The 279,217-nt window shown below is 41.0% G+C and overlaps 1 protein-coding gene across 2 annotated transcripts; it reads right to left on the reverse strand.

The window, feature by feature from the left end:
- Positions 1–78,722: 78,722 nt before the first annotated feature.
- Positions 78,723–222,616, reverse strand: LOC138204486 (cadherin-18). Of its 2 annotated transcripts, none has more exons than XM_069159793.1 (12): positions 222,543–222,616; positions 139,009–139,587; positions 125,736–126,030; positions 120,693–120,812; positions 109,148–109,315; positions 107,618–107,805; positions 106,992–107,245; positions 101,142–101,278; positions 97,247–97,368; positions 94,555–94,672; positions 85,314–85,565; positions 78,723–79,555 (listed from the first exon to the last, which is right to left on the reverse strand). In XM_069159793.1, exons 2-12 carry the CDS (start codon positions 139,237–139,239, stop codon positions 79,050–79,052), a joined length of 2,391 nt encoding a protein of 796 aa, XP_069015894.1. In that variant the 5' UTR covers positions 139,240–139,587; positions 222,543–222,616; the 3' UTR covers positions 78,723–79,049. The 2 variants fall into 2 exon arrangements, with proteins under 2 accessions (XP_069015894.1, XP_069015893.1); XM_069159792.1 differs by lacking the exon at positions 222,543–222,616 and adding an exon at positions 158,784–159,059.
- Between the last annotated feature and the right edge of the window lie 56,601 nt (positions 222,617–279,217).

The following is a 279,217-nucleotide window of genomic DNA, read 5'->3' on the forward strand; positions in this document are numbered from 1 at the left end:
ATTGTAAAACTCTGGGCTGACTTATCGAGACAATAACCGCCTTCATATGACCACTGGGCACGATTACGTTCGTGAGGCTCGGTTAAACCGGATAACAGAAAGATATCCTGGATCTGTTAAACCAACTTTGAAGCACAGGCGTCAGATTTACTGCTTTTGGGGAACCTCAAGCGGGTCAACCACATTAAATCAAAACCCGCCACGATAACAAAACTCAAGTAACAGATGCAAGATTCATTCATACGTCCCTTACAGCCCAAAACTAATCAAATCTATGCTCGATACACGAGTTTCTTCCTGTAAATCCATGTGTTTTGTTTACAAGCGGTTGGACAGTGTTGAGCCAAATCAAATCAAACACAAGACGGCATAAAAGTTAACTTTTCCACTGTGGTTCAGATCAGAGAGAACAGAGGATGTTATTGCTCTTTGAAAAGCTTGTATGGATTGGAAATAACTTCTGCAAATAAAAAATGTTCGCACACCGCCGAACACTCGGAGGAGTCTTGAACTGCATTAATAAATCGTGGTCTGTGGTCTCACGCGACGAGCGGCAATCCCATTAAACTAATTAATCAAGGGAATATTTTTTTAGCGTAATTGCCCGTCCCTGTATGTAGAGTAGGTATGAAAAATCATTACATTTATGAAATTACGCCTTGATAATTTCATTGAGAGGGCTGGGATTTTATTTATTTATTTTTTAACGCACAAATGTGCTTAGCTCAGCAGATTGACAGGAGGCAGATTACAGATGCTGAGAAAAACAAGAAAGAAAAAAAAGAGCATCAATGATTTATCGCTGTGGTCTGAACAAGGCCAGGCACGAGGTAAAGTTGTTTACTACGCTCCATCCTCTCCAGATCTAATTCTCCGTCACTCATTCAGGGGTTCGCTCCGGTTGGGGATGCACTGCGGAAAATTTGCATTTTAACCAGTAATTTAATCTCGCATTGAGTCCTAAAAAAAAAAAATCAGTGCAAGGTGTGTGTGTGTGTGCGTGTGCGTGTGTGTGTGTGTGCGTGTATGTGTGTATGTGCGTGTGTGTGTGTGTGTGTGTGTGTGTGTAGGGGGTGAGTGGGGGTGTCTTTGATAAAGTGGAAGTGGTCTCTCGCACTCAGCAGCATCCCGCACACCGAGGTACGTTCTCATGACAGGCTCCATTTTTCATAATTCTGCTGTTTGATTACAGCCGCCTGATGATTGATGAAGCCGACTGGTTGACTTTAACGCATCCTGCTGGGTCTTCTGGTGGTGTGGCAGGTTGACACGAGGAAGTCGGGGGGTGGGTGGGCGGGGGGAGGGATACGACTTACTCACTGTAGTACTGCAGTGAATAACAATTATTTAACCCTATTTATAAATGTTTTTAATTGTTATATTTCCAAAAGTTGCTGCGAAGTCTTGATAAAAGTCTTTTTTTAAAATTTTTTATTATTATTTTGAAAACTCTCATTCAGCTAAGCGAGACCCAGTGTCAAGAACATTTCAGCCCTTTTCATATGCTTTTCCTTTGCAGATGACTGAAACTTCACCATGCGATGTAAATGTAACTCATTATTTGTGGCTGAAGTGTTAATGACATTTCTTTACAAGAGTCTCACATTGTTATCTAAAGCTTTTCTTCCCCGTGATGCTTTGAGAGTGGAAACTCTGTGGCGAGAACATCCGCTCTGCCCATGTGGTGCACGTCTTGATGAAAAAGTGCGCCTGAAAGGATGCTGGGTTTTCAATAATCTTTCTTTTGTTCCCCCAGTGCAGAAAGTGTTTGACAGGCACAGAGGGGGAACAAAAAGGAGAGGCAGGAATAAATTACCTCATATCTGCAGAGACAAAAGGTGAATTATCATTTATTCAAAATATGTGTAGTCACAACATTAGACTTCTATCAATTTGATGGGTGCACAGCGTTGTAGCTGCTTGTAGCAGCTGTGAAAAATAAAGCGGGTCTTCCTGTCAGTGTTGGGCTTGTATTCGTCACAGATTTTGGAAATTGCCATTGTTTACTTGAAGTTTTTAGTGAGCGGTAATGTCTGTGATGGGGAAAGAAATCAGATTTTTGATTGTTAATCGGTAAAACGTGGCTTGAAAAAGTGGCTTCAGTGGCATCTGAGGATGTAATCATGAGTCAGAGGTTTTAGTTTTGGAACAAACACAAATCAGACATACTTAAAGTTCTGACAGTTTCCCTTTTTATTAGCTGCCTTGCCAAGAATTCGATGACTACTGCACATTCGTTTCACTTTTAAGCCTTGTGTGTCAAGTATGGAGCTACAGTCAGGAAGTGATGGACTGAAAACATGGTGAGACGTGGCTGAGCTGGTTCCTGTTAAACTTATTGCAGTAATTTGCATATTTACGCTCTGAGCAGGTTGAGGCTAAAACCTTCATGAGTAAGTATTCAAAGTTACGTCACTTGATCTAAATCAGCACCTGAGTTACATCTGTTTTTTTGGACCACTGGTCAATATGCGTCCTGTGCAGAGAGTGCTCATCGACTTCACGTTTGAAATGCTTCAGGAAGTCGGGCGAGGTGCTTTTGAGTTGCAATTCAAGAGCAGCTTTGAATACTTACTCACGCAGGTTATAGCTTCCTCCTTCGTTGTGCTGCGTTGTGTTCACGTGCAACAGGAACGTTTTGATCGCCCCGCCCCCCCCGTCAACCAAAGTGATCAACTTTTTCTTCAAACATGGAATGAACTCGAAATATTTGCCGCTCTCATTGTCTTTTGCCTTTATGCTCAACTCGCTCTGTTTCTATCAGCTCTTCTCTTTTCTTTTTTTTTTTTTTTAACACTCTCGCCGTCAGTATCGGCTCGGCTAAATGGCCACTCATGAAACATTCACGGGAACACGACAGATTTATTTTTTTCCTCTTTCAAATGATGCAAGATTACAGATACAGGCTGTGAATCTGCTGCATACGTATGCTGCTGGTTATAAAGAGCCGTTTCCCCCGCAGCAGCTCGACCTTTCTTCCACAGGAAGGCAGGAAAAGTCTTTGGTCATGCAGGAGAATATCAGTGTCAACAGTGTTCAGTCACCCTGCCTGCGCTTATCAACTTACCCTTTTCCCATTTCCACCTTATCGGAAATAATTATCTGAATTCTCAGGGCCTCTTGCGCTCTGTTTTCCCCCTCCCCTCGCCGTATAAAAATCCCCCGCTATAACCCGTTATCGCATGTCGACTGGCACGCAAGATTTATGTCATTTATCGCCCTTCTAACATGCAGACCAATATGGTTTATTTCTCGATCTCTCCACACCCTCGTGATCCCTGTTCCCCCCCCCCACCACCACCACCACGGCCGCTCTGAAGATACCGCAGGGGGCGGAAGAAGAGGGCCGAGGGTGTCTTCTCTTGAGCTCCTCTCGACCCTGCTCCCCCCCCCACCCGGATGAAAGGGCGTCGGCTGGCCTTTTTTTTTTTTTTTTTAATTCAATGAAGCAGGCAAATAGTGAAAATGATGGTTTTCACTGTCACAACTATGTGCCACTTATTTTTCCAGCTTGCTCAGACCTTTGACATATGCAGGGATACTTGTCCCACTAATGGCTATAATAAGAGCTCAGATGGAATATATACCGACCGGAGACACATTTGCTATTCGCACTATTCCTCCCCAAAAATCACTTGAACTTCACTTGAGATGTCCTACACATATTTTGCATATTAGCACATTCAAAATTGCAATACCTCGAGGATATTACTGCTTTCTTCATGCAAAAGCAGCATTCACTGTGTAAATCGTAGCCCTGTGTCCTGTCCTCAGGCCGAATGTTAATAAGTTTTAGAGGGAAATGTTACTGACTTGTGCATTTCTTTTGTGCTGCACAGAAGCGGAGGACTACGATATCATGAACTGGAGCTCATCATCGTGCATGTTTACATTAAGGTCATGCCTCGGTTGTTTTTGTCCATTTTTAGCGAAGCAGATCATCTTTGCTGAACTTAAAATAGATGTTTTGAGTTGCAGAAACAACCATAAAATCATTAATTATGCTTTTGTTGTCGTATTACAGGAAAAGAAAAAAAAAATAATCAAAAGTTAATTCTTAATTTTTCACAACTTTGCAGAACATTTATGTTAATTGAAAATGTAATAAAAGCATTTTGTTGCTCTCCAAAAATATTAGCAGTGCATGCAAAAATATATCTGATCAAACAGCTCAAAGCAAACTCAATCTTTGAATGGAATCGGTTTAATTCACAGCATTTTCATTAGTTATCAAACGTGTGAAACAATGTGCATTTCTTTCAAGTATTACTCTCAATCCTCATTTAACCATCCCGTTGAAATCATTTACAAAATGATTCGTTTTCAGGTTTTGTTTTCACATGAATGGAGATTTTATTACGGAGTTAACATAATATCAGATCAGGTGCGAATTGTTATCGGCATGTGATCTTTACAATGATTGATTATTTACCTTTTTTTTTCCACCTGAGAATAAAACGTCACTCTCCTGAATGATGAATATAAAGACTATGTCCCCCCCCTCCCACCCCTACCTTTAGCACATCCTGTAGATATAGTACAGTTTGACGTATAGCTTCCTTTCACGGCTGACAAAAATCTGTCCAGGAAGCACAACATTACTATTGTCAAACTGGGACCCGCAGTTTATAGCTCAATAATGCAGTCATCAGTCATACCGTCACTGACCATCACATGTTTCACATTAGCTCCGAGTTTGACACTGATTTATTCCATCGCCGTCTCAGCTGCAGAGGGGCGAAAAAAAATAAACAGCCAGTCAGCATCTGCTGTGCCAAACTGTCTTTAGCCTTTATCGTATTTTAAACTTAAGATCACACAAACATAAACAGCTTTTCTGTACCGCTTCTTCCTCATACATTTTTCCACTTACAGTTGCGGTCTAGTGGACTCGCTCCCGTTTTTTTTTTTGGACCCGTCCCCAAATGCCATTTGGCAGAGAGGGAACAGCCTTGTATCCTGATAGCAACCGTATAGCCCAGGCCTTTTTTTTTTTTTTGCTGTACCCATCCGTTGTGGAATACCCATAAATAATGTGTGACAAAAGGCTGCGCGGGACAATCCTAGGCCTGCTCATTTGACCTTTCAACAAAGAGAAACTCGACAAAAACAAACAACTCCCCTTGACACAAGGACGCAATCTAATTTGGTGCAGGGAGGCTGAAACAAGGCTTTCCATTTCAGAGTCTTTCGGGGAGGGAAACTGATTCCAGCTCAGCACACCCACATCACGACCGGCACACGGAGCCCTGAAAAGAAATCAATGGCAAAGGATTTAACAGGCTAACCATAATTGGGCTCATAGTTTAGACCCACTGTGGTCTTTGGAAGTTTTGTAAATACCAGCAGAGAATAACAATCTGTGTGAAAATAGCTCATGTCTGTCTAGATGTGGCTCATTGATTTTTCTTCCCCCCCCCCCCCCCTCCCGCACCCCCCCTCTTCTTTCTTTTTTTATTTATCCTCTGTTTTCTTGAGAGAGCCCTGCAAGAGGGAAGCAGCAGAGAGAGAGAAGCTTTGTCAGATGAACACATCATCCACGTGCACAGAACAGGATCAGATTAGCAGCCAGGCCATTATCTCTCTCACACTTAAACACATTGAGCGTTTACGCTTATTCACGGGGAAACTAATGATCGGCGCGACAGCCGAACGAGCACATACCTGGATGTGGCTATACTGTTTAACAAGTGCTGCAGTGACCCTGTGATCATTATATGACATGTCGCCGGAGTAGTTGTTAGGCTGAGAATTAAAAGGCCCGGATTAAAAGAGCCTATTTGTCCCGACGTGCTTCAGTGCTCAGGTTTTTAAAGGCCTGCCAGGACACAGAAGCAGAAGCAGAACAGAGGAGATATTAAATATTCGGATTGTGCAAACACGTCCGAACGAGCAGCGAGAGGAGGTCGGCCAGTTCAGCAGGTCGTTCGAATTGAGTGATTTTTTTTTTTTTTGGGGGGGACAATCAAGTGATACCGTTACCTCACACACATTTGTAGTCTTATTCCATGTTTTAAACAGGATCTGATTAAATGACCGCTGGCTTAAAGAGTAGTCGATTCAGAGGGAGTGTGCTGACGGAAAATCAGGCGCAGTGTTGTTTCCTGTTATTTTATAACCCGTTATGTGTCTGGTTGTTTTACTTCCTGTGTTTTTGTGCTGGTTTTTGTATTTATACATATATATTTGTCTTTTTTTTCTTTTTTCTTTCTTCCAGTTGCCAGATTGTCTTTGTTCTCCCTCGTGTCTTCACGTTGTCTAGCATGTTCTTCGTGTTATTCCTAGTGTTGTTTCTGACTTTGATTTTGTTTCCTGGTTTTTGGATATTTTTGCCTGCTCCTTGTGTTTTTGCTCCTCTTTCTGCAAACCGGGACTTTTTTTTTCCTTCTACCTCCGTAGGTTTGGCTTCTCCTTCCTGTAAAATGTTTTTTCCCAATTTCCATCAACAACACACCTGAAAACAGACGTTGGATGTGATTGTGACCTTCCAAGTTGACCAAAAACACAAGAGTTTTTAAAAATGTAGCTGAATGCGAGACAACGGAAAATGTACAGAAAAGCACGACCTCATTCTTTTGTGTCTCTTTTGGTCTGGGGCTGTTTTTCATGGTTAAATTGTTGCTTTTAGTGTCTACAAAACAGAAATCTTAAAGCTACAACATACAATGACTTCTCTTTAGTATGCTTTTATCTTTGTGGCAGTGTTTTGGATGAAGTGCTTTGCTGCGTTATTATGACTGTCTCTTCCCCCCCCCCCCCCCCCCCCCCCCCCCCCCAACGTGATCTTTACCGTCCCGGACAGAACAGTGATTTTAAATCCAGCCCTGGGAGTCGGGTCCTCTCGACCAATATCAGTGACCGACTTCACTAATGTACCTGCTGCTGAATGGGAGCAGATTTCTGCAACTGCGCTTCAAAATCTTCTGAAAATCATTGCCAGAGATTTAAAACCCACAGGTATTAGAGGGGAATGTTATTTTCACGCATCCACATAATTTTGGCCATATGGCGTATGAGTGTTTGCATGATTCACTGTACACTTTAGTCCAACAGCAGCTTTCATGCAGGCAAAACAAAATAAAAATTCATGTGGAACCGACACTGTACTCTATTTTTAGACATCAATCTTGATGCGTCCAGAGGAGAAAGAGAAGAGGCGCTAAACGCACAACACCGGAGTCAGGAGCTCAGAGCAAACAAATACTTTGCACACAAAATCAGGAGTATGCTTCTGTTAGGCGAACAAAAGATATCAGGGAGAGTCTGGGGATGAATTTAAGATACACAAAACACACAATGCAGCAAAAACTCAGGCATAAACTGTAACGTCAAACTGCAATACCACCGAGTGCCACCAGAGGTCGGCTCCAAAAAAGCCTTCAGCTGCATAGACTCCCATTCAACTCGTCTCATGAAATAATAGCCAATAAAAACAATTTCCATGGGCCATTTTGGTTTGAATTAAAGTCCCGCCTTCTTATACATTTTCTGGAGGTCCATCTGAAAATAATACCGTCATTGATTAGAAAATAAACCTCATAAATCAGTGTGTTTGGGAGGGACGGGGGGGGGGGGGGGGGGGGGGGGGGTTAAGTTAAACGGGCAAAACACCAAAATTCAACAAAAGAGGAGAAGCAGAAGACCCAAACCGCAATAAATCTGTGTGATTGTAATTGTCTTTACATTTCCTAAATAAAGTTGTGTGTGTGCAGAGCCTCTGAGCGTAACTGTTACCACCTGGAGTAATAATGACATATTATTTTATTGCATGATTTAGTCCTCCATATGAGCCAAAAATCACTCCAGACTGTGTACCAGTCAGCAGCACATTCTGTCTTTCTTTCAAACACATGTGGCAGGCGGGCATTTTTTGCCTGTCTGAATTTAAAGGAATCTTAATAATGTGACAAACAGGTGAAAACAGCGTATCCAATTTCACATAATCCAGTTTGTAGCAGGGGGAGGGGGGGGCACTCTTAACATATTCACATCCAGACCGCATACAGTAAGCTGCATTTTTCGGTTTGTGCTCACGGCACAAAATGCTACGAGGCTGTGTTATATATCTAATTCAGCATATTTAAGATGAACCATATGGAGCAGTCCCCTATTGTGTCACTCGGATCTGCCAGGCGGGATTGTGTGTGGCTTTCGAACACTGCTGTAAATTTTTTTTTTTTTTTTTAATGATGTTTTTACTTTGCAGTGTCAGCTTCAGTTCAACGTGTTTGGAAGGTTTCTGAGTCTGAAGGACGACAGGGCACTTTGCTGAGGGTGTCTGGAGGATGATGTTTGTAACCTGTGGTCCACTAGAGGCAACAAACTATTAGCAGCTGAACAGTTTTGTAAAGCTTTATATATATATAGAAAGATATATATATATATATATAGATATATATATATAAAACAAGGGGTGGATTTTCTTCTATGCCGGTTAATAGGGGCAGATTCTTGTTGTTGTGCTATCTTTTTTTTTTTTTTGGCTACAGCTCCTGGCGTTTCTTGTGTTCCAGGAGGTCCAACATCATCATGATCAGAATATAAGATAAGAGTGTATATGTGCACAAAGCACAGGATTTCGACAACTGGAGATCTGGGCCGTGTTTCATATACTTGTTAAAGAGGAACCCCACTGATTTCACACATCAAAGTCTGTTTATGGTTCCTGGGGAGTGCCATGTGATTGTACATCGTGAGTGCAGTGTTACATGAGTGCAATGCTAAATCAGGTGGAGTACTCTTTTGGGGGGGGGGGTTAAGGTCAGAAAAAAATCTCAGATGTTTTTCTCGTCCTTTTGAATGTTCATCTTTCCCTTAACGTTGAGCCAAAAAGTGGATTTTGTTTCGGAAAAACAACCTCCATCTTTATGCGACAGTAATCATTTTCAATCTAAAGTTGCCTTTGTGTTGGCGAAAAAAATCAGGGTTGCATTATGTCTGGCAGCAAAACTTATTAGCCAATTTAAATTAATTGCATGTTTTTAGGAGATGAAACACAACAGCAACATAAAATCTTTATTTCATAGAGCAGTTTATTTCTTTCCCTACTTTCCCATTTGTTCTCCTGTTGAATCACATGAATATTTAATTTGATTCTGTTTTATTTGATCATATTGTGCTTATTTGGCTCTCTCTGTATTGCTGTTATAATAAGAAACAGTTGGTCCACTTCATATCTCATGTTGCAGATTATTTTTGCCAAAGAAAATGACATTAAAAAGTAACATTAAAAACAAAGTTTGTATTCATTACTAAAATGTAATTCTCTTTTTCTCCATATTATCCATTTTGTTATGTATTATGTTTTATCCTCTCTCAAAGTCTCTGTGTAAAACCCCTTAAATCAAACAGAAAACGGTCAAATTCAATTTTAGTTTTTATATTGCAATTCCCATAACACCCTGTTGCATAAAACATAGTGGCATTTTTTTGGGTGAATATTTTGGTCGTGATAGTTTTAAAGGACTCTGAGATAACTGGAAACAATCTGAACATTGTTAAAAATAGGACATTAATTGAAACTAACTGTCTACTATGCAGGTTGGATTTAAAAAAAAAAAAAAAATGTTATCGTCAAGAGAGGACAACCGTGGAGACACAAGGACGGACACAGCTGCTGCATCTGGATCAGAGGAGCCGCTTCGTGGATTTGGACGCTGGATTTTCCATTTTGGATTACAGGTAGGAGCAAACTTCATTATTTGGGGCCCCAAACTGAACTAAAACTACAGTTTAATGGCAGCTGACCAGAGAATTAGTGTCACATACTGCTCGTCTTGATGAACCAACTGTGAATGTTGTCATCATTGTTGTGATGGAAACACGCTTCAGCATTTAATGTGCTGATTTTCTGTTTATTTGAGTACCTTTTGATGTTAATGCAACTAGTGTTGGACATGTTCTTTACAATTACACCATTGCCAGAAATTTTACAATTAGAAACTATCTTTGGAAGTTCCTTCAACTAATCATGTCAGAAAAAAAATACCAAAATCTTATCCCTTTCCCACCCCTCTCTTTTTTTCCCAGTATTGTTAACACCTGTTGGCACTTGGAAAAAATGTTGTCTAAATAAACTCCATCCTATTTGAATTTTTGTAAAATAGGTTATCAAAGAAATTCAACTCAGGTTTATTTTCCTTTTATGATTTATGGCATTTTAACTGTTACACTGCACAAAACCTACTTTTGAGTTCTCCTTACTTCGAGCTGTGATTGTGCCGTTTCCATAGAGGTGCAGTGAACAATGAACCCACTGTGAGTACAAATGTGACAGGAGAAGAAACTTCATGGGGTTCAGAGGGTTAATTGAATTTTAACCCATTTAAATTAGCAAGTAGTTACATCTTCTTACCAGGCATTGTACAAAGACTGTTTTAGTTGGTTCATATACACAGATTCAGTGCTTCGCTGTCCATCAACAATAATTGTCCCCACAAGTTCTTGCTTCCTTAATTAAATATTAATGAAAACACTCTTCCTATTTTTGTCTGGAACCACTATAACAAACATGAATTTATAATTAATTGCCGCACAGCGGCTCAGAAGACGGCTCGAGTGATCACACAATAATTTGCTGTTGCAATTACAAACCTTTGTTCACTTAATAGGAAGATGAGAAAAAAAAAAATGTAGCGGATGAACTGATGAGTAAGTGGAGACCGCCACATTCGATATATACCAAATATATCGAATGTGGCGGTCCTACACTAAGTAGGACACACGTGCTCTCACAGACAGGCCAGCTGACCAGCAGGTCATCGATAGATGTACATCACATCTCTGTATTTAAACACACTCTCATCTTGCGAACGACAAACCTGATGAATCATCAATAATCACTTTTGTGCAGTAATTACTCGGCTATTTTCAGTTCTCAGTGGCTTTAACGGCATTAACGGTGAGATAGATCTGGGGGAGTGGGGAGGGGGAGATCTTGCTTGCATTTGATGCTCACAGACAAATTTCTTCAAAGTGAGAGCTTTATTTTAATCGCGGGACATCCCATGTGCTCTCAGCAGCTGCAGCGTATTTGTCTGTTAATCAGTGTTAGCCTCAAATGTGCATTGTTGCCACAAAGGAGACATGAAACGATGACACGAAGAAAGATCAAGGATCAAGGATGTCTTTATTATCCCCGTAGGGGGCAATTTGTTGTACAGTCAGCAGTAGCGGCACAACCATTAGGCAAAACAACGATACAAAGGGACAATAAATACAATAGAAAATAATTGAACAAAAGGCCCATAGACAATACGAGGCCAAATAAAACACGAGATTACATTACATTTCATTTATCTGACTCTTTTATCCAAAGCGACTTACAACAAGTGCATTTCAACCATGAGGGTACAAAACCCAGAACAACAAGAATCAAGAAAATACAATTTCTTCCAGAAAGCCAAACTACAAAGTGCTATCAGTAAGTGCCATTTTAAGCTACTAAAGTTCTACTGTTCAAGGCAAAGAACAGATGAGACCTTTCACCGAGGATGTCTGCGTGACGTGAGGTTTATTTTGGCATCAAGGCTTTGCAACTCATTACTCCTTGTAAAGCGTACTGGGCAGCAAATGAGAGCGCAGGGAGTGATCAATGCAAATTACCCAAGAGGCCCTGGGAAAACGGAGTCCAGAGGTGTGTGTGTGTGTGTGTGTGTGTGGGAGGGGGGGGTGGTGAAGGTGGAGGTGGTGGTGCAGGTGGAGGTGGTAGTAGAGAAAAATGCACACAGGGCAACAATTCAGTGGCAATAAAACAGCTGCAGCAGACATGAACAGGTAATCGTAAGCTGTTGGAAAAGAGACCTGGGCGGATGTCTTTAGACGATGATGTACCACAAACGGATCCGGTGGAATCCAGCCTGTAAGAGGTTTTGTTATATTTAAAAAAATAAATTATCAGCACTTCACTGTGTAGACATCCAAAACGTGTTTGGTCCAAAACCAGGGAAGGGTAGTCTGGAGCAATTGGAGGGGTGTAATCAATCAAACCTACAATTAGTTGACAATAACATGGGAAAATGTTGCATTTTATCATTTTAATAACCGGCCTTGCGTAGCCGAAAGACAAAAAAACCCCATTTGTCAGTACATTGTAGTGCCCCGTGAGTGTTTTAAATCCCCTGGCATCACCCCCCCAACAGATGGACCAAAACGCACCAGTCAGCATAATTTAAGTTTGCAAAGAAATTAGCTGAACTTAATTTACAAGATGGTCACCTTATTTAAAAGGAACCAGCGTTGGCAAGCTTCGACATCCTGTTAGATCATCCAGTCGACGACCTCCTTGAGATACTTTCATGATGTTAAAACTCATTATGTTTTACAACCGATTGTGAAAATAAGTCATTTTAAGCAGTGAGATGCTGTTTTAGGTGATAGGGGAGTTAAAGCACAAAGTTTAAACAACATCTTTATTCAGGTGAAGGGTTAAGGATGCACCAAACATTATTATTGTCACATTATTTGTCACACTGCTGAATTTGATTTAACCCCCTGGAATATTTAAAGTCTTCATATACTTTCATGTTATTTTCTCTTTTATCCATAGACATCAAATGTGCTCTTTGTGTGCTTGTTTTTAAATGGGCAAACCCAAACAGGTAAATGTGGGGTTGTATTTACTGCCTGCACGAGAAGAGTCCATTTGAACAGCGCCCCCTTGTGGTATTCACGACGTCGGAACTCAAAATTCTCTGTAAGACTCGAATTAAGAGTTTTGCCGTGTTTGCTGACGTTTACGTAAATGTCAGACATCATGGAAGTTCATTTTTTGCTGGATGCTAAGATAATATATTGTCATTGTAGTCATGTCGAGTCTGTCTTCACTTAGATAACAGCCAACTTTTTCAACTTTGACAAACTTCTTTGGGAAAATCGTTGAATCTTGACTGAAATCGATTTTTGCACTTTTTTGCCACCGATTTCGTGACGACTCGCTGGCAACTCCCGCGTTGTCAGTCACGCCAGCGTTTGTGCACAAGCGACACGCTTCACTGCTGTACATGTTCGTTCTCGCTGACCTTTGAGCGCCAAAATCAAAACAGAAAAAAAATTGACCGGAAATTAGACTCGAGGGTGCGTGAGTCACAATAATTTGAGGAGGGAAAAAAATATTGGGTTCATAAAGTTTTGGCCTTTACTTAAGCTATTTAAAGACATTTTTAATATTAGTGTAGTATGCTTGTACATGACTCTTAAAAAGACTGGACAATTTATTTGACTGGATTTTCATAAAAGTAAGTCATACCCAGCACTCTGCCCACAAACCCTTTCATTTCGTCAACCCGTTACATCTGACAGATCCCAGCAGCTGTGATTATTTTCCACCAGCACTTTATAAATTCCACCTGTAGGGCTTCCTGCTGTGGACACATAACTTTATTGAGCACAATGAGCCTGTCTGCTGCAATATGTTAAATCATGCAGCTACTTAACCAGGCATAAAAATGACCTTTTCTTTTGTTTTTTTTTTCTTTGGCAAATTCCTCACAGATCACCGTTTAGCTTGGCACGACACTTCACTACCGGCCATGTAGGAATACAGTGAATGCTGAACCATGTGGAGCGGAGAGATTTTTTTTTTTTTATAGCAGCTGTAAGCCACTGGAGAAGTAAAGAAATAAAACATAAGCTCCTCGCGGTGAACGACTTGTTCTGATCGCTCAAGATTATCACCTCTCTGTCTCGACTTGAAACGCAATTTGTTTTTCTGTCTGAAAAAGTTTGAAAACGGGGACAAAAAAAAAGAAAAGAAAAAGAAAACGAGCAGAATCGAGAACAGGAAGTCGGTCTCTTATTAGAATGCAAATGTGCTCCGGGTGCTGAGATTTTGCACGGCGTTATCGGTAGCCATCACGGGCAAGAAAGTCAACGCTGTGACTCATTCAGAGAAACATGACATTTAGCAGATAATCGGTCTGTCTTTTTTTTTTTTTTAGCAATTGTTCTTTAACTTTTTCAGTGGTGCGAAACCCTCTCGCGTTCATTCGGAGGATATCTGAGCTGCCGAGCGGGCCGCGTCCTGTCCTCTGGCGAGGCTTCGGTGATAGGAGGGAGAAAAAAAACAAAAAAACAGTGGAATATGAGCATGTGATTGAAATCCATATCAAAGTGGTTTAAATTTCAAATGTAGAGAGTCAGGATCCTCTGCTGGTTTCCATCTGTGTCGCTATTTTTGAAATGAGGAAGTATATTGTATCACGTTGGCTCATAATGATCAGCTAATCTGAAAAAAAAAACACGCAGCTAACCCCTCATCTCCGCTCGTGGGAGGTGTTTTTAACTTTACTGTCGATGGTGTGGTAAATTTTAGTTTATCACTGTGTCAAATACATTTCCAAGATGATTTTTTTTTTTTAGCCCAGCTGCAAAGTGTGAATTGCTCTCCCATCACAGAACGAAAGGGAGACAGTGAGCGAATGAGAGCTCGATATACACTCCCCCTCACTCTGTGAACATTATATGCAGACAGTTTGTGCTGCATAATTTAACTCCATCTGTGAAGAACTGTGGAGTTTGAGAAGAAGAGAGGCGTGAGGAATCTGGTCTCCAGTGTTCTCTGTGCTACTTTTTCATCCTAAAGCTGGGTGGTATAATACATTTTTCTGTCGATGACAGACAGGCATTTAAGGTAAAGAGAGGTTTGGGAGGCTGTAAAAAAAACAACAAAAAAAAACATGACAAACTTATAAAAAACCTTTGTTATTGTTCAAAAACTTGGCTGTAGGTATTTCCCTGGGAACCGTTAACTGTTCAGAAAGTGACGTCTTTCACACTTTGTACAACAGTAACTTGGATATTTTATATATTGGATATAATGCAAAGTCAACTTGGATGTACAGAAGACTGATAGTTTTTTACCCCTTTTTGGTTTTTAACTTGAGCTTTTCAGTTTATGTTAAGGTCTTCGCAGTATGACCAAAAAACTTGTAGCACCTTGTTCTTTAAGATCCTGGCTGGTTTCACAGTATGTAACTTTGTTTTTTTCTTATTGCATAACAAATACTTTTATGTAGCTTCATACCGGCTTCTTCTGAAGTACATCGAATATAATATCATTTTAATCTATGCATAGACACTTTTAAATTCCCAAAAACCTTCCAAGCAGCAGACTCGGCACCTCTTCTGGTCACATGTTCCTCCGGTACATCTCCGATCTGTGTTTCTTCATCCTCTGTGTCTCTTTGTTGTCGTTGAATGTACTGCAGAGACTCTTCCAGTTGTTAACAGACTGTTATGCGACCCGTCCAGCTAGCGAGCTGCATCCAGCAATGCTGTTTGCCGGTGGGATTTTTGGAAATGTCCAATTCTTTCTGTCACAAATGACGTGATGTAGTGTTTTTCCCTGTTGAAGAAAATTACTTGTAAAATTATAGCTTTAGTAAGATGGTTATGTATGTTTTATGAGTACCCTCTAATAAATTGGGTTCAACACAGCGAAACGATCGTTCGCTGAATGGAATTTCAGTTCCATTCGTGTGTATATTTTGCTGCCTCATGTCATTTAACAACAATCGTTTCACTGAAGCACCGACATGGCGGCATTTCAAGAATTAACAGTTTTGGCAACTTGAAAACAAGTCTATGCTGAGGGAGGAGTAGTTTATGTAAAAGCAGCAGGAAAACTGAAATGTGCTGTGAAAAAAGAAAGCAGTGGACACAAATCAAAAGCCTTTTGAGACCTAAGAAGAAAAACACATATCAAAGATTCAAGCCATTCAGAAGCTGGTCAACATCCTTTCAGGATTTGTCTGAAGTGCTGCGACAATTTTTCATACGTTTCATTTTATTCAAACGGATAATAATCCACAGTTGTGGTCGGGACCCCTGAAAGGAGTCAGATATAGGAGGCGGTTAGCAATGTCCAATGAGAGCGTGTAGTGGTGCCAACTGTTTTATTCATTTTAAAACTTCCAAACATATGTGAATAAATTTGCAGAGCTCTAATGTAGTTTTACGAGGAATGGCTGGCTCCACTTTGCACCTAGAAGTTCCTCAGCACTGGCATCGTGTGATTTGTTGGCTACTGAGCTCCACTGGAACATCTGGGAATGAAGTGGTTTGCTTGAGGGTGCCCCACAGTGGACGGCAGAGACATTTCCTGAGAGAAAACTTCCTCGAGGCAGTGCCTGAGTTTATTTTCTTAATACTAAGAAAATAGGGTTGTATTAACCTCTATACTCCATGTTATTTCTGGAGATAATCTCTTTGATCGTCATGATCTCTCCCAGCTTTATTCTATCCTTCACAAAACTCAGGGACAAAGGAAATTAAAGAAAAGTAGTATACCCGGAAAAATACAAGCGAAATGCAGCAGCTTGTGGAGGAATGTGATGGTTAAGCCAAAGATCCTTTTATATGTCAGCATTAAATGACAGAAGCAGGTGGAGCTCAGTGCAGGAGGCTACTAATAGCTGCACTAATTAAAGTGGGCTCAGTCCTCACCTTCAGGTAGGTGTGTGTGTGTGTGTAAAGGCCGAGGCGGTAGTTGGGGTCGATGCCCAGTTAATGAGGTTGGCTGGGGAGTGGCGATGCTGCAGCCCGATGTTGTTTCTCCTGTTTGTTTCACCCGTCGCCTCCACTCCGCTGACCTCGGCTCATTACCGTGGATGAGAATTGGTGTTGGTGGTGCTGTGACCCCTCGCGGTCCGATTCATTACCCTGCATCCCGCTCCCTGCCTCCCCAGGAGCCCACCGCGTCCACGGATTCAAGGTGACGGCGAGAGGAAGAGTGATCAAATGAGAGGGGAAAGAGAAAATGGGGAAACGCATCGCCCACAGGGAGGAGTCTCGCTTTGGCGAAGGGTCTGATTAACAAATGCTCCTTAATTTGTGATTCGTTCATGAAATATCGCCACGGTCCGGGAGTCCGCGGAGGAGGACGTCGGCGGGAGAAAAGAAACTTGGGAGGACGAAACACTTTCTCATCTGAACATCAACGGTGGGTGCCAATTATCCACGACGCGCTCTGACTACTGTATAATCAAATGTAAAATTCAGCGTTGACAGGTCTGTGTTTAAAAACCTTTCAACACAAAAGGATTATATGAATGCAAAAACAAAAAAGAAAAAAAAAGAAGCCCCGCTGCAGGCTTCGAGCTGTCCTGTATGGAAGTGTAATTACATCAGTGTCTCCATACGACGCAGCACAGTGAGGTGCACCGAACCTGACACATCATCTCTCAGCGGCGCTAAATTAGCTTTTGGAAGTGTCATGTCAGAGTTGTTGGACTCATCCTCAGCAGGAATCCAGCCCTCTTTTTTTTTTTTCTTTTTTTTTTTTTGCCTTCATCCCCCTCTACCCTCCCCCCCACCCTCCCCCCCTCGACCTGTCAGCTCCCATATCTGCTGCTCCAGTGTCAGACGAGGCCTCTCACCCCGCAGAGCATCGGTGAAACCCCTGTTCTTTTCTCCCCGTGGCAGCTTGTCACCTGCATACACCCTGTCCCATCACTTCTCCCCCTCCGCTGTCTCTTTATTTCCCATTTCCCTCTCATTTTCCTCTGTATGTTTTTTTTTAAAGCAGGCGAAAAGAGCAAGCAGATGACCTACACGCGCTGGCCTACGACTCGCTCGCACAGCTCTTGATTCCTTGTCTCTGTTCCTGCTCTTTACTCCTTCTTCTCTTTTTTTTTTTTTTTCTTTTCCCCTCTGTACTCGTTCTCTCCTCTTGTCTGTTTCATTTGATCCTGCAGTCTGCCTTCCCCTTGTCCACGTCGTAGGATCGCCCTCAGTTTGAGGTCACAGAGCGAGACGACACCGATCCTGGTAGAAAAGCTCTGCCTTATCATGCTTGTCATGCCTCTGCCTAACCCCGTGTGACAGGTAAAGGTGCACTTCTGATAAACACAAGCAGTCACCTGGTCAGAAACGCTGTAAACAAATGGCTGAAATATTTCTGAGCAGCTGCATCCAGATCTGTGAATTTTTTTTCTATTCATTCTTTTTATACGGAAGACACCTATTGACTTCTTGCTGTGACTCGGATGAGAAAATCGAAAATCATTCTCATGTCTATTGTTAGCTTAGATTAGCATAAACGTCTGAATTGAAGAGGGAATTACCACCGTTGCTCGATCCGACAGCGTCAAATAATGAGCGTCTGAAGTTTACTTATCACCAAGTGTATCACGCTTGTTTATTCTACATAAAAATGAATGTGTAAAAACAACAAGTTGTAGTTTTATGAGCATTATGCGCTGCAGTATTTCTAGATTGGACGAGCAGATCAAAGCGTCACATCTGCCAGGAACGCTGAAGGCATCATACGTGTCTTCAATTCATCTAATCGAAGATCTTGAAACCGCAACTGTGACATGTGACCAGATTACACCCGAGTCTCTTTGCTAGGAATGTCTCGAGCTGACAATGATCGGTATTTGGATCGATCAAGGTATTTTTTTTGAAAGGATTGATATCGACTATAAAGAACTATTTTCTCGAGTCATGAACAGAAGGGCGTAAGTTGTGCAGACGTGTTCTCTGACACGTGGCAGACATGCAGCTGAAACACATGCAGCTGAAACGTCTGCAGCGTGGAAATATGTCAAAATCGAAAGTGAAAGCATCACAACAGCCTGTGAAGCATTTCGTGAGGCTGCATTCAGTACAACTAATTTGATACGGCACTCGACAAAACACAGTGACTTTTTCTCTGGCAATTATAACAAGGTGTAATTGTGATTTTTATTTGTTGTGATTGTGAACGTGAAGCCCGGTTCAGACCAAAGACCCTCGACGGGACGAAACGCGGTTTCGAACGTCGGAGTGACGAGTTTCGGCAGCGTGATCTGTGCCGTCTCGGCTCGTCTCGAGCCGGGAAGGGGAAGGTCACGGGAAGTAACACTCACGCCGTCGAGTCACGAGTGGGCAGTTTTACAATGTAAAGCACGATAGTTAGTGTTTCTTTTCTGCTTATTAGAGGAGACACAGATCTCCTGTCTCAAGTTCACGGCACAAATGTGCATGAAAGCCCGTCCTGTGTATTCTGTTGAAGCACCCATGGGTGGCTCCAAATTCTCCACCCTCAGTATCAGTGTCCTCATTCATGTTTTAAGATGCTACATATTATATTCAGCAATTAAAAAAAGGCCTGAAAAGTCTGCAGTTAAAATGGAAAGTGTTGTGATTGAAAGTAGTTGCGGTTGAGATGTCGAAACTTGGTTATTTTGTACCAAAAAATAAATAATCAGCGTTGCACTAAAAATGGATTTGTCATAAATATATATATATTTTGCATGTTTACTTTGTTAACAAAAAGTATTAATAAACAGCTTGGATGCAGGCAATAGTTTCTTATTGCATTACAGATCTATTCATTTTGTCATATACATTGAATTGATTTTAATACTCAGGATCAGGACTCTGCATTTGGAGATACTCAATTTTAAATGATGCAAAAAACCTTGTGGGACGTCCCCACTCCACACTGTAGTTATCTTGATGCTGAACTGTTATTGCCATATGAGCCTCCATTTTTAAAGCCCTCACACTCTGCCACAGTCTGCCTGTGAAGATCTTTTAAAATTAGTCTTTAACTATGAAACTTTTTTAGTTTCATAGATGTTAGTTCATCTTGAATTGTTTGAAGTGTTGCTTTATACAGGACTTTTTTTTTTTTTTTCTGTTTTACTGCAGTAAAGCCCTTTTTGCCTTTTGCTTGGAAAGGTGCACTATAAATGTCATGTCAAATGCCACACTGTCAGACCACAATAATTACGTTGAGAAGTACAATATCATAGCCGGGAGAGGTCATAGGATGAAACTGGAGAACAGACACTAAAGTTGTAACCCGCATTATGCTTTAAAAAAAAAAAAAAAGTGCTTGTGGGAGAGCAGTCCACAGCTAAAGTTCTCACTTTGATGGTGAGATATACCTGGTGCTTTCTGAGGACATGTCACGCTTCTCAAAAGTTGGGCATTTTGCAAAGTGACTTCTTTACTTCAAATTTGCACTCTGTTTGAACTGTGGCGTCTGCTGTGCAGCCAGTAGAAAATTGTTTGACTTCTCTTTCTCTGAGCAGCATCCTGGTTTCCCTTCTGTTTGTTCCTCACTGTTTCTCCCTTGTTTGTCTCTCCTGTAAACACCTCTTGATCACTACCGACCGAGAAGGCGGCCCCCTGTGCAAAAAGTAAAGGCAGCGGGAGGGCTAAGGAAGAATTCTTTGGCTGCTCGCACTCTAATGGGGAGGCAGTATGCTCAGAAAAGACCAGAAAGAGAAGTCATGAAAGATAGAAGCTCACTTTCTCTTTCTGTAATGGGTTGGTGGATGCCAGCAAATGAGGCTGCCCCGACTGGCTGAGGTCCAGTTCCTCCCCGGCTACTGGAATGATCACGCTCATTATCCTATTTAGCTCCCTGGTCAATGCAAATAGCACGGTTCATGCTTCTTTTTTTTTTTGCGGCACATCTCCCTCCTTTTTATTTTTCTCTGGGGACTCTGCTGTCTGGTATTGTCTGCAGCAGTGAAATGTTTTTTTTTTTTTTTTTTGGGGGGGGGGGCGGTATCAAAGGGGCCTGTCCTCCAGTTGATCAAGGGAGAAATCCTACAGGTGGCTGGTTGCTTGTCTCAGGAGTAGCATGACCAAAGGCAAAGGATTCCCACAAGAAGGGTGAGACAATCATCCTTTCTGGGTGAAGTCTTGTACAATATGTTTTTCTTTTTTTTCATCTGTATGAATAATGTTACTAAAGTATTAAGAGAAGTCGAAAGAGAGAAAGAGTTTTGTACATTTCCCCTGTGCAGATATATCCACAACCTGAAGTGACTGGCACTCAGTGGCACAAATGGAGATCTCAGTTGCTCTTTATCATAACTCTGACATTCAATATCAAAAATACATTGAAGAACGATTGAATGTTTGATAGTGTTATTCTGTGACTGTACCTGGCAGCTGCATATCATTTTGTAGCTTCAGTTTTCTTTGCTGTGAATACAGTCTGGGAACTCGGCTGGCATTAGCATTTGCACGGCCTCCGTGAAGGTTGAACCAATCAGCAACAAGTGTTGCTGGCAGAGACTGTTTATAAAAGTGGACGTAGCTTCCGGCTCTGAAAAATGAGGCCAATGCGGAAGTGCCTGAAGCTGTAATACCACCGAATGCCACTAGAGGTCGGCTCCAAAAATCCTCCAGTCATCATTCGCTAAATTCACTCTTCCAGATTAGTGTTCTGACCTTCCATCTGAAAATAATCTCGTCGTTAATTATACAATAAGCTTAAAAAAGCTGTGTTTTTTGGGGAGGAGCGTGTCTGTTTGATTGACAGGCCTGTGGTGCAGTCGGTGGGCGGGACGTAGTATCGCCGGGTTTCCAATCAGATCGAGTCAGATCGTTCGCTTATTCCACTTGAACAGTAATGTCAGGGTCTTTTTGCCCACGTCTTCCCAACCTTGTGCTCTCTGCTCCCTGCGTGGCTTAAGCACTGACACCTGTCTAAGTGGTGAGGCATTCTGGGAGATCTTGTGTGCAATGGCAGCCGTCTTGGCAGCCGACTGCGGGTGGGAATGCAGCACCTGTCCTTTGAAAAACGAGGCAATTTGACTTGTGTGTTATATTATTGTTGGCAAAGAAAATGTGAGACATGAAGTCTGAGTGTGGTGCGAATCTTAGACTTCTTGTCCAACAAACTCACATTAGTGTCATTTGCTCCCTTCCATTATCTCCACATCTCGCCCTCTAATCACAGACTCCAGGGACGAAACGGCATCCCTCCACATCAAACAAGATAAGTGCATATTTGAGAGTCCGAAAAAATGAAGTGTTGACGGCCGCTGACAAAGAACTTAATAGGGGGCCTCACTCATCCAGCACTTAAGTATGAATTAACCATGCTGCAAAATGGCTTCAGCCTTTGAGAAATGTCCACCACCGGCGAGTCGGAGTCTTCTGAGAGGACAGGCAGCAATCTCTCTGGGAATTTAGCTCCTTTCCAAGTGTCCAGATAAAATGAAAAATGAATCATTCTGGAGAGGAAAGAATATGGCGCATGACTAAAGGGGATGAGGAAAGCTGGTGGTGGGGATTTAGAGAAGGACCGGGGGGGAGGTACAGTAATATAAACTGTAACTGTTGGAGAATGGTGTTGGACCAACAAGGACTGAATAGAAATGGAAACTTAGCATAGACGAGGGAAGAGAATGTGCTCTGCCCGAACTGTAAGACCATTTCAGGTAACGATCTCAGGGTGCATCGAATAGCGTTGATAATTTTGAACCATGGCACGGTTCTATGACTGTTGTGTGCTTTCTTCTACACGAAATGGTGGACAGTGGGACCGTGCTGAGGGTGAACACATGACGTGAGTTTGTGACATCACAAACTTGTGGTCGTCCAAACTGCTTGTCAAACAGCACAGTTGCTGAGCACCGGCTGTGAGCTTTTCTGCGTGTTTTTGACACTTTCACAGTATTTATAAAGCCCCTACACCTGCTTTAAAATCAAATAAGAAATAGAGAGAATAATTATGGGACCTTTAAGTTTGTGACCACCTTCAGGAAAGACTTCAAATCCTGTAAGTGGTTATCTATAAATGACAATACATACTTCATATAATGATAAATATAAATGACTGTGATACTTCGTTTCCAAGGTCAAGAATGACTTATATTTAATATTCATCCTCAATGGTGTTTCGGCTGCTCGAGTTAGTCCTAAAAATTGGCAAGTTTTTATTTTTATTTTCATTTACATTGATTCCATTTTCTGTTCCATCCTGTAATTTGGAAAGGTTGAAAATTTCGCCTGACTTGGTTCAAAGAAAGGAATGAAAAACAAAGGAAAATAGTTCTCAAAGATATTTCGATTTAACCTATATTAGCTTACCCACAGCATTTAATTCCCATTATGTCATAATTTATATTTAATGCAGAGCACCGGATATGCATTTCCTCGATAAACGATGTATTTTTCATACCGTTTACTGTACTAGAAGCCATAACTGTGTAGTTACTGTATTTGATATTTTAATATGACGTCAATACTTAAAACAGAATGATTTAATGGAATTCAGCTGATTAGCTGATCAAGTTCCTGAATCATACACTTTTATTCCTGGGCTTTTTTATCACAAAGGCATTTTGATGTTGTGAGTCTATCTTTTAACTTCATTCAGTCACAGCTTCAATCTGCAGCCAGTGTGTGATTTCGCTGTTAAAATTAGAAGTAAGGTTTTGGGTTATGAGATGGCTTAAGATAACATTTCAGAGGAGGAAATGAAACGTTTGACTTATAGCTTGACTCCTTGTAAGCCCTGAGATACATTTTGGAGTATAACCCTGAAGCCCATTACAATCTGCAGTACAAAAGTTCAAAAAAATAAATAATATAAGCTACGTAAATAACAACTTTTTAAAATTTCTCTTGACCCTCTGAATTATTAATAGAAACACAAAAGCATAGCATAACATTTTTGTTTAAATATTTTAGCCATGCGTGAGTGCTACAATTAATGACTACAGAGTGGCCGTCTTACTGACGGGGTCCGGAGACATTTTTCGCCTGTACGATTCCAGGTATGGTGCCATTATAATGACCGCACTCAAACGCAGGCTGATGTTTTTGCCTCTTCCTCCGACAGCCGCCGGAATAATGAGCCACTGATGAGTCACTCCATGACAGCAGTGCAACTCAATTACCCAGCAACAACAAACACAGATGCAAAGAAGTGCAGTCTGATGTTTCCGAGGAGAAACAAAGCGACTTCTTCAGCTGTCTAGTAGCTTTGAGATTTGTTTGAACACCCTTCCTCATCAACTCCCCCAACGGTAGACGGGCAGAGCTGGCTTGCTCTGTTCATTTTATATTAATGCAAATTCATAGGGTTAAAATGACTCGTGTTCAGACGCAGGCACCTCCCGGTCTGAACATGAGTGAAGAACAAAGAGGAAGCATTTAGAAGGTACCTTTTATATACACAAGATGTCAACAGCACCACAGGAATCTGACAACAAAAACTGACTGTAAACACCACAAACACAGAATGCAACAAGATGGTTCGCACACGAATATCTTTTCCACCCATGTTATGTAAAATGGTATGAATTTTTTTCAAAGATTAACGAACAAAAGAAACTTACCATCCTATTAATTAGCTAAAAAGGTCCACTTCTCTTAAACGTGTCAAGTCTTCATTAGCTTTCTAAAAAGAGAGAGAAAAAAAAAAAACACAACCTCGTGGGCTACATGGAGCTAATTGTTTATGGATCTAATCTCGTTAGATATTTACCACATGGTAGTTATTCAGCCTTAACCCGAAATTGAAGTCTTTAATTCAAAATCAGTTGGGACTAGACTGACTTCACTTTGCAATATTATTCTCAGCCTCAAAGTCTAAATCACTGGCTTGCACAACGAGTCCTCATGCGAGCCCACGTTCCCGTTATTTACCATTGAAGAGGGTGCGGGTGGCTCTCGTGCGCAACAGAAAGCACGGTGGGTGTTGATTAATACAGGGCATCAAATTCAAGTTGGCAGCCCCGGAAAAATAAACAGTCCACACTTTAATTAACTCTGCAGAAGAAAGAGTATGACTAAGTCAATATTTATCACGTCTGGCGATGGACGCCCACGCTGGCTTCCCCCACTAGGCCCGGCGCTAATTACCTGGAGGCCAACAGGAGCGCTGCTCAAAAGTGATGAGATGTACGATGGATTGTTTCTTAAATTTCCCCCCAAATGCCTGGGGTAACACAAAGCAATCACGTCAAGGAAAAAAAAACACACACGCGCACCTTTTCCGTAATTGGCTCTTCGATGTGGACAGATGAAGAGATGCGTGATTAAAGATGAAAAAAATAGTTTGTTCCAACAAACGGAGGCGGCGTGGGTTGGATCGGAAAGCTTTCCTGCCAGTGTTGTTGTTGTTTTTTTGGTTTTTTTACCTGATTAGAGAGGCTTCGCTGGCTTGACTGTGAGCTACACCTCTAATTGTTTGTCAAATAAAACGCAAACACAAGTTTAGAGGAAATCCTGCAGGTTTCTCCTCGTTCTATATGTCAGCTCGCAACCGTGCATGCACACGTTAAACATCGCGGTTGGGTTGTGTGGCGCACTTTATATTAAAACAAAGGCTGTAAAATCCTGCAGGTGGATAAAAGAAGAAAATACCTTTTTAAGGAAGCATTCATCAGTGAGCCTGCTGTGAGGCCAATGAACCAAAAAGATATCATATTTCTATTGCGCAGCATGAGGATTTTCCTTGCCCACTACCGGGAAAAAAAAAAATTCTTTGAGGGAGCAATTTTAATTAACTCCTCATTTAGCCATTTCGTCTTCGGTATCTTTTGCTTCCCTTAACCATCCAGAAAGCTCTCTCTTTCTGGCTTTCTTTTTCCAGCTGATATGAAATGGTTTCAGGCACAACTTGCCTGGTGTAATTGTCTCCAAAATGGCGCTATGAAGGTCGAAGTCGAGTAAGGGTCATTTGAATAATTTGATTATGGCACGTTTTTTAACCTGCAAAGCTCTTAATCCTACGGCGGCCAGGGAATGTTAATGAGTCACCTGCCTTGTTGTGTTCCCCGATAAGAGAGGGCGAGAGAGACAGGGAAAGAGAGAGAGAGAGAGAGAGGGCGGAAACATTTAGATTTTCATTTTTATTTGTGGGGTAAAACTACACAACATGGATATACACACATCTCTTAATTCTGCGCTGAGCTCTTTAGGGTATTATTTCCAACCAAATTGTAATGGCCCCCAGCTGTTTCACATATGTACAGCGATAACTCATAAGCAATTAATGAGACAATGTGACCCCAGCAGATAGAGTGCGGCTTCACTCTCATCAGTTATCTGCTTTGCTAGCACTGCTCAAAGAGCGGAAGTGGAGTTTATATCACACGCTGGGGTATACAATTTATACGTTTTAACATATCAGGGCCTCAAGAGCAGGAACTACCTGCAAAAAGAGGGGGGGGTGCTTTTCACCAGGAAATTGGGATTTTGATGAAGGCATTAAGTGCTCTGCTTCCAGATGTAGAATTGGGGCAATGAAGGAGAAGGTAGGCCTGTTGAATATCACTCTGGAAGTGTGGTGGTCAATCTGAGACGGCGGGCACTGCAGCGAGACTGTTTTTTTCATCTTTTTTCAGCCTCCAATTCTCCTGTATTAGAGCTCACTCATTTCAGATCACCGTCTTATCGCTAAAGTAAATGTTGTTGTTTTTTTTTTTTTTTTCCTGAAAAAGACTTTCCTCTGTCTCGTAAACTGACGGCAGACTTTTTGTCAAAATGCCAGAGCAGCGATCAGGAAACCGAGGGCAACGCTGGGCCTACACAACAGATGGACAGCGCACCATCCTTTGAAAGCCTTAATTTCATAAGTTAAGTCGGCAGCAGGATTTCACACTTTGTTAATTTGCATTCATTGTGAAGCTGAGAGACAGACCAGCACAGGAATTTCTTACTAAAATATTCATCAGAATCCCGCAGGGCTATTTCCACTAAGACACTGGCATAACGGAGAGAGCAAATAACATCCAAAATAAATTCATTCAGGGTAAACATTTGGCCGTTCCAAACAAGTCGCAATTACAGCAACTTAAGAGCTACTTTCTCCTCGTGTCAATTTCCCAGAGAGAGCGAAAGAGAGGAGGAAATTCTGTCTTTAAAACAAATTTGAAATCAGTTTTTATGACAGTCTGGCGTGATGAAATGCATGCTAATGCTCTCTGCTAATGCAAACGCATACTAATAGTCTAGTCCCATTTAAACAAAATTCAACATCGAGCACTTTTCATAATGGTAAACATGCAAGCAGCATACAGTGAGTTCAAGATAAAAAGACAACTCCTCTAGTAATAGCCAACGCTACACAAACTGGAAGAAAGAGCCAAATGTAAGTTTTAATTTTGAACTTTTCTTGGAGTACTAAACGTAGACATGCTCAGGCAGAACTTTGTAGCTCTCACTAATCCCATGGCAACAGTTAAAGTCAAGACAGGCACAGCGGGGGCAGTTTGTGCTTATCATTAGCTTCATGCAAGCCCAGAGTTCAATAGGGTGTATCCTTAGTCTCAAGTGTTATCCCAAACACAAGCGTTTGGGCTGTCGTTACTTTTCTTTCTTTCCATAAGTAAGTCTCCATAAGTACGCTGACAGAGCTTGTGTGAGCTGAGCAGCCGGGACTGTTTATCACTGTTTTTTTTGTTTTTTTGGAGTTGTGCCGCCTCTGGGTGTTCTGGTCCAAATGGAGCTGGGACCTTCCATTGCCGGAGGACAGGCAGGATCCAAGTGGCCTCACTGGTTGCTGCTTCCACCACAATGGATGAATACTGAATGCATTTATGAATATAGATGTGTTTATTTTTGTTTGTCTCTCTGCTGACAGTGACGTTATGAACTAATGTAGCTGCGGCTACACATTCATGCTGCAATCGAAAGAGTCCCAATTCTGATGTGTAACGTCGCCTGCGGCACAGATCTGATGAACAAAAGCAGGATAAAGACGCATGGAAAGACGTTTGTTTTCTATTCTGATCTGCACGTGTGGTGCAAAATTGGATCCTGAAGCATGCAAATCTGCCACTGTCTCCATGACAGTACATACATCTTACATAATTAACCTGAGAAAAATGGCGTGATTTTTGCACCCTTGTCAGCTCGGTTGTAAGAGTGTCAGCGTGGACGCCCAGAAGACAAACAGTGGTAGGAAACCAAAAAAAGCTGAAATAATTGGCATTTGGGGAGATGCCTCAGTTTAGTGAGAACTTAAAAGCACAGACACCAAACACGAAATAACAAATGTGTTCAAAACAAACGAGCCAAACATGTCTCCCTAGAAATGATGCTGCTGTGCAACTAAACTGTTTTCTCAGTCGAGAATTAGATGCCATATGATAACTGGATTATGTAATGTATTTTTTTTTAACAAATCAAGCACCGCATTTACAATGCGTGCATATAAGCAGTGGTGATATGGGACATATAGTGAGACTTGTGTCTGTTAGTTTTACGCAACAAAAGCTGGTTTAGGTTCCAGAAGAGGTTCATTTTAATATGCAATAGAGACAAAACCCTTCTAAAATGTAATAAGAAGTCAGTGAATAAAAGCACAGTATCACAGAATACAATAAAATGATTGAAAACATGCATCAGAAAATCCAAATAGGCTAAACCAATTGTAAACCAGCCGCAATAACACATCTTTGTTTCGGTAGAATCCTTCGATTTAGCAACAAATACAGGACGCGGTGACATAAAGAGTGATAAACATCTGGCTATGGGGATTCTCATGCAAGCATAATGACGTGCTTATAACGAATGCCTGGCTGTAATCAATGACCACCCCCAATGTGTGGGTGGCAAGAAGCCCCGAAGGCCCCACGGTGTTGAAAAATGATCCCAGACATGACAGTACATCTCCATATGGAATCTCATTTGTTTACTGTTTCAATAATGGGGGAACCTGTGTTGTGGTCGTGTTGAGATAAGCCCTCTCTACACTAATGCATAATTTGTGGAGGTGAATCTTGCTCAGTATTCAGCTCAGTAGATCGCTCAGCGGGTTGCTGGCACTGTGTGGAGACGTGTGAAACAGCGCTGCATGCCTAACATTAGCTCTGGCTGGCAAGCTCTCCCACACTCATGCTGTTAAACCTCGTCTGTACTTCCTGGCCAGCTGAACTCAAAACGACGGCATCTTGCCTTTTTTTTTTTGCAAATATGCAAAAATAAAGTAGCAAATTGTTGTTCTTTTTCTTTTAAAATCTACACATTTTTCCATGATATTACATAGTCTTGTCATAGCATTTGTTTAAGTGTTGCATAGTGTCTATCTGAGCAGAGAGACTGTAAGTGATAGATCCTGTAGATGACGTGACAAAGCAGCCATATGAAAGATTATTGAAGTGGTGAGTTATTGATCTAATATGAAAAATCCTCTTCCTGGCTTTTTCATTTTGACAACATTAAAAGGACCTACAGAGAAGCCTGGAGGTACTTTATTATTTTTGCAAATAGAGACCTCACAAGAAAAACGACGGCCTTTTTCACCTGATCAAACCTTTCCCCATCGACTGCCTTTTGTTTCTCTGCAATTAAATCCTGTCTCTCTGAAATAACCAAACCCACTACAGTGTTTTGCAGTTTCAATGGACCCATTTGGTTATTTGAGACTAACCTTTGGCTCGTCTGTTTGTTGTCACCCAGTTATGAGCCACCTACTTCCCATCGTCCCTCACAGACGCTTCTTTAGAGGAGCTGTCTCTTTGAACTGACTTTTTTGTTTTTTTGTTTTTTGTTTTTTAATCACTACGACATCACAACCCGAAACATACAGATGCAAAACAACACAACATCATAAAATGTGAAGTGTAAAAGGTAATTATATACACACCGTTTTAAACAAAACTGGAGCTGTGAATGATGAGTTTGAATGAAAAAGAAATGGCATGCTTTTCATCTTCTTGCCCAGCATTCTTGTTATACTTCTGATTTATCTCCAGAAATTGTATTTTTGGACATAATGTCACCCACTAAAGTATTATAATCCAAGGAAATACAACCTTAAAGGAAATTGCATAATTAAATCATGACTTTGTGGTTGAACTTGGAAATCATTACAGATGGCTGGTCTCGTGGTGTCCGCAGACACTCAGTCAGTCAACCCAAACGGAGATGAGGGGAGGCTTGTTGTTTGGGCCAAACGGATGCTTTTCAGACAGTAAATTGAATCTACAATAACATTTTTATCAGGGCTGAGAAGACGCTGGATTTGTGTGGTTGTTATAGACTAGGATCAGCTGATAAACTGGAGTGGACTCTCTGTTCCTGAATCTAGACTTCAATCCCCTTTTAATTAGCCTGACAGATGGTGTGATGTTTTTAAGGTGTTTTTTTTACAATTTGTATTCTTGATGCTCTTCGGGGAGGGGAGGGGAGGGGAGGGGCGGGAGCCAGCTTTTTGAACAAGTCTTCAGCAACATTTCGGGTTCTCATTCATTTTTATTACCATAGAGCTGGTCAGGAATACCCCAGGCTAATGTTGGCATCTGAAATGCTCCACTGGGGGCACATTTAAGTGTCATACTAAATTTATTTCCAGGAGCCACCAAAATTTCACTCAAGTCACATTTGCATTTTTTCGAGCTTCTGAGCTGCAGTACCTACGAGTCAGCATATCAGACTCAGCACCTGGGGATGAGAAACTCCTTCTTAAAGGGGAGACTGGAGTACATTTTTCTTACTCCGAGTGCACTAAAGATTTTTGGCTGTGTTGTCACCTCTGCCTACTTTTCGTTGAACGCTTGCATCTTTTGTCCTTACCTTGAGGAAATCAGGCAGGCAACGTCACCTTTTTATGCCTTTTTTTTTTTTTTTTTTTGCTGAGGCATAATGTTATGTACCTTTAGTTCACTCTTGCGTTGGCCTGTTCTTGCTTGTACCTGCCAGCGCCTGACATTCGCCCTATTAGCGCCGGACGGGTATTATGTAGGGATCTCATTTGATTAATGAATTACTCCCCAACCTCTTTGTTGTGAAACATTGGCGATACGTGCAATCTGGTGCAATTCCTCAAGTGCCTGCATCTATAAAAGACGATGGAAAGGTATAAACTAAGGGTGTGTGAAAGTGAGACTGTCAACCTAATCAAGAGTTCAGTTATTCTTAGGAGACACATCTTCACAAAAATACGGTCGGTTAATCGGGCTGGATTTGCAGACACAGGTGATTTTTTTAGTGGATTAAAACCTCCAACAGTCTCAGCGTTTTTTAGAAATGGCAACACGTTCCCAGGTAGTTCATAATTGGTCCTGTGCGATTAGAGCTTATGTCAAATAAGCCTACAGTAGCTGAAGTCTCCAAATATTCCCGCTGCCAACTCCTGGATTCAGTTGCTCTCTCCCTTGGTGTGGCCAAATATCTGCTGAGCTGCAGCATTGGCCCTGGCTTGCAATGTCAACAAGTCCTTTACCAGGATAAGCAAGAGCATTATCCACAGCAGGCGGCTAAAGGGACTGGGACCAAAGTAGAAATTTCTTCACCGCAGTATAATTTTGGACTCGTCTTTGCAGCCAGAAATGCACATCTCAAAAACTAACATAGCAGTTTTCAGCTTTAGTTTATTTTCTGCTTATTTCATTTTTTTATACACAGATTCTCCCTGGAAAAACAACAATATTAAAGGACAATGCAATAAAATCTGATAATATCAGGGCAAATCCTCTGGCAATTACATGGAGAAATGAGATCCAATGCACTCCAACAATCCAATAAAAAACCTCAAAGGTAATTCCACTCCCTGATTTTTTAACTTGTAATTATGGCATACAGAATGCAATAAAGGTCTAACTGAATAAACGTAACTGATTCCTCGAGAGCCATGACTCATTCTTTTATCCACAGAAATCTCAGTGACTTGTTAAGAAGAACATTTCTCTCTGCATAGAAGCGAACTTATCCGGTCTTCCATTTGAAGATCTCTGTAAGTTCAATGAAGTCAAGAGAGGAGGTCTGCTCGTGTAAAGCAGATTTTTAACTTGAACATAGGCTTTAGTGAACACGTCACAGAGCCTAACCTCAGCAATGTCCGAACTAAAGCTAATAAGGATGGCCAACTTGTCCTGCTTGTTAGCTTCAGCCTCGGATGTTGTAGGATCATACAGAGAGACAGCAGTAGTAAAGGCCGGGATAACGATAGACAGGAAAGCTTTGCTGCCTGTGCTGTCAGCATCTCATGTATCCAGGTCTCCAGTAGAGAAATCAGAAAAGGAAATTCTATCTTGGTCAGTTTTCAAACAAAATTATCGAGGATTTAGATCTGGAACATTTCTACTATACAGTTGTTTCATTAAGAAATTGCTGTCTGGTGTCAAATTGTTTCTCTACTCTGGCAGGCCTTTGATTTATAAATAAATAAGGCCCACCGATAGAAACCAAAACCCTATCAACAAAAGCCAGAAACATTCTATTATAAATATTTTTAAGTGATGGAAGCCAATTACTACGTGTATATGAAGTCTTTCTCATAGTGCAAAAAAACATAAATATTTAATACCTTATTCTGAAGTTACCCATTAATCTGTGGAGCATTTTAATGGCTTCTAGCTCGTTGTTTTGGTTTTGTGGATCCACAACTTTATACTGTTTTGGTTCGACTCTAATGTTGGAGCAGGTTGCAAATTCCTGGGAAAAATCTCTAAAATCACACCGCACCCTACGTATTCAGCACCAAATGGCAAACCCGACACTAGTAGTGAGGTGTGGCTAGCCTGCGGACTACTGGAGCATTTAGCAGCTAGAAAAAAAGCCATATATTTCCCTCAGTAGCCAGTGAAGACCAAACCAGAGCGAAAGGGAGCGTGAACATTGGAATTACATTTATCAGGTGCTCCAGACTCTAAATGAATGCTAATGTCGTGCTGCGTCTGCTGAATGAGGGAATAAGCACACACAAAAAAAAACACAACATAAAATGTAATATAGCTTTAAAGAGAGTCTAACAGGCTTCACCCTTTTCATTTCAACCAATCAGATTTTAGCAAGACTATCTTCTTTTGCTGCTGTCAGCAAACAAACATCCACTTAGATAACGTCCAGGTTTCTTCAGAACCAGGCCGGCCCAGTAGGTCCATTCAGTTAACTCATCGAGGATCCTTTTTCCAATAGACATCCATCCAGATCTTTGGCTCGGCCACTCCTTCATCCATTGATGCCGTATTTCTTTTTGACTCCAATACACGCTTACCCCCACCAAGAAATTGCAAACGACTCGTATCTCTTGAGCTTTTTGAATTATTCAGATCATATGGAATTTTTAATTGTTTAGAACATCTCAAGGCCTTCTTCCTGCTAATATGTCTTGATAAAAATGTGTATTTTCTGAAGTAGATGTCCAAACAAGAAAATCTGAAAATATTGACAGATGCCTGGTTCGGCAAAGTCCTGACTCTTTATTTTCCTCGTTCATATTTTCATCTCCCGAGTCTGTAGTCAGCACATTCAGCTCGGAGGGGGCATAAAAAAACAACGCGAGCAGACAGAGCAGCATGTTGCCACAGCGGGGCTCCATCTCGGAAAGGAACTGTTGAAAGCACTGTTGCCCTCATTCTGTTATAAGCAGTGAGGGATACATGCTGTTGGCATTTGAATGTGAATTCAAATCCAGTGAGCATGGATCTCTTGCTCTCTCTCTCTCTCTCATGTCAGCTCCCAACCAGCCTTTGATGGTAATCATTTGCATCTTTTTTGATTTTTTTTTTTTTTTTTGTCGTCGTCGTCGTCGGCTCCGATTGCTTGCGCTGCGAAACATCTGCGCGGTAGCTGAACCCGAGATGCAGATTGCACAATGACTTGTAAAATGTCACCGTTTGACTCGCTGATGGCGGCAACCACACCAGAGCCGGGGCACCGTGCTGTAGCTGTCATACATGGCACGTTGGACAAATGATGCCATTTATGAAATGACAGTGGAGATAGAAGGACTCAGAGGCATTTAAAGGGTACTCTATCAGCGAGTTACCGATCTGGGGCGATCGTAATGTTCTTCTCTTTTTTCCCCCTTCTTTCTCGCGTTGGGATGATAATAAGATCATATTAATGAATTCCTTCTATGTGCTGCTATAATGTGGTGTCATCTGTTCAGTGATATTGCCTCTCTGACAACGGCGCTATCAGGCCATGAACAAATCTCTCTGACGTACCACACGAAACTAATGATGTTCCTTTTTCTAATCAGCTGTCATATTCCATTGTCTGCCTCAACACATGGCTGATTTTATCCTTTTTTTTTGTAGGTTCAATTGAGTATTTAAAGGTCGAATTGTATTTTTTGAAGAATAGAAATACCAGAAATCCTTGTTAAATGTCAAAGTCAAGCTATCAGATTTTCTAATCAGCCAGTATGGATCTTGATAGTGCAACCTGTTTTTCAGGCCTAATGAAATATTTTTGGGTTGAAACCCGGCTGTCTTCACCCTTCCCCGCCTATCGATTCAGCTGACCTGTAAATGTTATATCAAATCCTTATCCATTATAGATATCAGCTCCATTTATATTTCATTAATAGTGACAAAATGAAAACAGTGTAATACTTTGTTAAGTCATCAAAGCGCACTCATTCACTTGTACCAGGTAAGGGCTGAGGCTGCTGGTTTCTCACTGGAGAAACTTGCATTATTCATAATATAAGCATCTGTTCTTAAGGGTTATATTCTGCGCTCTTATAACAGGCCGTAGCTTTGTTTGGAGACGAATACGCCTAAAGATGAAACTGAGAGTTAGTTTTGCTGGTAGAATCGGTGGATAAAGGAAAGCCTCGCCATCTCCAATACACTTTCTTGGCTTTAATGTCACTAATAAACCATATCAGCGTGGTCCATAACCGTAGGAGAGCAATACCTTTTTCATTTTTTGACTCCATGCTTCAGCACACTGGGCTTTAAATTCAGCACTTTAACTTGATAATCATTTATTCAGTTTACAGTACTTGTATGGTGGAGCACTGAGCCAAAACAACACAAAATATGTTTCTGTCAAAATACCCGTGGACTGCACTACTTGATGCGATTACGGCAGTACATTAGGCTGCTCAAGGTCTGCTAAGTTTTGCATATGTGCTTATTTTGCATATTTATAACAAGATAACTTGGCAAACACTCTCATTACACATTACTTCCAGCACAAGGAACATCTAATTTCAACCATAAAACTTTCTTTTTAGTATTCCAGCAAAGCCCATCGAATGTTAAATCTCAAATAACAAATTCAAATGCCACACATGGTACCGACTCTTCAAGTTGGACGCGTCTGCTGGATGCTGCATATTTTCGTTTCATTTAACGCAGTAATATATATAAAAAAATAAAAATAAAAATGTGGGCGAGAAAAAGAAAAAGAGAGCTGTGGTTTCATAAATGCAGATGGCAGCGAGACGGTAGAAAAAAAAAAAAAAGCGTTTGCTGTTAGCCTGTGGAAAACCCTGAGAACAAAAGCATGAGCATCCATCAGGCTGCCGTTGAACGGAGCTGCCTCTGGGGAGTCGGGGCAAACAGGCCTCTCTTCTCTGTCTCCGCTGCAGCACTTGCTACATAATAAGGATCAGCCCTCCCAGCTATCCGACTGTGCACGCAGAGTAAACAATTACATCTCTTTTTCATGCAGGGGGGGGAAGAGCTCCGGTTGGTATTCGGCTCCCACCTGGCCTCTCTGTGTTCAGAGAGAGCGAGGTGTCACCGTGACCTTGCTGGCAGAGATCTCGGGAGCTCTTTCATGTTTTCGCGACAGGGGAAGTAACTGTATCCACCGCACAAAGTCAGAGGCTAATTGTAGATTTAAATCTTGTGCCTGACCGAATGTCACTTGGAGCCAAGGAATACCAATTAAGCGAGCGGTGAGGACTACAAAGGGAGCCGGAGCAGGAAGTGTTTGAGGAGCGTTTGCTCGGCAGGTGTTTTGGAATTTTGTTTGTTTTATGTGATGAAAAAGTCGTGAATGTTGAATTTTCCGGTCGGTGGCTGTGCAAAAACACAATGTGTGTGTGTGTGTGTGTGTGTGTGTGTGTGTGTGTTGTTGGACGAGGGAGAAGTAGATTCCTCTGCTCAACGCAATCATAAATGAGCGAGTGGCCGCTTAACGAAGCGAAAATACAAGTTTGATGTGCTGAGGAGCCTCGACCGGGTCACACGAGTGAAGGATGGGAATGAAATGAAAGGCTGAATTAAGTGGTTTAGCCGTAAGCCCTTCCGCTTTACTCGTCACTCTGCAGGGTGCTTTTCGGTGTTCAGAGAGACCGTCTCATGAGCAAAAAGGTCACAGGTTTGAAAATATAGGAGCTGAGGAGGGCCTACCGCCGGTCGGGCATCGCGGGGAGAGCATGAGCGAGGCGTTGAACCCGTCCCTGCTCTCACTAATTGAAATTCGCGCCGGATAACAACACCGTCTAAGTGCTTAAAAAGGAAAATCCACCCTGGATATCTTTACACTGTTAGAGTGCGGCTTAGTGAGAGTTCAAACAGGAAGATGACTTCATTGACAAATTATCCCTCTGCTGCTTTAAGTCGGAACAAGACAGAGCTCCTTTAGCTTGCATCATACAAGCAGCTAAAGCTGAAGCATTATCCACTGTGGAATTAATCACAAATCATTATTACTTTAAACAGATCTGGCCAATACGTTGCTTTCATTCCGCGTGTCGTGTGATCTTAAATACATCAACGACAGCGGGGCTGCGACTTGTCAAATTAAAAGCATAAAAAAAAATTAAAAAAACACACACAATAGTGTGTGTTGAGTAAAAAGAAGCTTATTCAGCTGGTTAGGGTGGAGCTCAGCTATGTGAATAAATGTTACTAAACGCGACGAGCTCTCGGACACTTTCATTCTGTCAAAGTAGCTCTCGGAGGAAAAAAAAAAAGGTTGGAGATGTCTGGTTTAGACGGATGAAATTGTAAAAAATTACTTTTTTTTTTTTACAATTTGACTTGAATTTGGACCTACTACCAGAGGAAATCACAGAACTAAAATACCTCATCAAACATCATCTGTTTCTTTAGTTGCTCGGGGTGAATCTTAAATAAAAATATTCGCTGATGCCTGTATCATCTTGAAATGCTCATCAGATAAAACACTCGTACCGTCTGTACAGTTGCCCCCAAGATGTCCCTGCACGTGAAAGTGGCAGGTTGTTGTGGATTGTCTCATTTCTGTTCCTTCTGTTCGATGACCTTGGAGCTGAGCTGAAGAGATGAAAGTCTGCATTTCTCACTAAATGTGGACCTGTGAAGTGCAGACTGCATTGTGTCCCATCTTCTTCGACAGGACTCCCTTGGGTTTCCCATTATCTTCCCGGAGATGACGATATCAAACTCGACCAGTCGTCCGTTTTATTTGGTATCGAACACGTTGCTTTCTTTGACCTTGTCTGAGACAAATTATTAAAAATATTCTTTCCATGAGTCTTGAGTGCAGGAATTTTACGTTCCATAAAAACATTTTTTTTTTTTGAGATGAGACGCTGAAATAGAGAATTATGTGCTTCTCTTGCTCTCCATGCTCAGGGAAAGAAAATGACTGATGTTTGGCTTCGAAAGTCATCGTGCACACTCACATCAGCAAGGCTGCTTTAGCAGTGTCAAAAAAAACAAAACAAGGCGTCAGGCCCCAGGCTGCATGTTTCCCTGTTAACGAAGAAAGAAGTGGAGTCCGTGTTAGGGTTGCTTTTTCTCTGACCCCGACATCAGAGTGCTGTTAATGCGCACAGACGCTGCTGAAAGACAAGCGGATATTTCTTTGTTGGCACCTACAGTAACCAGGCAACCAGCAAAATGATCTTACAGCCATTAGCTGAGATCAAGTCAAATATCTGGGGTTCATCCCAGTGGAATAAAAAACCTGGACAACATGGCGCCGTGCGGGTCGGGCCCTTTTTGTCTTTTTTTTTTATTCAGGTGTGCGCTGCCATAAATCTAAACAAGTAGTCAAGTTGATACAGTGTCTCACCGGGCGGTATTAAGTCAGCTGAATTAATCTGGATAATTAGTGAATAATTAAACCCGAGGAAGGTGAAGCGACCTTTGCTGTTGAGATGATTTATTTTCTGGGACAGTGTGACTGCACCTTCTGACCAACCAACAGAATGAGACTTTGAACAGGGAGATTTATTTTTCACCATCCTAATGTCACCCGTTTACATCACAGTCATTACTGTGAGTCTCATCTTCCTCTAATAATGTTAAGAGTGACTTTTTTTTCCTTTTACATTTCTCTTCTTTGCTCGGGTGGCCTCGGTTTACGACAGAGCATCTGAGACCGCTCTTTGCATTCTGTCTCCTACCGAGTTATCGTGAATTTCTTTTCACTGTGGTCACAACCTTTTCCTTAACAATAGCCCCACAATTTTAGTGTTTAAAACATGAACAAGCCTGAACTATAAAAGTGGACGATTGAGGAAATTCAAGATAAGCATATACAAGTTTGTATTCTGTAATGAGAATAATTCATTTGGTCCGTTATTCATAATTATGGTGTCGGGGGGGTGTTTGTTTGCTTGCTTATCAACACAATCCTCTCTCATTTTCTCCTCCATGCAAGAGGCACTGATAAATATTACGATTCCCAAGCACACCAGTGGACTTTTAATAGACCAAAATCAGAGACTGCGGGGTCTGGCAAATAACATTTTATCTTCAAATCACTTTTTTTACGACAGTATTTACGACCGTGAATGCACCGCCAGGTTCTTGATTCGGTACCCACGTCCTGCACCTCAGTAAGTCAAAGTAACACTGAAGACTATTACTGCACAGGTGCAGGTTGGGATCCAAAGGGATGAAATTAGTTTGCGTGACATGCTGTAGAAACGCTGCACAACATCATGAATCCATTAACACCACGAGGAAGTCACAGGTAGTAGAAAGCTCTGACGTGTGTTCGTGTGTCTGCCTTCAGGTCAGAGGGTGATCAACATTTTATTGTCGTCGAAGCCGAGTTCCACAGCAGGCGTTTCCGAGGGGCCCTGTTTACATAATTGGTTTACATAATTTAGTTTACATTATTATAATAAAGGAATTAGAGAGAGGGGGGAGCGACAGAGATGTGGCTGTTCCGCTAGGATAGGAAAACAAATGAGTTAGATTAAAATGAATACAGTTATTTTTAAAAATAGAAATACGTGCAGAAGCAATGAGGTGCCTTTCAGCAAATACCTGAAGGCAAATACTGAAGGATGTTAAACCCCCACGTGAGATTTGATGCATCTGCAATAGGGCCAATAGAGAAAGGAGAGTAGAGGCGGCAGCTGGAAGATTGGACTTTTCAGTTGAAACGGCAGGATGGTCCTGCAGGATTGGAGGCTGGGGAGTCCGGTGGGTGTCGAGCTGAAAGGCGGAACGACAGTAATATTTAAAGAGCAGAGGCTGATTGGTTCGAGGGTCGCTGGCAGAACAATCATAACAGTGATGTCGGAGCTGAACGGGACGACGACAGTGTGGGAAAGAGGAAGTGACGGATCAGATGGAAGTGTTACCATGACGACAATAGCAGAAATTCTCGACAGTAGGAAAAGTTACGGATTTTGTGATTTTTAAAAAAATTATTATTATTTGTTTTAATCCGTGCAATAATTGTTGACATGTTTTAGTGAGGAATGAATTGAATAACAGAACCAGTGCAGGATTTCACCCGTATGGGCCCTTATTGTGTAATTTGCTCATATAGTTTGTATATTTTTTTAGATTTTCATATGTTGGATGAACGATGATCGGGTCGCAATCACCTAATTGTAATGCAATGATGGCAACCGCTGGTGGTATTTGTAACTAATAGTTTTATAAAAATTACTTTGGGAAAGTATTTGATTGCTTTGACCATGTTAGACTGCTTGTCAGAGATGATTGCTGTGGGTAAAAAACAAATAATAATGTGATCCCAATATAACCTCCTTCTCAAAACAAAACAGAAACAGGTGGCCTCTTTAAAATGAGTTGCTGTGTGTGTTTGTGCACCCAAAGCTGGAGAAGAGTATACATATTATCTGCTCTCGCAGCAATGATTGCAAATACGAAGTTAACCTTAAAATGAAAAACAACAAAAGGGGGAAACAAAAGTCAACAGACATCCAATGCTTGTTTTTTTTTCTCATTTCAGTATGACACTATTTCGTTTCAAATCAGAGGTGCTATTTTTCAGTTTCGAGGAGAAAGTCTCACCTCACCTCCGCCTTTGACGGCGGACAAGTCCAACGCTCGTGCACTGAGCCGGTGGGAAATGCACCTGCAAAAACAAAGCAATCTCCGTGAGATCACACATCTGCAGCCACCTCCCCTCTCGCTAAATCTATTCAAGAAGAATAGTTTGTGTTTGTCCAATTGGAAAAACCTTGTTTCTCTAAAAGCACAAAACAATGAATTTCTGTGGTTCACTTCTCCACACAAATGCATGTCCGAGCCTTTCATTGATTGCCCGTGCTCCATCAATCCAGTTCAGGTGTTTTCCTTTTGAATTCGGCCGCTCCGCTAAGTTGTTTTTACCGGTATTTCAGCCGGTCTTGTGTCTTTGTTATATTCTGTTTTACTCGAGATGACACAAACACGATAGCAGGGTTTTCACTCGCCCGTGCGGAGGCTTGTTTCAGTGTATCATTGCTTATATTAATGCACTGCCATCTTTGCTGTATTAAAATGCTGCCCTGTTCTCATCATCATAATTACTCTTCCACGGATAATATATGTGTCCTTTGCCCTTTTACTTTAGAGGGAGATAATATCATGCTTGATGCTCTGACTTTATTGGATCATGAATTTTGAGCTCTAATTGTGCATGCCATTTTTTAATTAGCAAGTTATTATAGGGGGTTGCATTGCAGATGTGTGTGGCACTCCTAGCCCAGCCACCGAGTTAATGTGTTTGGCAGGGAGCATGACACCTCATACCCTTGGTTAGAATACCTATTTTAGTGGGCTGGCAATATGACACACCTTGTGCACAAACCACTCCGGCAGGTCTGCTTATGCGCTGGCTGTTAGCGATAGAGCTTTTGTTGAGCTGATGAGAGACCGTTGGACTGCTGTGGCTCACTAACCCGAGAACTCACGTAAGCAAGCTGAAGGATCAGTCGGTGAACTCTACTATGATCTCTCTCCAGTCAGCTCTAACTTTCACTTTTTTTTTTTTTTTTTTTTTTTTTGTCAGTAAAAAAAATAGTCTGGACAGGAATTTTTCTTACCACTTCGCTTTCATTACTGTTTATCCCTGAAACTTAATTTCACAAACAGCTCATGCTCAAAAACATTTAATAAAAAGAGCATAAACTCAGAAACAGATTACGTGCGGGCGCAATTTGAATATGATGAGCCTCTACCAGGGTAGGATTTTGTAAGAATTGCAAGAATTACAGACAAGCTTAAATTTAGGCAATACAAAAAAAAGGGTTTTGATAAATAAACGTACTGCTACTAATTACAGTTTTAGGCAGGAGCAGCTTGTGCTGGTATTATTTTACATCCCTTAAAACCACCACCAATAAAAGCCATTCAATGTGACAGATATCTTCAGTCTCCCCATTAACAATCATCTGACAATTGAAACATGCTCAGTCTCAATACACTCAATTTATTTTCTTTTATTTATGTGACTGAGACATTTTAATGACTTATTTAGCATTTAAGAAGGAGATTTAACTCCATTATAGCAGTCACAGTTATGAGAAAAGTTTCAACAGGAGTAAAACAGTGTCTCTTCACTGACATAAAAAAAAAAAAAAAATACTCTAAGTGAAATGGAGGCAAAAAGACACTTTACGTCGTCCCGTTTTTTTACTTTTTGATGCATCATGTTAGTGTTGCAACCATAAACTGTACATACAAGTGGACGTAGCGAGCATAGTATCGTCGCGTTTCCAATCAGATCGCTTCAGATCCACCGCTCGCTTCCTCCCCAGCTCGTCCAAATTTGGTCACTTCTGGCTCCAAAACGCTCCGAACCAGCAAGATGGCCAATATCCGAACTCGAGGCTTCATAACGGCCGTTCACAAGCCGATTGGTGACGTCAAGGAGACAACGTTGACGTTCTGTTAATTCCTTGATTACGTCCAATATCACACGATTTTTGTATTTCTTGTTTAAGACGAGGGAAAGAATAGTGTTGGAACAAATAAACTTTACAGTATGATTAAATCGAGGGCACTATACTCTCGTCCCCCGCATGAAAGTCAACTTCAAACTCAACACTCTCCGCTGCATGTCAGGCTCACGCCCGTCTTCATTGGCACCGAACATATATTGCGGGGTGCAGAATCATCGAATATGGATGTAATTCTTGGGGATCGTGTTCTGCAGCGCTGACATGTGCACTGATGCTGCCAGATGATATCTACGTCTTCCTCGTGCTCAGTTGCTCGCAGGGCATATCGCTTGTAAGAATACGTATCACTCTACAGACCTTTTCCTACAGTACACACGTGTAAAAAAAAAAAAGAAGTATTTTCCAGCTTCCAGTAAACGTGTCCAGCTTAGAAAAAAAAGTTCACGTCTTGCTGTTAATATTCTCCTCATCTTCATATATGTTGCCGTGTTTCTACTTGTTATCCCTTAGCTGGCTCTGCACAGATCCAGCGTGAGGTTATTGAAACACCGTGTTGGCCTCGTCCTTGAATTCATCATTTTCACTTTGGTTCGAAACATTTCCAGCCCCCTTTTTTTCTTCGCACGAACGGTGCATCCCCTCTATCTGCAAGAAAATTCAGCCAAAACAGTCCTGACCGTTTAGCAACACGAGTACAAATACTTGACTCTCAGCAGTTCAGTATTCATGACCCGGCTGGTCGTGCTGCTGCTGATCGGTTACTGTCGAATCCTTTCTGTGCCATTTTGTGCCAATTGCACATAAAGAAGTAGAAAAATAGAAATAAAGGTCAGACATTTTGTACTTGCAGTTTGAAGTTAAGACGTGCTGCATGTTGAAAGTCACTTTGTTTTCCTGTTTAAAGCAGAGATGCTTGTACAGCAGCAGTGTTAACAGCCATGGGTGATGTTAAGCAGACAGAGCCACCCCAGAATCAACTCGTGACACCGAGCTAACGGCGGTGTCAATGCTGCTGTGGCGTTTGTCAGATGAAAAACCTATCGAGATGAGGCCCTGTCACGCTGGCATTCTTGGAGACTTGCTGTCACAAAACTCAAGGGACAGACTGTCATGTTTGAGGAATGGCAAAAAAAGTGATATTGCATTTTCCATCCTGACAGAAATACAAAAAAAAAAAACAGGTAAGTTTTAGATGTCCTTTCATGGAAGTGAGAAGATTTGGGTGAGACAGAAAGAGGAAAAATACAATATGTTTTGCTTCCTTTTAGCCTGAACCGGTGTATCCTTGTAAACACTGATAAGCAGGATTAAATATTCTTATAACATTTTAATTCTCAGTGAAATTGTGCCTCACACACCTGCAAACAGCATTCTGAGAGAAGTAGCGTGAAGAAAAGGTAAAAAACCCCAAAAAAACAAAAGGACAGTTTAATAGATTTGATATGGTATTGTGTGTGTGGTGCAGCATTAAGCTTTGTCACAACAAGGTGACACCTTTGCTTTGGGTTGTCTTCTCCCAATTATCACATTCATAAGTGCTGAAAATTGGACTGTGGCAACCTTTCAGACACAGAATTACACCCGGGAGACTTTATGGTTTGTAAAGGATAGAGGCAAACGTTTTTTTTGTTAAAATAATATGCGTGTTTCTTCGCACTTGAAATTAATTACATTTATATACAAAAGTCAATTGATTTATTTAACTTTTATTCAAATGATTAACTTTTGAGTATTTTTTTTCCTGTGGGTTGCGAGTTTTTACGCGGGGAAACACTTTTTTCTCAGTCGACCTGATCGATCTCTTACCTGATGATCCAAATCCATCACAGCAACTGTTTTATTGTTCTGAACTACAATATTTCTTCAGTTTATTGAACCTTGTTGCTGCCTTTGTTAAAGCCTGTCAAATGTGCAGTGAGGAGAGCGATCTCTCTCATGGATAAATTAATCTTGACAACTTCCATATCAAAATCGTCTCAATTTAACCAGCTGGTGGGCTCTCTGAAAGAGAAAGCACATGGCTTATATGGAAGCCTATCGCTTGGTAATTCATGTGAGGGAACTGTCCAAAGCTCGGAAAACACAGGGCATTCATTATTTAGACATGCTTAATTAGTTGATTATGATGGTAGACACCCGCATTTGCTTTAATAACCTTTTAGCGCTCAAGTGTGTGATGCTAAAATAATATGCAACAAAACAGTTGGTCATACAGTTTTTCCTCATTGGCTACAACACATTCAGAAATTACATTTATAAAAGCAAGATTTTATTTGCAAAATGCTCTAAAACTCATTAAAAACATGCAAACATTTCCATCAAACAGCACAACTTGTGTTTAAAATCATATTTCCTTTCAATCAATTATAACACATTGAACTAAATACGTCTATCAATATTAATTGGTTCAAGCTTAATTTGTGCCATATGTCAGTGCCAATTGTTGATACGTTACATCGTTGTTGTATGTTTCCAAAAAAAAAGGCACCCAAGTATGTCACAGCATGAATGGTGTTATTTTCTCCAAAGATGATTTGACTAACAAATCCTGCTGCACTCTGAAGCGGTTCAGACTTTTTTTTTGACACCTTTTCTGAGAAAGTCTCCTTTTATTTGTTTTACTCTTGTATTGAGGTGTTTGGATGCATGTGAAATGTAACACCTACAATAAGCACATATAGACTGGAGGGGAGGGAGGGAGATGAGGGGGGGGGGGGGGGGTAGAAAAGGTTCCTGTGAAAAGTGTGGGGTGTCGTGACAACTGTAACACGCATGGTTTCAACGACCATGGCAACCAGCATTCAATGCCTCCAGGAGGTGCCATCTGGTCACACGGCCCACGATGGTATACCTTCCATCTCTAAGCAAGGAAGAATTCCCCAATTGGGTTCAAATAAGGAGAATATGCAGGGAGGCATTGCATCATCACACCGGGCTCGGCTGCAAACCATCCGTTCACGAAGCAAAAGTGTCAGAAGGCGACATTGTTCCAAATGACGACATACGGAGTCAGGCCCAGGACTCAGCGGCCGTCTTCCCTTTGAGAGGAAGCGGTCTTTCATTCGGTGCATCAAGAAATGGGGTGAGGCGTCGTGCATTGTGTGGGTCCACAGTTGGTATGTGGCAAAAGGACACCGTCACTGGTGACGACGGCACACGTGACGACACTGGTTCCCCTCTCGCCCGGCACTGTAACACCGGCCCTTTTACCCATATAAATGAATACGATTCGCCCCTTCTGCTTTAAGGCACATTATTCCAGTTGCATATGGTTCGACGAGGCATTGCAATAACAAATCCTCACTTGCACTTGCTGGAGTCTTTCCTCCTTTACAATATCACACATTCTTTGGACTCGAAGTCTGTACAGCTTTTTCTTTCTTACATGGTTTCGTATAAAGACTCAATCAGTAGTAACCACTCGCACTGTTGATATTTCTAAATGTTCCTGCTGCCTGAATTTTATGCGTTCTGATCAAACAACGCTTTCTACAATAGCAGCTTCCTGTAAAGAGCTTTCCTCCACCAATGTCTGGTAGTTTGTGGATTCTTTAAAGTAAAATGCAAAAAGACGTTATGCTAGTCTTAAATAGGATTGATGAAGCAACTGCGTTACTATAGACCGTGTGTTCTGCCAGCGGGGCAATACAATATAGCTGACAGTGGTATACAGTTGTTATTTACCTATTCTCATTCGGAAGAAGTCTGGCAAGAGATGCCACAGTCCTCCGACCCTTCGTCCAGCCTCTCTAACCGACAGGCCGTGATTGACGACATGGTCAATAATGGTTGCCTGGATTTAATTTGAAGCTTGAGCTCTACTTTAGCCTCTTGCTGCAGCTCTTCCGCCACACACGTACACTCGTCTTCCTTCTGTGCTTTTGGCCTCTTGAATCCCTGCTTGCAAATAACAACACAGAGCTGCCATCTTTTTGCTCAAAGGAGTTTCACACGGGTGTACAATAGATTCGTATTCATGCAAGTTATTTCTGTCCGCTTGAAATCGACGTTTTCCTTTTGTGAAACACCGTTAATCATATAAAATTTCTGAGTCATTCTATGAGATCTGGGTGTGAAAGATGTTTCGGATGTGTTGACAGGCTAAGCGAGAGAAGACTTCTGCTGTGCTAACAAGGTGATGATGAAAATCAAGTGCATCCCAGTGAGTCTCGGCAATCGAGAAAAGCTGTAAATCAACCTCACCACTTTTCTCATTCCAGCCCTGATTGTGAAATATTCCAATCAACTTGACTTCCCCGTTAAAATTGTTTGAATTGAACACCTGTTTCTCCTTGAATGAGCTTCTGTGCATCTGTTTGCGGGTTCATCATTTGGGCAGCACTTTCAACACTGCGGGGATGGACGCATCCAAATTGTATATTATAAGCCAGCCGGGGCTTCAACCAGGCGGCACTCGAAGTCAATGAGCGGTCTGAAATTAACATGATGAACGTCAGAGCATTTTCTCTCATTTACCCAACATCTAATTCAGCCATCCCATGTATTATTAAACTGGTTATGTGCTTGTGCTGGGCAATATTCCAAGCCATTACATTATATGCAACTGTGCTGTCCAAATTAATGATAAAGCCAGTTCTTGTTATAATCTCTTATGTTGTTTTCACAACAAAACTGTTTGGCGTGGAAATCTGTGAAAGCAAAGAGTGGAGCAGAGATTATGGAAGTAGGATTTTATGAGCTATACTTTGACTATAAACACATTTCGTTGTTCTTGTTGCTTCGCTTGCAGAATGAGGTGCAGAGTTTAACACAAGAAGGACTTTTTTCCCCACTTACTTTCATCTGCCAGACATTTCTCTGTTCCTCCCTGAAATCTAAGTTTATTAAAATATGTAACTAGTTTGAGTTATCAGAATATTGAAAAGGCAACAATCTGCCCAAATACATGAGCCGGGAGAGGCCTACCAAACCCAATGGCACTGTGTGTTCAGGAGGCATTTATCAAAGACGTGCATAACTGTGAGATGGATATTACGTATTTTAACCAGCGTGAAGTAAACATGTTATGTGGTGGGGTGTTTTTCCAGGACCCAAATGCAAGCTCACAGACTCGAGGTTTCAAGTTCCAAAAATACAGTCTTTATTGTCCAAAAAACAAACAAAAAACTACAAACCACAAGGTGGCACCGAGCGTGTCCACTTACGTCCAGTTGGGAGGGCAACTTGACCGACAGCTCCAGGGGGACACGGGTAACAGGGCAGCCGGCAGACCAGCGGAAGGGACGGCGTCAACAATCTTCCGAGCCGGGAGGGCAACTCCACCGACTGGTGATTTTGACCGGGAATATCCGCAGGAGACACAGAAGCCGGAGGAACGGGAACAGGAACAGGACTGACGGAGAGCTGACGGAGAGCTGACGGAAGACGGACGGAGAGCCGACAGAGGACGGACGGGTGGCTAACAAAAATGCACCGACAACCAGAGTTGTGCAGGGGCAGGGTACATATAGTCCGGGGAGGTGATCAGGGAGATGCAGCACACCTGCAGGTGGTGATCAGGGGTGAGTGGCTGCATCTGCTGGGACTGGTGAGGGGCGTGGCCACGGGAGGTGAGTGGCGTGGCCACAGACAAAGACACGGGACACAGGAGGAGAGGTGATCGGGGGCAAAACGGAGGAAAAAACTGAACTCCTGACAAACATTGACTTAGGTTTTCACACAGGACACGAACAGCAGTCTCCTGGGTGAAGGTCCCGTGTTTGATCCATCCAATTAACCACAAACTCCTCCTTAGGATTTTTATGTCACCTGACTTCCTCCTGATTTGCGCTGACTGTGTGATGATAACCACCTAATCAATACTTTTATAACAGTCAGATTGGTTGATCAATCAGGATCCAATATGCAACATACGGAAGGGATGTCTGCTTTCTCATATTCTGGAACAGCTGTAATTTCAAGATTTCATTAGATATGTTATTATTTTCTATGCAGAAAAAATATATCACAAACACCAATTACAATTAAAATGAGTTGTTTTTTTCATTTCATTCAACCCGCCTTTAAATTCACAGTCTGCTAATCATGCAAAATGCCAAGGAAGACACTCCCCTGTATAATTATTCAGCATGATTTTGATCAGTACGAACATATTTCGTTGTACATGAAGTGAAAAAGCATAAAAATAGGAGTGTTTTAGCACATCCACATTAAAAATAAATTGTAGCATCTCCAGGCTATTTGACAGCAAACTCAGCACTGTAATACCACAGAAACAAATGCCTCTCTGTCGCTATTTATGACATTTGCGGCTTAATTGCAGTCTTGTCTAATAATGCTCTTTAACACCTACTTCTTCCTGAGCAATGATTGACCACCAGAGATGATAACTAAAGTCATACAGTGATGAGCTGTAAACTAAGCTGCAGACTTTAAAGTAACCTCCGAATAAGTTATAAAAAAATGTGGAAGGGCTTAAAATTGATTGCGGTATGATAATCTTCTGTTTAACTAACCTACTTCATATCACTGTTGCTCGCATTTTGGGAACATCATTAGATCGCTCCAGCGCTGTATAAATGCATTCATGAATCAATAGGGAGATAAGTTATGATTATGATGGTATTGATCTTGTCCGCAACACCTGACATGTCAAGGGAGTCTTTTTTTTTTTTATCTCAAACGTTTTACCCAAATAAAATGGTCGGCTGTAAATTCAGGCTCCTATTTCCACTCCGCATACCCTGCAGCTCCTCCAATCAGAAGGAAGACCGAGTTCAACGGGCCACTGATTTTCTGGACTCTTGAGACATTCAGTTAGCCTCTCTGCCTTCTGACTAGATCTCTGCCATAGCCTCATTACCCATTGACATCCAAAGGATTTCTTCTCTCTGGTGACTCACATAGTATGATCACCAAGCCCCAAGTAGTCGGTCCGTGTGTGTGTGTGTGTGTCACGGCTTTATTGTCCTCATCGCTCATTAAAGCCGTCCTCTGAGGGATACAATGGCAATAAACACAACAGCAGTAGAACGGAAAACATTGCCTTTCCCTCGTCTCGACCGCCGCGACGGCAGGATCGATGGTCTCCGTGGCGAGGGTGACAACCACAGGGTCACTCATCACGTCAAGCGAGCTGATAACGCGGGAGAGGATGCAATTGTGGCTGGCGGAATGGCTTTTTAATTCAAGCATTTATTGGAAAGGAGCACCGTGGTATTGCCCTCCAGAAAGAACCGCTCATTCTGTTTTAGGCTGACCTTGGTGCATGGGGGGGGGGGGGGGGGGGTTGAAGTTTCTTCATCAAATCTTTTCCAGTTCCCACAGAGAAGCTCAGGATGTACAGTAATTGTTTGCCTCAAGTGCCGTGAATCACATTCACTGAATTTCAATTCTGGCAGCCGGATCCACGGGGACGGTGAGACGGTGTGAGCGAACTGACGGAAAAATGAAAGTGGAGTTTGTCCATTCTGTTGTAAATTCACTGTAAACTATCCATTTTAGAATTAAGATGAAAACGGCGCTGACTGTGTTGTAGGTCTGATAATAAATGATATTCCCCTTCAAGCTGTAATTTTTCATGGCACAAAACCAAGCCATTGGCATTTTCTTTTACGTGTCCTTTTTAATACTTTCCTCCCAAAGCAGAAATGTGCATGGTTTTTCCTATAGCGGTTTAAACATTGTACAGTACAGAGATGCCTGAGAAGCAGGACCACACTTCTAACTAGTTTTGTTCCAACTAACTTTGTTAACATGTTAATGCTAAGCAGTGTTTACCATACTCACTTTCTTAGTTAAGCATTGCTAAATGGCAACAATAATAATAAAAAAAAAACATAATCCGTGCATGTTTGTACCAAACATCTGACAGTTGGTAAGAGATTTCCTTCAAACCCTGAATTAGAAACCTCATGGTGGCGTGAAAGGAAATAAAAGTGGCTACAAAAGTCAATCGGTTTGAAACTGTGGAGACCATGAATGTCAGAATTTCAATCCATTTTATTGGTCCACACTAAAATATCTCAAAAGGACAGATGGAGATCGTCATCCCTATAGAGCCAACGCCGCTATCATCGCTAAGTCGTTGATGATTTCAGTCCCAGCGTAAGACTCCGGGATAAGATTATCTAAGCCTTTAAGTGCTTTTGGGAAACAGAGCCCGGATCTTCTTTTTTTTTTCGGCACAATGTCCCGCCGTTTGGAGTTTGTTGATTCCACCAGCAAGCACAAAATGAAATGCACAATGTAAGCGCTTCACAATGTGAAGAAAGACTTTGATTGTACATCCGCCAACTAGTAGTCTTTAAAAATAGCAAAGGCAGTCGGATAGACAGGTGCCCTTCCCTCTGCAGCCTTTAATTTAAAATGAATAGCAAAAAGCACATTGTCGTTCTTCATTGTTGTTCCTTTCTTTTATTTTTGGATCCAACACCAAACATGCTGCAACGCACAAACTAACATCAGAACTCATCTGTTCCCACACTGTCGAAACAGCTAACTTTAGAAACAGTCAGCTGTTCATCGTCACGGCCGCCTACGAGCTCAGGACGTCCTGTGGCTCAACGAGGACATTTTGAACTTCAGGGCATTCGTGTTGTCACCTACGAAAACCAGCTTAACCCTCGTGTTGTCCTCGGGTCAAAATGACCCGCAACTGTGTTCAACCAAGTTCTATTTTATTTCTATATTTTTGTATTTTTTGGGATCATTGGTGATCATTCTTTAAAGAAATCCTCACAGCCTCCTTGTCACCAATGATCCCAAAAAATATGAAAATAAAAGAGAACTTGGTTGAACACAGCTGCGGGTCATTTTGATCCAAGGACAACACGAGGGTTAAGATGATTATGCACATTTTTTTTTTTTTTTTTTTTTTAAATGGCAGGCTAATAATTTCTTTAGTAAGTATGAATTTATTTGATGCAGACTGGCACCCTTAAGAGCTGAGCCAGGGACAAAATAATTAGCATTTCATGTTTTCCATCTACCAGCAGGAAAAAAAACCACCCACTTATTTTTAAACTCCCCCCATTGTTTAGAAAGTTTTATGGAGGAGTCTTAAACTTCTCTCCAGTTTCTGTTGACGGCGTGACATTTTAGCAGAACTGTAGATTGAGTGTGAAGACATAACTTGCAATAATGTCTAATTCATCAGGAAACATGACAGGAGATGTAAAGCGAGCTGCTCCATCACTGACAAGTCAGAATTTATGCACATGGTAAATGCCAAATGGAAATTGCAGAATAATAGTCGGTAATTATCCTCTGATATGTCCCTGGCGTACATATAGCATGCAATACATGTGCTGTAACAACATTATATGGCAGATAATAGCTCCTGTGCTTAAAAAGCCCATGTGCATAACTTTTAATGGAGAAAAAAAACCACATTATAATCTAATGATTTGTAATATATATATATACACAAATCCAAAAGAGGAAGAATATTTTTAATGAGCAATTTCAATTCATTAGGAAAGCTTCTGCAGGTAAAGCAACAAAGTCCCATTTCCCCAAAAGTTGTTAATTGTAAAGTGTCTGGTGTTACCAGAGAAATGTCGGTCTGTACATTTAAAGAATGTAGTCTTAATTATCCGAGGTGATTAAGCACTGTGAAAGGCTTTTCAAACGCAGTCATTATGGCACATTCAAATTCAATCTACCAGCAGGCAAAGGCTATTACAGCCAGCATAGATTTTGATTGCTGATTATATGCTTGGATGACTTCAAAACCTCTCGCTCACATCACTTCACACAACTGGAAGGAAGAAAGAGCCACCTTTCATTGCCATGCATTTATTGTTGCATCTCCCTTTTCACTTTTGCTGGTGCAAACAATCTCCTGTTGGCTTTGTGATAATGGACTACAAAGAGGGTTGGGTGTTTTTCTTTCTTTTGGTTTATGGATGAAAGGAGTGTGTCATCTGTTGCCTGCACCCTTATTATTGCACCTGTGCAGCCCAGAGAAATAAACAGAGAAACCCACATGAGACCGGACATTATCTGCCCGCCCAAGAGCCTGACAATTCAACGGCGTGACGGGAAACACAGGAGGAAGGGGACGCGGTATCATGCGAGACTCATCAGAACTGACCGTTGCTAATCACAAATAATGAAGACTGACCTTCTTACTGTAGATGTTGGTGCGAACACCGGCAGGGCACCGAAAGTCATGGTCAGCCGCAGTGAGACCATGCGCGGCGATAATCAAAGGATAAGTGGTTTTCATGGTCCGGCGGTGAGCGATTTAGATAACTCCCCAGAAGTAATTTTATCAAAATGCCTCATCTGCAGGCGAGGCTCATATTCACCTCTCCATTTTTTTTTTTTCCATGCATTTGATTAACCCAGTATGTAGTACATTATTCCAACATTAAAAGATCAGTCTTTTACGATGGGAAACGGTATCAGTGACTTTCTGATCTAATCAGGAAATAAATTAGAGACTACCTTTCATTCGAGTTGATAACCTTCTTGGAAGGCTACACAAAGACAGAGCTCTTATCGGCCCCATCTACTACACACTCTCTCCTGTAACTCAGACGCTCTGCCTGCCTTTGATGTGCTGCGAGAAACAGGTTGAGAATAAAGGAATTTCATGCTAATTTAAAATTACTCTTGTCCTCATCTTACAATATGTGAAGGTTATTTAGGGATGATTGCGATAGAGGGAAGAAAGAAGGACATTGTCGCTGTGGTGACAGCTCCAGCTGTGATAGCGCAGCCTTAGCATAAAAGTGACCGACTATTATTGCAATCTTCTCTTGTCAGGACACACAGTTAATGAATAGCACTTCTGAGAGATACATTAAAGTACAGTGACAAAAAGCTTGAAGATTCTATTGAAAAAAACAAAAAAAGAGTGGGCGGTAATTATTTGCAAAAATATGTGTGTCCAAATCTTATGTAATCTACGCTGCAGTGCTGCACAGCAGTTCTCTGTATCCCTGGCTTTAGCGGGCCCGTATCGTGTTGTCGGAATCACATGGAAACAGGGAATGAGTGCACTGCGCTAATCCCATTTTTGCATTTAATTACCCGCCACTTCAGAATGCTCAGTGCACCCTGGCTGCAGAAATGTTTGCAAAAAAAAAAAAACCCGAGGAAGTCGAACACCACTCGGCAGCACACTCTCCCCAAGGGGGAAGGGCTTGGCTGAGCAATTGTTCATACTCCTCACATACACGTCACATTAGCATATCTGCCTGCCTGCACAGACATTAAATGCAGGTGAAGCACAACCAGGGTATTATCACTTTGTTTATAACACAAAAGGCAGTGTGTGTGTGTGTGTGTGTGTGTGTGTGTGTGTGTGTGTGTGTGTGTGTGCGCGCGCTCTCCTCCTCACTTCATTTCCCACAGACAACATCAGGCGGCATGCTTTGCATACACATGTTTTTAATTGCCTGCTCGGATTCTGAATTCTGACCCATAATCTCTGTTTTCAGCTGCTTGTAAGCCATTTTTCTTTTGTGCCGTCCTTTTTCTATAGACCTGTTGTTTTACGGCGGCTCGTCAAAGCATTCACAGAACACCGTCTGGACAATGAGCGCAGATGTTGATGCGACGGAGTATCGTGTTAATTTCACTGCTGAGTCAATGAAAATTGAATGAACGACAAATGAATAGTCCTAATGCTCTAGTCTGTTTATTATAAAGACTCTATTTAGCACAGCCTTTCATCACGAGTATAAAACCATCAATAGTCACAACAGTATTCCAGAGCAGCTTTTTATCCCCCCAGGGAGAATAAGTAATACACCGCCATGAGAAGTCACTGTGAAAAATTTCCATGACTGTGCTGAAATCGCAAAAGCTGTGAAATTATGCCTGAAAAGGGGGTAAAGATACAAAAATACTCAGCAAACTGACTCAAAAAGGTAAATACCTAATTTTATAGTTTGGAAATGACCTTTTAATAGGATTAGAAAAGTGATACTTGCATTACGGATAACGATTTAACATCATGCGACCATCCAATTACAGTGCCGGGAAAGTCGGGGACAGCACACAACTTCAGGCAATTATTAATTCAGGACAACATTTTGAGGGGGGGGGGGGGGGGCTCCCTTTATGCACTTGCATGTGTAAACAGCAACTAATCATAATCATACCAACAAAATAAATAAATTCAAGAAATAAAGAGAGGGAAAAATCCCTCTTCTGCCGACATGAAAACCAACAGACGACGTTAGCGGTGTGATTAGACTATTTACGAGTCACCGCGGTGGCAGTAGGAATATACCAACAACTGAAGCTGGGAACATCTAATTAGTGGTGACACCTCTAAACACACAGGCTGTGATAGCATGCTGATTACCACACCATCAACACAGCAGTCGGGCTCCTCTGCGCCTGCTGCGCTCCCTCGCATTGACAGCTACCTGATAATACGATGAGTCATTCATTCAGTCATGGTGCCCACGAACACATGTAAACACCACACCATTGCTTTGCTCCTTCTTCCTCACTTAGTCGGGTTTCACTCAGGTTAATCCACCGAGGGTGTTGTTTTTTTGTTGTTGTCGTGAAGCTACAGGCTTTTAGTAGCAATCCGGGAAACGCGTGTGGATGTGCAGTAACACCGTGAGCTCTTAAACTTGAATGAAACAGGGCGTTCCTCAGCAAATCGTCTTGATGGATGAAGCTGGATGAAGACAGGGATAACGTTCTCTTGTAATGCATTTACCCAAAAGTGCAAGAATATTTAAATTGGATGAGTTGCCGTGTTTGATACGATGTCAGGAGAAAAAAACAAAAATCCTCCCCTGGTTTTTAGTTGAAACAGTGAAATCCAAAAGTGACAAGTGGTACAAGGTGTTTTCTTGTATTCTAGGCATGAAAGAGGGTTAAAGAAAACAAAACCCAAAGAAAGCTAAATATTTTGTGCTGTTCCCGGTTGACTTAAATTTTAAACATTGAATAGGGTATTGAATTTTAAAACAAGACCGATGAAAAGATTCAAGCAGTGGCTCCATTGCGTTCTGGACTTCTGAGCTTGTTATCTTTTTTGGGCATGCCTGTCTATTCTTTTTCGTTTCCTCTTCCTACTCCCGTCTACTCCATCAACATCCCACTACTTCAGGGGGACGGAGTGCACAGAATAAGAGAAAATGAACATACAGTGTGCTTTTATGCAGCAGTCCAAAAGAACGGTTTTGTCCTGCGGTTGAGGCTCAGTCCTGAATATTCAAAGAAAGATCGAATAGTTCAGAGCGAATTTCGAACAGTAGTTTTGTTTGAAATTCCTTAATTCCGTTCCTTTTCTTTCCGCTTCCCGGGATTTCAGGGTCGCGGCGGTAGCACCAAGTTTGCCCAGACTTCCCTCTACCCGGCAGCATTTTCCAGTTTGTCCTGGGGGATCCCACGCCCGAGCAGATATGTAATCTCTCCGTGTGTTCTGCGATGACCCCCGGCCTGCCCGGATATCCTCCAGAGGGAGGCGCCCGCGGGGCATCCCGATCAGATGCCCGAGCCCCCCTTAGCTAAAGCCTTTCGACGCGAAGTAGTAGCAGTTCCACGTGGAGCTCCCTCGGGACGTCGGAGCTTCTTACCCTACCTCTAAGGCTGAGCCCCTACGGAGGAAACTCATTTCAGCTGCTTGTAACAGTGATTTCATTCTTTCGGTCACTAACCAAAGCTCCCGACCACAGGTGAAGGTCGGGAGTGGAGACTGACTGATAAATAGAAAGCTTCGACTCGGCTCCCTCGTCACCAAAACGCTCCGGTGCAGCGCCTGCCTCCATCTAGTAAATTGAACGCAAGATCACGTGTCACCTCGAGTCAGTCTGAACACGAGCGAAGCCGTTTCGCCTCTTTGCCAGATTCTTTTTTTGTTGTTGAAATATTTGATTTTGATTTTTCCAAATATGCCTCTTTGCCTGATTAAAAGAAAAAGAAACCTTGTTGTTTAGGAAGCGGTCCCACTTCACTTGTCTCCATGTCCTCTCCGCCTGCGTGTTCTCAGGAGGCTGAGGTGATGTTGCTAAGGACTGTTGCACGGTTACATGTGATGGCCTTCGCAGTAAACATTGCAACACGCGTCGCAGGATGACTTATTTCCAACACTGCACACGCAGGCAAACGGTATTCGTGGCGACCCACACAGACAGTGAAGTTACAAAGGAGTATTGACCCAGTTTATGAATGCAGACAAACGTTGTTCCTATCCAACACCTGCTGTTCCAAGGTTTCTGTAGAAGAGTTTGTTATGTGTTCGCCCTCAGTAATGACTGGAGTTCAAATTCAATATATCGAATATTATCAAATAATATAAAATATTTGACAATAGCAGCAAATAAACGGATATGCACCAACACAGAAGCAACAAACTAGAAGAGGATGTGTTGGTCATTTTGATGCCACTTAAAGCAGCCGTTATATTTGGTCAACTCGAGGCCAACGTCTGAACGTTAGTTAGGTATTAAATTGTTTAGTCTATAGTGCAAACTAATGTTTATTCGTATTAAACAAATCATCACGAATGAAAACTTAATGACACTTTTACATGTTTTTTGCTAGAATAAATTAAAAAAAAGTATCCACCATTAACATCCATAATAATAATACAATTTAGTTCTTTTAATTTGGAAATTAGCATTGCTGTGAGACACGTCCATAAAAAAAACTAGCCATGACCCCTCCACACACACACACACACACACACACACACACACACACACACACACACACACACACACACACAAACCCGTGCCCATCCTTGAATATCAAGGAGTAGATGACTCATCAAGCTTTCAGCAAAGCCAACCCCTCCATCCACCGGCATGTGTACATTCAAAGGTATGCTAAGTTTATCAATTAGACTCAGGTACATGTCCAGACGGGGGCCGGCGAGGACCTGCAACATACTGACATTAACGATGTAATTATGCCTTGGATGGATAATGGCTTATTTACAAAACCCAGTCGTTGGTGAGGTCACATTCATTGCAGATAAAGCAATTTGCTTTGATAGACCCTCAGAAGCTGCTTGTGCATGCAAATGGCAGCATTCATTAATATGTGGCTGCTCTCCGCCTGGCATAGAGAGGCTATTACCAGCAGACACTCGGTGCCATTATCAGACAGAAGAAAGTGAGATGGATAGACCTTTCTCTTCACACTATCCGTGGTTGATGTTGTTAATTTGGGCTCTTGCCAGTGGGAGTGGTGCGTTTTTCTAACGACCCCTTTCCAAGTTGGTAATTGGCTGGTTGCATCTGCTGCGGACGAGTTTCTTCCAGTCCACTGTGTGGACTGTGCAGCCGGGGGTAACCGCGAGCGATGTGTGATGGAGAGCACACACACTCGGTGTCGTTGACACGGGCTGAGATCCCCCCCCCCTGTCCCCCGTCCCCCGTCCCCCCCCAGACTCAATGAGTCATTAATCATGGAGTGTGCTGAAAGCGGGATGACAGGCAGCTAAGAGTGTACACATTCAGAATCAACAGTATAATGACACGGAGGCTACAGGAAAGCCTTGCCACGATGTGCTCTGCTTGATGATGTAGCAGCAAATATGTAAGTAGGTGCAAATAAGCTCACGTCCACTTGACAGCATTGGTGTGAGTTTGGAGTTTGACATCAGCATCAGGAGGAACTCCGGCTAATTATGCGGTCGTTTTTTTCACGCTGCCTAACGCTTTCCTGTGCGTAATCGTGTTACAGCTTTTTCTATTTTTCCACGCACTATCAAAAAAAAAAGTCTTTTTTTGCACCCTGCTGGGAGGTTTCTACATATCTACCGGCACCAGAAGGGCTCTTGACGCCTTATTACATACCGTATAGTACATTTGCACACAGTAATGAGCAGGGTAAATGTTTGTCGAGCTAACATATGAATTGTCTCGAGATTCAGGAAATATAAAACTTTTAATTGAACATGATGAATGTATAATCTTTGCAACAACTACTGACATTTACTGAACAAAAACTAAGCTATATATCAACAAAGTATGGTTCAGTACACTAAAGTGTAAAATTCACAAGCAATTAGATTTTTCGCATTTCTTCATTCTTAACTGTCCTTTCTTTTTCCAGAAATGATTTGCCTATCTTCACTCCTCAATGGCTTCCTATTCGTTTCATCACGGGGAAAAAAAATTATGCAAAAGGGTATTTTTCCAAACTTTTGAGGTGTTTTTATTGGGGAAAAATATTCAGTAACTTCACACTTTCGCACTGTAGTGTCGCCAAAATCACACATCAACGGTCTGCTGTTGGTTTGACTACAACTCTGTGTAAAAAAAAAGAAAAAAGTGTTGTTTTGTAATTTAGATTCATTTACTATTTTATTTGTTCTGCACGAGGACGCTTCGTTTTGATGAAAACTTGGTTGTTTACCTTCTTGTGGTAGAAATTAAATGCCGTTTGTGTTTTAACAAACTTTTAGTTCATGATTTAGTGATTCCGGAAGTTTGAATCTGCTAATATCTTTCCAACTCTGACCTTACCGTTCCTTGTGTTTGCTATCTTGTGCAAAACTCACGCGGTCGCAGGGCTGTTTGGTGAATTGATAATCCTGAAAACGTCCTCACCTTTGCTTGTTTTATCTTTGACATCTACGTGGTGCTTGTTGTTACAATCGTGCTGTCATTATCAAGTAGGCGGAAAGTTTCTTGTTTATATTCTTTACTCGCACAATAGCTGCTGAAGAGAGAAGATGGAGCCCTCTCCTCTCATAGAAAATCAAAATCCACCGCCTCCTGGTAGTCTTGCATGTTGGACAAAACCCGAAACGTCTAAAACTGCGTCTTTGGCTGTACAAATAGTACAGGAGTGAGCATCTCATGGACAGGTACGTTGCCACTGACAGCTGCTGGATCAGGACCCCGGTTAGCGCCACACTGTGTGTTCCCGACAGATACACTCGCAGACAAAACCGGATATAAATAAATCCTATTTTTTACTGCATATTATAACTGCTCTGCCCTCTGGCACTTTATCCTCTCGCCAGTTTATGACTCTTGTATATTGAAATGATTCAGACTATATGCAGTTCGTCACACTTCATCTCAGTTGTTTCTTTTTATAAACCCGTGTTCTGATTGACATGTATCTAAAAATACAGCATCTACACTCGTTTCAGGGGAGCAGCTCTCATACGAGAGGTCCATTTGAAGACGCCCGAGGCGAGAAAAAAAAAAAGCAGGACTGTTTGGCAAAAACATTGACGCAATGCAATAAACCTCATTGCAACTTAAATTCATGGTCCTATAAAAAAAAAGTCTAACCGCATATTGTGAGTGGATTCCTTTGATAAAGTCTGACTGCTTCCGCTTTTACCTTTACAGCCACTCACTGTCTATTAGACACCACCCACTCTGCGCTGTCTGCACCCACTAATTCTGCTGACACGTGATGATTCACGGACTGCGTACAGAATTTATTGTTTTCATGTCTGAGGTGTCTTCTACTTCACCTGCATCCTTGTTATTTCTGACATTATCTTGAGGCTTTCAAAAACGACACGGAATTTCCTGAAATCACAACACGTGTTATCCGTGCCGCAGCAAACGCGTGTAGTTTATTACCACGCCTCACACAAAGCAACACTGACACGCACTGCAACAAACAAACACCCCGGGATTCCCAAATTGCTCATTGTTTGTTTATTTTGGAGTCTGGATAATCTGTCATCCTGCCGTCGGTCCGGTCGGCAGGGGTGTGTCACAACAGATCTGAATTTCGGCTAAACGTGATGGAGTGTCGGAGCTCTTTGCTGTAAATTACCTTCTCTGGTGTTCGCGCCAATTAAAAAGACATTAATCAAAACTTTGTTTGACCTTGGTGGGTTTTCTTTTTTTTTTTTTTTTATAATGTGGTTTTGAGCAGGTGTTCAATATCCGAACATCTGTTTTATAACTACACAATTCGTACAAAATTGCACTCAAAAAGGAGGACGGAAGGAGGTCTGGTGGTTTTATTTTTCCGCTTATTACCTGGATTTTAATGACACATCTACTAAAAACATACAAGACTTTATGGGCAGATGACACCAACATACACAGCCCATACATGGCCTACAACCCCCCGTAGTCATTTCATCACCTTAGGTTCACACATGGAGTAAGTGTAATCCTGCCGCTGCCCTTTCCCACTCTCGTATCAACGTATCTCTTCATGCTGCATCCCGTGTCACAATATACCGTGGTGTAAGTCAGCGTTCCCCGAGGGCCGTCCAGGTGGGGTGCCAGACAGCTTTAGCTTTGCAGGCAGGGTGATAGATGAAATAGAGGTGTGTGTGTGTGTGTGTGTGTGTATGTGTGTGTGTGTGTGTGTGTGTGTGTGTGTGTGTGAGAGAGAGATGGTTACACCTGGACAGGAAGACCAAGAATGGCTTGCAGTAGAATATCAGCGAGGAAAAAGATAAAAGCCTGCAGAATCAGAGGGAACATATTAAAGTGGTCGAGGGGAAACATGATAATAAGGAGAAATGTTGAGTAATTTCAGGTGGGATTGGTGAAGCAGTGGTTATATATAGCCCCGGAGAGGAGGAGGAAGAAAAAAAAAGAAAAAGGACAGACATGGGAGCAGTGCGGCGAGGAGGAGGGAGGGGGGGGGGGGGGGTGAGGCAGAAAGACAAATAAACCCGTTTTGGGGGAGATCTCGACGCCAGACCTTGTCACAGGCCGCCAGTGTGCAGATGTTACAATGTACAAAAGGTCCCCATCGCCCATGATCTCGAACAGCTTGACTGCGGCTGCCAGGGCTCTCCACGGAGTGGTCAGGTGGGCGAGAGGCAGATATAATAAGATGGGCCATTGTGTTTGGATGGGACTGCGGCGAGCCGGGGCACTAAAGGTCTAATGAGGCGTCGTGTTCCTACAATCACACATAAATACGATACAATGCGGCCACCTGATCGCCGCGCTCGCACTTCCCGCAGAAATTGAACAGCCTGTCGGAAATAATGGAGTGTGAAAAACCTTTGCCCCTCGGATATAAATAACGATGGCAAAAAAAATGTGTGTCGTAATTTTAAGAACACTGACAGATGTAAATGCTGCTGCTTTGTGTTTGCCTCAGTTGGTGTGTAACGAGTACAAACAGTAGAGATTCAGATCCTCAAACTCTGGGCTGTTTGCAAGCCATTTTCATTTATATCACTGAGGTTCGTATTCAGTTTGTAGCATGTCTGATTTTTAGAGGGCAACACGGGGCTTTTGTGTGGGCCACGACAATATAATTTGTTTTGTGTTACACTCAAAGAGCAGCAGGTGACGTGTTCCTTATGACCGGTGAGAGGTTACCTAGTCAAAATGAATTACTTGGCTGAATTTGGTCAACATCTTCTGGAGGTTTAATGAGACCTTAACTCAGCTTCATTTCAATGTTTAATGTATTCGGGACATTATTTAATAATGCCACCTCGGATCTAAACACTGTTAATCAGTCTTAGACAGTTTTATATTTCTAGACTCAAATCAAAGGTTACCCTGGGAATAAGCGCTCGTCGTGGCCTCCTGCTCCTTGTATAAAGAGCGTTACTTCGGATAAACAGAAATAAACAATAATTTGCTTGTTTTTCTCAGTGTTCTGGGATTGTGAGTAGAGTGAATGTAAGATTGTGAAAAAAGAAGCGGGGCCTTTCAAAAGATAGGTGTGAAATTCATTATTTACTATCTCCATCACCGAGTCTGATAAGAAAAAAATGTGTTTACTCGGGTGCCCTGTGAAATTTCTACCGCTGGTGGTGCAAAAAAACAAAAACAAGCAATGTTTCAATGAGTGGGTCCCACTTCTATTTGCATTGGTATTAGTTTTGTTTCAAATCTCCAGTTTTTTGTATTTTTTTGGTAAGACGCTATTACGTCATGCTGCCACTGCGCAGGTCGTGGCTGCAGGTGATCCGTCACGCGCCTCGAATGGTACGCGCTCCCGTCGTACCTCTCATCACGACGGCGTCGTTAAGATGCTGCGTGTCGCAAAGTGTGACCATCAGCCTCTTTGTTTTTTTTGTTTTTTTTCCCCCTCCTGTTTAAGTGCCTTGCGCAGAGTTACTGCTGGTATTTTCAATCTTGCTGCAATGAGGGGGCCCGTGGGTATTTCTGGCACATTAGTGCTTCAGAGGGTAGCTCCGAGCCGTTACGATGCCACTGTGTTTGAACTCTGCGGGAGAAAGGTATTCCCTTTTCTTGGTCTTTATTGGATCCATTTTCTCTGTAGATATACGCTCGTATTTCTGAACCCTGTACTGAGCTGTGATGACTAAATAAATAGATACGATAGACCGGAAGGGTCAGGTATAATACACGGGTTAATGTCAGAGCTATCTCTCCAAGGGTTTATAAAACACTATTTTACATGGATGTCTGTGAGAAACCTGCATTGGCGTAGCGTAGGTTTGATCTGAAAGCCAGAGATTTACTTACTTATGTGACGTTCTCATCTTCAGTGACATATTGTCAGTGACTAATTAGTCTAGTGTCTATTCTGAGATGAAAAGTAAGAGCTTCTGCCCACATGGAGCCTCAAGTATAAGCACAAATGTCCCCAACATATTTGTTCTTTTTGATGTGCACTGAAATATGACTTTAAATGGGAGAAGCATAAGAAATGAATACAAAGAACAGACGAGCAGCAGAGGCAAAGCTGCCCCGCTGAGGGTGATAGTTAAGTTTTGTGTGATCAGACAAAAAGCTCATGTTTTGTTCTTGTTATTAATAACATTATACATTAGCTAAGTATCATTTGTGTCATCAAGATCACCGCGCGTGCAGCTAACGTGATTTCTGGGACCACGGTGTGAGCCTCCTCTTCGCGACACCGTATCATTTCACCTCTACCCCCCCCCCCCCCGCCCCCCCTCCATGATGTGATCGGGGGTTTCCGCTCCCACCCTGAGCCGCCTCTCCTCTCCGGTCACCCGTTTCCTCTCGGCCCTTCAACCTCGCAGTATTTATAACTCCAGTTCACCGCTGCTCACCTCTTTAGGTCGCCGTGTTTGTTTGTTAGTGTGTCTTGTTCCCCGGCGCTCCGTGACCAGGTCGTTTCTCGCCTGCTTCCTGACCTCCCCGTGTTCCTCGGACTCTGACTCACCCTGCACTGTGTTCGGTTCACCTGTCTCGTTTGTTTCACACGGAGCCTTTTTTCTTATCATTAGAACGGCTTTCAGCTTTCATAACCTGCCTTTGTGTGTCGTGGACTCGGATCCATCTTTTCCATGAAGCGAAACACTCTGATTTTTTTTGTACTTCGATATTTCTTTTCCAGACAAGATTTCTGGTTTGTTGAGAATCAAAATTTTAAAAGTGCCAAAGTCTTAACTTAAAGATAATTAGATCATTTGAATCCAGTCTGATAATCTGAAATGTAGCCCATATAATTTATTATGTTTTTATGTACCATACAGACATCTGTTGTTTTTGCCAACCCTCCTGGTTTCCCTAAAAAGTTTATGTGCATCTTAATTTTCTCTGCCCTTCGCTGTCGTCTTAGGGAAGAAATTCTCCAGATTTTTTACTCAGTTTGAAGCATAATTATTTATACTGTTTATACATGTCTCCCTTGTTATTACAAAGCTATGATGAAAACAAAGTCATACTATTTTTTCCCTCTCAAACAGATGGCGACACAGATAAACTGAGTGTACCTGACAGCATTAAAGCATTTAAATTTAAATCTGATATTATGCCAACTAATCGCGTCTCGGTTCAACAAACAGAAGGGAGGGGGTGCTGGGGGGAAATCAAAAGCCATAACACCAGGTATCCCTATACTACATTAAAGATGCTGTAAACATGTCTTCAATTAATGGCACCACCATAACACACGCATCACTGATTTATTTTAAGAACATAAAAATACAACCAGACATTTTAAAACAATAAAATCCATTTTCAGACAGGTGACTTACCCTACTACTACTCAATATAGTTTATAAACTGAACATATAAACACATTTAAATGTCAGATTAGATGTCAGAGCTGTGGTTTCTTAGTGAAGTCAGGTTGCCTGCTGTTGGTCCAACTTTTCCAGTCAGAGCTCCAACTTCAAGAACTGTTTCATAAAAACTTTCGAGTCGAAGGTCAGAAATTGTTTTGACTTCCAAGTCCTCTGGAAGACAGCATGAGTGGACATGTGGTTCTGGTCCCTTTATAGGGAGATTGTTTCTCAGGTGAAGAGAAACTAGGGCAGAGAGGGACAGGGGCAGGGCTCAGTGCCGGGAAATGGCAGGGCTCTACCGACTATTAAACAGCTATACAGCCATATATATATATAGAGAGATATTTATATATTTATACACAGCACCTCTGAAGTATTATTCCACTATTTGATTGTTTTCTTCTGATGGGTTCACCCAACCATACGTACAGTATATCTGTCAGCACTGAACACCGGCTGTGAAATGTGGATGTTATTCACATAGCACAGATGGCGAGGCAGAGGATGCTACCAGTCTCATTTAATGAATGTTGGCATTAATAGACGAGTCAATTTCTTTATATTCTCCACCAAATGGAAGTGTGTCAGTATCACCCCCACCCCCCCCACCCCCACAAAAAAAACAAAAAAACAAAACAATAACGTGATCAACATCATGAGGACAAAATAGTCAGTAAACAGAAATATGTTTTATTGTTGTGTGTCTCGGTATTGTGCGATTAGTCGTGATCAGTCAGATAATGGCCTAGATGGTGGTTGATCAAATAAAATAGCAAAGCATTGATTCAGAGGGTTTTCAAAAGCACCTTAGAGCTGCTCCAGCATCGTTTCCTGTAACCACTGTGGCCATTTTTTTTTTTTTATTTTAGGGGAAAAATATCATCTTTCTTTTGGATGTGAAATATGACACAGCAACAGCGCTATTTTGATTTTCCTGGGTGTCATAACGTCTCGTAGCATCGTGTGGTTAAAGTATCACGTCCTTGGTGATAAACTGGGATGTGCCAGGATGCAAATCACTACTGCTAGTGCATAAAACGGCCACTGCGAGCACACGAAGACCGGAGCTCAGTTTACTGTTTGGTTAGACGGGACGTTTTATTTGGCCTTTGTGAGTTGGCTGCCAGTGTGTTGACTCTCCAGCAGATTGTAATAGAACTTTAAAGTGTTTTAACGAGCATTAAAATCATTTTAACGACGTTTAAACAGATTTTAAGAGGTTTGGCCCGAGCTTCAAGTCACACAACAACATGACCAAAAGTATGTGGACACTCCAACACACAAGTATTTGTTTGTGCTGCCTTAACAGCCTCCTTTCTACAAGCGGAGACTTTGCTATTCCACTTCATATCCAAAGAAAAGCTGGATGAGGTCAAGGTCACGGCTCTGTGCAAGTCAAGTAGAGGTCTTCCACAACAAATGGGGGAAAGTTGGACGTGCACTCTTGTCAGAATTATCATTGAATAGGACATCAAGATTTCCCTTTTGTGAAACTACACAGCCAAGTGCAAACTACTAAAATCAAACCCAAACCAATTATAGTCTAAACTGTGTGTGGATTGAGGCTAGGGTTATAAATATGTTTCTCTGTTGACACAGCCACTACATACATTTGGTATGATAATTGTTTGTATCTTATATAAAATGTCATTTTAAAACACGTTGTGTATGAGGTTCGCTCCTGGTTGAACTCCTGACCTGACGCGTCTCCTTCGGTCTTACGGTGACGATCTTCCCCTGTCCAAACGGGAATGTCACTCAGAACACCTCGCTGGGCTCTTTGCGTTATTGCTCTCGACTTTCTGGAGCATTTCGAGGGTCTTTGTTGTTGTTTTCTTGAGTTTGACACAAAATATGACGTTCACCCTGCTAAAGTTTCAGGTCCTCGGTGAAATCGCAAAGATGTACTCGTACGACTGGTCACAAAAACTTGTTTAACTCAGTTGCCGATGCTGATCATTTTGGTCTTTTTGCAACATCGGCACAAAAACGAACTGTGTGATTTGGCTTCCTTTGGGAAATGCCACACATTTTTCTCACACAGATTTATTTCATCTGTGGAGTTTTGGTTGGTTTTATGGCCTTCAATTTCGGTGATGTTAATATTGAACAACATTGAAAACAAAAAAAAATTCTCTTGATGAAGGCTGGATAGCCAAGACAGGTTCAGTCTAAGTTCTACATCAACACAAGCTCGAGCATATTTTCAGACTTTGAGCTGATATTTCAGTTTTTGCACATATTCAAACTCATTCAGTCTTGATTTGTCTTTCTTTGATGTGTGAATAGAGCTGAATGCTGTGCCTCAGCGCATGTATTTGATGCCGCTCAATGACAGATTCGTTTCTCAGACATGTAGAACTGTGAAGGTTTCTGAGTGGGAGCCTCCATCCTGCCGTGGAGGTATCATGCCATGCGGCAGCGGAAATACGTTAGTCTTTCTAATGAAGTAATCAGACCAGTGAATATGTTTATCAGTACAGCAATCACACAGTTTAAACTCCACTGAAAGACAGCCAGATGAATTACATGAAACAACCAAGCATATCAACAGCAATTTACTTTTTCTGGCATTTTTCTTTGCTAATCGAAGTCGTACCAGTGCTCCTTCGCATAGTTTCTATTTCATAATATGCCTGATTTGAAAAATAAACTTTCTTTGCGGCTACCACCGCCCCATTTTTATGTCATTTTCCATTTTTCTGCAACTATTTCTTTGGAACCTAATTTAGCAAATTGAGCTGATTTAGTTCCTCCGTATGGAACCTCAGCCACAAGAGATGGTTGTAACTGTCTCTTGGGTTGCGTGTCGATAGCCTCCCTGATCTTTCACCACATTACCACCAAGTCAGTGACAAAGACCCCCTTCCCGTGTCATTGCGTAGTCACCTCCCTCGGTGGGTTTGGTTCAGAGTTCACCAGCGACTGATATCGACGCTTTCCCGGAGTTCATTCAATGTCTTGTCGAGGGTCCTCGCAGTGTCAGTGCTGCTGGTCTTCCTGCAGCTGTAACCTGATTTCATAAGCCGCTCCTTTTCTTTTAAAGTGAACCGTCGATACTCTGACCGCTCGGCCACATAAAGGAGTGCCTGTTAATGGTGTTAACGGTGGTCTCCATTCAATCGACAGCATCCTTCCTGGTCTCCTGGGGGCACTGTGCCTCTTTGACTTGCTCTTTCCTTCCTCCACCCTCCCCGACATGGTGATGATTAATATTGAGATGTTGATTTGTGTGTGTGTGTGTGTTTTTTCTTTTTTTTTCTGTGGCTGGTGGCCTTCACGCTTCTTTTGATCTTCAAATGAACGTGGGCGTCTAAGAATAGCAGCTTGGTATTAATGGGTACATCTGATTAAAAAGGGCATTAAAATGACACCTTCATTGATACCTGTGATGGTAGCTCGAGTAGAAGGCAGTATTAAATCCTTTAGTATATAAATATTTATCGTGCATTTTACAAAATAAACTTTTAATGAAGTAATTAAATTAGTTGAAAAGTTACTTCTAACTCACAATGCACAGAAAATATTTAGCTGTTTAACCCTTTAAGCCCTAGAGGCCCCCAATTGGGGACCAGGGACTAAACTATTGTTAAAATATGGACATATATACTGATATTTACACATCTGAACACATCTCACAAGTGTTCCCTTTATTATGAAAACATGTTTTTGTTAATTATTTTTCATTGTGGTTGCAGACATACTCTTTTTGCAATTTTCGAGCAGAAGCCTAAAAAAATAGGTGTTTTTATAGGCTTAATTAAAAATCTGTCAACAGTCACAAGATTTTTTTTCAAAGACTCACAATTGAAATAGTCCCACTGAAGCAGTTCTTCCTCATGAAATGTAGAAGTTGGGTTTTTAAAGTTGGGTTATCAAAGACAATCTGGCGATCTGCTCACTTGTTTCTTCTGTTTCTTCTTTTTATATTTGTATTCTTTTAGCAAACTTTGCCATCACTCTGGGAATACATTGGGGGATGATAATATAAAATGTTTTGTTGCAGGGTTTCATTTATTTGTTTATTCCATCTTGAGTATCGTATTAAATAAACTTCCCTTGGAGATTTGTCTACTCAGCTGGGGCATGACTGTTGTGGGAGGCAGCCACCGTGCCGGCTCCACATATTAGCTTTTGAGTAACTGCGAGCAGAGTCAACGCTAGCGTATGATTTCAATATGTCATCCACATGCGTGGCTCGCAAAGAGCCTTGGAATTGGAGTCTGGAGAACAAATTGCGTTTCACTCACACAACACACACGATAACAAAAAAAAATAATCTTGTCCGGTTCTCCGCAGGGAAATCACCCATCACAAGAAGGATAATGCACAACTGTACAAGTTGTCTGAGCTAGCCTCTTATTACAAGATTTGGTGGTAACAGTAATTATGACGGGAGCAAAAGGAGGAAGTAAGGTTGCATAGTATAAAGTATGATAAAGTCTTAGTAGGGAGGCAGGTCGAGGTTGCCTGGTGATTCCCTACAGAGCGTACCCAGACCTAAATATTCACGCAGGGAATTTGGGTCTACGTAGGGAATCTTTTGTAATCGTTCATGCGAGCTTGGCGTTGACCTTCGACACTCTGTCACCGCTACCAGAGGTCCGCTTCCACCAAAGCGGTTTCCTCTAAACACAGTGGACTTAAAAAAATGATTTAAATGGACATGCCGCAACACCCGCAGCGGGACGAGGAGCTGAGCAGTTGGAGTTTTGTTTTTTTTACCAGTCACTGAGAGTTGATAAATGTTCCTCCCATGGTCATATATGTCGGTTTGATAAATGACTTTTTTCTGTTATTCAGGTAAAAGGATTTGTCGGTCCAAGGGCGGAGAAAACATTCAAATTTATCCTCTGGAGAGCCATTGGAAATAGAACTCTTTGCTGTTTCAGTATGAGGCAGTGTCGCAAGAAGGCTCGCCAGCAATAGTCGCCAATGTGTTTTTCATGTCTGCTTTTGCTCTTTGCCCGTCTTATTTTTCCAAAACAATCACTTTAAGTTAATGCGAGAGCTTTCTCTCCATGTGATGTTCCTGTGACAGATGCCTCGAGCAAAAGAAAAAAGGCAGACTGAGAAATTCCTCAAATCACTTTTGCAAACAATTTCTTCAAGAACAACAATCAACGTCCCGTTTCTTCCCGTTTGATGTTCCTCCTTAATCTCTGTATATGTCGTGCTTTTCATCTCGAGGTTCTTGCTCATTTTGGAAGCAGTATGAATGTATTTAGCTCAAAGCCGAGCATGTGAGTGCTGTTCTTAGAATCAGGTAAACACACACACACACACACACACACACACACACACACACACACAGGAAACACAGACAGGCGTGGAAAAAGCACATCCCTTGAAGCTTTTCTCTGCTTGTCTTTTTATCTCCACATCAAAAATAATACAGGGTAATCTCAAGACCCACATAAATATACATAATCATGAAATCGGGGCCTTCGCATTACCTTGTGACACGTTGTTCCGCGCAGCAGGTTTTTCACAGATCACTCGGCACATCTCCTCGCTGCTCCTCTCAACTCTATAAATAATGCCACCGCAGTGTAAACATTGCTGAGGGGGTCCTGTCACCCAAAGGAATTTTTTTATTTCAACTGCTGCAATGAATGCTGTTCAAAATCAGTCATGAAAATGTGAGCTGTGCCTCAGTTCCATACTACGAGTAGTACGAATTAAGTTTAGTGAAAGTACAGTGATTTTATAGTTTGTTAACAAAACAAAAATCGGTGTATTTTATAGTTTTGCATTGACAGGAAATGACCCAGTATGTGCTCTTACTTACTTTATTTACTTACTTACTGACTTTGTTAATTCAAGTTCACAAACAGAAAGCAAAAGATTTTCGATTTTCCTGGACTTTTATCCACCATCCACATTTAGTTTTAATTTCTTGCACCTGAAAGTAAAAGTGAAGCTCCTTCTGCGTCTCGGTGATGCATTTCATTTCGGGAAAAAAAAGGCTTTTTTTAACAGCAGGAAAAAAGCGTGTAGTGTAAGTGTAATTGATAAAACTGGCGCTATGTTCTTTAAGCACTTCCTTTGTTGTCCTTCCCTGCTCTCTGACATGACATACTGAGTCAGTCCGAGCACTCTGTACCCAGTTGCTTCACATTTAAAATGCTGCGTCTCAATGGAGTTTCATCTGAGACGTATTTGAACATGTTGCAGTTAGTTTTTTATTCATAAGAAATATTTAACTGATCTCAGTAACCCTGGTGTCTTTACTTCACCCATTCAGGTCACAGGTGGTTCTTTAATTGGCTTTATTTATTTATTTTTTTACAGCAAGGATACTCACTGCAAAGGGATTTATTGCTAAAGATGATGAATAAGAGGTGGCTCCCCTCTGCTTGAAGCATTTGGTGTGTTTTCATGCTAACTACAATCTACAAGCCTCAAGGCGCTAATTTGCATCCGGGACACCAATGGAAGGAAATTAACTTAAAAAGCTGGTCAGGCAGAAAGGCTGCTCTTGGAGCAGTACTCAAAATCAATGCTCTAGTTTATGTTTCACCAACTTTTACATCTTTTGAACATTTTCTTCACAAATTGTTTTATATTTTCCGATGCGAGAAAGCTCATAATTTCCATTTGTAAAACAATAAGATGCTGAATATTGGCAAGAGTCAAGAATCAAGTGCCCACTTTCGACAACCCTTGTTCTCCCAAACAATGACATTTAAGGCTGCTTAAAGATAAAATGTTAAATTTTTACACTATCTGTCACAACTCGACAGATAGCGTCTGTCATCCTTTTAAATTGTTATCAGAAGTGAAATACTGCACTGGCCTCCTTTCACAAGCGCGAGTTTGAGAAAGCTCCATGGTTCTGTCTCTTGTGAAGGCAAATCAAAGTGGTTTATACATTCTGTCCCTCATTCAGCTGAATGTCAGAAACACTCACGTGTCTCCCCTAAGACCTCATTATCCTCTTAATTTCCAATTATTTCAAAGACAAATGAGTACACCTGGCATCCCAGGCAATCCTGTCAGTGATGAGCACGGGAGATTGTGCCATCCTTGCCTCTCTCACTGGAGATAAATGGGATGATGATCAAAACCTTTTCTTTCTTTTTTTTTTCACTCAAAAAGGGCTAAAAAAAAAAAAATTCAAGTAGGACTTCCTTCTCATACCAGCGATTTCCCTTTCTTACACGGTCACTGTTGGGTTTTATGCTATCTGCCAGGTCCTGCTGGGCTGTTGTGATGCAGCTCGTTTGGTTGCCATTGAAACCGCATCTCCCTGGTGTTTCCTAACATGTGCGGTGCAGGCGTTCTGGAGCTCAACTGTTGGAGGGCCAGTTTCAGCTTTGTCCTGGGTTCTCCTTCATTAGTAATTAACCTCCAAGCATACAGTAAACACAAGAATTATTCAGAGTTAAACCACTGCAGTTCTGCAGCAAAGCAGACTTGTGTACCCATGGGGCCTCCAAAACAATTCAAGTGGAATAGATAAGAACTGGGGAAAAATAAAATTGTGTTGGGGAATTGCATTTGCCTGTCGGACGTAGATGAGGCTCGGAATTGCTTGATTGTGACACCATCCATACATAATTAAGTTTTGATGTGTTACCACCTATGGGCCAGAGAAATGCGATGCCCAGCATGTAAATGCTTGATCATGCCTGTGCACGGATAAGTAATTAACTCCCTCGCATTAACAACTCCTGGCCAAACCCCAGGCTACAAACCTGAACGTAATGTCGCTAATGCCTCAATTAGTTTTTGCACGATTTTGACTTTTTGTATTTTTTATCAGACTGCATATGTCACATTAAACTTTTACTCAGTAGGGATATAGCTTTTTAGAGGAGTGCGTGAGAGCCGGCATGTGTACCTGTGGGTATTGTAGCTGTTGAAAGCAACATGTTGAATAAGGCCCCGTGAACACGGTCAGACCCCCTACTGTGCTGACAGCTCACCGGCTCGCGTTAAACCCACAAGAGGCCAAAATTATCAAGTTAAAAACACACCATTTTCAATCAGTGCAGTAAAGCATGACTACCTACTGAGCGCAGGGACTGCACTTGTCACTCCACGTGTGCAGTGCATGTGACTTATTTCATGTTTACTCATTTAGACTGTTGTGATTTCCAACTGTCAGAGCGGTGGGGAGCACCAGAGCACCTGGATGAATTGTTAATGCTCCTAATGTGCTCGCAGTAATCAATTGTTTTGTTTACGGGGCTGCTGACAGTAGGGGAGGAATCACCACACTCCTACCAGCGAAAAGCTTTACAAATAGCTCACAGCTGCCTTCACTTGTAGCAATTTTAATATCAAACGTGCTCTTTCAGAGGACGAAAAACTCACGGAGCAACTGAGGGCAAATATACTTTACCTACACAGGTTTTCATTGTAGAGTAGGTGATGTAATCAGATTTTATAGCAACTCCAAAATTAACATATAATTCGTAGAACGTTTGATTATTAGTAAATGTGAAATATAGATTCATATTTTACAAGCGCTATGGCAAGACCGACACAGCAGGGACCGCAAGTCTGAATCTAAGATACAAAAATGTGCATCCAAAAACGAGCCAAATGAACAAAGCATACCGTACTCAGGCTGGTAATAAAGAGATTCAAAAAAGCTGCTGGGAAACCTCAACCTCTAAAAAAGAAAAGTTCTTTCCAAAGTTCTTCAAACACAAAACACCGCAAAACGTCACTGTTGTGGACTGTAAGAGTTTCTATTTTTTGTTGTTTATTTTATAGATGAAAGTTTTCTCATAAGCTATCCACCTGAAACTTACCAGTTTCAATTGGATAGCTTATGTGGAGAGACATTCACATCAGGGACTAATTAGTGCATAAAACCCTAATGTTGGAGGATGGATTCAGGTAGGAGGCTGTTTTGCTTATTCAGTAGTTGCAAAGCATTAAGTTCCTCACTCCAAAGAGAATTGCTGCTTCATTCTGGAGTGGCCCGTCGTCCCCTGGGGGTGTAACGCTGTTCGAAAGATTCATTCTGCGGTAAGACAGGGACTGTAAACTTGCATTAAAGCCACAGGAAATCTGCTGAGAGTCTCTGGAAGACCGAGTATCACAGACTTTGCATAGCTTTGTTGTTGAACAGCTTTTGAGGGAACTTCAGAAGAGCCCTGTTAACCCTACATAGTGATAAAAACACTCCAGTGACCAGGGTCAATCCCCAGCTGTAGCACTTTAATCTCAGGGCTGAAAAACAAACTGGTTGTATTTGTGTGTGCTCCTGGTTCAAATCATAGAACACGTCCCTGGAGCCTGGCTTTGTATTAAGGTTTGTCTCAGCAACTCTGAAAGGCGGACGAATTAGCGACCAGTGAGGTTGGGATGACGTTGAAGTTGGTAAAGTTTCAGTGATCAAAATACTGTATTTGGTGGTTAATGCTGACTGGTTAAAGGCTTCTCCAATAGGATGCAATGTCTTGAAACAATCCTCAATGTAGCATGGCTAGAGCCATCTATTCATGCAGGGAACATGTGGGTCTGGTAATGTCAGGCCACGGCACCAGCGAAGGGATAGTAACTTGAAGGGGTTAAACATGAACCAATAAACATTTTGGTCAAAAGTCCTTTTTCTGATGTCATGTATGTCAGAAGAGACACACCATGGTTAACAACCCACTTTGAGCAAACAGTTTTCAAGTTGTAATGAGAGATAACATGAACATATAAAACACCTCCATTGACTTTCACCCAAAACTAAATACTGAACTGATTTGAATTTGATTAAGAAAAAAGTTATTGAAGGTTGAAAGGTGCATTCACACTGGACATGAAATGAGTTTTAGAGGCAGTGCAAGCACATTAAGAGTCAATTCAAAAGAAAGACACAAAGTTAAAGATGTCCAATGACCATTTCTACCACCGGTGGTGCTATGGAGCCATGTTTACAAGCATTGTTCCAGTAATGGTTAGATCTTGTTGACGATCATAATCAAAGTGGCAGCAGATTGACACGATGCCAGCGACAGACGTGTTTACGATTCCCAGTGCAAATTCTAAAATAGCCGACATCATCCACCAAAAGAAAAAAAAAACCTGATTAGTGCTACCTCAACGAATGAACCTCCCATCTGTTTGCTTCTCTCGTCCCACAAGTACACCATGTGCTTTGTACTTGGCGCCAAAATACCACACAGCTGGGCAAAACAAATTTCAAGGTCAGGAAAATAGCAAACTGTTGGGAGCAATGCTTATATATATATCTATATATATATATATGCCCATCATATATTTTAATGAGAAACAGTGAATGTAAACTTAACCTCAAAGGAAAGAAAAAAAATTATTTTGCAACACAAAACTAAACATGTTTCAACTTTAGCATACGAATCTGTCCTGATTCTTTGATCTAACGAGTCGGATTCATTCAAGGCTCATGAGGATCTTTTACAGATGGGGGATTATGGAAAATTCTCCAGAAAAACAAAGACAAATTCTAACATTTATTTAACTTGACATCTCCCAGAATTTTTCTAAAATGAATTGTTGAGGCGTAATTATTCTATTCTAACACACTGACTGAATTACATCTTAGACGTACAATTTGCAGTTCATTCCGTGAGCATTAAGGAGCACATGAAGCCGTCTCATATTCATGAAGAGGTTTCAATTTCATGATGTAGCTTTATATTAGTCACACACTGGTGAAGAAAGTCAGCAGCAGGCTGTCCCCGCTCCTCCCCTGCATAACTTTTCAAGACTATCTAGGTCAGCTGTCTCACTGATGGTGCTGCTCTGAACCATGATTTCTAAGTTCTTCATTGTTTATTCTGTCATGTCATTTGAAATGATGTGTTACTGCAGAGGTGAAGCATTAAGCAGACAAATGCTAATCAACACTTTTTAAAGCCCTTTCCCCCCTTAAAGCAGGGCATGTAAAAGCTACACAAATCAGAATTATGTTATTCTATTTTCTAAACAGACTTATTTTCAAAGCCCGAATTCAAAGGCAAACAGTTTTCCCATTATGGCCTCTCAAGTGCCATTAACATCAGTGGAGGATGTACACTGATAAGTCACTTTGCATCTTAAAATTGAAATTCCAAACTTCTATAAAGTACTTTTCTTTTTTTCTTTTTTTTAATATTAAACAAACCTCTGCAGCCCAAACTTTTGGGTAAAACAACTTTAATGATCATGAGCTTGAATTTGAAAGGATTTTTAGTCTCTTTGATCTTTTATTTCCAGTTCACCTTCACATACTCCAGAGTCATGAACATTTATAATATGCAAAGCCCTCCTCCATTAAATCACACTCGATGTGAGAGCTTCAAACCGTCTTAGAAGCCTCTGACCTCAAACGCGATGAAAAGTAGCACTGGCTGGCTCTGCTGGCCCCGAGGTCTTACTTACACAGCCCACTGAAAAAATAAAAAATAAAAAATGAAAAAATATAGATATATATTTATCCTACACATGCACACCTTAGCTCTCCGCCAGTCAGATATGCAAAAATAAATACATCCATCCTTGACCTGATATGCAAAGTGCAATTAAAGCTGTTTTGGTATGCAAGCGCGCTCAGTAAACAAACCCCACTGTATGATGCACGGTTGCTCCTTTGAAAGATATGAGCATGTTAAGGGTGAAGGAGGCAGTAAAACATCATGAGAACCATCACCTGCTTGCAATAAGACTAGTATTTCCCTCAATAATCCATTCTACTTCTTTTGACAAAAGATAAAACCTTGGGAGCCATTTCCCCAACAAATATCCTCATTCGGCCTGTGAGATATTACCTCCTGCCTTATCTCAGAAACATATGGGCAGAGCTTTGATAGATTGTGGCTCCATAAGAAAGAAATCTTTATTCAGGGAGTGACGGTTTAATCCATGTAAACCTTTCCCGGTCGCTAACACTTATCTTACAATTCTTTTTTTTTTTTTTTTTTTGGTACAAAAGCTCAATTTGCCACTCCTCGGGAAACTTTACACTACTTTTTAATTAATTACCATTCTGATTTCATTTCTCAGCTAAAACTTGTTATGTAAGTGTCATGTTTGCTTAATTTCCTAACAAGTAACTAATTGCCACGAGATTAGTTTTTCCAGTCATGGATGAAAAATGAACAACCCCCCCCCCCCCCCCCCCCCCCCCCCTCTACCCACCCCTTTTAAAAAGCTTTATTCTCCATGAGATTTATCTTCCACACACAAATTGCATGCCTGTGGATGTGATAAGAACATGCTGGGCACAATAGAATGATGCCGCGTCAGCGGAGGAAATTATGTTGATTTCTTGTCATTAGTCTGGGAGGAGAGACTGCAGCGTAGCGTAAAGACCACACTATCCATTAGGGGTCAGATTCGATGCCTTCAAATCGAATAGGATCCTTAATCACACATGGCAAAATCGGCTAATTGTGCGACTAAATCGTTTAAATGGTTTCCTGCCTGAAGGATTCTTTATTGACGGGGACAGCGTCAACTGGTCCGAAGTCAGTTTGTGTATATTACAAAGTTTGATATGAAAATTTGCTGTTGGATGTCTACTGGATAGTCAAAGAGGACTTAAATCTGCGACCCTAAAACCTCAGCGTTTTGTCACGTGACAAAAATACATAAACAATATCAATAATGTATGTATAAAAAACATAGTCCTGGTTATAGTGATTTTCTTAAATAACAATGGATCTGTTGATTGCATTTTCTGTTTTTCCAGTAAAATCAGAAATGGCATCTCAAGATCTAAATGACATCTGAATAGTCCAAAATCCAACACATTCAATTAATTATGACATAAAAATCAGATTTTTAAGGCCTGGACCAGATAATATTTGACATTTCTGAATGAGAAATTTTGGCACAAAACATTAAATGGGTGCTCTGATGGTTTTGCCTTTAAGACAAACAAGTAGACAACAGCCCTCTAAGGGTGAAAGATACTTCTCATCGTGCTTTTTGCTTGTCTTTTTTTTTTTTTTTTTTAAACACCCCGGTCTGCCTGGTTAATTCATACACATTTGAAAAAGTTCAAACCCTAACTTACAGATCGTTTTACAATTCGGTACCTTCTCCTGCGATATGGAGGAAGCTATACATCAAAGCTCCCTTTTATCCAAAATTACCTTAAATTTCCAGGTCTTACTTGTTTACAAACACGGCCCTCCGGGGCAGCTGTGGTTATATTTTGTTGCCTGAGGAAATAACATTTTGATGGTTAAGGAGCCTGAGAGTCATCAGAAAGTTGCAGTTTTTTGGGCTATGTTTCCCTTGGCAACAACACCAGGAGAGAACGATTTTGTGAGGAATCGGAGAGAAGGAGGGTTGGGAGTAGCCTTGAGGATAAAAAGGAGAGAGGGATGATGTACTTTGAGGTTGACGGACAGCTCCTTCATTCACCTCATAATCAGATCATTTAGGTTTCAATCCAACACAATTCATGCACTTTAAAAATGCAAATACACAATGACTGGAACAGAAATCTAAGCAAAGAAATTTTTACTGGATGTCAGTTTGGGGAGCTTCTCTGTCTGCCTCTGGCTGACCTATGTGACCTTTGCCGTGGGCTCGCCTCAGGCTGCTCACAAATGTTGGAAAGATTTCTATGCCTGTCTTCCCATTTCAACCCAATTGTGAAAAAGACACACAAAAAAAAAACCAGCTACTCTGTGAGCAGAGGGGAAATAATGAGCAAGAAAAAGAACGAGACAGAGAATTGTTATAGAAAGTCATCATGTCATGCAGTACGAGTGGAGGTCTAAAATATTCATCATCATCCGTTCGTCTTTCTTAAGACCATCGTCAGTGTTTCTGAAGCATCCAACACCGAACAAGAGCACGGCAGGAAAGAGCAGTCGGAGCCGGGCGGAGATAATTTATACCGTTTCTGAAAGTTCTGAAGTTTGCGCCAAAGAACTTTTTGGTTTTTTGCCATCATCACGCACAGAAGAGCTCAAGAGTTTTGTTACAAAAAAAGATGCTCGTCGTTTGTGGCAGCAGCTGTACTTTACAGACGTAACTCTGGTTTACAAAATGCTTCACAGCAAAAAATGAAAACAGGAGAGGGCTCCTTTAACCCCCGGCTGATAAAATGCCAACCATTTTGAAGTTATGTTTTCTTTACTGCTCACAGTATTAAGTGATACATGGGAGGTGATTCTTTCTCCCATAATAGATGTAAATGAAAAATAAAAATACATATTCTAGTACTCTGAATGGTATTTCTCAGATGACATTTCCTACAGAGAAGGCTGGACTTTAAAAAAAAAAAATATTTTTTTACCCAAAGCAGAAACACCCATAAAGGAAAATGTTGTACTAAATGTGACTTTTAGTGTTCTACTTGGCATGTACAAAAGACTTAAGACTCTTGGCACAGACACTAAACAAACTTCATAATTAAAACAAAGGTTTAAGTGCAGTTAAAAATAAGTAAGCTACTTTTTGCAAAATACCAAATAACAACTAACTTAATTGCTCACTTCAATCTTTGTAGTAGGCTCTTTTGGTAGTTAGTCAACGGCAAATTAATGTGCTTTACTGTTTTATACTAAAAAGAAATGACACAAGATGTGTATTAAAGCTGCTAAAATGCAAATGTTAATAATTAACGAGAAACCAAAATGTTAGTCTAAAACTTTTGTACTTTTTTTTTGTTTTGTTCTGTTCTGCGAGATTTCCCTCGTGCTTTAATACCACTTTCATTCTTCAGTACAGTTCCATTTTTCCTTTTGCGTTGTGGGACCAACACCACATTTACAAACTTCAAGAGTTAAGTGCAGCATCAGTTCCTTAGCATTATATAAAGAGGGTACACTCATATATTTCCCTAAGCGGCCTCACTGCAAGCAGCATCACAGATGAACAAGTTAATGAACCAACACGAAGAGACACGCTCCTTTAGAGGGAGCCTAAAACACCCAATAAATTGGAAACCTGACCATGAAGAAGCCCCAGAGAAACTAGAAGAATAAAGAGGTTGCATTTTTTTGGCTCCAGAAAAATTCGTCTTTTGCCTTTGTGGTTAGCAAAACACCCTAAACACTGGAAGAGCTGCACGTTTTAAGATTAGCTCAAACGATTTTGAAAGATCCCATTCATTGTTTTCTGGCTGTGATTGAATTTTAAAAGTCATTTTGTACCACCTTGCCTTCTTTCAGTTAGAAACCCCCCAAAAAACTTCAAAAAAGTGACGCTATGGCCGATTTCCATGAGCCTTCAAAGCAACCACATGAAATTAAAAACACAAAGCACACTGTAAGCTCATTTGACTGGAGGTGTCATTGTTGTGTATATGGCTGCCTCAGCAACATCCTCTGCCTGGTGATTCACAAACACCTCTGGTGATACCTCCCACAGTAACGATTGAATGCTGCTCTGTATATCCATTCTTTGAGGAAGAAGACAAATGTACAATTTCTTTTCACATATCCACTCATATGGATTTCAGGACTTTATTGAGCATTAAAAAATATACACCGAGGAAAATATCAATTTTCCTTTTCCTTTCCCCCATATTTATGTTTTTCCATTTTAGAATCTGATTTAATACTTCCAGATGAACGACCCATGATCCAAATCCATAAAATGAAAAAAACAAAACCAAAAAAAAGTTCGACAGTAGAAGTTGAAAACCACTGAAACAGTTTGAAAGTCATTTCTGTTTGTTCGTATCGTTCATTGAAAATCGGAAAAAACGGATTTCAAACAGATTTTGGTTTGAACAGGAGGGAAGTCACCAAACTAGGTCGTCGCAGCTGACTCTGCCTCTCCGTAGAGTTCTGCTAGTTTCTGGAACTCGGGTCCCCAGTCGTCCAGGTAGTTATAATCCTGCTCCGACTGCGTGCCGGGAGTGTCTAACGGACTGATGGATCCCGTGGGCGAGCCCTGACCCTCGTAAGCGTAGGTCTGAAGGGAGTCGTAGGGCGGCACGCTGGTGTCCACGTCGGCCTCCACCAGTCTCTGCCTGATGAATTCGTGCACGTCCACCTGGTCCACGTCCGCAGACGGGCTCCGATGGTTGCGGGGCGGGCCGCAGTGTTTCCTCGCCTCCGGGCGAATGTCTCGTCGGAACTTGAGCTCCTCGGCGGCGGCGGGGTTACGAAGAGCGATGATGTCGAAGGCCTCGGTGTCCTCCTCGCCTCCGCCCTCGTCGTCATAGGTGACCACGTTCTCTCTGATGTCCTCCTCAGAGATGATGAGGGGCTCCTTCTTGCTCCGCCTCAGTGTGATGAAGAGAACCACGATAGCTGCGAGACAGAAGAGCATTTCTTGTAGTATCACCGCTTACTTAAAAAAAAAAGAAAAAAAAAAGAAGAAGAAGAAGAAGAGCACATCTGAGGATAAAAACCGCTAAATAACGTAACGGTGAACAAGAGGCGATTCCAATTCCGACTCAATAACTTCCTAAAGTAATCTGACGTAGACAGACAGAAAGAGCTTTCCTCAACAATTAAACTTTACAATGCGAAGCCGTGTTTTTATGCTAATACGAATCCCCGCGCATGAGAGCCTGTGTTTTCTTAATTCATAACTCCTGACAGACAAACACGCTGTGCTTATTACTAAACGGCAAATCCAACAAACACCAGCCCATTTCATGTGCATCTTTATCGGATTTTCCATCAGGACACTAAAACCGGCCGAGCGTTGAAGAGCCGTGCGTCAATAATGCGCATTAACCGTCATCGGCGTTGAGGGCCCGATGCTTCTTTGAATGCGAGCTGTCGAGACGATGACAACAAACGTACGCGTTAGAGTCATCCGTGGAGCAAATTCCGCCTCGCGTTCAGCCGAAATGCCGAGCGAGGAGGAAGCCATACGGAGGTTACGTCTCAATGCGATGATCTTATAGTTCGAGGTGAGTGGAAAGAATGAGCCAGCTGTTGCGCATCACTCTGCGAAACAGCTCAGATGTTTGACATCGCTGGACTGTTTTACACTACACCCAACCGCGTCAGCACAATTTGCTGCTAAAATGGCTCCGCCGGCAAGTAGCCTACGGTGCGAAACGTCTTTTCCTCTTGTTAATGAAGTCATGAAGTCGAGTAATATTTGATGACACGCTGCGGCCGGGGAACTTGTTCCGACGACTAATGAGAGTTCTGCTTCTTTGGGTTAATGATGACCTCTCAGCGAGATGTTAGCGCTAACATCTGTTTCATAAAATGGGCATCAGTGAGGGAAGAGCATTTACAGCTGGGCGATATCTAAAAGGAGTTCATTAAGCTACAGTTTATTAGCGAAGACCAGCGAGATGGATCGATGTCCCCGCAGAGGCATCGAACGACTCGCAGTCGTATCGCACGTCAGCAGGTTCAAAGGAACCAAACAAGGGAAATCTGACTGATGAAATGCCTTTTTTTTGAAGGGTTATAAAACGGGTTTTTGTACGTCCAGCTGCTATACGCAATGTCGATGTAAACAACAGCCGTCTACTGTGCAAGATCAGCCTCCCGATGAGACGACCGTATGACACACACAAGGTGAGAGACAGGAAGCTGGTGGTGTTAGATAAACAGGAGGTATAGGATTCAGCTTTCATAACCTCAAAGACGCATTGATGCATTTGGCTAATCTAATGTATTTACTCAAGCGGTACTGCTTTTTGTATAGATATTGCGGTGGCTTTGGCATGCTGTAAACAGACTATAAAGCAGTTTCCAAAGGGAAGATTTAAGCCTCAAAGACGGCTTAGACTTGAGGTGCATTGACACCCAGCTTGAGCTTTTTAGTCAAGCACTGGAGACTTTATTCCTTCAGTTTACCGAGGAAAGTAAGAATAACCGCACTTAAACCAGCGGGAGCACTGAATAAGTGTGCCGTAATAGATTGAAAACGCGAGAGTGCTTTAGTGCTTTATCAGAACTAAAAATCGGAAACAACTACAATAAATAAAATCCCCCTTTTTTTTTTAGAGCCAGGTTTTTATGGGTTTATAGCCCCCAGAACAAAAATATACTCGCATATAACTGACCAGGGATCTAGTCTCTGAGAAAGTAACGTTGATTTCTTTCAAGAAATCTTTTCTTTAACTTAGCAAAGTAGTTTTGGTGCCAAACTCCAATGTCTTTTCCTTAAACCTACTGAGGCTAGATCAAGTTAGGTTTAAATTAACAAAATCACTTTTTTTTTTTTCTTTCTTTTGTCCCATATACTAAACCATGTGTTTTTGTTTTTTTTAACGCGAAGGGAAGGCAAAATGTGACGGTGACACAGTATGCAGTAGTGGACAAACACATTTTTCCCCCCATAATGGGTTGCAAATCTGAAAATGCAGGGCCAAGAATATAACTTTTTAAATTGACAGCATAATGAAAACTGAACTGAATTACTTATGATGCCACAAGCAACCGTGTGTCAAGTTAAATGTAAAAGCACACTTTTCCATTATGGTTTTTGATTAATGAAAATAGATTGACTGTACCCCAAGACACCTTATGATTAAAGTAATTACACACAGATTCATCTTTCCACATATGTTTCATTGTGTTTCCATGCTTGTGTCGTAATGAAATGTCCCCTGAAAGGCATCTGATTAATGTATGCAAATCAAACTACATTCACATTCCTCCATGAGGAGAACTAGAAAATAAACTTTTTTTTTTCTTCAAAATTTCATCTTAATGCACATGTTGGAGCTGGTATATGTTTCTCCACTTCCTCCTTCCACTATCTGCAGTTAAACACCTCATTGTGGTTTGGAGGTAAACAACCTGAATATAAGGAGTAAAAAATGTTCTCATTCATCAGACTGCACTTTCAACAGTTCATAATCTACTTGCATTTGTAGTATATCCCCATCCACTGACTGTACACACACTATTGTAATAAACTCTCTGCATTAATGCTCCCTCAATGGTCCATTCAGGTCATTTCATACGCCAAGCCAATACCAGCTAAGGTCTAACTGTTGCTCGGTACACCACTTATGGCACCGGGGAGCAATACGCCAGTCTACAGATATCTGTTTGCTGAACTAGAAGCTGTTACAGAGGTTTAATTTATGCTGCATCTCTGTCCAGGTTCTGGATGATTGTATTTGGGGTGCTAGAGGACTATTGTATTGTAAAATGATGTGTCTAATCCAAACAAGGGGCTGTTCCTAGTAACTCCCAGAGGGGCCTCAAACGTCAGCTCAAAAAGAGCAAAACTTATGGTACATAAGGAAACACATTCAAACGAGATGAATGCAGTCTTTTAAGTCACTTGTTTGTCTTGTAGTGGTTTTCATATCAGCACATGACAGCACTTATTTTCTATCTGTATGCAAGCCGTGAAATTCATGACATCAAACCAGTTTTAAAACAGCTGCATATTGTAGAGGTGGCTTATATCTGAGCAGTAAAGTCCTTGGAAAATGATCTTTACGCAACCACACTGATGTTGTGATATTGTACTGAGAAGGAACAACTTTAGGGTTATGGTATAAAATAAAACCCTCAAATTGACACAAATGTTAAATTGTACTAAAGACGTGGTATTGCAACCACTGCAAATATTTTTTCTATGTTGATAAAACAAACTCTGATGAGTTTATTCACATTAAGCAGACTAGAAATAGAATTGCAGTTTATTATGGTTGAATTTATAATCCATTTCATCGCTTAACGCCATTAGTACTGCAACACTGGATCATTTTCTTTGCACCTACATTAGTATTTGAAACCAAATCTAAACGTTGATTTCCTTATGAATATTTAAAGTTATTGAAGTTGTGTGTAAAGGCCAGAATCAGCTGAGTCGGCCCGGTGATGGTTTGTAGCCCTTTCTGGTTTCCTGCAGGTTTAATTAGGACGGCATAATAGAGGCATCAGAGATAAAGTACGGACATTAATCGGACCAACGGAAAACAATCGGGCGCAAACAAATCACACTGACATGCAAAGTAGAGCCAGAATGTAAAGTGTGAGTCTTTTGGAAGTGGTACACTCATAAGCTAACACATTTTCTAGTCAACCAACTGGCTTTTTATGTATTTCTAAGAACAGCCTCACTCTCTTTTTTCTTGTATGACATGTTTTAAAAAAAATTATTATCACACATTAATTCATCAGTAAATATGCAAACTATGTTTAATATTTATTTCAGCCATGAGCATTTCTATTTGGGTCCACAGCGATCAGGAAGCTGTTCGATCAAACAATGAGTAATTCAATTTAAGACGAGCCTTCCAAGTATAAAAAAAAACTTTTCAGCACCTCAAATTTCTCAGTTCTCCATAACCCCTGGAGGCCCTCGGTGGTATTGCACTTTAAGGAACTTATGCATTGGCTTTATTTTTTAGACGCGGAAGCGACGTCCACTTTAAATCTCTGATCAGTCTCTGATCCAGATACATATTACATGTTAATACCAGGTGTAAACACGCCCCAATTCACACGGGGATACTTAGCTTTACAACACAGACAGAGAATAACGTTGGGTAAAAGAGGTGCGTGACATTGCAGCAAAAGTCTCTAGTGGAATTTAAATGGCGAATATTGCAGTTACTTAGCTATTTCTTCATTATAGCCGGGATGAAAAATGGTGCAGAGATGGGAAATTGTGAAAAATGGCACAGTCACGTCAGATGACAGGATGTTAAATGGACTGGAATCTGATTTCTTTTTTTCTTTTCGGACACTGACCCACTGACAAACTTTCTACCCTCTCGGTGTGACCCTCCGTCCAGCTGACCTACTGCATGTGTGAGACACTGGACTTGGAAATGGAAACGCAAAATGTAACGCAGGTAAAAGAAAACGGAAAGAAAAGGGGGTGTTGCTGTTTCTCCCCGTTTGCCTTCTCTCTCTCTGTCCTTATAGGATCTGCCTTGTGTTGATGATTAGTGATTCAGCATGTGTCTCTCACTCGAGCACCAAACAGTAGTGATGGACCCTTTGTTCGCCTCAGCCAGAGGCTTTGGCATGGAGGAGGAAGAAAGCCAGTATGAATATGCATAACCTTCACGCACTAATGTCCACAGACAATCAGTAAAGCGAGGAGGGGAAGAGAGGAGCTGCGTTATTACAGTTGTGTCCAATCATTTCATGCTGCAGTTTGGTTGTGCAGAGACAGAAAACTGTCTGCACGGCTTCTTGCAACCACGTCTGACAGGAAATTGTTTACACGGGTGAATCTAATGAGTTCCATTTGAATCATTTACTTTGACTTTCTGCCATGTTTTCAGAAGTTTTCCCACCGCTAATATCTTGTTTTGATCTGACCTGCAACGCCGGCTTGTCCGCTTTCCAAATTCGAAAGGACGAGATTTTAATCTGCGAGTTTATCATTCGCCGTTGCTGCGAAGGCCGGTCGCCATAGTAACGGGGCATGCATCATCGTTGACAGGAAGACGTGATGTTGCGGGCGCCCCGGCGCCGGAGAAGCCCTCTATGTATTCTCACAGTATTTCTGATCGTGTTTTGTATTCATGGTGCGTAACGCATCCTTCACACGTGAAATCAACAACGGCGGTATCTGTGTTCGGCTGGCACCACGTTCCTCCGTGCTTGTCCTATGCTCCTCTGGTCACAACGTGCGATGTCAAAAAAAGAAGAAAGAAATTCAGTTGTAAAAAAACAACAGATTTGAACAGAATTTTCCGATGCGAGTTGAGCAGCCTCGAACTCAGCGAGTTCCCGTCTCCTCCGGCCCGAGTGTCCTCAGTATTCTCTCTGTTGCGTGCACCTTCTTACTGAATCACATTGACCCTGCACTCTCCATTCCCCTCGTCTTTGCTGTCTTTGTCCTCACCGTCTTCGAGTCACCTCTCCTCCGTCCTTCTTCGCGTCCTCTTTCTTTTCCTTCCGCTCTCCAACTCTCCCTCCGCCCTCATTCCAAATTCTACCTGTGTGCCTCGCATGTCTATTCATCCCTCTCTCCTCCTCTGCCCTTGTCACACCCTTTCAAACCACTCCACTCTGCCTCTATGGTCCATCTCCTCCGTCCGTGGCTTCGGGATGTTTACCCCCTGGGCACCCCCCACCCCCCGCTGTAGTCCCCGCAGCGGCTGTCCCAACTCACCCAGCAGGATGACGATGCACAGCAGGATGGCAATCAGAGCCCCCGTGCTGAGACCGGCCGAGGAAAGGAATGCCTTGTCTTGGCACATCCGGATCTTGCCGTGGCGCTGGCACGGGCACACCCGCAGGGTCAAGGTGCTGGTGCCGCTCAGCGACGGCTCCCCGCCGTCCCACACCACGATGGGCAGCTCGTACAGCTCCTGCGTGAGGTGGTTGAAGCGGCGGCGCCTGGCAATAATGCTGGCCGTGCTGTCTGTAATGAAAAAAAAAAGAAAAAATGCATTGTTGAGGAAAATTATACCCCCTTGGCTAAAATGACTAATTGATGGTTTTCGTTTTCTTCTCAGTCCCGAACCTCTTTTCAGTGTGGCCAGCAATCACCTGTTTACGGTTAAGAATCTTCAGCTAAACAGAAAAAAAAAAACCATTCAGTTCATATTCACCATTGTAAATTGGATTTTTTTTTTTGGGGGGCTTTTGAAGTAGCTCAAGCGACTCGATTTCTGCGTCTGCAGCTTCCCAGTGTGCCAAGGCTAATTCATTTCAAAGGTGTTGGTTTACTATTTTAATGCACTGCAAAGGAGCAGTTCACCTCAGACTCTGCAGAAACACTTTGGTTAATGGAACATATCATGCAGATAAACAGAAATAAAAAGGGTGAATTTGTAGAAGAAAATAGGCAAATAATATGGATCTCTGTGAGGAGGCTGTATGACGAGGTTGAGCAAAGAGGATGAGGCGAATGAACATGCAGATAAACACAAACCAAGAAATGAGGATCGAAAATTGGATTATTAGGGGATTTTTTTTGTTTTTGTTTTAGTGCTCTCTCTCCATGGTAGATTTTACATTTAACCTAAATCCATACTTTGCGATGAACTGTAGTCGTACTCATGTCCATAAACATATTCTCAAGGAAAGATGTTTTGAATTCTTCAAAAATAAAGCCACAATAGGTAGCCATATTTGGATGTATTCGTCATAAAGACGTGATATCAGAAACACGCATAGCTGTATATCCCTGTAGTCAACTGACCTTTAGTTCGACTTCAATCGATTGTGGAACTACAGAGAGATTATATAACGTGTACTCTGTACATACAGTGCAGATTATGGATTACTTCACACTGTATGACATGTAGACAGAGGAAAAAGGGAGAGTACATTTATTTCAACCACAGTACACAGCTAAGAAAGAGAAAACAAACTAACTCCACCAGTGACATCCGCTGGGGAGGACCGCTGACAGAGATACCATTAGACATCTGGTAGTATTTATGGTCCAGTTGCCAACCATTTTCAAAAGCGAGCCACTGCACTGCAGCTGACTCTGCCCATCGAGTGTTTGTCTTTCATGTGTTGGCACCATCAACACAAAGGGAGTGCTGTCAGAGTGCTGGACATTTTCTTCAATGGAAAAAACAAAGAAACTGGAGCATCAGAAACCTCAATCTATGTTTGTACACGGGCAGTTATGTCATGTATTGTTTGAGGAGTTATTTTTCAGAGCTTGAAAGGAGGACATTTCAGTTGAATGTTTTTCACGGGGAGATGGCTGTTATTGGTGATTTAATGCAGCGGGGGGTGGGGGTGTCCAAGTCCAAGTCCAAGTCCAACGAGCGTGAGCTACCAGGAGCTCGTCACCCGTTTCTCAGTAGTAACAATATGCAGTGTTTCTCATACATCGACTTACTTGGCCGAGCCGCTTGGGTATGTTTGGTGATCCAGTTCAGCATTTCTTTCATATATTTATTTTTATCCCGTTCCAGGAGAACGGCAATATCAACGCGATCGATTAACAAGTGGACAATGTCCCCTCGCTCCCTTCAACTGTGTCTGCTACGCACCGGTCGGTCAGTGTGATTAGTCATCAGATTATATGGTCATAAGGTACATTTATAACGGCCTATACAGAGCAATAAAGACGCAGCGGTTGGACTTTTAGGGTTACGTGGATAAATGGAAGTATAACATAAAGGTATATAATAAAATCCAGAATCATAATCACAAATAATAACATTAATATGCTTTCAAAGCAGCAGCTACTTGATCCTTGCTGTCCAGTTGACTCCACACGCCCGTGTGAGTCAGGTACCTGGATGAATAACTTAAGCCTCACTTGACTGACTGACTACAGACTTTGTCGATGACACGCTGCACGCCGCGGATATATATATATATATATCACACCATATTTATTTAAAGTTCTATAAAATGCTGAATCGTGCACGAGGGCAACCTCTTCATTCCGCCCGGCGAAAAACACCTCCGCCGCGCTGCGCTACCGTGCCGCTGCCGCTCTGAGACCTCGCCTCCCTCCCACTCCAATCTTCGCTCCATCTACGAATAATTATAATGATCGACAGTCGGAATGACAACACGTACTTCGAGCTTTATTAAGTCAGACTCCCAGTATCACCGCATCAGCAAGCAGATGGGTGGGTGTGTGGGTGTGTGGTGGTGGTGGTGGTGGTGGTGGGGGGTGGGGGATTGAGAGATACAAATAACAAGGAAGAGAGATGGGGAGTTTGGAAGATGAGAGGAGAAGAAAAGGGGGGGTGGGGGTTGAATAGAGGAGGAGTGTGTGTTTGTGTACGAGTGAGCCAAAGAGAGGGGGAGTAGTGAGAACGAAGAGAGACAAACAGGCTCTGTGTGTGAGCGGTGTTCGGCCATCGCCGCCTTTTTATTTTTTTTATTTTTTACACACTTTGAAGCACAGATCCGCTGCGGCACGGGTCCTCGTGCCGACCAACAGCGAGGAAGTTCAAATCAATTACGTCACGCAAATTCCACACGAAAACCTCCTCTTGTCTCACAGGTGGGCGGACGAGAGCGGCGCGCTCGCCGACGAGCGCCGCGGTGAGGACGGCGGCCATCTACAGCCTCCCTGCATCCACATAAGGAACAGACACGGCACGAGTCAAAGGGGTCACAGTTGAACTGTGTTGCGACGTTATCTGGGGAGGACGATGGGATCACAAGCGACACTCGTCTGTTTTTTATTTGTATTTTTCTAGCACATAAAAACGACACACATCGCTGTTAATTTCCATGTTTGTGAGGTTCCGTACGACCCTGCGGAGTCCTCCCCGCACGGCCTTCATGAAGCTCGAAAACACCAATGAGCCACTAGCTGGCAAATGGCCTCATTTCTTTTCCCTTTTCCAGAAGCATTAGCATGATGGGAAGTACGACTTGCATAACTTTTGTATCACTTATGCATTCCAGTCTCTCCATTTTCAAGATATGAAGTTTTAGTTAGAATTCACAGCGGCATATTTAACAAAAAAAAGAAAGAAAAAGATCTAGGTTGACGTGCAGAAATCCGGAGAGTGTGTGGGAACAGTTGGAAGTCAGTTATGGTCTCCGGAGTCACTTTTAACTCTTGCTGATGGTTATAGGTTGTTTACCAGAAAGAAAACAAACATTTTATACATGTTTATGTCTTTGATTTTGAAGGTATTTGCCATGCAGTGAATGCAGATGTCTTTGTTCACCCGCTGACCCTCCTCAGTACACAAAGAAGTGCGATGAAAAAGCAAGCCGAAAATATATCCACAATAGACACACGCGACGCAACCACGTCTCTGCAGACTTCACACTTGCCTACACATGCACTTAGCTGGGTTCCTTGTGAACTTCGGTGGGTGTGTGTAGGTGCCGCTGATGCGATTCAGCACGAACCTTCTTTACAGTTGCACACTTTGAGCGTAACATACAGTGAGTGTTGTTCGGGGAGGCACATGGAGTGGGTCAAACTCTTAAATTCAGGCAGTTTTTTTTTTTTTTTTACATTCACAGGTTGCAAATATCAAGAAAATGTATGTATTGTTTAGCAGGTATTTAAGTCTACAGTTTTTAATACATGTGGTGATACATTTTTGTTGTTATCTTTATACATTAATAATTTAATATATTTTTTTAAAATGCGAGAGAATCCATGACACCGGATAGTTGCTATAGAAAGTGTACGAGTTGGACTGAGTATGGTAGTCCTCAACATGTCCTGTAAATCAAAACATTTAGACAATAATCTCGCCATACCTTTTCTTTAAATAAAAAAAAGCTCCTGTCAAGACACTTGAATTTTGTTGAAACAAAGCAGTTTATAATTAACCAGAAAACCGTAATGATCCTAAAGAGTCGATATTGTAGGAGTGCTTACGTACTCCAGTTTAACATTCGCACATGCTACACTGATGAGGCTTACTATACTACAGCGGAGCCCAAGCTAACCAGATTAGTATTTGTTGGCCAGCAGTTAACAACCACAGCTTTGTGGGCTGATTGGAGCTAATGCTCTATTTACAAAGATCAAACGGTTGATCTACAGTGTGCCACAGTTTTTCATATTGACCGGACTACTCGATTAAATGGCAATCCGCAAAAAAACACGCTACGGTCGACTGAGGAAGCGCAGACGATCGTTTCTTTGGTTGCCAACAAACGGTTCCAGCAAGTTACATCACGGTAGTTTCACACAGACGAGTGCCGGGCATCGAGTTGAGTAGACTGACGCCGAGCCGGTGCCATGATGAAAAAAAAAAAAAAGAAAAACACGTCTCGTACCAACCTGAACTCTACCAGACACAAATACATGCTTGTATACTGTTTCACGCATCGCCCATCTTGAATATTGATAAATGACTCGGCGTTCTTCCAAAACTAATATAGTTTCTTTGAAGAAAAATAACAGGCCTGTCATGCAGAATACCAACACCTTCTCCTTTAATAGAAGCCCCTCCATTCAATAAGGATTAGGCTGACTCAGCAAGGCTTAGTTTAACACAACATGCCCGGAAGTGACAACAGACATCAGTTTGTGTTTGCTTTGTGCTGCTTGTTTTTGCCCACCGGTCCCGGTATATATTCATCACACCGTCAGGTTGTGTTTTAAGTTCATTTTGTTTTTGGTTTGTTTACTTGCTGTAATAATCAAAAGTTTTAGAGACTGGCGAGTACTGTTGTGTTTTTGCTTTTATGCAGGAACAAATTGATTCGCGCCTCCGATTGCAACTGCACGAAGATAAAGCAAATGCATAACAATAGTGGTTTATTTAATTTTCTTAGATTAAACCATCACGTAATTAGGAATAATAACAGGAGCATTAAAAAGGAAGACAAATGAATTATGCTGATGTGAGATTGTGACAATTTCAACCTGTTGTTTGTGTGTTGACCAAGCCGGCGCGCGACAGACTGCTCTGCCCGCGACACAAATTATGCTGTGTCAGCAGATGATAGGTGTTTGGAAATCTAGAAGTGTTACAGCCCACTGCGAGTGAAGTGTGAATGACATAAAAGCTAATTAAACGTCCCACATATCAATGGCTTGACAGCGCTTCTTTCAACACAGCTGATTAACTGTAATATTAGAAGGTCCTCTGTATGCACACTGGAGGAAGATGCCTTCAGAAATCAATTGATCTATTTAAGTATGTGGGTTATTTGGAGATCATAGCCTCGGTTTAATTGCCTTTTTAGAGGAAAATGTCATCACAATGTGACAGATAACAAGATCAAGGAGGCATTCAATTTCCAGTCATCGTAAAAAGCAGCACCAGTCAATTTGAATATATTGAAAGGGCTTTTAAGGGAACAGGTTTGTCACAAAGTGCTTTCCCAGAGCAGCTGAGCAGAAGCGTCCCCCAACTTGTTTTGCGGCCTCAATGGTTGCCTAATACGCTGTAGGAGTTCGACCCGCAGTTTATTGTGGCACATCCGGCACTTCGACTGCAACCGAACATCTGCATGTGACAGCTTCGCGTTCGAGGTGCCTCAGCTTCATCTCCGCAAACAAAGATTGCAATTCCACGGCGAGCTAAAGGTCCCGATCCGAATCTCGAGGCTGAATCTGTTGTTTTCTCTTTAGTTAGAAATCGACTCTCGCTCCGCTGTGCCGTTCTGATTTCGTGATACGGAGCTGATGCTGTTACAGGTCTCGGCGAGAAAAGCACCAGTAGGAACAAGATTATAGCTTAAGTGCAAAAAAACCCCCAAAAAACCAGCTTTGTCATGATTGTTAAATTATTGAGAATGAGTTACAGACATAAATCATTATTTAACTACAGAATTATTAAACAGCTTCTAAATCTTTTCCACTTTATGCACAACAACTGCGCGCAGAGCCACCGGAAATTTAACTTTCTTGAAGATCCATTGTGGGCAAACTGTAACCGAGTAGGAAAAGAGGTCATGAGAGAGTTAGTGGTGTGAGTGACTGAGAGGGATTTTCGTCAGTTGCACAACAACAAGAGGGAGGTATTAGGCCTTGGCTCAGAGCAGCTGCCAACTGTTGGTCTGCTACAACAGCAATGAAAGAAGCTGCTTTGAGTGTGAAGAGCTTACTTATCAGACACGGGAGTCAACAGTATGGTGCATTGTGCCCCTCTCTCTCTCTCGCTCTCTCTCTCTCTCGCTTGGATATTGTGAACACAGCAGATAACTTCTAACACAGTGGAGGTATGGAGCTATGAGTTTGACACCTTTTTTTTTTTTTGAGGTCAAATGCAAATGCTGGCTCCAAGTAACCGCAGATGACTGAAGACACATGAACTCTGGGTGAAGCAGCTTAACATTTCAGAGGGAGGTTTATGCAGATGAGAGAGAGGAGAAGAATTTAAGAAAACAAATAAAGTGATATTCATCATTGTATGTAGACGAGGAATTGTAGTAGACAGTAAAAGAGTGAGCGGGGAAATAACAGCAGAAACAGGTCGAAAAAAACGTAATCTGTAAGCTAAACACAAAATTTTTGGCCGAACGTTGACTTTCTTTTCATTGATAAAACTGCTGAATATCAAACAAAGTATGTGGGTAGCTTAGAGAGGTGTCTCTAAAACGAGAACTACTTCAATGTTCTTTTGATCAAGGCATTTAACGACTCCAGTGAAGCTACGCGAGGGTCAACAGAACGAGCTGGAGTCGGCGTTGGGCATCAGCATCTCTTCCGTCCGATCAAATAAGCATCCAAACATGATCTTAAACAGGTCGAGTGGTTAAAAAGTCTAATGTTTGAGTCCCTGCATGGAAGAATGCTTGTTTGATTCCCAATCCTATACTAACTAATATACTATATCTTTTAAGGGGTTAACACAAGACTTAAATTGTGAATATTGTAGAGTCTGAGTACCAGTTAGAGTAAAACATTTTCCTTGAGGGATAACTTATCCCTAAAAGAACAAATTGTACAATATACATTGCCTCTTGCAGAAAATTCCCTTCGTTCCTTCAGGTTCTCCCTGACAAATGATTACAGAAGGAATAATTTTCTATTTCCATGTTATAACACATAATCGGCCCATCCCACATGGGATTATATCACCGATCTAGTCTGAGAAAAACAAGAGCCTGTGGGATGGTATGCTGTAGGAGCGAAAACCCCAATTGAAAAGGCACCATTACTCAAACAGCATGAAACCAGAAAACGGCAATAAATCCTCCAGGAAAGAAGGGCTTCCTTCTTAGATGCTTTGGGAGTATTTCAATGCAGATGGTTCTGTTGTAATACATCTAACAACTTTAGAGACAAACCATTTTGTAAGACTGGGAAATGTTTTCAAACAGATTTGGATTTTAAGTCAAGTGTTGAGAGCTTAATATGCTCGAAGCAGACCTCGTCAAAAAGGCCTTACACGCAAGCGCTTCATTGGTCGACCTACCCATGAATTATTTGGGTGTAAGGCCTCTCTCCTGAGGGATACCCTGTTTTCATTGATCCAAGCAGACCTTTCCAAAGACACTGATTTAAGGAGGGCTTTGAATCGCTCTTAACTCTGGTGCCTGATCCAGGATCACAAGGTCTGTAAATTACTTGGGCAAAATATGACAATGAAACGGTCGCCCTGGCATCCCTTTATTTTTTACATGTTGTTTGGAACTATAATATGTAATACACCTGGCAGGCAACATATCTACCACCAGCGAAACAAATATCGACAGAAAGCGAAGCAAATAATAACTTTATCACCGCGACTAGTTTGTTTTTGTTAGCTTTGTCTCCTTAACACGGCATATGGCAAACCAGCACGAGATGTTTGCAAGCAGTAATGGAGGTGTGCCAATGGTGTATTTCTAGTTGATGCAATCAAGAAACAAAGGGACAAAGATAAGAAATATATTTAACATGTGTTTTTCACAAACATATTCAAACCCATGACGAGATGCCAAAATACATGTTGGGATAAAGAAAAAAAGGAAAGAAAGAAATTGGATTGTGGCCGTAGGATCTCTACCAAGCTCTGAATCGTTCAGCGCGGTCGCTTTAATTTTTTTTCAGTTGTTTGGATCCTTTGATGAATTATATAAATACTTATAGATATATATAATAAAAGTAGAGTGGCTAATATTGAGCATTGGAAAGTACATATTCTGTCCTCTTTCTTTCACTGATACCATACAGTGTGTGTACTTACAATTTTTATTTAAACATCATTTTTTTGTCTTCCAGGAGATTCTGCGTCTTTGGAGCGGTGCTGGAGTCGATCCTCGCCTCGTTTGATTCATCTCTCTCCGTGAGGAGCAGAGGCGAGCAGGAGGTGAGTGATGTCTCCGAGTACCACTTACACGAATGCAATGAAACTAGTGAGGAAAAGGAAGTGAAGGCTTGTGGTGGGAAGCAACTGGACCAAGGGCTAAACAGACTTATCTCCTATTATCACATTGATTTTTCTGATCTCTCTCGTGCTGCTATCTTCCTCTCTTGTTTTCTTTCTTTTTTTATTTAACGCCGCTCTCTTTGGCTTGGAGATTCATTTGGAGCGCTGTGAACTCCTCTTCTCAGCGGGCATCTGAGAGATCTTCTGGCTGAGAGCTTTTAAAAGCCCTGTGATTGCATACCAAACCGAGAGGCCAGGTATTCACCTGAGACTAAAACGGTTGCCATGGTAACACCCACTGTTGGCCCTGGGCTGGCACAAAATAATGCACGCGGGAGGTGGGAAGAGCGAGCGGCTGAGCGGGGTAATCCATTTGACAACACAATGTGCAAACATACCAAAACCTCGATGACTCTTATGTTTCATGCAGACCTGACTCAGAGTACATCCCAGTGGCTTTTGAGTCATCAGATGCTCAGCGTACCCAGTTGACAGACAGCATATTTTCACCGTGCCTCCGGGCTACGAGGAGATCAGCGCAGCTTATTGGACATTGGAAACGTGAGCATGGAGGGCTACCCTCTACAGGCAGTGAGTGCGAAACTCATCAGAAACGCAAACAAACCTATCGATTACTTTAATTACCTTCATTGTCCTTGAGGGTGAAGTTGGGATTAACCGGCAGCTGGCTCGGCAAAGCAAAAGAAAACCGCTGTCCATTGGCAAAGTCATCCTTATCCACTGCTGTGACAGTCTGGATCACCTGTTAGGGAGGAAGACACACAGCGTAAATTACTTCTCCGAAGGCGACACCTGCAACATTTAATTAGCCGCTGCACCATTTAGAATCACTCAGTTGTAATTGCATGGAGGGGCTGATCTGGTTTCTGAAGTATGTTTCGCGATTTGTTGATCATAATTGGTCGGAGCCTTCCGACCGACAGCCCAAAACGGCCGTGTACTATTTTTCTGCTGTATCTGTACGGTGGCTGAAGGAGAGCGGTGGTGAGAGCATTTGGCTTGCGGGGAAGCTGGCATCCAACAATGACAGCGGCGTTCTCAGGGAAACCTCGCTGCCACTTTTGTCAGATTGCCTCCCTTAATTGCTAAAAGACACCGCGGAGAGCGAGGAGAGAGCCGGCGTTGAGGGACAAAACGCCCCAATAGCCTCTGCGGCCACAGGAAGTTCTTATCTCCGGTGTGAGATGTGGGGCATTGTTGTGCTTCTGGTGTTACTCGCACAAGCTTCTTGTCTTCGACAAGTGCAGTGTTGGGATGTAGTGTTTGAGTTTTACTCGTGTGGATGTCATGGTTGACGGGGTGGCTGAGAGAAGCAGGGCTCTCTTTATTTTGAGTGATTCCGACGTCATATTCTATCAATTTAAGCACACGGGATGTGTCCAAATCCACTTTTTAATAGATTAATGATGGATCATTTTGGGCATAACATAAAATAAACCAATCAGATTGTCATGCATGCACCTTGGCGTATTCAACATTTTCTATAAACCTCAAGTTCACGAGTTGTGACGCGTTTGCTGACGTTTTCAGAAGCGGCGGAGGCAATCGAAATAAAGGTTTCGTTTGATGTGAAAGTAAGATATTGTAATTTTCATCACGTAGACTTTTGCTTCACAACTTGTCGATGTTGACGTTCCAACAGCCTCATTTTCTTCTGTCATGTTGCCGTTGCTCGGCAGCGGTTTTCTCACGACTTGAGTGACAAGCACACGCCGAGCATGACTTCCTATGTTGTCACTATGAGTTCACGAGTTCCCTTTGAAAACAGCCTGCTACTATAACCGTATATTACCGAGCCGTAGGAAAGGACTCTTCTGCGCAGAGGAAACCGATCTGCTCGTGTGCAGATTTCAGTAAACTGATGTTCACAATAATAATCGTACACATCGAAATCTTTTCGTTTTCAATCTTTTGCAAGTCTGCAGCATGTCCTTATGCGTGTTGCAAGCAGAGTGTTTGTGCGTTGTGCTACCTATCTACATAGATGCATATTACTTTCTTAATAATGTTTGACCATTGACTTAAGGCCAGGTTCTTGTTGGCCAGTCGCCGTCAGCTGCCTCAAGATAGCACTGCACCAACATGATCCCCGAACTCACCTCGTTTTAAGTACGTCTACAACTACGTCAGTCTGAAATCAGTCAAGACACTTGGTGCCATTTTGTGTCAGATCTAAAATAGAGCCCACAATTATTATTTTTTTTTGTGGTTTCCAATCAGTATGAAAACCAAACTGCCACCTGATTCTTCTTAAACTTCAGGATAATGGGATGTTTGGGAACCAGAGGAAGGAATACAATTGATTGTAAGCTTGAAAATGCTTGCCTGAGGAAACATTACTTCTAGGTTGGTGCAAAGTTGTTTGTCTTAGTGTAATTTGTTTGTGTAAAGCATAATGACAATCGAATGTGTCTCCGCTCTTCTTGAGGCCATTCTTCTATCTTGTATTCACTCAGTGATCTTGGAGGTCTGGCTAGTGTAAAAATATATCTGTACAAACGCCATGCTAAACATTTTCCTTTCAGTATTACAAGGGTTATACTAAGGGCACTAACGGGAGGCAAAGAGAAGCTGCATATAATTCATTTCAACAGGGTGTTTTCTGAAAATTTTGACACCTGTCAGCAATTTATAAAAATGTTCCATTGCTGTGGTATTCAAACTGAAATGCACACAGATTGTGAAATGTTAATGATCAGCTCTGTTCTTTCACATACATCGTCTTCTGCATGGTGGTGTACCACTGTTTCTTTCAACGCATTATAATTCCTCACACGTTAATCCCCTGGGCCGAGAACCCCGAGGCTTCAATGTAACCTTAATTCAAATTTAATACAAACTTTCATTCAAACTTTTCTTCCAACCAGCTCCAAACTATTAAAAATGTATTTAGATGTGTCTTCCCGGTCTTTACTCCATCATCCTTTGCTGAACCACCCTTTCAGCTATTTTCATGCTGCTGATTGCTCTATATCTCAAAAACCTTCTTAATTTGAATGAATCAAAGACTACTGAGAGCAAATTGGAATGAGCTTCGATTTGGAGCTGTCATGGTTTGCTGCTGAGATACTCATTTTGAATGAGGGTTGATTAAGCAGCTCTCTCCGGTGCCTCCACAGTCTCTCACTGCTCGGCTCTCGCCGAGCGACCCAAACCGCCCAGAGAAACAATAGTTCATCGCAGAGTGCGTGTAGTCGGGGAAATGAGTGTGGCTAATGGACAACGCTTTCCATGTGAGGTGAAGGAAGATTTGAATGTGTGGGGACAGAGAAACAGAAATAGGCGTGGAGCAAGTTTTTTTTTCCGGCGCGCTCACCTGTCCCGGCCTCGAGCTCTCGCACACAATGACGTCCTCGTCCGTTGCTATTTCTGGCGGGTTGTCGTTCACGTCCAGGACCTGGACTGTAACGGGGACGTGACTTAGGAGGCTGGGGTTGTCTGTGGCAGAGGGGAAATAAAGTGACAAAGGACATAAAAGCCAAATGTAAGCTCTTAATAGTGAAGTAAAACATTGAACACTGCGATTTTAAACTGGGACACGCTGTGCTCTCCTCTTTCGAACTGTTTATGGGTTTTGTCTTTGGCTGTGCCGCTATAAAAACGCTGAGGGATGCAATGTTGCCGCAGGCAAATTTGTTTATTAAAGTTCATCTGATCTTTTTTTTTTTTGTCTCAGTTGGTGCTCTTGGTTGTAATGCATTATTTGCCCCCCGCACGGCATAAGCAATTCATCGAACTCGTAAAACTTTCCCTTTGTCATGAAAAAATAATATTTCTTATTGAAATAATTAAGTGAAATTCCAGTTTTCTGCAGTCTGTGCAGTTTAGTGGACGCCGGGTATCGATTGGAGATCACAGGGCTATGAGTGCAGAAATGTCAAGCTAAAAGGGCTTTTAGTACTTAAGGGGCCGTGTGAAGCAACATCAATACAAAACAACACTCACTCATTTGATAAAAATTAGAAATGTGAACAACCATTTTGAATCTGAGATGCAATAGATTTCCGTTCGATGGCCTCGTCTTTCGCGAAAAACCTTCAACAACTCGGAGGATACAGGTTGCAGGTGATTTCTCTCTGCCTCTACAATAGGTGCCCTTGAGCAAGGTAGTTAACCCTCGACCCCTGGGGGGCCTCTGTCCCCATGAGCAGAGTGTTTTTACTGGGTAGCTTCCAGGTGACTGTATTAGTGTCTGTAGCGGAACAGACCTAAAAAAAAAATGGCACGCTTGCTCAGCAAAACCTTCCGCAAGAAGTCACACAGGTGCACTTGTCTTTACATTAAATTAATGCTTCTAGATTTTTACTCACTCTATCTTGTGCATTAAGGATTCTGCGCATAGTGTTTTGTTTTTGGTGCCTCGTGAACGTTGACTACTGATTTAGAAGCAAAATCCTTTTATTTGATTTCATGTATTACTAACTTTCATTTGACTTTTTTTTCCCCACTCTGCACCAGCAGTTTGTTATAACACACACATTATACTGCAGGTTTTAATGCTTTTAAACACCAAGGCGATTCAGAAAAATGCGATCACGCATCCATTTCTCCGACTCACTTGCTCACTCGTATCCAATCTATTCCTTTTCTGCCGGATGGTTTGCAGTGAACAGCGCTTTGTCTTTCTCTATGACACAGCGGTGTCCTTGCTCATTTAAAAAAAAAAAATATATCATTCTGCCTTTTGACAGTGTCTTGGCTTGTAACTGTATCTTTGAATACTAAGGAGAGGTGAAGAGATAAAGAAACATTAGCATGCAGCTTCCCTGTCGGATGGCAAGAGATTTGCCGAATTGTGATTACAAATTATCCAAGTTACCTGATAGCAATTCCAGAAGTTAGCGGGGCCTGTATTGATATAATTAATTTTCAGTGTAGAGAAGGACATTGAAACAATTGGGACTAATTTGATTTTGTAGTTAATTATAAGGAAAATACACTCTAACCTATTTGAATACATTCTAATCAATATGCAAATGACACCCTTCAACCTTGTTTTCCTTTGACTTTAATTGTTAATTTCACTATTAACTGACTTGGCACGGGGCTGTGCTTAAATACTGTTAGTCACTGTCTTATTGCTGTTAATAATCCTTTTTAAACATCTTGCTGCACTGATAACCGAACATATTGAAATGCATAGAGAGCACTGCACCACTTCACTGGAATTTTAAAGCACTTTACTTAATAGTGGCTGTTGAAGGGTTGTACCACGTAAGGTTTTATTTTAACTGTTTAAATGAAGGATATTTGGCATGCGTAACCCAAATAGATAATTCAAACTGTACATAAAATAAAACTAGTTTTGCCACATGAAAAGAAGCAGAATGTAAATGCATTTATGTGGCTGGGAGTAGTTACACTCTGTCCTCTGCTGTCCTTGAATAAAAACTGGTGAACTAGTTTTGCATCATTGGACTGGTCCCAACAAGGAGTGCCAATGAACAGATTAGGGTTGGTACGGCATATTCTCCGGGAAACTTCAATCACTCGATTACAAAATAAATCACATGCAAGGTCTTCACATCGAAGACACGTTTAATTAATATAATTCCAGTAGGTACTGATCACTGTTTGGCTGATTTTAGTGACACAAATCAGCTGCAATTTTGAGGGTTTTCAAGCAAGTTGAACACTGTTTCAATATTCAATCATTTACGTAATGTTTTCAGAAATTACCAATGTTTAAGGGAACTGACAAAAAAGGTAACGCCTAAAACGTGATACTTCTCACAGAAAAGCATAAAATACCACAAGAAGCAAAGTATCCCGTGGTGTAAGTATCATTTAGAGCCAACAATGCACCAAAACCAATTTAAGCAATAGAAACATTGATTTTGTGAAAGAGGAAACCACTTTACTATTGCTCTTTAGCAACGCAGGATGTTTTCTTACCTTTACCTGATTAATCAATGAAATAATCAGTGAAATAACTTATATAGCTCTAAAGATACACAGCTGTTAGATTACAAGATGTTGAATATCTCCATGAATGCTGCTGTGTGCCTGAAATGTGCTCCAGATTTGATTCTTCAGGCAAAGGGAGCGTATGCAGTTTAGATTCATGGACTCATTCCTTCTTATGGAACCGTTCTTTTGTTGTTATTGATTTGGACTCCAATTTTACCCTCTATGAATTTTAACCTGGATTGCTGTCTGACAATGTGATCCCCTCAGGGTGTATTGTTATCTGGTGGAAGGAAAAAAAAAAAAACTCAGGGTATGACTCGAGAACATATATTTCTTTTTGTAACTTCTACTTTTTAAACATGGTGTTGTGACACAGAACTCAGCCACGATTTGAATGCGGTTCTGATTTATAACCTCTCTTATTAGCTGGAGGCTAAATGAAGTGAGAGTGGAGAGAAAGATCAATCTCTTCACCGCCTTTTGCAAGAAACAGCATTTCATGTTGTTTACTACGGTTCAGTTCAGTATGAGCGGTGCATGTTTGTGCCTCCCTTTCTGCTTATTTACCTTTTTCAAAGCCACAAAATCCACTTCTACTGTCAACATGTAAATAATGATAACTGTAACTGCTGGCTGACATTGTCGGGCTACAGCCAAAGTAAAAAATCCTCAGTTCAATGGCCATATTTATGATTTCCAGAAAAAAGAAAATACATTTGACTTCTCTTATTGACTTTTAGAGACTCAAAACATTCATATAAGAGTAAACGGTCAACAATAACACAAAACAATTGTAGAACAATTTTTGGGTTGGTCCACTTCCCTGCAGGTTACTATGAATAATACATTGACATAATAACGACATCATAACAAATGAAAAACATCTTTTCTCACATTGATTGTTCGAGCACGTTCTTGCACTTACTGCTGTTTTACCCACGTTGGATAGTAAATATCACCACTTCACTTTAGGGGCCACAAACATGATGAACTCGTGAGTAATTCATCTTTAGTTAGCGACCAACTTTTTTTTCTGCAAAGAATTCATCATGATCATGTTCAGTAAATCATAATAATTGATGCGCTCACCTCAGTTAACGCTTTCCTTCATGTGTTTCTCATGCATGAGTTCATGAATGAAAGGCTTTGAAGTCGTGCATGAAGTAACGCCGAAGTCACGCAGGAATTCATGCTCGAATCCCCGATAATTCATTCAGTGACGTGTTACCGAGTAAACGGACATAAAAGGTGCATTTACACACGCGAACATTCGGTTTATGAAAAGCAACCTGGGTACCTACCAACCTCCGAGGCCCTTACAGTGATGTTGTGCCAAGGCATGTCTTCTCTGTCCAGACGCTGCGTCGTACGTATGACTCCACTGCTGCCGTCGATTCTGAAGTACATCTTTCCGTCCTCTTTGCTGTCCAGGAAGTATCTAATTGGAAATAAAATAAAATTCCCTTTCAGTGTCCATTTCAGAGGTACAAGAGTTGTTCTTCAAAATGGCCGTCCTGTTAGGAGCTGACTTCATTATAAGTCAAAGAAAAATACCTCTAATGTAAAGGCCAACATAGGGTCGCTTTTGATATGATGCACACTTCAGGGGCATTCAGGCAATTAAGAACTGCAGTATCATACAGTTGGGAGCTTCACAAGAGAGATGAAGAGAAAAAAATGGACAAAATCAAAGAAAAAGAGGGTAGGCTTTTTAGTCTTTTCGGACTTCATATGGTTCAAGCTCTAAAAATAACAGAGCCCACAATCCAACCAGTAACATCATTTTGTTTGATCCTTCCTGCTCAGTAAACAACGATGTCTTTCAATCTTGATACCCCAAGTTAGTAACACTTTCTGTTTCTGAGATAACGCTGTTGATCTGATCGGGGTAATTTTCCAAACTTTGAATAAAAGGAAAGAAAGATGTGACAGACTGACATGATACTGCTCATTATGAGAAAACTGATCTTTTTAGCATTTAACTGAGCACTTTAATAAAGGGGCAATCTGCAAACTCCACAGAGAGCTAGACGCGAGCACTTGACGCATTTCGCCTCCGGCTCAAGTTCTACGAAGGTCTTCCAAAACGTGTCAAACCACCAAAACAAAGCCTTAAATTAATGAGATTTAGCGAACCGGAACCACGAAGAAGCCGCACGCTGAAGCAGACTGAAGTGCAGAGGAAGCACAAACCAGAGGGGGGATGTATTTATGCTTCCGTGATTTTCAAAGCCCGGTCCCAAGCTCGAAAGCACATGAATAGAATAATCCCCGCTGCTTTTAAGTGGACTTAGGTCCTGACAGAATGTTCTCAAAATACGTATTTCTAAGTCGAGAGCAATTATCTTCAATATTTAATAATGACAAAAGGCGATGTTCTGCTGGCAATGTTTACACTCTTGTAATGGCTTTCGAGCAACGGCGTTATCAAACGGGAGGTAAAGCAGTCTGCGGAATACAAAGCACAAATGGGCTCAGCTGCTCCTCTCACGAGTTCAAGCACGAAATGAGCATTGACTGTGTATTCCCTAATTTACCTCTTAATGACCTATTTACACCTTTAATCCAGCATTCATTCTCCTGCGTAATATACCCTAAGTCGACAATTTTCTATTGACGCGAGAGAAGGAAACGGTACAGGACTGTTAATGCCAGGGCTGCATTTATTGGATATGATTAACTATTTTATTTATTTATTTTTGGCATAGATTGCCAATGTACCCAGCAGCCCCCAGTAGAAATGTTGTCATGATTTATTGAATGTTCAGGCTCATACGAGCATGAAGGCTTTCCAGCTGTAAAAAAAAAAAAAAAAAAAAAAAAAAAAAAAAAGCAGAAGAAAAGAATTATATTTTATGAATTGCAGGGAAACATCCACTGAAAACACTTCAGTGCTTTTAATTACTGCTCCCTGCAATACATTTTATGCGTTTTGTTGTTTGGTGGTTATTTTCTCATCCTGCAAATAATTAGTCAGCAGTAAACAACGTTACACCAGGTAATAACAATTTTCTTTTCCATAATAAATTAACATTAAAAAACAAAAAAAACGTTATACTCAGCTTGTGAAATTAGATGCCACCATACAAACAGCAGAAACATGCAAACGACGACTACAACTGTGGAAAAGTTGAGTGGAAAAAAAAAAAAAAAAAAAAAAGTAAGCAAAAATGAGATGGAGTGCAACTCTGCCAAGCCAGTCAGCCACAACTATGCACAGTCATTTGAGAGCAAAGCACCCGGCAGATGATCCATCCATCAACTTCGATGTTATCTAAAAGATATTAGGCAAAGAAGTGCTTCTCATCAGCTCTGTCAAAGGCGAGGGGTTTTAAAAGTTTGATGGAAATTGTGGAGCCCAAGTTAACAGTGTGAGTCGGTCCTTTCTTCCGTGTGTGGGTGTACATGCAGCAGCGAGGGGGGAGGGGGGGGCTTCAAATAGTTCTCATCATATATCATATCGTTATTTTTTTTGCCTGAAATGACCATCCCTCCTCCTTCCATCAATTTATTTGATATTACAGCTGTTTATACCTGAAGGTAAGAAACACAGTCACAGTGAGTTAATGCCGGCGGACGACGGGACTGACTTGGATCTATGCAGTGCGTCATAGCAACGAGGCTGGGAACTTTTCAAAACCCCTTCCTGATAATTATGACGACGTACAAAGGCAGCCAGAGGTACTGACCCAGGAAGGCCTCGTTTGATTATTTTGATGTCGATTTCACGCCATTTCTCATCATTTCAAATGTCACTTCAGTGATATTTTCATTTCATTGCTCGCATGGGCGGACGTCTGATGATCAAAGAGAGCCAAATACTGATCCCTGCCGCGATTTTTTTTTTTTTTAACGTTCTGATGCCGACACAAGCGGCGGTGGTGGAGTTGTTTAGCTTTTCTGGGTTCAAGTGGATGTCATGGAAAATACTTCCCACTGCCTTCCTCTTTATGTGGTGAACACCGGGAGTGATGTACGGATGGGCGAGGCATCCCACCAGGACAGCGAGGAAACCCTTTCATATGGAGATTGCCTTCTTGTTTACTACAAATCTTTCGCAACGCGTTAAGACTCTGACACGAATCAAAGAATCAATCTTTACCCCGTGTCTTTTTCCCATTTGAAATAATACATCATTCATCATGAAGAACCGCACAGCGCACCTCATACAAACCACGGAGGACAGCGGTGCCGTCGCTGGGAGAGATGCACTCGAGAGGGAATTTCAAGGCTGGTAATAATAGCTGATGAATACTGGTTTGTTGTGGCTAACACCAATGGCTCATAATAATCAATACCCTGGCTAACAGCTCTGCAGCATCATTTATCTTCTCCTCTGTCAACCTTCCTCTGCAAGAAGCTAATGAGACTCAACTGCCATACGAACGTACGATGCGTGTTCATTTCTAGCTCACAAAAGTTCCTTATATTGGTGTAATGCGCTAATGTGTAAAACAAAGAGGATGTAACTGAGGATGGACGATGCTGAAGCTGGCTTACAATTCACAGAAACACAGAGCAAACAATTCTCAGGTTTTGTACCATTTATTTTTGTGATAGTTTGCTAGCACCCTCATTAAATGCCTCGATGCGGAAAACAACCCTCCAGTTTGAAAAGTTGTCAGATATTTTCCGGCATTTTCCTCCATCCAGACAACAACAGACCAGATTTAGCTTTAGCACACCTACATTTGTAATTATCAATACTGGACTTCGTTAACAAGAAGACAAACCTTCATTGTATTTGTTGGAGATGGATAAAAAGGATGATTTTTAAAAAAAAATGTAGGACCACCATGAATAAAGTCTTTATCAAAATCCACTGTACATAGACTTGTTAAAGCTAGACTCCATTAAAAGAGACTCCCCGCAGGCAGAGCGGTCAAAGATGACACATTTCTGCAAGTTTATATTCTGCTTGTTCCTTTCCTCCTTTCCCCTTTTCTGTCTTTGATGAGTTTTGCTACATACGGAGTCTCCGATTGGTGCGTCTACCTCCAGCAAATAGCCGTATGGGCGCACTCTAAAGTCGAACCCTAACAAGGTCTCTCATCTCGTCTCGCCTACGTGGATTTTTCGACACCACCAAGCTGAGGCAGCTGAGAAATGTCTCACAAACCCCAAACAAACTCGTGCTTGACTCGACCCACCTGAGGCGGATGCTGATACCAGCGATCATACATTTTTCGCTGCCCTCAGTATTTGTCCATACATTCACAAATGGAGACCCAAACAGGCCCCTTGGGAATTTGAGGCTTGTTCATCACTGAGACTTCGCAGTCGACTCTTGTTAGCCTGAGCACGACAATCCTGATTCCTACTGCCTGCTGACTTCGAAGAAGATTTCTGTCTGATCGGGTGAAACAACTTCGAGGGTTCGAGTAAATAATACTTGAGCATTTTCATTGAAACACCTAAATAGTCCCCAGGTTGTGTCCTGTTTCTGCTGTTTATGATGCTGCCCCTGTGACAAAAATCCTCCCTCAGAACCGGGTTTTGATTCTCACACCTTGTCTGCCGCTACGTCCCAGATGTAACCAGAGGCTGAAATGATCAGAATGACAATGATTTGATTTGCTTGCGTGCAGGCCGATAATATACCACCTGCTTAAATAATGTGCATTGCTCTTCATAAGTGTAGGTGCTTAAGGTTGTTTAGAAAACCCCTAGTTTCTGCAGCCCATGGCAAGACTTTCTACGACAATCCTGTAGCATGAAACAGCAAAAAAAAAAAGGTTGGCTTCTTATTGTTAAGTTAGCAGTGCTTCATCTGATGAGCACTGTATGTTTACTGCTACTCATTCATTTATGTTGGGGGCTGTAGAGAAAAGTCAAATTAATACAAGCAGTGCAGTTGCTGGAGTGTCATGAAACGAGGTACCTGTTCAGAGCGAAAACCTACGATTAGTCCACTGCCTAGGGCTAATATCAATCTTTTTTTCTTTTTTTCCAACAGCACATAAGCGTGTGTTTAGAGTGCATACAAACGTGCTGAGCAGTTGTATTGCCTCGGGTTACTTCACGAGCTCGCAGTCAAAATATCAGCAATGTGGTGATGGCGAAAACTAAGAAGGATTCATTCTTCTTCGGATTCATTATGCATCGAGCTGATTTTTTTTTTTTTTGGAGACGCTGTGAAAGCCTTTAGGGCATGTATAGTATTAGGAACAAGCAAGAAACTATTAAACATATCACAGCGCATGTATTTCACACTATGCTTTACACTGCTACGACCCCCAGACAAAATCTCAGCCACCTGAAAAGCCTCAACATGGCCAACCTCATTATCTCGTATTGTTTCATATATTATTCAACTTCAAATTCCTATCTAAAACATACAATTACATGGGGCAGAGATATGACATGTCAATTTTAATTGTAGTTAAAAACAAAATCATATTATTTGACTTCAATCTCAATGTCAACAACCAAAACACCTTAGATCTTTCGGTGATGTAATCTTGCAGGCAAAAAAAAAAAAAAAGAAGCTGACTCTGATCAAAAGATAAATAAATAAGCAAACGTTTCTTGTATGCCAAACATGTTTTACTAGCTAGGCTAATAAAAACAGAAATTGTAACCAGGCTTTTTTTTTTATATATATATATTTTAAGAAATCCGTGTGGCAAAGAGTGGCATGTTTCTAAAAAAATATGTTTTTTGAGTTACATTGGCCGCTCATCAGCAACAAAATATGTTTCCTAACATTACTAACTTTCTCTTCCTCCTTTCTTTGCTTCTTCAGTGGGCATGTTTGTAGGACTGGGTATCGTTTTAAACATGTTTCTGATACTGATACCTTGACTTTGATAACGTTCCTGAACGATACTTTAACTTATTGACACCAATTTTTTGAAATCCATTTAAGCCAAAAGAAAATTGTCTTACACATAAAGGCACTAATTTCCAGACTTAAGTTTCAGAAGGCTTTTTTTTTTCAACTGTAGTAAACACTATTCTAACTCACTGATGTTGATTGGGTATAAAAATTTGGTGCAAAATTACTCTTTTTTTTGGTTTTGCCCCATAAGTACAGAATTTCAGCGACAAATCGTGTCGATTTTCCGCTGTCCAAAAACCATTAAGACAAAATGCCTCCAGAGCTGCTCTCCATCTGAATATTACACATTTATAGAGTTCGAGTATCTTACCTGACAGGACTGTTCCTGCTGTCGGGATCTCGAGCCGTTACCGTGCCGACCTCCGTGCCATTCGCCGCGTTTTCATAAACATCCATGATATAGTAATCCATAGAGAAGACTGGAGCTTCGTCCACATCCCCGACTGTGATTTTCAGGGTGGCGATGTCTTTGAAAGGACCGAGATAGGAAAAGCGAGGATCCACATGTGTATTCCCGCCCTCGATTTGGAGCGTGTAGGTCTTCTTTCTCTCGTAGTTCAGGGGCTGTCGGGGAAAAAGGGCACCACAGGGGGGCCGTAAGGTTAGCACACGAATCAGTTACACGTCCTCGTTACCACCAGTCGACAAAAACTGGATTTACTCAGCAGTAAAATCAGTGTCAAACTAATTACTAACGCACTGCTGTCTTTTAAGACGTACTACTGCCGTTAACTACTTCCTGCATAACGATCAAACAAAATGACGACCTCCTCATCCAAGCAATGCTCTATATCACTGCAAGAGGCCAAAACTCAAACTCACATTTAAGTCTGCAATCAAACAGTAAATTGTTGATATATATATATATATATATATTTCCCTGCTCATCTTCCAAAGATAGATACCAGCTCTGATTTGAAAGAAGAGTGCACTCACCTTCTTAAGGCTGATGATTCCCTCCCTTGTGTCTCTGTCGTTGGATATGGAGAACATGTTGGCCCCCTCAGAGTTAATGATGCTGTACTTGATGTCTGCATTGACTCCGAGGTCCTCATCGTTGGCTTTGATCTTCCCTACCGGTTTCCCAATTTGAGCTGATTCAGGGACGTACAGCTGGTAATTTTCTGTGGACGAACATAAAATCCATTTAGAGAGAGAGAAAAAAAGAAGCAAAAGCACATCACCAACTTCCTCTGCCCCACATGGTTGTCTAAATGTTCTCCTAAAAAAAAAAAATGAAAAAATGAAGAAAAAAAAAAAAGGGCTGAGCTAAGCAATTTGATTCTGTCACCATTTGTCCCTGAGGGAATGTCATTAAAAACACTCTGCAGTGCTTCAATTGACATTAAATGCTAAACTGAGGTTGGTGGCGCTGCGGTGGAGTAGATCAAACTCGGAGGCAGAAGATTATTCCGAAAATGTTGATGATTTTGAAATAGTTTTTCACTGCAGCACAAATGGAAAAAAAAACCCAACAACAACTCAGAGCCGTGGTGGGTGGTGGTGGGGGGGGATTAGATTTGATGAGGCACTTTCAAAGACAAAGAATCACAATTTTATCATTACTTAAATTTATCATTAAAATGGAGAAAATCCAGACAGCAAAACAGAGGGTTTTGATGAATGCTCATTTAATTTAGCCAATTATGGAAAATCTGACTGCAATACTAGACTGCTGAGTCATACAGTAAGTGTCATACATCACAGTGAGGAATGCTGAATAGGTCTACAGTGTGAGGGGGAGCCTAAATAATCTATGATTTGTTTTCTAAACAGACTGATTGGTATGCACTTAATCAATGTGTGGATGAAAACTATAATTAAAATAATTTTGGCGCCCCAAATTCTAAAAACTCCGATGTTGCGTTTTCTCCTTTTATTTGAGCAGAATAAAACTTGCTGTAAAGGATAGTCAGCCTTTCTGTCCTTCATGTGCAAACATGCTAGAATATTTTTTTAATTACCTGCCATTTTTCCACTTCCACAATAAAAAATACCAAACACGGAATTCTTCTAATAAATACTCTTCCGGTAATGTAAGTGCCTCAGGCAGGTGTAACGGAGGTCCTCTGCTCAAGGCCAAAAAGAGCCGTTGATTGTATTTACAGCCGACTTGGTCATGCAATGCAATAAAAGCTAATGTATTTAGGCAAGTAGAAGACATCAACATGACCATTTGTTATTTAGTTATTTCTGACTAGTTAACTAGCAAAGAAGCCTGAAAGCAACTTTTTTTTCTGACGGCGAAGACTTTTCAAATTGACTCGTGGCGAATGCAATGTGCTGTCTTCCTGTTCCATAAACGTAACGCACAAAACACACATCTATCTTTAGACATTGTTTCAACCTCGTCATTATTAATTTAACCATCGGTTTCCGCGGATGGTTCTGCAACAGAATGACAATGACATTTTAAAACGTGGCGTTTGGGTCGACTATCGTCTTCCGCCGTGTTCCGTTACGTACTTTGGGGGAACGCGGGCGGGTTGTCGTTGACGTCTGTCAGCGTGATGTTGATGGTGGTGGAACCAGAGAGGCCTCCAACCTGGCCTGCCATGTCTTTGGCTTGGATAACAACAGTGTAGTGTTCTCTGGCTTCCCGGTCCATGTCGGCTAAGGCAGTCCTGATGATTCCTGCACGGTTGGACAAAACAAACCATTTAAGATTGAAATATATATATATATATGTATAAAATATATGTATAAAATGGGATAATCAGTTAGTTGAAGAATAACTCGTGCCATTTTGAGAATATACATAATACGCTGGTAAAACAGACCAAAAAAATGATCCTTTGGATATGGACAAAGACATGAAAAGAGATGATTGCTGCTGTTATTGTCCTCATATATATATATATATATATATATATATATATTGTTTTGTTTTTATGGACTACTCACATAGCATTGCATACTTCTTTCCCTTTAAAGACTTCAACTATAACTCTTTTCCTCTTTCATCTTTGAATCTCCTGTTCTCTCATTGCCAAGGTTAACCTTTCCTCACTTTTCATTATATTTCAAAAAAATGACTATGCAACCTTGGATTGGTGCAGAATGCAACTTTCTGGAGGTGCCCACTCTGTCAAATCTATTACTATGAAAACACAGCCATGAACTTTCACAATGCTAACTCGGTGATATATGACTGCACCTCTGTCCACTACGGGGAAACTGCGCGCAGCTGAATTGTAATACAGTAAGGAGCTAAAAAGATAGGAACGGCGTTTGCTTCTGTGTTGCTGGGCGCCAGGTGATTTATTGAACGTAATAGGTCCATGTCTCGCACATATATTTGTCTGTGTGTGCGTCCGGCCGTAACATGTCTGTTAGTCTATATTAGTTTTGTGTGTGTGTGTGTGTTGCGGTGCTTGAGGGTTACTTGGCCATCTTAGCTCCTGAAACCCCATCAACACATGGAGCCTGATTTAATATGGTCCACCTGTTGCATGCAGTGTTTGTCGTAAATCGTGCTTTTTTCCCCCAGAGCCAGGACCCTCAGGCAGCCATTAAACTTCTGTTCTCGTGAACTTGTGAACCCTTCAATAATACACAATGGTTGTCTAGGAGCACCTGGGCGAAGATTGCACGGTGTTGATCACGGGTGAGAATGCTCTTTGCTGCTGTTGACTCCTGCAGCGAGTGGAAATGAGGGAATGAATCAAGGCGTCACTGCAACCCCCGGTGGAAGATGTATCATTATCCGAAGTGGTCTGTGTTTACACTGGGAAGTGCCTATCACATGTTTCATGTGAATCATTATACAAATTAAAACCGCATTATAATCCATGTTTTGCTATTTGTTTATGTGAAGAAGCCATGGACACCGACTTGTTGTGGTACATTACTCCACTCCCACTGCTTCTACTCTACAACATGAATCCAAATGTAATGCATTCACACTTCTCTCACAAACACGGCTCACACACATATGTTTGCTTTGTCTTGACATGCAAAATCTCTTGGTTACCATTACTGGTGATATATGTAGAGCAAACAGTGCAGAGCTTCTCAACACCCCCAGAATAATAACACTGATTGGTGCGTCCTCCTCCACCCTCTATCATGGCTTAAAACGTTCATGTGCCAACAGTTCTGAAGAAATAGCACACTGTGGCTGGTTGATAGGTTTTTTTTTGGCTTTACATCTCCATATTATACAGTCGGGGTGATATTTCCAACGCTTGTTGGGAGCTCAGGGCTCTGTTGAATGTCGCTGCTATCAGACTTTCAGGTGACCCCCTTGAGATGCGTATTATCGATGATAATTCTTTTGAGAAGCCGTTACTCCACAGTCATACCACGTGGGTGGCTGGCACGGTTGTTTAAGCACAAAACGGCGGCGAAAACCGCCAAAATGGAGTTTTACTTCGTCGTTGCAACTACTGCCTGCACACTGAGTATTTCAAATTAAAAGGCCTTGTTTCAAATGAAAAGCCGTTGTGTTTCATGCAGTGTCCTGCCTTTAATTGGATTTTAGCCTCCCACAACTATCTGGCAACCCATCGAAATGATGCAGCCACTGAGCTAGCTGGTCTTTATAGTGAACTACAGAACGAAGCCAGCAGCTACAGGGGCAGATATCTTCCCCCCCCCCCCAATGTTCTTCTATATGTTTTATGTATCAGCTGTATTTCATCAGCTTATTTGAAACTGTATTGTAGAAACTATTAAAACATTTAGAACGTATCTACATTTCCTAAAATGCGATTGAAGTACATTGTTAAGCACTGATGCCGATGACTGAGCAAGTAAATGATCATTTATCCCGATTATTGCGTTAGCAAACAATTTCTTATCCAAACCTCAGCAGCTTCCATTAAAATAAAAAATGTATGCAGTTTTATGATTTCCTAAATTTCACAAAAGAGTCAGCGATAGCCGTGTTACACAATGGGTCATCTTCCTCTTTCTTTTCCTCTCTGTAGACTAATCCACTCGCCTCAAGCTGAATAATCATTAAAAGTGGGTCAAGGAGCGAGGCAGTCAACGGTATTATGAACCGGGGGATCTTAGGTTACACATCATCTGTCACACGGAGCCGTGGCTCCGGTCCCACACACCGTTAGTGTTAATTCACCGGCTGTGAATCAACCAAAAGGCAAAACTAACATGACAGAGCAGAGGGGAATAGAGGAATCCAAAAGTCAGAGTTAACTGAAATACGTTTTACGAGCAAAAGGTGTTTCAGGAGTCAGAGTGTGCCGCAAATTACATTCAAGATTTGCCCCAATGATAGATCATTTTGTAATCCCAGTGTAACCTTGAATATAAAATTGACAAGGTTAAGAAGCGTCTTTGACTGAACGGTGAACAAGGATTTTTGAACTGCTACATCTGCAGCGGTATGAATAAACACTAACCCATTGATTCCTGCTGTTGTATTTCTCTCTTGGCTCATGCCTTTTAGACTGTTTTTTGTTTTGTTTTGTTTTTTCCATAAAAAGAGCAGTATTACCTCACTGGTAGAAAAAACAAAAAACAAAAAAAAGTTCTCCACAAATGTCACAGCACTGAATGTCCTCGCATTCTGCTTCAAGGTCTCAGAGAAACCACACGTTGGATGATGTGAGATCAAGACAAATGAGATTATTTAGTTTTCGCGAGGTACTTTCAGCAATATTGCGGCGGTTCAGTCTGTTTTATCTGCCGACTTCTGATAGTGTGCTTCTGTGGTGTCATTCTGGGCTTATTTGCTCTGCTTGCAAAAGAAACAACTGTTAAGTGGGGCAGCGAGCGAGGCAGCCTTTATTTCAAAAGATATCAAAGCAAATAAATTGACTTGGGCTCCCAGGTAGCTTCCTCTCTGACACCATATAAAAATGTTTTCTAACGGCTACATTTGCACTGTTGCATTGTTCCCCGTGCACATTTGTTCAATACTAGAATTACTTTTTTTGATTTGAAAGTAATAATGGAGGTTATATATCTTAACTCTATAGTTCCAGCTCAGTGACTACCCTAATTAAATCTGAGTGAAATGACTCGTGAGTTGGCAGTGAATTATACTTTTGGCGCTGGTCTGTTTTTTCAAATGCTAAGCAGACAGTGACAGACTGTGCTCTGTTTGAACTCTGGCTGAGTCGACAGGACATATTAACTTTATGCTGCTCTCCCTGTTAGACGTGATGGAGCTAAAAATGCACATACGGGGGCCTTGTGTAAAGTATTCACCCCCATTTGGTGGTTTTTTTTTGTTGTTTTTTTTTGCTCTATTGCATTACTGGAGTTAAAATGGATGATTTACATGACATGTGACTTCCACTTTGAAGGTGCAGGGTAGAACAGGTTGACTGCACACAGGTGGATGTTAATGAGCTAATTAGTGACTTCTGAAGTGAAGTTGGTTGGGCCAGATCTTATTCAGGTTTTTTTTTTTTATAGCAATTGGACTATTTTTTTGTAGGTTTGTTACATAAAACTCATACAATTCAATTTAAATTGCAATAAAACAGGTTAAAAAAAAAAACACCAAGGTGGGTGTAAATAATGAACACCAGCGTTTATATTGGGCTTGTTGTGATTTTCTGGGTAGATGTGTGTTCACTTTTTAAACACACCCTGGAAGTGTTTTTGCTGCAGGAAAAATAAAATATTAAAATACATTTTTCTTTAAAAAATACATAAGGTTTAAATTGTGCATTTAAGTGTACACATATTTTTTTAATCCGTTTTTTATATCTTCTAAGCATTCTAAAAAGGAACTTAAATAAATAATCATTGTTATAAAATTGTTATAAACATTATGGCCGTCTTTCAGACGCAGTGGGAAAAGAAACTCTCTTCTCGGCTCTATAAGATATTTCCTAGAGTCAGAACGCAGGCACTTTATTTTTGTCCCCGTGTTCTTTTCAAATGCCAGGTCTCAGCATGGTTCTGCTGTTTTCTCAGTTTTGAAACTAATCAAAGTGCTTGCAGCTATTTTCCTTGTAATGATGCAGGCTCTGCAAACTCTATTGGAAGTCCTTTGTTATTAACTCCAATCTTAGCATTACTTAACCCGAGGTCCTTGAGACACAGAGATTCTGGCAAGTGGCCACACTTTCCATTAAAACCACACCAAGGCAGACAGCCTGACCTTTCCAGTCTCTTACTACCCCCTTTACTCACGAAGGTGCATCGCTGCTGAGCAGTATTTCACACCATTGGGTTTAAAGGAAAAAAGAGCACACACTAAAAATATGATGCTTTTTCCTCTTCGTGGATATTCACTTCTATCCACAGACGTGACAATGATCTGCCGTCAGTCATTTAGAAATCGAACAGGCAATCGAGAGAACGCCCCATAGTGATGCGCGACGACACTTTCGCAGGTGATGCAAGGCAGCTACGTTACAAACATGCAATCACTGAGCCGCATTCATTCTTGAACGAAATTCTTTGACTACACAGAAAAAGGCCCGGGAAGAGGGGCGGGGTATTCTTAAGGAAGTGCCAAGTACCTGAGAGGTATGTCAGTACTTTGACACAAAGATTGTACCCCTGAGCTCCCTTCGCCGACCAGCTCTGAGCTGCAACACCTCAGACAGTTTCTACTCAATCTCTATGGAGCTCGTCAGTTAATTTAGAAAATAATTGAGAAAGAGCTGACTTCCTTGAACCCGGGCCCCATTTGACACAGTGAGGTGGTTAGCCTTTTACTCAACCTCCCCAGTCTATTAAGAGTTGATACCATCACACTATCCACCTCTTTGTCTGGCTGGAAACTTCTAAAGGAGGACAATCTCCTGGGTGAACAAAAAGGATTATAGGAGATTACTAAAGCGCTCTTCAATCTCCAGGTTCAGGAATCTTGTTTTTTTTTTTTTTTTGGGGCCCATCCAATACGATGTTATCCTCATGTGTCTGCACTCTTAAAGCATCTCTGGAGACAAGGTAGATAACATCAGCAAAAAGCATCTGTAATAATCCAAGAAATCATAAGAGTACACGGTTGCTTTTTAAAAAAAATAACTTTACAAACATAAATTGTTTTATTGGATCACATATTTGAGTGAGGAATTGGTTGGACTGCTCGAGTTGTACACCACAAATGTCTGGGAAAGTTTTTCTTTCCTTCATCCAACCAAGAGGTGAGACTTAATCCATTAACTGCAGAAACGTCTTGATCTGTGTCAGCTCCTCCAATAAACTCAAACACTCACAAATCCCAGATCAGCAGAGAAATTAGCCTATTTAGGATGCAGAGGGGACTTAGGGCTTCTCTACTGCAGTGTGTGTCTTGTGTGTGTGTGTGTGTGTGTGTGTGTGTGTGTGTGTGTGTGTGTGTGTGTGTGTGTGTGTGTGAGCGAGCACAGATGCGAGGTGGGGTTGAGGGGCATTCGACTATGAGACTCGAGGGGAACGGCCTTGATGCCTCTGCGGGGAAGTGACAGATGCACGGTAGTGATGGGAAAGACAGGCGTTATGACCCGAGTGTAAAAAGGATGAATGCAGCCACCGATCTCAGATGTACTTTTGCTGAGATGTAGAAAAGCTCTTATTAAATTTGCTGGCTTGCAGTTTTGAGATTTGCAAACCATGTAATCAAGTAATTTCCATTGCAGCGAATGTTCTTAACACAGTTAGCATGTCGCTGGGCGTGCGACGTCAGGCTACTTATATTTCAATGTCATTGTAACAGAGCTCTGGTCAGAAAGTGACAGAGCTTTTCCATCCACGCACTATTTTCACATTTTCTCCGGAGTGACTCATTGAGGAGTAAAAGGTTCAGTCTGACTCGTTAAATCTCTGCCGTCCTTGTGCTTCTGCTTGTTTTTGAACAAAATCCAGAGGCAGATCACAACATGAGCAGCAGGAGGTTTTTTTTGTTGTTGTTTTTTTTGGGAGGGGGGGGGGTCCTTCTACATCAGGGGTCTCCAACCTTTTTTTTTTTTTTCCTCTGAGAGCTACTTCGACAAAATGAAAGTGTCTGAGAGCTACTCATGTTCAGTCACATAGCTGAGCTCCACCCAAAGCAGCCGAATAAGCTTCTTTTATGTGAAAACCCCCAAATTGATACGCAACACAAACATTTTGTACCGTAACAGATGAAATTCAACAGCACGTGCATGCTTAGTTTCTGCATTTCTTTACATTTTCAATGAGGTGGCAGGGTATATATACAATATATATATATATATATACATACAATTACACAGATGTAGCCTAAATGCATACTGCAGTGCACGCAATGCATGTGTGGCCAAACTCGTTTGTAAATGGTCAAATAAAGCGTTCTAATATCAGATTTAGGAAAATCCAGTGTTTCATCTTCCGTTGGGATCAGCAGGTGGCGAGCTACTGCCAGCTCGCGAGCCACATGTTGGAAACCCTTGTTCTACTGGAACAATTTTAATAATGCCTTGCATTAAAAATCGGGCCTTCGCACCACCTCGGTGCTCGGTGACCCACCCTGCTATTATTGGAAACTCTTGCCTGTTTACACCATTTACATACTGGAACATGTTTAAAGGAATAGCCAGACATTTTGAGAAATATGCGTATAATACCATCTAATTATCTGTCACTTCAGCGCACAGCAAATTTGCAGCACCTCGCTGGTTAGCTAGTCTTATTATAAAAGTCTGAATAAGAGAGGAAACATCTAGCCCTGCCTCTGCTCAAAGGTAAAAACCCACTTGCCACCATCTCTAAAGTTAATTAACATCCCCTCTCCAGGAGGTGACTTACCGTAGTGCTGTTGTTGCCACGCGGTTGCCAGGTAACAAGTACAGACTGCACAAAAGCCACTGCAGCATGCAGGACAAAAAAAAATGATCTTGGAAACTGGCAAGCTTTAATGTTGCTGGTACTGAAGGAACTTTTGGTTTCAGTACGTGAACGAAATCAACTTTTTGCTTGGGTCACGCTTCATATTTAGCACACTAGACATTAGAGAGTCTTCTCATCGAACTAAATTGTTCCCCAAAATGTCAAACAGTTCCTTTGAATACACTTAGAGAAAAATCACAAAGAAATTTGTGGGTTTTTTTTTTTGGTGGTAAATATTTAGACCGCTGAAAGCCTGACCTGCTTCCTAATTGCTGCCCCGACATGCGATAAGCGCAGGTAGAAAAAGTGATTGTCGGAAATGCCATCTAATTAAAGACGTGGGGGTTTTCAGTCCAGCCACACGCCGGCTGATTTCACTGATTAGTCGCTCCACTCTTTCTGAATGTGTGATTATCAGTGTCATTTGCTGCTCTAGTGTGATGTTTCTGGGCTTCGCTAATTAGAAAGCGAATAATATGGACACACCTCTAAATCAATTTTATTTTTTTTAAATATACCTCTAGGGACACCCTCTGATTTAGATGCATAGTTTAAAGTTAAAACATGTTAACTTTTTCGTACTACACTTTTTGGATATAGTCCTCTTTCAGGGTGCAGTATATTGTGTTTGATAGTCATCTTTTTAATCACTCACTCCGTTTTACATTCAATTTCTTTTGATTATTCGTCCCTGCTAGAAACTGTACCATAAGAGAAGTTGAGACATCTCTTCTGAACACTTTCTTAGTGAATAGTCATCAGATCATGAAACAGTTTGATGATTTCAATGTGCCCATGTTTGCCTTGGCCAGCACCTCTACTGAAGTAGAGGCACCATCTCTTTATGTATTCATTTTCTGAATTAATGACTTTTTCATTAATTTGAAAACCAAATGCCTGCAACATCCACCATTAAATTAGATGTTCTTAACCTGTCATATGTCAGATAATTGATATCAAACACATTGGAATGATTATGATACAAATACCAACTACTCAAACTTCACCATAATCTATACTAATACATCAGATCTCTGGAAATAGACCTCATACAGCTTGAATGGGTGCAAGACATTGTAAATGTGCTCGAAGGCAACTTTACTATTTTATATGCAACATTGGAGAAATTATTCATAAACAAGAATAGCATTGGCCGTACAAAATACTAAAATTATTGCAACACAGCAGCAAACCAGACGCGTTTGTTTCCCTCTGCCCACATTAATTCCCCTCAGGCCTTCCGCCGTTATCAGTTATATCAGTTACATTAGTGTCTTTACAAAGTCCGTGTCATGCTCATTTATTTCTTCGGCAACGTAAATCTAATCCCAAATTCATATATTTCTTTCTGCATGCCACATGAAACCATCAAAGACGCGTCAGTTACAATTTTACACCCTCATTTGGATCTTTTGTTTTCAGTGGAGACAAACAGCTACCTTAATGTCGTTGTCGGAGTTAATTATTCAGATAAGACGTATGACCTCTGTGTTGTTTTGTACAAAGCTATTAGCACATCTGTCTTATCTATGAAATGTAGAATGCATAGTATATTTTTAAGGTGGTTATCGGTGGTTTTATAATCTGGCGTGAGGGTAGACCAAAGATAAAAGCAAATGGAGGGAACTTGTATTTATTTTTCTTTGTTGAGGACGTTTAAGTTTAACAAAATCTTAGTTTACAACTCACAATGTGAAATCCATGGACAGTGCGTCACTAAAATGTTACAATGATTTTACTTTCATCATTTGATGAATCTGGTTTATTTGACGTCTCCTCGGTTTCAAATTAATCAGATGTGGCAATATTGAATTTACGTAACCTACATTACTCACGTGATTCCTTATTTTAACCCAATGAACTCATTTTTTCCTAAAACCGAACCACGTAGGTTTTGGCGCTTTAACCTAAAACCAAATTGTGATCGTATCCCTTTTAATCCAAAACAGGATCTTTTGTTCCTGGCTTTGTATAGCATGAAACACGTTTCATTAGTAACTGCACCACCAAATGTAAACCATTTCAACATTTAGGGGTCGTCAAGATGTATTCTTTTTTTGCAATAAACATACCAAACTATAATTTAGCTATCGATTGGCTACAGATTGGCAATACAGCCCTGCAGTACCTTAAAGGCATAACGTTATAACATGCTCCAGCAACATCCACAGGTGCTCTTTAGTTTGATCACGGAACATTAAAGTGCAGTAATTTAATTTAATTGAACAGCTGCAAGCCATTAAAAGCACTTAACGATATATTTAGTAAACCTTTCAGGAGCCCAACAGTTAAGGAATGTTTTGCTGCGACACCTTGTTTTATATCAGCGTCTTGTCATCTTCTGAGGTTGAGACGTGCGTTATGCTGCGATATACTGCAGCTATGCTCAATTTACCATATAATCCAATTTCCAAATAGTCGTACGGGTGTGTCGTTGGTTTCAGCTGATGTCGTCAAAACCACAAAGGCAGGAAGGAGAAGCAGGTAGAAGTGTTCACTTTGTCTTGCTGAGGATTTGGGTCAAGTCTGAGACAATCCTTTGGGTATTCCCTCAATGCCATATGTGCAGGCCAAAGGCTATCATTACCCTCTGTCCTCAAACGATCTCTCCCTCCACCTCGTGGGTCTTGTAAAAATCTGTCACTGCTGTATCGGGCCAACGGACCAAGGTCAAACGGGAAGCTGGGTGTCTACCCGTGTGTGTGTGTGTGTGTGTGTGTGTGTTTGCGTGTTCTTTTTAATCCTGCAACTAATACGCGAGTTTCCCGGTGACAGCGAGCCAGGTACATGTGGATACGAGGAGGTAATGCGCTGTGAGACAGATGCGAGAGCGGCTTGGTGCCTCGAACGTGGCCGCGTGCCAACACAACTGCTTTTAAGACTCGGGCTTGGCTTATTGAAGATCACATTGCGAGTGCGACTCCCCCTGCCGTGTGCATGTTTTTCTCCACTGACCGCTGGAGGTCCTTGTCCTAATTTGAGGAAGGAGGGGTTGTTTTGCCGGTGGCGAAAACAACAGCCGACTTGTATGAATTAATGTGTGTGGGCTGGAATAGTGCTGCGTAGAGAGTGCAGCTGGATCGGCCCTTTCGATCACTTCCCCACTACTCCTCTGCAACGCCCCGCGCTGAATTACAATGCGGACAAGATGCCGAGTCAGCTCGAGCAAAGCAAGCCATCTGACGTGTCTGAGAACACGCCGCACATGGTCAGAGGGAGAATAGTCATTTTTAGTTTTTACTCGTCAAAAAAAGGATTGAAAATAGATCTCAACTACACCGGCGTGGAGTTGATAGATCGTAATATGTGGCGTCGCATGAGAAAGAGAGTTTTCATTCAAAAAATTGGCATTGCTTCTGCCTCGCCACACCACTGTGAAATTGCTCCATCAATCCCCGCTGCCTTCTCCCTCGAGGTAAAGTCAAGAATATTCAGCAATTCATTTGTGTTGCTCATTCAGCAAAGAATTTTGTGTTTTACACGGGCGGTATGGTCTCAAAGGGACCAACGCCGGTTCAAGACAGCGATGAATCAATTCATACAAGTGGATTGTTGTTCATGTTAACTGACAGCAGCAGCAAATGCAAGCATGCAGAACTTAGGACGTGTGTGTGTGCGTGCATGCGTGTGTGTGTGTGTGTGTGTGTGTGTGTGTGTCTGTGTGTGTGTGTGTGTGTGTGCGTGCGCGCGTGTGTGTGTGGTGTGTGTGTATACATGCTTTGTGACACAGATCAGCAATGAACACACATGCACACACTTGCAACAACACATTTATCGCATCATATAAAAGTGCTACGTCTTGCACTTTAGAGAGTTTATTAACATTTAATAGATTCTCGTAGAGACCTCTCAGACAAAAGATGGATTTTGAAAATACTGCCTGCCGAGGCTCCCTCCCCCCGTCCCCTGCTCCTCCACCTCCTCTTTCAGACAGGAGGAAACAATGGCTTTCTGAAGGCATCCCTACGAACGTCTCCTTTGACCCCTTGAGGAGTTAGTTATGGCCTCGCATGGAGCAGATTGCGTGCCGAACCACATAGCGGCTGTATGAGTAGTCCGTTACTCTACTCTCAGACGTGCTGTAATAACAGAACAGGATGTTCGCCGCGAGCTGCACAGACTCGTCACAGCGTGACACACACATCATATTCAGAGATCGACGACAAACTCCCCATTTATAATATCTAGTCACCGTGCTCGTGAAAGATTTCACAGAACAAATCTCCGTTTCCCAAAGCACGCTGTAATACCACACCTGTTTTGGGGTCGACGGAGAAATATGGCTGTCCTTGTAGGATACTGTAGACTATTCTGGCACTGTTTCCGTAGGTGGGGTCGTCGGCATCGGACGCCGTCACTTGCAACACAGACGTGCCTAAAAGTGAACACAGCAAAAGAAAATTATCTTCTGAAAGGGTTTCAAATGTTAATGCAAGTACATTGATGTGTGATTGTGTAAAGCCTTTTTTTTTATGTTGCGTATCACCGAGCAACCATTTCTGGTACATTCAGATCCGCTAAGAATTGCTGTGCACAAAATCTGAATGTCTGATAACTGTTCAGCAGAGAGGGATACTTAACATGCTGGAGAGAGACTTGCATCTTAAAGGAGTCACTTCATTTAAACCTAAGAAACAGGGAGCTGACTAACAAACATTTAGCTCAACATTTCACATGAATAATTGAAAAAAAAAAATCACTTATTAGCCACTTAGCTCACAGGTTGCTATTATGTAATCACAAAATACATAATTTGTCGATGATTAGAAAAAAAGAATCGACTGAAAAACGCTTTTATCTTTGTGGTTCAATTTAACACTTCAACTGTTGCTCAAACAGCATTACAGGCTTCATTAACTCATTATAATTGCATGATGAGTGCATTGTAATTGCACTGCAGGCTTACATAATGCATTAGTATACGTTAGGATTGTGTTGTGATTGCGTTAGGAGACATACAGTATGAGCTATATGGTACATCTCAGCCTGTAAATCTTCTGGACACTTGCTGTGTTGTTGTCCTTCGGGAATTAAACTAAATTAAACAAGTGAAACTCACTCCGCTGTGTCCCACCAGATGTGATTTATTTTTTTGTCCCGGAAACCTGGAGGAGCCGAGTGAAATGCCAACCATAATGAACCATGCACTCTACAGTATGCTTGTGCACTCTGAATCTCTGTCAAACTCGCAGCGAAAATTGTACTGGGAATTTTAGGATTGCTTTGGAGGCTGAACTGGTTCCAAATCATCTGTCGAGTAAAACGTATTAGTGCATGATTTAACTGACAGACCTCAAATTGTTCTGTGTTATTGGCATGAGTCACATCTTTGACCTCGTATTATTAGGATTTCAATTCAATGTTTTTTATATAACTCTTCGAAGAACTAACAGCTTCTCAATATTTTTTTCATGTTGGTAAAAGGTTCACATTATTGCATTACTCTGACTAATAATGCACTCATTATGCACTTCTAATAGACTGTGCAGTGCGCTTGGCTTTGCTCATTTTCCACTTCAACTTAAGTGATAAAGCGCTGTATACGAGCTATATTTGTCGAACACTTACATTAAAAGGTTGGATTGTTCTCATGAAAAAGTGAGCACTCAAGAATCAGTGTGCATGTGTTTCCTGAACAAGATCTTTACACCTGGTTTGACTGTTTTTACACTATTCCATCTCACATCACACATTTGACCCAAAAATATTGGCTAGTAGGGGGGTAAAAGCCTCTCTTGAACCGCAGTAAAACCATCCTATTTATTTCATTTTACAGTCTTTCTTCAGAATAACAACACTTAAACTCCAATGATAGACAAAGAGATTCGCAAAGCAACCATCAGCTACCGATGAAGAGGGGCCTGTTGTTGGTTTCAACTCTTAAACACCCAACATGCCTCCAGAGTGCGACCGTTTTTGACAATTTTAAATGGTCGTACTGAAGTGTAGACTTTTGCCATTGAACAAATATTATAAACATGTTTTCTGACCTCTTCTTAAAGCAGCATTATTTGACTGTTTTGGGGCGTTTTAGTTTCGAATGTCCGTCTGAAATCTCCCTCAGGAGGCGTGGCGAGAGAAGGGCGCTGGTTGGAGCTCGATATGTAAGGTCAGAAGGATTTGTAAGTTCTTTTAGTCTTGACAGTTTTAGGCATCACTGGTATTTCCGCTGCGGTGTGCAGGCTAACGGCCAACATGGCCAACGGTAAACTAGCAGAGTGATCGAGCGGGTGCGTGAAGGAGAGCGGAGGTGTGGCTGCTGTCAGGCCAGACAGAGGCGGGCTGAGTGGTGCAATGCTGGGTAAACAGTGTAAACCTTGATTAAACATGTATATTGGCCCACATTTTGCACTATTAATAAATGATGCTGTCCTTGGAGTAAAGCAGAGTTCCTGGGTTTTATGTAGATCTGGTACATGTTTCTTGTTGCAGTGGCATAAATGCGTTGCAATTCCAAGGAGCTTGTTTTGAAAATGAGATTTAATCAACCTTACTTTTTCATATTCATAAAACTTTCAATAGTGTCAGCAGTCCATTAAAAGTTATTGGTAATCTTTGCATCCCGCTGTGGGAGATCGAAGGTGATTCAGAAATAATCACCTGCTTGAAAAAACCTTCTGGAAACTGTGTTCAAAATACGGGATACCAATAATCCCTCCCGTTATGAACCTAGTCACATACTGTCATGTTTTTACTTTCACTTTCATCACCTTCCTTAAGTTTCAATGGATCTATCTGCCCTGACCTCGCTGGACTACAAAATGTTATGCACTTTTAAAGGATCATGGTTGGTCTCTGAAACTGGATTACAACCGCCTGGCTCCCTTCATCCTCCCTCAACCTGAGTCAAGGCTGCTTCATCCCCACTTTCATTTGACGGGGAAATTAAAAAAAAATCCATTACGTGGGATGTGAACTGTAATCAAGAAGTCGGTAGAGTCAACGTGCTCAAGTAAGATGACATCTAAAACGCGTCAATGTAGATTCAAGTGCTGGTTTTCAGAGAGGTCTGCCACCAGGCGTTGAAGTTGATTTGAAATTTTGAAAGCAAACCCAAATGTGGGACAAGTAATGAAATTGATTGGTGTTTTACGATAGACAGCAGCTGATTGTAAATGACAGGAAAACAAACATATGTTATGTCCTTTGTGTGCAACCTTCAAATTTTATTCTCTTTCTAGAGGGTTCAGCACTTAGCAATCTGTGCAATTCTGCTCGACATTACTTCCAATAACATTCATTTATTCTTAACTGTCCATCTATAAAAGCTCTCACCTCGGCCTCTGAGTGTTGTAACCACTATTAAACTTGGATTTTTCTCAGAAGTGAAACGGTTGACAGGAAAGCGGAGCTACTATCTCCATTTAGAGACATCTCAACAGGGAAAGATACAGTTGGGAAATTGATACTCCTTTTGTCTAGCACTCAAAAAACAAAATAAAAAAATATGATTGTATCACTAAAGAGGAAGGTACGAAACATTTAAACTACCTGGCACGAGCCCAGCTAATCAATTTAGACAGGAAAAAGAACATCACAACCAATTAGCTGCCATTTTCCCAGACAGCCCCTTCCTACACTTGGGAGCCCCAGTATTGACAAATGCAGGGGCGGATTAGTGCTCTGAAGTGTGAGGACAGTTGATTGTTACAGCTGATTTGACGCCGCAGATGCTGAACCGAAGAGAAATTACTTTAATGGACATGAGCAAAAAAGGGAGGCGTCTAAACCCCCCCAAAGAAACCCCAAAAAAGGCTAATTATTTTCCCCTTCACAGCCCTTAATTTCTTCCCTTGGGTCATCAATGATGATTGATTCTTTTTGTGCAACCGATGATGAAGTTTGCAGCCTGCATTGAAACTTTTAAATGAGTAGTCTTGTTAGAAGTAAATGAGGGATGCCAATACACAAGATTAGTGCTGCAAGTTTATTTGTCATTCTCTTGTGCATTCATTCAGAGCTGAAGATAACAGCAACTGTCGTATCTAATAATCAAAATCCTTTAATGCACAGTTTAATAATTGTTTTATCTTTTAGCTTTCACTGAACCTAAAACTATAATTTTCATTATGTGCCAATAAATATTATTCTACAAAGCAACCGGAACATACAGTTGCAGCACTCAGAAGAGATTAAGACATGACACAGCCGGGTTAGAAATACATATACTGGCTGGTAAAGTTGTATGTGTGTCAGGGCTTTCTGTTCATGAATATTCATCAATGCAAGCAGGGAGATATTGACTGTTTATAAAGAGGGCGCCCACAGGTCTATCGGGGTTTGCATATTTAATCGCCGTTTCACATTTCCATCTTCTGCCTACACGGCGTTGATGAAGCCGTTCATTTTTTCTCCATTTGAGGTATTTTTTAATAAGTATTTTCTACTTCTTTTCAGCGACTAAAGGGATTATTTTAGACAAGACAGATGTAAATGGAATGATTTCAACAAACTGTCAGCGCTCCAAATTTACTATCTTACAGTATATGTGAAGGAAAGAGCAGTCTGACAGCGGCTTGGCTGCCGTTCGGGCAACCTACATATGTTTTCCAAAGAGTTGCTGTGAAATATTGGAGTATCATACTTTTTTTTTGAGCCACTGTGCTCTGAGGCAAGGATCCACTGGACTGAGATGAGGGTGGCTTTTGTTCAACCCGGGCTAAAAACAGAACAGTGAGAATGAAGAAAAAAAAATAAAGCGTAGATGTTTCGCCACACGGATGCGGGAGCGTACGAGGAGCAGCCGTCCCAGCGGAGGTGGAGAGAGGCTTTCGCTTTCCTCCGTGATGTGGAGGACTCCGCCGTCTCGATGGCGGGGATTGCTGTGGAGGCCCTATTGAGTGTTTTTTTTTATAAAGACCTGCCCACCCGGGAGGAGGGAAGCCATCGCAGCAACCAGAAAACAAAGATGAAAAAGAGGACTTGGCCGGCTTACAGAAGATCAAACATCGCGGAGAACATTATCACAGAGAGGACAAAAAAACAAATGCTGCACGGGATAATAGCATGTTTGATCGCGCTCCTTCATGCTAATACCCTCTTCTAATCCGTTTTCTGCTGCGTTTGGTCATGCGTCTTCTTGAAACGTACACAGGATGTAAAGTCAAAAGGTCTTTCTCTTTACGGCGGGGATACAATTGATTATAAACATGAAGAATATCTAAAAAGGAACAAATACAACAGTCAAGTTCAGACACTTTTTTTTTTCATCTTTCAAACAGTTCAAAGGAAGTCTCACTGTTATTGACAGCATAGAGCAATCATTTGAGGCTTCGGTTTATTTTGTAGTACTACTCACCCACTTCAGACATCTCAGGCACCGTAGCTACAAAGGGCCCATCTGGAAATTTGGGTGCATTGTCATTGATGTCTTGTACTTTGATGATGAATTCCGACTTTGGTTCCAGGGCCTCCTCCGTGTTGCGGTCCAAGGCTTGTGCATGCAGGACATAATGTGTTTTCCTCTCTCGGTCCAGGCTTTTAGTGGCGTGAATATCTCCTGTCACCTCATCGATCATGAATATAGTCCCGGCTCCGTCCCCGCTCAGAATGTACCTGACAGATCCGTCGCCTTTATCCGAGTTCGAGTGAAGCTGCAAAGTAAAGCAGACAGAAGGCGCGTGAGTGGACAGGGAAGAACGTCGGCGAAATCGTGTCTGACGGTCGATGGAGTTCGCGATTGCAAAGTATGAATCACGGTTGTAAAATGTACGACAGAAACAGTTCATTGCTGTAAAATATCTGCAAGAGAAATGTTATTAGGAGGGGGGTTGCTGAAATCATTGGTTGATTAATTGATTAGTCAGTTCACATAGATAGTCACACATGTTGGTAAACAGTTAATAGTTAATACATCTTTGGGTTTTTAGACTGACAATAAGGCAAAATTTAGAGCCACTAGTTTGGGAGCTTGGAAACTGTGATGCACATTTTTTCACCAGTTTGATTTTTTTTTTTAGATTACAAATCAAGTGTTTACAATATTGATACAAAATGATCAATAGCTCTACTCCATCCAGAGGCGTGAGGCTGGGCTGTATAACAGTAACTATATATGTACTGAACATATACCATCCTCTACCAAGGCCATTTAGACACACATGCCTTCCATTCAGCTTCTTAGCAGGATTACTGCAGAACATGGTGGTCCTTAACCCACATTTTCAGCTTCAGAAAAATTCCCCAACATCTAACTCAGACATTACATTATTCAATATTCCTCTCTTGGGCTCGACTGTTCCCGAGCATCACTGAAGAAATGCATCTTTAGAGATTAAAGTTTTTTTTTGGGGGGGGTGGGGGAATCCTTACAAGACTGTTAAAGATGGAAGAGCGCTGCCTTCTTCCTCACCAGGAGACAGAGGAACGAGCGAAAGCCGAGCCACTTTTTCAGCTATAATTGATACCAAGAGGATTAAGACCTTCATGCCAATAGCTCAGATTCAGAGCAGCTTTAAACTTTACAAATATATTTTACAGTACCACTGGATTTCAAAAGCAGAGCACCATGGTAACATCATCATTTAAAAATTTGGATTTTCACCCATGAATAAAACATATTAAGAAACACAGGCTTTTCTTTCACATTTGTCTGCCTTAGGGAATTGTCCCAGTTGAATATTACAGAACAATCCATTTTTATTGTGCTTCGGCATCACTTTACATATTGATGGCACTGGCTGTATTTTTGTTTTTCATATTTGTAGATACACATCTGTGAGCTGTGAACACATCTTTGGATTTCCAAAGCAACACCACGGTCTAGTCTCCAAACGAGATTTAGGCAGGTCTTTGGAGAACATAACGTGCACAGTATACATAATTCATGGAGATAATATGTTACTTCTTGGCCCATTATAATACACAAACAGAATGAAAACGGATGGATATTACAGAAATATATATATATTTGCAAAGTGCCAAGTTGTAGCGACTGTTAGAAAATAAGAAAACGGCATGTTATCAGTGAAACTAATTTGCATCCAACTTAGACGACGTTAACTTTGAAGTGATAGCAACATCTCGGTTGTATGCCAATTAGCGGGATCTGTCAGATAAAAGAGATCTGACACACGTCACTTTGGATTATCACAATCCAATCACGTAACTAACAGAGCTCCTACATCTGTACCTGAACCGCAGGCTTGAATTAATAAATAAACAATATTTTACGTTTTTTACAAAACGAATGACAAACAAAGGCTGATAGGAACAGCAGTCACAAGCGCAGATTGATATTTGACTCTGCAGGTGCAATATTTGCAGCAATAGTGTTTCCAGGGAGACGTACGGTGTTTCCACAAACCGTACGTCTGCATCGTCTTTCAGCAGCAACAGATACAGCTGATTAGGAATCAGCAATATAAAATATATAGAAACATTGAAAGAAGAAAAATGTTCTCGACCCCCTTTTGGCACCGAGGTGGAAAAAAACTCTCTCATACTGGGCTGTCGGACGCTCGAAGTCCGACTCGAACCGAATTGCGGAGACGCGTGTGCGCTCGCTGAGCTGACGATGTGCTGAGATGTGAAATATCGCAACCGGCGAGCCATAGAACACTTTCTCCCAAACACTCCCAATTAGACCCATATCACTGGAACGCACAGTGCAGCCATGAGTCTCCCACAGAAATATTTCAGCAACAAACTCGAACATTACCAAGAGGCTTTAAGATGCTGCTGTTTATGTAATGGAAGAAGACACGAATGAGCAAACTGATGGAACATAAGTGACGCGAGATATTAGCTCCATATAAAGTGGGATTCATATGAGCTCAGACCGACAAGAGTCTGACAAAGAATTGAGTTTATTTTCAGTATATATATTCTCAATTTGTAGCTCATAAATGAACGTTTGCCGTTTTTTGCTACTGGGGAAATCGAATCGCTGGCCGACCGCCAGCTGTGATTTTGCTGTAAACAATAACTGGTGCAGTCTCTGAACTGGGACACGGTGCTGCAGGCTACAGACAAGACACTTTCACAGTAACCTAAATATAGAAGCAATTGATCATTATGCTGTTCAATTTATCGAGGGCATTACATACCGGCACCTAGTATTGACTGAGCCTCGTTAAATGGTCTTTGTCCTGTCATTGGGTTACGTAATTAATTACTGTTTGAGCGCTGCTAATCCTCCACTGGTCCTCGATCAGACCCCTCAATACCGGGAAACCTGAATACCTGTAAAGTGCATTAGGATGCACGTGTGTGTGTGTGTGTGTGTGTGCGTGTGTGTGTGTGTGAAGGAAAAGCTCAATGAATTAGCTTGTATTACAGTTCTTCCTGCACTTAATGATAAGTACAATCACAGTGGTGCAAATGTATATTGAAAGAGCTGCACCACTAAGTAATCTAAAATGTACAAGCTTTTCAAATAGACAAATTCCCCTCAGGGGCAATCAAGGTTTCATTCATTCATCCAGTCACACACAGAGAGAAGTTATTTAACATGTCGGAGGTCCTCAGACCATTTAATCAAAACCTGGACCAGCAAATACATTTATAATTAGAAAGCCACTATTGATTGCAGGCCCGACTCCTGATGAGAGCTGACTGTCCTCTCCGCGGTAAATATCAAGCCGTTAATTAGACGGGAAGTCAAAGATCCTGTTGGATCAGGTCGTTAATCAGACGCTGGATTGTACCAATATGAAATACTACCTACAAAGCGAAAAATAAAAATGAAATCTGACCGTGTTTACACATCAGTGGCGGTGTAAGCGCGAGGGGGGGGGATTACTCAGCTGACATGGTTTGGCCTATTTCTGTGCGCTCGCCTTTAATTTAGTGCCAGCCATTTAGAAATATCAGCTTCTAGAGCTTCTGGCTGTAGTTAGATAATCAATTCCTACCAATAAATTGAATCCTTCAAAAAGATAAGAGAATTGGAGTTATTACTTAACAGTCCACTTCCATATCTACAGCGAGCGTACATCCACTTCTGTCCCGCAGCACTCCACTCCAGCTCATGAATGTAATTTTTGCCTCCAGTCAGACTGCTAATTTAGCCATTGACTTCCGTCAATGCAATAAATCATGCTTGGCAAAAGGGTGAACCGATGATGCATTGGGTGACTATTACCTTCCAAGATCTATGGGTGATAAAGGTGTCAACAGGTTGCGGGCCATTACACAAACATCACAGGCTCAAAGGAGAGCAGCGTCAGGGCAGCTGAGAGTGGAAACAATATGAAGATACACAACGCGTTCATCAGAAATCATTACGCAATAAGGATAAGTATTTTAAGATGTTCTCAGTACGTTAGGTCTTTACTATCATCTTCCACAGCACTCCATCAGGGTCCATTGTGAACCTTTGCTTAACACGGCCTACGTCTTACGTAAATGTCAGACAGTCTGACCTTTTTGAATCATCAGTATGATCCTAAGCTTTCTGGACTCCCATTAAGAAACCGAGGATCAAGAATTTTGCAGATATCCCCACACACACACACACAAAAAAATAGCTCTCTTAAACACGTATTCTGCTGAGCAAATTATATTCATATGTCTGCAAATTAAAACTGCAGCGAGAGGAAACGCAGGACCGAGGTCAGTGCACAGGCACTGAAGGTGCAACATAATGTGAGAAAAACATGAAACTTCTGTTACATAAATTCAGCTGAGCAAACGTGTTCCTTCGTTATCTTCAAAATACAAGGTACTGAGTAATTTCCACGGCGGATTGGGACTGCCCCCCCCCCCCCCCTCTTCTGAAGTTTCAGATGATTTGCTTGTTGAAACCTCTCTAAACGGGCCTTATCGACTAACTTTCATAACCCCCAATAAGTGAAAGTCTGCCGGGATCAAAACATTTCTAAACTCAGGTTACCTTCAATTATACCAAACACTCACAGGAATATGGCTTATAAGCAGTGGCGAGTGGACTTGGCAGACTTTTTTCGCCCCGGGTTTTGCCTTCCAGGCTACATGCAGACGACCTTTACCGCCTGATTGCGGCATCTTCTTGAGGCCACTGGCGGCCAGATAGAATGATAGAAAGATAAGTCTTGCGTGGGTGTATTTTTTTTGTAAGGTTAGGGTTAGATTAAATCTGCGATTGGGAGACCCCTGACTTTGTTGTTGCACCTGTACAGTGTCCATTATTTCCGTTAAAGGTTGCCATTTACTGTATAGTTCACATATTAGCTTCTCTGATTGTATAAAAACAGACTGGGGGCAATTTTCTGTCACACAATTTCCAAACCAGTGCTCAATTTCTCTGTAGAGGGTGCTGCTACTGTGATCCGGCTCCAGTGTTTGAGATATTTTATTTATACTTCATTAATTTTGATCACACAGAAAATTTCATGACGACCCGCCTTAATGCAATTAGTGTCAATTTTGTTAAACCGCATAACGGGCCTGATATGAGCTTAACGTGTAGTGCAGTGCAGAAGAGGAATGGCGGGAGGGGGGGGGGGGGGGGGGGGGGGGGGTGCCGTAAATGTAAAAATAGGAGAATATTTTACACATGCTGATCAGAGAAGCCCAAGGAAGTTATGAGGAAGGTGAAATATGACCTCCGAGTTGTTGTTCTGTCGTCTCCACACAAACACTTTCATGAATCCTTTTCATCCACGGGGCATCAAAACAAGGGATTTTGTTTATCTCTCTGTCTCGATGGGCGACTTTATTAAAGACGAGAGGAATATATGACTGGCATGTGGCTGGCAGCCCGGCAGCTGGCGATGCATTTCTGAGGAATTTAAAGAGATCAACAGAGTCTGGGGCTGTAAAGTCGCATGGCGAAATCAAACCTATCATTTCATCATATACTCGCAGGAGCAATCCAGAAGAAAGAGTGTCTTAACTTTCTTTTGTCAACAAGCGATGTGTTTTCCACTGACTGGCCTCCGTAGACTCAGAGTAGCCTTAAACTGTTTGTGTTCTCAAGCTAATTGGTACTCGCAGCCAAACAGTTTACCTTTGGTTCAGTCTTATCGTTTGTCAGGTGTCTAAGTCAATTACAACAGGAGAGGAGATTTCAGGGGGGGGGGCAATCCTGTAACTCGACAGAGATCCGACACTAAAACATTTTTTTTCCGCAACATTAAACAGTAATTCTTCTCATTGCAGCACTGCTGGAAAATATACTGCAATAAAGTTAATGGGTAAGATATGTAACCGAACTAAAGCAGTACCTGATAGTTACACCGTCACTCATTTGGTCTGTCAGAGATGCTGACGAATAAAAAGGCAGAAATTATCTGTCAGAGTCTCTAAAGCATAGTGTGCAAATTACACTGATGAATAACAATAGCTGTAAACAGCAGCTTTAGGTATATTTTTTTACTGCACCTTATGTACATGCTGAGCAATTCATTTGGTTGTCTGATGATTGATAGATTGAATATCAACTAACTTTCACCATGTAAACATTCCTAAATGTTAAAAGCTACCAGATAAAATACATTATTATATAAACCAGTAATCCGAAAATCACTTTTCCTTTTAACTGACGTACTAAAGAAAAATAAACAAGCTAATGACTGAATATTGGTGATTATTAGTATTATTCACATTTTTATTGAACTCAATACGACATTATTATTATAGTTTATTATTTTTGCATTGCTTGTTTGGACCTGTGGACTGTACTATGACCTTACTGGGTTGATTAATCATCAGGTTAGATTACATCTACTGTTACTCTTACTATGTATTTATTGAAAACTAATGGGTAAATTTAGGTTGGGTAAATATTGTCTGTGCTCTGATGAATGTAGTTTTTATATCCATAAGTAATGATATGAGGATATATAACTCTTAAGTGCAGTTATTTATCTTGTTTAATTGGATTTTAAATCCAAATATAGGCTGCTTTTATTACATTTGAACTGTTGCAACTCTATTATTGTGGATTAATCTAAATTGCTTCTGTATGTTGCTGTAGTGAAAAAAATTTCCCCTCAGGGATTAATAAAGTAACTACCTAACCTAACCTAACCTAATTGTTTTCTTTATTTGCTATTTAATTGTTTTGGCTAAAAGAATGTCCAAAAAATAGCATTTCATTGCAAATGCTAATATTTGATTATATTACCCTCTTCAGTACACCAATATAACAACCTTAATATAGGAAAAAAAGAAAACCAACAGAAGGTATTATGAACAGTTGTAAATGGATTAGCACAAAACTTGCATAATGTCAATAGCAGTCACGAAGGACCCTTTTCTCCCCCGTAAAAGATAGAAGATTACAACGCGCTGTCACTGGGCCAACGGGACAACATGCACCACGACAGCGTTTAGTCTTCTTTTAGATATAACCACCTTGCCAATTCGTCTGTTCCTGCCAACTTTTCTGCTGAACAGATATAGAGCTGACTGGCCACCTGGTTCGGTGGTAATCAGCCAAAAGGCTTAGAAGTGGCTGCAATTCAGCCAGACATAACTCGTGTCCCATTTTAGGTAGAGTCGAGGACATTATTTGAAGTCTGTCTGTATGTCTGTCTGTCTGTCTGTCTGTCTGTCTGTCTGTCTGTCTGTCTGTGAACTTTAATGCGGCATGGGGAAATATCAACTCTGGAAAAAGGAGTACATGACATGTAACACAATTTTCACAATTACACAGCACTGGCAGAGGACATGCTCTATTGAGTGCCATGCTGTTTCATTATTAGTTGCTACGCAGTTTGACCTTCGTCTTTTTCACTCTCCACTTCTTCTCTTTTCTTCACTGGCTTTGTCGTTCTCACTCTACAGATCCCGATAATGTACGTGTCTGATTTCACTGCATTATTGTTGAATGCCCTTTGTAATGCCGTGGCTGTATTCAGTGTACAGATCCACATAATGTGTGTCTGGCTTGGCTTGTTTGCTTGTGGCTTGTTTCAAAGGATGTTGCTTTAGTACTGATATACCTGTTCATTGTGAACTGTGTGGAACGGGAACAACACAGTGAACAAGAGGAAGATGTGTTTTGGGGGCAGGAAAATAATGAATCAGGGGATGGATGTGACAGTACTATGAAATCTTGGATCTATTTGTTTTTTATACCAGACAAATGGCAATGATTTTCCAGCAAGTTACACTCCCAAATCGTTCAAATTCAAATCGATCTCCACTTGAATAATCCGATATCGATTCATAAATCCCAAGATCAGCCACATAAATCTTGGAAGGACCACCCGCGTGCCTTCAGAGTTTTAACGGCATCGACTTACTCGTCTACCGTGCTACAGTTTACGTGTACATTTATGCGAGAGGTCCTTAGAAAGCTAAGATTTCAAGATACAATCACCCCTACAGGTTCAGTAAACAGCTTTGTCAGACCACCACCAAATATACAGACAAGTACAGTATTGAAGTAGCTCACCGAGAAAGTCTCATAGTTCACCAACAAATCGAGTAAATCCAATCCAGTAAAGTATTTAGTCCAAAACAATTTTTTAGGTAGGTAGGTAGGTAGGTATATACTTTATTAATCCCCGAGGGGATTTTTTTTTTTTTTTTTTTTTTTTTTACATCCATAATACACATGATCCACTGTTGCATCATTTGAGACTTCCTGACCAGCGTTCTTAATTTTCAACATAGTGAGCACTAAAGTCGGATAGCGTCTTGGTCTTTACGCTGCTGGTTTGATTAACATCTCACTGAGCCAATAGGAGCGTCCATATCCCGTCCCCAGCCTACAATAGCCAACCAGAGTCTGTATCGAGCAGATGAGTCAGATCCAGCCAGTCAGAAGTCACTTTGGCGATGATTGACCCTTAGGCTAATGTTATTCTGAACACGACTATCTGCGTCTTCAGTGGGCGGGGTTTATACCAGAAAGAAAAAAGTGTTTTCTTGTTGTGACGACTTGTTGATATTGTGGAATTAAAGGTGCATTAGTTTAACTGCTTGAGGGGTCTATCCATCATGTAAACATTAATATTTTGAATATTGCACTATGTTAGAGGTTTACTTGTACAATTTACAGAGTCAGTTTTCTGAGATTGTGTTTCATATCCAAGCAAAATTTGCATTGTAACTCAAATGTTTCGAACCAAATCGATATTGATTCTTATTGCATTGAATTGGAAATGAAATCTGTACCTTGTGAATAGGAATTGAATACCGGGCTAAATAGGGTCACATTTGGACAGATGCAGCGAGTCTCCAAATAGCTGAACACGCATCGCTGCAAATTCAACATGCTTGTTTAATCTCTGTGTGCGTTGTCGTGATTTCACAACTCTTGTCGAGCACTAGACAAACAGTAGTGACATTTGCGTCGTGTTGTTTTCAGGAAGCTTCATTAAAACTGCATCGCTTTGATGTTGAAAGCAGGTCTCGATGCGTAAATGGGAGTTGAAGGTGAGAGTCGGGGCTGTGGAGCATTTGTTCCATGAACAATGTGCATGGTGAGGAGACCGAAGGGGGCTGAACACGAGGAGAAAGGAGGAGGCTTTGCACTCGAGCTGATGATCAGAGTCTTGGCTTCATAATTTGCAATTAGCAAAGGGGGGTGGGTTCATATTTTTTATTAAATTTCGGCTCTTATGCTTCGCTCAAGAGGACCTAATCACTTTTTATGGGGGTGTGCTTGATTGTCTGATTATCCCCACATTTCGGCCATGCTTCCTCCCAATCAACTCCTCCTAGCGCCCCCTCCTCTTCAATTGATTTGTAACAGTCACAGTAAACCCTGATGATGGAGTGCCCGCTTAATGACCATACATCAAGAGGGAAGTGGTGAGGGGCGTGCTGAAGACACGCCGTTGATGCACATCACGCAGATCCGCCCTAATAGTTGTCCTCTATTTTGACATCTGCGGGGAGAAACAGAATGAGTCGTTGTCTTCCCAGCAGGATGGTTGACTTCTTGATGTACAGTAATGAGATTATTAGAGTCCCGGAAGCAACTCTTGACACTCGTTTAATGGCTCGGCCTCTAACTGCTGCAAAAATTTGATACTTGAACGAGACAGAAATGAAACTGTCAGCAGATCCGCTTTGGAAAAGTTTCAGGAGTGAAAAGCAAGTAGTTTTCCTCTCCAGTATCTGAAAGGCGCTAATACTTTGGAGTGTTTCAGCCAGAGGACAGGGGAATGCACTTTGGACATTATGCATGCCTGCACACACAGCAGACATGTTATTTTCTGCAGTCGGTGAAGCAGTGCGAGTTAAACTGTTATTCAACTTGGCTTAGCTTTGTATCATTAATGTGAATCTGTCAGCAATATGGAAGAGTATATAGATTTTTAGCCCCGACCACATATCAATGAGCCTTTTCAAACAAAGACTCTCCATCCAAATAAATAACAGGTGAGATCAATCACATGATCTCTCTTTGCTCACACGACATACAAGATGGTGCGTTAACAACAACAGCAAATTGTATTAAAACTGCGAGCAATGACATGCGCGCCCTCGCACGCTGCACTTTTATAAATTCTTTAGGTTTCAGACTGGTGGTCACACAAAACAATCAATAAGACACCAATTAAACCTCTGGGAAACTGCTAACGGCATTTTCACTCTTTTATAACATGTTTATATAAAGACCATGTGAATACCTGTCGCCATTATTCTTAAGAGGGACACGAATCTCTCACAAAGCTAACACTAAAACGCTAAAAAATAATTTACGCTGATATCATACAGCCACTTATTAGAGGTGAGTAAATCTCTTTAATCTAAGATGCGTCACGATGCGGACGAGGAAGGTTCTTTCTTTAGTTGTAGCCCCGCCACATACTCAAAACGTCTCAGTGGTTGATGAGTTTTACTGACATTTTTAGAATCTGTTGCTTTCCAGTAATGCGGATTCAATTTCTTTCTTCATGTAACATTTCACGGTGTAACACCGGAAACATTCCCATTTTAATGGACTTACTTCATGCAGTGCAAAGCGTAGGTGAAAAGCAATTTTATGTAAAAAAATGTTTTTTTTGTTTTTTTTTCCTTCCTACTGTTGAGCTATTATTGTACGTAATACAAGACAGTTGCCTGATTCTGTCACAGCAGAATCCATTTTTAGAAGCATGAATAAAACATTTAGGCACTTTTCTTCGAGGTTGCCACTTTCCTCTGCAAATGAACACAGGATAAGACAAAGGGGGATTCCTCCCAGAACCCATTCTGTCAAATATCACATTATTTACTGTATATTTTAGAAGCCCAGTGATGCTTTAATTCGAGGTCTTCTGACCAAGGATCCGCTTCTTTTCACCCAACATTTTACCCCATCCTCCAACTTAGTCACAGCAGACTGTTCGCCGCAGTTCATACTCATTCAGGGTTTAGGGATTTGCATCATCTAAAAAAAAGAAAAAAAACACCCTCCAATCTGTAACCTGTCTGACCACTCCGAAACTCCACGCTGAGCTGACTGATATGAAGGCCTTCACACCTCCCAATGGGAGAATGGGTTGTCTCCCGTCTCATATCTGGACGAAGCACGTCCCCTACCAAGCATTTGCGTCTCACTCATGCACGAAGCTGTCATTTCCCAAATGCATCAGCCCCCCAGAAAGGTGTCACTGGGGATTACAGGACACCTCAAGGGGATTAAAATGTTCTTGACAGACTGGCCGCTTCACTTATTCCCAGAAGTCACTCTTCGCCATCTTTCATGTGAGAGTATTGGTAAAAAAAAAAGATTTCCGACTGCCAAAGGCAAAGTCTTGCATTGTGGTTGTACTCGTGTTCTGTTTGACCACGCAGATTTCTTGTTTGATATCGACGAGGCAAAGATTACAGCTGATTTGTTTGTGTGTGCACATTTCACCGCTCATCATGAAACGTCGGTTTCAAACCTCGTGTTTTTTTGATGGAGCACTTTATCGACGAAGAAAGTCTTGGCAATTTCCCCGCGGTGGATCTGCTCATTTGCTGCTCGCTAATGTCCAAAGTTTTTAATCAAGCAGAGGGAGGGGAGGGAAAAAAAAGAAAAAAAGGAAAACAATGCAGCGCCATACATGCTGAGTGGATTAATCCTCCTCCTCCTCCTCTCCTGTCTTCGTCTAATTAAGGGTCATTCTGTCTCCTGGCCACATTAGGACACTGCCCACTAGTCCCAACCCACATAATTAAATGTCTTTTTGTGCTTACCATCTGGAGACCTCATCTCCTTAAAACATGCATGTCAAATTGATTCCTTAATAATGTTTATGTTTCCTCTCAGTGCTTTATTATCATCCAGGATTAGCTGTTTATGTTTATTCTGCTTTCATCAGCAGCACCCGCCACGCACACACCCAAAAATACACACGCACACAAAAACAACAGAAGCCTTAAGGTAGCAGTAGCACGAGAACAGACGGCAAACCAAACAATCGTGAACTTCAAAGCGGTGGGCAAATTGAATCTAAAAGTAACCATGCAGTTAGTGCATCAACAAACTGCTGCTTTAAATACGCTGCAAACATCCTTGGCATCGCTTCATAAACAGGACACAGTCCCTCATCAATGCAAGGGATTGTTTTTTTTTATTCTGTAGGATTTTATGATTCAGTCTCGCATCAAATAATATTCGCAAAAACACGTCTCACCAATAAATCAGGACATTTGTGATTAAAACCCCGGGTTGATTCAATAAGCAGACGTTCGAGGTGGAAAGTGACATTTGCTGTTGTTGTTGTTGTTTTTTTGTCCAAGCATGTGATCCCCCCTTTCTTTCTTTTCCCCTTGAAATGGTAGCGTTGTTGAAATACAGACATATGTGCAGCCAGAGAGGCGTTCTGTTCTGCCTTTTCTCATTCTCTTTCTCTCAGAGTGCAGTTGAGGATTAGTCTGTGCCTGAGTGCCTAGAATAATGATCACTGCAGCGGAGAAACACATTTTCACATTTCAGGAGATAAGGGCAGGCAATCTGCAAGCAGAGGACTTAACCAGCTCCCTGTGGCTTATTGTGGAGCTAACAGAAAAGTCACCGCCAACCGCCAACAACCGGGTCTCCGCCGTACCCATGCACAAGCAGCGAGAACACCCACCACTATCTTTTCCAAAGTGAGGGGCATCGGTCATTCTGAAATTACGCTGAAATTACATTCATAACATTCCCTAACTACGGGGCCCCCCTGGCTTACACCGTCCCTATTGTGCCAGTGTCCAATTTCTTTCTGCGGCGGTTCATTTCCCACCAAGAGATCAAATCTGGGCTTATTCCCCACGGAGAGACCGAATCTAATATTTCAGTTCAAAGATAGCTCTAATGTAGAGGGCCGTTCTCACTTTCAGACTTAATCCACTCCTGCGTGGCTTCCCAGAGTGGCAGACATGCTGAGAGGCACTCCTTAATTACAGAGAATAAAACATGTTTTGGACATTATCACGAGAGGAACAGTCGGACAACGTAGTGTCAGAAAAAAAAAAGAAGAAGAAGAAAAAAAGGTGCACACACCTTTGCAAATGAGACCTGAATTTCCACATCAGAAGATGAAGTAAAAAAAAAGCGTGTATATTGCCGACGTGGCAATCTAGCTCGGGAGAACAGCTTGCTCCTTTTGTAACCCATTTCTCAATAAACAACAGCAGGAAGAAAAAAAAGAGCAAAGTAAGGTGTTAAAAAGTAAGCTCCCTAAGATCAAAATATTTTTTTCTCAGTCAGTTAAGTAAAAAAAACAACATCCTACCTTTCCCACATACTGCGCATCTGGTCCCATGTGTTCTTCTAAAACAAAGAATTGGTTCCAGATCCAGCCACGTTTCGGCCTGTGGTGCACCTCCGTCTCCCCGTTGGCCAGTTTGGTCTGGTTCTTGGAGGGCACTTTGGTGGAGATGTGGTGGCTCACCCCGTAGCACCTCTGGATGAAGCAGAGGCAGACCAGGAAGGGACAGAGACAAGAGGTGGTGGATATCCTCATGGTGGCACGTGCTTTTTGTAAAGTTATCCCTGTGTTCCGAGGTGGAGAGGTCCTCCCACCACCGCCGCCACAGCAGCCACCAATAGCCACCGCTGCAAACCCACGCAGTAGTCCCGGCAAAAAAAAAAAGAAGAGGAATCTAGATCCAAACTATGGAAATATTGGTCCTGGGAGATCCTCTAAGGTTCATGGCCAAAAGCCAAAGATTTGATTAAAAAAAAAAGAAAACAGCAAGATACATTTACATTATGGAGTTTCCCAGGCTGCGAGAGGCTGTGCAAACGGACGTGAACTTGTGGGCAGTTCTACCAAGAGATGACGTTAATCCCGGAAGCCATTCTGGATTTCCTGGGAAAGAGAGAGAGACAGAGAGGGGGGGGGGAAGAGAAACACAGAGTTAGCGATTAATTTGATGGATATTAGAAGCTAAATGTCCACTAATTCCCTCCAATTAAATTGCAACTCACAAATCCTTACAGATGAGGATGCGCACTTCAAACTGGCCGACTGTGATGAAAGTACCAAAAAGGCAGAAAGAAATCACGCTTCGGGATTCTGGTCATTTTTGCCTTTTATTCAGATGACACAAACAAGTTTGGACTAGAGGAGTTACGGCGCTATTAAAAAGGTTGTCCGTGCCCACGAGGTCAGAGCGCTGCTCGGTGACTGATACTGCCCTGTAAGGTCAGAGTCATGTATCACAGCTGTGTAAGGGGGGGGGGGGGGGCGGTCCCGTGACTCAAAGAATGACTCGGCTTTATTAAAAAATAAGGGCGAAAAGGTTTGATTTGGATGTTTTAATATAACCCAGGCACACTGCCAGGCTTCCAGCGTGCCTCATGCACGTTGAATAATAAGTGTGGCAGGAAGAAATACATTCACTACGATAAGGACCAACATCAAACCACTCAGACATAAGGCAGGAGATGATTTTCTGAAGGCAGTGGAATGGAAAAGACAGAAGGAATGTGTTTTTTTTTTCCGTATCAAAATTATATACCGTATTGAAGGTGGGATTAAAGTAGGAAAAAAAAAAAAAAAAAAACCTCCAATCACTGTTGAATTTGTTAGTTAGTGAGCATTCAAGTGAAGTCCTGACAGTCCCTTTACAGAGACAGAGAATCTGCATCACAGGTGCACCAGCAAAGCTGTTAAAGAGGGAGCTATTAGTGAGTAAATTGTCTGGTCTTGGGGTGGATTTTTTTTAACTGAGATGCTGCTTAAAGTGCTGCTGAAGCAAGAAATCAGTCCTCACTGCAGGCTTTTTTATTTTGTATTTTTTTGATGAGAGGAAATTTGACCTTGCTGTTCAGAGATGCTCCACAGTTTGATACTATAACGAGGAAAAACAAAAAAACGATTTAGGATTTGGATATCGGCTGCCGCAGCAAAACATAGAGCTGATTTTGATCTCAAAACAGAATATGTCGGGTTCAAACTTGGACGAGGACATGGGAGGACGCAGAATTTGCTCAATTTGTCAGAAGGACAAAAGTTTTCTTGCTGACATCACCAGCTCCGCCGGGCTCTCGTGATTAGACTTAACATGATGGTACACCTGCTTGACAAAATATTCTCAGCTCAAATGTGCACTGTGCTTGCTTTTCTGGAGCCTTCAGCTGTGTTTACAGTGTGGTTGCAGATACAGATTGCTACCATCGCAGTATTTACTTCTGTAGCCAGAAGAAGCCAAAAAGTAAACCCGTCCGTAGTTAGCTGCTTGTTAAAACCTGAAACGTAAATGTACTTCAAAACAATTTGATCAGAAACAAATATTAGAATCTGAAACTGAAGTTCAGCATCCAAAATTAGTTTTATCTTGTGATTAAAATGCTGTAGAGATATCAGTGCCATAATTTCATTCTTACCATGGGCACCAACACCCACCCTGTTTATACTGTGATAGACTGTCACAACGAACAAACAGTAAAACAAAAACTCGACCAGAGTCTGGCTTCAAATTCTTCAAACTGGCCAGTCGTTGACGATAAATTCATTCCAGAATACTTGTTTAGTCCGTGTTTACACCAGACAGCTCCCACAGCATTCTTGATAAATATTGGTTGCATGTTGGAAATAGAATCGGGACCAATATTTTTGCCAGAAAAACCCCATCACTGAAGGGAAGGTGTCATGAGATTGAGTTTGGATTTGACGAGGAGTGAGGGCCGAGGCCAGGAACAATGTCAGCCAGTCTCAACGGCTGATTGTTATTCATGCAAGTGTACGAATAAACAGCCTGTTTCAGTGGAGGCTCATATATAACTTTAAATAAAAAGCAACCGCCTCTATAAAGAATTGACATCATTAAAGAAATTCCAGGCAACACTGAAAAAGAAAGTTCAAAAAAATTAAAAATAAATAAGAAGTTTGTGCCCCCCCCTCCTACCTTCCTCCCACAAATAACAAGCCTCACTGACAGGAAGCAGAGACTTTGCCTACCATTGAGTAGAGTTCATAATAGCAGCTCAGATGGGGATTATCGAGAGGACAAAAACATGTATTTGATGTTAGACAGGATATAGAAGCTGACAGACTTCAAAGCCTGCTGCTCTCTCACAATGTGACAACACGAGAGAAACGCTGCAACGAGACGTTAATGCAACTTACAACTGTCACACACTATGCGGGATAATCACCGAATGATATTTTTATATAAATATTTTCTTTTCTTTTACATACATATGGATTAAGATGTGCTTCGAACCCCTCTCGACTAATCCCCGTGTTTCAAATGCCTCTGCATTGCAAATGATGCGGCTCCAACCGGCAGTTGTTTTGGACACGTTGGGTGAAGTGCAGTGGTTGTGATGGGTAATACTTCCCGCCAGCCCCGGCAGCGAGAGGGAAGTCTGTTTCAACATCGACTCGGATAAACGCGGAGGAGGATGAATACTCAGCCACGCGCTAAACATGTGTAATCTGGGAAGAGATTCTCATCTGCATAGGTAGAGCTATACGCCCAAATCCCGCTTCCTCATCCCCTCCCCCTGCTATGACCGAGGAATTGATATGAAGCCCCGTGGAGAATACTGACGGAGCACTTCTGAATAAGCTCTCTTAAGAGATTTTAAGGTTTTTCTTCGTGGTTCAGAATCATTTTTTTTCTGATTCAATACTACGATCCAGCGACGCCGTAAAACGTTTTCCTTGTTGTGGAAACAAGAAAAGAGCATCACAGTTCGTCGGACTCCGCGTGTCAGAATATCTTTTTCCGGTGGTTTCACTTTCGCTTCCCGGGGCTCTCCTCAATCAGTCCCCTAATTGTCTGATTATCATGCCGATTCTCAAGCAAAATACATTTCAGGGAGCCGTGAAATCAACGGCATCTGGTTCCGTCAATGAACCCCCCCCCCCCGCCCTGTTTTTATGATGATGATATTGTTTTTGAGCAGCCTTCTTCTGCCCACGGCGTGTTTATGTATGTGCAGCGTCTAACAGGATGGGTTATGCACAGCGGTTGGCGTGGAGATTTTGGCAGGTTGCGTGCAAAAGTGGCTACGTTTAGCAGTTCTGTTTTTAATATGGATTTGTTAATGCCATACCTTGATTACATTATCCCGACTAACTTCATGCTCTAATTATACAATTGTTTTAAAAAAGTAATTGTTCTACCATAATCTTAAAGGATGAGGCTGGAAATATTAAATATATTTGTAACAAATCCAATGAAAAGAGATACTTGATTTGATCCTACAAATCTTCGTCAAACCAGATCCTGAGATAGGCAAGGTCAGTTTGGTACGTAAGACATGGGGGTATTTTTTAGTGTAACAATTAATCACTAATGTTTGAGCAAAGATATATATCAATATATACATTGAAATAGTGGACCTGTCTGAATGATATTTATATGATATATTTATAACAACCAGCCTTTTGTATTGATTTTGATTCCTCTCCGGCAGCATCATCCTCCTTCCAAATTTCAGCTATCTTCCTAACCCCGCCCCGACTGCCACATATCTGTTCATCCAACATGTGGCTGTGACACCACGGGCACGCAGAAAAACGATGTCTCCATCTCTTCTTTTATTCTTGGGAAAATTGGAAAACTCAATCGCAGCGACTCAACTGGTCATGTAAACAACTTAAATTCAATAAGACCTTCGTCGGCACCGAGCCAACAGCTCTCGTGTGTAATCGCAGCCGCACGGTGACACCGCAGGAGCTCGGACACTTAAAAAAAAAAAAAAAACGCAGGAAGAAATAAGTGAAACGACAGACAGCGAGAGAGAGAGAGAGGGAGGGAGAGATGTCGAGAAAGCCACAGAGATGCACCTCAATTTGTTCGAGCGGAGAGAGAGGGAGCGTGAGAGCGGGCTCCTGTCGCCTGTCGCTAATAGCTAATGTTTTGGCCTCCCGCTGAGTGCTCACCCGCTGCATTCGATTTCACAGCATCAGCTTTCTGCCAGTGTCAAACACCAGAAGGTAGAGGACTGGGGCAGGTCAAAACACATATCAGTGAACCACTGTTCTGTCCTCAGAACAAAGAGGGCCGGCCGGAGAGAGACAACCACACAAAGAGGCGACTCTTGACTCTTCATCTTACTCAAAGGGAACAAATACAAACATTTTCCAGCCATTTAAAGGGCTTGTTGGTTCTCTGTAGTCTCAGATGAGCTTTTTGCTGAGCCGAAGTCAGTAAACAGGAGGGCTGAAATAAGTACAAGAAAGCACAAACAGCTGCAGACAAAATTAGAGACAGAGTGATATGTGTTTATGTGAAATCGAACTGAACCGCTGCTGTGAAATGTTCCCAAGGCCTTGAAGGAGATTTATTTTTAATTTTTTTTTTTTGATGTTTCTGTCGTTTCTGCTCAATCAGAAAGAGCTCTCCATGAACTTGTTGTAACGGATGCTTGAATGGAAGTTTTATTCTGCACTGATAGATGCAGTGTGTGATCAAGTCTCTTGTAGAAGCCAAGAAAAATGTAGTGCAGGAAGGAAGAGCAGCAGAATTTGGTAGTAAAAAAAAAATCTGCCCTGGCAGTTTTAGGCAACAGAAATGTGTCTACTTTCAAACAGTTGACCATTGTGGTTATACTGTGAAACAGCTGTTTTATATATATATATATATATATATATATATATATATATATATATATATATATAATTTTGTTATTGTGGACAATGTTGTAAATCAGTTTTGAAGGATTTGCTCAAATTAGACTTTTATTTGATTTCTACATTTTGTATGATTAATTACCTTGACAGTAAGCCTGTCTTGTTATTTTATCTAAAAAAAAAAGTCATTTTATTCTTGCCCTCAGAGCAGGGAGGGCAACGCTTAGGTTGAACTGAGAGGAAGGCAGGTGAAACTGAAGTAACCAAGCTACGTGTGCATTATAAGAGAATTGAATCAAATATCTGAAATCATCACACAAAGTTACAGCCACCGGTAAAGAAATTCAACGACTTTTGAAAGTAGTAACGGTAACTAATTACTCTTTTTCATTAAGTTGATTATAACACGTATAATATCATACTATCACATACCCATAAGAATGTGTTCCCCATGTAACCCCCATGCTTTAGCTTCCGAGTTACGTTAGTGTCTCTGCACAAGTGTTTGCTCAGTGGGAAATGTAAATATCAGCTTGGTTTTGTGGGACACGACTGAGTCTCTGAAGCTGAATTACAATATTTGTCCTGAGGGAGTCACATTCATGTTCATAAGCTCTGTGTTAGGCTACAAAGTTGTTGTAATATTTGTCTTTTTTTTTTTTTTAGCGTTGACCTTAACAGTGACTTCAAGTCGGTTTTGATAAATGTATGCTGGTCCTCTGATACCACAGCGGATCTACTAACATTAATATTATACAATATTCGTTTTTAACAATTCACATCTTTGGTTTGGTTCTTTGTGATTAAAGAATATGTGGGAAGCCCAGCTGTTTAGAATTTGGGTCATTTAATTAACATTAATGCATGCACTGTTAATGGATCGCATGTTAGCCAATCATTATCATACCTCGGAAACTACATGCTGTATAACCGAATTTTTGGATTCACTCACAAGTAATAACTCTTATGAGAAGTGCAAGAAACACATTTCATTGATCTGTACCTGCTCTAAAAGTAAGCGCTCTTCGCCTGGAGTCTATTGGGTGATTTGACCCAGCTCATTGTTGGTGAAAGAAAGCAGATTAGTCCGATCAGCTTCACAAGTGGGGCAATCCTCTGAATGTGTGGCACACCCTGGAGGTTCCACCAAATTGGAGGAGACAAATAGGTTGGAGAGAAATGCCAGCAATTCAGAGGTTTAGCCAAGGAGACTGTAGTATTTCCACAATGCTATCGAGCTTGGAAACACAGGGACTCATGGTTGAATGAACTGGTTTAGCAGTTAGTTTTTCAACACATATAACCAGAGTTTATGTTTTTTTTTCCATTCTGGCCGAGCTTAAGCGCTCCGAGATACATGATCGTTTATCTTTGTTTAAGTTTTTGGTAAATCCGCACCGCCAAATCGTGACGTGATGAAGGTTCTGTCCACAAAGCATCATAAAAGTCATTTTTACAGACAGATCTTAACCTGAATATTGCAGTTTTGGAGAGTAGCTGTTGAAGCAAAAATAACATCCTGAGATTCAGACCAGCAACCCATGTCACCTTCAAGCTTCCCAATCCTGAAATTACAGTGGCCACACGCAAGACTGAAAGCACAAACATTTACAGAAACAAATCCTAAAAGTCACACAAACAGGGACATCCTTTGCAAAAACCAAGAGGACAAGAAAAACCCCCAAAAACCCATCTACACTGGAAATGGTCTCATTTCTTACTGCTCTACACTACAGCTCTTTTTTTGTGTACATTTCTAAAGCGAATGGCTGATATCTTCTTCTCTGAGTTAACTCAAGCACATTCCAACACCTGCAAGGATATGCCTTTGATCACGTTACATAACCCCAAGGATGGTCGACAGGAAGCGACCTCGAAATCGTCAAATAATCACAAGTCGGCAAGACTTCCCTCATCTCGTCTACTTGTCAAATCGAGATTTGAAGATGTGAGCAGCAACTTGCTTTTTCTCCTCACTCTAAAAATGATGAAGGTGAAAGGAATTTCACTTTCAGGCTACAGACAGCACAACCAGCCTGAGTAACAAAGACATTACTTGACTGTCAAACACACTTGTGCCTTTGTGTAAACAGTCCGGGAGATACAGAAGTACAGCAAAGCTACAATTAAGCATCTGAAGCTTGAAAGAATTAGCATATTTTTAACAATTCGTGCATCTATTTCCTCTCCATCCCGCACATACAAATGCAGAAACACAACAGACAAATGCTCCACCCTTTCATTTCAATCTTTTTTTTTTTTCCCCAACACTTGTGGGTAATTAAAAGCAATAAGCAGCAGGGTTTTTTTTTTCAACACAGATTAAGCCTGAAGGTAATTAGGCCCATTGCAGTAATGACTCCCACTGAGTCATGTGGGGAGGATGGTGTGTCAGTCACCTCCTCCCACCATTTTTCCCAAAGTCAACAGCAACTTGTCCTTCCAGTACGCTACCCTCCAAACACCATCTGTCCTAACCCTCAACTTTGATTACCTCCAACCCGAAATGCACCACTCCGCACACGGCGAGGCGAGGCAAAGGTTGGCAAAACGAGAGTGGGAAGCCTCTGATGGTTTCATCTCCTCGTGTTTACATGCCAAGTTAAACAACCTTAATTATATCTGTGAGGGATGTTTTTTTTTTTCTTCTTCTTCTTTTCCTTGGTGTCAAATAAAAAAAATTTAAAAATTAAAAAAAAAACATGCCAGCACTCGTCACCCCCACTATATGTTGTTTGGCTGCTTAATGAGTGCTGGGTGGAAGATGGAAAATGTCCCATCTGTTGTGTATTTAATGGCTGGATTCTTGAGCTCTCATCATACAGCAGAAGTGCCAGGACTGAGCAGACAGCACCCATCTGCCGGCCACTGCGGGGAAAAAAAAAACCAGTTTTTCAACTCGCATCATCATCATCTCTCCGCAGCGCTGCTGCACAGCATTCAGATGAGGGTCTATCAAAATTACACAGAGGCCTGGATGTAGGACTGCAACAAAACTGACAACTGTCTTTTATCCATTCATCTGTTGATGCTTTACTGGATTCTCTTTAAGTTGTGAGAAAACAAATTTTGAAATGTTCATTACAAATTTGACCAAAAGCAGTACTGTCAATACTGTCTGGCCAACAGTCAAAACAAAGATAATTCATTTATGTTGATACAAAACAGAAAAGGGTAACAAATCAGTATATTTTGGCATATTGGCCCAATAAATTACTTTAGCAATAATGATTCAATGACTAGTCCCTTTCTATCAGCAGGATCATATCATTGTTTCAGTGGTGAATTCAAATGATCTGTAGTAGATAGATCTGTAACTGGCTGCTTTCATCAATGTAAAAAAAACTAGAGAAAAATGCCTCAACTCCACTTTAAACTAGGGCGGGGCGAAGGGGGATTAATTTGTTCTCATGGTATCATTGAAGATAATCTCCATTATCAGCGCAGGGCATGATTTGGCATTCAGGAAAAAACATATAAAATCACCACGCTGACGCTCAGAGCTATGACCAGTGTTTGTGTACATATCACGACACCCGAACATTTTGTTTCACCTTGCTTAAAATCATGAATAAGAAATCTGAAACTGAATAAGGTAATTTGCTGAAAGTCAACAAACTGTATTGTTGAAGTGCTGCATCAACAAACCAAAGCTTGAAGGGTAACCTGTGGATATTTTGACTGAAAGGCAGGGAGCGAAAGGAGGACTGCTAACAAGTAAACATGGATGAAAACAATGTAGGTTTCAAATTCTGGAAATAGTCAACTCTGCAAATGTTTAAAAAAGGAAGAAAATGTGTTCAACGGAAAGATGGCAACAGCAGCTTTCGAGCTTGAAATATTCAGTCAAACAAAACTTTTTAATTTGAAAACCAGGGCTTTTAATTTGAAAACCAGGGCTTTTAATTTGAAAACTCAGTCACGCTGCCAACCAACGGTTTCACTTCATCTCTCACTTATTCAGTCAGTTGGGTCTCTCCGGTTCGCAGCTGAAAACATTCATTTGTTAACCAAAAACTCTGCAGTGTACCTTTCAAAAGGCATTTTTGCAGTAAAATAAACTAGCAAATAGCAATAAATTATCACATTTAGGTAGCAAATGGAGCAGCAAATCACCGGCGTACCGGATTGATGAATGACTGACTGATTAATCAGTTCCAAAACAATTGTTGATAAATGTTCCATCCATCGACGAAATCAGCGAGCCGACGACTCATCTGAGCATTTCTTGAACGAGTGTCATGTCGTGCTTTTGGGATTTTAAGTCATCCGCTGCCAAACAGAACAAGAGAAAAGAGCCACGAGGTGGATTCAGAATGGAAATATATTCATATCCCCCACAGCACTCTGGTTCTCTTCATGTCTGAGAAGTCTAAATTCAGGGTTGAGGCTAGCGGAGTTTGGCAGGCTTCAGCGTTTCACACATGCTAAAACACACAGAGCAGGTGGGTTTTACAACGAGGAGAGGGCCTCTGCGCTCTCATCCACAAAGTAGGGCTGAGGCTATTCACATTAGCATTTCATACACAGATAAGCCTGCTTTCTCGCTGCCAGGTAGATTCCCTCATGAGCGTATGAAGTGTAAGAGATTTGGGGTGGGGCGGGAGGATGTGGGGGGGGGGGGGGGGGTTTGAGGAGTGGTTTCGCAGATGCTCGCCACACTGCTTTTCAAGTGCCCACAGAGACTGGGGTGGGGGGGGAGGGGCTGGTGGTGGTGTGTGTGTGTGTGTGTGGGGGGGGGGGGGGGGGGGGGTAGGAGCAGCAACAGACAAATATGCCACCTCATCGTCCAAGTAAGGAATAAGCTCCCGATGCAGATGGTAGAAACAGAAGGAGGAGAGCGTGAAGTATAAAGAGGTGTGCAGTGGGTCGTGTGCTCAAGGGAACAGTCGTGATTTTGTATTTTTTTTTTTATACAATTCTGTATGCTGTTAAAAGTTTCAAATACTGTAGTACCATTAAAAACTAAGAAAATCGTCCATTAATGTGAATCACTACTTTCCCAGGACTGAGATTATAATTCAATTTATTTCCTCTTTCTCTAAATCACCAGTGGGGATTCCTTGATTCTGACTCATTCTGTTTTTCTTTTTTGCGGTTCCTCCGAGGAGTCTTCGTTCGTTTTTTTTGGTAGATTTGCGACGTATGTTTTTATGTTTGGTCCATGTGCGGTAAGGCGGTTTGTCATTTGTTAAGGCAGCTTCAAGAAGAAGTCTAAATCCACTGACTTGAGTTTGTATATTACTGTATGTTAGTTTTTAAAGTAAGAGCCATATTTGGACTGGATTATCTCTGCAACACTGATTTGTTGATTATCCAGTTATCAGTTCGTTGTCTTCGGATGTCTAATATACTCTACATTTCTACAAATTAGATTTCTGATGATCTAAACCAGAGATGTCCGGACTGTACCACTCCTGGTACCACCTGTTGGTCCGCTAGAGCTATGCTGAAAGTCCTAACAATTACACTCTAACTGTCCAAAAAAGTTGTCAAGTTTAGTTTAAAGACAGACAACAGTTATACATGTCATTATGATAATGCAAATCTTTAAATATTTTATAAAATAATGCTATTTAAGTTTGCACAATAACCTCTAAACCTAAAGAAATACTATAGGATCAATTGGATGGCAACCGACAGGGTTGTTGACTTTTTTTTTTTCAGGTACATCGAGATTCATTTGAATATGTTATATGAATACATGAATATATATTGAGTTATTTGAAACTTTGGCACGTAATTTGACAGTTTGGCAACAGTGCAAGTGCTCACAAGCTCACTCCTCGGAGTGAGGAAACAGGCAGATTTTGCTAAGACTACACACGATGTGACTCAGCTGGAGGACGAACAGCAACGATGATCCTTACTTCAGATAAATCAAACCATCCAAGTGAGATGTTGGTGTAGAATTAAAATTTGAACCGAACCTTTTTTCATAAGTGTTCAAGTGGTATTAAAATTCCATTTGTCACCTTAACTCTGGCGGACAGCCCCCCCCCCCCCCTCGGCTCTCCTCTCGTCCACCTCAGATCTGTGAATCAGTATGGACACCTTGTCCATTTTCACCGCCGCCCCCCCACCACGTTCTCTCGCTCGCTCTTGCACTCATAAAACTTTGGCTTGGTCCAATTATCGCCTCTCTCACATCTCAACGAAGCATGAGGAGGGTGAGCAGGTCTGGCAGGCGCAGAGCACACAAATGTTTTATCAGCGCCACACATCAGGGTTTGTCTTTGCACCGTGACACCGACAACTAAACTGACGTGACTCGCCTCCCCCGCACTGTCATGATACTACATGGCTTTTCAGTTAAGAGTCCATATTCCATTAAAAAGTGATATTTTCAAGTCTGTCAACTGCAATTTTAATAGCTCTGGGCGAAATGGACGGAAAATCGTATCTCAATGTTTTTAAGCTCAATGCCGAAACACGATATATATGTTGTTGTTTTTTTCTAAGTGGGCAAAATGTTCACTTGTAACACAAAGTCTCATAATGCAAAGACAGGGTTTTGTTCCCTGTTTGAAAATACACATCTGTTAAACATATAAATGAAAAATAATATAAAATAAATAACCTCAATAAGATAATAGGTTTATGTCTGCCTTCAGTTGCTTTCAACAATAACTGGAATTATGACTATGCTATCTTAATAACTATTATTATCATAATATAACATCCTAAGCTCAATTCCACTCCTGTGTTGGTTTATATGAATGTTGGCAAGATTGTTTTTTGCTTTTCTATATTCTCAAAGCCAAAATAGAGCACTTTTACTGGGGGCTGCAATTTTGCTTGTTTGTCGTTCTCCTATGAATGTTCTCAACTCGGAAGTGGGACGTTCCCAAATGGGAACTTTCTTAATTCCTAGCTGCCTGAACACACCAATAGACTCAGTAGCCAGAGCGAGCCAAGCCCGCGTAGCTTCTGCTCTCCCCTCCGAGCAGCTGAGGTTTGGCTGGGTGACCGTCCGAGGGAAACACAGCCCTGGGTAGAAGCCCACGATTCCACACCGACCTGAGAGATGCAAATACTGCCGTAGCATATGTACTGCTGAACTCTCTGTGAGTTTTATTCTGTGTAAATTGTACAAAAGCGCAAATGCCTGAAGCTTATAATGTGAATCTAGAGGAGGGGGGGAGGGGGGTCATATGGTAAAGGATGTGCACAGGTGAAGAAAATAATCATTCCTATAGAAGCTGATACATCCTGAATGTGACCAAAAGGCATACCCACCACCCCGAAACCTTTTATATTTTAGGAGAGAACAAAGTAAAATACTTGGAGGCAGCCCCCAGGATTCCAGGCAGAAACGCTCAGAGATTACATAACGACGGCTACTCCTTAAGAGCTATTTAAAAAGAAAAAAAAAAAAAAGGAGGGAAAAGTCTCTGAGCAAACACTTGCAAATGTGAGATGGAAATCTAACCCCTCTAAGAGTACATTAACTATTCATGTGGCATATTGGCAATCACATGCTTCTGTTTTCATGGTGTGCAAAGTCATTGTTCCAATAAAACACTGGACAAATATGCAAACAGGGTATTCTCATATGCATCCCACTGCAGTGCCATTTTTTCCTCTTTATTTATATTTCTACATCACAGTTTATAGCCTCTGCATCTTTTTTATTACCTATATTTAAATAAATTATTCTGCTAAAACAGATTTTTGCCATTACTTTCACATTTACAACACAGACTTTCAACAAACCAATGTAATTCTCTAAAAGGCAGCGTCCTTAACCACAAAAATGTTTTAAACATCTGGGACACCATGACTTGGTTGGCTTGAGTTGGTTAGATACAGTAGATGTGATTCCATGTCTGGTAAAACTTAAGAGGAGCGCAACTGTTTTTTGTTTTTAGCATCTGCTTAGATTGGACGACATATTTCAAGAACTCAGTCCTCAAATTAATATCAATATTACAACACAAAATAGTAGGTCTGTGATTATCTGAACATTCAGAAATATAACAACAGTTTTTGAATGAGACTGCCTTTGTAGTAATTCATTTATTTTAGCACATTAGGGAGTTTAATATGCATTGTGTCTTTCTGAGGTCAAAGTCACGATACCGCAGTTTCATGGCCTAGATACTTGCCCACGATCAAACTTCTTTTTATAGTGCTGAGTGCTCTTTAAGGAAAGGCTTTGCTGCCCATTCGTCACTGACAGCCAGAGTAGGAGATGAATCATTCTAATGTTGCTCTCACCCATACTGAAGAAACCCATAGTGCAATAATGTCAGTGGGAAGCAGACTACTGTGTGTGCCACTGTAAGCAGTGAAACTATAAATCCCGAAAAAGAAAAAAAAAAAAGGATATTGCTACATGGCCACAGGCCTGAAACGGGGAGGTAAAAGTATTAAGAAGTGATGCTTTCTCATCCTAATGATGTTGATGAGCCAGCTGAGCGTGCTTTTGTTTTACTGATTGCCTCTCTTCATGGGAAGAGAAACCAAACATGTCCAAGGTGTTATCGTTTTCTGAATGATTACCATGGGAACCCCCTTGACCTAACGAGCTAATGAGATCATGGGAAACATCTTTTAAGATAAAACCACCTGTCTCTTGCTGGGCTAGTGCTGTTTGGCTGGCTGCCTATGCATCCTGTAATTTGTGCTGATGACGGTCTGATGACCAAAGCTTTGACTTTTCTTTCTCTTTTTTTACAATGGTTTTGTTAAAAACTGATTCCCGTCTTGCTTTTAAAAATAATTTGTTTTTGTTTTTATTAAAATGTGGGCTTTTATTGTGATGGGATTAGATGGCAACAATGCAAAATTCCCAACAGGGAATAATATCAGACACAACATACTGAGGCCAAGAAAAATGCTGAGCAGTGAATCAATGGCTAATAAAAGAACATTTTCCCAACAAACATGGTGCTTATTGTGCCATTTGGTAACCAGAAAGTCAGTTTCTGTTTCGATAAACATAATGGTGATGAGTCCACTTCATGAAAATTAGATAACAGATAGTAAAACTAGCAGACGGGTTTTCCTATAAGGGTTATCAATGAAGGTACCTTTCCCAAAACAATAACACCACAGAAAAATCCTCACTAAAATAAGTGGACACCAGGTCATGTGGATTGTATCAAAGGTGCATGCATGAGAATATCAAAGAGGGAAAGTGTCGATAGTATTGACTCCTGAAGTCTTAATGGCAAGGCACGCCAGGTTTTACCCATTTATACTACTCTCTCCGAATCTTTAAAAGAGATACGACAATGTTTCAGAATGCAAATGGTGAACAAAGTAATTCAGTGTCGCAATGGCAGCTAAAAGTTGTTGGTGAAGCTGTTTCACTGTTGACTAGAAAAGCAGTGATGAAGTAGAATATAAAACAGTAACATGGCTCCGCCCAGCTAATGTTCACAGCTTCAGTCTTCGCTTTGATTGTAGTCTGGAAAGCCTGTTTGCGTAACGTTTGTCGAGGCCCTCTAAAGGGTGGACCAATCGGTGACCAGTGGGCGTGGCTACTGAAGTAGTAGTAATGGCGGTGGTGGTAGCGTTTCAGCACGTAATCATACGCTGTACCAGGCTATAGACATGTTTAGTTCTGCCATAAAGTTGGGCATTTTTTACTTGTGGGGTCGATTTGGAGCGAGCCTCAAGTGGCCAATCAATGAACTGCAGTTGTTGGCATTTTGTGTTGGCTAAGGGGTCTTCAGTTGTATATAGATTAACCCGAGGTCTACGCCCAATAGGTTGCAGCTACTGGAAACGATCCTCAATGCAGCGTAGCCAGACCCATGCATTCGTGCTGTGAATTTGTGTCTGGCATTACTGGACTGTATAAAAGTTGCAATCATAAAGATTTCTGTGTGATAACTTTGTTTGTCTTTGTCGCAAAAGAGGTAAAGAAGAATCACTTTGAGTGACCAGTTTTGTCAGAACTGTGAGGAAGTCATTTGGATTTCCTGCTTGCCTCCGTCTGGAGCAATCATGCTATCTGTTTCCTTTTACTTATTCCAAATGAATGACTGCTGCTCCTGCCAGGAATTCAAAGTACAATGTTTAGTGCACGTTTTAATGCTCAATGTGAGCAGTCAAGTTCCAGTTTGAGCACAGGCACACGTTCCTATCAGGGTAGCATATCTAAGAAATTAGATGACAAAAATTCAATGCATCAGTTATCTCCGTAAGCCGCACAATAACATCACACGGCTGCATTAGAAGCAGGGGATTATTTTACCTCGTCGCATCCTGGATTTAAAGGAAGATGGCATCGTTGACAAGGCTCATCAACACGTTCCTTTTCAAAGCTATAATTCTTACTTCAGTACAAAACCCTTATATTTTTATGTCCTGGTAGGCAGAGCGAGCCGGTGAATGACCACTTTTTTTGTTGCTATCTGGGAAGTGATTGTTCATGTCTGAAGGAAAGCATGATTCATCTTTTAAATGGCTCTTTGGCTGTGTTGTTGGAACAATGATCCACTGTGCTTATTCCTGTCTAGTCTACCAGTGATAGGAGTGAAAATAATACGGTCGCACTGAGCCGTTGCTGCATGGACCACGAATCCTCGATGCACATTGCCTGCTTTTATTTTTTTTTTAAAGATCGACCACAATCTCGAGAGCTTTACAAGCAAGGTCTTAATGAGTCGACGTCTTAATGGGTTTTGCAGGAGAGGCTTTCTGTTTAAACTTTGTAGTCTTCTATCTTCTTAGGTGGAATAATGAAATGACAGCATCGGGGGTTTCTCAGACTTTAAAAATCTCCCTCAGAGCACCAGAAGACCGTAAACACTGATCTTCATTATGGATCGGCGTTTCTAGCAAACTTACGCAAAACAAAAAAAAATTGATCGAAACTATTGGATTGAGGGACGTTGTTTGCGCTGCACGTCCAACATCGAACTTATCTCGTCTGGCCATCGATTATTGATCAGTGGATGGAACCGCCTGCTCAATGCTTCACTCTAATGCCGGTGCTTAGCTGTGGCAGACTTGTATGCTAGCTGTACCTGCAGAGTTCGACTGCACTTCATCTTTATTTATTTTTTAAGGAGTTCAACACAAAACGTTTTGACGGACGTAGTCGTCGTCGCATCTAATCTCGTTGCGACACAGTTATACCTGGTAGCAACTTGATCTTCCTCTCTTTATGTTGTTTAATGGTGACTGGTATACAGCTTTTAGATGCATTGCCGCCACCTTCTGACGGGAGAAACACATTACAACCAGACAGCAATAACAAAAAAAAAAACGGGATTTAAGGAAGTCGAGCTTACTATTTTCTTTTTTACTTCTATTATAACGACTATCTAATATTACAAAATCGTGTCCCATCACTAGTCAACATGTCTCAAATTGGTGGAGTGTGTTTGAGTGTGTATTTCATGCTTCGATGGTCAAGTAGGCATACTTTTCAGAAATGGTTAGATAATTGCCTGTCTGCCAGACAATAGTTGTCCAGCAGACTTTTCTGTGACTAGCAGTTCCAATGTGTAAACAAAAATTGGACTTATTGGCATTTTGTGGATCAACAATTTACTGCCATGCAGAGCAAATATACGTCATGTAAGATGTCTACTCTGCTGCAGACGCATCTTGGTGAGTGACTGATACTGGCATAATTGTTCACACTTCAGTTGATACAAGACTTCGGGGTAATGTGTGTGTAACTGGTAGCCTTTTGCATATCTCACATTATCTGCATCATACATGATGTGATACTCTGACACTGAGGGCTGATTGTAGATGAGACAGGCATTTATTTGAAGTGCTGTCCTCAATGACCTAAAAAAAGAAATGGTGCAATTAGCTCTGGGTCCATTTCAAGCAAGAAAACATTCATGAGGCCATAAAAACAGTCATTATTACATCAACTGAGTGTTGGCATAAAGGAGAGGTGAGGCCACTGTGTCAGTGTGCAGTTCATCTTGGATTACTAGCAGGCGAGTGGTGACAGGCCTGGTAATAATCCCAGCCTGCAAGTCACTAGGGGAGCAAAACCATCCCATGGTGTGATATTTGTGTGTGTGTGTGTGTGTGTGTGTGTGTGTGTGGGGGGGGTGGCTGGGGTGGGCGGGGGTCTGTTTTAGCACATCCATTTATATTTCGCTGTAGAGCTGAGACGATCATTCAAGTAACTGATTTTCCAGCAAATGAGTCAATCAGGATTTCAACAATTTAAATACTTAAAGCCATTTTTATCAAGTAAAAACAGCTATTTGAGATTTGTTTTAATTTTCAGTTTGATTAACTTCGTATCGTTGTAAGTGTAATGTTCTCTTTCTTGATCTGTGTTTTGGTCAAACTGAGTAATTTCAAGGGTCCTCTCTATTGGTCCCACTATCACCTGATTGGCTCGTGTCATCAAAAACAGATTTAGCTAATACAAGGAAAGAAACATCTGTTGCAGCCTCATTTTAGTGTTCATATCTTCCTGCTCTACAGCTTTTTTTGTTGTTGTTGTTTTACTCACTGTGCAGATGATGGCCTATGTTTTCCATACAGCAAGCTGTCATTGTTATTCCAGACTTCTCCCACCACCAGTTTGACACGAGCAGTTGACCAGCACATCCTAACTCCCCCACCTTCTCAGTCAGCTGCCTCATTTTGCTCTAATAACATGCGTGGAAACAACGACAAACTGACTCTGATGTTTTTGGTAGTCGTGGTGATGATTGATTCAAAGTTCAAGTCAGTGATTGTGTGGTACTCCTGTAACATCCTGTGACAAATGTGAGAAAAGTGGTTGATAATTGCACAGACAGGTGAGACTGACATCGTGGGAGGGCGATGGGGGGTTGGGGTGGGGAGTGTGTGTGTTCAGCAGAGGGCCTTCGAAGGCTGATGTCTTCATCGCATGACATGCAAGCCTTACAGTGCAGTACGTGCTGCAGTTTCCAGAATAAAATCCTGATGTTCATTTTGCTGCTGTATTCAACAGGTTTGGTGACTGATTAATTATTCATGTCATATCAAGCACAATTCTACTTTTTGCTGTAAGATTCCCAATCATGAAGATTTGGGGATTTTGTTTTGTATTATTTTATATTCTTTTAGATGCACATTGAAACATTGTTGTGGACATTTCTTTGTTCATCTTGCATACATATAGACTAAATAATTGACCAATGATCTGAGAAGTAGTTGACAGATTCACTATCAATGTAAATAATGTATTGTGGCTTTGGTCCAAATGGTTAAATAAGACCATGGCTGCAATACAAACCACTACAAATATCCCCAGGCTCCAATTACAGAACAAAAATACAATCAAACCTCTCCCTCCGCACAGTATTTCCACTCATACATGTCTCTTAAGTAGGATATCATGTCGTCTGCATCAGTGTCAGGGCTCATACAGCGTAGCAGCCGAATGGTTCCTACAATGAAGCCATTCTGTAAACTACTGAACTGTAAAGGAAACATCATCATCCCCTGCTTTTTTTTTTTTTTTTTTTCTTTCACGCTGTCGCTTAAAATTTGAGCAAACGTAACAGCCTGGCATCTTTTATTTTTCCACAAACATTTGCAAACACAACCAGAAAAGGTGAGCACCTTTTAAAAAAAAAAAGATGCAACGCTATAAGATTGGCAGACATACAGTTCTGCCTGCCTGCTCTCACGAGATGCCAATCAATGCAACATTAACAGGGATTACTAAGAAGCTGGTAACTGCCTCACGTATCTTTCCACACACACACACACACACACACACACACACACACACACACACACACACACACACGCACACACACACACACACGACTGTCAAAGGATTGTAGAGAATTCAGATGTGGCATTCTATCCCAAAACGCGCCTTTATTTTTCCTTCCTCCCTCAACACACACACACACACACATACAGAGAGAGAGAGAGAGAGAGAGAGAGAGAGAGAGAGAGAGAGAGAGAGAGAGAGATGGAGGTCTGGTGCAGAGAGAGACTTATGGAGAGGCTGCAGTCAATGAGTGGACTCCTGTTTCCTGCAGTGCGCGTAAATTTCAGTCTGGGTACACTGGTGCGGTGCGCATCAGAGGGATCGGGTAGCCTTCAACTCCCACTCTGTTAATGCAGCCTGTCTATCATTCATAACTCCACCGGGGCGCTGTGTGCAACATCACCCCAGGAGAAAGCCCCGAGGCGCGCGGCAGCAAATACACTCATTATAGCCTAAAAATGACCGGTGCGCACTCTTCTACTCCCCCCCCCCCCTCTCTCTCTCCCCCCTTGTGTCCGTGTCTTTCTGCTTAGTACCCAATTTTTCGGGGCGCAACTGAAAATGCGAGCACAGTCAAACTCGCTGCTTTGAGGCGCGTGCTCACGCTCAAGACTCTTTTTTTTTTTTTTTTTTTTTTTTTTTTTAACCACTTCTCTCAAAGACAACACAGTAAATGCGGAGGCACACGCCTGCCACTGTCAGCGACGCGCACAGATGCCAGCGACAACTTGCAATAGGTCACACAAGATAACAGCCCCAAAAGCCAGACAAACTTCTTTCTCTCTCTTACCTGTCCGCGCGCGCCCCCTTCAACACACATGACAGCTGATTAACGGCGGAAAAAGAAAAAAAAAAAAAAAAAAAAAAAAGGTGCAACGAGTCAGAGTTTGTTCCGCATTTTCTCCTTGTCCTGCGTCTCTTTCAGTTTCCTCCCGCAACCCCTGTCATCCTCTCCAGGGCAAAGCTCCACTGCGCGGCTCGTGGAGAGCCGATACTCTCCCTTCCTCCTTCCCGTGTGTGCGCGTGTGTGTGTGTGCGTGCGTGTGTGTGTGTGTGTGTGCGAGCAAGTGGACGGGCGAGCCGAGCCAGTGCGTGTGTGCGCATCTCTCCGCCGAATCATCCTCCAATCGTGCCCGACTACTGCGGCGGCTCAAGCCGAAGTAGGCGCCCGATTGGTCGGTTTTCGGATCCATCCTCGGCTCTCAGGCTCGGGTCGGCCTCCCCGTGCTCCCCCCTCCTCCCCTACCTGTCTCCATTATCGCCCTCTCTCCTCTCCTCCTGTCTTTCTCTGTTAACACGTGATTATATAAGATAGTGATCAGGAAGCGATACGTTATCCCATTCTCATTTTCCTACACACACACACACACACACACACACACACACACACACACACACACACACACACACACACACACACACACAGCCAGGGTGTCTCAGCAGAATAGAGCATTAACAATATAGAAAACAGCATTGCAAGAGAGAGATGTGCTTTGAAACAGAAAAGAGGGGGGATTTACAATTTGGTTTAAAAAAGTTCCTGGTGGTTCCCTCTTTTTCTAAATATCATTGTGTGATCATTTCCTTGTGGAATTGGTATAATAAAATTCCTTCAACAAAATTGTATCGGAACCAAAGTGTACATTTTCATTTATTTATTTTTTTTTTTTTTCATTTAAAACTGGAGTTTCATTTTAAAAGCACCAGAGACTGCCGATCAAATTCCAGGCAGCAAATCACTCTGATGTTCAGAACTGTGATGATACAGACTGTTATTAATACAGATTTTTTTTTTCTCTCTTTAATTGTTTATATTTAAAGCTCTTTCCCAAACGGTTTTGTTTTGCTGCTACTCCCTTTGGCTCTCGATGTCTGAGGTATCATTTTGGAAAACAGCCATTTTATGAAAAAAATAATAGCGTTTATGGGATTATTTGTGAGAATCAATTCATTATAACGCCAACACGGAACACAAACAGGAACAAAAAAACTTCACATATAAGTTAAAATGAAACAGAAATAAATTCATGCATGAGGGACAAAATAATTGGGCTGATTTGGCCTGTATCCTTCCCAATCCTACACCTATGAGGTTATAGCAGCGGCATCTGTTTTTGTTTTCCTTACAAAGATGCAAACCAGGCTGCTATTTCAAAATCTTTAAACCGAGTCAGACATAGAACAAAGAAGACTTAAAACATATTTCATAAAAACATGTTGTATCTTCTCGGGTTCGCCGGTTCAGATTTTGAAGTTACTAAGAGTTCAGTGTTACTTTCATCCCCTTGAATTTTAATACCACCATCAGCATAGCGCAGCTTCCAATTACTCTAGAGAGTTCAGAAGAGTTGTTAGAGTGAGGTCAACATCTAATGAGTGGAATTCAGGAAAAAAATAATCTGAGGATTCATACAGTTACATTTTCTTGTATAGCCTTGTGCTAGAAAAAAAAAAAAAAAAATGTGTAGCTTTCGATAGTACAAAAGAACAGTTTGCATACCATTTTTAGCTTTTGAGAGTTTTGAAGCTTATTTTCCAAATAATAACGGGATTATTTTCAGATGGACCAGAAAACTAATATGAAGGAGCAACTTTTGCTAGCCACACTGAAATAACTTGTAGAAAAAAAATGTATTCACTTCGCATTTCATGAGGGAAGTTGGATGGGAGTCTATAGAGCCGGAGGCTTTTTTTGGAGCCAACCTCCAGTGGCACTCGGTGGTATTGCAGCTAAAGGCACTGCCACACCGGCCTCATTTTTTAGACTAAGAAGCTACGTCCACTTTTATATCCAGTCTGAGGGTACAACGATATCCATGCTACCACTCCTGCTCATTTACATCTCTGGGTTCATTACATAGCCTCTGTTTCCCGGCAGCATATAGTGCATTGGTCAGTATAGCCACTTCGGTGAATAAGTAATGCATTTAATAAGGGATGGTGTTGGTTTTGAACCATGTTTTTATTGCTTTGCAGTGCTCTACGAAATATGAAGCTGTATCTGCAACCCTGCATCTACATAAAAAAAAAAACCAACAACACCTTCCTTCTCAAGTGTCTGCCCATTTTGTGTCACTGACAAGCTGCCACGCGGTCTGTTCCCCTGAGGCTTTTATGATGTTTGTCTGGCCATAATCTGACCAGGGATTGAATGTACAGACTCGTACTCACAGCATGGACAAAAACAGCACCATAGAATGTGAGAAAATCTTGTTTTGACATGTGAATAAAACTCTTAATGCCTTTTGAAAAAGCAAACTCTGAACAACATCCACTCCCGACCTGCTGTTGTTGTATTTTGTTGCCACATATCGCATCAGAAATGTGTCTGATGTTCAGTGTCTTGACATCTCAGTATGTGTGTTATCAAGGTGTTGATCATTAATGTTGATTCAAGGTCTTAAATCAATGCCGTAGTTAACAAACACAGAATAAAGGTTCTTTTGCTTTTCATGACTTCACACATCCCGTCGGACTTTCTAAAATCGATATCACTGTTTTGAGCTGTCGACACATAAAGTGCAACAAATAAACCACGACTGGATGATTATGATATCATCGCAGTAATGAAGTACAACAAAGTTTCCAGATGTAAACAATATCATGAAAACCTGATTGTAGCCGTAACACAATTTAATTGAATTAAACTTAACCATCCATTGTCCAATGTAGAGTAATCATTCAGAAAAACAAGAGCACACCACAACAAATACCCACCATATTTGATTGTTATCAGGTAGTTATCATCACACATCTGTTCCAAATATAAGGACCTGTTATTAGGTTCTGAAAGGTGTTATAACCCATTTCATTGATCTAAGGTTCAGTTTTGAGCAAACTGCTCCTCCTAGTTAGCCAAAAGGTTATCGGCTACTTATCGTGATCTCCAGTGTCCACATTAAATGACAGGAGCAGAAGGAAGAAGTCGAAGGGTGGTTGGATGGATCTAATAGAGGACGTTCACCCAGGAAACCGCCGTTTCTACATATGTTTAATTTACCTAACGTAAGTAACGTACACATTTCAATCTGAAGAATGGTATTTTTCCAAACCTTTTCAATTCGTTTTGGTGCCGTTCACCATGTGTTTAGTATTGTAAACATGATGACGAAGGTCCGGTACCTCTGTTGCTGTTACTGTCCAATGGTTACATACACCACGCCGCTGATTATGGCCTCCTGAACTTACCACTAGGTCTACTATGCCCCCTACTAGCTACTACTATGTGAACCACCAAGGAGTGCTTCGGTCTGTCTCTTCTTCACCTCAGTCTTTTGGTACACGCCACTTCCTAACTTGACAACACCCTTTTTCATCAGTTTCAAACGACTATCACCTTCTGCATCCTTTCTGCTCTGCTGCACTTCTTCCTGCTTTCAAAGCCCAGTTACATCGGTTTGAAACTCTTTTTTATTTCTTTCGGCATGATGTTAGACATTTTCTGACTCTCACCTTTTCCTTTTCTCCCCACTTTTTGTTCTGTCTGTCTGTCAGTCAGTCAGTCAGTCAGTCAGTGATTCTCTTTCTACTACTCTCTACTACCACATCACTCAGGTACCCTTGGGCCAGCTGTTGAGTCGGCCTGTGAATTCAGCCACGCTTTTGCTCTCTCTGGATCCAAAGGGAAACTTAATGAATAATGAACACAGCGGTGAAATGGGCGAGTGGGGGGTGGATGTGGATGAGCACGAGAGAGAGAGAGAGAGAGAGAGAGCGAGAGAGGTCCTTCAGGACTAGGACACGATGAAGAGATTGAGGGGAGGGCAACTTGTTAGTGTTCACCCATCAATTAGGCCACGGAGGAGACATGAAGAGAATGGAGGCTGATGCATCATGGACAGGGTCGGGTGGGTGGGTGGTGGTGGAGGGAGGGGGGAGGGGGGGGGGCTGAACAAACTAAAGAGTGTGCTTGTTGAGGAGACAGATTAGGCATCACAGACGAGGAGGCGAGCTGTGAGATGAGAGTACGAAGGAAGTGGACACGGAGAGACAGTGGGTCTCAAAGGCGTCAGCATCCTCCTCGGCAACACTGCCTCCAGCTTCATCTATCATCCAAGCCCAGTTCTCCCTGCCAACACAACTGTGTCTCTGGTCCACATCGAAAGTTGGCATACAGCTTCAAAAACACTCTAAAGTGGATGTGCTCAGTATATTAAACAAAGTAATGACTCTCCTTGAAACCGCAGACAGGTGTTTTCATGCCTAGCACAAAAAAAAAAAAAAAAAAAAACGTAAAAAAGAAACAGACTCACACTTTCCGATTCAGATTTTTTTTTTTTCTGTCACTGCCAGATGTTTAGGGCTGAATTTGATACTTCTTCGGGAATTCGTGCAGTATAAGTATCTCATTTACAACATAATGCTGGCGCCCTTTTTTAAGCATATCATCTAGTTTTCGCAGCTTCTTCAAATCACACCTGCTTCTTTTTTCTTTAAGATCACAGGAAGAAAATAGCTTTTAGTCTTTTTTTTTTTTAACTTTGTGAAAAATGTACACAATTACTAGAGGTGGATGTAAATGTGATCTTCTCCATCTCACAGCAATCAGTACCAATACAGAGACACGGTCTCCTAGAGATGATGTTTATACGCAGCTAAATGTGCAACCGAAGGCAAACTGATCTGATACACTTTCATTGACAGCATACTGTAAAGTTGTAGTCATATTTGTGTTCCTACAACATCCAGTCTGGCGAAACAATATTTACCTTTGACAACGACTGTATTATTAAACATTTTTATGGTTATGTTGAGGTACTCGCAGCTCTTGGTTATGGTTATAGTGAAAGATTGTGGTCTTATTTTATTGTATTAAAAAAGAAGCGACTGCTCGCTGCTGGGCCAACAGTCCCAACTTGGGATGTGTTGTTTCACTGTCAGTCAACTGGTGCCTTACTTATTTGAATTTCCGCTCTGCACTGAGCACTACTTGTTAAAAATATCTGCAGTGACATGAGGCACAAGTCACAAAGTTTTCTTTTGGTATTCAAACACAACCTTTCCTCCAACTTTAACCAAAGTGTTTCTGCGCCTAAACTCAACCTCAAAAAGGAGGCATGTGGTGTCGAAGTTCGGCACTTCACAACCACCATCCACCCCATCCATTTCCATTTAAATCTAATTTGAATTAATATAGGGCTACATAATCTTTCAATATTTTCAATATTCAATATCGCTCCACTTCTTCTGTTATATCTATTGCTTTGACTTTCCTTGATCGTCAGGGTGTCATCATGTTGATGTTAATTCTTCCAAGATTTGCAGTTCATGTAAAATACTATTGTAAAAATCTTTGATGGGATTGGCAGGGTTGGGCTGATAAAAAGCAAGCTGTATCCTCTCTGTGTGAGGAAACTCCATTCATCGTGGATCGCTCTCTAAACCACACTTGCCTGTGGTAACCAGCACTTAAGGTAGGTAGGTAGTTACTTTATTAATCCCCAAGGGGACATTTTTTTAAGTGATGGATAGACTGTTCATTTCCCAAACCTCACATAAAGGTATGAGGCTACAGCACCTTCATTATTCCGTTTAATACGGCACGTCAATAAGATCAAAGGTTCACCAGATATATCATACGCAAGCAGCGCATGAATAAACATGTACATGTCACAGCGGAAGCCTCCTGTGTAGATGCAACCTTGCGCTAACAGCTGGCGTCAGGCTGCATCACACTGAGCTCCATGTTACCAGACGCTAACACCTTGAAAAGGTGTTTGGCTTCTGTATTAAGAGGAGTTTGACACAGCTTGGTTAATGTAAAAAATTAAAACAAGTAAAGTGGATCTCACAAAAATGTGGGAAAGTGTAAACTTCAAGCAAAAATATATTTGCCAGGAATTAGTCGGCTATTATTCGAAGACAAACTCGCACCATAACTTCGGGCTCAACACACGCCGTCAAACTTTGAAAACCTCCACCTTTGACGAAGCTGATGGGAACCGCGTCTTAGCCTTTCACCTTTGAGATGAGGGCCGTTGTTCGGCCTCCATTTCTAACATTACTTATTGTCTGGTGATGAAGGTAGCCATAGACTGTTTTTCCTCTCAACTGACCGTGTTTCTAGCTGTGATGGACTTTTGATCTGCTAGCTTTACCTGGCACAGTTTGGCCTACACCTTTTGTTATTTTTTTTATTTTTTTGACAGTTGTAGTCGTTTTGAATGTTTTTTGCTGTTTGTACCGTAGCATCTAGCCCCACAGCGTCACATTATACCAGAGTCTCGGCGCGAATTGTTGTAGTGTCTTTTAACGATACTCTCAGATTACAATGTGCTCCACGGGCAAGTTTGCAAGTGATTAACTTGTATGGACATTGTTGTGGTGTACCAGATAGCCAGTGTTTTGGGTTTTTTGGGTCTTTTTTTGGTCTTTTTTTTAAATTGTGAAAGCCGGTTCTGTGGATAAGAGATATTTGGTCAATTAATCACAGCTAAGCAGAACTGAGGGATTATGCACTTGAGTGAATCTCATTTCAAGCTGCTGGTTCGGGTGGGTGTGTGCGCGGGGAACCGCTGTGGACACAGACAAATGGCAGAGGCAGCGGGCTTTGCTGGAGCCGGGAGACACATATCAGCCGGTTAATGACTGGGAATTTGTTTGCCACCCGCAACACGTCTAATTTATACATGGTTGACGAGCATCAAGGTTACGTTGTTGCCCCGCCATTAAAGATGCCCGTACTACTCGCCCCTCTGTGTAGAACACTGCAAGTGTTCTGTTACCCACGAGCACCGAGCCAGCCAAAACAAATTGCTGCCCAGGAATCAAAGAAATCGTTGTTTTTTGCTGCCGACTCTGAAAACGTATTGTTTCCCATTAGAATGCATCAAATGTCTCGCTGGAAGAATATGCTGCCTCTCAAAGGCTGCTGCGCCGTCTCATGCACAATAGTCTGTGCAGCAGTGAGGATATCTGCGGTTAATGTTGGAGAACATTTGCTGTAACTGAGGACACATGGATGTTGATGAAAATGTGATACGTTTTCAATGCACTATATAGCTTCTATCATTAAATGCATAAATGGAAATAGCTTTCTAACTAACGAAAATTGTTTTCTCCACAGTAATGGAAACACTTAGGGGTTTCACATTCATTAATTGTGAATTCACAATAGTCAAGAGTCAATCTGTTCTGTACATGGGTACGTTTACGTACGTTTACGTGCAGCTTATTTACATCCGGCTCACAGCACGCAATGGAAACTGACAGTAACTGCAAATCACATCTGACAGGAAATATTAGCTGTAAAGTGGAAATGCAACAACTGGAACAACTGACAAAAAAAAAATAATCTAAGAACAGAAAGAACTGGAAGAAGAAAAAAAAGTCAATCGTAAGACAGAACAGTCATCCACTTTCAAACCCATGATGTTTTGCACTTTCGCACCGAGAGGCACCATGTGGCTCAGCTCCATCGCTCTGAGTGATGACTTAACACAGGAAACGGTGTGAGCAAAGAGATGCTGTCAAGAGTTATAACTCCTAATGGAACGAGTGCACTCTGAAGAGATGGAGCGGCTGCTAATAAAAACAAAGACATACGACTAGAGAAGCGGGTCAAGACATTTATGTCAAATTATAGAAATGTTTCAAGTCTTTTAATTAATTGATTTAGTCCATCAATATAGCAACCGTATCTGAAAATAAATTGAATCAACATAAATAAATAAACATTTTGAAAGGTGCAATATGTAAGATTTAATATCACTTTGTACCTGAAGAGGCGATATTGAGTCACAGTATGATCAAAGCCGCGATTGGACCGGTTCGGTCTAATTTTGCAGTCAGTGGTTTTCTACGTCTTACACCTTGTCTACGTTTTTCGAAAGACCACAGTAGAAAAAAAAGCGCACATTAGCACCATTTGGAGAGTTTTTCGGCACGGTTCGTGTTGACATTAGCTTTGCCTTTGCGAGCACGTTTTTCAGGAATGAAAAATAGTGGCTAGTCTTAAAATCCTCGACGACTAAAGGCAAAGATTCATCATGATTCGTTTGTGTTTGAGACATTGCGTATTTTCTCGAGGCGTTGATTGCACTAAGCCATCGAGCCACAATACAGAGAGAAAAAGGAGACGTTGTCGGTTTACGTTGACCTTTATAATGCTCAGTGGTAAGTCAGGCCCCTGCTCTATTATTCCCATCTACCCATCTTAAGGCTTAACTGAGGGGTTATAAGGTCTCTCTGTAGGAAGCTCTGATTCTACCCCCCACAAAACTATTGTAACCTTGATAAGTGCGCCTTTAACCTTTAGAGAACAGCAGATATTCTTTGAATGCTCTCATCTATTCACTTCCTCCAACAGAAGGAAGATTTCAGACACTGCTGAGGTCCAGTCAACAGTACTTGTCCAGTCAACGGGGGCTGTTTCTGCCACTTGTCTGCACACTAAGGAACATGTAAATCATGTGCAAACTGCAGGAGTATATTAATTGGAGATGAGACGGTTCACAGTTTGCGTTTTGTATGACATATTGCATTTTCAAAACAGTGTCAGAAGAAGAGTTTTGTGTTTCTTTGTGTGGTATTTATCCCGTCTGAGAAATCCCACGATTTCTAGAAAACGCTTTAAAAGTCGTCTCTGTTGCTAGGGTCATGGCTAAGTGTTGGCCTACTGGCTGGAGTGGTGAACATTGCATGAATTACGTAAGAATCTGCTGACATAATTGATCTTTTTCCTGTTGTTAGTCATATGCCATGTATTGCCAAGGAAACGGAGATTACACAAACAAAATGCTTTAGTTCTCGTGTAATATTACTTTGAAAGTTGTATTTAAATATATATTCTACTGTAGTAGCAGTAGTATTACTATTTTTGCCTGAGGATGTAAATATTACATCTTTCACTGCTGCATTATGTGAACAGCCTGAAATGTAATTCTCCTTTGGAAAAACATTGGCAGTTGTGATGTTTTTCTTTTTTGGTACTCAAATTGAAAGGTCACATTGTTGTTTCTGTAACACGGTAACTCCCAACCTCGCCCATTGATTTGCTGAAAACATACCTATTTCAGTTACTGTCCAACAAGACAGAAATGTAGCTGGGAATGAATTATTTAACATTTCACATGGTGAGGTATACACCATTAGACATGCACTGTTGTGTGAAGCATGTTCATGGTGACACTGCAGCTGGACGACATGCTCTCGTGCACCGCAGCTTAAATGAGAGTGAATAATGGCGCATTTGCTGCCCTAATGATGAAATTATAACAGAATGCCACAAACTATACATGTTTCGCAAGTTAATGTTGGAAACTAGCCACCATTGTGCACTCCTGCCTCTGGCAGCGCCCCGAGGATCTCTGTCCTGCCATGCATAGAGATCTCATTTATAAACCCAGAGTAACCAATCAGGACTCACTCAAAGAGTTTTGCTTCTCACAGAGACGCAGCATGTGAAAAACTGAAGTCAAATTCTGGAAAGTTTCAGATGACAGTTGGTAATTGCATATTTGACAAAATGTCCAAAATACTTTTCACACATTTTCAGAAGATGAATGTGCTGATACAGGGGTTCAGTGACCCGACGATACGTTCTGGGATAGAGATTAGAGATCATGTTTCCAGTCAGATTGCTATCACGGTCATAGTTTATATCAAACATGATGAAGCACATTTGTATGCACTGCTTAATCTGCAGGATTAGCCATGACTTGTTCAGTTAAATGTCCAGTAAATGTGTTGTTATACATATTATGACCAAAACTGTCATCGTCATTCAGTACCATTGAAACAGTTTCCAGGAAGGAGGCAGGAGTTAGAAGAACAGGTCGAACTACCCTACTATTTCAAATTGCATGCTAATTAGTATACAGTGAGGTTTGCAGCATATCCAGTAGAACCTATAAAAACCTGTGTTACTCTGCAGGATAACTGACATAAAGAAGATGGGTCTCATTTGGCAGGATATTTAGTGTTGTCGTTATTTGAGGAACGACGGAATTGGACAAAGTTGTTTGTACAAAGAACTCGAGGGATTGTGTTGTTTACTGGGCTGCGATTTCCAAGGAAAGTGATCCGTCTGTTTGGCCTCTGAAATGATCCACTTTACTCCACTTAATTAATCCTTTAATACAAGGAAGACAAAGTTAAAGTATTTGATCATATCTGACAGCTCCAAATAACAAGAAAATACCCCTCTAAATTTAAATACTATCAATAATAGTGTTCTTGTTTATGGTTGTATAGTGTCAGCTGCTTGTGACTCACTTTGCCATCTGAATCATTGATGTGATCAATACTTGGTCCGTGTTGCTGCAGTCGTGGATGAAATCCAAGTCGAAACTTTAATATGGGGGCAGGCATGGCGACCACAAGACACTGAATCATCCATAATAATAGCTGGATGAGAGACTGCATGGCGAACGCTGGTTAACAACTGAAGCATTGAAGGAGGATGCTGCAGAAGAAGTTAGGGCTGAAAAACATCGGCACTATTATCGGCCGTCTCATGAGGACGTTGACCCAAAATATGAAATGAATCTCTGACTACGTGACTCCACGTTGTTGAAATGTAGCTGCATGTGGATAGAATAACTCGGCTTTAGCTGCTTTTCCTGATGGTGCATTTCTTTAACGAATCTTAAGCTAAAGAGAAAGACGATGGATATAATTTCGCGCGATGATGGCGGCGGATTCTTAGTGCGAGTGTGGTACTGACACCCACTAATGAACATGTGACATCCTCATATTTACACAATCTCTTTGTTCTGCAGCTACCCTTATAAAGTATGTACTGTTCCATGCAGTATGTATACAGTTGAAACTTCATCATAAAAATACGCCTTGAAGTTTGACCCTCATATCTGTCGCTATCTGCAGCGCCTTTTAATGCCTCTTTTATTCCTCTTCTCCTTCAGTTTTCTTCACTGCGGTTATAGTCTAGAAACCATGTTTGCATTAATGTTTGCTCAGACACTCTGAAGAGCCGACCAATCAATGACCAGTGTCATTTTCTAAGTGTGAAGCTGGAGTCAAGGTCTTTTTTTTGTTCTAAACACAGGTGCAGTGGTGGAAGAGTTTCAGCGATTATGATCTCCAATAGTTTTGAAATGAAAACTACTTGTTTGACACGCCTACATTTTAAGTATTTATTGCAACAATATGTTTGTTTTTTTTAGTTTGATGGCGTGGCTTTGATTATGATGGTCTGGATTAAATCTGAGCAAGCTTGACAGACTTACCAAATCCTCAATGTTTATAAGGACTACCGATGGGTGAGAGTCCGATTGTAAATATATACTGTAAATGTATATCTGCTTCTGTAAGTCAGTCAGTGGGTGTATCATTATCCATGAGTGATCTTACAAGTTTCTTTGGAAGTTAATATTGGGTTACTGTGATTATCCTGGAGTATCTCTTCAACACAGCAGCTCAATGCCCTTTTATTTAACTATTTTATTTGCGTAACTTTAAAAAAAAAAAAATTACAAACAGATAAGCTCTGTATTTACACACTGCATTTGTGAAAATGGTGTTTACAATATTAAATTAGGACATCATAAGTCTGACTTAAGATGCATGCTAAGTATCTGCCACACCTGGTTGAAATCCAACAAAGGACCAATGTTCACCTTCTTCTCTCCCCTCATTTCCCATCTACTCTTATATCTGCTGCTATATCAACTAAAAGTGAAATGGCTCAGTATAATTAGTCAATTGTATATCGTACTATATTTCATGTTCCTGATTTTATAATAGATCATAAGTGTTTGGAAAGAGGGCACTGTCCAAGACCCTGAAAATGTCACCCCACATCTTTCAGACTTTTAGTTGGAAGGAAAAAAGATATTCTGGGACCTTTGTGGAAAAAAAGGTCCAGCAATATTTATGGATGGACTTTGTAGAAAGCCATGGGTCAAAACGTTTCACTCCGGGAGACAGGGTTTGCTTTATAAGTTTTGCAGGTTCAGCGTTAGACTATTTTTTAACCCTTAACTCTGCCTGATGGATGTATAAACTCAGTGAGTTACATGTTATATTGTAGCTAACATTACTGAGAAGTCTTTATCTGTTATTCAAACAAGGTATATTACAGAAATTGGGGTGTTAACTCGCCATGCTGCTTCTCAGTGGAATCATTATTGTCCGAAAAAAACCCAACTATATTTCCTTGCTCAATATGCACTTTGAAGCTTTTCGTGGGTTTTGGGTGAAACAGATATCGTGAAAGTAATATTTTGTGACATGAAATTGCAATCTTTTCATATAATTGCATCATTACATGGAGAATTGTATTATTCAAGGGACAAATTAGAATAATGTCCTTTAAGAGCTTCAGTCCCAGCTCAGCCTCTGTCTCAGCTTGTGTCCCATTCACAGCACAAAAGCTATAGTAACGCTAATAGGCCCGAGGATCATTTTCAATATCTTTTACACCCTCTCAGATGGTTAAACACACTTAGTTCAAAGGCACCACCGGCGTGGATACAAGTCCCATTTTTTTTGTAGTGGCTTTAAGAGCTTCGCTCTCATTATGCTGAGTCAAGAGCATTTGATAAAAACATGAAGTGACAAGCGTGTTTTCTACAGCAACACCCCCTAAATGTCTGAGAGGGATTTGCTGCAGACGAGACGAGCTGAGAGGTGCCCGAAGCCTGAACCAAAAACTGTTCGGTGGAAATCAACACTGTCAGCTGTCATTCACATGAAGAGGGGGCCGTGTAGAGACACCTGCGTCACTCAAACCGACTTAACACCCCCGAGAAGAGGTCGCAGACAGGAGACGGTGACAGATAATCTAATGTATAGATGAGAGTTTTAGTTACACGAATTCTGTACCCTTTAAAGTTAAATCCTTTGGAGCCAAAATGTTTGTGTTTAGTTCATGTAAGACTGAAGTCAAATTAAAAAACAAAGCATGAATAGGAAAATTAATATTATAGAGACCAACAGTCCTATTACTAATTAAAGAAATTCCAATAATACATTCACAGGGGAGATTACTGTTTGACCCGTGGCTGCCAGGTTATGAATAAAATAAAACAAAATAAGTCATGCCAATTTATATTCTAATTCATGTTTCTTATAAAGTTTCCTGCTTTCAGATTTGTTGAACAACAAGCTTAAGTAATTAGATTATTTCCACCAACTGAGCAGCTCTGCCTCTATGAAATCTCATATTAATCCAAGCTGCCTCATTTGGCACATCCTTGTACAAACTCAAGCTATTTTATTATCCCACTGAAAGAACTTCATCCTCTTTGGTTGCTACTTCACCTTTTATTCAGCACCTGGCAAGGATAGAGTGCATTAATACTCCTGACCCTGAGCAGGAAAGAGCAGTAAAGAGAATGGATAGATGCAGTTTAGAAGCGTCACAGTGTATTTACCACTGCAAAAGTTTTGGCTCACATAAGTAAGCTGCATCATTTTATGGTCACAACAACAATTCAGAAAAAAAGCTTCTAGAAACAGAAAGCAACAGGAACAACAAATGGGAAATTCAAATTATTTACTCATTAACCCAACATATTGATTCTCTCTTGGTGTGAGCACCCGTGTGCCTCGCTATGAACGCGGGTGAACAATAACCACAGGCTTTTTGCTTTTTAGTTACAACTTATCATTGGACAGCTATCATTGGTGTTTTTTTTTTTTTTTTTAAGGGCTAAAAAATGGCCCTAAATCAAATAGAAAAAAAATATATAATGAGCGTGAGATTAATACTGGATGAAAGGCTCCGATGTCAGAAAAAAAAAAAAAAAATACTGGTGATATTCAGTGATCACCATCTGACAACAAACACCAGTCACAAGTCGTCCTCTGACAGTTTTACAGAGCAGTTTGTGTGTTTGTTGAAACAGAATCACAATCAACTGTTTTCTGTCAGAATGTTAAACTAATTGAAGCTTTGCTGACTCTAGATATCTAACAGTCAACTCCAGTTTCATTCATGACATGTAATTCATATTTCAAGTAGAGTTTCCGGTGATGGTATAGTTGCATTTTGAGCAAAAAAAAAACCGACATCGACCATGATAATAAAAAATTAAAAAACGGATTGCTTTTTAAACCAGGCATTGTTTAAATCCACGCTGTAACTACAGAGAGAGAATCCTTTTTGTTCTTCACTCAAGGCTGTTTTGGAACAACACACCATCTTTTCCTTTGACAATAAGAATCCGTAATCTTTTAGCAACAAGATGCTCACCCACTGAGAAGTTGAGACGAATGTTTGCGAGTGTCTTGATCTGTATGCGGGTCCCGCTTCTGATCCGTTTCACCCACACACTGCGATCCATCGGGAGGCAGCGCTCATTACGCTCTATAACACCAAAGTAGACTAAATTCATGGAACATGTGTCACTTGAAATCAAGTGTTTGGCCGGCGCTTTAGCTGTGACTTTTTTTTTTTTTAAATAGCCTTAAGCTGTTATCAATATTAAGAAGAAAATAAATATTGTGTTATAAGAAAGTTTATTCTGGACTATATTTCCATGATGTTGGCCTGTAGGAGCACAAAATTCTCCTTGTGCAGTGAACCTATATTCATATGAACCTCAGGTCAGGAGCATTATACTAACTTAGCACATATCACACTGTGCACATGATCATCCATATATATATATATACATAAAATGTACTGTGCACTGAAACACTCTCTTTCCACAAACTGGGAAGGACACAGCAGAACATAGTTTCAGGATAACGTACTGTATGTAAACATTTGTTGTTTGTAATGCTCTCAGGTCGGATGATTAAGTCAGACACCTGTTTATGTACCCGTAAGTGATGAGAGCTCTAATTTGTGAGGGCGTAGCGTGTAATCTGCTTTGTTTCTCCACCAAGTTACAGCAAGAATTTACCACTCAAAAAATGTACACAGTTACTTTAAAGTCAAACACTGTCCAGGCAAAGATTAAAACTGGTTCACTAGCTGAAGCAAACAAAAAAGTAAAAGAAAACTAAAAAAAAAAAAGACTGTTTTTGTTCTGATGCAGCCCAACAAACAACTTCCACTGCTTATGGGAAAAAAAATCATTATCTAATGAGAGCAATGTTTGGGGAAGCTGAAAATAGCTCGATGAATATTTTAAAGCCACTCGCACCAGCAGCTATTTACTAAGAGCTAGTTAACAGTGCAGTTGAAGAAAAAGGAAAATGAACCAACGCCGTGGTGGGACGGCTGCCGGGTGGTGGGCAGTTAAAGGTGTTGTCACTTCTCAGCCTCTCATGTGGTTGATTTCCTCTGCACTAATCTTCGCGAGACAGATCTGGGATTAGAGAATCAGGAGAGTATCACAAGGTAATCCACCTTGTGTGTCTCGCTGACAGAGGTCAAGCATGTCAGCGTCTGCTGCTAAATATGGCCTCCAGCCGACGTGCTGCAGAATGGCAGCGAGAATCTGGATGGGGGTGGGGGGGAGTAAGTTTCTCACCTCCCCTTTACAAGCAGTGTTTGTAAATCAAGTCACTGAATTTGGACTTTTTTGGTTGGTCCACCATAGATTTGGGAATATCCTGAAACTGTACATAATCCAAACTTTTACATTTCCCGTTGACCCTTTTGGGAATTCCCAACATCTAAACAAAAGTGTTTTACTCAAATAGACTGTAAACATTTGACATGTAATTAATGCCAAATTCAGCTCTGGAAAACACGGGTGCAGATGTCACTCATCACTCTGTCGGAAAGATCAAGAATCCACATTATACCTGAGTAAATTATTTCCTCGTATTCTGAGAAATTCAGACCTCGAGACGTCACATTTACAAACTGGAGGCTCTCTACGGAGAGCAACCAGATCAAAATAGGCGTATTACAGTATCTTGATTGTGGACTCCCATGCCAGTTGCCTTGACACCCGGCCCCCCGATCAATACCACCCACCCATTGCAGCCCCACAGCGTTGCGATGCAACCCAAACACTGGGCAGTGTGCTGACATGAGGAGGCAGATGCCGCTACCTCCCGGGTTCCTTGAGCGGCTACTTTTTCAGACGTACAGCAGAAAACAAACAAACATGTTGGTTATTTGAAAATTGCTCATAAATTACTGACTTTATTACTAACAGTGAAAAAACTATACATAGAAAGGTAATTACACAATGTAAAAAAAAAACAACAACAACAACTACACAATAATCATTAAAACATTTCTTAAAAAGGGGTTATATTTGATAAAATTCTTAATTTAACATTAATTAGATTCATTATTTTTCTTGGAGAAAGTTTAACAAAAGTGAATGTGTAATTAAACGTGATAGATAATTCTATCACACTTTATCTGTGATGTGTCTTGTGGAAGAAAACTCTCGGTGCTCTAAATGGAGGTTAAATGCGCATTCCTTCAAGGCCACCAGCACCATCATCACAGTATAATTACATCATCCGGTAAACTTTGACTTAAATCAAAGGAAAGCTGTCTGGCCAACCTAAGAGGTCGTGAGAAAATCCCCATCTACTAGCTCCGAACTCCACACTTAGAAATTACATCCAAATTAGAGATTTGCGAAGTAATCACCAACCATTCCATCACGCTCAAGCCAAACAATGCCATGAGAGGTAGCTGCCGGGCAGAGTCATTTCTGAATCCAGTGTGCTAATAAAGCCTTTGCAATGCGAGGGAAACATCTTAATCTCTTACCTCATTAAACTGCATAATGCGCAATAAAATTCTCATTCCAGGCACAGAGGCAAAGAGTTTATACTTCAGAGTCCGGCGTTACTGCCAGTAGCAACGATGGTAAAAAAAATCCCACATGGCAAGCGTGTTGAGATGCTGCACACACATGTACGACCGTGCACTCTTACCTGGGCTTTACGTTAATAGCAGGATAATCCCTTGTTATCAATTTAAGTATATAAACGTATTATTGAATGGCCCACCTCACTTCTTAATAATTTAAGTTTTATATCTCGCTCTCTCTCTCGAGCAAGACCGGTTTTACTGATGAAGCAGGTAGGCTTGAAAAGGGGTGGCGAGGGTGTGCGAACATGTAATCTGCTGATGACAGGACGATCTCTGAAGATTTGGCTGCACTTTAATCAACAGCCTAATTAATACAAAAACATGCATGCATCATGAAAAATCATTGGCGAATGGAGGATGGCGCCATCAAACTAACTATATAAAATCACGGTTACATTTTAAACAGCAGATCATTCTTTTATCTCTGAATTTGATCAATGTAGTTTGGTGACAATGAGAAACCTGTTCGTTTATCTTTTGGATGTCTCTAACTTAATGCTTTGCAACATACCCAAATAGTATTAGATTGAAATGCCCTGGGCTCCATGACAATGTCAGAATGTATTTAATTTAATTTTACTTTTGTATCTTCTGTAATGGAAGGAGTTTGCCATCACATCAAACTGCCCTCCTGCACAATAACAATCCATCCTGAGATATGGAACCACTTGTCAGATATAATGCATTAGGACACAAACGGGCCATCTCATCGATCCAGTCCCAAGGGGGCTTTAAATTGTTCCACGACTACTATAACACTACGGCAGTAACAGCGAGGGAGGGAGAGAGAGAGAGAGAGAGAGAGAGAGAGAGAGTGTGTCAAGCTGAGAGAATTCCCCATCCTTATCAGTAAAACTCCCTTAAAATATCCCAGTGATGGTAATTAACAAGCTGGATTTTTGAATCTCAGAGAGACTGTTTCGGATACTCCAGACAGCCTTTGGTCCAGACGCCGTAGATTTTCCCTCCGCTCACACCGCCAACGCTCTCCCCGGGGCTTTGCCTGCTCCAGAAATTTCTGTAGGAATGCCTACGCTTCTGCTCTGTCAGTCCCGGTGATCTTCAGGAGGAATGGCCCTGAAGAGATAAGGCAGCCGGACAATGAGCATGTCCACCTGGAAAGGCGAGATGCTCCATCACAGGGCCCAGGGTTACTGAGGTGTCAGTAGCTCTCCCGGTCTACTACATTGAAGAAGTGCCATATTCTCAATGGTCCTTGGCAGATACAGAAATACCTCCTGGCACAGTTATTGCTGCTGACTGCACTGACTGCAATGTCTGATTTTTATACTAAGAGTCAGGGTCCCAAATTAAAGCTGGGTTAAGCAAGAATGTTACGCAACAAAGAGCAGTGTCATGATGTGCAGCACCTGAAAACAAGCCCAGCAGAGCAGCAGCGCTATGAACACAAAGTCTAGACATGCTGTTTATGGTCGCAACGCGTGATTTCTACTGGTAATGCAAGTAAAAGCAGGCAAAAACAGATGGAGGTTTGTCAATGTGTCACATCAAGAAGCTGCATCCATAAGGTGCTTTACATTTAATTAAAAATAAAAAACAAAGTCATGATGGCCAATCTGGAAGTGTTGCTGCAAAAGGAACCGTCCCACCTCCTAAAAACAAAAGTGCTGTGATTACCCATTTAAGCCTTAATAAAATGACAGTGTCACAAATGACCCACAGGCAAACCAAAGATACACAAAAAAAAAAGACTTGACTGCAGTACATCTGTCCGGAGAGAGTTAGACCCCCCAAATTAGGCTGGCATACTGACGTTCAAGCTGACATTTAACAATATTCTCCTAAGGTGACCGGTTTCCCTCCAATTCTCTAGAAACCTGCTGGAAATACACTTTCAGCTAAACTCTGGGAAAAGATGACAAATTACATACAATTAGATACCAACATGTGTAGCGCCAGCATCACTGGTTGTTGTGTTGTTGGTATGGAGCCATTGTTTTTCTTTTTGAATATCATTGGCTCAACATCAGATAGTTCACATGAAGCCAGGGAGAACCTATATATGGCAATGCTGCAGTATACAAAACAGGCCATCTTTTCAGAAAGTTTCCTGTCGAGAACTATAACTGAAAAGAAAAAAAAAGGGATTTTGTTATTTACATTTTTCAACTCTGTTTTTTTTTATTTTCTGAAATTACATGCCTAATTAAAATTACGTACAGCAGAAACAATCCAGTTGCAATTAACCGTCCTTCTCCACATCAACCCTGCTGAATGTCAAAATCTCTGTTTTTTAACCACAGTTGTATGCCAAAAACAATCTGAACACTCCGAGCAAAAAAATTATCTTTATTTTGATGTTTGAAGTGAAAAGAAGTAAATACAGCACCCCGCAGGAAACAGACATCAAAATATGAGCTGTTCTTCAAATATTCATGCAATGTTACTATTTATTTCATGAACTTAAGAAATAAAATAAAAAAAACTAATATGTGGCATCTGCAGTTGACTTCTGCTTGTAAAGTCTCAGAACTTCATTAATTCATTAGGCCTTACTGTTGACATGTTTTGATGCAGAGATAATTATTATAAGGAATTGTCGGCTACTGACACTTCCGGAGACAGGTTGATAAATCCAGTTGTGATGACGTTCAACATGAGCTCCTGAGCTAAAGCTAAGCTAATTTATGTCTACAAAGCAGAGGAAGGCTACATAAAGATTTCAAAGCATTGTCTAAAATGTCATCAACAAAAAGCATTTAAGGGAAAACTGTTGAAGTCAAGACAAGATCTTTTTGTTGATCAAGTACTTTTAAGGCAGAAAGGATAAAGCATAACCCCCATAGGATCATCATAGTGCAGTTTTATAGTCTAAAGTACAAGCAACATCTCCGTGAGGGGGGAAAAATGGGCTCCAGTAAATATGACCAAATTGTGCATGCAAATGTCTGGCATTCATTCAAGAAATTGAACCTGAAAGAACGCCGGCTTCAACGACAGGACAATGACCCAAAGCATACCTCTAAATACACCACGAACTACTTAAAGCAGTGGAAGCTTTCCGAGTGGCCCTCGTAGTTCCCTGACCTGAACATGATTGACAGGCTAAAAATATCCCAGAACTTGAGTCCGCAAGGAAGAGTCTTAGCTGGCTTCAGAAGGAGTGTGCAAGCTGTGGTATCTGCCTACGGAGTGAGCCGCGTGCCCAAACTTTTGCGCATGCAACAACTACTTTTCTTGTCTTTGTTCTTTCTATTTCTTATAAAGAAACTGAGAATTTACATTCGAAAATAGTTTTTTTTTGTTTTGTTTTGTTCTAAATGTATATCTAGATGTATATTTACTGCAAGGGGTGCATTTAATTTACACTTTAAAGATCAACTGTCATACAGTATAATACCCTTACTATACATGTAAAAATTAATTTTCAAACACACAAAATGTCACCTGCTTAACTGGAGGCTCGCTACGGAGCGCAACCACATCAAAATAGGAGAATTACTGTATTCTGACAGTGAACTCTCATGCCAGTTGCCTTGACACCCGGCCCCCCGATCAATACCACCCACCCATCACTGCCCCGCAGTGCAAGTTCATCGGCCAGTTCATTTACAGAGTGAATTTTTCTTTAACTCCCTACCCTTTAAAAAGGATTTAAAAAAAATAATTATTATTCCTCAGTATAATGTAATCAAAACAGCATTCCCTTGGAGCAACATTAGACTCGGTATTAATTCATAACATAGACACTCACCAAATAAATAAATAAAAATAAAAACCTGGGGAATATATTAAATCACTAATGGTATTTAGCTCTTTTTTTTTTTATGTCGTGGCCAAGTGGACTGGAAGCTGGTGTTGAAAAAAAAAAGAAAAGAAGTGTTGCCCACTGCTTAAATCACACCAGATGGCTCAAGAAGCAACACAAGAACTAGGTAATCTGGATTTATGACCTTGGACACATGCTGAGTGCAGGGGCATCTGTTGTGATGAACATGCCAGCTATCGTAATGAAAGCAGGTTTTTGGTCTTCCGATCATAAAGCGGTTTTGAGGCGTAGTTTAAAACTCACCTGGCTGCCGCTGCTCTCAAACCCCTTCAACACATTTGTGTGGTGAAAAATACAAGTAATAATAGCATCAATCGATGCTATCATCTTTATTCCCGTCTCTATTTAGCAGCCCTCCAGTGCTGTTTGTGGCGGGTGTTGCACGCTTTACATCAGCATGCCTGCTACGGTATTACCGAGGCGCGCTCTTTCGCTGGCGTTTTGTCTTTACTCAGCCACGGATAAACAACTGTCAGATGCAATTAAAACAGAGGGAAAAGGATGATAGAGAGACAAATGAGATCTGTTGAGTGTGAAAACAAATGTCATGTGCTGTAAAAAAAAAACACAACAACAACTTAAAATAATATTTTATGTTGTAGTCAGGCTTAAAAACAATATTTTCTCCTGATGCACTGCTTTTTTTTTTATTAGCAATTTTCTTTACTGTCAAATAAGGCAGGCCACCCAACGTACTTATTCTGCCTGGTTATATGTTTCTATGACTTATTTTCTCGTTTTAAAGGTCGTCTCCGCTCAGTTTCAGGTCGTGATAGACAGGTTGGTTAAATAGAAGCAGCTGCTTCAGCAACATTTCCGGTACAAAGACGGCTCTTGCAGCGTGTTGAGCTGATTTATTTTCTTGACATCGCCCAAGTGTTGCTCGCGCTCCTCTTCTCTGTACAAAGTTGCAATTTGGGGTGACAGCCGTAACTCGTTATCCCCACGTGGAGATGATGAGGCGGAATTTAAGTCGTGTCACATTGATTCTAAAATAGAAAATGATTCAGAGGTTCCCTTGATGAGAGTCTCGGATCCACAATAACAACCTGTTTCAGAGAGAATGACGACTATTCTGGTAATAATACTGAATGTACACCATGGATAATAGCCGCTTCTCTCTAATGGGAGAACTCGATTCTCTCTTTTACTGATGGCAATGTTATTTTAGCATAAAAAAATAAACTGCTGCCGAAGTTAGACAGCTCTTTTAATGCAGCGTGGCGCGAAGGGTTGCGAGCTCCCCTTTTGTCCATTTTGAATTGTGCTTAAAGCTTTATGACTAATTGGTTATTAAACAACTGGAAAACAAACACATTCGGTTGTTTTTCCCGCCCGCTCATCAAGCGAAGCGACAAACGCAAACAACATCATGCATTTGACGTGGGGTTGTTTGATTCACAGTGGAGGGTGCCTCAATCAGAACAAAGCCAAAACCTCATTAGTGATCTGAGGTGTCAGCTTCAGCAGAGTCATTTCCCATATTAACTTGTAAACAGTCTGTAAGGTCCAGGTGCCTAGGTGCATGGAGGAAAAGATTTGTTTTCTATACATATTAACACAATGCAATGTGATGACTTTGCAAAATAAAAGACAACGTACCCCTTGTGCTGCACATTTTCCAATCTACTGTAGATTCAAGGTAAACCAGCCCTCTCTTAAACACATATAATCAAGTTCAAGCACACGGGAACTGAAAAGACACCTGAAAGGGTTTTCTGAGCAAAGATAAGAGTCACACCTTGTGCAAAAACTGTTCCACTTCTTCCCCACCATCCCACCGTACAACAAAAGGCTGGGTTGGCACATTTTCATGCTATTATTAAAGATTTAATATTCTTTAAATATAAGCTCACAGACCAAAGGACCAAAATCTGGTTCGACCAAAAGAAGTGGTCTCAGTTCAGATCCCACTGAAGCTCGGTTCCGTTTGTTTGAAGTGTTCAAACAGTTTGTGGATGGTTCAGACTCTCGACAAAAAGCGGAAGCCAACTGTCATCATCTATTAAAGAGTTGAAGGATAAAATAAACTGGAAGTAATCTGGTTCTCTAAAGAAATCAAAAAGTCAACTTGAAAAAAAACAAGAGAAAATAAAGTGCTGTTCGTAATACCGTTATAATAATAGTATAGTGAAAACAAAACTAGTAGTTAAAATGTGTACAAAGTAAGAAGTATGTAGACCTTGTTCAGGCTCTCAGGTGTGAAACAAAAACCTTGGTGTTTAATTGATTAGATCCACTTGTTTGCTTCAAAGCTTAACTCTGAATTTTCACTGTGAGCCTGCAGAAGCGGGACCACATACTTGGAAACCTCAAGGATTTACAACACATCAGGATTATTGGTAACATTTCTCTCCTGCAGCACGGCGTCCTGATGCAGTGTAAATTAAGGGGAGCTCAGTCTGGTCCGAGGGACAACCCTGAGAAGTGATCCAACGATGGCAGGCAGTGAATCTGGACCGATAAATACCCTTTGCGCTATCAATTCCCCTCAGCCTTTCCCCGGTCCGATGTGCTTTATGTGCAGCCGCTGTGGGAACAACAAACCCGGATGGGAAACACTATGTTTTCCTGACTCGAGAAGGAGTGTCGCTGTCACTCCTTCAAACTGCAAAACTGAGTCATAAAGCTTTTAGATACAGCCATCCATCTTCAATTCCACAGAACTCTGGAATTGAGGGGCTTTTCTAATTCACTATGTCCAAATGGTAGCCAAGTGTTTTACCATTTTGTATTTTTTTCCAAGGGCTGACTTGTTAAGATTACTTAGAGCCTGTCAGATATGCCTCTTTCTTCCCTCTGATGAGGAACGCGAGCGAGTGTGAAACCTGATTTTTAGCCTCATCTTGCATCTTCCTTGTTTTGTTTTTTTTTCCTCCCCGACTGCTGCGTTTTGGATACATGCCTGCTACCCATGTCCTGAGCTGTCACGGCAGATCCCTCACTCTTTTACCCTCCTTGAAGTGCAATCAGTGTTGATGAAGATCCAATGCAAGCTGTGTAACTGCCAATCAAACCGGAGCAAAGTCAATTTAATTTAATTGGTAAAAAATTAACTGTGGAAGCGGAATCTCGAGGCACTCTAGCTTTAATTGTGGCGTTCCTTCCTCTCAATAAACGCCGCGCACTTTAATTGATCGCGGGACAGTTGCTGTCACTGGTATCCGGGGTGACCGCCGCTCGTGCTCAGCATGGGACTGCATGCTAAATACGGAGATAATGACACCTCTCGGCTCATATTTGGACAACAGGAGCGCCGCTGTCTGACATATGCTCGGAATTACCGTGAAAGGAGTGAACAAGCTGGCATGCGACCCGCTACCCACACTGCTACGAGCAGCACCGGTTACCAGACAGCTAAATTACTGCTTGATGCGACTCAGTCCAGCCTCCCTAAAGAGCCTGACTTTGTATTGACAATTTGCTAATCAAATTAGAAGATGGATTAGGAGCCAAACATCTGGTTTTTGTAATAACACTCATGATTAAGCTGCGCTGTGTAGTGAAGGGCCGAGTGCTTAAGCACTCACTTGTATACAACGTATGTGCTCAGTGGAATCCTTGTGTTTTCCTGTAATTCCCTTTTACATGTGAATTTTGCAGAAAATGAATCGAATATTTCATTTCGCCCCTCGTGTCGCGGGGAGTCGTTACGCTTCAATCTTCCGGCAGCTGAGACGGCCGGCCCCTCCGAGAGCTTATCATCGTTGATGTATAAACTTCAGTGTAATTTAATGAAAGTAATTTCTTTTCGTTTTTTTTTTTTCCTCCCTCCACGCCGAGCGGCACGTAGCTCGGAGTGCATTATGTTCAACCCAATCTCACAATCACAATTTCCTCGCAGGCAAGCCTGATTGTTCCTTTCAGGGCAGAGGTAGCAGCCCTTAATAAGATACAACATGTTCCCTACTTCCCAATAACCATTAACCTCTTTCCTTCCATGTTCTTTGAGAACAGAGGGTCTGTGTTCATTATCGTGATTTATCATCTATGAAAACAAAACAAAACAAAAAAGACATTTTTGTTATTCATTTAAAAATAGGAGAGAACCAAACATGTCTGAGGGGCAATACGCAGCATGACATCATTTCCAAAGTCACACTGTAATTAGGTTGCTCCGTTGCAGTAACAGTGGCATTTATATAACACGTGCAAAATTGCTAATCAGGTGTAATTGGTTATGGTTAGCAGGCACTGCTAAGCCCTTAAATGTACAGTAAATATTACTTCAAGTCGTCCTGAGGTTGTAATGCTACATCGCTAATTACCTAAAGAGGAAATAAAGATTCGGAGTAATTACATTTTTACCGCTCTTTTCTCTTATTTAGCATCAGCAGTGAACTCCGACAGTCATGAGGGGACTTACAGCTGGGATTACCAAAGTAAATCAGAAAGCTTCTTAGCCCCAGGACTTGTGACAGTGCTAGCACTCTGTAAATTTTGTGTTCACTCGTGTGTGTGTGTGTGTGTGTAAGTAAGTGTTTGAGCTGCACAGCCTCATGCTATGAGCCCAGTAGGACAGCTGTAAATGAGTGCAGTCGGTCTGTGGGATTGTTCTGTTAATTCATCTCCTAATGATAGATGTCATCTCGTGTCACAACACGGACGCCACAAGCTGTCGTGTTTACAGTTTGTTAAATCAAGAGCTCTCCCCTCGGTTTGCTCGACACAAAGTCCGGCCTCGTCTTTGCTCTGACCGTCTCTCTGATGCTGTCACGCTTCTCGACTTGCGTTTGCTTTGAAAGAGAAAAACAAAAAAAACAAAAATTCAAAGTTAGGCTACAAACTTTAATTTGGCAGCTGATAATGATTCAGTTTTGGGGGGATTTTTTTTTTTTTTTTTTTTTTTTTAAATAAATAAATGAATCCAATTACAAAACAACCTGCAGCCTCTGGGGAAGCTGCATACTGATAAACTGGTGTTGGATAGAAGCCATCAATATGTTTGTGTGCATGAAACAGAGGTAACAGAAACACGTTTCTAGGTCAAAATAAGTAAACAAAGCTTTTGGCTAAGTTGGCGGAAGATGTATTCAGATGTTGCTGCGATTTCCAGTAAGTGCAGAAAGGCAGCGTTTGAACTGAGACATTCAAAATTCAATTTGTCGAAATGTACACGTATAAGTGTACTAATGGAAGTATGTGATTTAAGAAAAAAGACTTTGACTGAAGGATCACCTGATTAGATGTTGGGTGGGCCGACGCTCAAAGGTCAAGGTCACTGTGACCTCACCTTCATCCCTGGTTGTCAACACAATATTTCAGGAATGCCGTGAAGGAATTTATTCAAACGTGGCGTTACCAATCAGTTGGACTCAAGGATGAGGTGATTCGATTTTTGGTGGTTGAAGGTCATCAAAATGTATTTACCAAAAAACACTTTCCAGCACCATAACTCAGAAACAAGGATAGATTGTGTCCTTGTTTCATGACCAAGCATGTAAACACACGAGGATTCCTTCACTACCTACGAGTCTGAATGTTAAATGCAACTTTTTCATACGCATGCAAACGTGAGGCGGTAAATCGCCGTTTTAAATGTCGTCTGCTGCCTGCGTGTGTTCGGTTTGTCTAATTTTCATTGTGATCCATAGATGGCTTTTAGTTCATACATCTGTTTCCTCCAAGAAGCAGTAACGACTTAAAAGTACTGACAGACACATAACGTTTCTGAAAATAAGAGAGCTTATTGCTAACACTGGTACAACAGGTCAAACCTACCTAGTAGGAGATATTTGGGTCAGCAGAGGTTAACTCTGACTCATCACTCGCTGCAGTGTGTGATTCAACAGAGGCAGAGTCAATAGTTCATTTGTCCACCGATCATTTCGTTTGTATTTGTTGCTTTTATTTCATTTTAGTTTAATCTCCGAGATGAAAAATGAGTCCAGTATCTAGTTTTGTGTTTTGTAGTTTTCGTTGATGAAATGAACACTTTAACTCTTGCACACTTCAAACTAAACTTTTGAGTCCGAGACTATTTGTCATGTCATGTTTTAGCTGGACACGTTCTGACCTGTCATGCCCAATCATCGGGATGGCGCCATTTTGTTGTTGTTGTTCCCCCCCCCCCCCCTCGAAAACATACAACCACTTCACAAATAAATTGCAAAGTCGCTTTAATTCCAGCAGCGCAGGATGTGCATCTGGTTTGGATTTTCAGATTTAGAGATATAAGTTGTAAAATGTGTTATTTAACTATCTTGCAGTCGGGCAGCTTCTCTAAACCCTGTCACTCATTAAATAAACACAGCTGAGCGAGACACAAACTGAATCAGTAGCGGCGCGACAGACTGGAAGAGCTGGATTCCTCCGCATCGGCTCAGTTTGGAGCTCGTAAGATCCTGAGTGAAAAATGAGAAAATGAGTGGCTAATGTGGCCGGCGCGACCCTCTCTGGGTTTGTGTTGCCCAGCAGATGATCCCCATCATCATTCTCCTGTTAGGGTAATTGGAGTCAGTGAGTAGCTGTGCATCGATTTGGTCTATTTCGGAGCTGTGTGTGCACCATAAACAGATCTGGAAGGCAAACAAGGCTGACTGTCTCTCATATTGTTGCCCCAAATCAACCATCTTCAACCTCTTCAATAATCCCACCGACCACCGGTTTTGTTGTCCTTTTTTCTTGTTCTCCAGCGGGTAGTAATTTAATTCTGTGAGACCACCTCGGTGCGGTCAGCATTCAGAATCAGTAGAATCTGTGTGTGGTTTCGCCTGAACAGCCGGCTAGTTTGTGTGCACAGAGATCATTTGCATGAGCTGCCGAGGTTTTCCTTGGTGTCAGCGTGGCCTTTTGAGACGTGCGCTCTGACAGCCCGGTCTCGTAGCTGAGCTGAGGTCTTATTGACACGGAGCATGCAGCTTTGCAGCGACCGCCACCGACGGCGGCCGAGCTGATCCGCCGACCCCGCCGCTGAGACACAGATGCCAATGTTTAAGAACACAGCGGGGAGCGGCGGAGAGGAGGGGCGATAAACTAGTGCCGGAGAGTGAAGGAGAGGACACGGAGAGGGAAAACCCGAATTCCCTCTTTCAAGTATTTTTAAGTCACAAAAGAGTCAGAAGCCACAAAACGTGTCTCTCCCGATATAAAGCTGCGCTCGGGCAGACGGGTGAGTTCGAGCTCACACGGAACATGAGCGGCCAAAAACAAGACGGAATATAATCTTTTTACACGACAACGAAACCACATTTGCAGGTTTGGACATGCTAAGGATTTTTTTTTTTCTTTGACTCCCCCGCGCGAACACATTTGCTGTCATCCACTGGTGCTCGAGGAGCAAACGAGGAGGAGGCAAGAAAAAAAAAAAAAAAAAAAACCTGGTACCTGAACAAAGGAGCATGTTTCACTCCTCTGCAGCGTGGCAGATCTCAGCCTTCCTCAGCGTTGATGTTTGTGACTATAATGCCTTCTGCATTGACACCAGGAAGGAAGTGAAAATGAGCCGAGATAAAGACTGAGCAGTTAGAAATATGACAAAGAAAAGGAAAAAAAGTGAACGTGCAGTATTTACGTTGGCATGTCAGTGCTGTTCCTGTGCCATCTGGGGATGTAAAGATGAAGAACACATAAATGCAACTGAAACCAGAAAATACCTCTGCCCATGTAGTGAGTGTGTCAGTACACAAGTACACCATCGGGAACACAGCAGAGGCAGTGCAAGCAACTGTGAAAGACACAACTTGAGTTTAAACAGCCGCGAACTGCTTGATTAGTTAATTACCGTCACAGTTGATGTCTGTCAGGTTAAAAAGCATTAGTATTGACTAATGGAGTCAGAGAGAAATGACATGACAGTCAGCTACTTGTCCTCATTACATGGCTTTACTCAGTGTTCACATTTTCATCACATCAGGAGAGCTTTCACACATTTTCCGATCGAATATAATTACGTCTATTGTTGCGGTGTGAAGAAGAAATCAATAAGAGACAGTTAGAAAATAGCGATGGGCGTTGCTCATGACAAAGACCAATCACTGCTTTCACAAAGAGAAAAAGTTGGTTTAAAGAGGCCGAGATGACATTTTCACCAGTCAGACATGTCAAGAAACCAAAATCCAAGTGGATGTGCAAGATATATCGTGTTGAATTTCACACTCTTCCCATAAACGTGTCACCCGCAGCCGAACACATGATGTCAACCGAAGCGGGCAGCAATAAATGAAATCATAGGTGTTATAGGAAAAGCAGGAAATCACAAACAGCTGAAGAGGCGCACTAAATAACTGGCCCGTCCTCGTTCCCGGGGCCTCTAAATACTGCTGGCACCTCAGAGATATGCACAAGGTGCCTTTTGGCAAACGGTGCCGTGACCACTCGAATCAGAGAGAGGGGGAGTCGGGTGATGTAATATAAAGGGTGAGAAAGTCCGAGCAGGGAGGAGGTTGGATGGATTCAACACGGGACTTTCACCCCGGAGACCACAGTTCATGTCAGCGTGAGAGCAAACGTTACCACAGGCTTATTTTACGTCTTTAACTTTTGTGACTTGCGTAATTATTTTAACCAAAAGCATGATGTTTTCCTAAACCCCGAGCAAACTGACTCCACACCGTGGGGACCTTGTTCGGAGACACCGGCGGGCTTTAATCAAAGAGGCAACGTGTGACGCCCTGGGAGTGACTGCAGGTTGAAATTACATATGAAAACATGCGTAAAAGCGTTACAGAATTAAAGCAGTATTACGGTGATGCTTAAGGACGTGCTAATGACGACGTTGCAGCACACCCTCTCGATTAATATTGCGATGACACAACAAGTCACCAACTGAATAAAATATGTAATCAAAATGTTTTCATGTTGTGGGGCGATTTGCTCTCAAAACATATAACTTTTTGTTAGTGCGATCGCCGTTACCATGCCAATACACGGGGTACTACTTTTCCAGGAAGTAGTAACCCTTAGCGACGACCCTAGCAACAGAGACGACTTCCAGTCCGCTTTATTGCTTTCTAGAGATGCTTTCTTAAACTGCATGAATACAGCAGACAGAAACACTGAACTAATGAGCTAGCGCAGCGTTATTGTATGTCAGATATCTGCTGAAAAAAGACGTCAATGGACTCGTGCATTCTTTAGATTTTAGCACCGCGTCGTGTGTTAAAATCAAACAACATCTAAAAGCAGAAGGAATCTGGAAGGATGGAAACGACTGCTGGGCGAACAGCGCTTTATCAACAATTTCATCTTCTACATTCAAATCAGCAGCAACATCTGTCTGCATATTTAGTCCATCCGGAGTGGGAGATTAAATGATATTTTTTTTTTTTTTTGTCAGATATGCAGAAGACTCTGTGATGTCCTAAACTGATGACAGCGGCTCTCTGCCTGTCGGGAGGAGCAACATTTCCCATTTAGTTGTGCTGGCTCTGTTTCACTTGATTTGATTCAATATGCAAAGGCCCTTTGAGAAATCAGGCAGCCTGTAGGGTGTGTGCCATGGTAATGTTGCCCTGAATGAAAAGCACGATTATTAAGAGGGTAATACAGAGCACACATAAAAGACTCTATCTATCTATCTATCTATCTATCTATCTATCTATCTATCTATCTATCTATCTATCCATCCATCCATCCATCCATCCATCCATCCATCCATCCATCCATCCATCCATCCATCCATCATTTCCTTCACCCTTTCACTTTATAGATGTACTTTATAGAACCTTAATTCATCGCAGCGCTAAATGCAGCCTCGACCTGCAAGAGCAATTTCTGTCTTTTTGCCTATCTCTTTTAGCTAGCGGTGCTAATAGGTTTTATGTGGGAAGCTCTTGTAGTTGCTATAGCGACCATAGGAAAAGACATTTGAGGCACGGCGCTCCTTCTCACTGAAACTTGGATTCTTTATGCTGTAATTGCCGACTGCGTATCCATTAAATAACAAATCTCGGCCCCTCAGAAGTACCCGACACCGCCTTCACGCATTCAGACCGCCGGCTCAGATTTAAATTCCAGTTCATACATTGAACCGGAGGTCTAGACCACCAGGGCTTGTGTTGGATACCAATAGGTTTAGCTGTGGCGTACTAAATTCCCTGGCAACTAAGTATTTGAACAAAATTGTTTTTCCTTTTAAATAGAAATTAGTGTCGTGAAAAAGAGGAAGCGACAGCGCTCTTTTATGCCCTCTTCCAGCTCGTTAACATTTGCACTGGTATTGTGACAGTGGCCATTGAAACCCACACAACCCAGTCTGGTCACTTGTAAAAACACAATGTGGAAAGTCGTCCATAAATATCAGATTTTGACAAAACAAATTGCATTTGCTTGCAGACTCGCTCTGTAAAGAAACCCTCAGCAGTCCTTCTGTTTCCATTCAGAGGAAGACGGAAATGAAACCGGCGCTGTAGAGCAGGGCTCCCAGCGGGCCCTTAAACTGTAAATGTTTTCACACTATGCCAACCGAACCAGTGATGTGCAGCCAAGGCGTGACACGCATTCTCACACAGTCGCACTGCGTTACAGCGCAATCAATGATACGTGGTGGTCAGGTGAACGGGTCCTTAACCTTCACACCGGCGGAAGATGAATGGTGTCGTGAGGAGAGGCTACACAGGTGCAGGGTGGAAAAATGGAACCAAAAAAAACCCAACCTCCTCTTGCATGTCAGAAAAGATGAATATGGCTGTTTTGTCCGATGAAGCTGGAAGGATATGTTTCATATTTTGCTTGAAGTGCAGACGTACCGCTAATTGTCGGCGTCCACGCGCGTTCTTTTTGCAATTCATTTAACTGTCGGTGTGACTTTCCTTTGTCTTTGCTGGTAAATAGATAAATAAAGTGGGATAAATGAGTAATGCAGCCATCTGTTAATGTCAATTCTAACAGCCCTCTGGTTGATGTCTCAGGTATTTAACATAAGAATTGGTGGCATTACATGTGGAGAAATTGGAAGCAATATTTCATATAACATACATTTGGTTTTATTGCCTTTTAGCCGTTGAGCTACCTCGTCCTTTGTCTCGCCTTTATTCCCTTGTTTTCAACAGGATCTGTCTGTATTACTTTTTAACACCAACGTATTTCCACCTGCATCAAACCACCGGCTCTCGTGGACACCTGAAACATTTCCGATAGCTCTGCAGAGAATAATTATAAGCTCGTGAAACGTGTGACATCTGCAAATGATTTACATTTACTTGAGTTACAACACACTAAATAGTGAAAATGAAGCACGGTGAGGGACAGATGCAGCCGATATGGATTCTATTAACTGTACGAAAATGAAAGGCTGAAGGGTAAAAGAAGAGATGCAGACAAATGGATCACATTAGCAGAAAATATTAAGAAACAAGCAGACAGTTCTGTATTTCTTCGCTGTTTGTGCGCACATTTTCAAATATAATTATTTTCTCCATTTTATTACACTGTTATGGATTTCACAGTTAGGTCCCTCATCTATAATTATATTCAATTGCAATAGCTTTTACTCACAAGAATGACTGCAGTGCTACTTTATTGTAATTTCATACATTCGATATGAAGCACACACTGGCCAAAAAGTCCTCTGTTTCCATTAACAAAACTCAACTATGGAACTAAAGGCAATTCACACGACCTGAAAAATCAAATTAAAGTAAACTGGGACTGCTGCGAGCTTATATAATTTTTTTTCTCCCTCTCTCCACCAACTGAAATGGTATTCACCATCTGGTGCCTTCGGCTACATTAAGACATCACTTCAGAAAAACTCACAAGTGTAAAATTTGGATTACTAAATTCGCTTTAATCACTCGTTTAATTTCTAAGACTGTCATAGCATGCTTGCTAATGTATTATAAATCTAAAAAAGAGCTGAAGAGTCATGTCTAAGACGATGCTGGAAAATAAAAGCAGCTTCTTTTAGTGTGTCTGCACTGCCGTTAAGTTCGAGACACTTTTTACCTTCTTTTTTTTTTACAGTTTAGGACTTAAGAACATCAGCTGCCAATACAGAGTTACAGGCAGACATGAGGAAATAAAAGACAAACAAGTGGGCAGGTTTCTTTGAACACTGTCTGATACCAACACGTCGGCGTATAGTAGCTCAATTTTGCTCCTCGGATGTAAAATTGTTATTTTCGCCTCCTGATAGAAGACACTGACGACACAGTTTTTGGATCATCTCAAGAACCAAGCGAGGCTGCGTTGAGTCGCCAAAAATAAACAAGAAAGAAAGAGATTCATGGATTTTGTGATGTCTTTTTAATTATTTAAAAAAAACCTGATAGTCATACGATATCATGACGACCTCGAAAAAGCTCGATATGTTACTGGAAAAACTTGTAGAGGACATCAACTCACATTCTTCCCACTCCAAGTCCTTTTCTTTTCAAGCCGCGCCTTTGTTTGCCAAGTCATAAAATCAATGCCCCCTCCTTAATAATTAAGAGCTTCTCCACTTGCAGGGGGGAAATAAGTGTGGATCTGTTTGCGCGAATGACCACTTCACATGTAACCTAATACTCTGAAAAAAAAAAAAAACAGCACAATCCCAACATGTATATCACACATTCAAACGCACACGGTGTCCCACGCACGGCTCGCTCATTATCACACGTTTACATGCACGCAGACTGGAATATTTGTGATGAATCACCGCGAGCAAACTGCACATAGAGACACATGTAGACAGATAAACGCTGCAAACTCACACATTCACACCGCGGATGAGACTGTTTGGAGATTCTTAGATTGGAGTTTCAAAGCAGCACAGATCTCTCCGAGGATCTGCAGACAAACAATGTGCGCGTTTAAGACTGTTTGGCAACACGGCCGTTCACTTGGATGGACAAATAAACCTTAGTTCGCCTCGGCTTGCTGAGAACCGTCACTCGCATCCATAAAACTGTCAGCTGCTGGCTTTCCAGTGGTCTGTAATGTGCACCCACAGCAGTGAAATAAAGACCGGCTTTCCCTCTGCAGCACAATATCAGCATACATCCTGGAAGCAGCCAAAACAAGACGCTCTGCACCTTCACATCTTCTAAAAAAAACAACATGTGGAGGCAAAAGAAAAAGCACCCTTTCTGATACAATTATTTAACGTCTGGCTGATTCATTTTGACAAACATCCGTTTGCATCTCATCAGGCTTGTAAATTAGACAGCTGGTAGACCAAGCCCACACAGATATGATATTTGTGCACATTTTCCTTCCCATCTGGCCAGTAATGTTCTGCAGCTCTATTCAGATAAATAATACTGTACAACATTAGTCATGAAGCCTGCTGGTCTGAGAACATTCATTTGCATCATCACCACACTTAAGTACATTTAAAATATAGAAATGCTGAAGCTAATAATATCCTTAAAAAAAAAAAGCACGTCATCCCTGCAGCTCATTGATACCATACATACGTAGTAATGTTATTCTGATTAGTTTGTACATACGGCTTCGATTTGAACTCCCACTTCTCCCTTCATTACTGAAGTGTAAACTCATCGTGATGGCGGTGATTTAAATTCCCTCCCTCTCTGGCAGCGTTTTCTATTTGACTTTTTTCTGGGAACAGGAAAGCATCCAAATTAAAATGCTTTGGAACCTGGCACCAACCTGTCTCATGAAATATGTTGACATTGGCCTGGGCGACCAAAACACAGCTAGTTGCAGGGGAATGGTGTATCAGCACTCACTGATGTGTGTCTCCCGCTCTCTTTTCTTATTTCGATTTGGGTATAAATCAAGGCTAGTTTTTCATTTTTTTTTCTTTTTGGACCTGGATATTAGTCAACGTGGTTGACAGATGGCAAACTGGAGATTTATTTTCGTGGTTGAGCTGGTTGGTGCTGCTGCCGCTATGTGACTGAGATTTCAAAGATGTGGCATTAATCTGCCTCCTGTCTCACACTGGGCCAAGAAACCAGTTCAAGGTGGAACCAATATAAGACAAAAGTCCCAGAAAATTGACGAACAAGCGGAGGGTACATTAACATTCATCAAAGTGACGACGCCAGCGGGCTCTGTTAGAGGACGACTGTGGGGAAGGTTGGAAGAGATAACGCTGCGTATCCATATCGTGGATTAAGACATACAGTAGCTCAGTGGTTTACGATATTCTTTTAAATTGTATAAATTCTTTTGGAGTTTGCATGTTTTTTTCTAATTGTGTGAAACTCACTCCGCAAAAACATCACAACAAGTGATTTAGATTCCTAAAGAGAAGAAATCTGTGTGAGTTAATATTCCCTGAGGTGGTCAGAGGATTTATAATAACGAATGAGTTGATTCATGTAATCCCATGAGGAGCTGCCATGCTTGCGTCTTGTGAATCCGCAATGTTTTTTGGGGGAGGACAGATGTCCCCTGATAATATTAATCCCATGCAAATCAAATGCTTGATCATTTCTTCCATCCATTATTTGAAGCAATTGGTATTTTTTGTTTTATTTTGTTGTCTGTTTGTTTGTACCGTCTTCCTTCTGTCTGTCATCAAAACAAAAGGCAGAAGTTGAAGAATCTAAATTCAGTCTATTTAGTTAAATCAGAATAATGTGGCATCAATCCTGAGGCGCCCATTCACGGAACGAAATGCTTTTCCCTTTTTGGATCAATGTTAATCAGGCAATGACGACGTTATAAAGTCAAATTAATAAAACAAACCTTACACAGCGATGTTTTAAACGGCCGAATGTGGAACAGCAACAGTGCGATGGCCTTAACGAGCTCTAATTGCCTGGTTTGTGAAATTGCCAACCTCCACATGATGAAAGGCAGATAAAAGCCTTTGATGTTCTTTTTTTTTAGCCGATTTATTTTTTATTTTTTACTTGAAGTCTGAGGTGTGTGTGTGTGTGTATGTGTGTGTGTGTGTGTGTGTGTGTGTGTGTGGAGGGGGGAAGGAAGGTGTGTGTGTGTGTGTGGGGAGGGGGGGGGGGGGGTCAGACATCACTCAGTAGCCAGGAATCTCCTCAGTAATATCTGATCCTAACGAGCCACGCTAATGAAATATGATAAAATAGCCTCCCACTGAATACCACAATGCTTTAGCCATTACCCAGCTTAAATGTCAGCTGTAAACAAAACACAAACAGACCTTCTTTTTTTTTTTGTCTTTCTTCCTCCGAGCCTGTTCACTGGCTGGATGATACGGGAATATTCCATTTTACCTTGACACCCAGAAACCCAGAAAGTTTTTACTTGTCACGCCTACGGTAAATACAAACTTCAGACTCTCCTGTCTGTGGGTATTGCAGAACTGGCGTGGCTGTATCATCGCCGCTCCCAGTCCGAAAGATGCTCGTCGTTCAGAATAAGCAGGGCATGGTGTTCCCTGCCACTTTCACTTAGACCCGTCTATTCATCCCCGCGATGATTCGAGACACCTGAGTGAGACATTCACGAGTCAAGTATCCTTTGGCGAAACCTTGGGGCCCGCACTGATGTAGCCTTTGCTGACAATGATGGATGTAGCCGTCAAGAGACTGACATGCTAGGCTAAATTACATTACATTCAAACTATTTTTTCAGCCCTTTTCAAGGCTAATGTTGCAATGAGACAAGGCACTTGTCGTGGGAATAGTCACCTCTCGGAGACGGAAGGTGACAGCAGCAGCAGCAGCAGCGTACAGTTCATCACTCGGCACCGGGAACTGACTTATTCAGTGATTGACTTTCAGTATTCTTGCATGGTTATTACTTTGCTTTGAGGTTCAGGTGCAGAGCTGCTAGCAGCTAATATTTGGTGCTGTCAACACTCGGTGATGGATGATCAGGCTGGTTGTGTTGGAGCTCAGGGACGTCCGACCGTGAGGCTTTAACCTTTGGTTGACCTGAGGGTGAGGCCCCAGCTGGTCAGAAGACCCTCGACATGAGTTTAATTTTTAAACTATTGGAGCAGCCTTTAACTAACTGCCATCTGATGTATGTTGTGCTTCAAAACACAGACCCTCTCCCAATGTGAGCGGAGTACAATGCCATGTCAGTAAATGACCACTGCAGACTTCTTATAAACAAACGTTTGCCAACGTTGCTACGACTGTTTTAATCGCTACCGCTGGACTTCAACGTTATTGCACTGAGCCACTCCCACTAGTTGCTGATTGATCCGCCCTTCTGGGTTCAGAGGAATAGGGTTTTCCGTTTCCTGTCTCATCTAACTCTCAGCAGGAAAGCAGAAAGCCCTTTCTTTAAAAGCCAATTTGCCGCCATCCTGTTGCAGTATCGATTAATCAAAATCAGTCTACGATCTGGACCTTAAGATCCGGAGAGACTGAGAGGATGTACATGAGTAATTCAGACACCTTTAGATCATTAAAAATTAGCCCCATTTGGAACTTTTGCATACATGTTCTGTTCCCTCTGAACAATAGCCACAGACTGTGTACAATCAGCCTTTTACTGAGGCACATTTTGACCCAATTCGATGAGGATTAATTGTCCATTTGGATCGAGTTGTTTCATCATCACGGATTGACTCCTGTAGTCTGAAAGTGCATCGAGAACACACGTGACCTTCGTCAGTATGATTGCTTCTCTGACTGCTCGCTGCCTACAGGGAGGATGCTCGCGCTCAGCGGCAGTAAACTGTGTGCTGATGCGTGTTGAAAAGAATAACGGATGTGAGTGTAGGGGGGGAAGGGAAAATTCAGTTATTATGTCATCATCAGTTTTTTATCGTTGTTATTACGCAGGTGCAAGCAGTGATGCTGTGGACTTACTGCAAGAGAAAAATATGTAAATCTGAACAGCTCTCTACAACACCCTCCCCTCCCCCCTCCAAGCAGCATCACTCAATATCCAATCAGCCACTTCTCTAATATGTAACGCAGGTTGGTATCACAGACCAGTGGGCAGGAATCACAGTCAGGCGTTGCTCCCCATCGCGGGCGAGTCCGCAGGCTGTTTAACAGGCTGCAAACTTACGCGTGGTCACTACATTTTATTAAACAAGACAAGGTCGGCAGCCTGGGCAGAGGGATGTGTTTTACTGGCATTCGAGTAATGCTGCGCCGCTAAACGGCAGTTGACCTTGTTGTTGTATTCCTGACAGGCGGCGGCTCCCGTTCCCACCTCGGCTCGGCTGAGGGAGGAGCTGACACGCCGCTCGGATGGGAACGTGCTCCCACTGTGCATGCATAATATCACGGTTCTGCCACTTTATTACAATATGATTAATTTTTCACGCTCCGGCTCGTTTTTGTTTTTTTGTTTTTTTTTGGGCAGAGTCTCTGGTTGCCCAGAGGAATTCCTCCCCCTTCCTCTCCTCCTCCCCCGTCTCCAATGTCCACATGGCTGTGTCAAGGGGTCTGCGCTTGAGTGACTAATACAGGCAATTATGGTGGGTCACTTGTTAGGTCATTTGATAATCATGTCGAACCGCGGCATTGAGGACTGTGTTAAGTCTGTGGAGGGGACACTCGATTCGCATCAGATGGCTTTACAGAACCCTAAAACAGAGGAACCCGGCAGAAAATCTCAAAAACGATTTCATACATTTTAGTTAAATCATGAACAAAATGATTTGGGTTTTTAGTGTTGACAGTATCACTTTTTTATAAGGTACGTTTCGGTGTATTAGTCCAGAACTGCCGTGCAGAATCCTTCTTCTTCCCTACATTTTGCGGTCCAACATCTATCGATAGAGATTCCTGAATATCGAATAGATTTCCTGCTAATTTAATTTCTCAATTCTCTAAAATTCTGTACATTTTTCACTGCATTTTTATCTCTAAGTGGAGCCGCAGCAAGAGAGCATTTGCTCTCAGTGCTGCACGGTATGAAATTTAGATAGCGTCTAAAAACATCAGCGTGATAGTTCTCGACCTTGGAGAGAGCAGATGGTAAATCAATCTCAACTCAAGGTCCTCTTACTCGCTGCTTCTTGTGCTTTAACTTACCCAAACTTTACCTGCGGATGAAGACTGTGTCACACACTCGAGAGCGCTTGCGTAAGCGAAATGATCTTAAGTGTGTGTCATGATTAGCATTTTGATCCAGATCCAGATTATTCATTTTCACGTAACAAATTTAGTTCCACGCTCTTGCTAGTTACCGTTTGGTTTTATTTTTCCAGACTAGAACAATCTTTCCTCTCATCCGCTCTCTTGTTCTATTCCTTTGACTTCTCCACACTGCCAGTGTAGCATGAAGACTGGAGGTTCACAGTCTGACTCATCTTCCCATTTGAAAGCAGTGCGACTGCACATTCATTACTTCTGGGTCATGTGAGGGGATTAATAACCTTATTACTCATATTGGACATGCATAAAATAGAGGGCCTGACCTTCTTTTAACCTGCCTTCAGCAATAGATGGAGTGTGTCCATTAATTAAATATAAAAGATCTTCCATGCACTGCATTTACTTTGGCCTCGCTGTAAATGTTACTGTGGATCCCCCACTTAGTCATAAAAAAAAATGTCTTTGCTTTTTTTGTGTGTGGGCACCAATTCATTTATGTTCCCTATACAAGGTGCAATATGAGGCTTATGATGATGAAAGGCACCAGATCCTCTCAGCCTGCAGGGTCTTTCCGACTATTAAACCTGCACATTCACAGCTTCCCTCCAAAATATAAGGAAACTTAAAGAAATATGTGAAGCTCATTCTCACAAAATAATTGCTGGCGTGAATATAGAGCCTCACTCAACAAAAAAACATGTTGGCCCTGTTTCAAATATCTTGCAATGAACGTGAAATAGTAACAGAATTACCTAAATAAATAAATGTTATGTATGAAAATGTGTCGTATTATATACTTTGTTGTACCCCAACGAGTAAAATGAAATGTTCATTTTGACTTTCGCTACTCTGTGTTTTCTTTTTCTGCACCCTGCCTCTAAATTATTATGGTTACTTCCCTCCACTCTTTCCCCTCTTGCGGCAGAGGTTATATTTTATCCACCAGAGAGCCATTATTTAGCGTCTCCATCTTTGCTGTCTGTCTCCCCGCAGCTCTCCAGACTCACTGCCATTCTCCTTTGTCATTCTAATCTTTTCCTCTGGCGTTACTACTTTGTTTTGACCTCCGGCCTGCGTGTGCGTGTGCATGTGTGTGTGTGTGTGTGTGCGCGCGAGTGCGTGTGTGTGTGTGTGTGTGTGTGTGTGTGTGTGTGTGTGTGTGTGTGTGTGTGTGTGCGCGAGTGCATGTAAGTTTGGTTTGGAGAATTTGCTTTCATGGTCGTTGGTTAAAGGCATAGGATGAGGTAGGACCGGCAAGGCGAGCAGAATTTGTGTTCTCATTCAGAGCAGAAGTGGATTTTCAATGCTTGACTTTTAAAAATGTGTCTACAAGCAAACAAATTAACATTTCTGAGACACAATATAACCAGAATACGTGAAGATAATGAATGTTGTATTAATCTATCAGTGTTAGTTCTTTGTTTATTTGAGGTAATAATGGTGTTTAAATTTTTTGGTGTTACCTCTGGGGATTTGATTTCAATAACTTTTGGTGACAATTATGCAATGTAATGCATGCATGCACTGTTTATGTATTTTAAATGATAACATGCCCAAAAGTTCCTACAACTCAATAACATTGGCAAATCACAAACTGCAATGCTGTCAAAGTCAAACAAGTCTCTCACGGCAATGCGAGCAAATTGGCACCCAAAATGCTAAATAATCTGCTTCATGCCAACATGCCCACAGTCAATCCAGTTCTATCCCCATGTGACCAGTGATTTAAATATTATACAGCTCATACAATTTTTGAAAATATTTTTGATCTAAAAGTCCAGTTTTTCACATGTGATAAACAGTGTTGTAAAAACAAAGAACGCTAGCAGCAATCATTACAAATACTTAAGAGGAGATGAAAAGAGTCTCGCATCCACAGGAACATTAACTTAATCAGGAGAAAATAGGTAGAAAAACACAACAAACACAGTTCCACCCACGCTGTTCGTAATTTACAAGTGAGTCTCTGCAAAAACAGAATAAATGCACCTCCACAGAGACAGCATGAGTGGAAAGCTACAACCACCTCAACGCTTTGCAGATTATCATTTAATATTGGCTTGGGTATGTGGTCGACCAAGTTGTCGCCCAGACGCCCACCATCTCAGTGTGGCCACCAGCGTCTGATATAATTGCCATCGATATTTCACGCAGACAGTGACAGTAGGGCATGACCTGATGCAGCTCAGGAAAAATCAAAATTTCTTGGCTCTGACAGATCATAACTCAGCTGCTACAATCAATCAGAGTTAAAGGTGAGACCCAGAAGGAAAGTTCCTGACAGGGATTTGACTTATTGCTGTTTGTGTGGCAGCTTGTTGAGTTTGAGCTATTAGAAAGAGGAAGCTTCATATTCAGGTCAAATGGGTTTTTGTATTATGCGTCGTCTTGGGCGCAGAATTGGTGAGATGTTTCTCAGTTGCCGTTGTCTCTGATCAGTTTTAGTAAAAAAAAAACACTCAGGTGGAACCAATCATCTCGAATTCGTGCTGAAATTTGAGTTTCTTTTGCAGACACACTTTTGTTCGGCTGCTCAAATATGAGTGAATATATAATAACTAAAACGATATCAAAAATGTCAATATTTAAAACAAAACGTTTTTGGGACTTTTGTAATTCGTGACAAACACAATGATGCAATCGACACTTGCTTAGCAAAGCGTTGACGGGCTGAGAGACACGTTCTCTCATTGGTTAGCACTTCTTGTCCTTTGAGCGTTCTCACTAAGACCCAGTGGCTTAAATCTCCTCTAGCATCAGTGCTGCAGTGAGATTTTGTGTGCTTGTGTGAGATTTGTCTATCAATACTGTCCTATTAAAGTTTATTTTATCACTAAAAGAGTTCCTTTAAAGAGCTCACTGAGTTATAACACTCTTTATTAGGCACCCACACAAGTGATGATGTATAAATTAATGGAGAATTACCAAAAACACTTCATGAATATTTATATGTTGTCATCAGTGTCACTCAATCAGTTATGTCACTTTTAATATGAAGCTGACATTGTTTGAGATGTCTTTGTTATGATGACAACCAACCCTAACTATTTCTAGAAGTGTCATACATTATTTCCTGGATCTCAAATATACAGGTGCAGGTTAGGGTTTGGGTTACGACAGGTGATGCTATCTTGGTAAATCTGAATAGTTTTCAACTTTTCATTAAAAAAATATTTAATCAACCGAATTAAACATTGTCAAGTTCACGACAGGTGTTATGTGATTATGTCATGTGTGTTACTGGGTTTCCTACATTTTATACATGCAGAGCAAACACACTTCCATATTATCTGGTAACACTGTGCCCTAGCTTTGCAAAAATACTGACAGACTGGCTGATTGCCACTTATCACATACTGACCCCCAACAGTCAAGAGGGACCCGAATGGATTGAATCAACAAACAGCTTGAGACTTCATGCAAATGAATACACTTTAGTCCTTGTGTTTGTTATTTTTTTTCTCCACTAGTCCAAGTGATTCCTAGTTCCTCAGTCCTCCACTGTGTGCATAATGTATATTATTGATTGTTGTCCCTCGGCAGGTTTAAATTTTAAAGCTGCACTCTGCAGGTTTCGATGGTGGATTCACTGCTGAAGCACCTCAAGTCATGAATGTAGTCTTCACTACACCAGATACTAAAGGAGCTATTTAAATTTTTCTGTATATATATATATATATATTTATTTATTTTTTATTATTTTATTTTTACATTTCTTTGTAGCCTTGAACATAATGCCGTTATCAACAGTAACAAGTTACTGTCAGAAGTTGTATTTAAGTGGTTTTCATGTGTAACGTGGTGGGGTAAAACTGTGTGAAAATCAGTAGAAAGTGCGTGAATCATTCTGTTAATATGACGCTGTTCTCCTTATGGCAGCTGAGATTGCCTATTAGAAACAAAGCTTTGCACACAGGTGAAAATCAATGGCATTGAAAGTCACTGTGGGTGTTCACTAATGTGTGTGCCGCCACAAACTGCAGCACAATCAGACTCTATTCCCACAACAAGACAAAAAAAAAAAGGAGGGTTGCACAGTTCAGAGTCGACTGGGATACTTATTGAATGTGAGGTGGTCACGGAGATCAGCCCGGGAGCACTATAGATCGTTCTGTCTCGCTCACAGATGCAGTGGAATAGAAATTACAATTTCCCTCATGATACGACGGCAAACCGGTAGAACAGACCGTCCTCGCACCGAAAACGGCAGCATGGTCGATTGTTGAAGTGTGATAAATAAAACCTAATCTGACTCATCTGTCGTGGTCGTAGCCATTACAACGACAGCAATGGAGGAAGTTTACGGGTTTTTTTCGGGAGCATAGATGGTATATAAAAGTGTTCGTAGCTTCTGGCTGTGAAAAATGAGGCTGATGCGGAAGTGCCTTAAGATGCAATACCACTGGGTGCCACTAGAGGTTGGCTACAAAAAGCCTACAGATCCATAAACTCCCATTTAACTTCTCTCATAAAATTCTCAGTCACTAAAATTTCTCCATGAGTTATCTCGATGTTGTTAGCTAAAGTCGCACTTTTTTTCCGGGGATTTGTCTGTTTGATTGACAGGCCTGTGGTGCAGTCAGGTTACGGCTAACAGTAGGCGGGGCTTAGTATCATCGGGTTTACAATCAGATCAAGTCAGATCCACCGCTACCCAAATTTCATGTTTGTGCTGTACATGTGTTGCGCAACTTTTGTAATGAACATAAATATTTACACTTGAACCATCGTCTTAATCTTTAAAAAGTAGTTTTGTTGCCTAAACTAAATCAAACGACAACCATTTCACAACGTTAACCTCGTGTTTATGATTATTACCACGACAAAGATCCCTATACGATCTATTGGTAGTTCTCCTTTCTTGCCTTATGTAAAATAAAAGACTGTGTTTAATCTGAAATGTCCACGGTTGTGAAATAATCATGAGACCAAGGAAGCTGTAAACTGCAAGGAAACAATCATGTTGTCAGATTTTCTTTTTTTGCTAAAAGGAACCTAAGACAGACAAAACGTTTACGACCACTACATTTTAAGCAGCTGCAAAGTCAATATTTTCCACAAACACAAAAGATCTTTTCAAATTTGTGAAGAGGCTTTTTTTTTTTTTTTTTTTTTTTTTTTTTTAAATGCAATATTTTCTTTTCCTTTCATTTTTGTTTTCATTTCCTGTAGCAGTCAGCAATGCGATGACGATCTGCGAACTGTTCTTCTCTGAACTCGTGAGGCTAAATGTGAATAAAAATGAAATAAATTTGAACACAGTTAAATAATAAAGCACTGTTTCTGCCTCACAGTTCAGGAAATCATTTACCATTCTGCAATTTCTTAACTTCTGTAATTTTTAAGTGATGCACAAATTATAGGAATGAAAAAAAACAACCTCATTCAAGCATTTTATTCATGACGTTTACATTCCAAGAAAGAATATAGATTTTCATCTATTACAGCTCTCTGTGGCATCAACATACTGCAATGATATAAAAATGTTATGGAAAAACTATTACGATATGAACATACAGATGGTAAATTACTCATTAATCTTTAATGATAACAAGATATCTGCCAGTGAAAATCCAAACATATGAATCAGTTTTATTGTCATTTGAGCCACACTTCATCGTCCTCATATTCGGTTGAAGGAATCGAGAAAGGTGATTAAATTCAAAGTACATCCCACCATCGTGTTGCTTCATGCTGTAAACAAGAACCGCACAAACACCACCTAAGCAGCATCAAAACTGAAATAAAGTAGCAAGGGCAAAACCTATGATACCTTTTATTGGCACATTACACAAAAACATATTGAATTCAAAAGATTCCTCCTCAAACGGTTGCATGAATAAATATTCTGTTAGGCTTCATAAAATGACCAAAGAGTGAGTCAAGCACTGTTGAAGTTCCAAAAAATGCCTTTGGTTTGAATTACTCAAATGTTCCTGAGCGACATCTCTTCATTTCAGTTTGAGGTTGAGTCACAATGAACCACAGGATGTTTAACAGATAAGACAAATGAAAACAGTTTATGTAGTACCAGTATTTACTGTAAATACCAGCACCATTGCCAGAACCAGATAATATTAATTTATCTCTTAATATTATGTTGTAATGAGAGATAATTGCTCTGTATTTAGCTATTATGGTAATTTACGTTTATCACATATTTATCATGACACAGCTGGAAAGTAACACTGGGCTCTTAAAAATGTGGTTGTAATGAGACTGTTCAATATTTCCTGCAAACAAGTTTGGTTTATTTTTCTCAGTAATGACATCCTGAATACAGGCCTGGGGCTATGTTTGGTACTCTTAAATTTGAGATAAGTGAATGGAAAAATGTGTATTTCATGGCCAAAGTCATAACTTTAAGCTTGTATCAGTGATCAATGACCATAATTATGTCCAAAAAAATTAAAATTTTAAGCAAAGAAAATCATAAAATGTTGCCACTGGCTCCTCCGACAGAGTGCTACCAATGTGTTTTTTGTCCATGGTTGGAGACATGTTTTGCAAAACACAAGGCTGCATCACACCACTGCACTGTCAGGAATGATGGTTCAACACAGCTGAAGTAAATCAAAGCTTTCAGAAAGCTTTCATTCACTGCTCTAGCCACCCACTGTCTGCTGGCTATTTCAGGGGAAAGAAATCCTCTGGCACACAGGAAAGGAATGTTCTTGTGCTTCCAGCAGCAGAAGAAATGGATTGTTACTGAAGTGCCAAATCTCAGCAAAGAGTCAGCGACTCAAATATCATCACCGAATATCAAGTATCAAGGCTGTATGTCAGCCTAAATATTGAGATGAAATATTCGTCAAATGAGGTGCAAAATATCAAGAATATTTCAGTTTGTTGGAACAGTGTAGTCATACAAAACAATAAGGGTTCAGTTTTAATATCAACTCAGTTTAATTAACGTCAAGCTTAAATAAAGAGTACTAATGAAGGAGCAACAAACAATGACGCTACCTATTAGTTTGTGATTTTGTTCGTCGCCATCGATCTGATTGGAAACCCGGGGATACGACGTCCGTCCATCTGATAGTGGAAACCTGACTGCACCCAAAAATACAGCTTTTAGAGGTTTATTTTCAGATGGACCGCCAGAAAACTAAGAAGAAGGAGCGAGTTTTTCTAGCAACACCGAAATAACTCGTGGAAAACATTTCTTGACTTAGAATTTTATGACAGAAGTTGAATTGGAGTCTATGGAACTGGAGACTTTTTGGAGCCAACTTCTAGTGGCACTCTCTGGTATCGCAGCTGAAGGCACTTCAACATCGGCCTCATTTTTCAGACCTGGATGCTACGTCCACTTTTATATACAGTCTGGATCTGGACTGGATCTAACAAGCTGATGCAAAATGTATTGCGTATATTATCCTTTTCAGGCCGCGTGCAATTAGAAAAAAAAGAGAGGAAAAGTTAGAGACGTTAAGTGGATATCACAGAATTAACTGCTATATCTGCATCCAAACAAGCACCTTTCAATTCGCTCCCGATGATCAAACAACTAACAGTTTGTATGGTAACCATACAGATTCACTCAGATGACATCAGTCTGAGTGGGTAATGACAGAATTTCAATTTTAAGGTGAAAAGCGCCTTGAAACAACTCTACAACGTCTGACAGCGTTGAACGTATAAGAACGCATCGATTTTGTCGGCGGAAAAATCAATCGGCCAGTCATTCTGGTTTAAGGTGACACAAGGTGATGCCTTTGGACAGCTGCGAAATAACGCTGCGGTCTCCTCTCAGGTAGTACAGACGCAAGGACAATGCACTGTCAGATATTAGTGTCCAACTGAACCAAAGTACAGACAGATAATAAGTTAAGCTGTTAGAATTACAGGAAAATCATTTTGCTGATCTTTGCTGCCATTCAGCCAAAACCACAAAGCCTGCTGGGATTGGACGATCAAAGTTATCTCTTATTTGTTCAGTCGATCGGTGACATAGGATAGATAATTAATCTCTTGAAGAAACAATGGAACGTCATGGATACCTGGGTGCCGTTTAATCTTCTGGAAAACATTCCGCTACGTGTTGTGTGGGAATGTTTCATGATACTTATAACGTGCACTTTTAAATTTCCCAGAACATATGGTTGTTTTTATATCAGGAAGTGGTTGTTGACTTCTATCCAGCTGTAGGAATATTTTCCATCCAGCAGTTGTGTATGAGCAGTTCAAGATTTCACATATGGTCACGCTGAAAACTGAAATATTTTCATTATGAGAGCTTTTAATGTTACTGAGTACATGCTCCCGCATAAAGTTTGTCTTCGTGTCTTCTTTCTTTGCCCAGCCAAGGCAGGACTTACCTTCACCCAGCCAGGGCCCTGCAGTTATGTGACTGTATATAAGAGCTGAGGATGGCATGCAAGCAAATGAGGCTTACTGACAGTTTTTTTAAATGCCAAATATCTGCCTGGCAGCGAAGACAAGTTTCTATCCTAAGGGACATTTTGCATGGCAGGCTTTCAGCCATCTGTGAATAGGGGAATGTTCTCATTTATTTATTTATTTGTTAATTAGGACCTCTCTCTCTGTTCGCAGCCAGCACTTTTTCAACTGTCCACAAACTATGTAAACTGTTCCTGCCTTGTCTGACAGCTCATATGCAGTATGTGACATTATTTTAATTTGTTTTAAGGAAAGCTGAGCAGTTTTCTTTTATGTATACACTGATTAAAATACTCAGAGTTTTTAATTGTGTGAAGTGATAAATCTATAGGGGTCTAAATATGAAACAACCACTAGCATGTTTGCAGTGCTCCCAGACTCGTAAAACACGTATGCACTATGCAAATATAACCTGTCAATTTGAGGGATACATTCAAGTGCAAAGCAAGAACATTAAGGTTCATGGTTGTACTGTAATCCCGAGACCTCCAAGGTTCCTATAGGGTAACTTTTCAAATGTACTTCGAGATATATCTAAGAAATATCAGATTGAAAAATGAATTGGAATTGGTTAATTTCGATGTCTTCTCTCGTGTATATAGTTAATGTGACATCCTGTTCAGTCTCTGGTTGAATTATTTCTTGTTTTACTTTGTCGTTAACACCTGATGTCATGAACACTTCCTGCCATTGTTCAGTTTCCCACCAGTTTCTGTCACCACCTGTGGCTTGTTTACCAATCAGTCAGTCAGGTATATATATCGCTGCACCTGCCAACTCCCCAGTTGCCACATTGTCCCGGTGCTCTTTGAAGTTGATTTATTTTCCCCAGCAGGTCCTCACGTGTAGTTTACCTTTCCTCATGCATGACCTGCCATTCCGTGTTATATTTGGACATCTTTTATTCAGGCTAAATGTGAACATAAACCAATATACTATGGTAAGCACAATTTTTTTTTTTTTTAAATGAAATCCTCGTGTTCTTGGAATATGTTTGTACATTTATACAGTACGCTGTTGATACTACACTACGTGGTATCCCAATGTGCGTTCAAGTTGTGTTTCTAGAGTGCTAATGAAAAAAACCATGTCCACTCAACAGAAGACATTTTCAGGCTGCCACGTTCACAGTTTATTATAAGCACTCAGCGGATGATCAGTTATGACGTATGTAAATGCGCGAAAGTCCTGTAGCGAATAATCCATTACACATCACCAATGACTTTCAGGTACGCCATTTGTCTCTTCAACTGGGAATGTAGGTGCCCACTTTAAGAAGGAGGGTCAAAAAGTCATTACTATGGTAATGCAATGCAAAGGCCAGAGGCAAGGAGCCAACAATTGATCTTGAAATTGACATGCTGTCACCATGACTGGTCTCTACTCCATTGAGATAAACAAATGTGCTGCCTAAAAAAAGAGCAATCAATTCTGTATACTCAGGCTCCAAAGTTGGTCAAATTGCTCAAAACAAAAGTCATTCTGTTCATGTTTTCCCTTGTTTTTAAAATGAAACACTTTTCAACCACACAAGAATCAAACTGGGTTTTTGTAGACATGTGAACACTTTATTGAATATATACATACATACATATGTATGTATGTATGTATATATTCAATAAATATATTTATTTGGCTTTGACTGTTTAGATCCAGGAAAGCTTATTGGTTGTATGTGTGACAAAAGCTTACAAGATTGTCAAAAATGTTATATTAAAAAAAAAAAAGCGTAGCCATGTATGACATCAGCCATCCGACAGTAAGATATTTTAGGAGCCGTGAAATTTACCAATAGGATTTTATATTGCAATCCTTTGTGCAAAAATACACGGCGAGCATTCGTAACACTCAAAGCCTGATTCATATGTCAAAGGAATGATGTAGTAACCCACAAATGTTGACTATAGAGGACACCTACCGTACTACGCCTACATAATTTGGAGATTTCATCAACATTAACATTAGTTGAAACTGATCCAATTAAGACATAACCTTAGTGCACAGTATGGAGGTCAGTAGAGAGCTGGCTACTGATGCCTCACGCAGTGCTGACTTAATCCCAGCGTCAGACGTGCTGAATTTTAACTTTCATTGCAACCAAGTTGCATCATGTTGAAGAATAATGTCAGGTCACTGCTGTCTATTTGATTAGATTTCGTTTCCGGATTTCTCCATTTGCATTTCACATTAAAAAAAAAGTCAAAGCTCTAAACCAGTTCAATTGAGTCTAATAAGCTTGAACTTCCTTGTCATCCACAAGCGACTGGTAGAAGTAGAGGAAAGGGCCGGGACTACTACTGTATGCCTTATGAGGATGAATGATAGAAATGTGGTTCATAACGAATGATGGCTACTGGAAAGCTCGGGGATTTCATCCAGCAATCACTGGCTTCTTAAAAGACAAGATGATGCAAATATGTGGCATAAAGCAAAAGCCCATTCGTTAGAGGACAGTCTGAAATGATACAGGTCTGGAAAAATAAGAGAGAGAAAAAGTACGTGTAAGAAGAGTGAATTTACAGATACAGAAGTATCCAAGCGCAACGGAGAGTTGGTTGAAGTCTGACATGCGTACCTGTGTGCGTTGTAGCGCGACACCGCTGCCGACAACTCAAGTTAACGCAAAGAAGTTTTCTACTGTGAATGAGGACTTTATTTATAAGGAAAACGTCGCGGATCTCACCAAAACTTCAAAACAAAATGGGTTGCGCCATAATTTTAGAAACCTCAGATGAGACAAAATAAAAGTTTAAAGAAAAAAGACACCAAAGAACTGAAAATGCTGATTTCTGTATGTTTCTCCAAAAGCAAGCCCCGAATGAAGAAAATCAACACAAAGCAAAAGGGAATCATGCAATTAATATAAAAAGACGAGGAACTTTTTATATATTATTTAATACAAATTGCCTAGTTCAACCTCTCATTTAAAATGTCCTTATTCTGCTAAATAAATTGAGTAATTCTACACTTGCCCATATTTGACTTTGTTCCTGTCAACGGAACAAACCGAGCAGAACTCACTGCAAAGAAAGAGTGCGGTTTTTTTGATTGAAGAGTTTGTCTTGATGGAACTTAATCAGAAAATACTGACTTGGATCAAAACCTGCTACCTTTAGTCATTGGATATGTCTGGGCATTTGACTCATTCATCTCCCCTGGCATGTTAAATGAAGGCACCTCATGGCGAGGGTTTTGGTAAAAAAAATGGAGATTCATTAAAGTTCATTCATAATACCTCGGGGGAAATCAACAGTGATAGAGTCAAAGGGCTTTACCGTAATCCGGTCTGCCCAGATATGAGTAATACAATCAAGAAGTGCTTTATGAGTAATAAAGTGGGAAATATTTATGCTGCTCAAAGGCTTTAGGGGGCAATCATGGAACAGGGGAAGGATTCAAGTCGACAAAGACCCTCTGTCTTGGAGTTGGCACGCACGTCCTGAAGTCCCTGAAGTGCCGGGCCAGTGAGTCTCAGGGGACGGACTCAGATTTTGAAGGACTGACTGAAAGGGACAATGACTTTATTACATATGTTTGTCAATAACTGCCCATCAACAGTGCAGTTATATGCATGAAACTGCTTTGATTATGTGCAACATTTACGTAACATCAGACGTTAACAGACACGTCTCCTCAAAGGCAACAGATCAGTGTGCCTGCGGCCGGCTGTTAATCATAGCTAATGTAACCTTGACTTTCACGTTCGTACAGTTGACATTAGTCTGAGACACAGACGACTAAAAACGACTCCACTTTATGTCCAAATAATTAAAGTGCGAGTCGTCAGATTCATTTTCCACCTCGAGTCCTCAAACCTCCGAAGGATGGTTTCAGAGCAAGGAAACGCATTATCAGCACTTTAAGGGCAATACCCCTGATTTATAATGTTTTGCCAAGGTTTCAGTTGGAAAGAAGCCATAAAGCTTCATTTGGCTTTCAGTCAGTCTGCACTGTGCTCAGAGCTAATTAAAATAGTTTTGCATGAGGGACTTATTTTGCATCTTGTTTTCTTTTACCAGCAGCAACGATATTTAGAATTTTATTGTATACATTTTATTATTGTAAGGCATTAAATGTGGGTTTCATAGATGATTATTAATTTAAGAGAATGTAATTCCCCATCCTGTGTACTATTGTGCCTGACAAGAGGTTTATTACTTCACCAAAGCAAAGCTACCAGTACCCTTTAAATGGTTTTCAAGTGGATGCTTTGGTCTTTTGGTTATTTCTTTGTTCAAGAGTTGTATTTAGTTTTAACCAAATGAGGCACTTTTGAAATTTGTGTCTCCACACCAAATTAAATTAGTGCACATGCTGTTTACAATGCTAAACTGTGAGCTACATACATGTATGTACAGTTTATAGCCCACAATATAATTCCCAGGTCAGACAAAGGAAAATGTTTAAATCCATTTGATTTTCCTGTCATGAACGACAGACATTTCCCCCAATTTAAATCCATAATTGTTGAATTTTGACTAACACAGATTCCCCTCTATACCCTGACAAGGTTTTCTGTCATACATCAGTAGTTTCAGTGACTCTTTGAATAATAAAAAGCCAATGTTAGTCGGCTTTTTACACAAAGAAGTGCACAGGCTGCCAAACACATCAAGTGTTTTTTTGGGGGTTCTATGACTGATTTCCTGGAGGCATTTGGAACTTAAGCACTTTCTTTAAATCCCATAGGCTGCAGAGGCTGCCCTGTGCACTGCAGCAGTTTTCACACTGCAGGAAGAATTATGAGATTTGTATCAAGCTCTGATAAGCTACAAATCCGGTCTGTTTGCTTCATGTCCTAAATGGATGTCAGAAACTTAAATGCGTTGAAACCACTAAATCCATGCTATTTTGAATATAATTGGTTGCCATGATGTTTTATTAACGTGATGATGGTCTTTTTTTTTTTTTTAAAGTTTGAAATTAGATTCTTTCCAAAGGCAATGAAACATCTATATATTAGTTTAACAGAGAGACTGGGCGAGAGTGTTTCAGGACCACGGATAGAGACGCATGAAGAGACTGTGCTTGACTGTTTCAGCACCTTGGACAGAAATAGATCGAGTGTGTTCGGCTGTTTCAGCACAACGGAGAGAGACGCAGGAATAAATATGTAGCGTCCGTTCTCAGGACATAATAATTCCAGCTAGATTTTTGTGTTGTAGTGCTTTGAATTGGATACAAAAATAACAAAAAAAAAGTTGTAGCCTGGATGGAAAAGTTCATCGTTACTTTTGCATTTACTGCTTTTTTTTTTTTTTTTTTTTTTTTGTGGTTGCCTGTCTGTCCAGAGAGTACCTCACCTCTCAGCAAGCCTAGAAAGTACGCATACAAAACCTGGAGTGGACAGGTGATATAGAAAACGAATGAGTGAATGACAACTCAGTATGTTGAAGTTTCTGACATTCTTGATTTTGGAGACATGTGATCTCTTATTAAATGGCATCACTACGGCGATTGTGGCTCAGATGGGTGAGCTGGTTGCCCTCTAATGGAAAGGTTTGCCGGTTCGACCTCAAGGTACTGAACGCCCAAACTGCTCCGGATGGCAGCTTTGCACCATTTGTGTGTGAATGTATTCCTGATGGTGAGAACTTTTGTGTGGCACCTCCATTAGTGTGTGAATGGGAAACAGTGTAAATGACTTTGAGCCTGCTTAGGTGATAAAGAGCTATAGAAAGTGCAGACGGTTGATCATAACATAAATGAATGGGGTGCCCTAAAAATGTCGTCATGGTGCAGTAAAATACTGTCATGTATCGATACGTTATCCAAATGGGGCCCCAAATGAACCTTTAAATGCGTCGGATGTGATCACACTATAATGGGCTTCGAAACATAACAGCGAGAGCATAAGAACAGACTCTAACTCCACGGTCCGTGTGATACGGTTGAACCAAACACACTGCGGGACAGATGGACCTGGAGGTTTCTCGTACATTAAAGCAACATCGAAATCTTTTTTCCACATCAGCGTGCTCACCGTCACATATGCTCCCAACCTGTTCAGACGCACCTACATACATATAGAAATCAATGATGTGTGGGCTCTGCTTTAACTAGAGGGTGAGAGAGTGGGTCGTAAATGAGATGATGATTGTGGTATAATTCCACGCATGATTACACATTAACACTGAATGCAAAGGAGTGACAATTTATTCAGATGTGGCCTGCTAAATGGATGTTTTGCAGAATTAAGTTTTCAGCACTTATATCGACTAGCTCATGTCTCGTGTGATGATTTCTATTTCTAGACCAGAGCTGGCTTTCTTTAGTAAATATATATTTAAATGCAAAAGTAGGTGTTGTGCAAAGAGATACAATTGCCTTATTGACACAGCAATTTGTTGTTTAAGCATAATTTTTCAATGATTATAGTTCACTGAGCTGACATTACAGTATGCGTGTTTATTCGTAGAGTAAATAAAGCTCTGTACGAGTTCAAGCATACAGAATCACAAGAGCTAAATTAATTCTGATTGATAAAGATAGAAATCCTGTAGTTTTTGATTTTGCAGACACTAGTTTTCTGCATGGTTTTAATCTCCTTCTTGGAGAAAAGAACATCAATTTAAACACCGGGATGACTCAGAGGACCGCCGACTGAATCAAGCATAACACGGGCTCCAGAATTAAACACCTCGATACAATAATATTTATGAATCCGAGGAAGATTTGCTGACTGTGCACTCTTGTTTTTCCAGCATTGCCCCGCTTCACAATCCCACGTACGCTCTACTTTTAAGCTCTTTAGTAAAACCACAGTCGTCGACAATGCTCGAGGGCACAAAGCAGTTCCGGCTGCAGCACCGGGGGACATGTGCCTTGCACAAAAGCATATGATTCACTTCTCCCAGTGCATAGATTTAAGCCAGGAACCCCTTGTCTCTTTAATCTTCAGTCCAAACACCCCGGTGTCTGAGCCATTCTGCTGAGGGCACTTCGAGAATATTTTCCGCTTTGCTCAAAGCCGTGACGGATAGAAATAAAGAAAGACAGCAGGCCGCAATGAATCTGTGGCACGGGAAAAGGGTGAGAGCCCAACAGGGCCACTGCAGCTGCACAACAGACGCACGGTGGCAACAAACTCCATTGCCCCCGTGGCTCTGCGGCACGTAGAGCCGGAGCTGAGCCGAGCCGAGCCGAGCCGAGCTGAGCTGCTCCGGTGGGGCCTCCTGGCAGCAACACAAGGAGCTGCCAGTCATTAAAGAAATGAGTGAATCTGCACAGAAATGACAGGTTCATTCATTTGAAAGTGAGGGGGCCTGGAGACGTGACACATTTCACTCCTCTGTGCACCGGCTGCAGCACCTTTTGTGCACTGTGTGGGTTTGTTATTCTGCTCATTCACATTTTAATGAAGAATCTGGTGTTAGAAAATGCTACTTTGCATGGTTCATAAAGTATTTATGATGCATCATATACTACTATTATTCTTGTATACATCATCTACTCACTGGCACCTCAGGCAACAGGAACGTCTTACTTCTTTCATGTCATCCGATAAAACAGTAGGTTGCTTATTGGTTGCTTATTGGTTGCTTATTGGTTGCTTATTGGTTGCTTATTGCTCGTCCATTTTCTGCAGCTTTGACGCGTAGCATATGTTGACACTAGATATCTCTAATGCACATGCGCGTGTTATTTTTCGATTAGCATTTCAATCAACTCCCAATCAGCTCATGCAGCCAGGTGCTTTACCTCCAGCAGCTTTTAGAGAAAGGATTGCTGTTTGTCCAGGTGAATTTGCAGCAACGTTTTTATGTGCAAAATCTCCAACTGACAGATGTAATAGAGGCCCACCGACATGTTTAAAGGCGTTAAAGGTGCAATAACTAAGATTTTAAGGTCCCACAGCACAAAAATGACGATGATATATCTGCAGGGTTTGATAGGGTTGTTGATCACGCCGGGCGAGTCTGCCACTACCGAGCCAGCAACGGAGCTTTGCTCACTTTCAAAAAAAAAATCCCTGCCTGTGCTGTTGGAACAACCTCAGCAGCTCTCATATTTCCAGCCGCTCGGTGATGGATGATGGTGCGAGTGCCACGAGAAATTCTGTTGGTGAGCCAAAAAAAGCAAATGGAAGATTATTAGAGTGCTTAGCATTTGATATATTTCCTTTTCGCTTCATGTTTCTGTTATCCACTCTAATTAATTTGACTTTAACATTTATGTCAGTTGCAGTTCACCGTGAACTGTGCTGTAAGCTGTTGGTGAAATTCCCTCATTTTTGGCAGAGGGTTTGACCGAAGGCTTCGCGCCTGCGTCGAGGAGCCTGCTCGTTTACGTTGTTGATTAATCGCAGGTCTGTTCCTCGTTAACAGTTCATCTAAATCCAGGACAAAGTCTCTTATTACGGCTTAATAAGCACTTAATTCCAAGTAACAACAACAACCCAGTTGATATTTATTAAAAAAAAAACAGGAGTCATCAAGGGAAATGTCGCAGAGAGCTGTAACCTTTTACAAGGGCTAACCTTTGAGGCGTCGTGGCAAGATGGAGAGTCGCTCTGTTGAGGTGGAGTAGAGCTGCGTTGTAATGAGGGCCGCTGTGGTGTTTGTGACAGAAATGAACTTGAGGTTAATGATTGGAGATGGTCATCAGGGAGCTCCTCAGAGCACAAGTGCTGCAAAAGCAACCACAAGCAGATACAGAAGCTTCTGCATATGAACAGGATTTAATCAGAGACTGTTTGTAAAAGTGGACGTCGCTTCAGGATCTGAAAAATGAGGCCGATGCAGAAGTGCCTTTAACTGCTATACCAGCGAGGGCCACTAAAGGTCGGCTCCAAAAAAGCCTCTGGTTCCATAGACTCCCATTCAATAAGTCAATAACTTGTTTCTCTGTTACTACGCTTTTGTTAGCCAAAGTCGCTCCTCCTTATTCGTTTACTGCCGGTCCATCTAAAAAAATTCCCGTCATTAATTAGAAAACTTGCCTCAAAAAGCCGTGTTTTTAGGAGCGTGTCTGTTTGAGTGACAGGCCTGTGGCGGAGGCAGGTTTCAGCTATCGGTGGACGGGACATAGTATCATCAGGTTTCTAATCAGATCCCCCCTGTAGGCGCCCCCTCTCGCCCAAATATGGTCACTTCTGACTACGAACCAATCCAAACTAGCAAGATGGCGCCGGCCAAAATCCGAACTGGGGGCTTCATAACAAACCAATAGGTGACGTCACTGTTGGCTGCTGCATGGCTTTAATACTCACATGCACTCACTGAAGCAAACAGTGAGGCGTTTGGTAATCACAAGCTGTATAGTATCATGGCGTCTTGTGGTTTCATCAATTAACCCCTTCAGGCTCATTTGGCTTGTTTGATCAATAGCTTCTCTATGTCATGAAGACGGCTCTCAAGATTCACATCGGTGGATATTTTGAAAGCGTTTTAACCTCAGAGCACTTTTCTTGCTCAATACAATCTGTAATTGAATTAGTCTGTTTTATACACCCCACAAGCACACAGCAAGATGGAAATTTAGCAACGGTGGCTACAAACTCCTGAGGCCAATATTGATGTTCAACTTCACCGTAAATGTCCACATAACAATCCACAGGAGGGCTTTACCTTTCTGTCCACACAGATGATAGTAAACACTTTATCAGGGATACGTTCGGCCGTCGCCGCACACACTGCCTGTGTGGTCTGTGTTCAGCCTTGCTTGCATGATGAAACATCTTGCCCCAGGTTTAAGTCATAAAAGTGAAGCTGCTGGGCTGGAAAACCACATTTTCTGAGTAGGTAATCATGACCATTAATCATTCTGGCACACTTCTCTTTCCCATTGGCCAAAAAGAATAGGTCATGGCTAAAGACGGCATGCTGGTGGTGAATATGCATCGCCTTCCACCTACTCAAGGCCATTTGTGCTGATTTGTAGCAGCAGTCCGGCAAAATGACCTGACGTGTGCTTGTCGAAATTAAAAAATATATAATGATAAATTGGCCCCGTAAGAGTCCAGAACTTTCCGAGCTTTCTAATACTTGTATGACACAGACAGCATAGGCTAATTTAATGTTTTAATTTGATAGATATCAGCTAATAGGGTTGCAATATTGATGTTATGTGCACCCATCTTTCAAATCCTTTCCAAATTTATTTCAATTTAAGAACAGGACTATTAATATTTACCATAAAGAAATACTATTTAGCTTGTTTGAAGAATTGTCTCAGTATTAAATGTACCTTTAACATCTTGAAACAAGGGAAAATTAAAGCAACTTCAGTAAAAAAAAAAAAAAGAAACATTTTCTTCTTAAATGGAAATTAGTCTTTCCACTTTCAAGCCACTCCACGAGTTTCAAGACTCCAATTGATCCAAGACGACGTTTTACACAAGTCAAATTGCCTCTGAAATAAGTAACATTCAACACCTATGTTCAGGAGAGTAACGTTTTCATGACAAGAGAAGAGAGACTTGTTAAGATGAGCAGTTTAATGTGGCACCTGCAAATTTGGCAGCCCTTTTCAATTTCCATGTTCACAAATGTAGTCATTCCACGGCGCCTTTTGGGGATCTGGCGCAGTGCAGGGCAGATTATGATAAAATTAGGTCATGCACCAAATGTAACTGCTGCTGTTTGTGACTTGCTGCACGCTGCCACATTTTTGAGCCAGAACAAGGTCTAGAAATGCCCCTGTGGGTCCTTTTTAATCTTTAAAAGTGTAGACTGATAGCTGACAAGCTCAAATGCTGTCAAAAGTCCCCGACCTCATACCAAACTGCTTCACTGCCACTGTTGGCGGCAGTATTGCTGACATACTGTGCTGATACTGGATAATGACTTTTCTCATGTGGAGAAAAGAAATCATGGAAGCGCTTATTAGATTCAGAGCTAATTTCAAATTGGAGGCAATTTAAACGGAGACTTTATCTCGCCAGTGCAGCGTTTGAGTTGTCAGTGTTGTACCTAAAATCACCTTATGGTGTCAAGGCCTATCATGACAGCCTTTATGTCTCTGAGGCAGGGTTAAGTACCACATGCTCACCCTCTCCCTTCTTTTTTGGTGTCTTTAAAAATATATGCATGTGCATTTTCAGTGTCAGCTGTGCATGCATTGCTAATGTGGGCCCAGTTAGGCATTTTAAATCTGCATAAATACATTTATTAGTAGATCCGATTTTTCAGATTTTCTATGTGATGTTAGATCGAAAATGAACTAATTATTCACCTCACGTCATCTTCCGATTTTACTTATTTTGTCGTGAATTTAAAGGGAAAACAACCTTTTTGCAATAACGCGTAACAAACCTTTTATTTTGTTACGGTTTGGTCTTTAATCGTATCCCTGATGAGCTGGACTATTTTAAAGCTGTGAAACCAGAGTTTATGTTAAAACTGTCAAGTGTGAGTGGAATCCCCATAGCGGACTGCAGCAACACTTTCATACTGTAAAAAAAAAAAAGACAACTTTGCTGCACGTGTGTTTATGGATGAGCCCAATCTGTCAGTGTTTGAATGGCTTTTGTAAAATGTTAATGAAATAAACGGGCTGAGATCAAAATGTTTGCATCCTATCATGCTGACACACTTGAGACAACAACACTTGTATTTCTCCCCATTTCTCTGTACATATATATATATGTATATATATATATATTTTTTTTTTTTAATTTTTTAATTTTTTTTTATTTTCAACAACATCTTAGTTGAGTTTGTTTTGAAAAAAACTCTACAGATCAGCAGAGTCTCCACTGGGTCTTTTGGAAACAATCCTCAGACAACATTCAGGTTCTGCTACCTCTAGTGGACAAAAACTATGATTGTCATCTTCGATACTGAAACAAGAAGGAAGGAATGAGGGAAAGATGGGAGAAGAGAAGGAAGGAGGAAAAGAGGGAAGGAAGTAAAGAAAGAGGGAAGGATGGGAGAGAAGAAGGAAGGAAGAAAGGAGAGAAGTTAAGCAGAAAGGAAAAAGGGAACGGGAAGAGGAAGGAAAGGCCGTTTAAACCAGTATCTTGGCAATATATTATCACACTGGAGATTAGTATGGACTGGTTGAAGTCGGAGTAAGATAGCAGACATTTGTATTTACCCATTGGACCCGTTGATCAAAGCAAACACATTCTGAGAGACACCCCATGAGGAATGAATCAATGGGAATCAATAAAATCAGACCGAACAGGCTGCAGCCTGTAAATATCAAAGGTCGACTTGCTTGGCCAGAAATGTTTCACAGCTGAATAACAATCAAGGTGAATTTTATCACAAGCGGGTGGGGGGAAGCGGGGGGGGAGTCTCACAAGTCACCCCTTAAAAATTCGAAACGTGAAAAGTTGGCTTAAAAACTAACAACAAACAAACACGTGAAATAACCCGGCGCTCGTTGTCAAGCAGATGGTTGTAACTTCTAAAACGGAGACAAACAGATGTGTGAATCGCTGAGGCTCAGCTGGTGAAAGTGTTTACAAAGTAGAGGCAGCAATCTCGGCTTTGCCTGGAAACCTTTGTTGCTTTGTTCCACCCCTTCCTCACACAGCTCTTCTGTCTTCTCGCTCCCAGCTGACTAATGATGAAGAAATGCCATCAAAGTCATATTTTAAAGGGCACTTCCTGAGACACACGTGCAAGGATTCGGTACCGTGAGTCTCCCCAGGGACACGTTTAAAAAAAACAACCAAAAAAACAACCAAAAAAACTCAAAGGTAGAAAACAATACAAGGTTGCTCATATATCTAACGTTCTTATTTCATTTTGCCCTTTGTTCAAGCTTTACTGAATTCCCTCACTCTGTACGACATCTTGGTTCCACTTTCTCATATAAACGTCATTATTTTAAATAAGGGGAAAAGGGACTTTAAGTGGGGAAACAAACTGTTTGTATACAGAACACACTTATAGTAAGTAAAATAGAAGCGCTGTTTGCCCCCAACAGTTCAGGTGAATCTACACAGAGCCGCTGAAAGTAAACAGGTATTTTTCAGTATTGTTTTATTGATGGTTCAGTGTGTTATTCTAAAACTATGTCTGAAAGAGACTTCATTTTGTCCACAAAAAAAAAAAAAAAGGAAGGTGAGTGAAGCGATGTCAGCCCGGGTTAAGAATAGAGGTTTGAATTCAGTTTGACATGTCAGTAGAAAAGGCATTTTGGCAGCTCTTCCATCTGAAGGAAATCTATTGTTCACAGACTGAAAGAAGACAAGACAAGCAACGGTCTTGTGATTGAATAGAGATGACTACAACCGTGAAAAAATTCTTTAAGTTATATTTCAGAGCTGTGAATGTCTCCTTTCTGGTCTCGTTTTAACGTTTTATGTCAAGTCGGCCGTGGCATGAAAGTAATTTAGCATCGCCACCATTATGCTTATTGTATTCCAGAATCAGGTAGCAGCTGGGTAATCAAACTTGTCTGCTGGAGGCCTTTTTAATCAACAGCTATATGGAAAGTGCACCGATGAAATCCTGTTAGCTCTGACACCCAGATGCAGACCATCCGCTGCTAATAGCCCCATTCAAACAAGAGCAGCATTAGGTTTATTATTAATGAATTACGCCTCAGCCTCTGTGTTTCAGGATTTCATTTGCATTATGAAATTTCCTGAACCTCTTGTGGCTTGTATACAACTGTGCAAGGTCAAGATTTTACAATTCGTCAATGTTTGATTAGGTGAAGTGAAACAATGTTTGTTTGTCTATATATAAAAAAAAAAAAAAAATGCATGTTTGATTTGTATATTTTGACAAGTTCTTATATCTATAAGACAAAACGGGTCTTTTTTTTTTTAATGTAAGAGATCAATGTGATATATGTGTGCTCTGCGTTAAGTGATCTCTAAAGTGAGTTTAATAAGTCGCTTTAGTTGTCCAAAGATTAGAGACAGATCACGGTCATGGGGAACTTGTTTTAACAATTAAAAGTCTCACCTCCTCTTCCTGCTGCCATTCACACACACACACACACACACACACACACACACACACACACACACGCACACACACACACAGAAAGACCGAGAGAGAGATTCACTCACGCTGTAAACTCGGGCTCAACAAATGCCATCAAACTTGGAAAACCCTCGCTATTGAGAAAGCTGATGAGAGGCATGTTTTCGCTGTCATCTTTGAGATGAAGGACGTTGTTTTCTCTGCACGTCCAACATGAAACTTACTTCATCTGGTGACAAAGTTATAGCCAATGAATGCTGATCTGTGGATGGACCATCTGCTTGGTGCTTGGCTCTCAAAAACACTGCTAGCTTTACCTGGCACAGTTTGCACAACAACTAATTATATATATTAACTGAACAGCACAAACAAAATTTCAGACAGACAGAAACAGACATTTTGTTTGTGCTGTTCAGTAATTTCCCAGCACCACACTTGTTTTACCAGAGCCTGGGAGTAACTTGTTCTTCCCCCTTCTTTTGTTATTTAATGCCTGTTGACAAACAGTTTTTCGGTGCATCACTGCCACCTTCTGACAAGATGATAGTTGAATAAATGATATACAATTTGTTTTATTTTTTTCAATGACTATTAGAGAGTTTGAACATGATGTCCCAACTGTAGTTGATAGGTAACTACACCCTGCTCCATAGGTCAATTTTGAAACAAGCAGTCGGTATGAAACATCAGATCTATAAAGTCAGGAGGAGGAGCCCGGGGTGGATGGTGGACGTACAAAGCTAGAGAACCACGCGTACTTGCATTCACAGCATTTTTGAGAAGACTGTCTCAGATTCAGTTCTTGTTTGCTTGACAGGAAGATATACGTTCTTTATTTGATATTGCGAAGCGCTGCACTGTGTTCAATTCAAGGAAAACAAAATACACAGACAGAGAGTCCCTGTGAGAAGTCAAGGTTTGCTGTTAATCAACTGGGTCATTATAATGAGCTCAGTCTTGATACTCACTGACATATGGAGATCTGGAGGTAAATATTTTAGCTACACAAAGGATAGCGACTCATTACAGGCAGCGTTACATCAAACCAGTAAAGATATTGGTGATTGTGCGGTTGCTAAGATCTTTAATTCACAATTATTTCTGCACTAAAAAACAATGTTGTTCTTCCATCGCTGTCACATCTTGAACTATTTATGAAACCAGGATGTGTAATTACATGCAAATTTAATTAATGTACTGTTGTTTCCAAACAACGCACAGGAAATTCTTCTTCTGTGATGGATATTCAAATCAATTCTCACCATCTACAAGGTACAACATTAGCTTCGGCACTTACACCATCAACAGAAGCAAAATAAACGAAGCAACCTTGAACAGCAGCGGATTGAATGGTGATCTCTTTCAAGTGAAAACCTTTCGAAGACAGATTAGCAGCCTGGCTGTATGATGGAAATTTAAGAAGAGCTCAAGGTTTTAAATTCAAAGATAATATTGCCATTTTTACACCAAGCATGAGTTTCTTTTTCCAAAAACCTTGAAAGCCAAGGACGGATTTACCCCGCCCCCCACTGTGCAACTCCCGTCACATTCATACCCATCGATCCACGAGCATCAGCCTTTAACAGTGCAGCTCACCAGCAGCGAGGGTGCGTTACAGCGCAAGGCGAAGTGAACATGCACACAATTAAACGCGAAAGAGTCCAAGACACATGCAGCGCACGAGTGGTTAAATCTGCTCTCTGGTGGGCGGTTTTATCCTGTAAACATCACAGTTTGAGTTACGTTTTTCTCCTCTCGCTCAATTCCAATATCTCAACAGTATCCCACTCTGAACCAGCCTCTTTGAAATCCAGCTGTGTTGACAATCTTGCGTCAGACTTCAGCTTCACTGCACCTCAATAGTCTCTTATGTTGGAGCACATCAACAGCCAGCCTCGCTGAGAGGTTACACACTCTTGTGTCTCCCTTCGTTTTCCAGCCGCTTGTTCCATTATAGAAACAGAAAGTCAACATGAAATCAAACTTAAAGCAATGCCACAGTGTTTCAAATCAATTCGCTTCCCTCGAGCTGAGGGTTGCTTATCAAACCGCTGGCTGCATATTGCTGTGTCGGTGCATGTGAGTGTCTGGGATAGAAACAGGAGGTATAAACAGAAATGCCTGTCAGCCTACATATCAGTTATCTTAGTCAGAGTGTCTGGAATAGATTTTGAATTCAATATTCAACTTCAACACTTATGCAGAAAAAAAAACAAAAAATGAAGAATGGAAATGAATAACTAAGCAGCTTGAACACATCATTTCAATGACTTATGCAAAAATGACATTTCAGAACTTGTAATCCCGATCTATTTTTTAGCCTCAAACCACACATCATTCTGATTAAAATCCAACATGTGTCACTGCATACCTTAGTGTACTTCTGTTTGGTTAAAGCAACACAGTCCAGTTTCCTTTGAGCTCCACCAAGAGTCTAATGATTGAACTCGCATGATAAGCTTCGCTGTTTCTCTGTGAGAGTGGGTAAAGGAAAAGCAGCCTTGTGTGTGTGTGTGTGTCGGCGGTGGGGGGTGGGGGGTGGGGGGGGAATCAGTAACAAAGACATGAAACTTTATTGCATGCCAACGAGTAGCGCTCCAACAATTTCTAATGTACCCCCTGATGTGTGGGGTTTGTGTTTTTTTTTTTGTTTTTCGGCTGCTTCACGACGCTACCATAGCAACCGTTTCCCCAAGTCTTTGCTCCAAAGAAATCATCTAATTACCAAAAAAAAAAAAAGAAAAAAAAAAAAAAAAAAAAAGGTAAATTATGCAGCAAGTTAGGAAGCCGAATCAAACCCCGAGACTTTTAAAAGATGCATTCACACGCTGAAAACTACGAATTGTACCAAGGCAAAAGTAGCACTCTTGCTTTGCTCTCACCTTACCTGTGCAGTTCGGCGTAGACCTCCAGATGGGCGGTTAGCAGACCACTGAGACTTAGGTGGTGGATGCCGTGATGGAGTGCACACGTTATAGCGAATAGCAGCAGCCAAAGCAGTGAGAGAAAGCAGACAGGAAGGGGGACCAGAGGAGGAGGAGGAGGAGGAGGAGGAGGAGGAGGAAGGCACAAATGCTGAATTATGGATGTGGATTGGGGTGGGGTGGGGGGAGTAAGATAGAGAAGAGAGGGATTCCTCTGCCTGCTCTTACTGCCCAGATCACAGAGCATGAATCATCTTCTGCATGGATCAAATTGCACAGTCCACTGAAGGGCTGGGTCGGCGCTGCGAGCGGAGCAGAGGGTATCTGCCGAGGCTGGGATGGGGATGGAATTGGGGGGTGGGGGGGGGGGGGGGTTATCCTATATGATAAGCAGAGGACTATAGTATAAGGAGCAGCTGTTTCTCTCTTCCTCCTCTCTCAGCACACACACACACACAGAGTCAAACTTACAGTCAGTGTCATCAGTTTATTCTCCGACTGGAAGCTAACAATCCTCCACTTAATCAGATAATCAATACTTTGGATTCTTTATGGCATCGATATCCCATCCGTCCTTTTTCAAGGAAACATTCTCCCCTCACACGGACTAAGTCATTTTAAGTATTTGCTCCGATATAGTTTCACACATTCATTCCTTTAGTGTAAGATTATATTATTAAATCTGTAAAATATGCATGCGTTTCCTGTCCTCATCTCATCACATGAATCCTGTTTCCTGAATCCTCCCTTCAGCCACATCTGCCCCGCATCTTCACAATTATATCTCGGCCATATATGGCAAGGATTAAAGCCACCCGCCCCCATTTTTTTTTGTTTTTCTTTCAATTTTTCAATGCTTTCTTCTTATCTGAGCCGACACCAACCGGTATTCATCATTCTCTTAATACAACGTCATCAGTTGTTTTCAGCGTTTCCCCCCTAAATGTCCTCCGGCAGCTCATGTAACTACCACTTCACACCGGTGTTTGTAGTTTGCATTTTTGCGCCAAAACTGAATTTGAATGAAATCAGTGAGCTTACAATAACCAAGTCGATCAGAATTCAGTGTGTGGCCTTCAACTTTCAATACCGGGCTGCCTTCAGGATTGGTTTCTGAGGGGACTTCGATTCGTAGACTCAAAACTAGGTAAAAAAAGAAAAGAAAGAAAGGGAAGGCGTCAATGTTTTATCTCCCAGTACATTTCCTACATGACATCTCCAGATCGCTCAACCAAACCACTGGTATCACTAACCGTAAACCCCATCGGCACCCTTTAATGCTTTCATACATTATAAGGTCCATCTACATTGAAGATTCCTTCACACATTTGAATTGTTTATTCATTTTCACTCTGAGCATGTTGGGCTGTTATGAAGTAAACAACATCCTCCTCCATCCCTTCTGAAAATACGACCACAAAAGAGGGTTGTGTGGTGCAAAAAAGAAACAATGGCAGCTGTAGGCTGGTCATATACTATTCATTATTAACTGTATGAATAATATACTGTCTCTTTAAGACTGTCTTTTTCTGCATAAACTTGTGTTACGTGCATGCAAATACAAATGATTAGGACAAAAGTTTACCTTATAACGTTGAAATTCCCAATATGTTAGCAGATATTTAGCTCATTAGCACATTATAATGCTCCTTTTTGAGATTTATATATGTATAGCTGATAAATACTCCATGATATTATCCAGCTAACTTTGCTTAATAGTGCTGTTTGCTAGGAAGTAGGGAGTTCATCAGAGATTTTCCCTCTTTGCAAAGCTGCTTTAGTGCTGTTAATAAGAGCAGTGTCTAAACAGTATGTTGCACATTGTGAGAAGCAAAACAAAAAGCTGAAAGAAGCTAAAATTCTCTGTAGAGCTGAAGAGATCTGTGATCTGATCATTTTCTGTGGGTTCTTCAGTACAAGTCAGACCCTATCACGTTACACAAAAACGCAGTAATTGGTGAAGCATTAATTTGACAGGCTACTTCACAAAAACGAGATGGTTTTAGCTGCTCCACTTTCTGCAGCGGTCTTTGCTCTTCAGTCTGTCTGGCAGAAGCCATATCTGATCAACATTTTATATCTCCAAACCCTAAGTAAATTTCCATTAAAAGTTCCCAAAACGGCAGCTGCCTCGGTCTGGGTCTACGAGCTGAAAACTGAAAGTTGAGCTGAAAAAAAAACAAACAAAAAATGTTTTAGATTTAGAGATCCTTGAGCAACATTCCCACTACTGCAAAGTCAGACCTAAAAAAAAAAAAAAACCCACCCGGAGATAAAAACAGCTATAACTGCCCTTCCCAGACAAAAATCCATGTGGATTGCAACCCGAAGCCTCTCTCTACCACCATTTCAGAGTTAGTTGCATTACATTGCATTATCATACAGCTTTACTGCCTCCATTGTGAACACTCTGATTTACAGTAGAGTGAAATAAACTGGTGCAAGTGATCATTTCCTGCATTGATTGAATGCTTCAACAAACCCAGCTCTGTGTTGTAGCGGTGCATCGTGGGGGTTTACAGTTCTCGGAGTAATGTCCAGCTCTGAGAGCACATTATTTTTTGGGGTGATGGACAAGTGATCCCTGGGAAGAGCGGTACAAGGACGCCACAGAGACGAGATGGAGACCGAACGAAAAATGTGGATCTTGAGACGGCTTGTTGTCGTGCTTCTGCATTCATAAAGATAAACTCATTGTTTTTTCCTTCATAATATGGGAATCAATGCTTATTAGACCTCTAACATGTGTTGTGTTAGTATGTTTGAAAGTACCAATCTCTACATATTTAATGTACAAATCATGCGTCAACCAAAAGCGATGTCACTCATTTTGATTTTTGGTTTGTCTGTTACGCATGTTATGAAGCTTTGAGTTTGGATTTTGGCCGTCGCCATCTTTGCTAGTTCGGAGCGGTTTGGAGCAGGAAGTGACCGTATTTGGAAGAGCTGGTGGAGGAGCGAGCGGTGGATCTGACTGATCTGATTGGAAACCCAGTGATACTACGTCCCGCCCACCTCTAGCCTAGGCTTGTCAATCAAACAGACAGGAACCCAAAACACAGCCTTTTAAAGCTTATTTTCAAATTTATGACAGGATTATTTTCAGATGGGCTGCCAGAAAACTAATAATAATAATTGACTTTAGCTAATAACACTGATGTAACTTGTGGAAAAAATTGATTGACTTTGAATTTCATGAGACGAGTTGAATGGGAGTCTATGGAGCTGGAGGCTTTTTGGAGCCGACCTCTAGTGGCACTCGGTGGTATTGCAGTTCATGGCACTTCTGCATCAGCCTCATTTTTTCAGACCCAGAAGCAAATAGACAATGTTTTTATTTGTTTGTTTGTTTCTCTCCACTTGTCCCGTTCCTTCTTCGTACCAGTTGGCCTGTCATCTTTCTCTACCTCAGGCGACACTTCGCTGTGTTATTTCTGGTGAAACGAAGCAAACGTACAATCTGTTTTCTGATATTTCACCATGAAAGACAGGCGATTGAGCTGATTCCCATCTGCAGTTCAAGAGATTGCTGGACACGTGTGTCAATCAAATGCCAATACTGAAATTGTTGGCTCTGTATCCCCACTCCGTTCCAGCAGAAGCAATTGATGCAAACTGTTCTATCTTTATTTCACTTCATACGATCACATGTTATGTCTCTTCAAGTGCACATCATTATATTGACAGCGCTGGGGAGCATTTGTCTCCCTTCGAGCGTGCCCTCAGCTCTGATTGAGCTTTACACCTGTGTTTTCATCCCGGTTAGGTTTCTGCCTTGTTGAACCGATCCCCAGCTCCTCCACCGCCGCTCCTCCTCCTCTCGATGTCGGGCTGTCAGACGAGGAGGGCGAAGGGGGCGACGGCTCCTCTCGCTGCTCGGCCCAGCCATGCGTCCGTAATCATCCCGGCTTCTGCGGCGCCGATTGGTGCGCCTGGTGTCGGACACCGCTGTAGGTGAGTGATCAGCAGTTCTCTGGGATACACGAGTCTGCCGTTGATCAATTGCCCCATTAATACAGCAGCGGAATGGATAACGCACGGCTAGCAGGGATGCACGCAGCAGCACGGTGACACAGGAACACGTTCTCGCTTGTGAAACAACCCCCGAAGTTTGTTTTAGGAAAGTCTTACATGGATGATGTCCTCAGTGCACATTTGCATAATGTGGTCCCTGTTTTAGAGCAACGTTTTGCTCGCGACGAAGGGAACAAAGCTCTCACTCTAATAATACGACGGTTTATAATGCAATATTGAGGCTGATGAAACAATCATTCAATCCATCTGGGAAAATGGATCGAGTTGGAAACCAATTCGATATCCACAAAGGTTTTGGAAATGGCATCAAAACAAAGCCTGCAATCACTGATAAGGCACTTCAGGTGCTCGTCTACGTAAACAAGAGAGACATAAGAAGTAAATGGTAAAACGTCAGGCTGCAGATGATCCGAACAGTTTTAAACAATGAGCAAGAAGGTGGCCGAGTTTTCAGCCCGACTGTAGCGCTGCTCTCACGCATGGATTTAACAGGAGCGGACTGTCTGTCGCTTCGTAAGTCTGTAGCTGCTTGTCGAGTTCATCATACACATACGCTCGGCCTGTTGAGCCGTTTTTACTTTACATCGCCTGGGTGGTTTATTTCCGAGTCTGTTTCCGTTGCTGTATTCAAAGTTCAATAACAAGTTTGAAGATTTAAAAGACAGAAACCAGACTCGGCTTCCTCATTCTGCTCTGCTAGACGACATTGAATCCCGGCGGCTGGCTGGCTTGCGGCAGTACGTACGTGTATTCGAAAAAAATATTGTCATTCTATCAGTTTTTTTCCCCTCTTCAAGTCATTATGTGTGATCTCGTAAAAGAAGACTATGTGGCCCTGATGTCACAAGTATATCAAATCTCCTTTTATTCTTTCCACGGACTGCCAAAGAAAAACTGAAATGCATTACAAATCAAACAAAGATGCTTCCTCCTGCATAGGTGGTCTTGATTTTCAATTACAGTCTCCAAAAGGTCCTATTTTAAAATAAATTGAGTTGGTGGAAGTCCCCTTCACCCTTTTTACATATACATTTTTTTTAATTACTTCTACATCTGTTACTCATCACTTACAGATAAAAAAGAAAACATCTATCTTTCTCTCAAACAACACAAATACAGAAATAATCTTAAATGGAAAATCGATCCCGGCAACGTTTAAATGATCAATTACTTCTCCTCTCCTCAGGTGAAACATCGATCCAACACGGTGTAATCGTGTGATATGATATGCAGATGACTTGTTTTGAAATGATTTTCACTCTGTGTTGTCTCCTAAAAAAAGGCATAAGTCTGACAGTGGAGCCTGTGCCATCAATACAGGTTAAGACCTGGCTGACATTTAGCTTTGACAAAGTCTGCCTGCCAGCCACGCACAACTTTAGGAGTCTGTGATGATACTTCGGTCACACCGACACACTGATCCACCCACACAGTTTGTTGGCAGTAGAATATTTATATATTCTTATATTGTCCTCTCAAAGTGACGGCGGATAGACCGACACCTTCTTATTCTGAAATGACTCCAAAACAACATACAGTATATGTTTTTTTTTTTTCAGCAGCCCGTGTAGGACCAACACACTGTACCGGACCTTTGTCGTCACGGTAACAATAATAAACACATTAATGAGGTTGTAAAACAGGCACAGTTTGGTTAGATTTAGGAAAATATCATATTTTTTGTGGTTGAGATGAGCACATTTAGTTACATTAGGTACGTTTATTTACCTACGTAAGTTGGAATAAGTCAGCTCTGACTTTCAACACTGGACACGAGGAGCAATCTCTGCAATTCGAACACTAAAGGTCAGAATATGTTTTTGGAGAGGACAGTCTGGATAGTCGGCTACCTCTACAAACATGTAGGCGAGAAACTAATGAGGATATATTTAAATGTAAGATTAAAAAAAAATCTACCTTTTTCATAGGTTGAGAAGAAATTATCATCACAGCAGCAACGTAAAGACGAGAGATGATGAGAGTCAAGTATCTCTCAGTTAATATATTGACTCTTCCTTAATCACAGACTTCTCGGAGCTTATTTTGGTGTCTGAGTGCTCTGAAATTAAGGACTGAAACTCAAGAGTTATTTCCTTTGCGGATATACTTTAGTTTGCCTTTAGTTTCTGTTCAGAAATTCAACAAAAAAAAAGGTAAATATATATTTAAAGATGTAAACAATTGTTTCTGCAGCTACTTCGTGTTATATTTTCTCATCTGTATTTTGTTGAGGAGAGAATTAGAGGATAAAGAGAGATCAAATGCATTAATTTGACATACACAGGAAGCTGAATAGATGTATGTGGAGTCTGATTGTTTGCCAGCTTGGTGATGTCATTTTAAGACGGTGATGATACCATTAGCTGTAATGTGATGGAGTCCCTGAATGTCTGGATGGATGTGATGTAGAGCAACACCCCTGATGAGCTCAGTGAGAGCAGCCATGAATCCAAAGGCTCAGATGAAAACTGGAGGTGAACCGGGGGGGAGGAGGACGGAGGAGGGACGCATCAATCTGACGCCGAAATGACAGCTGAGAAAGGAACGGTTTTAAAAATCTGTCAGCAGTCTGCTCTCAGACTCCGTGGCACGACGATAGTCCGTCCAATTGACCTCTATCTAAGCTCTGTAGGTGGCTAATTAATGTCATCAAACTCACAATCAAAAACCAAACAAAAACTTAATCAGCATCGGGACGTTTTATGAGTGAAATTCTTCACACTCAGTCCGAATAAGTGCAAAGTACGGAGCTGGAAAAGAGCACGAGAGTTACCTTTAAGGAAGTGAACAGTCAGAGCTGCTGACATTGAACTTGCTGTCAAGTCCGCTCAGCCGACTGAACGCTGAAGCAGAAAGAAGTGTGGCGGTAGCGCTCGGCACAATAAGCCTCGCCGGCGTCCGCACGGCTTTACATGTGTTCTTTGTGCAGCAACAGGTCACCAGACAGTTGTTCCTTTTTGTCCCGAGGACATCCTCTTGTAGCATTAAAATGAGCGTAATACTTTTCTTTTTAAAAAAAGAAATCCTCACCAACATACATGCATCCGACTTAAAAACAAATATCCGGGCATGCTGCGGTTTCTTCAGTTTCACACCTCCTGTGTTCCATCGAGCTGATTTCCTGTGCTATCTTCACTGTCACCGACATGATGAGGCAAAAATAATCTTTTACATCTGTGGTATACATGCTGTCAAACACACATGAATACAGATGGCATCCTTCTAATGTTTGATAAGTTTGCTGCCTGACCCGCTCCAGAAGGCTCAGCCATACGTACGTGCAGCACCAGCAACTAACCCGGCAAGAAAACAGCTTGGAGGATATTCCAACTCATTTTAACGACTTATGAAGTTCAGGATTTTGAAGGATTTGGGATTTGAGGAGATTTTTTTTGGCAGAAAATGGATCGCAGTCGTGATAATTGTATTTTTATCAATCAGCTGACGTGACGCAGCAGCGACGTCGCCCGTGGGTTTGTGAACGGCCGTTATGAAGCCTCGAGTTCGGAATTTGGCAGGCGACCATCTTTGCTCGTCCGGAGCGGTTTGGAGCCGGAAGTGTGATTAGAAACCCGACGATACTGCGTCCAGCCCCACGATTGCCTGTCAATCAAACAGACACCCCACCCCCCCACACACAAACACGTCTTTTTGAAGCTTATTTTCTACTTAATGACGAGATTATTTTCAGATGGAACTCCAGAAAACTAATAAGAACGAGCAACTTTAGCTAACAACACCGAAACAACTCGTGGAGAAATTTTATTGACTGAGAATTTTATGAGACTAGTTGAATGTGAGTCAATGAAGCTGGAGCCTTTTTGGAGCCGACCTCTAGTGTCACTCGGTGGTATTGCGGCTTAAGGCACTTCCACATCGGCTTCATTTATTCAGACCCGGAAGATACGTCCACTTTTATATACAGTCTCTGGCTGAATTGTTGATACGTGACACCATCACGTTTCTACAGTAGCCCAAAAAGGACAAACATAACACTGGTTCTACCTCCACAACCATCGTAGATTGTCTTGGAAAGGGAGGGTGAGGCAACTCTGCAATCTTTAAACAAAGCATTATGTTTTTATGGGCCAGCGTAGGTAACTGAGCTCTCTTGTTAAAGTCAAGTGCAGCGTTTCTCATGATAGGAGAAAACACAAAATACAAATTAGAGCCAAAACACTTGGGTACAAAGTAATGATTTAATTTGGTAATACAGGCCAACTATAAAAACGCACTAATGTATCCTTTCAGTCATTTCTAGTTTGAATATCACAGATGTGGTAATTAATTGTAGGAACTTGATCAGGAGGTAGATTTGCTCAGCCTTCCCTGGCTGCTTGCACCTAATTCTACACTGAAACTTGTTAATAAATAAGATCCTTGTTCAGTCCTTGTGACTTTTGTTTACACGCCCTGCTTCCCTTCGGGATGTGTGAACCTCAATGAACTAAAATACACAGGTGGAGATTTCGTGCAAACAAACACACTCACACAAAAAATGAATCAAGTCAAAAATGTACACTTCAGTAGGAAAATACTGAACAAACTCTCACCTGATAATTGTTCTTTGTTTCCAAATTAACCCCCCCACCACCACAAACACACACAACTCACATACATCCACGATGAACTGATGAATCATGTCTCAATCGGCAATTACGAAGATAAAGCTGAGCAATGCAGTCGCTCATTAGCTGCAGAGCGACTTGGCTGTGTTGTGTATTCTGCTCTCTCCCTGGACTCCACCAAGGTCACTGTCTGCTGTAGCTCTGTATCTGTTAGCGACGTTTCGTGCACTGATTGTTTTTCCCATTCGGGCATGCGGCTGTGACCTGTTCTGCAAAAAATTAGCCAGTCATTACGGGAGCGGTTCGAACATAATGGATAAAATGCGGCACACTTCTTGCGGACAGTCGCTGACGTTTCCAATGCTCGGTGAAATCCTCCTTCTCTTTATTGCTCCTCTCAGTGGGTGGACGGGACACTAAACCACGCCGCCGTAATACAACAAAATTCAACCTAAATTGCCTTTTGTACACCTGCATCTATTCAACCACTCAACCTACTTGGCACACTGAATGTCCCCGACACAAATAAATTAATCCATACGAGGCAGAGAGAGGAGAGAGAGAGAGGAAGGAGCAGGACTCTCTGCCGCAAGCTCTCCATCATCCTGTCTCCTAATCACCTGCGATGATTGAGGCCAATCAGTGGCATCGGGGCCTCCCCTGTCTGCTCTCCCCTCTCCTCCATTTGTGACCCATTGTAAAAAAGCATGAGCTCCTCCACTCCGAATGCAATTCCTCCCACAGAATCATCCCCCGATGCAAGCCGTGCCTAATTGAGGTTTTCTAAATCCTGTCCTCGTTACCCGTGGCTCAATCATGCCGATACTGCATCATCCATAAACATTGTGGCTTCTATAGGTGTGCGTGCGGGTGGCTTCAGTTAAAATACTACATTTTCTACAGCTGTGAGATTTACAAAAAGGAAAAGCTGAACTTTAAGCTTTTGCAGTTAATTTAATTTCATGACATTTTCATGCAAATACATTTTCCTTGCTTATCGCAGCTTCTTTAATGTAATACAACAGAGAGTAAAAATGAACCCATTCTGGAAAGCCCCTCAGAGTTCCCTGCTCTGAACACTATGTGCTTCAAAAAGGTCAAAGGATCAGTCTCTCCCTGCATGAACCGGGAAGATGTTAATCTAATGTTGCTTGTTGTACCGGCAGCTGACAGGATGAGTGAACCGTCTCCTGAAGTCTTCCTTCTGCACCGGATGAATGGGTCCACTTCTTTTCCCCCTCCGTGAGGCTGGACCTCCCTGTAAACACACGTCGGAATAAGACATCGCAAGATGAAACGACGAGACGGTCTTACAGCTTTGTTTAGCAGCTCTGCGAGGGCCCGAAAGCTACAAAGTAAAAGAAAAAAAAAATTGCAAGATCAGTTCATTGAAAACCGCCGCTGCTTTTTTTCAGCGTTCTTAAATTGTCACCGTCTTAGTTAAGCCTGTTAGCATGAACACATTTCAGCCTGTTCTCATTTCCGCTGCATCAAAACAATGTCAGGTAAGCGCGAGGTTTTTAGTTTTTTTTAAATAACGCAAATTTATTTTGAAACGTAACATATTCAAAGGAACTCGACATGCGTAAAAATGACTTATTTCAACCCAAATCACAATCCTTCACTAACCCTTACCAAAGTAGTTGTTGGTGCCTTATTCTAACCAAATTGTAACCGAGTCACATTTAACCCAAACCCCGATCTTCTGAAATTTAGCTTTAAGTAGTAACAAAATAATGGGAAAGGAGTGCCAAATGTTATGTACTTTTCTTCCTTCTGTCTTCCAATCCATTTCACTTTCACTTACCTTAAGCTACATGTGTTTTCTTGTAATAAAAAAGAAAAAGCTACTGTGGAAGAACAGACAGAAGCATAAACTGAAAGGGAACAAGAAGCAATCAATCGAGACACCGTGACAATTACTTCTTATCATCTCTGCTGCGTCTCCAAAATTAAATGTAAATTCAACTTTACAACAAAAAAAAAAGACAAATATTATCAGTAACAGACTGAACTGTAATTCCAGTGTTTTTGCTCCAGGCACTTCCACTTTGCACACCTTTTATTTTAGTTTTTTAGTCCTTTAGACTGAGTGACATACTTCTGCCCCGGAGATATAGTGAGCAACATTGGAACTATTAGTCACCACTGAAAAGGGTCGGCGCTCTGTCTCAGCTGTCTGCCTCCCATCAGCCCTCAGAGAGTCATCAGGCTCTAATGATCGCAAGATGTGTGCCTGTGGACATTTCCTTCTTCACCTGTGACCCATGTGTTACTTCAGCAATGGCCAACTGTAGCCTCGTGAACATCATTTTTATCTTTTACTATCCATTAACCAAAATTACTGTAAAACACACGGGGGGGGCGGGAGGGGTATTTGGTGAGGTTGTTAAACCGTGACCTGCTGCACCCTTCCAGAAGTCATTTCTGCTGCATGGAGGGCAGTGGAAGTGGTTCGCTTTTTGTTTTCATGCCCAAAAACACCTCGCGGCATGAGTCAAATATTATGATTCATATCAGTTTAGTTTTTTGTTATTCCTGGATTATTTTGGCTTTTAAAAAAATAAAAAAATAAATCTATTCACCACAAACAGCCAAAGGTCCTTTCTTAACTGTACAGTCATTATAGTTACGAGACAACGCACTCTGACAGCTCACACAAACGGATAAATTAACGTGATCAAACCAACAACCCTGCAATTAATGCCACTTACAACTGACCTACCCACATTTTAATGTATCTAAAACACCCTTCACCATCAGAGATCCATCACGTGTATCTCTAAAGCATCATGAGCAGTGGAATCTAAATTATTACTGATGATTTAGTTTAATCCTGGTGTCTGATTTAAAAACATGCAAATCAAATCTCCAATGTAAATATAAAATTGTCAAATTGAGGTCAGAAAAGTCAACACGATGCTTTAAAGATACAGATTAATTTCGGATGGTGTTATAAATATATAAACTGTGGGTAGGCCAGGACTACATGTCATTATTTTAGCTAACAGCCAAAACAAATTGTTTCGATTGTTGTTCGATTTTGAGTTTTATTTACACTTCACAAACAGCATATCCATTATTGTGTCTATATTATATAATTATTCTCTATCCAATATATATTCAACACCGGCATGCAGTGACAGCGCAGGAAACAGTGTTGAGCTTTAGTTTGATGAATGGCCTTGTAGTATCTCAAACTTTTTAACCGAACCTTAACCGTCTCATTGGCGTCATGTGCAGATGTTTTCAAATTGGTGGCATTGGGTTTTGCCGGCGTGTCTAATATTACATTTTTGTATGGCAATGGAGTCGATTTATCACACTCGGCTTGGTCTAGAAATGTGTTTGTGTAGTTGGAACGATGTCTAAATTCACACATATTTTCACTTCACATTCCTGTGATAAATAGAGTTTACTGTTTAAAATGACATGCACGGTTTTAAACATCTGTCTTTCTACCACAATGCCACATGAGTAATTGCACATTTTTCTTTGAGTTCATTTAAGTTTTGCAGAAAAGTCTACGCCTCAGTGTTCCACTCTTTGCCCTTTGGCCCGCTCAGCTGAGCTTGTTGGCTCGGTCCCGTCCTCCTGCGGGTAATTGGTGGGCTGGGCTGTCAATTCAATGCAACTGAGAGCACCTGTGCCAGTGGGCTCTAAGGCACTTTAAAAGCCACAACTTCAGTTGGCTCAGCAAGACTCTCTGCATGCGCTGCACTTTCTTTCTTTCTTTCTTTCTTTCTTTCTTTCTTTCTTTCTTTCTTTCTTTCTTTTTTTTATTTGTTCCTCTTTCCACAGCTCACCAGTCTGCTGTCACCTCATATTTCTTGATTTCTACATCCCGTCTCCCTTGTTTTGTAGTTTAATAATTCATTCTATGGTCTATAACCCAGTCAAAACACCCATTTGTGTCTATCTAATGACTATATACATTTCTGTCATTGTTAAGTTTAGTAGAAAACTGGTCACATTCTACCCACTGTGTTCAGAAAGCATCACATTTTACAGCTCCAGAACCTGTTGTTTTTATTTCAACCAGCAAACCTTAACAATAGTAGTTGCACGTAGCTGTCACTGGAGATTTTCAAACCCCTCACTGTGCAAAAGCCGTTCTGGCCTTTTTTATTCCTACTAAGACGGATGCTTGAGCTGATTGTTTAATTTAATGAATTTTGAAAAGCTATTAAAATGTGTTTGTGAAAGGACTATGATTAATTCTGTCTCCCGTGAAGATGTAATTTCACATATGCATCAGAATCTGAGTCATGCAAAAGCTTTTGAATCGTTATCAAACTTTTTTTTTTCTACCTAAGTACATTTGCGTAACAATATACAGTACCTATAAAGTATTTGTTACATCACCATCATTAGAAGTGTGACGGTTGGATTAAATCATTCACAAAGCTGATTTTTATTGGTCCTGTGAGGTGAAAGTAATGTGAAATTAGATCCACAAACAAAAGTTGTGTTAAAGTATGATTTGAAGCTCGCCTTTTATTTTTTTTTCACCTGTCCAAACACAAGTCGATGACAGCAGTAATTTGGTTGCTGTCTGGAAAATTGCCCGCAGTTTGTACTATGAAGACAATGGCATAAACACAGACGCATTCTCTGCAAAAGTATATTTGCATGTGTCATCCATTTTTATTTTTTTTCCCTTTTTTTTTCCAGTTTAAATCCATCAAATTGGACACAACTTCCAAAAGCATTTCACACACATCTTCAAAGTTAGTTTGGGGAAATGTAAAATACAGCGACATACTTTTGTTTTCCCCCCGACTGTGTTGTTGCCCTGTGGTTTGTTTGGTTGATCACAACTTTTTGTTGTTTACAAAAAAAACATTGTGTTTTCTAACTTGACTGTGTGGCACAGTTTAGAAATCAGGTCGCCGTTTAAACTCGGCCACTTTGTGTTTTAATCTAATGAGGAAGCTGTTGGATACCAAAAAAAAAAAAAATGAATCACAACCAAGTCACATTTGTGAGAATGGAATTATATCAGAGTATTAAAAGACCATATTAATAATCCTGTAAATGATCTCTCCATGAGCACTGCTTTTAAAAAAAAATAAAAAATTCTCCTGCCAGGTAGCTGATTGCACATAATTGCGTTCACCTTGCACCCCTGGTGTAAATCAGTCCATAATTAGATGGCTGGAATGAAAAGCAGCACGCCTCTGGATCCATACGGGGTAATATATGGAATCAATCACCTCAATATTACCTCACCTGTCAAATATGTTTTTCCTCTGACAGAACAGCACTTCGCTGTCCTTTTCTGCACATACTATACTGCTCTATTTCACAAAACCCCACTGAGTATGAGGGTGGATGTTTTCCTTGTCCTTAAAACTTCAGCCCACCTAGTTACTTTGCAATGTTCGGTTTTTATACAGACGCTTTTTGTTTTTTTGTTTTTTTTCCTCACAGAGCAATTGCTGTGTTCAAATGGGGTTGTATTTACTGTGTACGCGAGAGCAGTCTACATGAGCGGCGCCCTCTTGTGGTATTCACAACATCTGAATTTTCTATGAGCCTCACGAGTTTTCAGAGGTCATGGAAGTTCATTTTTTTGTTGGATGGTTAGCTAATATATTGTAATTTTAGTCACGTAGAGTCTGTCTTCATAACTTGGATAATAACCTACATCTGAGGAAAATGTTGATCTTCCCAACAGTCTCATCTTTTCCCTCCGTGCCTTTTGTATTTCCTGAATTTCGTGATTCCCCCTGTTAGCTTGCTAAAGTCTTAGCTTTTGCGGCTTCGAGACACTGAAGGTAATTAATATTTTTTTTCTGGTAGAAAATCAGTATGTATGAGGATTTGATGCCTCAGTATTTAAACTGATGACATACTTTTTTTTTTTTTTTTTCTTGTGAAAATGTTGACTTGTTTAATAATCAAAGGGACTGTTGAATTTTTTTTTTTTTTTTTTTTTTTTAGCTTTTTTTTGTGTGAAAAATTTAGTTTGCAGTGCCGTCACAGAGAAGTGAATACAAAACAGTGCACACAACCCGACGTCTATTAAAATGTTTTATTTTCATGTCATATACTGAAATTATAAATGGGTGGATTGTTTTTAGTTAAAATATTTTGTTGTAATCGAGATCATTTAGCTTTTGAGGCTTACAGCTGTGAGTGAGAAAATGATTTAAAGTGAAGGATTTCAAAGGGAATTTAATGTGTAAAGAGTATTTCATATATTTCAGTGTATCATTAAATTTAGTCTCTAGCAAGGAGCTGTTTTCATTTCAAGAGAACATTTCTTTACGAAGCAAATCAATCCATTTTTTGTTTCTCCACACTGAATTAGTGATTTACAGTCTTTACCTCCCCGGTTTGTTTTTTTCTTTTCTTGTCACATTACACAGAAAGAAAATACACGTCAACACTTTTTTTTTTTCTTCTCAAACCTGGCACAGTTAAGCAGGGGCGATGTGCTCTTTACATAAGATCGCTTCCAGGCAGCATGATTTTTAGCAGGAAGAATCAAGCAGACCCGATTTGATGAATGTGACTTTAATTGAAAATGTTATGGAAAATGTCGCACTAAGCCTGTTGTTCCTCGGAGGCACTGCACGTCTACAAGGAACGTCAGCAGGGAACTGACTGACAACTGCTGTGCCTGCTTCCCAGAAAAAATATATCTTGTAAGTCTGCTCATAAAATGTGGTGTCCACGACTGGCAACTTTATATAAAGTGCAGTAAACAACTAAAAGTAAATCAAATCGATATTTGGCGTCACCACCCTTTCCCTGTTAAAATGGCACCAATTCTCAAGGGTACTGTTGCGAAGCTTCTCGAGGTATTTGACACGGTAGATTGATCCATGAATCTCTGGGATGTTTTTTCCCCCAGCTGATGGTACTTCTTAGCTCGTAGCAGGTCTCGTATTTTAGGTGTCATTGTCACACTGTAAATTTGAGACTGCATGATTAAGGATTTAAACATGTCAAGAGCCTCAAACATTTGCACGGCACTGTACATAACACATCAAAAACATGTCAATGTTGCAGCGTTTGCTTTACTTATATTTCCTTATGTGAGAGAGTAGAATTAAAAAAAAATATGTGCACTCTGGCTCATAGCTCACCATTTAGCAGACAGGATTTCCAGAACAGACAACCTTTATTTTTCTTTTCTTTATTCATCTCGAACATTTAGAGGAGCTGTTTTGTTGAATTTCAGTTTCAATGCCGTGTTATCTATACCGGCATTACAGTTTAGTCAAAGGGTATGAGATGAGATGATGCTCTGCTAAAGACAGGACACAAAGGTATTATGTTATTTAATATATTATGTCATTTTGCAGTCTTTTCCTATGCACGAGTCACTTTGCAGTAGGTCTTAATCCTCCTATTTATGATTGAAACAATTTTATATACCTAAAATAATGAATAAAGAATCAAATCATTTATGATGCCAGATCAGTTTGTCTATTAGTGTTTATAGCTGTACAAGAAATTTCAAAAACAGTCGGACTCCTTCAACTTAACTATCGTTTTTATGTTTGGGAAATTAAATGAGCTCTTACTTAAAACCCAACATTTTTTAAATTTTAGGATATAATAGACTACAAGCCAGGATTTGGTGTCTTTTAAATGCACTTTCTAGTCATTTTTCTATATTGAGGGAAATAAAAGTTTTGAATTAGTTGTTTTCTCTTAGCTTTACTTTGAAGTTCTCCCTCCACTGAAACGTTGACACTGATAAAAATGTAATGACCACCTCATCCAGAATCACTTCGTACATATTAGACCTTGATCTGTTCCTGATTTATGCCATCTTGTTCCCAAAACTGGGACCTTTGACCAACAGGCTGCGATCAGTTCATTCTGAAGTCCAAGCAAACGTTCATGCCACATTTTGAAGAAATTCCCTCAAGGCATTTCTAAGACAAGATGCAACCTTGACCTTTGACAACCAAAATCGAATCATTGCATGGTTGAGTTCAAGTGAGCGTTTGCGTCAAACTCGGAGGAATTCCCTCGACACATCCTTTAGACATTACAAGATAATAGAACGGATGAGCGACCCGAAAAATATACAATCGCTACAACCAAAGAAGTCAAAGGTGAACACCACACTCATAAAACTTCTCACCATGATCAAAATGCTCATTTTGGCATTTCCATGGCCCCAAAAAACAACCCACACAAAATGTTGCAGCAGCTTATTTATAACTGAATCTTTGCATTTTGAAATTGCTTCAGTCAAAGTCATACTGACAGGCATAGGAACTGGTGCTTCTGTGCGTGTGTCAATGAATGACTCAGTGCCCTTCATTATATGAGCACCTCATCTATTTTATAATTCTATGAAAAAGCACAGGAGTCTAATCTTATTCAAAGTGGTTTCAGTTGCTGAAAGTTTACCCTAACCTTTACTAAAGTCATTTAAATTGCATTGTACTTCTCAGCTAACTTTTTTGTGTGTTAAATTGTGCATCCAATTAAATATAATATTGTCACAATTTGTATAAACTCTGTAATTATGATGTGCAGAGGTGAAGGGGAAAGTTGCGGAGGAATAATTAAACATGAAATTAACTTTTTGCAGAATGCAGTTGGTACTTTTAATGCAACTAATACTGAGGAACATTAGTACAGAGAAATAAAACCACTGTACGGAATTATTTTTTTCATAATTTTACCATTAAAGCAGGAAGTAAGAAATAGTCTGCAGGGTACATGTACTTTACTACACAACATCAACATGGGAAGAATAAAACTGGAAAACAAAGTCTTACTCGGGACTCTTAATAATTTATGAATGGACTGTATTTGAATTGTTTTGATGGGTGTAAATGTTCAGCTGATATTAAGTCTAAACTTAAACCCTCAAAACAACAGAGGGCCCTGCTTTCTGACTCATCTGCAGTTGTCAATATTACATTTCCAGACTGAGAGCAGACCCTCACTCCCTGAGGGATATGAGTAAAGGGGGTGTCTGCATACCTCGTATAATCCTTTGGTGTTTACATTGATATCAGTTGCTTCTCATTTTATTTCACAGAGCGAAGCATCAAAGTGTCAAGAGAGCGCACTTTCATTTTAGAGCTACGCTGCATCCACACCCACGTTTAGAGCAACCCCCCCCCCCTCTCCCCTTTTCTGCCCCCCCACTGCACAGCAGGGGACTTTTCACAGAGGAAGATTCAGATGTGGGTTAGGCGCCTACGAGTTATTACTCGAGATGGACCTGAACTGAACTGCCACCTGACAGGAACAGTTCGGTGTTGTTTGGTGTGTGTGTGTGTGTGTGTGTGTGTGTGTGTGTGTGTGTGTGTGTGTGTGTGTGTGTGTGTGTGTGATAATCCTCTGAGATCAAAACTCAGTTACTTTTTGAGGACTGAATAAGGTTTTGTTTAACTTACTTTTTTCACTTTTATGTTGCTCTACTCTTGTTAATTACAAAAAAGGAAGCATCCCTTTCTAGTAAAACAATATTTTATATTTAATGCTCTCAAGCTGAATAAGTAGTATACAGACTTAATACAATAAATGTAGAAATGAGCTTCAAGATGAGCCAACTTTGTTTCAATAAATGCTCTAAAAATGTACATAGTTTTGATGTTTAAATCAGTATCTATGTGCTCAACGAACAAGTGAATAAGATCAGAAATCAGACAAATCATTTACCGTCAGCTTTTAGTACTTGACAGTTTTTTTCCATCTTTGTATTCTATCAGTACAAACTGTATGCACATTTTTCACAGCTCGCCTCTCAACTACAAAGACGAGCCTTTCTATAAACTTCAATTTTCCATTTGATACAATGCATGCATCTTCGATGTTGCAACTTGGCCTGGAGGCCAAAAGATTTAGGTTTCAAGTGTGACAGATCTATCAAAACTGGATGTAACAGCCGTCCTCTTCATTTTTCACTTGTAGTCTGTATCGGTTATTTCTAAAGCTGCTTACAGGTATTACATGCTGCAGGTCATCCATGCGCAACACTGAGTTTACAATACAAACTGGTTTTTGAGCTGATGGAAACCTCAAAACTCCTTTTTTTTTTTTAGGATTTCAAAAATGTTCAGAGCTGAAGCGAAAAATGAACATTTTCACGGCATTGCGGAAGAGATCCACACGTTTCAGTGAATGACTGAATGCATTCTCAGAACTGAGGTTATCCTCATGCACTGTCATCCTTCAATGAAATGTTTCACTCTAATTTGAAGAGGTAAATGCAGCCCGCAGAGCTACACATCCAGCAGTCGAGTCGAATTAGGCCAAACCCGCTCCCAGAGCACTTTAAACAGATTTGTCAAGAAGTGTTTTAAAGAAAACAAAATATGAGAGCGCTTTAAAAAAAAAGAAAATAAGATGAAAATAATGGATGATAAAACAAGGGATGAAAAGAAGAAACCGAATAAATACATCAGAAATTTCAGAGCAATGGGACAGAGATTTGTGTTTGTGATGAACATGAAAGCACTGAGAATGAAATCGGAAACTGAAAAGTGGTCTGAGTTGTTTAAATAATTTGTTCTCCAAATCTAAAATCAGCAGTTTAAGTTGACCGCCACTTTAATTTAGTGTTCACAAGGAGGAACGCAGGTTTCCCACGAATATCTCTAATGCATAATGAGACTCAACATTTAATATAGAAGCCACATGATATACACTGACTGTCACGTCGGTTTCGGGCAGTGAAAGCGCTGCACTTATACAGTTTCAGCTTGATGTTTCAATAAATTTAAAAGATATTTTATCCCGCAGCACCATCGCTGATACATCTCTTCTAGCCCGAAAAAAAAAAAAAAAAAGGACACTTGGGTGATGAATCGTCTCACACTTCATACTCGTTTCAAATTTTCTCTTTATTGTACATCAAGAGAAGATAATTAATTTAACACTGTGCAAAGTTGGCGATATTATTCCGTGCATAAATCCCTCTGCTGTTATTCTAAAGCAGTTTGATCAGCATATATTTTGAAATGTGTTTCATATTGCGATTAATCAAATTGGCTATATCGGCAAAATGTAATATTTAAGGTAATATTAAAGCAGTAAAAATACACAATGATTCAGTGCTTTATGTGCTTCATCCACTCTTTCCCTATTACATATTTTCTTTATGACCTTGAGTGTCTCTAACAGCAACCTATCCCCTCTATATGAGACCCTGTAAATCAGAATCAGCTTTATTGGCCAGGTATGTTTACACATATGAGGAATTTGACTCCGGTTGTAACTTGTTCTCTCAGTGTGCAAAAAAACCCAAAAAAGACGGACATGAATAGTCATGTAAACATAAATAGACATATATACAGTTTTAAAAAAAAAAGAAACAAATATATACATATACACCTAAACAATGGTGCAATTGCACCTAGTGCAAGTGGTGCTGATGCAGTTGGGTGTCATGCAAAAATATAAATGTGCCTTATTTGCCCAAATGAAATGTATGTTTATTGGAAAGTCACTGTATTTTTTTCCATCCAGCTCTGAGTCCTTTTTGCTGACATCAAAATTACAGGTCTCATCATTTGAAGTTTTTAAATCGCCTCTAGGTGCATTTTAAAGTTGCATTAACAGCCGCTAATGACAGTTATAGTCAGTACTGAGTATTGTGATGACCCTTTGGCCTGCTTCAGTGTGTTTAGGTGGATTTTTCCAGTGTGACCCTCTCATTAGTTGCTGTGTCCTACGAGACAGGCCAGATATTATGCTCTCTTCTGTTTATTTATTTGTTTACCAGTGGTTTCTGAATCATTATTTCCACAATGGCCAAGGAAGCAGATGACATCTACGCCATTTATTTAGTTTCTAAAGCAACACAAACTCAAATTTGGACATTTGTGCACAGCAGAACTGTCCAGTAAAAAGACAGCAAAGTCTAATACTTTCAGTAAACTTTCTAACCTTAAAGGTGACTCATTTTGTAAAATGTAACTGATGTAATGTAAATGTAAAATATGTGGCGACTCCAGCTGGAGGTGACACTGAGCCTTGACATTGGATGCCCTGTTGCCAGGGCAGCTCGGGTGTTTGTTGTGGCAAAGTGACCCAGTTGCTTACAAGAAAATGGAACATATTCTTTCTTCAACCTCATTTTGTGAAGAAGGACATCTCCTACCTACTCTGTAATTACACATTTCAGGACGGGCAGTCGGCCAATAATAGAGAGATGCAAGACGTCTTGTTCCCAACCAGCACAAGGAGCTAAACTGACATGGGTACGAGCAGGGAGGAATAATTATGCTTTTTTTTTCAATTTTTTTGTTTTGTTTTGCTCCAAAACTGTCTGCAGTCCATGAACTCCACTTTTTGAATTTAATGTTGTTTTATATGGGTTATTTCCGCCCACCCACCCACTCACTCTCAACATATACAGTATTTGCACCATCATAAATCCTGCCATGGGGAGAAACATGCTCCTAATACACTCAATACACTGCTTGCCATATAAATCAATCATTCCTGTAGGGTATAGAAACCGACACATTTTCAGGGCTGCTGCTGAATTAGCTTCAGTCCCGCTGTCTAAGTTTTAACAAGTGACCCCAGGAAGTGTTCTGTACTCTCTAAATCCTGATGTGTATTCTCAAATCTTTTGACTAAATATAAACTATTGTGTTTGGCTCGGAGTAATGCGGTGACTATTATTGCAGGAGAGACAAATATTAAAGAAGCAGTGAGCTATAATGGCAATCTGGATAACTTCCTGCCCGTTTTTGCAGTCACCACTCCCCCTCCTTCCTTTTCACGTCATGAGGTAAACATGCAGCTGTCACATATACAAAACATCATGTTGTAATACAAATCAAGACTTCTGTCCTTATTTTTGGTTTTTCCTTGCAGCTTTCTTTTTGTCTTTCTTGTTTCACCCTTCTTAATTTTCTTGCCGTTTATTCTACACAAACATTATGGTTCAATAGTTCATTTTGGAAACCTTTTTTTTTTTCTCCCCATATTCTAATATTTGAATTTTACCTTTTTATATTTGGGATAATGTAAAACAGGAGTAGCTGTGGATATTTTGAATACTTATGAGTTATTTTCCTTTGGGATGTGGTTATGGATGGGGTGGAGAAGCAACTCCATGAATATGTCCCACTGCTGTTGGAAAACAGTGAGGGTGAAAAACAAAACTCAAGGGCATCCATGTTTTGTCTCCTAATTTTTTCCGAGTTGGACCAGTGTAATGCTGAGAGGCTGTAAATGCAACCTACCATCTGTGAGTGTCTGACTTTCAACTATGCCAAAAATAAGTGTTAGTGTAGATACGTACTGTGTGGTTAATATCCTAGCAACCAGCCAATGTACATATAGCAGAAGTGTGGGTTGTGTTTGTTGTTGTTGAGAATATCGTAGATATTGTCCCCCGTGAGCAGTTTGCACAATTCGCAAAGAATTCCAGAGAACATGTCGCAGTGCATCCTTTTCTTGTGAAAATAACAATAGGAGCTCCGCGGTTCCTGGTGGATACACACTCTAACTGTGAGTGACAGAGATAACAGCAGGTCATCCTTTCAGTTGAAACATGTTTTTCCAATTGAATGGCAGAATGACAATCTAATAGCCAGGTAATATTTTTCCCATGTCAATACAACACACGAATGATTTTCACCCCCCGTAAGACAAAAGGGACTGTTTTGAAAAGATGTGGCGACTCCAGCTGGAGGAAAGAAAAGAGTGACGCCTTGAAAATCTGCAGGGAGGGGACGAAATATCAGCAAAACGTCATGTTGTAATACAATGAAATAACTTGATAAATTATTTTGTCAAAGCTCATTAAAAATCAGTTTTTGTTAAGATTGAAAGAACTGGCGATGTTGTGCATCTGAGAGCAAGACAGGATAACTAAAATATGTTTTTGTCTTTGATTCTTTTCAACCATTTTAAATGGTTTTGCCACAGATAAATGAGACCCTGGAACCCATCGATCTCTCCTCAGAGGGATTTAGTGTCCTGCTCAAGGACAGTCCAACAAGTGGCTTTGCTGTCATGGCCGCTTGAATCTGGGCCATCTGGGTGAAGGATGGTTGAGCTCATTTCAAGTGTTTTTTTATTTTTTTGTATTTCTCAGTAGTCTTGCCAGCGTGAGTCTTTTTGGTTCTCTAGGCATAAAAACATTATTAAAATGTTTGGAAGAGCTCATTAACAAAACATCTGCCATAGGGTTAAACAGAGGTGCAAAACATGTTGGAATTTGCTATTTCAGGAGAATTCACACTTTTTTAAAATTCCTTTATAGGACAAAAATAATCAAGTTAGAATAGAAAATCCCCAAAACTTTAAGATCTAAATTACAATGTCCTTAAACTAGCCAAAACCAAGTTCAGTTAAAACATTTTTTTAAATTTTTTTTAAAACTCTTCATAAATATAAAAATTCCACAGCACTCTCCTTTGTCTCTGGATTGCACATTTTTATTCATAAAATTTTGTTAAGTATTATCCATATTGCTAAAGATATGAAGGTCAAAACTGAACTTTCAATTTGAACTGCCCATTCTTGAAAATCATCGAGCGTTAATTATTAATTCACACCCTCTTTCACAACCTCAATGCCTTTAAATCATCCAGACATTATTTCCTTCATCTCAAACATTATATTGTTCACATATTTGTCAAACTTATGCATTTATTTAGCATGTACACATTTTAGCTTTCATTCTCTCAACACCACGGCAGACGCAAAGTTAATGATGATAGTTTACAGTTCACAGATATTTTTAAGGTGTTAGAGGCACAATTAACTAATAATATGGCTGCTGCAAGCTTCGTCTCCATAACATTTGATCGTATGACCATGTAGCTCGTACCCACTTTGGATGCCTAGCTTAGCTGGAGAGCTCTGCTGTTTCAGTTCAACTTCATCAAAAAAACATAAACCTGTCAAGGTGTCTCTGGAGAACAAAGGACATCCAGTTTCTTTCTGGTCCACCTTTTTCTATTCTGCCATCAAACTCAAATTTAAACACCATTAACATTTTAAATCATCCTTCTCAAAATAGAATCAGAAACTGTGGGAGGTTTTTACCGAAAGCAAAACCATTCAGGCATGACGAGGTTTCACATACGGCTTACATTTGCTGTGACAAAGCTCAGCTGCATCACTGTGGTGCAAAATAAATAAATAATTCAAAGACACCTGAAATCCCCCCCCCTGCCATTTCTCCGTACCAAAGACTGTCAGATGATGTTATGATGTGTGAATCAGGACTTTGGGCTGCTTTCGTGAAGAGTGCAGCTTTGTCTTTGTGCTCAAGCCAGAGTTGGGAAGCGGGTGTGTATCTTTATCTCCTTTATCTCTGCAGAACAGGCCACAAGCTGAGTTTGCACTGCCAGAAACGGGTGCAACATCTGTATACTGTACGAATGTACCCACTGTGCTCCCACTTTCATTATGCAACACATTGTGGAGCATCTGTAGCATTTGACGGTGCAGTTTCTTCAGCTAACCAAGTGATGATTAATTGCACGGAGTAAATGAAAGAGGGTTTCATATTGAACTTTATTTTCTGTGTTGAGCTGCTGAAATTGGATGAGTGCAGGACTAAAGGCTTTAAAAAAATCCAATGGGCAGACTTTAGATTTCAAGATTCGCAGGGCTATTTCGTTGTTTGGTGGTGAATTTTTCTTATCTGAGATATTTTTGTACACAGCCAGGGTTTCATAGAAAAAAACATCAACAGTGTCTGTGCCTGCAGTACAAATGGGATCATCCAGACCTGAAGTCCAACCTCCAGACGAATGCCAACCCCAAGCTAAAAGCACCCAAAATTAAATTCAAACACATTGGCAGCCATTAACATGCACCAGTATAATCACACAGTAACACATTATTTTGTTTATGAAGAGAACTTACAGTGTAGTGCAGCCGGTACCACACAAGTGTCGGACATTAGGTTTTGACTTGACAAATACCTTCTGACCATTGTTAAGACTTTCATAAAGCAATAGATGGCAATAACCATCCAGGTAGAAAAGGGTCTCAAAAGAAAGTCTGGGAAATGTAGGATATTATTTGTTAATATGGAAGATTTTAATGAAACATGATAGAACAAAAAGGAAAACGAATATACTTTAAGTAACTCCTGCTTGTGCATTACAAACCACATGGTGAAATTCTGTTTCTAGAGGCATAGCCATTTAAAAATAGTGCAAATTATTTTGAGGATGACCACACTATGTGATTTAAAAGGACAACAATGATGTGGTTTTACATGAAAATCATGCACATATTTCACAAGTCTTTTAATCTTAAAGACAAATCTTCCATTTAGATCAGATAATTTCCAATGTTTGCAAACTACTCAGTTGCAGTCTTGTACAGTCATCTCAAGTTCCTGGTACGTATTTTAAAAATGTTAAAGGATCTCAAGCTTTTTTTTTTTTCTCATTTATTGGATTAATTATTTTTTCGCACTGAAAACATGACATAGCCTAAAACTATCCACACATAAATATGGTATTTAGCTGACTGACATGCAGCTGCTACAATGCTCTTGAGGAATGTTGTGACATATTTTTATAGCAAAGTCTTCTAAAGAATGATATTTCTATAAACCTGCTCAGTCTGATGGCAGATACATTTCAGTTTTGGATGCACGGCTCGTGGGCCACCTCGTTTATTGTGCATTGCAAATACTCTTGGTGAGCAGGTGGAGGCTGCAGCTGGGAATTCCCAACCAGAAGACCATCAGCCAGGTGGTGCAGGAGCAACGGTTCACTGGTCCACTGGCGACTCACCTTGTAGCCGTGGGTCTCACAAACATCCATTTGCACCTCCAGCCATTGATGACCTTTACCACACCTAATGGGGTATTTTTATTTAGTTTCATCTGGTTCCTGCCATCTTTCCGGTCCAGTCTAGAGAGCGGTATCTCCGGAGTCAGTGTGGAGTGAGGCAGTGGGTCATTTGGTGACAACTGCCAGGATTCCTGTCTGCTCCTACTGTTTGCTCCTTTGTTTTGTCCCCAATCACCTTTCCTCATGTTTTCTGTCATTCCCCTGTCTGTTTGTTATTGTTTTCCCATGTGTTCTGTGTCCTCCTCTCCCCGCCTCCTGTCACCTCCCATGGCCACACCCCTCACCGGTCTCAGCAGCTGCCACCACTCTCCCCAAATCACCACCTGCAGGTGGCTCATTTCCCTGATCACCTCCCCGGACTATATGTGCAGTCATCTGGTGTCGGTCCATACTGCTAGATACTGTCAGTCACTGCCAGTCACCCGTCCGTCTGTTCCTGTTCCCGCTCCCACTCAAGTACCGGTACCTTGTTTCCGCTCGCTGTGGAGGACCTCGGGATTCTCCCAGCGCAGCCTGAACCCCAGTGAGAGTCGGTGGAGTTTCCCTCCCAACTTGGGAATCAGACATTGACTTTAGGTACCGGCCTTTGTTGAACAATGAAGACTGTTTTTGAACTATATCCTGTCTGTCATCTGAGTCTGTGTGCCTGCGTTTGGGTCCAGAAACACCTCACCTCATAACAACAACTGCTTATTAATGAAAGTAGGGCAGGTTGTTTGAGTGGCCTCTGGGTGAGCTCTGCTTATACAGTAAAACAGAGCGTGTGTGTGCATACACAAGCATCTGTTGCGGTGTAGTGAGGATGCTCACTGTTTCGTGCACAGATTATATTTATGTGTGTGTGTGTGTGTGTGTGTGTGCGTGCTAAAGAGTTGACATCGTGCCAGCATGCTTTGGCCTGCTGGTTGCAGTTGCTGATGCAATCCTGACGCAATGCTGGATGTCTGTTCAGCAACTGTTTCCTATCATCGTCCAGGTCATAATCCCAAATGAGACTTCAACTGACCAAATGTGTTAATGCGTGGAAGAATCTCTTCACCGTGCTAGTGGCATGACCCGCGGGGGTGGAAGTGTCTGTTTATTGGGCTGTTGTGCAACATTTTGGTGCAGAGTGAAATGTCTTGACGAACGTGTAGATCACCACTAAGTTTGATAAAACTGATACAGTTGGCAGTTTGTAAAGTGTGTACAGCAGCTGTAGGAGCCTTTTAAAGGTTAAAATGTAACGCCATCCAAACATGTAAGAGCACTATTTATTAGCACTAAGAGAAGTATGTTTTTGGGAACACAGCCCACGTGTTGTATGTGCAATTAGACATTCAACATTAATTTAGATTTCTCTGTACATATGGTATAACCATTCACTGATATATATGTCTGGTGAAGGTCAGTTGGAGGAAATATGTTCTCATTTGAAAAATAGGCTGGGAGCTCTCCTTTAATTATTGCTCATTATCTGAAATTATATATAAAGAAAATATAAAAAGCATTATGCTCATTAAAATCACTAATGTGGGCTTATTATTTCTGGTTTAATGTGTTCCTATGTACAAAGACATCTATGCCTCCATCATTTATATGTACTCGTGCCCTTTTTTTATTTTGCAGAAATCCCTGCTTTTTTTTTTTTTAAAGTACAAACTGAACAAAAAATGCTTTTTGCACCCATAAATAGACGTGTTGTAACACCGAAAAAACAACCTGCTGTTCACAGCTCAACACATGAATGATGCATGCAGTCCCTCAACAGGACAGGTCTCACTGAAGACTTGAAAACAACTTTTGCTTTATTTACTTTCGGAGCAAAATTAGGAGATACATTTTAGATGATCTAAGATATCCTCCGCAGACACCTGCACAGTGCAGTGCTGAATGAGTAAAATAAAATGGACTCACTGAAGACAATAAACCTGTCAACAACTTCAAGATCACACAAAAAAAAAAGATATACTGTATATATAATCTTAAAGTAGCAGTGTGGGGACATATGGAGGTAATCAGTCCCCTCTCCTCACACAAACCCATCCCCATTATTTAAAAAGTAATTTAAAAGCTTGTTTAAATTAGATTTTTTTTTTTGCAGTTTTTTGCAAGTTCTATATCATTATATGGAAACCTAATTCATGTTTCAAAGTCACCCTCTTGGGGTGTATTTGCCTGTTTAAATCTTACTTTTTTTTTTTTTTTTTAAAGCCCAGAGTATGAAAATGCTCCTATTCTTTGCTTTGCTGGTAACAACCGTCTCTGTTACGGTTTCCCCGCAACAAAACCCTCCACAGTGAAACGTGCACAGTGAAACACCCCAGCCCATGTTTATTCATCAGCGGCATTGGACACAACTGGAGAGTCACGGATATGTCTCTCCCCGCTGCATCCCTTCAAATCCACATTCTGCTTGGGTGATATTCCCCGGGATCCCTCCTCAGATTGCTGCGTGACTGGGATGTCCTCCAAAGCAGCCCAGTCACACTGCAAATCCACGCGCTGCACTGACCGGCAGAGGGAGGAGGTAGCGTCTCAAAGTGAATAATACACCCATACCAAGAACTCCCCGCTCTATATTTATTCATCACTGGTTTCTGATATAGTTCTATTCAGGGTCTCGTACGTTATCTCCGGCTGGTATTTCTTATTTCGGCACCAATGAGCAATTCTCAAACCTGTTTTTTTTCCCCCTGAAATCCCAGGTATCTCTGAAGGTATGTGGTATATACAACTGCATCATGATAAGATAAGACGTGGGAGGAGGTGCTTTATCAGTATGCTTCTCCCAGCAGGGTTTAAAGGTCGGATGTGAAAGTAAGTCCACAGTAGGGTCTCTGCTTGCCGTGGATCTTCCTACCCCGTCTCGCTGTTTCCTTCCTTCTCAATGACCTTGCCCTCCCATTTAGTATCTGACCCCGCAGAAACCACAGGAGCATCTTCCTTTTTTATTTTTTTTACTGAAAATGAGCAAGGTTACAGAAAAAACTGCTTATTCACAACATGCAGCCACATGTATATACACTCATATGTATGTGTTTTGAATAATTTCCTTTTCAAGATACTTGATCGAGGGATTAATGTTCTTTCTTTGGCACTTCAGCCTGCTTCACCTAAATCTCATTCATTTTTCATGAATAATTAAAAAAAAAATCTGATTTACTTCAGATTTCAAGCTTTGGAAATACCTTATCTTTCCTTTAACTCTTTTCTCATTCAAATCGGTGCCTTATCAGGTTGCAAACGTTTTGACTTATTTTCCCCTTTACTTCATTTGAAAAGCAAAATTACAGAAAGCCATGTAGATAAATGCCTTTATTATACTCCCCACTTCACCCACAGACCTCACTTTCTCTGGCTCCTTTCCAAAAATATAAAAAATAAAATCATCTGCCATTGCCAGTGTCTGATGATACATAAATAAACTAGTAAACAAACAAGATGACAATAAGACATCAAAAATATTTATCATAATAGTTGTACTGAAACTGTGCCGTGAGTAATTGGGGCAAATTTCCTGACATCAGCAAAGACAAACAAAAGCTCCGCCTCCAGAGGTTTTGACGGCTGTCATTTCTATTCTTTAAAATGTTTTATTTATTTATTAAGTTTACAATCCAGAATCATTTTTCAGTTCCATTGAGAATCAGTTACTCAGCTATGAGCGTTTACTTAGAAATCCCGTGCGTTTCCACTCCAGCAGCAAAACTCACATCACATGAAACAAGTGCTCCTTAATTCAACCCTTCATACTGAGGATGTTTTGAAAAGATCGACTGTCACGCTTCTTCTTTACACTCCAAAAACATGCTTTTTTTTTTTTGAACAAATCTGCACTTCTGACTTCCTTGACAATACTGTGCAGCGAGACAAGCACATGGTGGCAGTTTGTTACTCGCTGTGAAATGAGATCAGTCTCATGCGAGGGACAACACCTCTGCTGCCACTTTCAGTAAAATGAAGTGACAGATGGAATATACCAAAGAAGGGTTTGGAGTTTAACCCTCTAAAGTCACAACACTTTATTCTTGGAAATGTTTCTATTATGAGCATATCACAAAAAAAATAAATGTTTGTACGATGAGCCTTTTATCTTGAGATGTTTACGACACTCTCATACGGTAGCACATAGTCTAAACTTTATAACAATAAAAATGTGTTGTTGGGAAAAAAATACCAATTTAGATTAGAATTAGACTGCAGAGACAACAAGCACGTGGCTGACTTCGGGGTGGAAAAATAATGAATGTGCCATCTGACAAGGCTGTGAGGATATTAATTGCCTCTGGCTGAACAGTCTCATGTAAATACAAGAGTGCAGACCAACACCTGTCCACACATTGAAATATAATTGATTGATCTATTCTACATGGAATTGTGTGTGTATTCTTAGTCAGTGTTCTGCAACTGGTCCAAACCTTAGTGCTACAGGCCAATTAAATGTTTCATGTGTGTACAAAACCATTTTTTTTTTTATTTTCACCTTTTAATTCAGTGGAAACAGGAAACCAGAGCAGCTCTGATTCCACAAGCTGAGGCACATTGGAAAAAAAAAAAAAAAAAAAAAAAGCTTCCCTTCGTCGGAGAGTAATTTGTTTTATTTAGACACCGTGCTGCTGCGGGAAAAAATGAATCATGTGAAAAATGTATGGACCTTAGGTCTGTTAGAATTACCTGCCAAAATGTTTCATGACTCATAATATGCAAACAGCTGAAGGGAAGGTATATTCAGTATCGAGGGTCTTCTTAGCACATAGTGGCTCAAATAAAGCAAGAAAAAAAATAAAATAAGAGTCAATCAGTCAGCGACTGTAAAGGAAGTTCCGATTAGTGCCGGGTTTTTCTTTTGGTCTCTTCCCTTTCACTCATTTTCTCGCATCCACGATCCATCAGCATATGTTTGTGTCCCCGTTGCAGTGCGATCTGCCTGGGAGTATCGCATCTTTAGCACAAGTGCACACGGCGATGCATCTTCATATGAGGACTGTGCATGAAGTGCTCAGGCTGCGTGACTCACCATATTCTGTGGCTGTTACAGCTTTCTCCACAGTGAGCCCTCCAGAGTGAGATTTAACCAGCAGAGCGCTGCGGGGTCAGACTCTGTCAGAGCGATAGTAACTGCACAACCAAACAAAGAACTAAAACCGAAGGGATGGGAAATCTCTTTCTGGCTAAATGCAGTTAAACTAAAAGCTTTTGATGCATGAAGAAAACATGAGAATAGTTTAGTTGTTTTAAAAAAAAAAAAAAAAAAAGAGAGAGAGAGTCCTTGTATTGATTATTGTTAATGCGGGTTTCCACACCGTAACCTCCACAATCATTTTAAATTCTAGAATCGGTGGTCGGCCCAGGAGGAAGTACCTCATTATCTAGGGAGAGGGATCACTTTATAGCAGTTTGGAAGACGAATCAATATCTAATCTTATGGAAAGGGCTCCAGTTTGATTTCAGGTCTTTTGAAACAATACTTTTGATAGTTGAGCCAACTTTCTTTTCATTGCAACAGGGGGAGTGTGTTGTGGCCTTTCAGGTAAAAGGAGAAAAACATCTGAAGGCGGGGGAGACTCCACTTTGATGTCAAGTTGCCAGCGCTGACATTCTTTCTTTCTTTAAGCTGATTCTTGGGGGTTATGCATCTCGAAGACCTATCTGATCTGCTCTCGGAGATCTCTTCTTATTTCCACTACAGCATATCAACCTGATATCTCATTCCAACACCTTGAAGTTGCTGAACTCCAAACACCTTCCTCGCGGTTGTCGGCAAAACCTGTTTGCCGGATTCCCCTCGCCGGGTCGGCAAGAATAGAGAAAAGAGAACCGCAAATGTAGAGGAAAAAAAAGCCTTCATTTATTTCAAAGATGGCGTGATTAAAACCGGGACTGAACTCTGGACGATTTCAATTTCATACGGTGATTTAGGCTGAAATACTCTGATATTTCTAACACAAACCCTGAGCAAACCCTTTTCTCAGCAATTATACGGCCAATAATCGCTCGCATTAATAAAATGACCGAATAAATACAGTGCTCACAGTGCAGTTCAGTGGAGACTTGACTGGGCATCTTTAGCTACAGGCGAGCTTCAGGAGCTTTTCATGAGCCTGCGCTTCACTGTTAAGATGCTACTAAACAAGAATAATAACAGACAGCGAGCACAGATCAAAACACAATTACTGAGTATTTCTCCGCCTTAAATGCAAAGTATGCTCTACTTCTCTATTTCTGCTTTGAGTGGATGTTGAGTTTTAATGTGGCGTTTCTGGTTTCATATCAGCGCGAGTAAAACTTGACTGCATTTTTTGAAGCTCCAGTTAGAAGAATCAGGTGTGACTGTTTGAGCAGCAATCTCACATTTAACCCACACAGCACAAAATTTATCATTTCAACTCTCACCTTTATTTCCTCGAGGGAACCACGGTGTGAAGATCCCCCTTAGCTGTCCTGTAGGGGATTACAAAAGTAAACTGCAGCTTTACAGGGACAGGAGAGGTCACCCCAGACACTCCCCCTCCTCCTCCCTCCTCCCTCCATCCCTCCTCCTCCTCCATCCTCTCTGGTCCCTCTTCGATCTCGTCAGACTTCTCCTTCTCTCTCGCTTCATCACTCTATTGCACAAATGCGTCCTGCCACTGATGGTCTCATCTGGGTATTTTTTTATGTGACCTCCTCCTCCTTGTCTCGGTGTGCAAGGACAGAGACGATAAAGTGCAGGCGGCCCTGAGAAAACCAACAGAATCTGTCCTGCAAAGGAAACATGTCGGTTAATGTGCGTAGGTTTCACCTAAACTGAAGAGACGTAGCTTAGATCCCATCATTGAATGTTAATGTCAAAGTACAAAAAGGGTTAAAGACACGTCGCTGAGAACAATAAACAATCAGGAGCCTTGCTGCCACCAGAACACATCAATCAAAGTCTGTTCTCTATTGATTCCCATTCGAGAATTGCTCCACCACATCACAAATTTCCCAGACTGTTCTTTATATGAACAAGGATTTGAAACTCAGAGACGAAAATAACAAGAACAGGATGTGTTTGGAGAAGCACTCCCTCATCAACAAATAAGAACGAGCAGCATTTTTATTTTTTTTGAAGCTCTCGGGGATATAAACATCTTCAGGCAAGTAGGGATGCTCGTGATGTCACACGGTGGTGCAAGTTCAGCCTCGGGCCGTTGTCTTTCCCTTTTCTACCATTCTGTCCATGTAAATTTAATGAGCAACGGTGAGCCTTGACTTCAAATGTGTTTTCAATGTTCTTTAAATATTTTGCTGGTATACATCTTTCATAATCATTTTATTTTAATTAAATAGGTTTAGAGTCATAATAATAAAAATAATAAAATAATAACTTGATTCACTGAGTGAGCTAGTAATCAATAATTGAACCTGTTTGCAATTTTTTTTTAAAAGCTCATGCTTTTGTCTTTGAAGATATAAAGGTGTTTGAAGTTTCTTTCCTCGTGATGAAAATACACAACATTTCAAATCTCTAAAGTTTAACAAACAGACGAATGGTGGGATTAGTTTATTTAAAAAATGGGTTAAAGTAAATTACTTCTCCCTTCAAAAAACAATGAAATACATTTCGTCGCTCGAGAAAGAAAGAATAATAGATACTGCTGTTATCGTGACTTTATGCTGAAGCATGGAAGCGTGCGTCCAACGCTGATGCAACACTGAGCTCATTACTTACAAACTGAAATGATGTTTAGAGCTCATTACGATATGTATAATATTCTGTAAAATGATGTCATCATCTTGCACATTGTATCTCAGTGATATGAGTGCAGTTACGTTGATATTGTACTGTTGCAAAACATTTGAAGGAACCGTGATTGTTCTGTCTTGTTAACAAAGTATTTGTTGTTCCTTAAACCCCCCCCCCAAAAAAAAAAATCAGCGCTTGAATCATATTTGTCACATCGACAAACACACCGACCTGGCAAAGAAGAAGCCAGTTGAGAAAAACACTCTGGGTCACCATGGAAGGAAATGACAGCCAAACAACTCATTTTCATTTGATCTGGTTTGGAGAACGTGTTTGCCAAATGCAAATTTGTGCATCAGAAGTTGTAACAATGTGTGAAGGCAGGCTGCACACTCCCAGTCGCATCTCCCCCTGGTTAAGATGTTTTGTTGGGAGGATGTTGTTTACCTCTCATGAAAAGTCCATTTCACAAATAACTTTGATCTCTAATCGTTTACCGGTCCAACACGGTAATTATCCCCGTGGCCAACAGTTGATCATTAAAAACATGAATAAATGAGCGGCTTATTAACTCTCCCTTTTAAGGGGCCTAATCTCCGGCGAAATTGTGTTTGCCTTTGCCCCACCGTCTGACATTAGTGTTGTGGTGTGCGCCGGGGGGAGAGGAGGTTGTGAGCAGGACTGTGACTGAGAGTTAAAGATCCGTTAAAACAGAAGCATTTCCTGCAACTTTCTCAGGGAGCGGACGAGCACTTCGTTAAGCAGACAGCTCGTGTCGGCTCGTGACTGACTGCAGCAGGATCCTCGCACTCCGTGTGTCGTGTATCACTCGTTTGATGTCAAGAACAAGCTCCATTCAGCAGATTGCTAAATAATTAAACGTGCATTTCATTTCTCAGCCTACCCCCCCTTTCTTTTTTCTCATCAAGAGAGGCTGTTAAGCTAAAACCGGTGACATTATACTAGTTTATAAAAATGTAAAGCTCGAAAACTGAATTGCTTTGTGAGATGTATAATGACTTTGCTGCACATACTCTAAATTGATAGTTATTGCCGATTTTAATTACCTCCTAATTATGTTTATTCAACAGACAGCACTTTTCAATCGGCCTCTACAGTCTAGGTAAAAGTGACTTTGCAATTGTTGAAAGTATTCGTTTAAATATGCCACCCAGAGTAGTTTGTGTTTCGTCCATAAAAACTGTGATTAAAAAAAAAAAAGAGAGAGTGAAGGGAAAATAGCTCAACTGCGGTTGAAGCACGAGTATTTGTCCCCTTCAAAACTGCACTTTTGAATCCATTCAATCAGCAGCTCCGCCATCTATCACTGCTGCAGTAAACTGATGTCGCCACAACACAGGCTCATTTCTGGAGGTCTGGAGAAAATCAACTTGGAGACTGCTGAATAGGTGGGCTGTGTGGAGCGCAAGGTTTCAATTGGATTGGCTGCAAGTTTGAAGGATAGTTTCTCAAAGGATTCTCCTTTGGCCTGTTTATTGGACTGGACAGAGCAAGTTTTCAATTATTGCAAAAAAATTTACACGACTGTTCACACCCTGACTTAAAAAAAACCAACTGTCCGGATTCAGTTTTACCTGTAGTTTACAGAGCGATCACCTTCCCTCTCATGAAATACTGCAAAAAGGCAAAAGTTTGATGGTTGTCAACACTCAGCGCTCTTTAATAATATACATTTATAATCTGACCCTCTCAAATCAAAACTGCAGGAATGCAATTATAATCAGAGGATAGGACGTTGAAAAAGAAAAAAAACAGTGTTTAATTATTATAATACCTGCTACATTATAAACGAATGTCATAAGGTTGTTTTTAATGTGTATTTCTTTGTAAAAATGCAGCACACAGAATAAGATCTCAGTCATAAAAAAATATTAAAAAAAAGCTGATTAAATCAATGCAGATAAAATCTATATAACCCAATGAAGAGGCTCAATGAAATTATAATGACCTGCTCAAGGACTGGAAATGTGAACACACTGGGAATAAATGTTCAGCCTCCAGGGAGGAGTTCATTTCACACTCAGCTCTTCTGAGAAATGCAAGTCTTTGCAAGAAAATAACACATATGAACACAATCAATATAAGAAATACTCTTTAATACAAGCCTCACTATGATCTGGATTTCAGTCCAAGTTTGACGTACGTATCGAGTATTGGCCGTTGATCATAAAACGTTCATTTATAAAGCTTACAATTAAAAAATATGGGAACAAACGAGGCATGATGAAAAACTTGGTTCGTCACATATGGGTTGTATAATGCACTTGGGTAATCTTGTTTAGACAAAGTGTTAGAAAGTGACAACCATGAGAGCAATGAGAATGATGTCGCTTTCATCAAAGAGATTTGCTGAATTATTCAATCAAATTAATGAAAGTTCATAAAAAATGTAAGTCTTTGACAGACGTGTCTCGGAAAAATTAACCGTGAAAAGCTTCTTTGAAATAGTGAGAAGTCCTTCATTATTAAAGGTCTCTAGAGTTTGCTCTTTGAAATAAAGAATTACCAAGTCTAAGTGAGGGACACATGAAGTCATGTCCTGGTGTGGTCTGACAAAAATCTAATTTGTTGTCGGATATTTTGTTGTGACATTTGAAAACAAGTCAAAACAAGACGTGGATAACTTTTAAGTCGACATGATGCATTCAACATATCATTCAAACTCGTCCTGAAGTGGCCTTTTTTTATTTCAAAGTGAGTGTAGTGCCAGTTTTGGTGCATCTGAGTCCACATCACGTGTTCTTATTACTCATCCTGTGAGAACACAACATTTCAGCTTTTCTGCCAATGTTTATTCTTTTATCGCCTCTTTCGTCATTCAGGGGTGAAAGTGATTTACGAAGACGCAACCAGATGGGCATAAACTCTTGTTCATCTGTCTGCAGTCAAAAACTTTAATTTCTGAAAACCCGAACACATGGCTGACACTGTGGTTGTGCTACGATGAGCACGCCGTGTCTTATCTCGTCCAACCTAAACACAGCGATGTACAGACGTATCACAGACGAAACAAATGGAGAAAATAGTCTGGAAACAAAACAAATGCAGATTCATGTTGCATGACGCAAGTGAGCAGTTGGTCAATGCTGAGCAAGCCGGGTTGGCCTCGATGCTTTCCACATGCCATCGTGATATGTAGCCGGAGTGACTTCAAAAGAGGGTTTCTTTTTCAAGGCATAGACAGCGGGATCAAAACAAAACTGCTTAATAATGTTTAAACTTGAACAAAAGTGGCATCTGTAATAAAGTACATAGGAAAGACTTGAGTTAGAAAGCGACATGTTACTGCCATGTGATAAGGAGGCAAATGTAGTCACTGAAATTAGCGCTGGTGGCTGCAAAGTTGTCGTCGGGAGACTAAAATGGTGTGAAAACTTGAAATTTACTTGTCAGCTACTAATTTCAGAAACTTCACTATAGTTTGAGAAAACTTTATCTTTATGTTAACTACTGAGATCCGTCAGCCTACGAACAACCTACAGCTCGGTGCGGAAATTGTATCTGGTTCGATGGAATTAACCAGAGTATGTTCCAGGGGAAAGAAAGATTCATGGCGTTAATTTGAATCTGCTGCAGAACCCTGCTGCAACATACTGCCGAGCCAATTAAAAACTCTAATTATGATGACCAGCATATGGGTTCAATAGAATGCATATTCACATGTGGTGGAACGGTGTGGACGTGTGAACACGTCATTTACTGACTTATGGAGACTCTCGTGGAGCTGCAGATCCCAAAGGCAACGCAGGTAATATCTCATTAGTAGCACACTAGTCCGGTATCAATTCCTGCATGAGGATTTCTACTGCAACTAAATAGGCATCAACTATATATATATATATATATATATATTGCAGACTTATTGTCTGGTAATGTCAATAAACTGTTTTATCACTTTCATAACTACTAAACCTTTCATAAGTGCAGCATCATAAAAACATTCAAACCAATATATTTTTTATAATAACCTTCGTGTCTGAGGCTTGAATAACTGAAATGACACTTCAGCTGTCCTTCTGTATGTCAAATATGATTTTCAAAAGGTTTTTATTATTGTCTCTGCAGGGTCACACCTCATACAAACCGTGGCTTTTTTGTTTTGTTTCAGAATAATCACACATACTCTCTTGACGTGATGATATATATTACATGTAAGATGACTTTACATCGTGTAATCATTAGTCGAGCAAATGCAACAGACATCAGACGCAATAAGCTTTAGGGCAGTCGGTTTTTGTGCCGGTCGCATTTCATAAGTTTCTCTGAGATTCACTCTTCGTTAGGCTCATGAAGTGGCCATGTGTTGGCACCTTCTGCCCACTATGCAGAACCCATATGCTCGAGTTCAGGCTATTATGTCTAAATGATAATTTAGCTTCTTGACACGTACATAAAGAGGTTGTTGGAAGCGAGCCTCTGCTGTGACAAAAGTCCAATAATCCTGCAGTTCACCCACAGGGCACCAGCAAAATAAAAAGTTACAACTTGCAATATAGTGAAATCAAATACAGCAATACTAAAGCTATGGCCTCAAAACGGCCTAATCTTCCAGTTAAGCTGCTTTCAAATTGAACTTGTGAGCTTGTGGTTACGTGGGAAGTCGTGTGTACCGTCTGCTTAGCGTTCAAGTAGTTTTGGTTGTAAAAACACTGATGCCAGGCAATGGCAACATGGGCGACGTCTAGGAGCCACAGAGGCTAACAATTTAGCAAGCTGAAAGAGGGTAAAGATGAAGATTGTTTTCCTCAGACGTAGACTATTATCTAAGTTATAAAGACAAACTCTGCGTGACTACAATTACAATATATTAGCTTTACATTCAACAAAAACATTACTTCTACAGCCTCTGACATTTCCATAAATGTCAAGAAACAAATCATGACTCGTGAACTCGAGGCTACTCGACAATTTTGAGTTCCGACAGTGTGAATACCACAAGAGGGCGCTATTCATATGGACTCTTCTCGTGTACATGGTAAATATGGCCCCATTTGAACGTAGCACGAGACCTAAATCTTATTTCAATGTTGTTGAAAACATTAAAACAAAGTCATGTTAAGCCTATTTTCCAGCTCATAGTAAGATCCTTTTGCCTGCAGTGTATTTTTTTCAAATGTATTCCTGGGCACATTTATATAAACACAGGACTTCCATTTTCCATTTGGGTATTTCATTTAAATCACTTGAATTCAAGCCGCATGTGCAGTGGTTGGCATTCAGCAACAACCCCTCAGTGAATCATTATTGTCCTTAGTGAGGCGAATTTTAATTTAGTTCGCTTTGCAAAACAGCTCTAGAGAGATTTCCATTGTTCAATTAGACACTTCACACCTCCCAAAGAAAAGGGAAGGTTTTGAAAAACAAGGGAGTTAAACTGCAAAAGAAACACTCTACATGTATTGTGTAATTTATTCTGAATAGAGTGGGATATGAGAGTAAGTTGCCTGTGGTATGCATATTAATTTCAGATTTTAGAGATTGTGGTGCCGGTAAACACTGTGGTCAACTCCTCCTCTCTTTTCTGGCCTAATTCTACATTTATTGTGTTGCTGCTTATAAGTCATGATGGGCTTGACAGTTGTTGTCAGAATTGTCATATTTCTAGTGTGTTCATTTTATCAGTCATGTGATCCAGGTCTCCTGAACATCTGAGGGAATTCATGAAAGTGTAAAGAAATCTAAAAATGACTGAATTTCAAACACAGAAAAAAAAAACGTAATATCTAAATGACAATTTAGTCGACTACGTGTCATGTCTGATTAGACATCAAAGAAGAAACAGTTGTATCTTAAAGTATCCAAAGAGGAACTTTGCATTGGGTGTGAAATGTATGTTTCTATTTGAGCTAAATTGCAAAAGTGTCTCAAAGAAGTCTGTGTAAATAAGTATTGACAGATGCAACACACGACAATCTGTGTGTTGTATCCGACATTCGACTGAATATGTACGGACATTAAGTTACACTTCGAGCTCAAGCAATTCGCTTTCCTATTATTGACTTGCGACACCGAAATAGCAATATCTGTCAACACACAAAACAAGCGACAACACTTCACAACGCGCAGCAATTGTTCAGAAGAACCAGGGATCGTAAAGGTGCTTCATTTCCTTTGAAGAATTTAAAGCTCATTAGGGTGCGGGGCTCACGGCAAGGCAATTTCCTGGCTGCACCAAAACCGTTGAAGACGCGGCTGTTACAGCACCTGTGGGAGAATTGGGGCCCTTACCAAAAGCTCATTAGCTACCTCTCTGCATGTTGCCATTGCAACGGAATAACGTGCACTCGCAAAGTTTCATTTTCATTTTTCAATGTTTGCTATCAAATTCTTTGGTTGTGTCCAGTGAGGTGAACGATAGAGCTTAAACGAGATTTTCTTTTCTTACATTTGCCCAGAACGAGGACTGAAAGGGAAGTGCGGCACATTAGAATTTACTGTTGCTTTTTTAGTTGTTTTTTTTTTACGTAAAATGTTCAGCGAAATAGATGTTTGTTGATCGGTTGGTCGGTCCAGCTCCATATATCTCGATAATTACTGGATAGATTGTGATTAACATTCGTACAGACATTATTGGTCGTCTGAGGGTAAATACTTGGTCAACCCCTGATTTTTGCTCTTGCACCACCACTCATTGATCTTATATTGATTTCCTTAATTAAGGATGGTAATGTAATTCACCGTCTTTTGGTGGAGCCTACAATCACAGCGGCGAGAGAGAAAAGATATCATACGCAACAGGTGGTTGTATTGTATGCGTCCTGACGGGTTTACACACTCTGCACTCTTACTTTCATCTTCCCACGTACACGTCATGTGTTCCTGCATGCTGTCTTTTGTACTGAAACTTCTTTAATGCCTGAAAGTGATCATGTGAAAGGTCGGAGCAGCATCGCACCCGCGATGAGGCAAATAAATGTAGTAATTCAAAGTATTCTGCAGGCAGGTGACATTGTTATGTCTTGTGCAATACGGCTTAATACTCCTTAGTAGCATCTGAAAGGGAAAACTTTTCTACCTGTAACAGAATGGTGCAATTTACAAACACTGACAGATCATTGGTGCAGGTGGAAGTTTCAGTAGCTGGAAAGCTGGTAATTGCACAGCTTTATCAACACATAACAAACACTGTACCGCTGCATTATTTTACTGAGACAGCAAACAAACAACTAATAGCTTGGTGACATTTGCTTAGAAAACTTCTGTGTCTAAACTATTTAATAAATATATACGTATGTATATCGGAAGAAAAGTAAAAGCAAAGAAAAAATGAAAATTGTATCACTTTAGTCAAAAGTGACGCTGTGGTATATCAACATTATCGGTTTCCCTAAATTAATTAACAACCAATTGGAGCAAGTTGACTCCATCAAGACAGTGTGTGTCCACATTAAATTATTTATTAGATAAGAAAGTCAAACAAAGGAAGAACCTTTTTTTTTTTTAACACGTATTACTTTTTTTTTTTTTTTTAAAGTAGCATTGTTAATTTTTGTTTGTTTGTTTTTGAGTTTTTTGTGGGGTTTTTATGCCGTTTCTGCCTTTGTTCTGACAGTGCCGAGAAATGCGGCAAAAGAGAGCCGGGGAATTACATTCAGCAAAGGTCCAGCCTGCCAGGCGCTGGGACTCGGTTTCTGAGGGCACTTTAGACCATGTATTCTGCCCTTAACCACTCAGCTATCAGGTCACCCCAGGAGCACTGTTATTTACTTGAGACTTGTCTGTATTGTCCACCTGTGATATTGTGTGTGTGTGTTTCTCTCTGCTGTCATCAACCCTGTTACCAGCGGATGCAGCAGGAAAGAAGCTGTTATTTGCCGGCTGTGTGCTGCCTACCCAACAACAATATTTCTCTTGAGAGGTCGATGAACATGAATCAAAGACTAAACTAGAAGGGCAATCAGAGAGCACAGACCTTCAGTAAGGCCAATAGTACATCCTTCTTTCATATGCAAATTTGCAACCGCCACTGATGTCTGGACATATTTAGAAATGTGGTTTCATTACAATTGTACCGGTTCTGGTTCTCCCTGAGTGCTCCAAAGTGGTGGCCATTGGGAAAATTCCAGTCGGCATAAGGATTTATCAGCCCTATTTGTCTGTTTTTACTGCCTTTCCTGTGTGCCTGTTCTTCAGGGTGCACATGCGTGCTGTGCAGTCCAAGCTGATAATGCCATGGTGGACTTTTTTTTCCAGTACACCTCTGGTGCTCTATAGTGACTCTATCAAGGTTGAGTCTATACCAGATGATTACCGGTACACATTCACACACATGTGGACCGTGAATCATTGGATTTCCAAAATGATGTTTTCTGCCATCTACCAGGTTCTAAAATTACTTGCATTTAGTAAATTCCCTACTGCACAATACTAATCTATGTACAAAACATAATGTGTGGATCTGCCCCATGATTTGGATCCGCTCTGCTCCAATCTGGTTCTTTCTTGGCCTATGTTACACTCCTCCACTAAATTCGATAAAAATCAAGCCAGTAGTTTTTTTTTTCCATAATCCTTCTGGCAAACAGATAAACAAACAAACAAACAAACAAACCAAAAACATAACCATTTGGACGGGGGGAACAAAACAAGTATTCATCACTGGACAGACGTTCATAGTTTTAGTCCATAGTTTTGTGTTTTCTTACTGTTCTATAGCCTGAGAACATGCTATAAACATTTCAGAATGAAGCATGATAGTCTTGAGGGGTTGGGCCTGTGTCATTAAATCATGGAGCAGAAACCACTGCAGCACATTGCCTCCATTTTTCTTATGCGTGTTGCCCACTCAGGTCACCGTTTGTAGCCTCCGCAGCCTTCACACAGAGAGACTGCTGCCCTTGGCTCACACCTCCATCAATAATTACTTGGCTTTAAAACTTGTTTTTGGAGAGCACTGGTCTGTTGTTAATTTTCTCCTGCATGAGAAGAGCGTCAGCGGGTAGCCTGTGGTGAATTGCACTGCAATTAACTGATTTTGAGACAAGACTAATATGGGGTTGAGGCGGGTGAAGGTTCCAGGAGAGGACAGTGATGACACATCAGAAAGTGTCTTTACATTGGGCTCAGTCAGCTTTGTTTGCTTTCAAATAGCTTCTGAAACTTTTTCCTGCGTCCCGAACCAAATGCGGAGGTGTGGCATTCGATCTGAAATTATATCAGGGTTTAAGTAGCAGGATGAGAGTCTCGATTCACGGGTCGGCGCTTGAGTGAGGGGGATCCTTTCTTGACGTCTAAACTTTATTGAGGGCTCAGCTTTGTAGTGCTCTGAGTGAATCCACTCTTGCACACTCACAAGCCACAAAAAAGACAGTACTGAGAGTATATCCACAGCGAATCATTGTTTTTGAGAAGAATACTGTTCCCTCGTCTGTCTTGTCACTGAAATAGGGCAGCATCAGCCTGAGTTGCTTTGAACACACCGACATGATTTCAGGAGGCATCTGTAGGGAACAGAAATATAAGAAATTATCTCTCAAAGGTGTCGGAACAAAGGCAAAAAAAAAAGTTGAGGACTGTTGAAAGTTTATTGCTGAGGAGACAATGCATAACTATTTAAAGCTGCACAACAGTTGACTGTTGTCAGTGGCTAACGGAGATCTACAGACCTGCCCACAAGCATAAACGTGACATGATGGCTGTAACAGGCAGAGACTGGAACAGTGGAGGATTTTCCAACACTTTCCCAAACTCTCATGACATATTTCCAAATGAAAAGTTTTGCAGCAACATGCTGATGTTTTTTTTTGTTTTTTTCCTATCTTTTTAGAGGTTTTGTTCAACATTTTTTCACCAAATGATGTGTTTGCCAGAATCTCTGGTGATAATCTTTTTACCCTTCATTATTGACTAAAATTATTCCACAGAACAATGTATGATCAGTGGTCTGTAATCATCATGCCTTACCCGCATAGACAAGACAAGGAATTGCTTGATTAAAAGACCTCTATTATAATTTTTGTATTGATTTGGTCTTTGATATATAGTAATTTCTTAAGATTTGACTGCAGTGTGAGAACAGTTTATTTTCTTGAGTAAGATTCTGTAAGAACATTATTGTGAACCGTTTTGTTTAGTGTATGCCTGCATGTCTACAAGCTATGTGAGATTTACTGAAAATTAATGGAACAAAAACTAAAATGAAAAAAGGATGCCACTTTGTTGTCTGGGTTAGGATGCCAGCCATAGACAGCAATGTCTCCACTTCTGTCCGTGGTCCGTCTCGTGTCTCACATTCTCTTTCCGCTATCCCTATTCAATCTGCATGTCTCTAGGCATCAATGAAAGCCGGTATGAGGAGAGGTGGGCTCGGGATTGAAGCGTTTTCCCGGGTCTATTCCTTGGACCGGCGAGTAAAAGAACTGTGGGTGGGAGGCGTGACTTTAAAAATACTTTCCCCTTCCTCAAAATCCAAAATCCACAGAACAGGACGACCTCTGACCCTCCAACTGCTCCCCATGGTGCTGCAGCTGTGGCTACCAAACATGTGCATGTGTGTGTTTGCGTGAGTTCACTTTTCATGAAGGGATAAAATGCACAGTTCACTGGTGTTCTCTCTTTTTTTGTTTTTTTTGTTACACCTGTTGTATACAATATGTGGCAAAGACTATAATAGTAATACCAAATTCAGCATGTTTCATCGTGCCACATGAACCAGACTGAACATTTAATTTCAATGTAGTGAGCACATTGATATCACAGCTCCGGAGTCTTTGACGTTTTTAGTCCATCAGACTTTTTTGGCTCTGGAACCTTTAACTGCAGTACAAATGATATAAACTTGTTATAAATCTAATGCAAACCGGTCTTGAATGTATTTAATCCCTTATATGCTTCTTGGTAAAATATCTAATTCTCAGTGGAATTTAAACCATAATTATAATCTGGAATGAGTCTCACTCATCATTCGTGCCAGCATCCATCTGCATATGAATACAAACCCCATCTGACTGTTATCGGACTATTCACACCACACATCTGTCCCAGATATAGCGGCTAGTAGGGGCCTTCTGCTGTTTGGCTAGAAAGTTACAGTGTGTGACCTCTAGGGCTGTACTTATCATTGACAGGGTGGACAAAGTGACAAAGACATTGGGGTGGTTTGGTGGACGTGGAAACAAAAGTAACATAAACTTACGTTGAAGTAAGGAACGTTTGGAACAGAAGCTTGCGTAATATTTTCAAGCGATGTTCGGGCTAAACCTGACCGGGTAGTTTTGGTGCCTAACTTTAATCGTGCATTTATTTTTGTTACTGTGGCAAAGAAAGTTTGGTATGCGTATTGCTGTTACTTTCCAAAAGTCAAATATATTGTTGATAACAGCCTCCTGAACACCACACCAGTAGTTTTTATAGGCCCCTCTAGCCCATAAGCTGTATTGGGGACAGCTGTGGCGATAACTGCCCATTCAATGGTCTGACAACAGTGAAATCGGGTGGAATACGACGCCACATAATGATGGAGATAAAATTGTAAATGTGTGAATGCTTTGGGGGCAAATGCAACGCAGCCTATCTAGAATTTAGCGGTTCGCCTGGAACTGCAGGAAAAGGTGGTGTGTAAAGGGAAGAGACTGGCAGTCATGGATGACCACGCTGATCTCCATATCTTCCAAATACAGCCTTGTTCTCTGGGGTCACCTTGTCTGACTGCTCTGTTGCAGGGGGCTTCATGCATAATCCACCATTTACAGCCATGCACTGGAAGCACAGGGGCTTACAGACACACAAAGGTTGTGTTTTGCCAGCAAAGCTTGTGTTCCTGCGTTGATCCGCACCTAAAACGCCCAGGTGGCAAGTTGAACACAGGAGGAAAGACGGAATTACTTGTTGTCTTACAATAAAAAGGATTTGCATGAAACCTTGGAGAAGAGAGAACCCAACAACATGGATTATAATTAAGCATCATTTGTATTTATTGTTTTACAAAGTGCATGAAGCATGAACCGGCGGAAACAAAATGAGCTTTGCAGGTGTAGCTTGTTTTGCGGTTTAAACAAGATGCGCAAGTTGGAAACATTAGTCAATAAACTTGAGCGTCGTTGGTGACAGATACTTAGGAGAAGATTAGGTAGCCTATAAAACAAATTACCTCTGGCACGCAAGCAATTAAAACATTTTACTAGGAAACAATTTGCATTATCAGCATTAAGTCAAATCCAGTAGTGGGGAAACATTTAAGGTCTTTCTAAAACCTAATTTAATGTTATATAATATCTTATGTTTGTAATGTCTGCTGTCAGTTGCAGCAATTGGATTGCAGTCCTGGTATTTTTGTATTTTTTAATGCTTCATGTCCATGATGTCATCCTAAAACCTGCAGTACTGGCAGTTACCGGAGGCCTCTAGCAAAGCCTGGAGCTGTTGTGCTTCGCGAAAGGACACCTTACCCCCTCGTTCCAGCGTCTGCACAGCTTTCACACAGACACTCCCTTTGGTTCCTGCTTACGAGTGTGTCAACCGTGCTCGGAAAGCTTTTTATAGTGCAGTATGTGAAGTAGTGATTTCGATTTTCTGACTACGATTTCAATTTGCCATATTAACCTTGTGCAAAAGTGCACAGTCATCTGGAGAGTAGAGGTGCCTTGTCGGCATGGAAACCGCAAAGTGGCTGGTGTTGTCACATGTGGGCCACTTTGTATTTCTGTAAATTTCCTTTTACTGTTTTACTGTTAGTGTTGTATGTTTTAAACGAGTTGCCCTGTGTTGTAAGTATTTTATGTTCGACTTAAGCTGACTTACAGAAAAACCTTTTGCTGTATTTGTCTATCTTAACAGGTCGTGTTTCACTTTATTCAAGTTGAAATGAGAAATGAAGCTCCTGTCTTTTATATTTCAGGAGTGTAAACATATAGCAGGAGAACTGCGTCTATTGTGATACCTGTAGCGGCATTTATATTCATTGTTTGTGACACATAATCTGAGGGATGTTTGTGTCTGAACCCTTTTCACACAAATACTCCCCTTCATGAGGCTTTTACAGCATGCAGCTAACGTTTGCTTTGTTGTAGGCAGGAGTGTTTATGCCAAGCGGACACCCCCAAACCTTTTGAATCTGTGATGAAAACGGGATATTTTTAACTCACAGACCCACTCCAGATGGCGTTCCTAATACCCAGGGAGGATCTGGTGTAAATATTCTTTTAGGACCCAGTGGAACTCGTCACTGAGGGACAAACACTGTGATGAATTTTGTTTTGCTGCTGTTGATACAAATCTGTACGCATCTACAATATTTAGAGTTCGCCTTGAAGTCTGTTGAAGCTTAACTTTGCTCCTGTCCTGAATGTTCTCTGGAAAATATTATGGTTTTGCGTGCACACTTTGTTTTAGCTGTAAATTTTATCTCATTGTTACAAATGTGTGTTTACTTCATTTTTAGCCACCTGTAAGGGAATATAGCGATCCAGACTGTGACCCTACTCATTTGCTTTGTTCAGCAGTCAGTTCCTAATCTAAAAACAGTCCCTCAGTCTAGTCTTAGTTTTTAGTATGATGGATAAAAAAAAAAAAAGTAAAGCTGGTGGAGAGGAGAATGGTAAACTCATGCAATTTGGGATTCCAATGGAAACAGAAATCCTGTGTAATTCAGAATCAAATAGCACTGGACACCTTTTATTTTATTTTCCCGTCAATGTTCGTGGAGTCAAAATTGGCCTGCTGGCTCAACTAGCAAAGGAAAAGTTATGATGTCACGAACTTTACCGGTATGCTACTTCATCAGGGGTACAAAATATTTTGTATTTTGTATATTTTTATTGACTGTGGCAGACATCTATCACTCTTTTCCTCAGTGGTGGTTCTAAACTCTTTACAAATTGCCCTGGGTAAACACCCAAAATGACCAATTATTTCTAAAGGCTCTACGTGTTGCCACGGTTACCAATGACCATGCCCTGACCAAAAGGAATGACAGCAATCCTCTGAAAACTTGAAGCTTAACCGAGTGATTTAACAAGAGTCTAACCAGCCAAGGCGTCATAAAGTACACGGTTTATAGTGGGCTAAAGAAATACGTCCGATTTGTTTCTGTTTTTGTTGTTGCTTATGGTGCATCTCAAGGGTGGAGGCAAGGGGAACAACTTAAACCTTTTATTGTGCTCTTTTTTTTTCAGTTCTTTCACTCAAGTTCACCCAGCATTCAAAGACAGAAGATCTGTTGCTCTATTCTGTCTTTTCTATAACTGCTGTATGGGCCTGTGTGTTTACTCCGTACGTCTCTTTGGTGACATTCTGTCAATCTTGTTTCCTTCAAATCAACTTTCAGTCTGCCCCTTTTTTCTTGGCTGGTTTGTGCAGATCCTTTCAGGGGGTAAACAACTTGTTGTTGTGGACTTGTTCTTTTATGGCATAACGTGATATTGGTGCCTATATGTGTTTAAGCATTACAAACTTCAAAGTTTAATTAGACCAAGAGAATCCGGGACACATCTAGGCTCGCAGCTTTAACAACTTTTCACAAAAAATACTTCATGCAGTTATGCAAATTAGGAGCTCATACTGTACCAAATGAATGCCGCAATACAGTGTTCAAAATCTTTAAATATATCTTCCTCCATTTCAGTTTAATTGCATGAGAACTTGACCACAATTAGATCTGTTCACTTACCGCAGTTTTGACCTTCCTTGTTACCGCTTTCCACCACAGATTCAACATCACCAATTCAGGGAATTGCTTTATTTATGTTGCCTTGATTGTTCGTCTTCATCTTAGGAAGGTCTCCAGAATTTATGTTCACCTTCTTTCACCCGTTCATTAACTGTGAGGGGAGAAGAGGAATAGTTCAAATGTTTTCTGATAGCACTGCAGGAAAATAATTGCATTTTCCAACTTTTAATACAAATATCTCCCTTTATAGGAGGAATATCTCTTAAAGGACACTTTGGACTCGACTTACAAGACTTAAAACGACTCTGCAATGACACGACCATCCTTGCATAAACATTTGCTTTTTCAGTCCCGAGCAAAGTAGTTTGCGAAGGACACTGTTTGCTGAGCTTGATTACAATCGTAGCAAAGGATTAAAAATTACTTTCTTTCTTTTAGCTGGCGCGATAATGAGAGTTTCATCATGCAGAACAGAATTACACTGTAAATGTTTCCACTTACTCATAAATGAAGTGGCCAGTTTAGGGTTTACTATATTCTTCCCTCCATTCCCTCTTCGCCCCTGGCGGTTGTTGAGTTAGAGTACTGCGCTTCTCATCAGTGAACAAGACTGACATGGGTAATGAGTTTCCTCATTTTCTCTTGGTGAGTATCTATTTCAGCAATGAAGGTGCTTTTGGCAAAGTCATTAGAGTTTAACTCGTGTCACAGTGTGCTGGTATTTTCTGCATTCTTGTCTCCCAACCACTCAGGCAGAATCATTTTCAATCATCCCAATTTAAGTAGAAAATACTCATGCTATTGACTACTTACACCTGATGAATGTATTGGTTTTATACTCGGTACAAAGACTCAAGATTTTTACACTGCATTGTTGTCATTCTGTGAATGTTGCAACCCGGTATCACGGCAAAACGTGAAATAGACGCGCCGGTCCACTACAGCAAAACATGAAATAGTCACGCTTTGGCATCTCTGGGTGTGACAGTTTCACGTTTTCCTGTGGTGGACGAAAATTAAACCTACTGCATGCATCAGAAAAAGAACATGGTTGGGGTTAGGAAACAAAAAAACAACTGAAGAACAACGTTGTCACCTCCTGGATTTGAACCTCTGCCTCCTGCTCATAAAATGTGAAACTGTCACGCCTAACGAGGCTAATGCGTGGCTATTTCACGTTTTGCTGTAGTGGACCAGCACGTTAAGCTTTGTCGTGATACTTGGTTGGAATATTCACACATACAGCATATAGTACCTTCTTCCTGCAAAAATGCATCTATAATTGCCATCTTGTTTTTATCCTTTTTAAATTAGTCCAGTTTTCTTGCGAAAGAAAACAGTTTTGAAACACTCAAGGTTGTGCAAGATACTAATTATATGAATGTGAGCAGAGCAGTGGTGCAGAAACGAGCTATCTCTCCTACAAGTACTGGACTGCCTCTTTTTAATAGGTGCTGCAAGGATTTCCACCGGAGGACTCTCAAATCCCTGCTGTTACAAAGGTGTCAGAAGAGTGTTGATACATAAGTGTTTTCATAGCAGACAAAACTGAGATTAATGAGGACACAAACACAACAAAATCACAAAAAGTGGGCAATAGACGGTGATTATGTTAGATACTTAAGAGTTGCAAGAAAATACAGAATGGATGAATACAGTGGAGTAGCATGCCTCAAAGACATCCACTCACAGGATTAAGAAGACTGTGTGGTTGGATCTTGTTACACTGAACACAGACCGAGGCAGCAAGAATCTTAAAGCCAGAATATAAGGGCTTCATCCGGCCCATCTCAGACTGCGAAGGTCAAACGGATATTACAAGTAGACAGTATTAAGATGGAATCATGCAGATCAAAATCTGCAACACTCTCCCCTCGAGACTAACTCATCTCCAGAGTGACAGACTGATTTGAATCAGAACAAATGTTAAAGTTACCTTTCAGGTCTGCGCAACTCCTTCCACACACAATTACTCAAACAGCATAATGCAAGCTCCTCAGAGGCTTTTAAATCAAAAGAAATAAAAGAAAGATACTATTTTAATTAATATAGTTAATGTAATATAAGTATTTACTTAAAGGTTAAACATCAAATTGTCGATGTGTGTGTAACCGGCGCCAGACTTAGGGGTATCTGGACCGGTAACATGTGATACACAGGTTACACAGCACTGTGGATCTGTGGTTCACTGTGGATCAATGAAGAAACATATGATGAGGTAACGTCTTCATCAAGCCAGCGCCATTTTATTCTGACTCTATATCAAAATATGTTCCTATGCTACACTCGTACATTAGTATTCAAAACAATAGGAAAATACAGAAAAGTGCAAATAAAATATGTCATTGGAAAAATAAATAATATTCTTTCTGTTACTCAAATAAAATGTATGACTATCAAAAATATCAGATTCACAACAACTCATACTCCGTTGGCAAAAAGCACAACATGGCGGTTGGTGGCGGCTGAACAGCAATATAAAAATTAACGCTAAACAACATTTTATGGTGAAATTCATTTCTAAACACTGAAAGCTGTAACATTTTAAGTAACATGAAAATACGTATATATGCATATAAAATAATTTCTCAAAGTTACACAAAATTACATTCACAAACCAGCTTTACTACATGTAGGCTAATTGGCATCTTAACCGAGGCCGTTACTCTCGGCAAATTCACTCGGTTTAACTACACACTGCGACATCGCATATCTATCACAGTCATCTCAAAACACAGCAAAGTTGTTCCTGAAATATTCACATTAGTGTGACAGTAAACTTAAAGAGTCGTAAACATATTTTACAGTACCTGTGGATCAATGAAGAAACATACGATGACGTAACGTCTTCATCAAGCCAGCGAGCTACATTGGGCTTGAAGGGAAACTTCACGATGCGTTCAAGTACACTCGGTTAGCGTAGTTTCTTCAGTGGTATCTCCAAAAAATAAGAGGGGTGTCTGTTTCATAATAAAAAAAACTTTGCCACAGCGTTTTTAACCTATTACATGTGGACAAAAAATGTTTATATTTGTCCCACATGCAGACTGAATGATGAAAACAATTAATATCAAGCTGTCTGAATAGCAATGACAGCATGCTGTATGACACTTCTCCGCTGACAAGTGAAGCACACGGTGCACAAAAGCCAGCATGTTATGTCTTTGTGTGGTAGCTGGGAAAGGCACTCATTTTTACAACAATTATAACATTATGTAAGAAGGTGAATTGACGTCACTTAGTTTTAATTTCCTCCGACATATTTATTATTGAAATAAATATTGCTGATAAAACTTATTGTACAAAAAGGGTTTATTGAGCACATTAAGAGGAGGCCCTTCAAAATAAATGGCGCAACTCTCAGTTCCACTTCTCACCATCAAAAGGCAGCAAGTGCATGATGTAAGACATAAGTGCATAGAAAAGGACTTTCTTTTCTTTGGCAGAAAGACTCAGAGGGGGACTGAAAAGGAGGGGGGTAAAGGGGGGCGCATTAGATGAGAAAGTACTCAAAGAAATAGTACAGTAGGTCTTCAAGCCGTTTTTGATGGCAGAGAGAGATTCTGCCGACTGCACTGAGCTCGATTACCAGTTCCATCACCGAGGGTGCACGCAGAAGAAGAGTTTGGATTGAAACTTCCTGCCTCTGAGTGTAGACCAGTCGACTAGTCCTCCTGCATTTTATATTAAACCAGAGGTTGTGTTTTCTCAAACAATGTCATTTTTACACAATTAGATATACAATATCGCTGAAATGAAGTCAGGATGGCTGCTTCTGGTAAAATATTCTGTTGTACTCGGACAGGACGACTTTATTTCTAAGTGTTCTCTAAATGTAAAAAAAAAAATGTGTCCAATAGAAAAAACATTTCTGTTGCAAAATTGAAACTAAACATATTTCTGCTCTGACATTGTTGTGGTTAATGTTTGCTTTGTGTTAGGGCATAAACATAACTTGTATTGGAAAAATGCTTCATTTCAGGTTCAAATAACTACTTGGTTTGGATTAGAGAATAATCATGGTCACAGTCAAACTGAACCGATCTTGACTTCTTAGAAAACAGAAAGTGAACAGCGGTGTTATGTTTGACAAGTCACTTTTATGTAAATTTCCATATTCCCAATTTGATTGAAATAACAGACTGATAGAATTGCAGAGCCTGTGACAGAGGTTTCTTCTCTCTGAGTGGTTTCTAGTGTTAATCAGTCATCTGTTTATATTTCACACATCTGTGGTTAAAGCTTTTCAAGGGATCCGGCGTATTCCACACATTTACTGTATCTGTAGTGCATGGGAGGAAAGTTTCAGGCAAGGAGGGGCATGGTGGGGGGTCATGGTAAAAAGGTGAAATACAGATTATTTGTATTTAAATACCACAAGCACCATGGCAGTGGAGGAGACTTGAGGAGTGCATTTTAAATCAGCTTGGCCCAGTTCTTTGGAGGCTGCAGAGTTGCACTTGTACAGGTCTAAAAAAGTTGGAATAAACAGCTTCAAGCTTGCAAAATTTGCACATCCTCACCTTTATGCCAGACTGTCAAGCTTCTTCAGGGTTTTACAGAGGCGACCGACTCACTAAACTAATAAAAATACAAATTCATGTATTTTTATAAATTCGATGGAAGGGATCCAAGACGACGGGCAGCAGACGCAGAATCCCCGACCAAAAAAAATATTTTATCCAAAACACATTACATGGTTCGAACTTTTGTAGCAGTCGGCTTGGTATTAACGTGCACATTTGCATCTCACCGGGATGCTTAACCTGTTTTGTATTGGGTTTAAAAATAGCAGACACACACACACACACAATCCCCGGGGGCAGACACCACGTAGGAAATGGTCTGTGTCTGTTTGTGTTAGTAAAGCACACAGCAGCAGCCGACTGAATGAATAAGAAGAATGAGTGGAGGCCAAGTATGTTTTGTCTGAACAGAGCACAGAGCATATGGTCCTTAGCTCATTCAGTGGGGAAATGAAAAGGTACTTCTACTTATAGTTAATGGACTAGCAAAGACACTGGAGACTGAAACACTACTATTTAGGGAATTCTGGTTGTTACAACTACATTTCCTGCTTCACAACATGAAAACATGTAAACACGTCTCATATTGATTGTTTTTTGACAATTCAAAATTCGTGAACCTCTGTATTCCACTAAAAGGAGAATAAATAACATTTACACATAGATGTAATATTTGCTTTGTGATTAAACCTGCAGTGCAGAACCTTCATCTCCTCCTTCCGTCAGTGACTAATTAGCTCAACTAATGGGAAGGTGGATATATGATTTTGAATGTCACAACCCCTCGTAAAATGAATTGTTCGAGATCAGAATTTGATCCATTCAGTCCAGTAATATTTGGAGAGTCCAGAGGAGCCTCGTGAGGGAATGATTTTATCCCCATTCGACTTTGCATTGAGCTAAAGCAGAAGTTAGCCAGCTCGACGTCTCTTGTGCATTTAGTCTGCCCACGGAGCATGGTCAGTATGCATCCATCCAATCGAGTGTGGGAATGTCTCACCAGACACCAGATTTAAAAAAAAAAAAAACCTGTCTACTGAGAGATTTCCATAGTGGTGTTGGGCATGTGCAAGGCTATCTTTAGATTGTGCAGTTTAGTATATTACCAAGTAAAGATGATGCAATCATTATTTTGTTTCTTTTTTCCTTTTTGTGCCCTTGTCATATTAAGGCATGAGAGAGTGAGTACGAGCCGGAGTACGGTACAGCCTGTACGCTGACTCATCTGGGCATTTAATGTTTAATGCATCTGTTTCCACTCATGCTTTTTATTGCCAAGAGCAGTAATATCCAGAACCGATGAAACAACGAAAATAGACATATGACAAAGATGTGTATGTTGGCTTGCAAATTATATAATATCATTGTAACCTTTGTTTTATTCAATTTTATTCTCCGTTGATTGATTATATTTCCATTTTCAGTCCTTATGCCTGCTTTCTTTGTTGTAAATATGCGATGTCTTTTTGTCTATTAATCTCATTTTTCAGTAATTTTCTTGCCCGTAAGTAAGCAGAAGTGTGATTACAGGAAGTAAATCCCTTTTAAGAAGGTGTAAAGCTATACTACTCCATGAAAATATGCAGTCCAGACATATTTATATGTCCAGGTTGGAAATTGGATTATCAAACATTTCCAGATTAAACTAGGCACGTGACTAATCCAGAGTGTTTAGTGCTCTTGGCTTTGGTTCAGTTATCAGTCTTCCTGAGTGGAATAATACACTACAGAGGGAGAAAAAAAGAGTTTTCTTTTACATGTTAGGGATCAAACACTTCTGAAGAACAGTGACAAGTTATAAAAAATAAAAAAAATAAACCCTCCATACAAGAGAAGAATTTCAATTCTTTCACACATGGTTTTGAAATTTGTGGACGGATTTAAAAAGTTACTTTGCAGCTTAATTTTTGTGTAATACCTTCAAAGGAAAAAAAAATACTGTTTTTCATTCACCGACTGGCTTTTTCACTCTGTTCTTTTCAGCCCTGTCTCCGGTGTAATACCACAGACAGGGTTGTGTTTGGTAGCTGAGGCGTCTTAAGTGATTTCCACGTAAATGAGCTGTAAATGTACCTCGACTTTATAGTGTCATTGCCGGTGCACAGTTCGTATTGGATCACGGTGAAAATAAGGGCAGCTTTCACCCTCCGTTAAATACCTGAGGTTTAATACCTTTGTACAGTATGACAAGCCCATCAATTAACACTTCTCTGACACGGTGTCAACAAAAAGTTGCTATTTTAAGACCTCAAAAGATTTAATATGTTGTAGGACCTTTTCCTTTATTGTACCAGCTTTGCAGCGAACTGTGACCTCTGGGCGTAATTATCCATTCAAACAGATTTTTTGGGGGGAGGTTTCTCTATCAATTACCATCTTAATTATTGCTGAACACTGAGGAGACATGTTCTTAAAGTGCAATAATGACCGCTATGTTTACTTACATGTCTCTGTCTGAAGGTTAGTCGCTGCTGCCGCCCCATAATTAATGGGGTTAACAAAGGTTAGTGGGCACAAAGACGCTCGGCCTCGCACACAGAGATCAGCACATTGGTGTAAAGCGAACCTGTCAGCTTAGCGAGCGCTCGGCGGCAGCGGTGACAGCTTTATTACCATATGCATATGCAGTAGACTCAAAAAACACCCTGGATGCAGAATAACACAAAGTGACTGGTATTAATTAAAGCACCCCTATGTATCGGTGCCATAATCCCTAACCTGCAGCTGTGTTCATTAGAAAGCAAAGCATGTTTCCAGGGCAAACTGAGAAGTAATAAGAGAGTGGACTTGGCGGTGTTGTGTACTCATTCATTTCCATCTAAGATAACTGTTCAGTGGCTACAACAATAGAGGACTTTATTCAATAAGCGCCTTGACAACTTGTCATTGTTGAATCATGACAGCTGTGCTTGCAAAGACTTGTATGAAAATTGAATGTTGTAAACACCATGCCTCACAACCAAACAATGCTTCCAATGCTTAAATGCAAATTAGCAGTATTCCCGACGTTTTCAAAACCAAATTGTCGTGACTAAATTATTGATAAATGATTCAAAAGGAACAAGAGGTTTTGATTTTTATGGAGTCCCTCAACTCATACTGGAGTACTGTTAGTAAAGAAAAGGGGTTGCGAAGGAGACTAAACAATGAAGCTGGACAGCTTTGTTTTGTTCACCGGGGCACAGACGGTTGAACCCAATCCAACATAAACAGTATCAATGCCATCACTTCTTTTTTTTGCCTTGGCGAGCAGTATTGGTCGCCCTCCCATGGGCTATTTCATAGATTGTGCCAGTTTTCTTATGTTTATGCAGAGGATGGCAGCTCCCTCACTTCCCCCACCCACCACTACTCGCTGTTAGTGCTGATGTCTCTGTTTAGTCTGTCTACGCAGCCTGGTGCCACCAGACAGGGTGAGTCATAAGTGGAGTGCAAATGGTGTGTTTTGGGAAAGGCCACATAACAGCAGGGAAGGATGAGGTGTTAAGTGAACACAGCCAGCGTTATCCATCTAAACTGACCACTCACAGAGAGATGCAGCTAACCAGTTATTTTTATTTACCAGTTCTCTCTATTAATTAACGTTTTGAAATATTGTTTGATAAAAGCCACAAAATCAATGTCCCTAATCCCAAATCCCATGATACTGTCTCAGTATTGTTTCCTTTATCTGACCAACAGATGATACAACATGACAGCCATGCCAGCAGCTCTGTGTGGCTGTACTTAGACGCAGTGGAAGCTGAATGCTACCAGCAGTGCACAAACATGCATCCTGTGAAGAGGAAATAACTGTCGACCATGTTTGTGTTCATAGTTTAACCCTTTTAACTTGCTAACAATTCTAATAAGCATTAAACATGAAAATTGGCTGAGGCTGATGGAGATATTGTTACTTTTGCAGCCATTTGGGCATAAAACAAAGTATGAGAATAACTACAATTTTGATTTTGATCATTTGAAAGTCACAGAATCACCAAAGTGATTGAAATGTATCCTTAGGAGGACATAAATGTTTGTAGCAAATTTCGAGATATGTCACTCGAATCCATTGATGTCAAACTCATGGCGGAGCAAAAGGAAAAGTCAAAGTTTGTGCCAAATTTGGTGCCAATCCATCGGTTAGATGTGGAAATTTTTAATAGGATAAGTTTTACAGTCAGAGGCACCCAGGTTCCAGGTTCCTCTCCTGGTGGCGATCATCCTGACTGGGGGCTTATGTAAGGAGGTTGGTATGGTGCTCAGTTTGGGGATGGGTCTCCTGAGGGTCGACACCTTCAGTTGACTGTTTGGCTTGTTTGCTTTGTGTTTGGAGGGAATTTATTTTTGTTTGAGATGTTGAAGGTTTTTTCTTATTTGCAATAGTGTGGAAAGTTTCTGCCTTCAGTCTCCCCCCCCTCAGATTTATACTCCATTCCCCTTCT

Source organism: Embiotoca jacksoni, unplaced genomic scaffold (genome assembly GCF_022577435.1).
Source record: "Embiotoca jacksoni isolate LCO1_2020_lvr unplaced genomic scaffold, fEmbJac1.0.p SCAF_25, whole genome shotgun sequence".
NCBI lineage: Eukaryota > Metazoa > Chordata > Actinopteri > Embiotocidae > Embiotoca > Embiotoca jacksoni.

What these genes read in the sequence shown, in the direction of transcription:
- LOC138204486 (XM_069159793.1), bottom strand. Translation starts at nt 139,239, where the DNA reads ATGAGGATATCCACCACCTCTTGTCTCTGTCCCTTCCTGGTCTGCCTC. An exon ending in AGCAGGAACAGTCCTGTCAG is followed by an intron (nt 101,279 to 106,991) that starts GTAAGATACTCG and finishes ATTTCCAATTAG; the next exon opens with ATACTTCCTGGACAGCAAAG. An exon ending in GTGCATCGTCATCCTGCTGG is followed by an intron (nt 79,556 to 85,313) that starts GTGAGTTGGGAC and finishes TCTGTCTCGCAG; the next exon opens with CTATCGTGGTTCTCTTCATC.